Source organism: Corythoichthys intestinalis, chromosome 2 (genome assembly GCF_030265065.1).
Source record: "Corythoichthys intestinalis isolate RoL2023-P3 chromosome 2, ASM3026506v1, whole genome shotgun sequence".
Classification (NCBI taxonomy): domain Eukaryota; kingdom Metazoa; phylum Chordata; class Actinopteri; order Syngnathiformes; family Syngnathidae; genus Corythoichthys; species Corythoichthys intestinalis.
The window spans coordinates 74,062,543-74,350,900 of NC_080396.1; the positions used below are offsets into that span (position 1 = coordinate 74,062,543).

The 288,358-nt window shown below is 39.5% G+C and overlaps 9 protein-coding genes and 2 long non-coding RNA genes across 18 annotated transcripts in view; 6 read left to right on the top strand and 5 right to left on the bottom strand.

Annotated features, from left to right (window-relative positions):
- The first annotated feature begins 683 nt into the window (after positions 1-683).
- dnase1l1l (deoxyribonuclease I-like 1-like) lies at positions 684-23,918 on the top strand. The gene is made up of 8 exons (XM_057828258.1): positions 684-1,009; positions 1,074-1,162; positions 11,538-11,624; positions 14,524-14,645; positions 17,939-18,051; positions 18,140-18,297; positions 18,471-18,567; positions 22,941-23,918. Exons 1-8 carry the CDS (start codon positions 803-805, stop codon positions 23,019-23,021), a joined length of 954 nt encoding a protein of 317 aa, XP_057684241.1. The 5' UTR covers positions 684-802; the 3' UTR covers positions 23,022-23,918.
- Positions 23,919-28,306: 4,388 nt separating this feature from the next.
- LOC130912226 (emerin-like) lies at positions 28,307-42,776 on the top strand. 2 transcript variants are annotated; one of them, XM_057830148.1, is made up of 6 exons: positions 28,307-28,945; positions 29,023-29,124; positions 34,936-34,967; positions 35,053-35,078; positions 36,093-36,146; positions 42,334-42,776. In XM_057830148.1, the coding sequence occupies exons 1-6, from the start codon at positions 28,864-28,866 to the stop codon at positions 42,515-42,517; spliced, it is 480 nt and encodes a 159-aa protein (XP_057686131.1). In that variant the 5' UTR covers positions 28,307-28,863; the 3' UTR covers positions 42,518-42,776. The 2 variants fall into 2 exon arrangements, with proteins under 2 accessions (XP_057686131.1, XP_057686130.1); XM_057830147.1 differs by having other exon boundaries at positions 28,436-28,945; positions 36,090-36,146.
- A 4,732-nt stretch (positions 42,777-47,508) lies between these two features.
- Positions 47,509-63,261, bottom strand: si:ch211-150o23.3 (uncharacterized). Its single transcript, XM_057830625.1, has 8 exons — positions 62,966-63,261; positions 60,770-60,808; positions 60,395-60,703; positions 58,265-58,573; positions 57,808-58,122; positions 54,791-54,940; positions 54,413-54,484; positions 47,509-51,292 (listed from the first exon to the last, which is right to left on the bottom strand). The coding sequence occupies exons 1-7, from the start codon at positions 62,994-62,996 to the stop codon at positions 54,441-54,443; spliced, it is 1,197 nt and encodes a 398-aa protein (XP_057686608.1). The 5' UTR covers positions 62,997-63,261; the 3' UTR covers positions 47,509-51,292; positions 54,413-54,440.
- A 3,372-nt stretch (positions 63,262-66,633) lies between these two features.
- slc25a33 (solute carrier family 25 member 33) lies at positions 66,634-95,719 on the bottom strand. Its single transcript, XM_057828218.1, has 7 exons — positions 95,467-95,719; positions 89,494-89,667; positions 82,373-82,450; positions 80,213-80,313; positions 75,129-75,195; positions 67,606-67,886; positions 66,634-67,317 (listed from the first exon to the last, which is right to left on the bottom strand). The coding sequence occupies exons 1-7, from the start codon at positions 95,505-95,507 to the stop codon at positions 67,118-67,120; spliced, it is 942 nt and encodes a 313-aa protein (XP_057684201.1). The 5' UTR covers positions 95,508-95,719; the 3' UTR covers positions 66,634-67,117.
- Positions 95,720-101,222: 5,503 nt separating this feature from the next.
- Positions 101,223-130,582, bottom strand: spsb1 (splA/ryanodine receptor domain and SOCS box containing 1). Of its 3 annotated transcripts, XM_057829891.1 has the most exons (4): positions 130,439-130,582; positions 119,161-120,024; positions 118,716-118,770; positions 102,116-102,253 (listed from the first exon to the last, which is right to left on the bottom strand). In XM_057829891.1, exons 2-4 carry the CDS (start codon positions 119,852-119,854, stop codon positions 102,250-102,252), a joined length of 753 nt encoding a protein of 250 aa, XP_057685874.1. In that variant the 5' UTR covers positions 119,855-120,024; positions 130,439-130,582; the 3' UTR covers positions 102,116-102,249. The 3 variants fall into 3 exon arrangements, with proteins under 3 accessions (XP_057685872.1, XP_057685873.1, XP_057685874.1); XM_057829889.1 differs by lacking the exon at positions 118,716-118,770 and having other exon boundaries at positions 101,223-102,253; XM_057829890.1 differs by lacking the exons at positions 118,716-118,770; positions 130,439-130,582 and adding an exon at positions 130,202-130,368 and having other exon boundaries at positions 101,223-102,253.
- Positions 130,583-158,749: 28,167 nt separating this feature from the next.
- Positions 158,750-177,707, top strand: LOC130912466 (uncharacterized). Its single transcript, XR_009062609.1, has 4 exons — positions 158,750-158,835; positions 176,087-176,276; positions 176,358-176,474; positions 176,581-177,707. It is a non-coding gene; the product is annotated as an uncharacterized LOC130912466 (long non-coding RNA).
- On the bottom strand, positions 168,659-185,804 carry LOC130912465 (uncharacterized). 2 transcript variants are annotated; one of them, XR_009062607.1, is made up of 3 exons: positions 185,512-185,804; positions 176,535-176,683; positions 168,659-170,441 (listed from the first exon to the last, which is right to left on the bottom strand). It is a non-coding gene; the product is annotated as an uncharacterized LOC130912465 (long non-coding RNA). The 2 variants fall into 2 exon arrangements; XR_009062608.1 differs by lacking the exon at positions 168,659-170,441 and adding an exon at positions 173,423-174,341.
- On the top strand, positions 185,328-197,572 carry gpr157 (G protein-coupled receptor 157). The gene is made up of 4 exons (XM_057830575.1): positions 185,328-185,783; positions 194,268-194,481; positions 194,612-194,806; positions 196,904-197,572. The coding sequence occupies exons 1-4, from the start codon at positions 185,407-185,409 to the stop codon at positions 197,114-197,116; spliced, it is 999 nt and encodes a 332-aa protein (XP_057686558.1). The 5' UTR covers positions 185,328-185,406; the 3' UTR covers positions 197,117-197,572.
- A 9,314-nt stretch (positions 197,573-206,886) lies between these two features.
- LOC130928982 (solute carrier family 2, facilitated glucose transporter member 5-like) lies at positions 206,887-224,272 on the top strand. Of its 3 annotated transcripts, XM_057855828.1 has the most exons (12): positions 209,945-210,040; positions 210,111-210,209; positions 212,029-212,189; positions 212,581-212,705; positions 212,784-212,936; positions 214,132-214,257; positions 214,325-214,512; positions 218,198-218,308; positions 218,379-218,480; positions 219,277-219,352; positions 219,422-219,549; positions 223,102-224,272. In XM_057855828.1, the coding sequence occupies exons 1-12, from the start codon at positions 209,996-209,998 to the stop codon at positions 223,324-223,326; spliced, it is 1,539 nt and encodes a 512-aa protein (XP_057711811.1). In that variant the 5' UTR covers positions 209,945-209,995; the 3' UTR covers positions 223,327-224,272. The 3 variants fall into 3 exon arrangements, with proteins under 3 accessions (XP_057711822.1, XP_057711816.1, XP_057711811.1); XM_057855839.1 differs by lacking the exons at positions 209,945-210,040; positions 210,111-210,209 and adding an exon at positions 206,887-207,028; XM_057855833.1 differs by lacking the exons at positions 209,945-210,040; positions 210,111-210,209 and adding an exon at positions 207,050-207,475.
- Positions 224,273-228,457: 4,185 nt separating this feature from the next.
- Positions 228,458-262,299, bottom strand: ca6 (carbonic anhydrase VI). Its single transcript, XM_057857598.1, has 10 exons — positions 262,137-262,299; positions 248,943-249,122; positions 243,713-243,861; positions 241,628-241,723; positions 238,244-238,310; positions 235,470-235,627; positions 231,304-231,430; positions 231,131-231,214; positions 231,005-231,037; positions 228,458-230,699 (listed from the first exon to the last, which is right to left on the bottom strand). Exons 1-10 carry the CDS (start codon positions 262,225-262,227, stop codon positions 230,065-230,067), a joined length of 1,620 nt encoding a protein of 539 aa, XP_057713581.1. The 5' UTR covers positions 262,228-262,299; the 3' UTR covers positions 228,458-230,064.
- Positions 262,300-276,440: 14,141 nt separating this feature from the next.
- The window catches only part of eno1a (enolase 1a, (alpha)), a 28,041-nt gene continuing 16,123 nt past the window's right edge, over positions 276,441-288,358 (top strand). Inside the window, exons 1-3 of one of the 2 annotated variants that reach the window (XM_057826233.1) lie at positions 276,542-276,608; positions 279,802-279,863; positions 279,935-280,032. In XM_057826233.1, coding sequence (XP_057682216.1) covers positions 279,948-280,032 — 85 coding nt within the window. In that variant the 5' untranslated portion in view covers positions 276,542-276,608; positions 279,802-279,863; positions 279,935-279,947. Of the gene's footprint in view, positions 276,609-279,801; positions 279,864-279,934; positions 280,033-288,358 lie in introns of both variants that reach the window. The other variant, XM_057826224.1, reaches the window with a different exon arrangement.

The window sequence follows — 288,358 nt, forward strand, 5'->3', positions numbered from 1 at the left end:
GTTGAAAGTCCGTGTTGCCCAACGACAGCCCCAAAACATCACTGCTCTAGAGGAGATCTGCATGGAGGAATGGGCCAAAATACCAGCAACAGTGTGTGAAAAGCTTGTGAAGAGTTACAGAAAACTTTTGGCCTCAGTTTTTGCCAACAAAGGGTACATACCAAAGTATATAGATGAATTTTTGATATTGACCAAATACTTATTTTCCACCATGATTTGCAAATGAATTCTTTAAAAATAAAACAATGTGATTGTTGTTTTTTTTCCACATTCTGTCTCTCATGGTTGAGGTTTACCCATGTTGACAATTACAGGCCTCTCTAATATTTTCAAGTGGGAGAACTTGCACAATTAGTGGTTGACTAAATACTTATTTGCCCCACTGTATTAACATTTTGGTACCTTATCTGTCAGTGCGTGAATTCCATTCGCTCTGTTTTTCTTCTGACATTTCAAAAATGAATTCTGATTTTAATCTATATTTCATATGTATTGTTTAGCCATTTTTATGTTACTAATACCAATAAGACTAATGTCTTGTAATGACATTCTATTTTTGATTAACATTTTTACAACGCAGATTGCTCTGGTCAAGTACGGACAGCGATCCCCGTCAAATGCAGAATTGTCTAATTGTACTCCAAAAAACGAGAGCAACACACTCAAAGGTGAATTGTGTGAGGGGTCATGTGAACATTGCGGATTGTATTGAGGGCTTTTAACACTTCCAGATAAAGCTCTATTCACATCTGGCACTGACACAGCACATTCAGAGGTGCACCTTTCCCATCGCGTTGCTCACATGAAGGTCAGAGGATGCACTGGGTCTGTGGAGAGGACACTAAAGTTATTTCTAACCATCCGCGAAATGAGGACTGGCGGTCTGCTGTGCGCGGTGGGACTTTGTCTGTTAAATGCGGCTTTATCTGTTAAGATCTGCGCTTTTAACGTTCAGAGCTTTGGAGAAGCAAAGGCCAACAACAAGAAAGTTATGGGGATTCTACTGAAGGTACACGTTATCAGTGAATTTTGGCTAAACTTGAGAGGTGATTTTATGTGTTTCCTTCCCCAAGATTCTTTCCCGATGCGACTTGTGTCTCGTTCAGGAGGTCCGCGACTCCAAAGGGCGAGCAATACAAGCCTTGGTGAAAGATCTTAACAGGTTTGTCAGCCTGAAATGGTTTTAACACACTGATTAAACAGTGGAATGTTGTCAAATGGTATTCACAATTCATTCATCAAGACTCACACAGATCCATAACTATGGAATGTGTGGAATACAGTGCTGGCCAAAAGTATTGGCACCCCTGCAATTCTCTCAGATAATGCTCAATTTCTCCCAGAAAATGATTGCAATTACAAATACTTTGGTTGTAATATCTTCTTTTATTTTGCTTGCAATGAGAAAACACAAAAGAGAATGGGGGAAAAAATCATTATTGTTTTATAAAAAAAACTCCAAAATGTGCAGGACAAAAGTATTGGCACCCTTTGAAAATCATGTGATGCTTTCTAATTTGTGTAATTAACAGCACTTGTTACTTACCTGTTGCACATAACAGGTGGTGGCAATTACTAAATCACACTTGAAGCCAGTTAAAATGGATTAAAGTTGACTCAACCGCTGTCCTGTGTCCTTGTGTGTACCACATTGAGCATGGAGAGAAGAAAGAAGCCCAAAGAACTGTCTGAGGACTTGAGAAGCAAAATTGTGAAGAAGCATGGGCAATCTCAAGGCTACAAGTCCATCTCCAAAGACCTGAATGTTCCTGTGTCCACATGCGCAGTGTCATCAATAAGTGTAAAGCCCATGGCACTGTGGCTAACCTCCCTAGATGTGGATGGAAAAGAAAAATTGACCAGAGATTTCAACGAAACATTGTGCGGATGGTGGATAAAGAACCTTGACTAACATCCAAACAAGTTCAAGCTGTCCCACGGTCCGAGGGTACAACAGTGTCAACCCGTACTATCCGTTGGCATCTGAATGAAAAGGGGCTCTATGATAGGATACCCAGGAAGACCCCACTTCTGACTCAGAGACATAAAAAAGCCAGGCTGGAGTTTTCCATAACTTACCTGAGAAAGCCAAAAATGTTTTGGAAGAATGTTCTCTGGTATGATGAGACAATCGTAGAGATTTTGGGGGAAAGGCATCAACATACAGTTTACAGGGAAAAAATACGATCCACACTGTCAAACATCGCGGATGTTCCCTGATGTTTTGGGGTTGCTTTGCTAACTCTGGCACTGGACCGCTTGACCGTGTGCATAGCATTATGAAGACTGAAGACGACCAACAAATTTTGCAGCATAATGTAGGGCCCAGTGTGAGAAAGCTGGGTCTCCCTCAGAGATTATGGGTCTTCCAACAGGAAAATGACCCAAAACAAACTTCAAAAAGCACTAGAAAATGGTTTGAGAGAAAGCACTGTAGACTTCTAAAGTGTCCAGCAATGAGTCCAGACCTGAATCCTAAAGAACACCTGTGGAGAGATCTGAAAATAGCAGTTTGAAGAAGGCACCCTTCAAATCTCAGAGACCTGGAGCAGTTGGCCAAAGAAGAATGGTCTAAAATTCCAGCAGAGCATTGTAAGAAACTCATTGATTGAGTTTTGTGTAAAATGATAACGATTTAATCATTTTTTTTTCATTCTCTTTTGTGTTTTTTCATTGCAAGCAAAATAAATGAAGATATTACGACCAATGCATTTGTCATTGCAATCATTTTCTGGGAGAAATTTAGCATTATCTGACAGAATTGCAGGGGTGCCAATACTTTTGGCCAGCACAGTAAATATCATTTTGATAACGGTTTGCCTTTGAAACCTGAAAGGAAACTGATCAATCACAGGCAAAGATTCCGGCAGAATATAGAACTCAATGAAAAACAGTCGAGAATCATTGACTTTATTGTGAGACAAGTCGGTGTGGGCGCAGAGGATGCAGAGTACAGGGTTGGAAGGAGTCAACTGATTAGCTTTGGCGACCCCTAAAGGGAAAAGCTGAAAGGAAAAGAAGAAGCATTTCTAAGTTAAAGTGCCTGATAAAAAACTCTTAAATAGCATTATTATGGGAATTAAAATCATATTTTGAGACGATTTGACTATATACAACAAGTTGGCAAAGTGCAGATGACGAGAAACTAGTCTTTTAATCTGCCGTTTAGCCCGACCTGTCATTATACCGCTCTAGCGTCCCTAGCTGGATGAGGACGTCGGCAGGGTCACGATATCAGCTGATTTAGAATTCAGCCCATTGAGGGAGAAGATTCAGAACAAGGAAAATGTGACAGAGTGCAGCAAAATGTCATCAGTGTTTTAATCTCTCCAATATTTTGACAGGATATTCTTTTATCTACGTATTTTCCCCAATTCCTATATAAATAGTATGATAATGAAAAATAACAGTCTTGTGCTAAATGGAATATGAAATATTAAAAATGCATTTATTAAGTACAACAGGGCAAAAATACTGCATAATGGTCAGAATTGCTGACTTCTTGCACCTCCTTAACTGTGTTTTATGCCAGCGGTGTTAGTCCAGCTTTTGTCATTTCCCTGCCCTGGCTTCGGAGGGAAGAGCGTAAAGAAAACAGGAGGCGTGACAGCTAGCCGATATGCTAACCCGACTCGAGCGGCTTTTCCATGTCTATCCCTCGCCTTTCGAAAACGAAAAATCACACAAAGCTACCGCTGACTCGTGTCACACAGCAATGGGGTTGATTGTCTTCAAGGATCGGCCAGCCTCCGGCGGCAAGCAAGTTACGGCTCGTCGATCTGCTGCGGCCCCGGCAAACAGGCAGTGCTCATCGGCGAGAGACGGGAATGAATGCCGAAAATAGCGCATTCTCGGTGGACAAACTGGCCGAAGCGCTATGTGGGTGTGCACGCGAGGAGGACCAAGGGGGGTGGGAGTCTACACAATCGAAAACCAGAGACTAAAGTGGGGGGCTGCTCGGGGCCAAGCCGAGTAAAGTGCTCTGTGGGTGGGCACGCGAAGAGGACCAAGGGGGGTGTGCGACAAACCACCGGTTGTCGGCCGTGTGGCCTTCTTGGTGGACAGGGAGTATTGTCACCCACAAAATGCAAACCACCTCCTTATTAAATTATTTCCCATGATCAGAGTATTTGAGATTCTTCCTAGTAAACTAGGATCTTTTGGAAATCCAAAAAGCCTCACACCACTCTCCCTGCTGTAGCAACAAAAGCCTGCAGCACATTGGGCTGACGTGACGCAAAAATAAACAAATGAATCTGCAAAATCACCTGAATCCGCAGTCCTTCTGCATGCCATATAGTAATTGTGAGATGGTTACCAGGCTGAGGTCACGTTCGCCTTCTTCTTCAACCTGAGACTCGAGCCCGAAGTCACTCATTTTCATGGTGCGGGATTAAAAAAATTGAATAAATATATTGACACACACATCCAAGCGGTCCATTTCATTCAGGCGCATAAAATACTGCGTGTAATATGAAAAACAGCATCTCTTATTAAAGTGCAAAATAAATAGAAGAAAACGTGTTTTTATCATTCTAATATTTTTTAATTCACAGTTAATGTGAAAAAATAAAGGGCTGTTCGGTAGAGGTGTGCATCGACACCGCCCTCACGATTCGATTCGATTACGATTCGGAAGGCCACGATTCGATTCGATTCGATTCAGAGGGTCACGATTCGATTCGGTTCGATTCCGCAATGCATTGCGATGCATGAAAGCCTGGGATGCATTAAAATTCTAAAGCAAAGCATATTTTTCGTGAATCATGAGCCAACACAAGCGGACAGACATTAAACAACTTTTTATTGGCTCTTGTGTCACTCCTGGTTGAAGTCAAATGAAAATAGTATACTTTCATATATATCTTTAAAAAAACAATAAAAAAAACAGATCACAGCATTTAATTAGTGCTTTGAATGTGACCAGGGCTTTCTCTCTTTTTTTTTTTTTTTTACACACAGTAGCAGCCTTTCACACAGTGCAACATCTGAACTCCTGTGCAAAATCAGTAATAACAGTCACTGTATTTTAGTCACAACGACCCATCAATAAAAATATTCAAGTAAATATTAAAGAAAACGACAAAGAAAATATTGTAGTGCAGCAGCATCTTTATCGCAATCTCAATCCAGGGATCAGTTCAGTTGCAAACAAAACATCAACTAAATTGCAATGTAGAACAAAAGTAAAATGTAGCCCTAGCCTATCTTATATCTATAATATTTCTCGCTCCCTCTTTCTCCGTTTCAGCCATTGTTATGTTATATCCTATCTCTCTGCTCTCTCGATTACAACTGCGCTTGTCTGTGACGTTACTCCGGTAAGGAAGCGGATTTGGGTTCCTCGTCCCCCCTGCGTAGAGGTTAGATCTTGTGCCCGAACCCGACCCGACCCAAAATGTTAAGCATTCATGTTTCGGTTGGTCGGGTCGGGCCGCCGCGCCGGACTAATAAATTATTAAAAAAGAAAAAAAAAAAAAAATGCGCAGAGGGCTGTGGTGCAGCCCTCTTTTTCTTCTTCTCCTCCCGTTATTTCGTTGTGTGAATGCTTTTATAATTCTCATAAAAATATGTAGACTATTTAAATATTGAGTAAACTTGCGTTTTTTTCCTGCCAACTGAGAATTCGTTACAAAAGACACTTTTATTTACGCACACAAAGGCAAATGTGCAGTGGCGCCCCCAGGGGGTGGCCAGGGGTGGCCACGGCCACCCCTATAAATTGGTTGGCCACCCCACTGGCCACCCCGCTTGCCAGTATATCGTTAGATTGTTGTAGCATCAGTTATGCATTTCATCCCAAATGAATGCATTTATTTTGTTTTGTTAAATGTAGGGCTGTCAAATTTATCATGTTACGGGTGGTGATTATTTTTTAAAATTAATGACGTCAAAATATTTATTGCAATTAACGCATTCGCTGTACGACTCATTCACGCATTGCAGCAAACAGCCTACAATGGCGCCGTTTTACTTATATACAGAGATAAGAGGCAGAGTGGAGTAGATACAAGCATTCATTTGGGCCGTGCTTTTAATTGGCAAAAGCTTTTTCATCTCTCCCACAGCACCAATAAATATTGTGGGAAGCGACGTGGGGAAAAATGATAGGAGTTGATCTTTTTCTTAACACCCTGAAGTGTACCCAACTCAGAGAAGATATAGCATTTGCAGCCACCACACACAGTCATGGTTGCACCACTTCCCATTATGCATTTGGGCAGAACAGTTAAGTCGCTACAGTATCATTTACTGAAAGTTCAACAAATACATTAGATGGCAATATTTAGTCACAATATACAAACTCACATTTATCCTTTAAGAATTACAAGTCTTTCTATCCGTGGATCCCTTTCACAGAAAGAATGTTAATAAAGTTAATGCCATTTTGTGGATTTATTGTTGCAATAAACAAATACAGTACTTATGTACAAGGATGTTGAATGTATATATCCGTCTTGTCTTATCTTTCCATTCCAACAATAATTTACAGAAAAATATGGCATATTTTAGAGATGGTTTGAATTGCGATTAATTACGATTAATTAATTTTTAAGCTCTGATTAACTCGATTAAAAATTTTAATCATTTGACAGCCCTAGTTAAATGTACACCTTATGCCTAATATATACATAACACAATAAAACCGAATTGTTGTGGAACTCAAAATGTTGACTGGACAGTAATGGACTAGGCACATTAAATCATTAGTAACATCAAATATTACACTATACACCAAAGTATATCAGTAGCCGTGTCCTTAAGTCTAAGTTTTCCCCTGACCTTTTTACTGCGACAATATAATGAAAACCTGAAATTATGGCTTTTAGTTTTGGCCACCCCAAGATTTTAAGTGGCCCCATCTGGCCACCCGTATGAAAAATTTCTGGAGGCGCCACTGCAAATGTGATCCTTTTGAATCTTCTCCTTTGTGTGTCTGTAAAACCGTGTTTTGTTTTTTTTTTAATCAAACTTTTCCAGCGTTATTTCGTTGTGTAAATGCTTCTATAAATTTCATAAAAATATGTAGACTATTCAAATATTGAGTAAACTTGCGTTTTTTTTCTGCCAACTGAGAATTCGTTACGAAAGACACTTTTATTTATGCACACAAAGGCAAATGTGATCCTTTCGAATCTTGTCCTCTGTGTGTCTGTAAAACCCTGTTTTTTGTTTTTTTTTTAATCAAACTTTCCCAGAGTTATTTCGTTGTGTAAATGCTTCTATAAATTTCATAAAAATATGTAGACTATTTAAATATTGAGTAAACTTGCGTTTTTTTTCTGCCAACTGAGAATTTGTTACGAAAGACACTTTTATTTATGCACACACAGGCGAATGTGATCCTTTTGAATCTTCTCCTCTGTGTGTCTGTAAAACCGTGTTTTTTTTTTAAATATTAAACTTTCCCAGCGTTATTTTGTTGAGTAAATGCTTTTATAAATCTCTTAGAAATGTGTAGACTATTTAAATATTGAGTAAACTTGCGTTTTTTGTCTGCCAACTGAGAATTTGTTAGGAAAGACACTTTTATTTATGCACACAAAGGCAAGTGTGATCCTTTCGAATCTTCTCCTCTGTGTGTCTGCAAAACCGTGTTTTTTTAATATTAAATTTTCCCAGCATTATTTCGTTGTGTAAAGGCTTTTATAACTCTTATAAAAATATGTAGACTATTTAAACAGTAAGAAAACTTGAAGAAATGAAAATAAATTGCTGCTGCTGCTGCGTTTTTTTTTTTCCGCATCACTCGGCTCGGGCATGCAAATCTACTGGACTGTCTCAGGAAATTAGAATACACAATATTCTAATTTTTTGAGACAGTCCTGTACAGTCGCCAGATCCATATTTGATGCCTAGATCGATGATTTTTGACCGGCTGCCTTCACCGTCTCTGCCTGACCCTGATATTTACAACTATCTTGTCCACACAAAATCAGCCTATTCTCACGAAAGTTTGAAAAACTTTAAGAGCTTGGAGGCTTATAAATGCTACGTTGCTGGTTGGGTGAAACAGGTCCTCGTACACGAAAATTCGGCAGGAATCTTGTGCTCCGAAGGTGAGTTACGAAATTTTCAATTCAAAATCTTTTGTTCTTGCTAACATCCACTGTCAAGTCTAATGTATTTCATGTCATTTGTCAATGGAGCTAGGGCTTTTAATGTTTATATGGTTTAGCGATAGCACTCACTACATACATACGTGTATGTTGTCGGCGATTAGCCTAGCAATGATCTTAATTGTGGTTATTTATCAGCCCCGTAGACGAGGCCAGTTTCTTTCACTTGGTACCAGCTAAATATTATTCAAAAAATAACGATGGTGGAAGAAAGGGAAGTCACAAACATCTTGAATTTGAAACTATGTCGTACTACGTCGTATGTTGTCGGCGATTAGCCTAGCAATGATCTTAATTGTGGTTATTTGTCAGCCCCGTAGACGAGGCCAGTTTCTTTCACTTGGTACCAGCTAAATATTATTCAAAAAATAACGATGGTGGAAGAAAGGGAAGTCACAAATATCTTGAATTTGAAACTATGTCGTACTACGTCGTATGTTGTCGGCGATTAGCCTAGCAATGATCTTAATTGTGGTTGTCAGGCCAAAACCCTCTAAATATACTGGACTGTCTCAGGAAATTAGAATACACAATATTCTAATTTTTTGAGGAAATTAGAATATTGTGTATTCTAATTTCCTGAGACAGTCCTGTATATATACACAGGACTGTCTCAAAAAATTAGAATATTGTGTATTCTAATTTCCTGAGACAGTCCAGTATAGAACGAAGCTTTTCCACATAACGCCTTTTATGCAACAGATCCAGTGAGTTTGTGGCATCAGAAAGCACCGGGTCTTCCATGAAATGCATTTTAAATTCCGCCATCAATTGAAAACAATGCTAATACAGAGTCAAAATGACGGACAAGTGGGCGGAACCATACAGCGAGCACGTGGTACGTGGGTAGGCCCTATACCAACGGGCCGTGTCGGGTTGGGCTGGAATTGTTTTAGGCCCGATCTAACCTCTACGGGCTTGCTTTGAATGTAAAGTAGCTCTCTCTACAGGTAAACATGAGAATAACAATACAAATGGGGAAACCAAATACATTGCATCACCGGAATTGCGCAGGGAAGATTTTTTAACGTACTTATATTTTAAAATGCGCTGAATCGATTCAGCGTGTTGCCCGCATCGAATCGAATCGTCCCTGCCCCGCATCGGGATGCATCGCCGCATCAATTATTGTTGACACCCTTACTGTTCGGTCCCTGTATGACCGGTTTGGTCCACATTGTCGGCAGTAAGTTGGATTTCGTTCCCAGTGAGCGTTGGACTCTGCCAAGGTTGCCCTTTCACCAATTCTAATCATAACTTTTATGGACAGAATTTCTAGGCACAGCCAAAGCTTTGAGGGGTTCTGGTTTGCTGGCCTCAGCATTGCATCTCTGCTTTTTGCAGATGATGTGGTGCTGTTGGCTTCACTAAGCCGAGATCTCCAACTCTCACTGGAGCGGTACACAGAGTGTGAAGTGGTCATTACCTACAAATCTGAGACCGTGGTCCTCAGTCGGGAAAGGGTGGCGTGTTGGCTGATCTTGGGTGACGCTCCAAGGGCTTGAAGGATGTTCCCCAGTGACGAGTGACATAAAGGTCCTTCTAAAAAAAAATTAGCATATTGTGATAAAGTTCATTATTTTCTGTAATGTACTGATAAACATTAGACTTTCATATATTTTAGATTCATTACACACAACTGAAGTAGTTCAAGCCTTTTATTGTTTTAATATTGATGATTTGGGCAAAAAAGTCAAGAAAAACCAAAAATCCCTATCTCAAAAAATTAGCATATCATGAAAAGGTACTCTAAAGAAGCTACTAACCTAACCATCTGAATCAATGAATTAACTCAAAACCCCTGCAAAAGATTCCTGAGGCTTTTAAAAACTCCCAGTCTGGTTCATTACTCAAAACCGCAATCATGGGCAAGACTGCCGACCTGACTGCTTGCTGTCCAGAAGGCCATCATTGACACCCTGGAGCAAGAGGCTAAGACACAGAAAGAAATTTCTGAGCGAATAGGCTGTTCCCAGAGTGCTGTATCAAGGCACCTCAGTGGGAAGTCTGTGGGAAGGAAAAAGTGTGGCAGGAAACGCTGCACAACCAGAAGAGGTGACCGCACCCTGAGAAAGATTGTGGAGAAGGGGCGATTCCAGACCTTGGGGGACCTCCAGAAACAGTGGACTGAGTCTGGAGTAGAAACATCCAGAGCCAACGTGCACAGGCCTGTGCTGGAAATGGGCTACAGGTGCCGCATTCCCCAGGTCAAGCCACTTTTGAACCTGAAACAGCGGCAGAAGCGCCTGACCAGGGCTACAGAGAAGCAGCACTGGACTGTTGCTCAGTGGTCCAAAGTACTTTTTTCAGATGAAAGCAAATTTTGCATGTCATTCGGAAATCAAGGTGCAAGAGTTTGACGGAAGACTGGAGAGAAGGAAATGCCAAAATGCAGGAAGTCCAGTGTCAAGTACCCACAGTCAGTGATGGTCTGGGGTGCCATGTCAGCTGCTGGTGTTGGTCTACTGTGTTTTATCAAGGGCAGGGTCAATGCAGCTAGCTATTGGGAGATTTTGGAGCACTTCATGCTTCCATCTTCTGAAAAGCTTTATGGAGATGAAGATTTCATTTTTCAGCACGGCCTGGCAACCTGCTCACAGTGCCAAAACCACTGGTAAATGGTTTACTGACCATGGCATTACTGTGCTCAATTGACCTGCCAACTCTCCTGACCTGAACCCCATAGAGAATCTGTGGGATATTGTGAAGAGGAAGTTGAGAGACAACAGACCCAACGCTGTGGATGAGTTTAAGGCCACTATCGAAGCATCCTGGGCCTCCATAACACCTCAGCAGTGCCACAGGCTGATTGCCTCCATGCCACGCCGCATTGAAGCAGTCATTTCTGCAAAAGGATTCCCGACCAAGTATTGAGTGCATAGCTAATATAATTAATTGAATGTTGACTTTTTTTGTATTAAAAACACTTTTTTGTATTGGTCGGATGAAATATGCTCATTTTTTGAGATAGGGATTTTTTGGTTTTTCTTTACTTTTTTTTTGCCAAAATCATCAATATTAAAACAATAAAAAGCTTGAACTACTTCAGTTGTGTGTAATGTATCTAAAATATATGAAAGTCTAATGTTTATCAGTACATTACAGAAAATAATGAACTTTATCACAATATGCAAATTTTTTTAGAAGGACTACATTGTCAAAGGCGGCCTTTAGATCAATGAATCCGATGTACAGATGGTGGTCTTTACGGAATTGTGGAGCAATTGGGCATGACGCCAGCCTGATGGGGAAAGCAGCGGCTCCTTATAGAGGGAAAGGCACGACTATAAGCAAGGTCCTGGTGAAAACCCTGCCAGGAATAGAGCAGGGTTATGCCTTTACCACAGAGGCAGACACTGAATGTGACAGTGGGACATTAAATGGGACATCATCATTGGTGTGATTTTTTTCCCACAGGTTTGACAAACTCAACTCGTACTCCCATGTGGAAAGCGAGAGACTGGGAAGGAAAACCTACAAGGAGCAGTACGTCTACATTTACAGGTAAAATCAGTCAATGCTAGCGTTGTCCTATAATGACTTTTCAACTGGTATCCTGATGTTGTCCAACTCCAAAATCTGATATCAAACCAGTACGTGATCCTGCACTTAATGTGTTATTGCTAATTGTATTGTGATGCCCCACTGTATGATTTAATAATGGTAAATGTAAAAAAAGACTTTCCTTATAAAATATATAAATAATAAATACAGTATATGACATTTTGTGAAAAATAAGAGAACAAATCCAACTTAACTTATAGAAAAGGTGCTAAAATAATGTCCTATGTAAATCAGATACAGTGGTACCTCTCCTGACGAATGTCTCTACATACAGAATTTTCAGGGCAAGACACACCTCAATGGGAAAATATTGCCTCTTGTTAAGTAAGAAATTTCAGGGTACAAAAGGCAAAAATACAGTATGGCTGGTACTCGCAGCTCCCAGAGTTTACTGAACGAAACATACTTAAAGCTGCTCTGCCATTGGCTATTGCCTAGCATTCCTGGCAATTCAATTGGCTAAGAGCGACCTCTACTGTATGTGTACGTGTGTATCCCAGCGTCATGTGCACTTGGCCCTTGTGTTTCGACAGCTTCACATGAGTATTAACTTTTATTGGTGGGCTTTTATTGGGGAGCTTGGAACGCATTAGGGCACTTACATGGAAAATGCACAACTACTTACAAAATTTTCAAGTTAAGAAAGTACTTCCAGAACCAATTAGTTTTGTCAGTAGAGGTACCATACCACTGTAAATTGAAATGAAATGAGCCAAAATGTTCGTGATTAAATAAAAAGAATAACACCAGTTACCCCCAAAGAGCCACTAGGGGGCGACCAAAGCATTACGAATACAGGCATATGACATCCCGTTGCAATGAAAATTCCTAAAATGTAATTTGGCGGGCTTTTGCTCAGATTTTAATTATAGTGCGGGCCAAAAATATTGGCACCCCTACAATTTTGTCAGATAATGCATAATTTTCCCAGAAAATGATTGCAATTACAAATGCTTTGGTAGTATATCTTCATTTATGTTGCTTGCATTGAAAAAAAAAAACACACACAAAATGATTTTTTTTTTCACCATTCTCTTATCATTTCACACAAAACTCAAAAAACCCTAACCCTAAACCCTAACCCGAAACGTCATGTAAAACTTCTCTAATTTGTGTAATTAATAGCACCTGTTACTTACCTATGGCAATAACTAAATCACACGTGCAGCCAGTTAAAATGGATTTAAGTTGACTCAACCTCTGTCCTGTTTCCTTGTGTGTACCACATTGAGTATGAAGAAAGGAAAGAAGACCAAGAACTGTCTGAGGACTTCAGAAACAAAATTGTGCGGAAGCATGGGCAATCTCAAGGCTACAAGTCCATCTCCAAAGACCTGAATGGTCCTGTCTTTACTGTGCGCAGTTTCATCAATAAGTGTAAAGCCCACTGCACTGTGGCTAACTTCCCTAGATGTGGACGGAAAAGAGGATTTTAACGAAAGATTGTGCGGATGGTAGATAACGAACCTCGACTAACATCCAAACAAGTTCAAGCTGTCCCGCAGTCCGAGAGTACAACAGTGTCAACCCGTACTATCCGTCGGCGTCTGAATGAAAAAGGACTCTATGGTAGGATACCCAGGAAGACCACACTTCTGACCCAGAGACATACAAAAGCCAGGTTGGAGTTTGCCAATACTTATCAGAGAAAGCCAAAAACATTTTGGAAGAATGTTCTCTGGTCAGATGAGACAAAAGTAGAGCTTTTTGTTAAAACGAATCAACAAAGAGTTTACAGAAAAAAAACAAGGCCTTCACAGAAAAGAACACGGTCCCCACAGTCAAACATGGCGGAGGTCCCCTGATGTTTCAGGGCTGCTTTGCTACCTCTGGCACTGGACTGCTTGACCATGTGCATGGCATTATGAAGTCTGAAGACTACCAACAAATTTTGCAGCATAACATAGGGCGCAGTGTGAGAAAGCTGAGTCTCCCTCAGAGGTCATGGGTCTTCCAGGTGGACAATGACCCAAAACACACTTCAAAAACCACTAGAAAATGGTTTTGAGAGAAAGCCCTGGAGACTTCTAAAGTGGCCAGCAATGAGTCCGAATCCCATAGAACACCTTTGGAGAGATCTGAAAATGGCAGTTTGGAGAAGGCAACCTTCAAATCTCAAAGACCTGAAGCAGTTGGCCAAAGAAAAATGTTCTAAAATTCCAGCAGAGCATTGTAAGAAACTCATTGATGGATACCGGAAGCGGTTGTTCGCAGTTATTTGTCTAAAGGTTGTCTACCAAGTATTAGGCTGAGGGTGCCAATACTTTTGTCTGGCCCATTTTTGGAGTTTTGTGTAAAATGATAAGAGAATGGCAAAAAAAAAAAAAAAAAAAAAAAAAAAATCACATTGTGTTTTTGCAAAATCAATGAAGATATTTCTATCACAGCATTTGTAATTGCAATCATTTTCTGGGAGAAATTGAGCATTATCTGACAGAATTGCAGGGATGCCAATACTTTTGGCCAGCAGTGTATAGTGATTTATATTATTACTTTTCTTAGTGACTATTTCTTTCTAGTGACGCAGTGGGTATGCGTGATGAGTTCATAATTCATTATTTGTCATTTATTGTTCATTATATTTGTGCAAATGCTCACTTAACAAATCCTAAGCATGTGTCTTCTGGAGATCACGAGTGGTTATTCTAAGCATGATCGTTTTATGCATAAAAACTGCAAACTAGTATGTTGTTTAACACCTTACTATACATACTGACACAGAACCAATAACTTACGACGCTTTTATAGACAGATATTAGAAGGCAGCTGAGTTATTGGACAACTCTAGTTAGAATTGTCAAACGAGCAGGAACAATTCAGCCGAGTCTTTTCTTCACAGAAACAATGTGCTGACGGTGAAGGAGCAGTATCAGTATCCGAAATTCGAGGAGAAGGAAGCCAATTCCACTGAAGTCTTTTCCAGAGAACCGTTCATTGTTCGCTTTTACTCGCCTACTACACGTAAGTTAAGGACACGACTGCACAACCACTAGATTTGTAACAAAATATCGTTTGACGATATATCAAGACATCACGATAAACACGAAGCTCAATACAGGTAGTCTCTGGGTTCCGAACGAGTTCCAGTTCTACGCTGGCGACGTAACCTGAATATCCGTGTAAGTCGGAATTAACTCTTTAAGTACCCTGAAATAACTATCCAAAAAGTCCAAAAGTATTGTATTTTGTTTAATGATGGAGGATACACTGCCCTCTGGTGGTAGCATTTGGTCTGGCTGGACTGTCACCTTGTATAACTGAGAAGCAGACTCCGACGATGACTTTGATAAAGGAAAGCTGTGCTCTGATTTGGCCCACGGAAGGCTGTAAGTTGTTTCAGCTAATATATATTTGTGTATGCATTTGTAATTAAAGTGCGTACGACAGGTTAAAAAAATGTTAAAGAGCATTATTATGTGAATTAGAATCAATATTTTGAGACGACTTGACTGTATACAACAATTTGGCAAAGCGCAGATGATGAGAAATTTGTCTTTTAATCTGCCGTTTAGTCACGTCTACCATTATAGGGCTCTAGCGTCCCCAACAGGAGAATGACGTCGGCAGGGTCATTGTTTTATCTGATTTAGAATTCGAACATTGAGGGTGATTTATTCAGAACGAGGAAAAAGTCCTTGTTTCAATCTCTCTACTCCAGTATTTTTACAGGATATTCTTTTTATCCAAGTATTTTTACATAATTGCTAAATAAATGATATAGTCATGACAAATAACGGTCTTGTGCTAAATGGAATATGAAATATTAAAAATGCATGCATTTAGTACGGCATGGCAAAATTACTCCAAAATCGACTTCATCTTTACTGTCGCACCTCCCGAACGATATTTTATGCCACCGTAGTTAGTCCGGCTTTTGTAATTTCCCTGCCCTTTGGAGATTGTAAACAAACATAGAGGCGTTACAGCTAGCCGACATGCTAACCAGAACCGAGTGGCGTCTCAGACTTTTCGCTTTTCGAAGCGAAAAATCACACAAAACTAGCCCGGATCAATTCACACGGCGGCGGGGTTGTCGATTGACTTCGCCCGTCGGCGAGCAAGTTACAACTCGTCGTTCCCCTGCTGCGGGCAAGGAGAGCTCGTTAGCGGGGAAGCAGCTGGACAATGACCGTCGGACAAACAGGCCAACGTTGGAGGAGCGCGTAGCTGCCACATGGTCAACATGAATGTGGCGTAAATTAATGCTTAATTAAATGGTGAAGACGTAAACAGTGAGAGATCGGCGTGTAGTTGCTGTGGGCAGCTAACAAGGCAGGATGTGTCTTAGGAGAACTTTTCTACATGTCTGTCCATGATCCAACGTAAATAAATATTCCTTTATTTAAAGTGATTCTCTTACTTAAATACATGTAGGCTCTAATAAACCACAATTGTTCCCTTGTACTAAAATATGTTGTTAGAAACACATAAAATGTTAAATCAATGGCAATATTTCATAATATTTAGTCCATATTTTGACCGTTAGTGGGCGCCATAGTTTGCGGGCTCGCAGTGATGACATCATCTTTCCAAATGTGTAGCATGTTCAACAATTGCTTATTGCTGCCTAAACTCGCGAAGTAAAATGCCACAATGTGCTGCTTTTGGATGCAATTTCCAGTCAAATGGTAACGAGGGGAGTGAAGTGAGTGGTCAAGGTGGAATTATTATTTTTAGTGAATAAATGTAAATAAGTGGAAGCTTCTCCCCCTTTTTGGTACTTTTATACACGTATCCTAGCTACCACGCGTTACAACTGGCGCCCGAACATTTTTCCTGGATCCTCAGTCAAGTAAGCGATCCGTCTATTTTCTGGATCCGACGGTCGCACCGCGTCTGCAATATTGGTTTCGGATCTGTCCATTTTTTTGATTCGTCGGTCCCACAGCGGCCTTTCGGATCAGTCTATTTTGTGGAATCGACGGCCTGATCGCGGCTGCGACATTGCCATGGGATCGGTCTAATTCCTGGATCTTCGAGTGGGTAAAAAACGCGGATTTGGATTACTATTGCTATCTTTTTTGTTGACTATTCTTTGTGGGAGTTTTCCCCAAATCATACCAAATAATCGAAGCACTATGGCACGCTACAGTGACGACAGTGACTCTGACGTGGACCATACAACAATGTTGGAGTTCATCAGGGAACGTGTGTTTGCATACTGCTGAGCTCTCGAGTGAAGAGTGGCCAAGGTGGAAATATTATTTTTTGTGAATAAATGTGCATAGGTGGAAGCTTCTCCTCTTTTTGGTACTTTTATACCTACCACGCGTTACAATGTACAAGACATGGATTACACAAGGTGTGCTCTTTGGCCTGTACTGTATGTAAAGCACACGACAGCTCTGGATGCTAACAATCTACATAAATATATTGGGATAAGTTTGAAAATACAATATGCTTACCTTGAATATCTGCTAATAAAACTGGAGTTCCAAACAGCATACACTCTCGCTCCCAACCGGAGTTCCCAACAGCACTTTCTCGCATCACCAGTTATGCCCACCTTTTGTCTTATCAGGTATTTGCTGCACGCATTTTTCCCTGAAGCTCGTCTTGTGAACGACCGACAGTGCTGTCCTGCTCTTCACTTTTCAGATCTGGTTCAAATAGGAAGGGTAGAATTGACGACATGTCGGGAAAGCTAACAGTGACACGTTGGAATTTCGGCAACTGGACCGGTGACGTCACGCACTGCGATGTAACAAGAATGGTGACCTATCACTTAAAATAATTTTACAAAATTAATTAAAACAAAAACATTAAGAGGGGTTTTAATATCAAATTATTATAACTCATACTAACATTTATCTTTTAAGAATTACTTGTCTTAACAATAGAGGATCCCTTTAAAGAACGTTTGTAGTGTTTACTTAGTAATTGCTGGATTCGTGGCCATTTTAACACAAAAGTGCAACCAACATTGTGACAGCCAATGCCGACCAAAAAGAGCACCAGTGGGCAACACGGGACAAGGCTGTGAACGTGTCCAACCCGCGTCATTGTCAGGACATCTCTACATGTGTGAAAGCAATGATACGAGTAAATCCCGCGTCACTTTACACGGGAATTTCCCTGGATATGTGTGTGAAAAGCGCTCGACTAAAACAATTTTTTTTTTAATGACATAGTTTTGTGTTATGTATTTTTTTTTTTCTATTGTAAAATGACGCATTGTGACCCTGGCATATCGAGGTGCATCGTATTGTGAGTTTAGGTGTATCGTCTCATCCCTAATGATGTTTTTCTTCAAGTCATGAAGGATCTGGTTTTAATCGGCCAGCACACCAGTCCCAAAAGTGCCATGAAAGAGATGGATGAGTTGTATTTCGTGTTCAAAGAGATCTACAAGAAGTGGAAGACCGAGGTTCAGTTTCCGACACGACAGCGCCCATTCGTTCAGCGTTGTTTCCTTCACATACTTGATGATGAAATGTGGAAAACCTTTGTCCTAGAATGTGATGATCTTGGGTGACCTGAACGCCGCTTGTGGCTACGTCACCATCAAAGGCTGGCGAGGCGTCCGCCTGAGAAGCGACCCCAAATTTCGGTGGCTGATCGGGGACGAGCAGGACACGACCGTTCGGGAGAAGACGCGCTGTGCGTACGACAGGTCGGAATTAGTGGCGTTAAGAACATCACGTTTCAGCGCCGTCAGTGGCACTGAAACACGATGAACATCTCCGACTACCTTTTAAGAGCATTGCATTCCATCCGTGAAGGCTTTCCGCAGCATTCACGACAATGTAGCAACATAACAATTGACTATTTTCATCCCCGATTCAGGATTATCGTCCACGGACGCGAGTTGATTTCCAAAATAGTGCCCGGCTCTGCTCGACCGTTCAACTTTAAGGAGAATTTCAATCTGACAGAGGATGAGGTAAATGTCCCTAACATGTTACAGTACAAAAAACTTTATACAGGTAAAATTCTAATTTTATTAAAACACTGAGAGGGGTTTGAATATCAAATTATTATAAGTCATACTAACATTTATCTTTTAAGAACTATAGCCTATGTCTTTCTATTCGTGGTTCCCTTTAAGTACCCAAAAATACCTCATAAATCTCAAGATAACTATCCAAAAACATGCATTACACGTCATTGTACTGTCCTTGCCAAGACGTTGGGGCTAAGTCCTAGCTAGCAAAGGTGGGTAGTAACCATAGGCGGAGTTTGACTTTTGGGGGCACAACATGCTGATGACCATGAAATACAGTGCATTGACTTCATAATGTATTGACGGCTCAGATCAGTCATATACTGCACCTCACATTCAAGTAGGGGGGCACCCACATCAAGAGGAGCTATTGACAAACACACGCACGCAGCGATCTAACGCCGGATTTCTATTGAAAAAGTACGAAAGCTGTACCGCATACAAACAGGAAGGATTGTCTTAGGAGTGATTTGTTCGAAGATTCAAGGTCATTATTATATTTTTCGTACCATGCATGCATTTTGAAACGTTGTGAAAAAAAATCAATGGGAGAAATTAGCCGCTACTGCATTGGCATCATAGTTTGCAATATTTACGTAAAGTAAATGCTAACTGCACCGTTTTTTGCTTTTAACTAAGAATCATGACTGTTTTACGTCCATATCTATAAGAAATCCGGGGATTTAAGCATTTATTCACATGAATTTTCACCGGAAAAGCTCTGTTTACATCAGGCGGCTGCTAGCTACATTCACTAACAGAGTGGAATTGTATTTCGACATATTTACGTACAATATACGCTGATTGCACAGTTTTTTGTTGTTGTTGCTTTTAACCAAGAATCGAGACTGTTTTATGTCCATATCTATAAAAAATTCTGGGACTTAAGCATTTATTCACAAGAATTTTCACCGGAAAAGCTCTGTTTACATAAGGGGGGCGCTAGCTAAATTTACCAACAGACTAGCATTGTACTTTGACAGATTTACATAAAGTAAATGCTAACTGCACTTTTTTTTGCTTTTAACGAAGAATCTAGACTGTTTTACGTCCATATCTATAAGGAATTCGGCAATTTAAGCATTTATTCACAAGAATTTTCACCAGTAAACTCTGTTTACATCAAGCGGCCACAAGCTACATTCACTAACAGACTAGCATTGTACTGCGACATATTTACGCTAAATGAATGCTAACTGCACTTAAAAAAATGTTTTTTTTTTTAAAAAACAAGACTATTTTACGTCCATATCTATGAAGAATTCAGGGATTTAAGCATTTATTCACAAGAATTTTCACCGGTAAAGCTCTGTTTACATCAAGCGGCTGCTAGCTACATTCACTAACAGAATAGCATTGTACTTCAACATATTTACGTAAAATAAACGCTAACTGCACGTTTGTTTTTTTAGCTTTTAACAAAGAATCAAGACTGTTTTACATTCATATCTATAAAGAATTCTAGGATTTAAGCATTTATTCAAAAGAATTTTCATCGGAAAAGCTGTTTACATCCAGCGGCTCCTAGGTACATTCACTAACAGACTAGCATTGTAATTTTACATGTTTACGTAAAATAAATGCTAATTGCACGTTTTTTGTTGTTGTTGTTGCTTTTAACCAAGAATCGAGACTGTTTTATGTCCATATCTATAAAGAATTCAGGGATTTAAGCATTTATTCACAAGAATTTTCACCGAAAAAAGCTTTGATTACATGAGGCGGCCGCTAGCTACATTCACTAACAGACAAGTATTATACGTTAACATATTTATGTAAAATAAACGCAAACTGCACTTTTTTTTTTTTTTTTTTTGCTTTTAACCAAGAATCGAGACTGTTTTACGTCCCTATCTATAAAGAATTCTGGGATTTAAGCATTTATTCACAAGAATTTTCACCAGAAAAGCTGTTTACATCAGGTGAGCGCTAGCTACATTCACTAACAGACTAGCATCACATTCTACATATTTACGTAAAATAAATGCTAACCGCACATTTTTTTTGTTTTTGCTTTGCCTTTAACCAAGAATCGAGACTGTTTTATGTCCATATCTATAAAGAATTTGGGGGTTTAAGCACACAAGAATTTTCAGCGAAAAAAGCTCTTTGTCCGTGATTCCACTCGGTCAGCTTTGACAGCCTCGCCAAAAATGCAGGCCCCCTATTTATCGGCCCCGCGTCCCGTCAATACATGATGAAGTCTATGCGCATTCTCAGCAATAAAATTAACTTACAAGACTATTTATAATAATACGTTGAAAATGAATGTTTTCCATCATTCTTGAGGGAATTCTAAATCAGGCCGCTTAGGACAGCTATACTTTTCGCCAAGATGGTACACCCACCGGTGTCGTGCCAATGTAGTTACCCCCGTCAAAAATTGTATACCCTCGGTGGAGCCACTGCGCTGCACTGATTTGCTTGATTTCCGTGTTATGGTGATGTTTATTATCTACGAGGTTTTAAAACATGGCCCATCCATCAAAAAAAAACAACTTTTTTTTGGCCATATAACGTAGCATATATACTGAACGTAAAAAAAAGGCAATGTTTTACTGTTTTACTCGTAGGATGACCTATAACTGTTATTACTGTAATTCAAGTCCTATATGGAGTTTCTCCAGTTTAATAAATGTCGATGTCAAAAATATATAACTGTGGTTCTTTTCTGGTTTTAATTATTTAAGTTGACATAACTCATAACTAATGTGTGTGTGTGCGCTCCTGCGGCCAGGGGATACAATTTTTGACAGTGGTAACTACATTGGCAAGACACCGGTGGTGGCTGTGTTGTACAGTTACTGTCTTAAGTGGGGAAAATTGAAACTCATTTTGGTGGTGCTCTCTGGCATTTCATGGTCCACATTTTCAATCCTTGGTTCTTGCTCCATAGTTGTTGTCGCTTTTGAAAGCTTAGGTTTGAAAAAAATTACATATATCCATCTTGCCTCTTTGGTGCTTGGGTGGTTTTGGCTAAGCAAAACAAATGACCGTCTATGGTAATAGTCACATTTTCTGTTCGAAAAATAATTTTGACCCATTATAAAAATATCTGTTTTTGTTCATTTCATTCATTTTTGGGTTTTTTTAATTGCTTTACAACTTTTACTCTGACTCTGAGGGAGACCCAGCTTTCTCACACTGGGCCCTACTTTATGCTGCAAAATTTGTTGGTAGTCTTCAGATTTCATAATGCCATGCAAACTGTCACGCAGTCCAGTGCCAGAGGAAGCAAAGCAACCCCAAAACATCAGGGAACCTCTGCCATGTTTGACTTTTCTTTGAAGGCGTCTTTTTTTTCTTGTAAACTCTATGTTGATGCCTTTTCCCAAAAAGCTCTACTTTTGTCTCATCTGACCAGAGAACATTCTTCCAAAACGTTTTTGACTTTCTCAGGCAAACTCCAGCCTGGCTTTTTTACATCTCTGGGTGAGAAGTGGAGTGTTCCTGGGTATTCAACCATTTAGTCCCTTTTCATTCGACGCCAAGGGATAGTACGGGTTGACACTGTTGACCCTCGGACTGCAGGACAGCTTGAACTTGTTTGGATCTTAGTCGAGGTTCTTTATCCACCATCCGCACAATCTTTCGTTGAAATCTCTCGTGAATTTTTCTTTTCCGTCCACATCTAGGGAGGTCGGCCACAGTGCCATGGGCTTTACACTTATTGGTGACACAGTGCACGGTAGACACAGGAACATTCAGGTCTTTGGAGATGGACTTGTAGCCTTGAGATTGCCCATGATTCCTCAAAATTTTGCTTCTCAAGTCCTCAGACAGTTCTTTGGTTTTCTTTCTTTTCTCCATGCTCAATGTGGTACACACAAGGACACAGGCTAACTGGCTGCAAGTGTGATCTAATTATTGCCATCACCTGTTATGTGCCACAGGTAAGGAACAGGTGCTGTTGATTACACAAATTAGAGAAGCATCACATGATTTTTCAAAGGGTGCTAATACAAAGGGACTCTTGTGTAAAATTATTTTTTTCCCCCATTGTCTTTTGTTTTTTTTTTTCATTGCAAGCAAAATAAATCAAGATATTACTACCAAAGCGTTTAGAATTGGGTATACGGACCCCATGAGAGTCGTATGCAGTGGGGATTGGGCTTCGCAGGTGGTCTGCATCGGAGCTGAGCGCAGCGCATGCACAGTACATGCGTGGCACACACGCATGAAAATTTCAGATTCCTCCATGATTTCTAAGTGGAAGAACTTGCAAAATAGCAGGGTGTTCAAATACTTCTTTTCTTCACTGCATTTACAAGCCAATTGACATGATTTTCTGTGTTTTATTGCTGAAACTGTAGGCCCTAGCCGTGAGCGACCACTTCCCCGTCGAGGTCGACCTGAAGACCAAACATCATTATCTCTTGCGCAGTGAGCTGTAAATGAAGAGCTGTTTGGGATCAGCTCTACTTTCATTTTTTAATTTTTTTTTAGCCTTTTAATGAATTTAAATCATGATTTAGAGTGTGCTACCTGTTGTCAAACCAAATACAGTACGGTCATTTTTTTAATAGGGTGCCATTTGTGTCCCTAGTATAAATGAAGCTGTATTTTCATCAGAGTTGGATAAATACGGTATTTTTCGGTTGATCAGTTGCAGTTTTTTTCAATTTGGCCGGGGGGTGCGACTTATAAATTATTAACACGTTATCATCGCAATTCTTGACCCACTATTTGATACACAAAACATTTTATTTTAAACGTGAAGAATAATTTACTTATACAGGTAGTTCCTACGCTGTCGACATTTCCCAAATTTGCGCATAAATCGGAATTAACCCATTAAGTACCTATATATCTCAAAATGACTATCCAAAAAGTAGAAAAGTAGTATATGTAATATATGTTTGTGCATGCATTTGTAATTAAGTTTAGAGCTACAGCTTGTGGAGTTACGTGTGAGCGATTTAAGACTTCCCTATTTAAAGTCATTTTAGCTGTTATGCTAGCAAAACAAGGCTAACTTTAGCATACAATGTCTTTTAGTGGCCAAATGGCACCCTATAAAAATATGCCCCTACAAAAGTTTTAACCTATTTTATGAAGAACTGCATATCACATGATGCAAATTTGCGAAACAGCAATGGTTCCTCTACTGTTGTTTTTTTTTTACCTATTTATAATATCAAAATATAGATTGTGTTTTGAAGGGAAACCTCTTAAATTGAGAATGGGAGGTTGTCATTTGAGCTGCTTTTTTATGGAGGTAGATTTGTGTCGTTATCATTCAATCAAAAAAAAAAAAAAAGTTGATTCAATAAAAAAAAGAGTCGCTTCAATCAAAATGTATATTTTCAATAAAAGTCACTTCAATAAAAAAAAAGTGTTTGAATGCAAAAATAAATTTGTTTTGTTAAAGTTTTTTTTTTTTAAATTGAAACAACTTTTTTGATTGAAGTGAAGTGCATTATGACCACATTTTGGCTCGGACATTTGTGTCTTTATTATTCAATCAAAAAAAAAAGTTGCTTCAAACAAAAAAAAATATTTTCAAAAGAAAAATCACTTCAATCAAAAAAAAAAAAAAAAAAAAAAATTCAATCATAGAAAAAAAAAGTTTTTGAATGCGAAAAAATATTTGACAATCATTTGAACACTTAATTTTTCTTTGAAACTGTTTTCTTTGAATTGAAGCAATCCTTTTTGTGTTTGGGCCATATTATGGGTAGGACATTTGTGTCTAAATCATTCAATTCCAGAAAAAGTTGCTTCAATCAAAAAGCGCAGACAAAATGGGGACAAATGTGTCAGAATGATTCAATAAAAAAAAAAGTGTGTTCAAAACTTTTAAGTTAAAAAATTTTTGCTCTTCAAAAAAAGTGACACTTAAAAATATATATATATTTGTAAAAAAAAATTTTTTGAAATATATATATATGTAAAATATATATGTGTATGTGTATATATATATATATACATATACTGTGTATATATAAATACAGTGTATATATAAATACATATACATACATACATACATACATATATATATATATATATATATATATATATATATATATATATATATATATATATATATATATATATATATATATATATATATATATATATATATACATATATTTATAGACAAGGCTGAAAAAATAAACTGTTATATTTTAAGCCAAAAGAACGGTTGTGTTTGATCGAACAATATGTCTATATGCTGCCATAGCAGATTCATGGCGCATTAAGCCCCCGAACTATTTTTAATTTGTCCGTTTTACCCTGGGGAGCCCCGTTTACAGATGTTGCGCAACCGCTTTTGTTTCAACTCACCCATAAAAAAAAGGTAATTATATTTATTATTTGAAATATCTGTCATTTTTAGCTTGGAATCATTGATTGATGGCTGATATTTAGTTTTAAAAAAAATGACTTAAAAAAATTATTTACTCGCATATTTTAAACTTTTAAAAAAAATTACGTCACAATGAAAAAAATGGTGTGTGTAAATAAGTCACAAATATCAAATTTTAATTGTATTTTTATTTATTTTTTTGTTACTGTCGCATTTTCCCCAGTATTTTAGATGATAAATAATCGATCCAAACAAAGAAAAATTGGGGAAAAAAAAGTTTAAAAGGGTGAATCACTGAAAAAGAAAATCACGACCACTCCTTGATGTCTGCGATTTCTGCATTGCGACCCTTGTTATTTTAACATGTTTCCCCCATAAAATCCTCCCAAAATCCGGCTGTGGCCATTCACAGCTGAGTCTTGACACTTGGCGATACATGCTACATGGAGTTTTTGGATCAAAACAAGGTAAGTACATGATATCTCGTTTGAAATCGTGGCGTCTTTAATTCTGTTCTCTCATGCTCTCACCTCCAGTTAGGGTATTGCTGTTTAAGTTTTTTTTTTTTTTTTTTTTTAATGCCCTCCTGTTCAAAATTTTTCTTCTCCCCCAGAAAATAAAGATTTTAAGCTTTCCAATGATGTATCACACATGCATATAGGACAATTTTGAAATTTGGCCAAATTAGAGGTCTCAGAATGGAACTTCAAGTCACCTGAGTGTTTTCCATCATATATATATTTAGGGAAGGGCAATTTTATTTTTGCAAATGATTTTTTCTTTGATTGAAAATAGTTTTTTTTTGTTTTTTTTATTGACGCAACTTTTTCTGGGATTGAATGATTTAGACACAAATGTCCTACCCATAATATGGCCCAAACACAAAAATGATTGCTTCAATTAAAAAAAAAAAAAAAAAAAAAAACAGTTTCAATGAAAAATTAAGTGTTCAAAGCACATTTCTGAGTCTCAAATATTTTTTGCATTCAAAAACTTTTTTCTTATATGATTTAGATTTTTTAAATTTTTGATTGAAGTGGTTTTGCTTTTGAAAATATTTTTTGTTTGAAGCAACTTATTTTTTGATTGAATAATAAAGACACAAATGTCCTAGCCAAAATGTGGCCTGAACGCAAAACAACATTACTTAAATGAAAAAAGTTGTTTCAATGAAAAAAAAAACTGCACTTCAATCAAAAAAACTATTTTCAATCAAAGAAAAATAGGTTTCAAATGCATTTTTTTAGTTTCAAATTTATTTTTGCATTCAAACACATTTTCTTAGATTGAAGTGACTTTTTTTTAATTAAAAAAGTATATATATGGCAGAAAACAATCAGGTGACTTGATGTTCCGCTCTGAGACCCCCAATTTGACCAAATTTCAAACTTGTCCTATATGCATGTGTGATACATCAATGGAAAGCTTAAAAAAAATTGGACCCCCAATTCGGCCATATTTCAAAATTGTCCTATATGCATGTGTGATACATCATTGGAAAGCTTAAAGAGCATACGACAGGAGAAAAAAAGTCTTAAATGGCATTATTGTGTGAATTAGAATCATATTTTGAGACGATTCGACTATTACAACAATTTAGCAAAGCGCAGATGACGAGAAATTAGTCACGCCACACCTACCATTATAGGGCTTTAGCGTCCCCAACAGGTGGATGACGTCAGCGGTAGACTGGGCTCATTGGTTTTACTATTCAGCCCATTGAGGGGGAATTATTCAGAACGAGGAAAATGCAACGAAGAGAGCCGCAAAATGTCATTGTTTCAGTCTCTCTTCTCCAATATTTTTACAGGATATTCTTTTTATCCAAGTATTTTTCCCCAATTGCTAAATAAATGGCATGGTCATGACAAATAACAGTCTTGTGCTAAATGGAATATGAAATAATAAAAATGTATTTATTCAGGACGACATGGCAAAATTACTGCATAATGGTCAAAACTGTCGACTTCACTTTGACTGTCGCACCTCCCGAACAATATTTTATGACACCTAAATCGGACATATGTCATTTCCCTTCCCCGGCTTCGGATAATGTAAACAAACCAAAAGGCTTGACAGCTAGCCGACATGCTAACCCGAACCGAGTGATGTTTCAAAGTCTTCCAAGCGGAAAATCACACATAACTAGCCTGGATTATTTGACATGACAACTGGGTTGTCGATTGCCTTAATTTTCTGAGGGGAAATTTTTTTTTGAACAGGAAGGCATTTAAAAAAATAAAAAATAAACAGCAAAACCCTAACTGGAGGTGAGAGCACGCGAGAGCATAATTAAAGACGCCACGATTTTAACGAGATATTATCGCGTGCATACTATGTTTTGATCCAAAAATTCCATGTAGCATGTATCACCGAGTGTCAAGACTCAGCTGTGAATGGCCACAGCCGGATTTGGGGGGGATTTTATGGGTGAAACATGGTAATATAACAAGGGTCGCAATGCAGAAATCGCAGACATCAAGGAGTGGTCGCGATTTTCTTCTTCATACATGTACCCTTTTAAACGTTTTTTTTTTTTTTTCCCCAATTTTTCTGTTTGAATTGATTATTTATCATCTAAAATACGGGGGGAAAATGCTTGCCTGACTCACCGCTGTTCCAGCGACTGAGTCTGGCGACCGTCCGGCGAATTAAATTCCGAGGGCGGAGCAAGCCACAGCAAACAGACAGCGGAGTGGACCAATCAGCGACGGGCAGACGTGACATTTGTTGTTAAAGCGACAAGTAATTAGCGTGAGCGGAGAATGGAGAAGTTTATTCAACATGGCTAGCGCGAGCCATGTTGACTGTTGTGACTTGTTTCGATGTGTTTTTGGTAATTTACAACTGGTTTTACCGCGGATTGGAACATATTCTCGGCTGTCCCGTTCGCCATTTGTGTTGTTGTAGAGACGACTGAGTGACGTTACTAGTTAAGATTACGTCCCGCAAATAAACAAATCTGATTGGACGGTTGATTTTGTATCTTGCTCGAGAGGCCGTTAATGGGCTGGGTCCCAGACTATTTTTTTCACAGTGTTTGAAAAATACAGGGAGAATAGTCTGGCTGTGCCAGGCAAGGAAAATGCGACAGTAACAAAATTAATACAATTAAGCGATAGTTATGAGGTAGATATCCGTGACTTATTTACAGACACCATTTTTTTTATTGTGACGTCATTTGTTTAAAAGTTTTAAAAACATTTTTAAAGTTGTTTTATTTTAAACTCCATATTAGACATCAATTAATGATTCTAAGCTAAAAAAAAAGACAGACATTTCGAATAATAAATACTTACCTTCTTTTTATGGCTAGGTTGAAACAAAAGTGGTTGCGCGACATCTGTAAACTGGGGTTTCCAGAGTAAAACGGACACATTAAAAATAGTTTGGGGACTTAATGCGCCATGAATCTGCTATGGCGGCATATAGACATATTCTATCAAACACAATAGTTCTTTTGGCTTAAACTATAGCAGGTTATTTTAAAGAGGGGTGCAAGGACAGAAACAGTTTTTCAGCCTTGTCTGTGTTTTCCGCCATAATTTGACTGAAGCGACATTTTTTTGATTGAAGCAACTTTTTTTGATTGAATAATAAAGACACAAATTTACCTCCATACTTCTTTTACGGTAAGACTTGTCTTGCCCATTTGGTAATCCTGCCAGTGGCCATACGGTGGCGCTGTATTGTATGACGAGCCTGTGACGAAGAAGAAAAAGTCAGGGTAGAGGGTGAATATAAACAAACACTCCGTGTAGTGTTGGGAACATGAACTACTGTCGACTTCTTTGCAAGTGGAAAAATCGCTTATTCTGTGAAAGCGAGGAAGGCATTTGGAAATCATAAGGAACGCCCGAAATTTGGAGAGCTGTGCCATGCGTCTTTATTTTTAGCAAACGGTTCCAAACTATTCCAAACGCAATATGTCTGCACTGAGCGCCATGTCTGCGGACAAAATCAGCGATTTGCTGGATGAGTACGGGATAAAACACGGTCCTGTTGTCGGTAAGCAGCTATCTAGCACGTTTTTCTGTGGCTATCTGTGCTGTTTTCATGATTATTCATCTCTCTTACTGATGAAGAGTCCACCCGAAGATTGTACGAAAAGAAAATCCGAGAAGCCATGGCCAAAGGAGAAATGGTTTCGCTGACAAACCCGGACAAAACCTACTACAGAGAGGAAGGTAATTGCTTTTAATACATATTTTTAACCTTTAATATCTTGTTTGTGCGTGGTCGAATTCGAAGTCTGAGGCATAACTACATTTCCCATTATGCCCCCTGGCTCGGTTGTTCTGCATGACAGGCACGTTGTTGCTGATTCATAAATCACATGCTTTTATTTTGACATTAGCGCCGTAAAACCGGAGATTTGTGTGATCGAAGTTACATTTGTTCATTCACAACCCTATCAGTCAGAATGGATTGGACGTCTAGCACTTTCAATGGCAGCCAATGAGTTAACAAGGAAGTGTTTCAAAAAAAAATGCCCCCCAATCAACAGTCAGGAAGTAACCTGGATCATAGACTTTACAACCTATTGACATGACACGGGAAACCGGGCCGATTCGCAGGGGGCCTATTTTCAAAAAGTTCAAATTCAAATATTTTCAAAACCAAAGCTGCTACCAACCTAAAACCAAAACTGGCACCTACCTTAGGCATATATGAGTCACCATGAGCAGCGGCATCAAAAAATTCAAAGTCATTTCCTAATAAATGTCTTGATTATTTTTTATACAAGTATAATTAAACTTAAAATGGCTATAAAATTCTCACATTTTACACTAGATGCACAAAAATCACCAATTGCAGAGATAATCACCTATATTTTCAGGATCAATAGCAATATTTAACATATCATGTTAGTTTTTGACCAAAATGACAACATATTATAATTTTTTAATTTACTGCAAGTTTTCAACGGCTAATAAATCACTCAATTTAACATCAGAAACTTAATACTTGAGGAAAACATGCAGAATCAATTATAAAAATATAAATGAATATGACAAATGATAAAAGCCTGACTAACTACGGTGGCATAAAATATCTTTCGGGAGGTGCGACAGTCAAGGTGAAGTCGACAGTTTTGACCATTATGAAGTAATTTTGCCATGTCGTACTGAATAAATGCATTTTTATTATTTCTTATTCCATTTAGCACAAGACTGATTTGTCATGACCAGACCATTCATTTAGCAATTGGGGAAAAATACTTCGATAAAAAGAATATCCTGTAAAAATATTGGGAGTAGAGAGACTGAAACAATGACGTTTTGCGGCGCTCTTCGTCACATTTTCCTCGTTCTGAGTAATTCCCCCTCAAATGGCTGAATTCTAAATCCAATGAAATCATGACCTTGCAGACGTCGTCATCCAGCTGGGGACGCTAGAGCGCTATAATGACAGGCAGTGGCTAAACAGCAGATTAAAAGACAAATTTCTCGTCATCTGCGCTTTGCCAAATTGTTGTACAGTGGGGCAAATGAGTATTTAGTCAACCACCGATTGTGCAAGTTCTCTTACTTGAAAAGATTAGAGAGGCCTGTAATTGTCAACATGGGTAAACCTCAACCATGAGAGACAGAATATGTGAAAAAAAAAAAAGAAAATCACGTTGTTTGATTTTTAAAGAATTTATTTCCAAATTAGAGTGGAAAATAAGTATTGGGTCACCTACAAATAAGCTAGATTTCTGGCTGTCAAAGACGTCTAACTTCTTCTAACGAGGTCTAACGAGGCTCCACTCGTTACCTGTAATAATGGCACCTGTTTTAACTCATTATCGGTATAAAAGACACCTGTCAACAATGTCAGTCAGTCACACTCCAAACTCCACTATGGCCAAGACCAAAGAGCTGTCGAAGGACACCAGAGACAAAATTGTAGATCTGCACCAGGCTGGGAAGACTGAGTCTGCAATGGGTAAAACGCTTGGTGTAAAGAAATCAACTGTGGGAGAAATTATTAGAAAATGGAAGACATACAAGACCACTGATAATCTCCCTCGATCTGGGGCTCCATGCAAAATCTCACTCCGTGGCGTCAAAATGATAACAAGAACGGTGAGCAAAAATCGCAGAACCACACGGGGGGACTTAGTGAATGCTCTACAGCAGTGGTCTCAAACCGGTCCTCAAAGGGCCGCAGGGGGTACTGGATTTCATTCCAACCAAACGAGACAAATACCTTTTCACCAATCTGGTTTCTTACAAGTGTAATCAGTTGATTGCAATCAGGTGCTGCTTATGTTAGTAGAAACCTCATTGGTTGAACTGTTTGTGCTGGATCTGTTGGAACAAAAACCAGGACCCACTGCGGCCCTTTGTGGAGTCGGTTTGAGACCGCTGCTCTACAGAGAGCTGGGATCACAGTAACAAAGGCTACTATCAGTAGACAATGTGCCACCAGGGACTCAAATCCTGCACTGCCAGACGTGTCCCCCTGCTGAAGCCAGTACACGTCCAGGCCCGTCCGCGGTTCGCTAGAGAGCATTTGGATGGTCCAGAAGAGGACTGGGAGAATGTGTTTGGTCAGATGAAACCAAAATAGAGCTTTTTGGTAGGAACTAGAGCTGCAAGGAATACTCGAGCAACTCGAGTATCTCGAGTTTAAAAACCGATTCGAGTAATTTTATTCACCTCGAGGAATCGTTTAATTTTGCCAGCTCTAAGCATCACGTTTTGCCCGGACTACTTTTAATGCGGGACAATGCACTGACGTCACGCGCGTAGAGGAAGAAGCAATAAATTTTTTTTTAAAAACTTACTGCCAGCCGACAGCCTCTACAAACTACGCCGACCTTGCTAAACACTACGCCCGCATGATTTTTGTGTGGTAGCAGGTATTGTCCGATGCGTCTCATAGATATTGAAATGTATTTATAACTAGATGCGAAATGACAGACTCGGCCGTGTCTTGGCAGCGTTAGTAAACAGCCACCATCTTAAAGCAGTAGACTTCTTGGCGCTAATAAATATAACGTTACTGTCACTCGCACACGTAACGTTAGCCCTTCGGAGGGCTAGGTTTCTATTGATTATGACCTCTGTCGATGCGTGGCTAACGTGTCTTACATACAGGCTTTATTTAATCTGTAAAAACACAGCGCTGTAGAGTGATGAGGGTGTAAAATTAAAACATAATAAAGCTAACTGTCAGTTTTAGCTCAGTAGTCATTGCTGAATAAAACGCCAAGTAGCACTGGTCCCTAATGTGCTCCAATACAGCAGGTATCATACATTTATTTTGAAGACTGCCAAAACGCAAATCATATCAGTACTTACAGTTTTAGACTAACTTAAAACTTAACTAGAACTTAAAAATAGCTTGACACAAATGGAAATTCAATTGAAACACGTGGGAAAAACACGTGGCCTTCAAGTGATGTGTGTTGTCAAGCGTAATTACGTTTTTAGGTAAGAAATATGTTTTGTTTTGTTTTTTTTAATAAGATCTATAAGTTTTTTTTGAGTGAAAGCAGTGAATTTTTTTCTAGTCACATCTGAGATGCAATTGTTGGCTGTTTTCAACAATGTACATCAAAAATAAAGACATTGATTGACTGAAAATGGTTCAATATTGGATTAAATGTCTTTTTTTCTCATGTATATTTATAATTGCTCTTTACCTAAAAAAAAAAAGTTTTATCTGATTACTCGATTAATCGATAGAATTTTCAGTCGATTACTGGATTACTAAAATATTCGATAGCTGCAGCCCCAGTAGAAACACAGGTTCTCGTATTTGGAGGAGAAAGAATACTGAATTGCATCCGAAGAACACCATACCCACTGTGAAGCATGGGGGTGGAAACATCATGCTTTGGGTAAGGGTGTAACAGTACATGTATTTGTATTGAACCGTTTCTGTACGGGGTGCTCGGTTCGGAACGGAGGGGTACAAAACGAGTTTATGATGTAATGTAACCCTTACTTTTCGAGGCTGTGAGTTGATCGGGTTACAGTTTCTTTGTGTAGATTATATTTACTCCTTCTTCTCTACTATTATGAGGACCAACACGGTAGGACAGTATAACCCAGAAACATCAACGGCGTGACAACGTGGCTGCGGCGAGAACGCAGTGAAACACGGGCGTTAAAGTTAATCAACCAATGCACACCAGCCGCATTGTGGCCGCGTGCTAGACGCGTTCCAGAAGCGGCTCAACGCGACGCACGCGAAAAGAACGGCAGAGTTTATTATTTCACGCGAGGCGCGGCCCTCCTGCGTCAATACTACTAGCTATGATCGGGCAGACCGGAAGTCACTCGTGTAAAAATACGGTAGATCCAGTCAATTTTCAAACTAATATGCAATCGTAACCCACTTTTTGAGTCCATCAGATCTCTTGAGTGGTAGATCGGGGCACAGTTGACTTGTCTTTGTTGATTTACTGCTGTCTTCTCTGCTATAATAATAACCAAGACGGCCCCGTGTTCAATACAAAACCCTCCTACCACAACAAAACAAGTAGGAACTAATATTCACATAGGAACTAAAGTTATACAACATAAAATATACAATATAAATGAATACTACATCACATTTGCAAAATATAAACACATAATAAAATAAATAATAGCCCATTTAAATAAAATAAATTGAAATAAGCTAAAACACCTGTAATTAAATAATAAGAATAATACACAGATCCTGCTTACACAATTAAATTTATTAATTTCTGTGTGGCGCTTTAACTTGAGAAAATCCACCAATAAAGCTTTTGAAAACCGTTCATAAGAAGAAAAAAAATGATTCATTGAGGCATTTCATTTGTAGAATACATGTTAAAATCTTTGTCATTGGGATTGGTTTTCTCTTTAGCACAGGACTTCTTTTTTCTTCTTTCTTTCAGAAAGAAAGCTGACCAATACGTGGGGTCTGAAAGGCAAATTGTTGTTGGATTATTATCTTTAAATACCCGCTACTTTTTGAGCAGAATTCTAGCTTTGTATAGACTAATGTTCCTATTTTTGAAAGCACAAAAGTGTGTAATAAACAACTAGCACATTTATATTTTGCATTTTGTTTTCTTACTGTACCGAAAATGAACCGAACCGTGACCTCAAAACCGAGGTACGTACCGAACTGAGATTTTTGTGTACTGTTACACCCCTAGCTTTGAGGCTGTTTTTCTGCTAAGGGACCAGGACGACTGATCTGTGTAAAGGAAAGAATGAATGGGGCCATGTATCGAGAGATTTTGAGTGAAAATCTCCTTCCATCAGCAAGGGCATTGAAAATGAGACGTGGCTGGGTCTTTCAGCATGACAATGATCCCAAACACACAGCCAGGGCAACAAATGAGTGGCTTCGTAAGAAGCATTTCAAGGTCCCTGAGTGGCCTAGCCAGTCTCCAGATCTCAACTCCATAGAAAATCTGTGGAGGGAGTTGAAAGTCCGTGTTGCCCAACGACAGCCCGAAAACATCACTGCTCTAGAGGACATCTACATGGAGGAATGGGCCAAAATACCAGCAACAGTGTGTGAAAAGCTTGTGAAGAGTTACAGAAAACGTTTGGCCTTTGTTATTGCCAACAAAGGGTACATAACAAAGTATTGCGATTAACTTTTGGTATTGACCAAACACTTATTTTCCACCATTATTTGCAAATAAATTCTTTAAAAATCAAACAATGTGATTTTCTGTTTTTTTTCCCACATTGTCTCTCATGGTTGAGGTTTACCGATGTTGACAATTACAGGCCTCTAATATTTTCAATTGGGAGAACTTGCACAATTAGCGGTTGACTAAATACTTATTTGCCCCACTGTATATAGTCGAATCGTCTCAAAATATTATTCTAATTCACATAATGATCCTTTTGACTTTTTTTATCCTGTCAAATGAACTTTAAGTGATTATTCTCTGTCGTTAAAAAGTTAAACAATAGTAATTTTTGTACTTAATATTATAATACATTTACATATTTAAATTTAGGCAAATTGAAAAAAAGTTCACAGCCTTGATGTATTTTTTTTCTCCCCAGAGGAGGAAGTTACATATGTTTACAGTACACCTGTAAGTACGACTTTATTGTGTTATCTCTTTGAAGTATTTTCTCACTTGCTTGTATATTTTAATCCTGTTTGTCCTTTTTTTTAAGGCCAGGAGTGATTTACCAAAAGAAAAGTAAGTTTCATCGCATATTGTTTGCCATAGTGTTCAAATGAATGACTGAAATCTTTTCTCTGAATATTAAAGGGGATGTACAGAAAACCGATACAGGGTTTCCCCTAGGATTTTTTTAAGCTGTGGTGATGGTGGGCTGCATTGGAGTCAGACAGCCCGACATGTTGTGCCGCGGCGAAATTGCTTCATATCGTGACTAATGAGAATTTTTTTAAATGTATTTTTTCCAAGAAGAACCTATTCCTTCAGTAACAATAGTATGACTTACATCTTTTTCATTTGGCCCGAATATGCACTACACTACCACAACAATAATAGTCCTTACGTTAACGGACCCTCGTCCATTGAAAACTCAATTCTTTTCTAAATATTTCAAAATACTCATCTGAAATTACTACCAGTCACATCAGCAACGAACAAATGTAATACTAGGATGCGACGACTCGAGTTCAACTCAGGCCAAAAAGAACCTAAACGTCATATCAATGTCAATATTAAGGTCGTTTTCACAGGTCTAAACCAGAATTACATTCCTTAACTTGAAATACCTTTCTGTGGATTATTCTCCCGACTCCGCGCCAACATAGTCAGACTCACCCTTGCAGGAGAACTGATGTGATTTTCAAAATAAGCGTGTAAAGGAACAATTTGATGTGCTATTTCAGACGACTTATGGAAAATAGTGCACAAATAATGAGCTATATATATTCATTTAGATGTAAATTATACAAATTATAAATAAAAAAAAAAAAAAAACATTTCAAAGGCGTGGCGACTTATTTTTGTGTGGCGGTGTGCCACAATCTTTTAGGCGTAGGGGAAGCCCTGTGATGTTACACACCGTATTTTTCAGACTATGAGCTGCTTTTTTCTCTTAAGTTTGTTTCATACAGCTTTTAGAATGAAGCGGCAGATTTTTTTTTTTTTTTATTCAAACAAGCTTATTTAAAAATTTTTTTAAAAATTCTCGTTTCACTCCGCGACCTCATGATTAATGTTGTTTTTCTACAGCAGCAGACCTTACATGAGAGCAAGACCGGAGTGGACTGAGAGGGAAGTTCAACATAAGTAAGTATTTTCGGATAGTAAAGTTAGCCCTTAGCCTGGCTTTGCTAGCAAATAGCTAACATGACTTTGGATACTAGATGAGAAATCAATCATTTTATAAATAAATAAAGCTTCAGAATTTATTTCTTTGACATCAGTGTTGTTTCTGGCAGCCAATTTTCGTCTTTTGGAAGAAAATACGTATTCGTCTAAGGACACGTTCACGTTAGACCTAGGGTGATCACCTGTCCGGTTTTAGAACGGACACTCAACCTTTTGAATGATATGTCTGGCATCAGGCACAACTTAGCCGACACTATTTGTCCAGCTCTTAAAGATAATGGGCCGCGGTTCAGTTTATGTGACGCAACTCAGCCCCACGGTTGTCACAACTGGTCTGTGATTGACCAAGAGTTAATAACATCTTATATCATTGGTACAATAAAATGTAAACAAAGCTTCACGTGTGGCTATCTGACGACATAATTTCCTCATCGAGATTTTATAAGTGCTAGCAAACGTGCCAAAACGGCGGACATCTTTTAACATCGAATAAACAAAACAGCACCATTTCCTCGCCAAAAGCAGTCGAGACTCGTTCCACGGTTTCTGCACGCTTGACATGGACCTGAGCAGCAGAGGCAAAGCGGCAGTAGAATGTCACGCGGAGAATGCGAACGTCCACATTGACAACATTCTCATCGCCTCTGAATAACAAAATAATTAGCTATACTTTGTAAAGTTGTTGTTCCTATAAAGGGTTCATTTCTTTTGAGCAATTAAATGCTCACATTGTTTTTACACAAAAAAAAAAAAAATCTTAAGAATTTTGTCGTCCATTCAATGTTAAGATGTCTGCCGTTTTGGCATGTATGAGAACTCAAATGCTAACACTACAAGTTACAGTATATTTCATGTATGATAATCACTGAGCACAGACCTTTAAAGGCTAAAACAACATTGCATATTCTCTCTAGCCAAGATAAGAAAAAAGATCTTACCGTGTGTGCAAACTCTGCATGGAGATGACATAATGGTGAGTCTGGAAGGGTGGGGGGCGCTGGGCACAACCACACTGCTACAATGCAGGCTAACTACACATAAAATGTCACACATTGTGAACATGTGTGGGAAACTATTGTGCATTCTCATCTCGATCTCGTCTCGTTACGTTTTAGTCCCCCAAGACATGTTTTTAGCTCGTTATCGTCTGGTCATCGTAATGAAAAACGTGTTCGTTGACGAAATATTTTCATTATCATCATGGTTGACGAAAACGACACTGGTTCACATTTACAAAATAAAGCGGACTATCTGAGAAAAATAACTCTGGTCCATTTAAAACGAACCAAACAGTTCTAGCGTGAAAGCACCTTTAGCCTAATGCTAGTTACGCGAGTTACATGCTAGTTACGCGAGTTACATTTAGTGTGTGACGATCACTCAGCACAGACCTTTAAAGGCTAAATCAACATTGCATATTATCTCTGGCCAAGATAAGTAAACAAATCTTACCGTGTGTGCAAACTCTGCATGGAGATGACACACTGGTGAGTCTGGAAGGGGGGGGTGCTGGGCATCACGAGTGACACAACCAGACACACCAGAAACTATTGCGCATTCTCGTCTCTTTATGTTTTAATCTCCCAAGACATGGTTTTAGCTTGTTATCTTCTTGTCATTGTCATGAAAAACGTGTTCGTTGACGAAATATTTTCATTATCGTCATCGTTGACAAAAACAACACTGGTTCACATTCACAAAACGAAGCTGACTATCTGAGAAAAAACTCTGGTCCATGTAAAACGGACCAAACAGTGCTAGTGTGAAAGCACCTTTAGCCTAATGCTAAGGCTATAAGTTACATTGTGCGTGCGTACAAATCTTGTGTGTGTGCAAGCCTGCATGGAGACGACTCACTGGTGAGTCTTGAAGGAGGGAGTGGGCTGCACATCACGAGTGTCACAACCAGACAATGCTACGATGCAGACTAACAACACATAAAACTTTGAACATGTGACAGAAGCATTCTCGTCGTTATGTTTTAGTTTCCCAAGACGCTTTTTTAGCTCGTCAGCGTCATGAAAAAAAGTGTTCGTTGATGAAAAATTTTCGTTGTCCTCACCGTTTACGAAAACAACGCTGGTTCAAATTTACAAAACGAAGCGGACTATCTGAGAAAAAGAACTGGTCTGTTTAAAACGGACCGAACAGTGCTACTGTGAAAGCACCCTTAGCCTAATGCTAATGCGAACGCTATGCAAATGCTACAACTTACATTTAGTGTGTAATGATTACTCAACACAGACCTATAATGGCTAAATCATTTCATATTCTCACTGGCCTGGAAAACAAATGTTACCGTATGTACAAGCCCGAATGGAGTCTGGAGACGACACAGTGGTGAATCGGGAAGGAGGATGGCGGCGTTGCACGTCTCGAGTGTCACAACCAGACACTGCTATAATGCAGGCTAACTACACATAAAATGTCACGCATTGTGAACGTTACGTAAACTATTAGGCATTTTCGCCTCGTCTCGTCAAACGACAATTGGCATTAGTCTCGTTATGTTTAAATCTCGCCAAAAGTTTTTTATTTTTTTTTTTTTTTTTATTTTTTTAATATTTTTATTGTTTTCCAGTCACAAGTTAAATTTGACATACATTCATCAGCAATGCATTCCAACTTACACACTATGTGACCTTGACGTATAGGCATACATACAAACTAAAAAACACATACACACACGAACAGCACCTCGTCATTTATAAAAATACTATATAATAGGGCAATGTCTCTGCAGTTTAACAGCACCAGATAGCCCCACACAGCGCTCCCAAAAAAATCAAAATACAACAATGTACATATGAACTTTGGGTCCGGTGGGAGGAGCGGGCCCATACCGTATATCGCCAAAACACATTTTTAGCCCGTTATCGTATCGTCATGAAAAAAATGTTCGTTGACGAAAACTTTTCATTGTCTTTGCTGAAAACAACACTGCTCTTACGGTGTGTTTACAACTTATATTTTCCAACCTTGATGTAAAGTCTTTTCAACAGGGGATGCTTCATAAATGTGCAAAAAATTCAGATGAAAATAGTAGTGATGTTATGCTCGAAGCAGACGCTCGAGACAAGTGTCGAGCGCTCGCGGCAGAAGTATCACAAATCAGTCGTCCCGATGTCTCGCTGGATTCGGTGGAACAGCTCGTGACGTCACGCTCGAAGCAGACGCCCGACAAGTGTCGAGGGCTCGCGGCAATAAGTATCCCGATATGTTGTACCGATGTCTCGCTTCATTCAGTGGAAAAACACCTGGCCGCGGAAGCGAAGCGTTGTGATGTCACACGCGTGTCGGCCGTGACCGTGGACGTGTCACTGAGGTAGCGAGGGGTCGAGTCAGTCAATTTGGTTCAAACTCACAATGCTTATAAAAAGGGGAAATATCGCTCAAAATGTTGTGGGTTGTGAGGAGACCTTTTGCACGCATTACGTCATATTGAGAACGCGGGAGAGAAAAGTGAAATTAGATCAGATTACACATTAGATTAATTTGCAAATGCACATAGCATAGGCATTCATTGACACACTATACACTGATTTATACAATACGCATACACACACGCACCCCCCCCCAAACACACACGTTAGTTTTTGTGTTTGTCAGTTTCTGTGTTTGTGTGTCTATCTGCCAGTTTGTATATTTCTTTGTGCCATGTGAGAGAATATTCTCAAAAGCTGGAGAGGTCATTAACAAAAAGAGGAACCGGATGATTTTGTTTTTAAATAAAAATTTGTGAAACACCCAAATCCCCATCCCAGTGTCACTAGCATTCTATACACCTACCATCAAGAGTTCCTTATTGCACAAGCATTTCCGTATTTCATTTAAAAGTAACACAACAGCTTTTTTTTTGTTTTCGTTATTATTACTATTTTTTTTTTTTATTAATCTGGGGGAAAAATACATTTCAGGCTAGGGGTCGAACCCACTATTACTTGCACATCAGACAAAGTATATAACCACCATCCCACCCAAAGGTTTCATTGTTCAGATGACACTTGGTCATTTGGTTATATGAAAATTCAATATATTTTTGTCCAGAAGATGTCACCACACTGAATTGTATCAAATGCCTCGTAGCACTGAACCATTTCAATACATTTGCTTCAGCGGCACAGACAGCAGTGGTGAAGCAGTGTCGTGACTCACCACACTGATTCGTGACAAATGCTCCATAACACTGAACCATTTCGACACATTGCTTGATTTTTGATTTACTGCTTCAGAAAGCTTCGGTTTCTCCATCACTAGAAAATAGTCATCCAAACGGGACAAAAACTTATGGGAGGTTTTGTCGACGAGAATTAGACGAAAGCAAAAACATTTTGTCACGACTAAAATACAAAAAGCAAAAAGTATGGAATCACCAGTCTTGGACGAGCACTCACTCAGACATTTTATTATGTAGAACAATCTCCGATAAAAAGCTTGAAAAAAAAAAAATGAATTAGTTCAAAAGTGCAACTCCTTGGCATTCAAAAACACGAAGAGAAATGAATAAAAAAAACATTGTGGTGGTCAGTAAATGTTATTTTTATATAGCAAGTGCAGGGAAATAAATATAGAATCACTCCATTCTGAGGAAAAATATATGGAATCTTGAGAAACAAAGAAATAACAACCAAAACACATCTCTAGTATTTAGTTGCACCACCTCTGGCTTTTATGACAGCTTGCAATCTCTGAGGCATGGACTTCATGAGTGACAGACAGTATTCTTCATCAATTTGCTGCAGACTCTCTTTGATTGCAGTTGCCAGATCATCCTTGCAGGTCTGAGCCTTGCTGTGGACCATTTTTTTCAATTTCCACCACAGGTTTTCAATAGGGTTGAGATCTGGGCTATTTGCAGGCCATGACATGGACTGGATGAGTCTTTCTCCAAGGAAAGCTTTAACAGTTTTAGCTCCGTGGCATGATGCGTTGTTACCTCGGAATATGATTTCATTATCTACAAACATATTTTCAATTGAAGGGATAAGAAAGCTGTCTAAAATTTCAATGTAAAGATTTAACCACAGCCATCTCCCCATTGCCTTTGCCTGACATGCAGCCCCATATCATCAAGGACTGAAGGAATTTTGATGTTTTCTTCAGGCAGTCATCTATGTAAATCTCACTGGAACGGCACCAAACAAAAGTTCCAGCATCATCACCTTGTCCAATGCAGATTCTTGACTAATCACTGAAAATAACCTTCATCCAGTCATTCACAGTCCATGATTGCCTCTCCTTAGCGCATTGCAGTCTTGTTCTTTTAAGTGTCAATGATGGTTTCCTTTTAGCTTTCCTGTATGAAAATCCCATTTGCTTTAGATTTTGCACAGTTCTGTCACGTAACTTGACTCCAGCTTCCTCCCATTTCTTCATTTGTCTTGTTGTACATCTTCTGTTTTCAAGACATATGGCCTTTCGTTGTTTGTCATGACATTTGGATATCTACCAGTACGCTTAACTTTAACAACCTTGCCATGCTGTTTGTACTTGGTCCAGATTTTTGATATAGCTGACTGAACAGCCCACATCTTTGGCAACCATACGTGTAGCGTTACATTCTTCAAGAAGTTTGATAATCCTCTCCTTGGTCTCATGAGACATCTCTCTTGTTGGAGCCATGATTCTTGTGAATCCACTTGGTCCAGCAGCCCTCCAAGGTTTGATAACTACACTGTTTTTAACTGCTGACTAACAAGCAGATCTAATCTGAGGCCCAATTAAGGAAAGGAAATTGACTGGGTGTGTCTGTATTTTCTACTCAAAATGGAGTGATTCTCTATTATTTTCTTCAGAATGGAGTTATTCTATATTTATTTCCCTGCACTTGCTCTATAAATGTAACATTTACTGACCACCACAATGTTTTTTTTTATTCATTTCTTTTAGGGTTTCTGAATGCCAAGGAGTTGCACTTTTGAACTAATTCATTACTTTTTCAAGCTTTTTTTCTTTTACATAATCAAATGTCTGAGTGAGTGCTCGTCCGAGACTGATGATTCCATAGTTTTTGCTAGGGGTTGTATGACAGACGAATAAGTATTTCCGTCCAAAAGGCGCAGACGATTAATAAAAAGGCTGCTAAAAACAACACTGCTAAGCATCATTTTGAAGTCTTCACGAGCTCTCATTTGTGTGTCCTCAGACACTACAGCTACGGCACAGGAGCAACACCCGTGAAATGGCAGCAAGATGTTCCCAAAGCACCTCAATCATCACTCTCCATCCCGGTCTGGGTGCAGTTGGTGTTCTTTGTCGTCGCGGTGATCTTCCTCTACTTTGTCTTCTCAAACATGGAGACAAACGATTACACCAGGAGCATAGAATAGTTCTGTTCTACTTTAAACGCAAACCTCTCTGTGATATTTAATCTGTTCATTGTTCAACTACCCCCCCCCCCCAAGAAAAAAATGGTTTTACTGTTACAAAGGATGACATACATACACAAGTCGTTTTAAAAGAAAAAAGTTGCAAAGTCATTTTAGTCCAATATATACCCAGAAATGTCTGTTTACAAGAGATTTTATTTGTTTGGATTTTTTTGTATTGTTCTGACTTGCTGCCAAAATAAAGTATTTGAATGAGGAACAGTATTTACATCAACAATAGCATTTTAATAAACAGTGACACACGTTGAAATGCAGCAACGGTTTGGAGTCAAAACACCAAAAACATTCTCAAATTGTTCTGTCGAACCAGCTGCGTAAGTTAGTGGAGTTGTAAGGCAGCTAAAAAAAAAAAAAAAAAAAAAAAAAGCTGAAGTCACGTTTTACCTCTTAAAGTTCAGAATTTTTTACATTAGACAGTCTTTGAGTTAGCGTGGGTTTAATTAGTTGGTGGAGGTAATTTCAACAAATTTCGTGCAGTTTATTAATTTCAGGGCGGCTCCGGAGTGGCTAAGCTAGCACGAGTCAATGGTCCTGTCTTAGCATGCCAATAAAAAACGATATTAGCAGATCTAACATAGTCAAATAAATGCAGATCGTTGTTCAAAATACCCATGCGGCCAAAAAAATGTCACACCTAACTGCCGTAATTCATTTATTTCTGAAGGGACAATTTTTTGGGGGGGGATGCGTAATGAGACCACATTAGAGAGGAGTGCTTCGGCCACCGGTGCTCATGCTGCATTCGAGGAAGGTAGGTCCCACTTGGATGGCACCAGTTGCGACCTCAAAGCGTTCCAAGCGTTTTTTTATTTTTGGCCATCAAAAGACATGTTGACCTCCAGTGAACATGGCTTTTGTAAGCGGTCAAACAGTGGAGGAAAAACGACGGCTAAGATAAATAGACCACAATGTAAACTGCCTACTTTAGTTTTACTATTTTGACTGTCTGCTTTTCGACGGGCAGCGCATTTTGTCGAGTGGCGTCTGATTGAAGCAACTCGTGAAGTCGGGGTACTCCCCCCCTCCCTGAATTCACGACTAGGGCCTCCTAGTTTGAGTGATATTCCAATAATACCGTATTGGCCCAAATATAAGATGGTGTTTTTTGCATTGAAATAAGACTGAAAAAGAGGGGGTCATCTTATATTCACGGTCTAGACGTTATACCCATTCACGACGCTAGATGGTGCCAGATATCATATGAATTGAATTTATCCTAGTCGGAGGTTGTAAAACTCCGATTTCCCACCGTCTTCGAATGCAACATCAGTCTACAGAGGAAACTGAAGAACGGCAACATAGTGAAACGTGCATTTAGAGGCTGTGAAAACAAACTGAAGAAATGAGCAAATGAGAGTTTCTACAAATTCCCTATGAAGAAAGAGGAACAATACAAGCTGTAGATACTTGCTGCTGGCTACGACATAAACACACCGGTGGAAAAAATATCACTCCGTTCTGCAGACTGTTACCTACAGAGCTACTGGATTTCAAATGTTGCTGTTCATACTGCAGTTATTGACATTGAAGGAGATAGTACCTTTTCGAGTAGGCACAGTCTGTTTGTATTAAAACAAATAGCAATTATACCATAGTTTAAGGAAAACAAGCAAAATATAGGGCATAAGAGATAAACAGCGCCTACTTATCAGGGAAGCCCAGCGCGTGCATCATACAACTAACTGAGCAAGATTGACGCTGACAAGCACACGTCTGCACCACCGAGTCTCGAAATCAGTTCTCTCGGACAGTCCAAAATAAATGGCGGGACGGTCTGTCCTAACACAAGGAACACAGGAGAACACCCGATATCCAACTGATAACACGACTGACAAGACTCCAAGAGCCCCTTTGACGCCGGGGTGGCAAAATCCACGACCCTCGTTGCCCGGACAACGGTAACTCCTGAATCCTCCTGCCCAATTCACAAACAGACAATAATACCAACTAGAGTCGTGCGAAATTTCCGATTCTTAGATTATTCGCGATTCCGCCGTGGAAGATTCAAGAATGATTCACAATAATCAATTTGTAATTGAATCGTAGTCTCTGAATCGTAATCGAATCGTTAGGTGCCTAAAGATTCCCACCTCTGATCCCAACACACCTTGCCTGGCACAGCCAGACTATTCTCCCTGTATTTTTCAAACACTGTGAGAAATAGTCTGGGACCCAGCCCATTAACGGCCTCTCGAGCAAGGTACAAAATCAATCGTCCAATCAGATTCGTTTATTTGCGTGACGTGTTCTTAACAAGTAACGCCACTCTTGCGCGCCGAAAGTCGTGTCTACATCAACACAGATGGCGAACGGGAAAGCAGAGAATATGTTCCAATCCGCGGTATAACCGGTTTTAAATTACCAAAAACACATCGAAACAAGCTATTGACAACAGTCAACATGGCTCGCGCTAGCCATGTTGAATAAACTTCTCCATTCTCCGCTCATGCTAATTACTTGTCACTTTAACAACGTCACGTCTGCCCGTCGCTGATTTGTCCACTCCACTGTCTGTTTGCTGTGGCTTGCTCCGCCCTCGGAATTTAATCCGCCGGACGGTCGCCAGACTCAATCGCTGGAACAGCGGCGAGTCTGGTATACCACGGAACAACACACCCTTCCTCCTGCCCACGGCCCGCCCCGCGAGAGTCTTGAAAAGACTGAATGTTTAACTAATCGTTGTCATGTTTCTCGGGAACCTTTTGTTGACTTCAGAAATGGTCACCTTGGAACGAGTTCGCCTCCTCGCCTGAGTGTTTGTGTTTCGCCTTGCCGTTTTGATCGTTCGACCCGAATAAATTGTTAACTTGTTCTCGGTGAGCGAGTGAAGTCAATACAAAGAGTTAAGACTAAGGTGAATGCCCTGAGTTTGCCCTTCTGGCTGGATTGCCGGGGTCTTGCCGGCCTGGTACATTGGATCCGCGCCAGTGTGGGTCAGGCGGTTCGGCTGGTGCGATTCCGGCAGTCTGGCTAGGGGGCGGATTCCTTCAACATACAATGTTAAGTTTTAATAACTTTATCCTGAAACCTTAGCCAACACTATTGATTGCATTGGTCATCGGTGATTTTCATGCGTGTTTTTTTTTTTTTTTATTGGCATGCTATGACGGGCTAATTGACTCGCGCTAGCTTAGCCAATCACAAGCCCTGAAACTAATAAATAACAAATTGCACGGAATTTGTTGAAATCAACTTCACTGACTTATTAAACCCCAGCTAACTTGAAGATTAAGCCTTATGTCCGAACTTCCCCTTTAAGTAGTAGGTCTCAATTGAATACTAAAGGGAGCCTGAACACAGACATTTCAGTCATCTCAGGGCAAGGCTTACCTGCTTTTACTTAGCATGAATTCAAAAAGCAGCAGTAGGGGTGTGACAGCAGTGGTACCTCAAGATACAAAATGAATTTGTTCCGGAGTGGCTTTTGTTTTTTTCGTATAATGAATCGCGTTTTACATGTCAATCGCCTAATATATTTCGAGCTCTGCTAAAAACCAAGAGCGTAGGTTTGCATAGGGACAGTTGGGACAAAACACTACCAACTTTTCAGGATGCTCAAATTGTCCCAACCAAATTTTAAGCAATCTTATTTGCATTAAATAATGACTTCAGCTATATAGGTCATTTAGATCAGGGGTCCCCAACCTTTTTTGCACCACGGACTGGTGTGATTTTGGTCTTTTTTGCCACGGACCGGTGTTCTGTCAAATTTTGCACCCTTATAAAATGTTTAGGGCTGCAGCTATCGAATATTTTAGTAATCGAGTAATCGACTGAAAATTCTATCGATTAATCGAGTAATCGGATAAAACAAATATATTTTTAGGTGAAGAGCAATTATACATATACATGAGAAAACAAGACATTTCATGTAATCTTGAACCATTTTCAGTCAATCAATGTCTTTATTTTCGATGTATATTGTTGAAAATAGCCAACAATTGCATCTCAGATGTAACTAGAATAAAAAAAAAAAAAAGACTAATTCACTGCTTTCACTCAAAACACTTTTAGATCTTATTAATATATATATATATATATATATATATATATATATATATATCTTACCTAAAAATGCCATTACGCTTGATAACACACATCACTTAAAAGTTAGGATTTTTTCCCCACGTGTTTCAATTGAATTTCTCTTTGTGTCAAGCCATTTTTAAGTTCTAGTTAAGTTTTAAGTTAGTCTAAACTGTAAGTCCTGATAGGATTTTGAGTTTTTGCTGTGTTCAAAATAAATGTATGATACAGGCTGTATTGGAGCACATTAGGGACCAGTGCTACTTGGTGTTTTATCCAGCAATGACCACTGAGCTAAAATTGATAGTTAGCATGATTAAGTTTTTATTTTACACCCTCATCACTCCACAATGCTATGTTATGTTAAAGCCTGTATGTAAGACACGTTAGCCACGCATCGACAGTGGTCTTAATTAATTGAAACCTAGCCCTCCGCAGGGCTAACGTTCCGTGAGCTAGTAGCGACAGTAACGTTAATCTTATTTATCAGCGCTTAGCGCTCTTTATTAGCGCTTAGCGCTGTACTGCTTTAAGATGGCGGCTGTTTACAAACGCTGCCCAGACGCGGCCGAGTCTGTAATTTGGCATCTAGTTCAACATACATGTGATCTCTATGAGACACACCAGACGCTGCCTGTTACCAATGTAGCATTGTGCGGGCTAGTATTTAGCAACGTCGGCGTCGTTTGTGGCGGCTGTCGGCTGCGGTAAGTTTTTTTTTTTTCTCTTCCTCTTCCTCTGCGCACGTGACAGCGCGCTGTCCCGCATTAAAAGTAGTCCTAGCAAAACGTGATGCTTAGAGCTGTCAAAATAAACGATTACTCGAGGTGAATAAAATTACTCGGATCAGTTTTTAAACTCGAGTTACTCGAGTTGCTCGAGTACTCGTTTCAGCTCTAAAAATGTTGCTCCAAAACCATTTGTGGTGGTTAAAAAGCCCTCTTTTATATTCACTTGGACTTTTTTCTACATGTCCGTCCATGACCAAACATAAGTTAATATTCCTTTCTTTTGAAGAAAGTTTGTAGTGTTTCTTTGGAATCGCTGCATTCGCGGCCATTTTTAACGTTACGCGCATGCAAAATTTGTCAAAACACCGGCAATGTGCGGCAGAAAAATACAGCAAATATACAGTGTCACAAAAGTGAGTACACCCCTCGCAATTCTTCAGATATTTAAGTACATCTTTTCATGGGACAGCACTGATAAAATGAAACTTTGACACAATGAAAAAGTAGTCTGTGTGCAGCTTATATAATAGAGTTCATTTATTTTCCCCTCAAAATATAGCCATTAATATCTAAACCCTTGGCAACAAAAGTGAGTACACTCCTATGAAAAAACGCACATCCCTAAATGTCCAAATTGAGTACTGCTTGTCATTTTCCCTCCAAAATATTGTGTGACTTGTTACAGAAGTGCTGTCAGCATTGCTGCAGAGATTAAAGTGGTGGGGCTGGGGGGTCAGCCTGTTCGTGCTCTGACCACACACCGCACTCTATATCAAATTGGTGTGGCATGGCTGTCACCCCAGGGAGAAGCTTCTTCTGAAGACTGTACACAAGAAAGCCCACCCGTCTCATCAGACCATAGGACATGGTTCCAGTAATCAATGTGCTTTGTTGACGTCTTCGCCAACTGTTTGCGGCTTCGAGGTGTAATTTTTTTTTTCTTAACATTAAATGGACTAATATTTTGATGAATTAAAGACACATTTACTTAATTCCAATTTTAATCAATGACACATTTAATATGTCACAATCTCAACATGAACCAAAAGCAACAGGAAATGACCTGAAATGCCCCCAAATGAACTTTCATTCGCTGCCATCTCTCCCACTTCAAATGGTTTGGAGGTCTACTAAACTCATTCCAATTGATAGAAGGATGAAAAGAGCTAGTTTTCCATTTCTGCCGTTTTGTAGAATATCTGAGAATGATTTCCTGCATCGATAATTGTTGTATCGCCATTTTGTGAAAATTGTATCGTATCATCAGGTACCCGCCACGACTGTCCAGCATGCCGAGGCTTCAAAAGCAAAATATTCCAAAGTCCAAACCCTGTTTGCCCAATTTTTCAACACACGTCTGCTTAGTGTTAAAACATACAACTTATTTTAGCTTATTTTATTTACTGATGTTAGCGTTTTGGAACAGCGACCATCCCGAACAATGACCTCTTGCACCATATGACGATATGCAGTATAACGTAAGAGTGTACCTTAATCAAAGGCCGATACAGATTTGTTTAAAAAACAAATTCAGCCGATGTCTAAAGCTGACCATGTAAGCCGATATTTTAGGCCCGTTTACATTTTTAAAAGCACGTTCATTATGACTGGTAATTGAAACACTCATACACAGGTAGTCCCCGGGTTATGAACAAATTCCGTTCTACGCGGGCGACGTAAAAATGAACCCTTTAAAGTGCCTATGACAGCAAAAAGCATGTTTATTTCATATTTCACGCTGTATTTTATGCTTCTGAATGAAATGGACCGCTTGGATAAGTGTGGAGGCGATCGATATATTTTTTAAATTTTTTGAAAATCCCGCGCCATGAAAATAAGTGACTTCCTGGATTGACGAAGAATGCGAATATAACGTCAGTGGGCAATACAGCCAAATACTACAGTATGCAGAACGACTGCGGATTCAGCTGATTATTTTGTTTATTTTTCGCATCTCTCCAGCCAAATGTGCTGCAGGCTTTTATTGCTGCACCAGGGAGAAGCCTGCCAGCCTTTTTAGGTTTCAAAAAGTTCGCGTTTACCGTGCGGAGAATGACCAAAACAAGTCAGACAACTGTGGGACCATTGGACCAACGAGGAAACGAGTATACTATGTGTTTTGTATCATGTCAAATACTAGGATCATGGAACGCATTTTAATAAGAAGGTGGCTTGCATTTTGTGTGTGACAATACTCCCTGTCCACCGAGAAGGCCACACGGCCGACGACCAGCAGCTTGTCGAAGACACCCCTTAAACCTCTTTGCGTGCCCGCCCACATAGCGCTTTCTTCGGCTTTGCCCCGAGCAGCCCCCCGCTCAGACTTCGGGGTGTTTGTCCACTGAGAATGAGGCGTTCATTACCCTCTCTGCCTGTCCGCTGGAGCCACAGAAGAACGACGAGCCGTAACTTGCTCGCCGCCAGTGTTCTGTTAAATTTTGTTTTGCACCCCATCAGAAATTGCAACTTTGTGTTGAAAATGGCCGCGGATACAGCGGTTACAAAGTAAACACTACAACTACAATAACACTGCACGTCGCTCTCTCACTGTTTACGTCTTCGCCTTGTCTTTAAGCATTAATTTACGCCATATTTGTGTTGAACATTTTTGTGTACAATGTTACTTGTTTATTTAGCATATTTAGCACCTGTGGGTGACATTGAGAGTCCAACTGAATGTAAAAGAGGGCTAATTCATTGCCACAACAGCTTTGGGAGAAAAATATTAGAAGGGTGCAAAATTTGGCAGAACACCAGGGGCTGGCCGATTGATGAAGACAATCAACCCCGCCACCGTGTGTGACATGAGTCGGGGTAGTTTTGTGTGTTTTTTTTTGTTTTCGAAAGGCGAGAAAAAAACTTGGAAACACCGCTCGGTTCGGGTTAGCATGTCTGCTAGCTGTCACGAAGTCGGCAGTTTTGACCATTATGCAGTAATTTTGCCCTGTCGTACAGAATAAATCAATTTTTACCATTTCATATTCCATTTAGCACAAGACTTATTTGTCATGACCATACCATTTATTTAGCAATTGGGGAATAATACTTAAAAAGAAAATCCTGTAAAAATATTGGAAAGATTGAAACAATCAAGATATAATGCTGCTCTCTGTCGTATTTTCCTCGTTCTGAATCTTCCCCCTCAATGGCCTGGATTCTAAATCAGATGAAATCGTTACCCTGCCGACGTCATCATCCAGCTGGGAACCCTAGAGTGCTATTAAGACAGGCGAGGCTAAACGGCAGATTAAAAGACTAATTTCTCGTCATCTGCGCTTTGCCAAATTGTTGTATATAGTCGACTCGTCTCAAGATATGATTTTAATTCATATAATAATGCTATTTAAGATTTTTTTATGCTGTCACAGGCACTTTAAGTACCCCAAAATAACTATCCAGATGAATTGTATTTTGTTTAATGATGGGGGATACACTGTCCTCTGGTGGCAGCGTTGACATGGATAGGGGATAGCTGCACTCTCTGGTTTGGCCCACACAAGGCTATAAGTTGTATATTCAGCTAATATATGTTTGCGTATGCATTTGTAAGTTTACAGCTACAGTTTGTGGAGTTACGTGTGTGCAATTTGCTATGAGTATTGTACATGCGTTAGCATTCATAGCATTTAAACTAGCGGACTTTTGTTAGGCAAATTAGGCTAATTTAAGCTTAGTGTTTGTTAAGTAAATAAGTCACACTGTGTATGCAAGTAACAAGTCGATTATCCATAATACACTCACTTTAAAGCTAAAGGCCCGAGTGTCATGATAGCTAACAGATGTAGTGGCAATAAAGAAATGGATAGAAATCTTTAATTCAGAGCACAGTAGAAACCTTGTACCATCCAGACTGTGGAGAAGTGGTTGTAGCGGATCAAGCTGACTGGTTTTGTAGGTGTACATTATGTGATTCCATCAACACAGCAGCAGCAGCAGCACCCCATCCACGGTCCATTCCCTAGCGTCGAAAATCAGAAATACACGTGCCGTCATAATCCATAACTTCATGATGATATTGACGGGTCACATCCATCATACATTGCGCCTCGCCTCCAAGTAGGGGGCCTCCCCACATCAAGAGGAGTTATCCTGAGACACACGCACGCAGGAAAAGTACGAAAGCTGTACCGCATACAAACAGGAAGGATTGTCTCAAGAGTGATTTGTTCGAGGATTCAAGGTAATATTTATATTTTTCGTACTATGCATGCATTTTGAAATGTTGTGAAAAAAATCCAATGGGAGAAATTAGCTGCTACGGCATTGGTGTCATAGTTTGCAATATTTACGTAAAATAAATGCTAACTGCCCTTTTTTTGTTGTTGCTTTAAACCAAGAATGGAGACCTCTTTGCATCCATATCTATAAAGAATTCAGGGATTTAAGCATTTATTCACAAGAATTTTCAACGGAAAAAGCTCTGTGTTTTCATAAGGCAGCCGCAGCACAGTCGACATATTTATGTAAAATAAATGCTAACTGCCCGGTTCTCTGCTCTTTTAACAAAGAATCGAGGCCGTTTTACGTCCATATCTTTAAAGAATTCAGGGATTTAAGCATTTATTCACAAGAATTTTAACATGAAAAGCTTGTTGTACTAACGGGGGCTGCCACATTGGCTAACAGACTAGCAGCACATTCGACGTATTTACGTTAAATGCTAACGGACGTTTTTTTTTTTTTCTTTTTTTTTCTTCTTGCTTTTAACCAAGAATCGAGACTTTTATATCCATATCTGTAAATAATTCAGGGATTTACGAATTTATTCACAAGAATTTCAAAGAAAAAAGGTCTTTGTTGTGGTAAGGCTGCGCTACAGTGACTTAAAGTGCTTGTGACACGAAAAAGCATGTTTATTTCATATTACACGCGGTATTTTATGCTCCTGAATGATATGGACCGCTTGGATGTGTGTGGAAGCGATCGCTATATTTATTTAGTTTTTTGAATCCCGCGCCAGGAAAATGAGTGACTTCCGGCTTCGGTCTCGCATTGAGGAGGAGGGCGCTGTGACGTGTACGGTAGAAGACGTCCTCTTCACGCTACAGTGTACTGTTGTGTATGAGGACGAAGGATTCAGCTGATTTTGCGGATTAATACTTTTATTTTTTACATCACGCCAGCCAAACGGCTGCAGAAAAATCATTCTGTATGCGGGAGAGGCGTATGCGCCTTTTTGGAGTTTCAAAAGGTTCCCATTCACCGTGGATATTTACTGTGGGACCATTGGACTTACAAGGAAGTGAGTAAACATCTTGTTTTGTATTATGTCAAATACGAATACAGTGATTACAAAGTAAACACTATAAAATTCCTTTAAATAAAGGACTACTTACGTTTGATCATTGATAGGCATGTAAAAAGCTATCCTCACGCTCATTAGCAGTTAGCTGTTAGCACGGTAGCTGCACCACAATTCCAGCCACCCTCCTCCAGGGAACGAACTGTAAATTGCTCTCCGCCGGGCGGTTTACCGATCCGCAAAGAAACTCGACAACCGGGTCGTCATGTCAAATAATCCAGGCTAGTTATGTGTGATTTTCCACTTCGAAGACTTTGAAACATCCCTCGGTTCGGGTTAGCATGTCGGCTAGCTGTCACTCCTTCTGGTCTGTTTACATTCTCCGAAGCCGGGGAAGGGAAATGACATATGTCCGATTTAGGTGTCATAAAATATCGTTCGGGAGGTGTGACAGTAAAGGTAAAGTCGACTGTTTTGACCATTATGGAGTAATTTTGCCATGTCGTCTTGAATAAATGGATTTTTATTATTTTATATTCCATTTAGCACAAGTTATTTGTCATGACCATGCCATTTATTTAGCAATTGGGGAGAGTACTTGGGTAAAAAGAATATCCTGTAAAAATATTGAAGTAAAGAGACAGAAACAATGACATTTTGCCGCTCTCTTCGTCGCGTTTTCCTCATTGTGAATAGTTCCCCCTCGACGGGCTGAGTGGTCCTTCTCAAGCCATTTATATAGCTATTGGGGAAAAATACTTGGATAAAAAGAATATCCTGTAAAAATATTGGGAGTAGAGAGACTGAAACAATGACATTTTGCAGCTCTCTTCGTCTCGTTTTCCTCGTTCTGAACAATTCCCCCTCAATGGGCTGAATAGTAAAACCGATGAGCCTAGTCTACCGCTGACGTCATCCACCTGTTGGGGACGCTAAAGCCCTATAATTGTAGGCGTGGCTAACCGGCAGATTAAAAGACTAATTTCTCGTCATCTGCGCTTTGCTAAATTGTTGTATATAGTCGAATCGTCTCAAAATATGATTCTAATTCACATAATAATGCCATTTAAGACTTTTTTTCTGGCGTCGTATGCTCTTTAAAGACTAGCAGCGCATTCGACATATTAACGTTAAATAAATGTTAACAGCCCGTTTTTTTTTTTCTTCTGCTTTTAACCAAGAATCAAGACAGTTTTACGTCCATTTCTATAAAGAATTCAGGGATTTAAGCATTTTTTCACAAGAATTTCAACATAAAAAGCTCTTTTTTTGTGGTAAGACTGCACCACAGTGACTTAAAGACTAGCAGCACATTCGACATATTTACGTAAAATAAATGTTAACTGTCAGTTTTTTTTTTTTGTTTGTTGCTTTTAACCAAGAATCGAGACTTTTACGTCCATATCTATAAAGAATTCAGGGATTGAAGCATTTATTCACAAGAATTTCAACATAAAAAGCTCTTTTTTTGTGGTAAGACTGCACCACAGTGACTTAAAGACTAGCAGCACATTCGACATATTTACGTAAAATAAATATTAACTGCCCGTTTTTTTTTTTTTTTTTTTTGCTTTTAACCAAGAATCGAGACTTTTACGTCCATATCTATAAAGAATTCAGGGATTGAAGCATTTATTCACAAGAATTTTCAAAGTAAAAACTCTGTGTTTCCACTCAGTCAGCTTTGACGGAGATAGGCCCGCTATTTATCCGCCCTGCGCTCCTGTGTCCCATCAATAAAAAATAGATAAGAAACCTGGCATCACATTAGTAAAAAGAAAACAATTTCCAAGTTTAAGTGATTCCCAAAAATGATGCATCGATGAATATACATACCAAGTCTTGTGCTTGGCTGCATACGCCATCATAGTTTGTTGATCGATAAGGCAACATAGGTGTTTTCCACACCTGTAAAATGGAGGCATGTGGCAATAAGTCAATGTACTGTACATAAAGACGTTCTTAAAATATCGCCCCCAAAATGAATTAATTGCTTGGCATCAGCTGCCACTGATGGTCATAGACGTTCAACCCATTTGAAGTGGGAGGGTGGCAGCATTCGCTGCCACCCTCCCACTTCAAATGGGTTGGACGTCTACTCGTGATAAACTCATTCAGATTCACAGCAGAAGGATGAAAATAGCTTGTTTTTCTGTTTATTAGTTGCCACATAGAATGATTTCCTGACCAGTGTATCGACCAGTAGCAACTTACAGGATCTTCCCTCCCGCTCCAGTTCCGATGGTTTCCTCTCCTTGCTGCACCGCACTTTGGCCACAATGACAATGACAGTGACGGCTACAACAAATGTTAGGCCAGACACAAGCCAGCTGATCACCACTGGACTCAGAGCAGGATCTGGGTCTAAAGGAGGAAAGATTGCTTATCAATCCTAGTGAGATTAAGCAATATAGAGTCATGTACAGTATATATTGGTGTATAGGTCGCACCCCTAATTTGTGGTTAAAAAGAGTACAGTGGTATAAAAAAGTAACAACCTTTTGGAATTTCTCACATATCTGCATAAAATCGCCATCAAATGTGATCTGATCTTTGCCAAAATCACACAGATGAAAAAAAACAGTGTCTGCTATAACTAAAACCACCCAAACATTTATATGTTTTCATATTTTAATGAGGATAGTATGCAAACAATGACAGAAGAGGGAAAATAAGTAAGTGAACCATCACATTTAATATTTTGTGCCACCGCCCCCAACCCCTTGGCATCAATAACTTCCTGTAGCTGCAAATCAGTTTGGCACATTGATCAGGACTAATCTTGGCCCATTCTCCTCTACAAAACTGCTGTAGTTCAGTCAGATTCCTGGGATGTATGGCATGAATGGGTGCCTTTTGGTCATGCCACAGCATCTCAATGGGGTTCAAGTCTGGACATTGACTTAGCCCTGCCGAACGTGTATTTTGTTCTTCTGAAACCATTCTAAAGTTGATTTACATCTGTGTTTTGGATCATTGTCGTGGCAGCATCCATCCGCTTTTTAGCGTCAACTGTCTGACAGACGGCCTCAGCTTTTCCTGCAAAACATCTTGATAAACGTTTGAATTCATTCTTCCATTGACGATTGCAAGTTGTCCAGGCCCTGAGGCATCATAACAGCCCGAAATCATGATGCTACCTCCACCATGCTTCACGGTGGGGATGAGATGTTGATGTTGGTGAGCTGTTCCATTTTTCCTCCACACATGACATTGTGTGTTTGCCCAAAAAAAATTCAACTTTGGTTTTATCAGTCCACAAAATATTTTGCCAAAACTTCAGTGGAATGTCCAAGTGCCTTTTTGTGAATATTAACCAAGCAACAATGTTTTTTTTTTTAGACAGCAGTGGCTTCCTCCGTGGAGTCTTCCCATGAACACCATTCTTGGCCATAGTTTTACATATAGTTTATGTGTGCACATAGATATTGGACTGTGCCAGTGATTTTAGCAGACACCCTAGGGTTCTTTTTTTACCTCTCTGAGTATTCTGCGCTAACTCTTGGCCTCATTTTTGGTGGACGGCCACTCTTTGGGAAAGAAGTAACAGTGCCAAACTCTCGCTTTTTGTAGAAAACTTCTCTGACTATTGATTGATGAACATCCAGACTTAAGAGATGATTTTGGCTAGTTTGATACCGCAGGTCTTAATGCACAAATCAGTTTTGTTGTCATATCTGTTTTTTTATGCGTACCCGTTCAGAATGCCTTTGTCCATTGAGACCGTTCAAGTATTACGAATACGCACGAATTCGCAGTCCGACGCGCTGAGCAAGAAGACCCACATGCGAAGAAGCATCAAAACAAATAACTACACATTCTGGCTGTCAGCCGTCATTTCAGCGAGATAATATTTTGATTTCCAAAAAGAGGACACAAATAACAGACATAAATAATCCCCATTTAGGCCTATAGTCAAAGTTTTTATGGATTGATAGCAAGCACGCACAGTCCGTGCATGTCACACACATACTGTATACGGGCAGTTTAGCCCGACTCAGCCGTGTAAGCAATCTTGAAATATTGCTCATATAGAGCAGAGAGAAAACCGATCATTCTTAGGCTTATCCTCAACCCATTTTTATTTTTTTATGACTGTTGTCAAACCCGAACCTTCCTAAAAAGCAGTGTTCAAGGCAAGCTAGACACTAACACACAGCTGCACTGCTACCGCAGCGTGCAGTCCCTCGCTCTTTGATGACGTAATTGCTGCATGAATTCTGATTTTGGGAGACTTGACAGTTAAGACCGCCGCGACATTCTGGAAAAATGTGGCCCAGATCGGATTTAAACCACATACGAAAGTGACCCAGATCGGGTTTGAAATGGTCAACTTCTATGTGACTTGTCCTGTTCAGACCGTCAAGTTAATGCCTCACTCGAGTCGAAAAAACACGAAAAAAATCGGATTTGTGCTTTAAAACTTGCAGTGTGAACCTAGCCTTCGTGTCCTTTCCCAGCTTTATACAGATCAACAATTCTTGATCCCAGGTGTTCAGACAGCTCTTTTGGCCGAGCCATGATGCACATCAGACAATGATTATCATTAAGACAATTCTTACCAGGTGTGTGTTTTATAGTGAGCAGGGCAATTTTAAAACACTCATCAATGATTGGGCACACACCAGACTTAAACTGTTAGGTAAAAATTGGTTTCAATTGCTCTTTAAGTCGCCTTAGGCTCTTACTCCCCCTCCCCTCTGTCATTGTTAGCATGTTATCCTTGTTAAAATATGAAAACCTTTAAATGTTTGAGTGGCTTTAGTTAAACCAAACACTGCTTTTACAACTGTGCGATTTTGACAAAGATCAGATCACATTTGATGATTTTGTGCAGAAATGTGAGAAATTCCAAAAGGTTCAGATACTTTCTCATACCACAATATGTTTGAGCTAATACGTTAATGCATTCGTTATTTAGTTTAGTTTTTAGTTTTATATTTTGCATATAAAAAAAATTAATGTTTATATATATATTAGCATAAACACTTGTATATTTGTTTTACATATACTAAAATGTATTCTGCAATGCATTAGATGTTCATTATCCGATTACTCGATTATTTTAACCAAAGAATTGGTAGATTAATCCCTTACCTAAATAATCGATAGCTGCAGCCCTAATTTGGTGTTTAGGTCACATCCGCATTTTTAGGCTAAAATTTCGGTCAAAAAATTGTGACTTACACATGATATATGGCATATAAAAGGGGCAGCCGAGATAGTTTCACCTCTTATAGATATTGGCAGGGCCTGGCTTTCTCTGGAGACAAACGTCCGTCCCCCAAGTTGGACTCGATAAAGACAGTAGTAGTAACCCTCGTTGGAGCTCTGGGCGCCGGCGAAGGTGAACGTGACGGAGGGGCTGAGGGCCGGCAGAGAATGACGCACCGTCCCATTGGGGCGGATGAGTCGCAGCTGAAAAGAGCCTCCCGGGTAGGGCTGTGGCGTGGAGCAAGTGATGTTAAAACTGTGGCCCTTGATGACGGAACCAGCCGGGGACTCGGAGGATGTGTTGTACCAGTGCTGGGGGGTCAGGAGTTCCACTGTCGTCACAATAAAGCGGAAACAAGTCTTTCTAAAAGCAGATTTTGTGAGCTGATATTTGAGGGTTGATTATGAAAGGCCATTACAAACTGATTGACACTAAAATGAATATGGCTTTTGACCAACAAAATAGCGACTCACCGACAGTGATGTTGACCGAGTTGCTCGGCGGAGAGCTGAGGAGCTGAGAAGGTAAGCTTCCGCTGACCCTGTAGCGACAGCTGTAGCTGCCCTGGTGGAACGTCTTGATGTCGGACAGAGTCATCTCCACTTGCGACTGCCTCCTTTCTGCCCTCTTGGTCACCAAGGGCGTGGACCAGCCACCCTTGTACAGGTGAAAGTCCTTGGCATTGTGACCTGGCAGGAAACTGCAGCTGAAGCGAACGGCCTCTCCCGAAGAAAACACGTTGTAGGGGGACAATAGGGACAGGATGGGCATGAAAAGAGGACCTGGGAGTACAAATGAAAATCATTTGAAAGCTTATGGCGGAAAACACTCGAACACAATTGAAGTTCCACTCTGAGACCCCCAATTTGTCCAAATTTCAAAATTGTCCTATATGCATGTGTGATACATCATTGGAAAGCTTAAAATCTCAAATTTCCAGGGGAAGAAAAATTTTGAACAGTAGGGCATGTTTTAAAAATATCAAATGCATTTTTTTGAGTTTCAAATTTATTTTTGCATTCAAACACTTTTTTTTTAATTGAAGTGACTTTTTTTCGTTGAAAATACATATGACGGAAAACACTCAAGTGACTTGAAGTTACGCTCTGAGACCCCCAATTTGGCCAAATTTTAAAATTGTCCTATATGCATGTGTGATACATCATTGGAAAGCTTAAAACAAAACAAAAAAAATTGGACCCTAATTTATTTTCGATGGCTACCATGTTGTGTTTTGTAAAAGAATCGGTATAGGGTATAGGTAGATCCTCAGAATCAGGTGACTCGGACGCAAACCCGGGTGCAAAAAATATGTAACCGGGACAACAATATTTACTTGATAGTTTTCACGTTTTACATGATGATATGTAAAAACGTGATTGGGATAATTCAACTTTTTGGCTCATATCTTGGAATCTGATGTACATCTAAACCAGTGCTGCAACAATTAACTTGAGTAATTCGATTAGAAAAAAGATACGAATTCAATTTTGTTGCTTGGAGTATTCGTTTAATTAAAGTGGCGTTGTAATGGTTTGTTTTGAAAGACTTTGCATTTAGTTTTATTGATTTGGGTGGATACACAGCCCTTTTGTAGCAACAGTGAATATGACATAACTCATTTCATATGGCTGAATCAAGCTGCTCCCTGTTAAGACCAACATAAGCTAAGTTTTTCTTTGAGCTAATGTTTTTTGTAATGCATTCGTAATTTAGTTTACAAGTATATTTAGCCGTTTTTTTGTGGGAATATGTGTTTGAACCATTTGTTAAGAGCACTGTAAAAAAAAATTTTTTTTTAAATAAATAAAAAAACTTTAGCATTTTATAGCATTTAAGCTAGCGGACTTTTGCTATGTAAGTCACCCAATTGTTCTTTTGTTTTACTTACATCCTCATTTATATGCCGTTTAAGGCTGCAGCTATCGATGATTTTAGAAGTCCATTCGTCGATGAACTAGTTAGTTCGACTAGTTAGTCGACTAATCGGCTAAGGAATGTAAAAAATTAAAATACCAGAGCTGAGCCTCAAACGGTATAAAAAATAAATGGGGATCTAAGTACAACGACAAAAAATGATTTGCTTTCACAGCAAAGGTTTTTACTCTTCTTACAATTTTTTGAAATGGTCGACTAGATATAACTATAAACTAAATTACGAATGCATAAAAATAAATAAATAAATAAAGAAACCTCAAATAAAAACTTAGCTTATGTTGGTCTTAACAGGGAGCAGATGGATTCAGTCATGTGAAATGAGTTATGTCATATACACTACTCCCACTAGAGGGCAGTGTAACCACCCAAATCAATAAAACTAAATGCAAACACTTTTAAAAGGCCACTTTAATTTAAACTTTTCAATTGAATACTTGAAGCAGCAAAATTTCATTCGAATCTTTTTTATAATCAAATTACTTGAAGTAATAGATTAATCGTTGCAACACTAATACCGTTTGAGGCTCAGCTCAGGTATTTGAATTTATTATGTTCCTTATCCGATGACTCAATTATTCAAACTAACTAGTTCATTGATTAATCGACTACAAAAATAATCGATAGCTACAGCCCGAATCAAAACACACACATATGGGCGGTCTTACCTGAGCATTTAACCCCTGCGTCATTTTCATGGGTGCAGAGAGGATAACTATGGAGAACGAGGGCACAGCGGGTCAAACTGGACTCGTGTCCCGAACATTGAACGTGCCGCAGCCAGATCTCCCCGACGCCCGCGCCGTAAGCCGCCCCGCGGAAGGCCGACTCGGCCACGCCGCAGCCCAGCTCCAGGCAGACCACGTCGGCCTCGCGGAGGTCCCAGCCGTGGTCACAAACCGTCCCCCACTGGTTATGTCGGAGAATCTCCACCCGACCGGAACACTTGTTCTCCCCGTCCGCGAGTCTGACACTTTCTGAGGAACGCAAACGACGTTTAGGAGGTGTGTGGAGGACACTTTAGGTGGAGGTTCTCTGCTTACCGAAGGCAGCGACTCTGTCCCGCAGAACGCCTAACAATCCTGAGACGAGAAAACTCAATTATCATTTGAGATTTGATAGAATTTTTCAGCAACTTTTATCATCCCCAAAAGTGGGTGTTCGCCAAAAACGGGTTTTTTGTTTGGAGAAAAAGTCATATTGCAAAACGCGACTTGTGCAACAGATTTTTTTTTTGTCCAAATCACATCATTCAAACATTTAAAAATATATACATATTAATGAAGAACAGCAGGCTACTTTTTTTTCTTGCGGCCAAAACTTTCCCTTTCATTTCCAATGAATAAAATTCCCCATTAATTTTCAATGGCCCTATTTGCCATTCCATTGACAGGAAGTGACCTGTGATCAACAGGAAGTGACTCTTTATCAACCGGAAACATCCTGAAATGCACCAAAACCAACAGGAAGTGAAGCCATATCGACAGGGAGTGACCTTGAAATGCCCCCAAATCAACAGGAAGTTACCCGATGTCAACAGGAAGCGACCCCAAAATGACCCTAGATCAATAGGAAGTGACCCAATATAAACAAAAAGTGACCCTCATATGCTGCCAAATCAACAGGACCCCAAAATGTCCTAAAATCAACAGGAAGTGACCCCAAAATGCTCTCCAATCAACAGGAAGTGACTAGATATCAACAGGAAAAGTGCCTGAAATTACACTAGATCAATAGAAAATGACCCAATATCAACAAGAAGTGACCCTGAAATTTCCCCAAATCAATAGGAAGTGACCTTGAAATGCCCTCAAATCAACAGGAAGTGACACTAAAATGCATCAAAATCAACAGGAAGTGACCTTGAAATGCCCCAAAATTAACAGAAAGTGACCCGTTATCAACTGGAAATGCCCCAAAATCAACAGGAAGTAACCCGTTATCAATTGGAAACACCCTGAAATGCCCCCAAATGAACAGGAAATCAACCAATATCAACAGAACCTTACCCCAGAATGCCCTAAAATCAATAGGAAGTAACCTTGAAATGCCCCTAAATAGACAGGAAGTAACCCTGAAATGCACCAAAGTCATCAGGAAGTGACCCTGAAATGCCTTAAAATCAACAGGAAGAGACTCACTATCAACCAGAAACACCCTGAAATGCCCCCAAATCAACAGGAAGTCAACCCAAAATGCCCCAAAATCAACATGAGGTGACCCGTTATCAACTGGAAATGCCCTCAAATAAACAGGAAGTGGACCAATATCAACGCGAACTTACCCCCAAAATGCCCTAAAACCAATAGGAAGTGACCTGTATCAACAGAAGGTGACCCCCAAAATTCCCCCAAATCAACAGGAAGTCAACCAATATCAACAGGAACTTACCCTTCGTAATGCCCCCCAAATCAACAGGAAGTGACCCTGAAATGCCCCCAAATCAACACAAAGTGACTCGCGATCAACCGGAAACACCCTGAAATGCCCCCAAATCAACAGGAAGTGACACGTTATCAACTGGAAACACCCTGAAACCCCACTAATAAACAGGAAGTGACCCAACATTGACAGGATATTTCCCCAAAATGCCCTAAAATCAATAGGAAGTCACCTATATCAACAGGAAGTGACTCCGAAATGCCCTCAAATCAACAGGAAGTGACATAATATCAACAGGAAGTGACCCTGGAATGTCCCCAAAACAATAGGAAGTGACCTAATACAAATAGGAAATGACCCCAAAATGCCCACAAATCAACAGGAAGTCAACCAATATCAACAGGAAATGCCTTTAAATCAATTGGAGGTGAGCCAATTGCAACAGGAACTTACCCCTAAATATCCTCAAATCAACAGGAAGTGACAAAATATCACGCGGAAAATGACCCCGAAATGCCCCAAAATCAACAGGAAGTGACCACTGGGTACTGCATATGAATTTCATTACTGCATTTTGGCACTGTTACATCTATGCACAAACTGTCACATCACGTCAGCCATTGTATCATATGCTATATATTGTGTTATATTAGCACTACATCACTTGTTGTTTGTTTGTTTTTGTGCAATGACAATACAGGCTTTCTATTCTAGAAAGTTTTCACACTGGGATTCAAACCTGGGTTTTGGTTTAATTTCGGATTAGGATCTCAATTATGGTCTTTTGGTAAGGTTATAAGTAAGGATTTAACTCTGAAGTGCCGGTTAGCCAAACGTGATTAGTAGCTTTAGCTTACCCGTTAACAGAATATGGAGGAATGTCAGCATCGTTTCCCCGTCACCCTCCCATCAAAAAGCGGGGTCGGAATGATGCCCACCCGGCCGGCCGGTGCGCTTTGGAAGAAAGCTACAAACATGCAGCATTAGCAGCCGGTAAAAGCTTGAGCTAAACGTGCTAAACGGATGTCATACACGAAAAAGACCAACACTTCCGGTATTAGAGGCGTCTGGGAGCCAATGAGAAATAAAAACCAGTCAAAGAGATGACGGTAAATAGGATAAAAATACATTCAAGTTAAAACTGCCTAATTTTTTTACTGGCCCGCCTCAAATCATATAATTAAATACGGCTTGCTTAACTTCAGCCTACGATTCTCTTGCACTTCTCACCTTTTAACACAAGATGGTGCTAGTCAGTTAAACAGTGTCTCTTCGTTAGTTGAGGAGTCAAAACCTGACATCTTGAAATCAATGCAGGAACCTAGAAATTTCAGTATTTAGTTTTCATAAATACATTTATAGAAGAAAAGAATTGTAAATGTTTCAAACGAGTGTCATCATTTTTATAGAAATTTGGGTATGGGACAACTTCATATAGAAAGCATCAGGAAAGAATAAAAGAAATCTAGAATAAAAACATGTTGTTTTTGGTAGGTTACTATTTTTAGACCAAGCCGAAGGAAAATAATGATGGAATCACTCAATTTTGAGGAAAAAATAACCCCAGTAATTTTAACGATCAAACTTCTTCCACCAGTAGTTGAGGGCCGGCTAAAGTGCTTAGTACATTATTTAATTACTTTGTTTTCTTCATTCTCCATATCAACAGGAAGTGACCCCAAAATGCCCCCAAATCAACAGGAAGTGATCCTGAAATGCCCCCAAATCAACAAGTGACTTATCAAAAGGAAGTGACCCCCAAATTAACAAGAAGTGGCCCAAAATCAACAATTGACCCTAAAATTCATCCAAACCAACAGGAAGTAACCCTGAAATTGCTCCAAATCAACAGAAAGTGACCCCAAAATGCCCTCAAATCAAGTACAAGTGGCTCAATATCAACAGGAAGTAGGGCTGTGCGATATGGTCTTTAGTCTGGAACACGCTAAATTGAGCAGATTTACCTCGATAACGATAAATTCGCCCAAGCGGACTGTTATCCATCCATCATCTTCCGCTTGTTCTGGGGTCAGGTCGCGGGGGCAGCAGCTTTAACAGGGAAGCCCAGACTTCCCTCTCCCCAGCCACTTCAACCAGCTCCTCCGCCGGGATCCCAAGGCATTCCCAGGCCCAGCATCTCCTGGGTCATCCCCGGTGAGGTGTCCAGGAGGCATTCAAACCAGATGCCCGAGCCACCTCAGCTGGCTCCTCTCAACGCGGAGGCGTAACGGCTCGAGGCAGAGTCCCGCCCGGATGATTAAGCTTCTCACCCTATCTCTAAGGCAGAGCCCGGACACCTTGCGGAGGAAACTCATTTCGGCTGCTTGTATCCAGGATCTTGTTCTTTCGGTCACGACTCACAGCTCGTGACCATAGTGAGGATAAGAACATAGATTGAGTGGTAAATTGAGACCTTTGCTTTTCGGCTCAGCTCTTTCTTCACCACTATGGACCGGTACAGAGTCCACATCACTGCAGACGCTGCACCGATCCGCCTGTCGATCTCCCGCTCTCTCCTACCCTCACTCGTGAACAAGACCCAAAGATACCTGAACTCCTCCACTTGGGGCAGGATCTCATCCCCTGCCCGGAGAGGGCACTCCACCCTTTTCTGACTGAGGAACATGGTCTTGGATTTGAAGGTGCTGATCTTCATCCCAACCGCTTTACAAATTTACACTCGATTGCGAACCGCTCCAGTGAGGTCACGGCTTGATGAAGCCAACAGCACCACATCATGTTCAAACAGCAGAGATGCAATGCTGAGGTCACCAAACCGGACCCCCTCAACGCTTCGGCTGCGCCTAGCAATTCTGTCCGTAAAAATCATGAACAGAATCGGTGACAAAGGGCAGCCTTGGCGGAGTCCAACCCACCCTGGGAACGAATTCGACTTACTGCCGGCAATGCGGACCAAACTCTTGACACCGGTCTTACAGGGAACGAACAGCCCTTAATAAGGGGCTCGGTACCCCGTACTCCCGGAGCACCCCCCACAGGACTCGCCGAGGCACACGGCCGAACGCCTTCTCCAGATCCACAAAACACATGTAGACTGGTTGGGCGAACTCCCATGCGGACTGTTATATAATTTGAAAATGTGCATTGATATGCATTGATTCAGATTTTCAAATTATATATAGCGGACTGATATATATAATCTGAAAATCTGAATCAATGCATGAAATACAAATGAACCGTTTCTCGTTGATTTATTTTCCAGCTTTCAATTTAACAATTGTACATGCAGTCTAAACATGAAGTATATAACAATTTCTTGTAAACAATAAGAATTCAAGTATAAACGTTCATAACAACTTGTATGACTTAAACAATGTACATTATAAAAATCAATACGACGACTGTGCAAACATGTCACTGTCACACAAATGACATATGGCTTGAACAGTACACTTCAAACAGACAACTTATTGTTAATGGCTGCTGTGACATAATTACCCAACACAAGTGTTTACTTCAAGGTTTCGGGGGTTTTTTTCCTCCAGAGCATTTTTTTAATACATGCACGGACAGATGCACCCCCCCACAAACACACAAATTAAGCTATACTGCTCTAACTCTTATGCAAATTAAACATTTAAGATTTTATGAGGGCAGTTATGACACGGAACAAAGCAAGCACATACAGAAAAATAGCTGTGGCCATTAAACGGTCATATTATAGGCTACACTGTTGGATTATACTATATGCTGATAGCTGTACCATCATAAAAGCTATCCGAGAAATCACAAAGATACACAAAATAACAAGACATACTGATTACTAGATGCAGTCTGTGCCCAATCCACGAATTAAGTTCAGCTGTTTCGACAAGGTTAGAGCCGCAATCAGACTCCCATCACGTTCATTTGTAGCGTTAGCCGCTAGCGTTAGCCTATGACCTGGCTACCAGTAGAAAGCACTGAAAGCACCCCCTCTTGAAATTGTGAGAACCAGGGAGGACAGCGGGTGAAAGCCCGTCTGGAGGCCGCCAAGAGTCTACTTAATGTCGGGTGAAAGTTTGATGAAGCTCCCTTAAGCCCGACTCATTCACGTTTGTTTGTAGCGTTAGCCACTAGGATTAGCTAGGGCTTGTTTGACTTCCTGATAACCACGTGACTTCATATGTAAGCACATTGACTGCTTTCTTAAATGGGAATGAACATAGCTGAACAACACAAAGTCAAAGCGAACACTATATTTTCTTGTTTTATTAATTTACCGAATTCACCGACAAGGTCAAAATTATGTCAGTCATTGTGAAGAATTTTGGTAATGGTAAATTTTTGGTCTATCGCCGGGCTCTAACAGGACCTGACCCAAAATGTCCCCAAATCAACAGGAGGTGACCCCGAAATGCTCCCAAATCAACAAGTGGCCCAATTTCACAGGAAGTGACCTAAATATCAACAGGAAATGATCCCAATTCAACAGGAAGTGACCCCAAAATGCCCCCAAAACAACAGGAAATGACCCGATATCAAAAGGAATATTTGAGTCACTTGAAAAAAAAAACAACACAGCCAGTTTTCTCAATTTATTGACTCATTGGTCAAATGAGCATCAAACTTGTAAATCAAACATGACCCAAGTTTTTCAGAAATATAACAAAACTGTAAGCATGTAAATATATATTTTTTCATATATATTCAAGAAAACAAATTTCTCTATCAATCCAACTTGAAATCAAGGTTATTTGTTCCAAAACTGTGGGTGTATTAAATTAAAGGTGAGCAACAGCACTAACACTTGAATCGTTTCATTCAAAAAAATAACTAGCAACAGTCAAGCTGGTTATCACTGATAATACAAAGGAAATAGTCCAAAAAATAATTTAGTTAACTTAAAACAAGTCCTCTGAGATTTTTAAACTCCACAGGGTTAGCAACTTGTTCTATTTTAAGCTCTCGACAAGCTTTCTGTAAAATGTCCTCCTAGAAAACAGAACAAGTGGCTTCATTTCCAAAAATACAAGTCCTTCAGTAGAGTTGCAACTTCTTTTCCTTTTTCACTTGGATTCTCCCAGTAGATGGACGATGAGTTCATACGTGGAGAGGACGATGGCCGTGTTGGGGATTTGTTTAATTAGCTGCGGAATGAGTCCTCTATAAAAAGCGGCGTAGCCTTCCTCCAAGGCTATTAACCTCCCCGTCTGAAAGAAATACTTGTACTTGCTGCCTTCCTCGCGCAGTCTTGTCCGAATCACCTCTGTGGAGACAAAACAATCATTTTGAAGTTAAGGTCAGGATTGCCTGAAATAATGGGTGATTTATGTTGACAGTTTGGGTCTTTCATATAAAAGGTCAAACAATAACCTGCTTTGAAAATAATCATATCAGCCTCAAACTTCACCTTATAAAATCAGCTGAATTTATCTTTTAAAATTGGCAAAAATTGGTCAATCTCTTTTTTTTTTTGTTATATCATTTGGTGCGGAGGGGGTAAAAAAAAAAAAAAAAAAACAGCTGTAACAAAGCGCCTGCTCCATGTGCTTACCATGTGGGTATGCTATGCAGGATGCGCAGCCTTTTGAGAAAGCGGCCGCCATCATCAAGCGCAGAAAGTCGGACGCTCTTTTCTCATTTTCGCTGCTCGGAGACGCCAGCTGGTTGTCGGCGAGCCGCTTCTTGAGCGTCTCGTAGATGAGGAAGCAGATCATGGTCTCGGAGATGCCGGCGTAAGACGCGGTCAGGCCTCGGTAGAAGCCCCGGACGCCCTCTGTTCTGTAAACGTGGCGGGCGCATTGCAAGGCGTTCATCTTCTTCTCTCCTCGGGCTCTGAAAAGTCAAACAAAACCAATTTCAAACATATGTTTTTGTTTGCTTTCGCTGTTGTTGTTAACGTCTCATGTTCAAACACTGGGAAATATAAATAGACACAGTCAAAAATATGTATATGTAAAATACACACCTTTTAGCAAACACTAGGGGTGGGAACCTCATGATACGATTTGCAATGCGAGACTCATGATAACGACGATTTCACGATATGGCGATACAACAATTGTCACAATTGTCAGGACATCATTCTAGGATATTCTACAAAATGACTAATATACAGAAAAACAATCACTTTTCATCCCTCTGTTGTGAATTGAAATGAGTTTATCAATAGTAGAAGTCCAATCAGTTTAAACTGGGAAGGAGCCCCTTCCCGTCTAATTCTGGGAGCATTTCCGTGCCACTTCCCGTCTAATTCTGGGAGCATTTCCGTGCCACTTCATGTCAATTTTGGGGCATTTACAGGTCACTTCATGTTGATTTGGTAACTGAAAAGGAAGAATGTCCCCCCAAAAATGGGAAGTGAATCAAAATCAACAGGAAGTAACCTGCCACAAAACAAAACAAGAACAGGCTGAGAGACAGCTTCTTTCCCATGGCCATTACTAGTACACATTGAACACACACAAAAAAATGATCTCCTCAGAAACGCTTTTTAACTTGGTTGTGCCACTTTTACCAAACTGTGAATCTGCACACCACTTGGACTACTTTTCTATTTATACATTTTTTTTTTCATATTCTTTTCTTGGGGTTGCACAATAATGCTACTAAATTAGGACCACATTGCGCTATTTCTGTCATGCACATATTTCAGTCTAAGCAAGCTGTATTTATGCACTTATAGCTCTAGAGTATATATTTTCCTATTTATTTATTTTATTCTATTGGATACATATTTGCAAAGGAAGAATGTCCCCAAAAGAATAGGAAGTGATTCAAAATCAACAGGACGTAACTTGTAAATGCCCTAAAACAAACAAAGTGACCTGCACATGGCCACAAAAGATGGCTGTGAATGCTCTAGTTTCAGTTCCATTGATGGCCCTAGACGTCCAATAAGTCAAAATGAATTGGATACCGCCATCAATGGCAGCCAGTGAGCTAATGTAGACACTATTCAAATTGAAGATTTTGGTAGCCACTTGTTGGTTCTTTTTTGTGTCCGTTTTGAAACGACGACAGCTTTTTTTAAAAGGATATATTGATTCTTGGTGGGAGCATATCAATAACCTTTTGGGCTACGAAGTATCGCAATATATTAAAACAAGTACAGTTCAACACTGTACGGGGAGTTTCTTTCTAAACCACAAAAATATTATCAAGAAACTTCAGATAGTTAAAGTAATATAAACCTATTCTCATTCATTAGAGATTAATAATGAAGTTTTCAGTGTTAATGTATTTCAATACTATCACAGCAATAAAGAAGGGTCTGTTGCGGACCAATTCCATCACTCGAGCGCTCGCCTTCGACCTGTAACCTTCCTGAAAATTATCACGTTTCCAGACTTGATACCAATTTTTCTCAACTTTCCTTCAAATATTAAGCTTTTGTTAAGCATTACATATGAGCTGTGAATGTCTAACTTCAGAGTTGAATGAACAACAAACTCTCACTGCGGTTAGCTGGAAATGATTCGAGTCTTTTCCCAACTTGCATTAGGGAGGTTTTTCAGTGGAAAACAATCTGAATCAATCTACCATCTTCAACCCCACCAGCCATGTGCGTGTAAATATAGACTCTTCCTGTGTACACGGGACGGTGCGTCAGCGCTGTGTATTTACAGACACGGATCACAAGCTCAGAGTCACTACGTGACTGGCTCAAGGACAGCGAGGCCTGAACGACCTACTCAAGGTCTACTACTCACTAGATATGTCGCCATATTAGACGTCAATGTACGCATAGTTTGAAAAAATTTCATTTTGATATGTAGACTAGATGTATAGCCACATGTTTAGCGCAAAATAGTTCAGTAAATCACATTACTGATTCAACCACTTTAACATGAGCACCCACGAGCCATTTTGTGGAGGAACAATTCTCCCTTTTAGAGTAGAAGCAGAAGAACTGGCTTCCCACAAGTCACGAACAAAGACGATAAATAGCAGGTGATTAAATCAAAGGTCATTCAAGCTCACAGTTTTAAATCCAAACTAAAACAGGGTTCTTGCAGCCTTTTAAAAGTCAAATTTAAAGCTATTAAAGACATTTTTAAAGACCTTAAAAATAGAATTTAAGACCAAAACAGGTCGCAACAATTTCTGATGAAGGAAAAAACTAATTTTATTTCACCGTAAACTAGGGATGGGAATCGAAATCCGATACCAATGCGGAACCGGTTCCGAGTGTTTCGAGGCCTCGACATCACAATGAAAAAGCCTTAACGATCCCTTTAACGATTCCTAAAGACACGTATTGCGTCGTGACGTGTCTTGTTGTCCAGACGCATCAAACTAGCATGGCGCCAAGAACCACTCGCTCCAAAGTTTGACTACACTTCACCAGGAAAGTGAAAATGAAAGGTTACGACGGGTAAGCACGAGCATTGCAGCCATAAACATAACAATGACAGCACGTAGGTTCAAACGCTCGAAAGTGTGTCTTCACTTCACGAGGAAAAATTACAACAAAGCGACTTGCAGTCATTGCAAGGTGGAGGTAACTGCATCGGGAGGAAATACGACTGCGCTGTCCTCACAGAGAGGCTAAAGCTCAGTTCTGGCTATACAGCTAGCTAAACTCCCAAATGACGATGTAGAAGACATTGGTATAATTTGCTGACTTTATTCAACCATCACTTGAAGAGTGAAACTAAGAATAGAAATGAAACAAATCCATTTCGTCCCCAATAACAAACAGGTTTGCATCAACGTAAATCAGCGATGATTAGCTGCTAATAACAGTATGGTTAGCATTCGTTCGCTAGCATTAGCACATCGTTAAAACCACTACACAACTGGATTTAAGTGTCCGATCGCGAGTGGAAACACAACAACAACAACACAAAAGATGATACATACAGGCGTTGCCTCTGTAGATATTAACATTAACAAAGAACGTAGGCTCGTAGAAGTGTTTCCCTCTCTCACTTCGCTCGCTCACTCGCTTGGATGCGGCATTTCTTCGGGTGCCCAAACTGCGGCCCGTGGCCCAAATACGGCCCGCCTCCACATTTGGTCCGGCCATTTTGATTTTTTTTCCCCCCCCTCAATCGTGTTATTTATTTCCTGGCCTTTTTCCTTGAAGAATTCAGAGGGGGTTATTATCTATTTAATTAATAGTGTTTTTATTATTAATTATTATTATTATTATATTATTATTTTTATTTTATTTACTTTCATTCCGTGAAGAATCCAGAAAGGGTTATTTGATTGTGGCTTTCTGAAAAACAATAATTTTTTACATTTATGCACTTTTGCAATCGTCACACTTTTTCTGTTACAAACTGACCCCGGCCCCTCATCAGAGAAGGGAAAAGTTATGTGGCCCTCACAGGAAAAAGTTTGGGGACCCCTGCTTTAACATATATTGCCAAAGGCAGAACAACAACCTATCTGCCAATATATACCAATATTTTTTATTTCTATTAGATAAATGTTTCAGTAAAATGTTACACATTCTTGTGTATTTGCCACTTATTGCCACAGTTAACATTGAGGCTTTGGGCCTCTTTTGATTTCGTTGTGAGTTTGTAAGGTTGTGAGGTCTGATTAAACAAACTCGATGCCAATCAAAACGTTTGTTCTTCTCCCCCCCCCCCAAATAGAATCGATAAGAGAATCGATAAAGAATCGAATCATTAAGCAATATCGATAATGGAATCGGAATCGTAAAAATCCTATCAATTCCCATCCCTACCGTAAACACAGAATTGCAGCCACAGACCACTTTTTTGATTAAACAGCTTTGACTCCCATTATTCCGAAGGAAAAGTGTTTTTGCAGTAGCAACCTCTGGGTAACTCATGATAAGTGCTGCAACGATTACTTGATGAACTCCAGTAATTAGTTTAGAAAAACGCTTCAAATGAAATTTTGCCTCTTCAAGGATTTGTTTCTGCTGTTTTAATGGTTGGTTTTCAAAGTGTTTGCATTTAGTTTTATTGATTTGGGTGGATTCACTGCCCTGTAGAGGCAACAGTGAATATGAATAATTCATTTAATATGGCTGAATCCAGTGGCTCCCCGTTAAGACTAACATAAGTTTTTGTTTGAGCCAATTTTTTTTTAATGAATTCATAATTTAGTTTACAGGTATATTGGCAGTATATATGGCAGTTTTTGTGGTAATATGTGTTGGAACTATTTGTAAAGAGCTTTGCAAAAAAAAAATAAAAAAAGACTTTTGCAATGGAAGTTAACCAATTGTTCTTTTGTTGTACTTAGAGCCTCATTTATTTTTTTATACACTAGGGGCTAAGCTCCGGTATTTTAAATGTATTTATTGCTCTTGATAGGCTCATGATAACGACCTCACGATATGGCGATACAACAATGATCGATAAATGGGTCAGGAACTCAGCCTTGGATATTCTACAAAACAATTGATAAACAGAAAAACAAGCTCTTTTCATCCTTTTGCTGAGAATTGGAATATCACTCGTAGACGGCTAATCCATTTAAAATGGGAGGGTGGCAGTAGGGTTAGGCATCAAGCATCAACCATCGATGGGACCCGGTTCTAACACTCCCGGAACCGTCCGAATTTTAAAATTTCGATTCCATGTTTCGATGCCCAGGGAAAAAAATGCTGCCGAAAACCACGAAGAAGAAGCAACAAGAAGCACGTGTTTGTGCATTGCAACATGATTACAACCATGGACACGGTGCGGCGGCACTCAAACGTTTGGCTTAATTTTACAAAAAAACTAGTCAGCTCAGTGCAACATTTGCAACACAACTCTATCATGCAAAGCTGGCTGCACGACCGGCTTCATGGAATACAAGTGAAAAGTGCATAGCTAGCTGAGAGCTACGTCGTTGACACGCTGTGCTGTCAGAACCAGGGAAGTAAAACAATACATTAAGTCTGTCTTCTGCGGTCCCAGCGACCCGACCCCGGATTAAGCAGCAGATGATGGATGAATGGAATAGTATGAGAATAAATATTATTACATCGGGCTATGGTCGATATCACATGTATATAGAACTAGATGCGAAATGACAGACTCGGCGGTGTTTATAAACAGCCGCCATCTTAAAGCAGTAGCCACCTCCGTTAAAATTAACAGTATTAAAAGGATTTTTGTTTTGGAATCTATTGTGTTGCTTATTTAGAAAGAAGCAGTCATATGAAGCATTGGATTACTTTTTTAATGAACTCGTAGCAGTGAAAACATAGCATCACATGACAAAGCACCCTAGCCAGATGTTCTCATCTCTTCTTCTCCGTATTATACAATCCCCACTGTACGTACACACTCCTACAGCGCCACTCACTGGCCTAACAGGTATTGTAAACACAACAGAATCTGTTTTACAATTAAGGAAATGGTAAATGGTGTTATACTTATATAGCGCTTTTCCACCTTTCAAGGCGCTCAAAGCGCTTTACACTACATTAATACAATACAATACAAGAATAGTAATGCTTCGTCGAAGCTCACAGCTAAGGTACATCTATGGCAAAAGAATATAAGTAAATGTTTTCTCCGTGAGCTTTTGGAAAATAAACATCTTTGTGAAAGTGCAATCCAGTGAATATTAACTCATATAGACTCCATAGAACTCATCGCATTCGAGTTCAAAGACTTATATTTACATACAGGTTAAAAATAACCATGTGAGAAGTTCATATAATTCCTACATTTCATATTAATTGTATTATTAATTTTTTTTTTAATTCATATAATAAAAAAAAAAAGATCATTTAAAAAAAATTCATACAATTTAAAAAAAATCGTGACGACATTAATATAAACTACCGTAATTTCCCGAATATAAGTTGACCCGTGTATAACGCGCACCCCAAATTTACTTGTAAAATCTAGGGAAAATTATTGTACCCGTGTATAACGCGCACCCTAATTTTAGCACCAGTAAATAGAAGAATACAAGAAAATAGAGCTCGTGTACAGATACAGAAATGTCATTTTACTGACTGGTGAAACACAGCACAAGCATAGCACATTGGTAGTTCAAAACATTACTGTAAACTGACAATATGTACGGTAATAATATGATCTGATAACTTCTTGAACTTACCAGAATCCAGGAGAAAACAAAACTGATGTGAGTTTTCTTTTAAAGGCTGCTGTATAACTTGCTCGTTTCATCATGATGAATAAATGTTTCCTCCATGGATTGATACGGTAAAATGAAAGTGAGAACGTAAGTTGGAAATCCGAGAGACCTCATCGCTGTCGACACGACAGTAACAATAGGAACTATTGTTATTTGGGTTTGAGTTTCCCGAGGGACAGATGTAGTTGACGGACACAGGAAGTCTGTGTTGTTACGTTTGTTATGGTCCGATTTGCGGAGCTGCAATAAACGTTGACTCAAATGAGTTAAAGAAACTAAATTCTGTGCTTTATGAAGAATGAAAAAAGCAGAATTTAACACAGACGGAATCATTCGGCCGATCAGAGTGAAGAATTACCGAAACAAAATGGTGAGGTCACGTACCGAAATGGTTGGCAACGGATCGCCGCATACGTTTCTTCAACACAACATGGCCGTGTTTAAAAAAAAAAAAAAATCGGTTTTTATATATATGTAATATATATATACATATTTCTGTCTCCATCCATGTACCCATTTATAATGCGCACCATGATTTTACAAGTTGATTTTGGGGAAAAAAAGTGTGCGTTATATTCGGGAAATTACGGCAATAAATTTTTAAACTATAGATTTTTTTACCCTGCATTTTTTTTAATCCTGCCTCTTAAAAGAATTGGAATCGAGAATCGTTTGGAACCGGAATCGAAACATGGAACCGGATTTTGAACCAGAAAACTTATTTACCACTTTGTCATTGTTTGTGTTGTGTACGTAGCTGTTACTAGGTATGCAAGTGGTTACTAAAGTAAAATACAGTCAATTAATAATATCATGTACCAAGTTTGATTCGTTTCAGTCATATTGGTACGGAAAATTGGTCCAAAAATTCGCCCAACAAAAATCACATATTGTGTTGCGACCTATACGCCAGTTTATACGGTACTCCACACAGAACCAGAAGCTTGACTCAAGAGTACGCAGACCAATTGCACTTTGAGATGTACTCACTTTTTTTCAAGCTGCATCCTGGTCTTAACCATCCAGACGGGGTTCATTAGGGAGTTGGTCACAAAAGCTGAGGGACAAACATTACGTTATTCTGCTGTTTCAATCACTCTCAGACATGAAAGAAAGGACAATACAGCATTTTAACTGTGGTTGGGGATGATACGATACGATTTGCAATACAATCTTCACCATAATAATTATTATCTCATGATATAACAATTATCCACACATCCGTTCTGGGACAGAACAAACAGGAAAAACGAGCTCTTTTCATCCTTCTGCAATGAATTCAATGAGTTTATCACTAGGAGACGACGGATCCTTTTGAAGTGGGAGGGCAGCAGCCAATTAGTTAATTTTGGGGCATTTGCCGGGGTCACTTCCTGTTGATTTTAGTTTACTGAACAGGAAGTGACCCAGGAATGTGCAAAATAAACAGAAAGTGACCTGTAACTGCCTCAAAACCGGAAGACTGGCTTTAGATGAGCATCTTTCAGTGCCATTGTCAGCAGTTGACGTCCAATCCGTTTTGAATGTGAGGGGCAAATGAACGAAGTCCCACACATTTGATATATTGTCACACTCTGACCAATTTTCTGGTGCATTGCCCTTTTTTATTGCATTAATTCATCAAGCTTGTCCTTTTTCCTGTTTTTTTTCTCTTTCTGATGTTCCAGAAAACATGTGCATTTGAACCAATCAAACATAACTATATATGCTGATGGCATGTTAGTATGTCAGCAAATTGAACGGACAACTGAGTCCAGGGTGGTTTGCTGCGCACATCGTCGCGACTTGTCAGACTCACATATACTGCATCTGGGGAGAGCTCTGTGGAATAAATACCGTAATTTTCGCACTATGGAGGTGCACCTGACTATTAGCTGCCACACACCAAATTTGACACAAAAAAGGCATTTTTTTCCATCCAAAAGCCGCACTGGACAATAAGCCGCAGCTATCCTCACTGTATCATGAGATATTTACTAGTGTTGCAACAATTAATCGATTAACTCGAGTAATCGATTAAAAAAAAAAATCGAATTAAATTTTGCTGCTTCGAGTATTCGTTTAATTAAAGTTGTGTTGTAAGGGTTTGTTTTGAAATTTCACATGGCCGAATCCATCTGCTCCGTGTTAAGACCAATATAAGCTACCGTAAATTCCGGATTATAAGCCGCTACCTTTTTCCCTCATTTTGAATCCTGCGGCGTATGCAATGATGCGGCCAATTTATCAATTTTTCTAACGACCGCCAGGAGCGCTCGAGCATAAAATGCAAGCATAAGACACGTGGAATATGTGTGTCGAGGAAGACGCTAGTTGGCACTCTTACCCGTATTTTAAATTTGTTCTTTGTGCTCGAATAAAAGTAGCAGACCCTCATCTTTGTGCATTAGTAGAATTAGCATAGCCTGGTACTCCAGACTCACCGCTGTTCCAGCTGTTGAGTCTGGCCACCATTAAGCGGATAAAATTTTCAGGGCGGAGCAAGCCACAGCAAACAGACAGCGGAGTGGACCAATTAGCGACGGGCGGGACGAGGGACTTGCGCGCAGAAGTAAACATACGAGGAGAGCGGAGTTTATTCAACATGGCTAGCGCGAGACAGATTGTTGTCACTGACTTGTGTCGATGTGTTTTTGGTAATTTAAAACTGATTTTAACGTGGACTGGAACATATTTTCGGCTCTCCTGTTCACCATCTGTGTTGTGGAGACGACTTCCGACGCGGAAGAGTGACACCGCTCGTTGAGAGCACGTCACGCAAATAAACGAATCTGATTTATCGATTGATTTTGTACTTGTTCGAGAGGGCGTTAACGGGCTGGATCTCAGACTATTCTCTCAGTGTTTGAAAAACACACAGAGAACAGTCTGGCCGTGCCAGGCAAGAATTAGCATACCCGCATCATGCTAGAAGAAATGGATATGACGTGCCGAGTTGAATTGAAGGCTTGGATGGCCAGCGGCGTCAGATCGTTTACAAAAGTGGTCGTATGCGAAGAGCAACTTTTGCAAAAGTCTGACAGCGTGGAGCAGCGTGAAAAAAAACCCCACCATCACCAACGGGTTTCGAAAAGCCGGTCTGCTGCGTGAAGAGGACGACACGCTAAGAAGTGAGCTTGAGGAGTCAGCTAAGTGTCGTGTTGCTGGTGCTGTTTGGAAAGAAAAGTTAAGGTATTGTAACGATGACAAATAGTAACCCGTTAAGTTAGGTTGCAATTCTTTATTTTGGAAACTCGTCGAACAACACACGACTGCTGCCTCTAGCAGCCGACGCACACACACAGACAAACCCGCAACAACAACGACAGCACGTCTTTTGCTCTTCCGCACCTCCCTTACCTGTAAGTCACGCGCTGTATCATAACCCGATTCGTTAAAATATGGTATTTAAACTTGGAAAACTGTGTATTTCTTTATAAATATTTCAGTTTAATATGTGGGCACACGCGGCATATAGGCAGGAGAGGCTTATGTATGTACAAAATGCTTTTTCCTTTAAAAATGTACTGGGTGAGGCATGTAATCCGGGGCGCTCAATGGTCCGGAAATTACGGTAAGTTTTTGTTCAAGCTAATGTTTTTTTAATGCATTCATGATTTAGTTTATAGGTATATTCATCCATTTTTGTGGGAACGTGTCTGAACCATTTGTTAAGAACGTTATAAAAAAAGTTAGCATTTTATAGCATTTAAGCTAGCGGATGTTTGCTATTATTTTTTTAATACCGTTTGAGGCTCAGCTCAGGTATTTTAATTTTTTATGTTACTTATCCCTTTGCTTGATTATCCGAACTAAATAGTTTATCAATTAATCGACTAATAAAATAATCAATAGCTGCAGCCCTAATATTTACACCAAAAGATACCAACCGGTAACACCTAATTTGATAAATTGCATCCTAAGACTGTCATAAGACCAAATGCACCACCATGAAGCTTTGAACTAATTAGCTGCAAAGCTGCAGTGCTTCAAGAAGCTTAATTTGGCCATCACTGCAATCACTTGGAGGAGACAGTCAACCTCTGCTGCCACCTGCTGTAAACACTTGTCCAACATGCCTCCTAGCATGCATTGCAGCGCTACAGATGGAAATAATCAAAATTTATGTTGCGTGCTAATTATTTCTTCAGTTACTATTCCAGTTGTTTCATTAATGTTAGGTTATGGTATTTGGTAGCATTTTATTTGACGGTGGCGCTATAAAACTGTCATTAGACCATCATAATTATGACATGACACTGCCATGAGCATCAATGAATGCTTATGACAGATGTCATTTTGTGTCATCCGGCAAATCTCACTTTTGAATGGATGTAAAAGATTCAAGCTGGGCATCAATGGAGTTAGTCATATAATTTACCGGATGACACTTAATGACATCTGTCATAAGCATTCATTAATGCCCATGATAGTCACTTCTTTTCCTTTCGGCTTGTCATGTCATAATTATGACTGTCTTGTGACGCCGCTATCAAGAAAGTGTTACATATATATACACAATAAAATCAACAAATAAGCTGCACCAGACTAGGGCTGCAGCTATCGATTATTTTAGTAGTCAATTTATCGATGAAGTAGTTAGTTCGAATAATCGAGTAATCGGATAAGGAACATGAAAAACAAAAATACCCGAGTTGAGCCTCGAACGGTATAAAAAAATAAATTAGGATCTATGTACAACAAAAGAACAATTGGCTAACTTACATAGCAAAAGTCCACTAGCTTAAATGCTATTAAAACACTTTTTTTTTTTTTTAACAATGCTCGTAATAAATGGTTCAGACACATATTCCCACAAAAACGGCTAATTATACCTATGAACTAAACTACGAATGCATTAAAAAAACATTAGCTCAAACAAAAACTTAGCTTATGTTGGTCTTAACATGGAGCAGCTGGATTCAGCCATGTGAAATGAGGCAGACTAAAAGGGCAGTGTATCCGTTCAAATCAATAAAACTAAATGCAAACTTTCAAAATAAACCATTGCAACGCCACTTTAATTAAACGAATACCCGAAGCAGCAAAATTTAATTTGTATCTTTTATTCTAAACGAATACTCGAGTTAATAGATTAATCGTTGCAGCACTACACTAGACTATAAGCCGCAGGATAGTCTGAAAATAACGGTAATTTTTTTTTCTATAGTGCAATTTTGGCATAAGTTTTAAACAACTAATAAATCACTCAATTTTCACATCAGAAACTTAATACTTGAGGAAAGCATGGAGAATCATTTTAATTTTACTCAACAAAAGCTAGTTTTGCATTTTTCTATATACAATCACAACTTATTTAGGTTGAATTTAGATGTCATTTTTGCCGGCTATCTGGTCTTCGTCGTTTTTAGATTGAAATGTTACATAAAATAAAACACGTAAAAGCCCATTTTTTGTATGGACGCCGAAATGTTTAAATTACTTTTTTTTTTTGCCTAAATATTTTTGGGGCTGTAAATACCCTGATTATTTGAATGTAAAGTTACACTACTGTGTATGGATACAAAATCCAACATGGTGGCCATCACAAAACAAACCTTTTAACGTTGAAAATTCTTGTAAATAAAAGCGTACGTCCCGGAATTTCAATAGATATGAATGTAAAACAGTCTAGATTCTTGGTTAAAAGCAAAAAACAGGCAATTATCATTCATTTTAAGTAAATATTTCAAGCTAATTTTTTCCCATTCATTTCATTTTTTTCCCCACAAAGTTTCAAAGTGGTGCTACAGTATTTTACATAATAATTACCTTGAATCCTTGACCAAATCACTATTGAGACACTCCTACCTGCTTGTATGTACTAAAACTTTAGTCCTGTTTCTACCTAAACCCAGCATTAGAACGCAGCGTGTGTTTAGTTTATGCCGGCCCCACAATGTCTGTAGGAAGCGGTCTTGTCAACTGATGGTGAAGTCTATGCATTATACCAAAAACTGATACAAAAGCCACTTCTGCACAAATTCATTTCGTATCTTGAGGTAGCACTGTTTTTTTTTTTTTTTTTTTTTTTTTTTTTTGAGGACCACTGTTTTAACCCACCCAAAATTTTTTTCCAGATGCTGGAAGCTCACCTGCAATACCAGCTGAGGACATGTGAACAGCGCCACTATTTGGAACAAGCAACCCATTGAAGAGTTCTTTGGATTTGGAATACGCAGCAAAGTAAATGGCTCTGAAACACAGGAGACACAAAGTGGTGAAATTTCACACATTGACACGCCCGAGAGTGCCAGAAGGATTTGCACTTCAGGCTATAAAATCTCTTGTTGTGGTTTTATATCCATTCTCAATGACCATGAGCCTTGTTTCGGGAACACACCGCTATTGCACCAGAATGGGCTGAGTAAGCACTGAGAGCCCCAGCGGTCACAAGAGCTGGACTGAATGGGAGCATGTCCAAGTTGCAGGTGGCATGACTGGATAAGGCTCATGACGGGACTATTCATTAACCAGATGGTGCAAATAAACTCTGTGGGTGTCCTCAGCCAGAAGTTTCAAAGTTCAATCAATGGTTTGCGGTGCATTAAAACCAGAAGTGGGTAGTCATGCATAACATGTAATTCATTATATTTTTCTCAAAAAGTTACTTAAGTAAATGTGCTTTTTAGAGAAATAAGACGAGGCTAGCGTGAAGCTATACTTCCGTATATAGAGTGCTGGCACGGCTTTCTGTAAATCATCAGGGGCAGCGGCTGGCAGCAAGGAGTCCCTGTTGCTAAGGTGTTGCTATGGTGGTAACTCAAAAACTACGCAGTCAATTCCATTTTTTTTTTTTTTTTTTTTTGCTATATGAGTTTTGAGACATCGAAAGATGAATTCAATGAAATTTCATTGAGTAATATGTTTTAGAGTTGAAGTCTTCATTAGTCCTTTCAGCTCTCTCCCAGTTTTTAATTGGCACCAATAGACAACGGAAAACTACAGACATGATCGTTTTCATTTGATGGTAGGAATTATGTTTTCCCCCCGAGAGGGTGCTTATGCTCTTTAGACGAGCGATGTTTCATTTCTTTAAATTTTTCTAGTTGGAATTTGATGTTTTCGTGTATCAAATGCATTGACGGGACACAGCCGCGGGGCCGATTCATTCAGTTAGCATTTATTTTACGTAAATATTGCGAACTATGATGCTAGTCAGTAAGCAAATTAGTGGCCACCATATGTAAACAAAGAGCTTTTTCCATTGAAAATTCTTGTGGATAAATGCTTAAATCCCTGTATTCCTTATAAATACCCCCTGTATTCCTTATAAATACCGACGTTAAAAAAAAGTCTCGATTCTTGGTTAAAAGCATAAAACGGGCAAGTTAGCAGTTATTTTACGGAAATATTGCCACGTATAATGCAAATGCTGTAGCGGCTAATTTCTCCCATTGAATCTTTTTCACGTTTCAAAATACATGCATGGTACAAAATATATAATAATTACCTTGAATCCTCGAACAAATCACTCCTGAGACAATCCTTCCCGTTTGTAAGCAGTACAGCTTTCGTACTTTTTCAACCTAAATCCGGTGTGAGATCGCTGCATGTGACCGACTGCTAATAAGTTAAGCGGAGTGTGTGATGGCCTCCTTCGGGAAGGCGTGACGCAGTGAATGGTGAATGTGTCACGTCAATACATTATGAAGTCGGGTACAGTATAATAATAAGCTCTTATAGATGAAGTTTTACCAAGAAAAAAAATAGACATTGTAAAGAGTTACCCACAATGTTACACATGACAACGAGTATAATTTACATCAAATGCTTTATTTTTTTACTTGTACTTGAGTACATTTTTTTGGATGACTTTTACTTGAGTAATATTATTTTGAAGTAACCACTCTTATTTGAGTCAAATCTACCCACCTCTGATGAAAGCATTAAAACAGGATTATAGCAGAAGAGTTTCCTGGTTGACACATTAACAATGAAAATATAATGAAAATAAAATAGTTTGAAGACAAGCAGTCATTTATTTGTCGTGCCACTTTCAGTGAATTCATTCAATTCTAACAGCGGAACCCAGTGATTATAAAACCTGTTCGGCATCTTATCACATGACCCAAATGTTCCCAAAAAATAAAATTCTGTGTTTTCACCCACGAGCACCATCAGCAGTAACTTCAGTTGTTTAATACAATCGGAGTGCACAATCATTGCCCATAGTTTGACTTTGCATTACAAAAACACAATTACATAAACATTGGGTAAAGCTGAAAAGAACTCAAAAGCGGCGTTTGATTTACCTTGACGGAGCCACGCCAACAAGATTTGGCCCCAAGCCGCGGAAAAGAGATCGTGGTCCCTCTTTTTCGAGTATTGACCTGTAAAATTAGTAAATATCTCTCTTATAACAGTGTTTAAGTTAATCAGCCAAACATGCATTTATGGAATGAAACCCTGCTCTATTAATAAAGTGGATATTAATACAACCACCTCAAGTGATTCCAAAAGTTACATAAGAAGTGATCCCTTGAGACGAGCCCACTTCAAGCCCCCAAACAGACACATGCCATTGGCTTGCTCACAGACAACACCCATATAATCTGTTTAACATTATGTGACCTTCATTACCGGAGGTCAAATGTGGTGGGGACACAAAACAGTCTGTGTTGGTTTCTGTCAGTGTTGTTTTTGGCAGCCCTTTTAATTTTCATCTTTCAAATGAAAATACAGATTTGTCATATTTTAGTCATTTCAAAATGGGTTAGTCTTTGTCGACAAATACTCAAGCAGTTTTCGTCTAGTTTTAGCCGACGAATACTCATTGTTTTCATCTGCAAAAATTTACAAGCTCTAGTATTAAAAAAAAAAAAAAATACAGTTCATCATTTAGCTTAGATTTATAAGAATCACTCAAATGAAAAGCCTTCACAGAAGAAAGCTGTTGTTGTAACATTACAACAGTAGTACAGTATATGGGCAAAGGTCGTATGAAACCCTATGGATTATGAATGGGATGTCTCGGCAACAGTGTGAACGGAAAACATTTGTGTGCCAGTTCAGATGTCACGGGGCTTAAACCCACACGTTTTTCACCGTTGCAAAGACGGATGTTTTTACAGTCCGTGTACCAGATAACATGTACAGTAGTCTACTTCGTTGGCCATAAATAACAAGCAGCCAGAGACTTTGACCTCAATACGCTTTAACTGTCAGTTTCATTTTGGTTGGCTGTTCATTAGGGATAGGACTATACACATAAACTCACCATACGCTGCACCTCGATATGCCAAGGTCACGGTACGATATAAAAAATATTCAAACTTAGTATTGGGACCCCTGCAATTCTGTGAGATAATGCTCAATTTTTCCCAGAAAATGATTGCAATTACAAATGCTTTGGGCACTAATATCACAAAATATATATATATATATATCAAATCAATATCATTTTCCACAAAACTCCGGAAATGGGCCTGACAAACTTATTGGCACCCTTTGAAAAATCATGTCATGCCCCTCTAATTGGTGTAATTAACAGCATCTGTTACTAACCTGTGCCACATAACAGGTAGGGACAATAACTAAATCACACTTACAGCCAGATGAAATGGCGTAAAGTTGACTCAACCTCTGTCCTGTGTCCTTGTGTGTACCACATTGAGCATTGAGAAAAGAAAGAAGACCAAAGAACTGTCTGAGGACTTGAGAAGCAAATTTGTGAGGAAGCATGGGCAATCTCCAGGCTACAAGTCCATCTCCAAAGACGTTCCTGGAGATGTTCCTGTGTCTACCGTGCGCAGTGTCATCAATAAGAATAAAGCCCATGGCACTGTGGCTGAACTCCATAGATGTGGACGGAAAAGAAAAATTGATACGAGATTTCAACGATAGTGAATAAAGAACCACGACTAGCATCCAAAAAAGTTCAAGCTGTCCTGCAGTCCGAGGGTACGACATTGTCAACCCGTACATCCGTCGGCGTCTGAATGAAAAGGGACTCTATGATAGGATACCCAGGAAGACCACACTTTTGAATTAGAGACATAAAAAAGCCAGCCTGGAGTTTGCCAAAACTGACCTGAGAAAGCCAAAAATGTTTTGGAAGAATGTTCTCTGGTCAGATGAGACAAAAGTACAGCTTTTTGGGAAAAGGCATCATCATAGTGTTTACAGGGGAAAAAAACAAGGCCTTATAAAAAAAAAAAAAAAAAAAAAAAAAAAAAAAAAAAAAAAAGAACACGGTCCACACAGTCCAACATGGCAGAGGTTCCCTGATGTTTTGGGGTTGCTTTGCTGCCTCTGGCACTGGACTGCTTGACCGTGTGCATGGCATTATGAAGTCTGAAGACTACCAACAAATTTTGCAGCATAATGTAGGGCCCAGTGTGAGAAAGCTGGGTCTCCCTCAGAGGTCATGGGTTTTCCAGCAGGACAATGACCCAAAACTTACTTCAAAAAGCACTATGAAATTGTTTGGATACTTCTAAAGTGCCCTGCAATGAGCACAGACCTGAATCCCCATAGAACACCTGTGGAGAGATCTGAAAATGGCAGTTTGAAGAAGGCACCCTTCAAATCTCAGAGACCTGGAGCCATTGGCCAAAGAAGAATGGTCTAAAATTCCAGCAGAGCATTGTAAGAAACTCATTGATGGATACCGGAAGCGGTTGTTCGCAGTTATTTTATCTAAAGGTTGTGCTACCAAGTATTAGGCTGAGGGTGCCAATACTTTTGTCCGGCCCATTTTTGGAGTTTTGTGTAAAATGATAACAATTTATTTATTTTTTTTCATTCCCTTTTGTGTTTTTTCATTGCAAGCAAAATCAATGAAGATATTACTACCAAAGCATTTGTAATTGCAATTATTTTCTTGGAGAAATTGAGCATTAGCTGACTGAATTACAGGGGTGCCAATACATTCAGCCAGCACTGTATTCATCTTTCCTTCAGTTGCACATGCAAATGCTGTACAGACTACAGTATAAAGTAGCCACAAAACGCCATAGCAATCGCCTGTCTTGTCCCATTTTTGGAATTTCGGGCTGTGAAATTTATCTAGAAATACGAGACAAATGTAACATACACACTTGCATTAGCTTATGAAAAATAAAAGACTTGACATTACATGACAAGCAAATGCATAGATTCCAACGAGGTTTCACAGCTTCTATAATTTAGTTTTAGAATATCCACTTCTTGGGTTGGCGCCACTTGACAACATGCGAACATGCGGAACTTAAAAATGTGTTCCCTCATTACGTCTATGCTATAATTAAAACAAATGTAATATGTTCATGAACTTATTGAAATCTGTAACTCTAAACATTATGAACATGTATATTCGAGAAGACTTGGGTGGCAGCAACACTCGCACCAAATCGCTTGTGATTGTAACCTGACTTTTTGTGTCTTCAGTCTAGAGCTGCAGCTATCGATTATTTTAGTAATCGATTAATCTATCAACTAGTTAATCCAATTACTCGATTATTCGGAGAAGGAACATTTAATGCGTTGCAGAATAGATTTTAGGAGGTGTAAAAAAAAAAAAAAAAAGGCTTGCTCAGATTACACTTTAAAAAGAGCATAAATGCAAATACAAAGTAAAATTCCCGAGTGTTTGTTCAAACTGCAAAATTGCACTTTCATTTAAAAATAAAATACCTAAGCTTAGCCTCAAACGGCATATTAAATGAATAAATGAGGTTCTAAGTACAACAAAAAGAGCAAGTGGCTAACTTGCATAGCAAACGTCGGCTAGCTTAAATGCTATGAAATGCAATTTTTAAACAATGCTTTTAACAAATCGTTCAAACACATATTCCCACAAAAAACGGCTAAATTTTCCAATAAACTAAATTACAGATGTATTAAAAAAAATGAGCTCAAACAACAACTTAGCTTATGTTGGTCTTAACAGGGAGCAGCTGGATTCAGCCACGTTAGACAAGTTATGGCATATTCACCATTGCCACTAGAGGGCAGTGTATCCACACAAATCAATAAAACCAAATGCAACACTGTCAAAATAAACCACGACGTCACCAAACAGATCTTCGAAGCGGCAAGATTTGATTTGAAGCTTTTCTCTCATCGAATTAATCACTGCAGCACTAATAATGTACTGTTTTCATGCTAAGTATGCATTATCATTAGAGGTGTGCAAAATTTCCGATTCTTAGATTATTCGCGATTCGGCCGTGGAAGATTCGAGAACGATTCACAAACATCCAAATTCCGATTATTGAAATATGCCAAGTAAAGAGGAAGTACAACACACTCAGCGCGCCGTGCGCTCTTCGGTACGCAATGAGGAAGAACGGAGCGAGAGTAGCTAAACATCATGCTTCTCATTACCCGGCCCCTCGGGTAATGCCAATGCTCAACTCACAGCTCTAGCTCAACTCATGCCACGAGATAAAAAAACACAACAACATACCTGACTGCTGCCGAAAAGCTGCTACAAGTACATCCACATAATGGATAATAGATATCATTTATATAGGACTAGATGCACCATTGATTCGGTAGTGTTGCAGCACATCTACAAAAAGCTAGATGCGTGCGTTAGTAAACGGCCGCCATCTTAAAGCAGTACACTTCCCTGCAAGTCTGTTGTAGCGAACCTTCCAAGCAAACCTAATTACCTTTTTATCTAAAATACTCCTAAATCGGTAAAATATTGACTTGAATCTATCTTTAAAATAGTTTTAAAAGTTTCACACGCCGAAAGTAGACAAAAGGGAAATTATGGAATAACAGGAGCAATTTTAACAACTTTAACGGTTGATTGACAACATTAAATTAATTGAATGTAGTTTAAAGCTGCTGATACAGAATGGGGACTGGAGTTTTTTTATTTACTGTTATTTTTCGATTCAATTCAATTCAATTCAATTTTATTTGTATAGCCCTCAATCACAACAGAAGTCTCAAAGGGCTTTACAGAGGCAATATGATACACAATTAGAAATAAAGCAACAAAGATGAATAGATACAGTTCAAGTCCTGGGTATCCCCTATCCTTAAGACCCTCCATGCCGGCAAGGAAAAACTCCAAAACCTCCATTTTTGTATATTTGCTTACTGCTATATGTTAACTTGATACTGAAATAGTAGTTTGGTTTAGCCTGAGAGTATTTTTGAACTATTTTGGAACTAATGTACAAAACCTAAAAAAATAAATAAATAATTTAAAAAAAAAAAAAAAAGGAGGGGGGTGCATCAATAATCGTTTTATAACCGAATCGGAGCCTCTGAATCATAATCGAATCGTTAGGTGCCCAAAGATTCCCAGCTCTAATTATCATGAAGATGTCCTTTTAGACTCTGGTGTTATGTGCTCGTCTGTCATTGTTCACTTGAAATTGTTAGAAACCTTTTTTATTCATTTATTTTCGGGCTAAACTTAAATTGTACAGACGTAACATTTTGAGTAATTGACTAAAACCAGACAAAGACTAACACATTTTTAAATGGCTAAAAAATTACCGAGACAAAAATACAAAAAGCCGCCAAAAACAACATTGACTGGAACACCAGGCAAGAGCAGAAAACAGTGGACATAATCCTCTAGGAGATTAGTGACACGCATTGGTAGACTGATAATATTCTTCCCAGGAAGGGGAAAAAAATATACAGTAGTACCTCTACATACGATCGCTTCAACACACGATCTTTTCGACATCCGACGTAAAATTTGACTCGCCAATTGTTTCTACATCCGACCACGTTTGAAATACGACAACATGACAGCACCGCAGACTGACACACGGCTGACTTTCTTGTGAGAGAAATCAACACAGTTTTCAAAAAGGATGGTACAGGTGGCGAAACAAGGAAAAGCTTACCTTCTAAATGAAGATGCAAATTATAGAGAAATATGAGCGTGGGATGCGCATCCGTGAACTGGCTCAACAATACATCTCCATGGTCTTTTTAAGTTGACGATTATTATTGTGGTTACATCGACTGAGAAATCACCAGCTTTGTCAGGTTTTTATCATTTATTTCAGAACTTATCCAACACAAAACGCCTGCTGTCCGCCGCAATTGACTGTGTATTCAAGAAAACATTGAAAGTGAAAGTACCGTATTTTTCAGACCATAAGTGTCGCAGTTTCCCCCCCCCCCCCATAGTTTGGCTGGGGGGTGCGACTTATACTCTGGAGCGGCTTATATGTGAAATTATTAACACATTATTATATCATTTCACATGTTATTTTGGTGTTTTGGAGTGACACTGATGGTTTGGTAAACTTGTTAGCTTGTTCTTTAAGCTATAGTTATCTGAATAACTTAATAGCTGTTACGTTAACATACCGACCATGTTCGCATTTCGTTGTTCATGCACTGCATCATGCAACATTATCATACTGTACACTTATTCAGCATGTTGTTCCCTACTGTATTTTTATTTTAAATTGCCTTTCAAGATGACATATCTGTTCTATGTGTTGGATTTTATCAAGTAAATTTCCCCCAAGATGGCGACTTATACTCCGGTGCGACTTATAGTCCGAAAAATAGGGTAAACTCAACCGCCCCGCTCCTCTCTGTGTCACGTCAGTCACACGGTGCGTTCAGGTACAGAAAATAACGTCCGCCACATTAGAACCCGATTCGTTACATTATTACAGGAATTATTATTATTATATTATTCCAATTTTTATTTATAATTAATGTGTTTTGCCATGTGTAATTGTACCAGCAGTATTTATTAAACCTTTATTGCCAAATGCATCACATTTGATACAACCTAAAATTTAATAATTTCGAGACATTCAGAATTTTGACATTTCGTTTTGTAAAAAAAAAAAATGGATGCAAGTCAACACATGCATGTGCAGGTTCCATGAGAAAAAAACAGGATTTAGCTAGGGTTATAGATATTAGAGCACTTATTACACATATTCATTTTGACCTTTCTTTTTACAAATTTGGAAAAAAAGGTTTCATCAGGACATTATTTTTCAAATTTTGGGATTCTCTGATAATTGCTTCATGTTGCAGGTATTTAAATGTTAAGGATTTAGTGTAGGTTTTTGGGCTGTGGAATGAATTAATGGAATCATAATGTATTCTTATGGGAAAATCCTGCTCGATATATGACCATTTCGACTTACAAAGAAAGGCCTTGGAACGAATTAACTTCGTATGTAGAGGTAACACTGTATATTTATAGAAGTTGTTAAATAACTACTCGCCAAAAAGTATTATTCAAGACTGCGGCTATAAAAATGCATGTCTGAACATATGGTGATACTCCACTGTGTAACTACAAACTGGAAAAGTCTGTAGGTTAACTAAGTGCAAGTGATACCGCCACCAACCCGTTGGAACAAAATGTTCCCACCATATGTCGAGACATGCAAATGCCTCGCGTGTCATGGGCCTATAGGGGTTGTATATGACAATATTTTACCGTAAGACTTGCACCAGCCCGGGCGTAACAGTCCCTGGTCGGATGACCCCAGTCCCACTGAGGGTGCCGAGCTGGACCTGAAAAACGGGCCGGAGAGTGAGACCCGAGGACTGCAGTCGTGTCTTTAACACCTCCAAAGGGCATGTTACGATGGCTCCGACAGTGCCGCTACATCTGCAAAATGATATGGGAGGAAAAAACAGACACTACTTAGTTGCTATGTTTGAAGTATTTCACACATCTGCTGAATTCCTAATTTGGAAACCCTGAAGTTGAAGGCCACTAGACCAAAATATTTTTGTCACGTGAGATATCAGTGTACCTCATGAGACCCAAGGTCTTCTAGTGAATGTCAAAGGGTACATTTTGCGCTTGTGTTTTCCTTTTGATGAGACATTTTCAGTCCACGACTTCACTTTCCCAAGAACAATGATTCACAAGCAATGCTCATCCGGAAATTATTCAAGATCTTCGGTCAAGTACCGTATTTTCCACACTATAAGGCGCACCTAGAGGCTTTCCATTTTCTCAAAAACCAACAGTGTATTGCATCATCTGATGCGCCTTAAATATGGATCAATATTTGTTAAGTCGTGGCATGACATTCCCTTTAGCTCAGCTCCATCTAGTAGATGCATTACGCATTCCCAACCACTACTACTACTACTACACCTTATAATACACTGCGCCCTATACAGTAGTACCTCAACATACGATCCCATCGGCATGCGATCCTTTCCATATCAGACGTAAAATTTGACTTGTCAATTGCCTCGACATATGACGACATGCTCGAAATTAGGGTTGTGACAAAATATCGATATATTGTAATACTTCACATCCCAAAAGGTTATCGATATGCCCATGCCAAGAATTGACATACCGTTTTAAAAAGGTGGCAATATTTTAAAAAATTAAATTAAATTAAAAAAACAAGTTGCTACCAAAATCTTCTACCATAATAGTGTCTCTGTTAGGGATTCATTTGCTGCCCCCCCCCCCCACAAGCTCAAATGGATTGGAAGTCTACTAGTGAAGGATGAAGATAGCTGGTTTTACTGTTGATTAGTTGTTTTGTAGAATTATTTCCTGACCAATGTATCGATAATCGTTGTATCGCCATATCGTGAAATCCTTATTATTGTGAGCTTTGCATCGCAAATTAACAAGGCTCCCACCCCTAATCGAAATACGACGATTTATGACAGCGACGCAATTTCATTGTTTTCCCGCAAAACGCACAGCGGATTTTTGGTGAGAGAAATCAACATGGGTCCCAAGAAGGTTAGTACAGGTGGTGAAACAAGGAAAAAGGTGACTCTTACCACTGAAATTAAGGAAATGATAGAAAAAATATGAGCGTGGTGTACATGGGTGAACTGGCCGGTCTCCGTTCGCCACTCTCTATAAGTTAAACGCTTTTTTTATTTCCGATTTATTATTATTATTAAAACATAGGCAAAGAAGTTGCCAGCTTCGTCAGGCATTTAATAATTTATATCACAACTTTTGCAACAACACATGTACTGTCCATAATGTTATTATTATTATTCCGATTTGTACTTATAGTTTGCTTTAATAATTTATTTGTTAATTGTACCAGCAGTATTTATTAAGAATTTAGCATAGGTTTTTGGGCTGTTGAACGAATTAATCGAATTATAATGTATTCTTATGGGAAAATTCCGCTCGTCATACAACCATTTCGACTTAAAAAACAGGTCCTGGAACAAATTATACTCGTATGTGGAAGAACCACTGTATATGAAAACAGTTTTGAAGCAGGTCATTTATTGAAGGTGCACCTTATACTCCGATGGGCTTTATGGTGTGGAAAATATGGTCTTTGACGAAGTAAGCGTGACTCAAAAACGCAGATTTCAAGCTCTCTCATTGAAAACTGGAGAAATAATCGTTTACATTTAATGGTAGGAAATATTTTTTTCTCCACTTAAGCTCACTCATGTTCTTTGCACGGGTAATGTAATGTTTCTCTAGCTTTTTCTAGTCGGAATTTTATTATTTTTGTGGGTTTTTTTTTTGCCTAATAAGGTCATGTAATAGGTTATATTACAGTATAATTCATATCAACGTGCTGAGAAAAAAAATCCACCAGTTACAATTTTACTCATTAATTCAGTATTATTTTTAGGTGGTCGATTAATCTATCAATTTGTTAGTTTTAATAATCGAGAAATCAGATTAGGAACATTTAATGTGTTGCAGAATAAATTTTAGGAGGTTTAAAACAGCTTTCTTTCAAAAGAGCATTAAATGCGAACACAGAATTCCCAAGTGTTTCTTCAAACTATGCAGGATTGCACTTTTTTTCATCTATTAAATTAATAAATAAATAAAGTAGGATTTATGCACAACAAAGGAACAATTGGCTAAGCTGCATAGCAAAAGTCCGCTAGCTTAAATGCTATAAAATGCCAACTTTTTTTTTTAATACAAAAAACAGCTAAATTTAGCTATAAACTAAATTATGAATTAGCTTCTGTTGGCCTTAACAGGGAGCAGCTGGATTAAGCCATATTAAATGAGTTATGTGACATTCACTGTTGCCACGAGAGAGCAGTGTATCCACCCAAATCAATAAAACTAAATGCAAACACTTTCAAAACAAACCATTACAATGCAACTGTAAACAAATATTTAAAGCAGCACAATTTCATTCGAAGCAGTGTTGTTTTTGGCAGCCATTTTAATTTTCGTCTTAGTCTTTTGGACGACAATACTTGTTGGTCTTAGTCATATTTTAGTCATCTCAAAATGTTTGTCTCCGTCAAGTTTTTGTTGACTAAAACTTAAGACTAATTTTGTCTAGTTTTAGTCAACGTTTAATAAAAATGTTTTCGTATGTGAAATGACGAAAAAAAAATTAAACCCACCAGGACGCCACGAACTGTATGTAAAAAATAACTTGTCTGAGAAATTAAGAGGATGCTCGCCGTTAGCAATAGGATGATGATAACGTGAACGTTATTGCTATTCTAATGCTACGAGTTACATTTAATGTGTGACGATCACTCAGCACAGAGAGTTTAAGAGAACGCTCACTGTTAGCAATAGCCTGATGCTAAAGTGAACGCTATGCTAAGTTAATTTCGTGTGTGATGATCAGACAGCCCAGAGAGTTTAAGAGGACGCTCGCTGTTAGCAATAGCCTGATGCTAATGCGAACTTGAATGCTATGAGTTACGTTTAGTGTGTGATGATCACTCAGCAGAGTTTAAGAGGATGCTCACCGTTAGCAATAGCATAATACTCACACGAACATGAATGCTATGCTAACACTACGAGTTCGTTTAGTGTGTAATGATCACTCAGCACGGATAGTTTAAGAGGATGCGCGCCGTTAGCAATAGGCTGATACTCACGCAAACGTGAATGCTATGCCAACACTACGAGTCACATTTAGTGTGTGATGATCAGTGTTGGGCACATTACTTTAAAAAAGTAATTAGTTATAGTTACTCAGTACTTCTTCCAAGAAGTAACTGAGTTAGAAACTGAATTACTCTACAGTAAAAGTAACTAGTCACCAGGAAAGGAACTATTTCCGTTACTTTAAAAAAAGAAGTTGTTGTATGTCAACGAATTTGAAATTTTCTGAGCAGTATTCGAGTCAGTTGAATAGAGAAGAACAGAAAGGTAATTGTGTTTTAGACCTTGTAATATTTATTGCACCTTATCAGCAACAGATTTATCCTACACTTGAAATGCAACAAAAATAAACAGATTTAAATTGCTTACCACAGATGTCGACAAAAGCTTTGCCCCGGGACATAAATTACACTTTACATGCACATTCTTTCCTTTAATTTCGACCAACTTGAAATAGTGTTTATATCTCCACCTCGTAAAGGACAAATTTTCCTCTGAATGCTCTGCCATCATATCCCTCTGCATCTGTTTTGCGTGTGTGTTTGCTGCACGCGCTGCTCCGGTTTGTGTGTGAAAACACCGGCTCTGAAGTTTGTTTAAAAATATATATATATATATTAACAACAAATACACATATACAAACATAGGGCAAGACAATTCACATATAAACAACCGGCTCTGAAGTACGGGCGCTATTAAGCTCGAGCGTTTATGTCACAGAATGGGGGATCACGTGAGATTTGACAACAACGCGGCCATATTGGAAGCAGGTCTGGCTCGCGGGACATTAAACTTTAACTTGCCAGTTCGATAAAGAGACAAACTCGCTACTAAGGCAAAGAACAGATATGTTATCAAACTTAAGGATGTGAACAATGTTGACCCTTACGAGCAAGCCGAAGACAAATTGAGTAAAGATGTCGACGGGCTTCCACAATTACGCGAAACGGACATTTTGCTGTATTTATTGCTTGGTGTATGTTACTAAACTCATTAGCGATTCCGAAATTACAAATCGCTACAAAGCTACGAACAGTTTTGCTGCGGATGGGTGCAGGACCTGCACATTATGACCGTATTAAACAGCAACTCCATCGTTCTTGCAAAGGTAGGCTATGTGTGTTTACTATTTTCATTGCCTTGAACCTGAACGCACCCGAAGGCTTGGATGACAAAAAAACAGAGCAGCGTAGGCTCGCTACGGCTGGTAGTTTCTTCAATTTATTCAAAGTAAGTAACGCACCGCTTTTGACCGTCAGTAACGGTAACGGCATTGTAACGGTGGAAAAAAAATCATTAGATTACCCAGTTACTGAAAAAAATAACGCCGTGTCGTATGTAACGGCATTATTTATAACGGCGTTATTCCCAACACTGGTGATGATCACTCAGCACAGACCTTTAAAGGCTAAAGCAACATTTCATATTCTCTCTTCTTGCCAAGAAAAGACAAATCTCAGCGTGCGTCTCTCTAAACGGGGAGGACTGGAGAGGACAATAGCAGGTGAATGGGGGGTGCACAGCACGTGACATGAGTGACACAAAAAGACAAACATTGTGAACAACTATGGCGCATTTTCGTCTTGTTCTCGTCTTGTCAGTCAAACACTGGCATTCGTGTTATGTTTTAAGTCTCCCAAGACAAGTTATCGTTATCGTCTCGTCATCGCCATGTGAAATTGTTCGTTGACTAAATATTTTCGTTATAGTCATCGTTGACGAAAACACTGTAATTCGATGAATTACTCGAGTTAATTGATTAATTGTTGCAATACTAATTCTATTCTTCGCATACTTTTTTTTGTTGCACTTGAGTACATTTTTGGATGACTACTTTGGAGTAATTTTATTTTGAAGTCACGCTACTCTTACTTGGGCCCATTTTTGGCTACTCTACCCATCTCAGATTAGTTAGGCACTGGCAAAGTGGGAGATTGACTTTTCAAGGGTAAAATGGCGTCATTTGAAGCAACCATCTGTTGCAAAAACGTGACCTGAACATTACCACGTCGCCATTTCTCACTTCGGTGCCACCAAGCGACGTTTTGTCTTTTGTTTTCGTAACGGCACAAGCGACATGGTTCAGCTTTGGGCCGCAGCCATCCCAGCACGACGATGTTGGCGGACTGCCTCTCGTTACATAACAGCAGCGAACCCGACAGCCCGTCGGCCATCGTGCCAACCGCAGCTCCAGTTCAACATGATAGTGCTTATTCAAACACTCAAAACACGACATTAACGTTATCCGAAACTGAGCCTAGCTGGCTAATAGCCAAGAGAATGAAAAACGCCAGGACCGTATTAAAGTGGAATAGGAAGACAGTAACAACGAATGTAGATTTTTCTTTTGTGTACAGAGACGTCCGTAGCGGAAATACATACAAAAAATGGTTAGCGATAAAAGGGTGATGAAATGCTAAAGCGAGCTAGCTGGCGCTAAAGGTTAGCAAACCACCGGCGAAAAGGCCCCGTTAACAGTCCTCAAAATAGTTGGACTTTCCAGTTTCGTTTTAAAATACTGAAATAATAAACGTTCATCTTCGAAATTGTGTGTTGAAGGCAGCGGCGTTGTATTACACTTACCCTCCGGCAAAGAGATGCAGAAACGTGTCTTTCTGGGCCATCTTCACACTCCTTTTAGCTTCTTTTACTTTGAAGAAAGCACCATACTCATCTGATATGTCCGAGGAAAGTCGCGTTTGGAAAGTGTCTAAAGATGGCTTGACGTTCCAAGGCTAGCGCTCGGCTTTTTCACGTGCTCACTCGATTCTCCGGCTGACTCTCCGCGAGCCGGCTGGGCGGAGCTGCCGTCAGAGGCGGTCGCAGTCTGGGGTCTGCTGAGAAGGCGTCGCCGGCGATGACGTCGGTGGGATGGATGAGGGTGTCGTCTGTGACGTCAGTACTATCGCTCGCTACTTACGTCATGTTCTGTTTTTCCGTCGAAGGTCAATGCCTTTGCAAGTATTGCTTTGTTATTGCTGCGTACGGAGGTACAAAAGGAGCGTGAGGTCAATTGTTTTGGACTTACTAGGAAAGAAATAAACTCGGAAGCCTTGTTTTAAACTGAGTTGAATTACTTTTGAGAGAGAAAACTGGGTTCTTGTATTTCACAGCTTATTTTGATTAGTTCACCACTTCAAAGAGGTGACTTTTTACTAAATTAAAAACTATACATAAATTATTACTTAAATAATTGACGTTAATAGGAATTGGCCCCGATATTCAACAAAATCAACACGAAGTGACCCTAAAATGCTTCCAAATCAACAGGAAGTGACCTGTATTTACAGGAAGTGACCAAATAGCAACAAGAAGTGACCCTGAAATGCCCCCAAATGAACAGGAACTGGCATGATATAAAAAAAGGAAATGACGTAATAATAGCAGGAAGTGACCTTGAAATGCCCCCAAATCAACTAGAAGTGTCCTGATATCAACAAAAAAAAAGGGACCTGAAATGACCCAAATCAACAGGAAGTGACCTGATATCAACAGGAAGTGACCCTGAAATGCTCTTAAATTAACAGGAAGTGATCTGAGATGACCAAGAAATGGCCTAATATCGACAGGAATTGATCGTGAATGCCCACAAATCAACAGAAAGTGACCCTGAAATGCCTACAAATCTACAGGAACTAACCTGAGATCAAAATGAAATGACATAATAATAGCAGGAAGTGACCATAATATGCCCCAAAAATCAACAGGGAGTGCTGAAATGACCTCAAATCAACAAGAGCTGACTGGAAATCAACAGGAAGTGACCTGAAAACAAGAAGGGACCCTGAAATCACCCCAAATCAACAGGAAGTGACCTGAAATCAACAGGAAGTGACCCTGAAATGCTCTCAAATTAACAGGAAGTGAGCTGAGATTACCAGGAAATGATCTAATATCAACAGGAAGTGATCATGAATGCCCACAAATCAACAGGAAGTGACCCTGACATGCCCAAAAATCATTAAGAATTGACCTGATATCAACAGGAAGTGACCCCTAACTGGCCCCAAATCAACAGGAAGTGACCCTGACATGCCCCCAAATCAAGTAACCTAATCGTCGTTTGCAATCCCTCTGTGTTTGAGTATGATGTCTGCTTGCGTTTTGGCCTAGTTGTGTGTCCTCAGATGGCTGACAAGTCCGATCCGTGAACGACACACCATCTGACATTGAGGACAGATATGCTGGTTAGCAGCATTGTTGTATTGACATACTTTCCGTGCTGCTTTTTGCTCTTCACATTTATTCCTTCTCAGTTCTTCAAACAAATAGACTCCCCGGTGGATAGTGATATTAGTTACCTAATATCAACAGGTTGTCAATTGTAAGCCATTTCAAGCAAAAAAAAAAAAAAAAAGGTATTGCATTACATGCTAAGCTACTTTCAATAACTTACTGGTCTGTACAGGGAAGTGTACAGTGGTTTGAAAAGTATCTGAACCTTTTGGAATTTCTCACATTTCTGTATAAAATCACCATCAAATGTGATCTGATCTTTGTCAAAATCACACAGATGAAAAAAGTGCTTTAACAAACCACCCCAAAAAAAGTTCACATTTTAATGAGAATATCATGCAAATAATGACAGAAGGGGGAAAATAAGTGAACCTCTGCCTAAGGAGACTTAAAGAGCAATTGAAACCAGTTCTTACCAAACAACAACACAGAATACTCAGAGAGGTAAAAAAAGAACCCTAGAGTGTGTGCTAAAGACTTACAGAAATCACTGACACAGTCAAATACCTCTATGCACACATCAACTATACAGTGCCCTCCATAATGTATGAGGTGCTTTTCAGCATGCGCATCTTTTGTGGCACGCCAGACCCACTTAGAGTGTTTGTTGCCAAAAAGCTCAATCAAAATATTAAATGTGATGGTTCACCTACTTATTTTCCCCCTTCTGTCATTATTTTCATACTATCCTTATTAAAATATGAAAACCTATAAATGTTTGGGTGATTTTCGTTAAAGCGTTTTTTTCATCTGTGTGATTTTGACAAAGATCAGATCACATTTGAAGAATTTATGCAGAAATGTGAGAAATTCCAAAAGGTTCAGAAACTTTTTCATCCACTGTATAAAAGAGAATAAATCCATCGCAAGATAGTTTATTCTTTTGCAAGGACATGTTCAAGTTCAAAAGTTGAGACAAAAACAAGCCCATATTATGCGCATTCAGTTGCACAACACATGTAGTCTGGCGGCAATAACACATCCCAATGTTTACCAGGAGGAGGGTGTTAATCTACCTGCAGTTAACCCACTCTAACTGTGATAAGACACAGAAATAACAGATGATAAAGCACAAAAAACAACATGATCTTTCCCACTATGTGAACAACAGTGTTATTACTTTTGATTTATAGTAAGTGTAACACTGGCCATAGAGCACATGGTTATGTAGGTTATTGCTACTTTCACAACTAGTTTTCCCCATAACATATTTTTGCACCCAAGTTAGAGTTCAAGTCAACGAATTCATCGGCAATTTATTCATTTATTCCCCAACTAATGTTATCGTTACTTTTGACAAATTCCTTGTCCATCTGAATTATTCTGTTGCTTTGTAGCCATATAAAAATACTCTTAAAAACATTCATTTTCCCACCTGATTCATATCTTTTTAAAAACTTTCATAATCTGGCAGAAATAAAATACAGTGTCTCCTCCTGTGTTGTTCTACGACCCCAGAAGCTCGAGAAATGTACTGTAATTTTCGGAAAAGCCGCTACTTTATCCGCCTCATTTTGAATCCTGCGGCTTATTGTCCAGTGCGGCTTATTTGACGACTTATTTGGGTTAATTGGTAATACTTTATTTGACAGCGGCGTCATCAGACTGCCATAATTATGACATCAGACTTTCATGGGCATTAATAAATGCTTATGACAGATGTCATTAAGTATCATTCAGAAATTATGTCACCATTTCCATTTATGTCCAACTAACATCTTTTACATCTATTTAAAAGACAATTTGCCGGAAGACACAGAATGACATCTGTCATAAGCATTCATTAATGCTCATGGCATGTCATAATTATGATGCTCTTAAGACAGTCTTATGGCGCCACTGTCAAATAAAGTGATACCAAATAGCATAACTAGCAATAAATGAAACAATTAGAACAGTAACTGAAGAAATAATTAGCACAGAACATGAATTTTGTTATTTAGATCTGTAGCACTGCAATGCATGCTAGGAGGCACGTTGGACGACAACAGTGTTGACAGAAGGTGGCAGCAGAGGTTGACCCTTTCCTCCGACGGAGCAGTGGTGGCCAAATCAAGCTTCTTGAAGCAATGATGATTCATGGTGGTTCATTTGTCTTATAATGCTGCTGTCAAAGTGTTACCAGTTAATATCTTTTGGTGCAAATATCCCATAATACAGTGAGGACAGCTGCAACTTATCGTCCAGTGTGGCTTATCGATGAACAAATGCCGTTGTCGTGTCAAATTTAGTGGGTGACTGCTTGTAGTCAGGTACGACCTATAGTCCGAAAATGACGGTAGTTTGAAAGGTGCAGATTCTGAATCCCCGTGGGAGGGTGCGTTCCCGGCAGCAGTGAGCGTTTTGTGGAAAACTGTCCAATAGCAGAAGTGCTAGTGTAGCGCTAGCATGCTGTTCCGTGGACACACACGTTATCATACCTGTCAAGTTACACGGTTTCAGCGTAATTTGTACAAGTGAGCACTGAATTTTAAATGTGTACACCGTACGTTCAAAATCTGTTTTTCGTGCATTACTTTTTTTTTTCCTCTCCGTTTGGATTTTGTCACCGTTTCGGCAACTAGACTGTGTTACTATGCGTTACTACGTTGGTGAAATGACGTGAGAAAAGTCAGGTATGGAGAGAGAAGGGCTGGTGTGGGAAGGCGGAAAGTGTTGTGATGCTAGGCGGCTCAAATATTTCCTGACTGTAGCCGACAGTTTACAATCTACGCCCACTTGATGCTAAACTAGATATCACATGCATATAGAACTAGATGCAACATGACACTAGGCGTTAGTAAACAGCCGCCATCTTAAAGCAGTAGACTTCTCAGAAAGACGAAGTGAACCTTCCTAGCGAACCTAAGTAACTTATCTAAAATACTCTTAAATCGGCAAAATCTTGACTTGAATCCATCTTAAATGATGAAACCGTTTTAAAACTTTCACATGTCGAAAGTAGACTGAGGGGAACTATGCAAAAACAGGAGCAATTTTAACCTTAACGGTTGATTCACAAAATTAAATGACTTCCAAACATTGCAAAGGTTACCATGTTTTTTTTTGTTGAAAAAAAAAAAAACATGAAGGGTAACACCAGTTACTTCGCCAAGTAACTAATTACTTGGTTACTAACTCAATTACTTTTTGGGATAAGTAATTTGTAACTAATTAGTTTTTTAAAGTAAGGTTAACAGCACTGGTCATAAAGATGAAGTGCAGAATCAAAAGTGACGGAAGTGGAGACTTTATTCTGCCAATTTGTTCCCGAACACAATTTGCCTATTGCTGATTCACTTCTCAGAACTAGCAAAAGAAATGTTCCCTGGCTCAAAAATTGCATCGTTAAGTTAATTTTATCAATTGATGTTTTTAATTTATAATTGGACACACTAACGAACTACCTTCAAGTCAAACTGAATTGTTAGTTGAAGTGCCATTAAGTGTAGCCATCAAAAGACATGAAAGTGCTTCATACAATTATAACAAAAGTCACTGTTAAATTTTAGTAATCATGATGTAGCAGAAGATATTGATTGTACCAGGTTATATGTGACAATATTACCAATAAATTTTAAAAATTCTAAAAAAAAAAAAAAATCTAAAGATTTTATTTTTGTTTCATCTTGCACGCTCTATATAAAACGTAAGATTAGTGAATAATTTGTAAGGGCATACGTCACTATTTGTAAGACTGCCAACGGTCTCGGGTTGACACGTATGCGTATGGCCGAGGAAACCATGTTCAATGCGCTTTAAGTTTGGCACACTGGAAAAATGTGTCTCACGCCTCATATTGCAAAATTAAATGATGTCTTGATACTGTACATTTGTGTCGAAATGTAGTTCACAACAACAAAATACTTTTCCGTTCTCGCTGAAACTGGTAAAGGTATTACAATATTTCTTTCTTAAAATAAGACTCGCTTAAATTAGAAAGAAAAAAATCTAATCTCTTACACCCGTTTTTGATATTCTAAAAATGATGTGACCGGATCGGGGACATTCCAAATCGTTACACCACTGGATTATTTTCAGGGTTCAGTGACATTGATCAGTGACAGTGATCTGTGACATCCGCGTTCACACCGGCCGCAGCTGAAAAGAAAACAATGCCTGGATCAACAAGAAATAATCTTTAATAGATACATACAAATAAATCTACACCAAGAAAATACAAATGAAACGCAAGCAGTAAGGAAAAAGGAGTGCTGACTCAAGAGCTGCACATCTGGAAATACCAGAATGACATGACAGTACATTACGTGGCATTTGACAATGTTTGGAACGCTCGTATGACATCAGAGCAGCACTTTTACGGATTGTCGGTATGCTTCGTCGAGTTTTGATGATGCGTAAAACATGTTCCGATATGTGCTGGTTCCATTTAGCTACTTTTTGTGTGCCAACCTTTAACGGTGTCAAGCCAAAATGGCAGTAGGAAACCAAAAAATTCAAAAAATGCAAACATTTCTTGCAGATACATGCAACGACGGATCACAGTGACATTGTAAAAGATTTCAGCTATTTAATGTCAACGTCTCGCGAGTGCTCAGAATTTCAATTTTTTTAAAAATCAGTTCTTAAAAACCTCACTGGAAGTGAACAGGAGCTTGCCTCATGCTTGTTTGCATTAACATGTATATGCTGCCACCTTGTGGCCATTGCACAAGTCCAACTATCCTCTGGACCTTAATTTTTCCTTTAATATAATTTCATACAATATTAAAATGTCAGTCTTTGAGAGATTCTGACTTGACCGCCTGGGCATACCCCCCCCCCCCCCCGGTCAGCATATGTGCATAGAGCTCAGTGATTCCTGATTTGATTTTTTTTTAAGAGAACAATAGCAACAAAGTTATTAAAATCAGATAAGAAGTCCGAAAATGAGTCCAACCGCGGTGATAAACGAAACATCGACGGTCCTACTGGCTTCGGAAATGCCGTCAAACGAGTCGAACGAAGGATCCCAGAGAAGCACATGTGAGAAAGGAGAGAAGCGCTATTCAACTTTAACCGTGCCGTCATTGGTAGAGCAGGTAGTTCTTGAGAAAGGCCGGCAAGGGCAGTCTGTGGATTTCGCTCAAACGCTCTCGCCCGAGAGCCACCCGGACCGAGCGTCGACACAGGTCCATTAGGGACAGAGGTTCAGCTGGAGGAAAGAAAGAAACGTTCAAAAATGTGGCAAATGAGTTTATATACATCATCAACCACTAAAACATTAAAACCATCAGGATGAACAGTACCTTTTTTTACTTTAAACAACAATAATGTATTAAATATAAAAACGGTACCTGAAGATATAAATTTGTTTGAGACGTTTTGTAAATTTAGTAAATGGCTTAATTCGTTCTAAAACACCACAATAAATTTGCTGTCATGTCCTGTTATTGCCCGTCTATATTTGTAATGCTTTCCTCCAAGTGGCGCTCGAGTGGAACTAGTTTGTAAGGCTTATTTTACAGACGTTATCACGTGACTACTCAATTTGTGGCTGGTACATCGATGAACAACAACTGCTGTGGATTTTAGGTTTTAGTTTTGAACAACATTTTAATTGGAATTATATTAAACACTCTGTAAAACTTTATGACAACAGGGTTTCTACAGTTATCAGCAAATCTCATTTAATGCCACTTTGAACCCCATGCCCGACTGCAGATAGTTCTGTACTTCTCAAATAGTGGGGCCCCAAGGGGAAGCAGAGCCATGCCGGGGGGTGGCGCATGAGACCTCGGGTAAACATCCTTTTTTTGCCATACGAGAATAAAGTGTACTTCTACACCCACTCAGTAGGTGGCAGTGGTGCTCGCATTTTCAGAGTGTGCGCAGTATTTTTGAATAGAATAAGAGCACACAGACAACAGTAGAAGGCGAGTAAAGACCTGTCTGTTTACTGTGTGTGAATATGTTTGCAGCGGACAGCGGGAAGTCATATCAATTAAAACGTCACAAAGAAATGGAACCCGATCACATTGATAAGCTGTTTGTTTTTCACCAAAAACGTGCCCAATATTGCCAGGAATCGTTCCCCTTAGTCAACGTTACAGCAGTAAACCAGCATGCACTGTTAGCATGCTCAGAGCAAACTAACCCAACACCATTGCAAAGGAGCTAATACTGCCCGCAGCAAAAATAAAAACTGTCCCTCTGTCCAATGACACTGTCATTTCATTTAAATTTATTAGTGATTTGAAGTTTTATTTTTCAGTAGCAAATGGTCAAAAAATGTACCTTGAGTGTATTTTTACAGATGGTATGCGACTTTTTCATTCGGCAAATTGATGCGCCTGAACAAAACAATGTTAATAAAGGTATACTTTTTCTGATTTATATTACTTTTTTCCTTTAATATAAAAGAACAATGTTATGAAGAGGTACTTATAATTTTCGAGACAAGTGGTAGTATTTACAGTGGCAGCAGAGAGTTGGGAGGGGGGCACGAAACGTTTACAGTGGGGAGAACAAATATTTGATACACTGCCGATTTTGCTGGTTTTTCCCACTTGCAAAGCATGTAGAGGTCTGTAATTTGTATCATAAGTTCTCTTCAACTGTGAGGGACTGAATCTAATACAAAAAACCAGAAAATCACGTTTTATGATTTTTAAATAATAAATTTGCATTTAATTGCATGAAATAAATATTTGATACATCACAAAAATCGAACTTAATATTTGGTACAGAAACCTTTGTTTGCTATTACAGATACCAAACGTTTCCTGTAGTCGTTGACAAGGTTTGCACACACTGCAGCAGGGATTTTGGCCCACTCCTCCATGCAGATCTTCTCCAGAGCCTTCAGGTTTCGGGGCTGCTGCCGGGCAACACTGACTTTCAGCTCCCTCCATAGATTTTCTATCGGGTTCAGATCTGGTGACTGGCTAGGCCACTCCAGGACCTTCAGATGGTCCTTACGGAGCCACTCTTTAATTGCCTTGGCTGTGTGCTTTGGGTCGTTGTCATGCTGGGAGACCCAGCCACGACCCATCTTCAGGGCTCTCACTGAAGGAAGGAGGTTGTCAGCCAAGATTTGGCGATGCATATCCTCATCCATCCTCCCCTCAATACGGTGCAGTCGTCCTGTACCCTTGGCAGAGAAGCAGCCCCAAAAAAATGATGCTTCCTCCTCCATGTTTCACGGTTGGGATGGTGTTCTTGGGGTTGTACTCATCCTTCTTTTTCCTCCAAACACGACGAGCTGAGTTTAGACCAAAAAGTTCAATTTTGGTCTCATCCGACCACATGACCTTCTCCCATTGCTCCTCGTGATCATCCAGATGGTCAGTGGCAAACTTCAGATGTGTCTGGATATGCACTGGCTTCAGCAGCGGGACCTTGCGTGCGCTGTAGGATTTTAATCCATGACAGCGTAATGTAGTTCCGATAGTTTTCTTCGAAACTGTGGTTCCAGCTCTCTTCCGGTCATTGACCAGGTCCTGCCGTATAGTTCTGGGCTGGTCCCTCACCTTCCTCATGATCAGTGATGCCCCATGAGGTGAGATCTTGCATGGAGCCCAAGAACGAGGCAGACTGACCGTCAACTTGAACTTCTTTCATTTTCTAATAATCGCTCCAACAGTTGTTACCTTCTCACCAAGCTGCTTGCTTATTTTCCTGTAGCTCATCCCAGCCTTGTGCAGGTCTTATGTTATCCCTGATGTCCTTACACAGCTCTTTGGTCTTGGCCATTGTGGAGAGGTTGGAGTTTGTTTGTTTGAGCATGTGAACAGGTCTTTTATACAGGTAACAAGTTCAAACAGGTGCAGTTACTTCCGGTAATGAGTGGAGAACAGGAGGGGTTCTTAAAGAACTAAGAGCCGAAATATTTACTAGTTGGTAATGTATCAAATACTTATTTAATGCAGTTAAATACAAATTTATTATTTAAAAATTATACAATGTGATTTTCTGGATTTTTGTATTAAGATTCAGTCCCTCACAGTTGAAGAGAACTTATGATACAAATTACAGACCTCTACATGGCTTGCAAGTGGGAAAACCAGCAAAATCGGCAGTGTATCAAATACTTGTTCTCCCCACTGTATATACGTTAGCATTCGTAGCACTTAAAGACCAAATGTGAAATAATTTCATAAAATGCCAAATAGGGTCACAATTAAAGTACCGTAATTTCCCGAATATAAGGCGCACCCGTGTATAATGCGCACCCCAAATTTACTTGTAAAATTTGGGGAAAATTATTGTACCCGTTTATAACGCGCACCCTAATTTTAGCACCAATAAATAGAAGAATACAAGAAAACAGAGCTCGTGTACAGATACAGAGATGTCATTTTACTGACTGGTGAAACACAGCACAAGCATAGCACATTGGTAGTTCAAAACATTACCGTAAACTGACAATATTTACGGTAATAATATGATTTGACAACTTCTCCAACTTACCAGAATCTAGGAGAAAACAAAACGGATGTGACTTTTCTTTTAAAGGCTGCTATATAACTTGCTCGTTTCCTCATGATGAATAAATGTTTCTTCCATGGATTGATACGGTAAAACTACTGAACTATTGTTATTTGGGTTTGAGTTTCCCGAGGGACCGATATAGTTGACGGACAAAGGAAGTGTGTGTCCTTACATTTGTTATGGTCCAAATTGTGAAGCTGCAATAAACGTCGACTCAAATGAGTTCAAGAAACTAAATTCTGTGCTTTATGAAGAGTGAAAAAAGCAGACTTTAACACAGACGAAATAATTCGGCCGATTAGTGTGAAGTATTACCGAAACAAAATGGTGACGTCACGTACCGTAATGGTCGGCAACGGGTCGCCGCATACGTTTCTTCAACACAACGTGGCCGTGTCAATGAAAAAAAATCGGTTTATATATATATGTAATACATATAAGTCTGGGCTTCCCTGTTCCCTCTTCCCTGTTAAAGCTGCTGCCCCCGCGACCCGACCCCGGAACAAGCGGAAGATAATGGATGGATGGATGTAATACATATATATTTCTGTCTCCATCCATGTACCCGTTTATAATGCGCACCATGAGTTTACAAGTTGATTTTGGGGAAAAAAAGTGCACGTTATATTCGGGAAATTACGGTAATTAAACATTGTCCAACAAATAAAGCATGAAAAAATAATTTATAAGTTGTATATTTGACAAAATAATCGCTTTTCCGAAGTTCGAGCCCGAAAGGGGATGAACCCGGAAGTGATACGTCACACTGAGAACAGCGATGGCAGCGCTCCATACGGCCGCCATACAAAGCCCTTCAAACAATGATTCAAACAACGATATAAGCGATAGATCGAGCGCAAGTGAGGAGATCCAAGTTTTTGAAGAACTGGAGGAACAGAAGGAGGTTGGAATTTTATGTTGGACCGTACATGTATTAGCCAGACGTTAACCAGGATGCAAACAATGTGCCCAAACTACCTGAAATGGAATGGAGACAAGACCCATCGAGATTACAAGATTGGTAAGATATAGGCTGTTATTATTTTTATGATTTGAAGCATGTCAGGTAAATAAACCACCTACTATTGCCTGGGATAAAAGTTTTGACGAATTGTTGGCAAAATGAACTCAATACAACTATGATCGGGGACTGTCACGAGTTAGCTTGTGGCTAGCGTCACTAGCTTCTACTGTTCATTCCACAACAGGATCGGGGTTTTGCCTCGAGTTACCTTTTGGCTGACCTTGCTACCTTGTACTGTTCATTCCACAACAGTTGCCAGCTCTGCTTTGACAAAGTCATCAGTCATCTATCGAAAAAAATCACACTTTTTTTTGCAAATTCTTGATCATTAGCAGACCGGTTGAGGAAGCAGGCATCTTTGAAGTGTTTGTAGCAGAGAACACTATTCGATGATGGCGTGAAATTCATTCACTTCTGCGGACGAAAGATGTCCATTTACATGCCCTGCTATCCTTTGGCCACTCATACAACTTTTCTTTAGATTGAGAACAATACATCGCCACACACCGCCGTGGCATCTTACTGAGAAGCAATACAGCAATACTGTTCTATGGCGGACTTCCCTCGCAGTTCTCTGAGTGACATCATTTCCAAAGATTTCCGAAGATTGTCGAAGAAAAGCATTTTGTTGTCAAGGGCGTTGCTATGGGTTAAACAAAGAATCTGGAAGGGTTGTGTTAAAAAAAAAAAATATATACGCTGTGATAATTGTTTAGCCATTGATATTATTCAAAAACATGGTTGGCCAACCTTCACATTTGGTCTTTAAGCTAGCAGACTTTTATTTGGCAAATTTAGTGAATTTAATTCGATGGACGTTTGAACAATTGTTTTGTGTCAAGTGTTTTACTGTTAAAATGTGTTCCGTTTTGAACATAAGTACCTGTGTGTGTTACAGCTTTACAAATTGTCCACAGTGAATGAAGTAAAAAGCTTCAAAAAGCACAATTGCCTTGTTTGTTTTCTGTAAAGCTGAACAACTTCACATTTAGTGAGGACAGAACAAGCTATATTAGTAAAGTCAGGTAAAAATAAGATACTGTGAGGTAAAATAAGGTACTATTTATGCGACTTAAAGCCGGGCCAATGATTATTCTGTATATCGTAGTAGCCTTTTTTTTCCTCCTCAGGAAAAAACAGTCTCTTTTGTTGCTCTGCCATCTTTGCAGAATTCGCGCAAAAGCGTTCACATGGACTTCAGTCTTTATAATAAATGGGGAAAGGGAGAAGTGGTGTATGGCGTAAAGTAGTCAGCATATTTGTAGTTTTTATGTGTAGCAGGGTTCCTGCCACCCTCCTCAAAGTTAATTAGTGCTGGTGAAAGCGATACAGACCCCCAAGACCCCCCCTCAAGATATAAAAGAGGTCATTCAACTAGTCGCCAGTCGACTTATGATCCCAAACATTAGGAAAATATTTTATAAAGGTTGGAAAGTTACCCGGTGTTGCTTTAAGACCTGAATTTGGACAAAATAAATTTAATGACTTTTATTGATTTTTAATGACCCGCATAATCCCCTGTGGACGAAGGGACGTCTAAATTTGACTAAAAATACTGCATGTTCAATCAAACATTTTGTGGGAGGCGTCGTTTATGACAACAGTTCAACTATAATATTGGTCTTAATTGACAAAGACTTTGGGGGAAATTTTTTTTCCTCATTTTTCATGGGTTGAACTCAAAGATCAAAGACTTATGTTGACTCCACTCAAACACTGTTTGCAATTTCCATCCCAGTGTTTGTTTTTAAATGACGAGTCAGCTGTTGCTTTCCTGCCATGCGTGACCTTCGCTGAACTGCCAGTAGAAATGTTTTGTAAATATGTTGTTTTGGAGCAATAGCATTAGCAGAAGGTAGTAACGCATTACATTTACTGGAGTAGCTTTCGGAGAAAAATGTACTTTTGAGAGTACTTTTAGTATTCCATACTTTTTAATTGAGTAGATTTATGAAGAAATGCCACTCTTACTCTGCTACTCACATTTTTCCTCTATATTCTACATATTAGATTTGACCTAATTTTAGCCAGCAAAGTGGTTCTACCAATGAGACATTGCAAAAATCACATGACACCATTATACAAATCATACGAAATAAAATCACATGACCTCACGCAGGCTTGCAGCTAAAGTACTATGATGACACCTGCTTAATGACGTGAAGTCTTTAAAGCACTGTAAAAATGAAACTATTCAAAAGAGTCAACATGACTCGAAAGCGTGGATTTGAAGCTCTCACTGTCGCAGTTTTTATCTGGCACCAGTGGACCGTGGAAAACCGGAGATATGATTGTATTTATTTTAGGGCTGTCAAACGGTTAAAATTTTTAATCGAGTTAATCACAGCTTAAAAATAATTTAATCGCAATTAATCGCAATTCAAACCATCTCTAAAATATGCCATATTTTTCCGTAAATTATTGTTGGAATGGAAAGACATAAGACGGATATATACATTCCACATACTGTACATAAATACTGTATTTGTTTATTATAACAATAAATCCACAAGATGGCATTAACATTATTAACATTCTTTCTGTTAAAGGGTTCCACAAGAAATAATTGTTCTTAAAAGATAAATGTTAGTACAAGTTATACTAATTTTATATTAAAACCCCTCTTAATGTTTTCGTTTTAAAATTTGTAAAATTTTCAATCAAAAAATAAACTAGACTAAATACACCACAAGGTGTCAAAGGCGAGTTTTAAATTAACTTAGAAATCAAGCCAAATAGTGTGTTTTGTCCCTCGACTGACGCTGTAGTTTCCCGTTTTACTGCGGGTTCATTGTACCTTACGTTCATTTGAGTACTGGCTTCACAACGTACTTGACCTCTGATAGTTTATATATTGTGAATAAATATTGCCATCAGGTGTATTTGTTGGACTAAACGAAATGTTTCAATAGAGTAAGACCAAAGTAGGTTTTATGTGTTTGTTGCATAGCTATTTTGATTGGGAATGCCAGTTCTCGTTGCACTGTTGTTTAACTGTGAGAATAGGGCCTCATTAATACAGATTGAAGCGCTTTTCTTTTTGCAAACATTTTTTGAGAGATTTTTGTTGTGCTTTCACTGAATTATACTTATGTTTGTTGTGAAGGAGTTGCTGAAGCTTATGCCAATAAACTGCACGGTCCAATGAACGCCTGTGTCCACTCGCCTTTTGTAATATTGATATAGAATTATCCGAGGCACCTTTAAGTGCACGTGGCACCAGTGTTGTTTACTCACATGATGCAGGAGTGAGTTAGAGTTACGGCCTGCCAAGAGACGTAAGCTATGTTAATGTTGAAGCTGAATGTGCCAATAAAGAAACAAAGTGGCAGCACATCGCGTGTGGTATACCTATGTTAAGAAAAAGCACAAAACAAGACCCCTTTCTCTGCCTCTTAGCTCTCAAGTGCGTCATTGTAATCTCTTTGAGGCAATGCATGAGCGGGTCATTCCGCGCATGCGTTAAATATTTTAACATGATTCATTTAAAAAATTAATTACCGCCCGTTAACGCGTTAAATTTGACAGCCCTAATTTATTTCGTGGTAGGAAATATTTTCTTCGCTATAAGGCGCTCGTGCTCTTTGGACGGGTGACGTTTCATTTTTCTAGTCTGAATTTGATGATTTTGGTGTACAGTGGTCAGAGGTGAATAGTAGTGGTGTCAACAATAATCGATGCGGTGATGCATCCCGATGCGGGGCATGGACGATTCGATTCGGGCAACAAGCCGAATCGATTCAGCGCATTCGAAAATATATAAGTACGTTCAAAAATCTTCCCTGCGCAATTCCGGTGATGCAATGGATTTTGTTTCCCCATTTGTATTATTATTGTCATGTTTCATTTTTTTACACACTGCATAACTCTGGTCAAGTTTCCCCACCAACCTCATAGAAGCCAAAATGTCTCCAGATGTCAGCTTTCAATGTCTTAGGTGCATCAAGAATCTTTCTTGCTCCCTCTTTCTCCGCTTCAGCCATTGTTATGTTATGTCCTATCTCTTAGAGGTTAGATCTTGTGCCCGAGTTCGGGCCCAAAATGTTAAGCATTCACGTTCGGGTCGGGTCGGGCCGGCCCGCGCCGGACTAATAAATTATGAAAAAAAAAAAGGGATAAAACCGAGAGCATTTGCTTGTGCACTCACATGAAGCAGTGGCGCCGCCCGCTTTTTCTTCTTCTCTTCCGCTGTGGCGCTTGCGATTCGTTACGAAAGACACTTTTATTTATGCACACAAAGGCAACACAAATGTGATCCTTTTGAATCCTCTCCTCTGTGTGTCTGCAAACTCGTTTTTTTTTTTTTTATATTAAACTTTCCCAGCGTTATTTCGTTGTGTAAATGATTTTATAATGATCACAAAAATATGTAGACTGTTTAAACATTAAGAAACATGCTTTTTTTTTCTGCCAACTGAGAATTCGTGACGAAATACTTTTTTATGCACACAAAGGCAACACAAATGTGATCCTTTTGAATCCTCTCCTCTGTGTGTCTGCAAACTCGTTTTTTTTTTTTTATATTAAACTTTCCCAGCGTTATTTCGTTGTGTAAATGATTTTATAATGATCACTAGAGCTGGGAATCTTTGGGCACCTAACGATTCGATTACGATTACGATTCAGATGGTCCGATTCGATTCTAAAACGATTATTGATGCACCCCTTTTTTTATTTTTTTTTTATATTTTGTACATTTGTTCCAAAATTGTTCAAAATACTCTCAGGCTAAACCAAACTACTATTTCAGTATCAAGTTAACATATAGCAGTAAACAAATATACAAAAATAACAGTAAATAAAAAACTCTAGTCCCCATTCTGTATCAGCAGCTTTAAACTACATTCAATTAATGTTGTGAATCAACCGTTAAAGTTGTTAAAATTGCTCCCGTTAATCCATAATTTCCCTTTTGTCAACTTTCGACATGTGAAAGTTTTAAAACTATTTTAAAGATAGATTCAAGTCAATATTTTACCGATTTAGGAGTATTTTAGATAAAAAGTTAATTAGGTTTGCTTGGAAGGTTCGCTACAACAGCCTTGCAGAGAAGTGTACTGCTTTAAGATGGCGGCCGTTTACTACGTCTGCATCTAGCTTTTTGTAGATGTGCTGCCAACGCTACCGCTACCGTAGTGCATCTAGTCTTATATAAATGATATCTACCGTAACATTATGTGGATGACGTACTTTTGTAGCAGCTTCAGGTATGTTGTTGTGTTTTTTTATCTCGTGGCATGAGTTGAGCTAGAGCCGTGAGTTGAGCATTGGCATTACCCGAGGGGCCGGGTAATGAGAAGCATGATGTTTAGCTACTCTCGCTCCGTTGCTCATTGACCGCGCAGCGCGCCGAGTGTGTTGTACTTCCGCTTTACTTGGCATATTTCAATAATCGGAATTTGGATGTTTGTGAATCGTTCTCGAATCTTCCACGGCCGAATCGCGAATAATCTAAGAATCGGAAATTTTGCACACCTCTAATGATCACAAAAATATGTAGACTGTTTAAACATTAAGAAACATGCTTTTTTTTCTGCCAACTGAGAATTCGTGACGAAAGACTTATGCACACAAAGGCAACACAAATGTGATCCTTTTGAATCCTCTCCTCTGTGTGTCTGCAAAATCGCTTTTTTTTTTTTTTTAATATTAAACTTTCCCAGCGTTATTTCGTTGTGCAAATGCTTCTATAATGATCACAAAAATATGTAGACTATTTAAACATTAAGAAACATGCGTTTTTCTGCCATCTCGAAGAAATGAAAATAAATTGCTGTTGCTGCGTTTTTTTTTTGCCGCGTCACTCTAAGCCGGGTCGGGCTTCAATACCAGCGGGCCGTGTCGGGTCTGGCTGGATTTTTTAGGCCCCATCTAACCTCTACTATCTCTCTGCTCTCTCAATTGCAAAAAAATTATATTTCCTCATGTTGAAACATTGTTATGGCTGCTAAAATGCTGCTGCACTTCACCTTTAATTCATTATTTTTTATTGTTATGTGGTAGTTACTGATTGCATTTCTAAGTTGATTGCACATATATAGTGGGCTAGGCCAACATTTTACTTTTGTTCTACATTGCATTTAGTTGGATGTTTTGTTTGCAACTGAACTGATCCCTGGATTGATATTGCGATAAAGATGCTGCTGCACTACAATATTTTCTTTGTCACTTTCTTTAATATTTACTTGAATATTTTTATCGATGGGTTGTTGTGACTAAAATACAGTGACTGTTATTACTGATTTTGCACAGGAGTTCAGATGTTGCACTGTGTGAAAGGCTGCTACTGTGTGTGTAAAAAAAAAAAAAAGAGAAAGCCCTGGTCTCATTCAAAGCACCAATTAAATGCTGTGATCTGTTTTTTATTATTTTTTAAAAATATATATCTAAAAGTATTTTAACCAGGAGTGACACAAGAGCCAATAAAAAGTTGTTTAATGTCTGACCGCTTGTGTTGCCTCATGATTCACGAAAAATATGTTTTGCTTTAGAATTTTAATGCATCCCAGGCTTTAAGGCATCGCGATGCATTGCCGAGTCGAACCGAATCGTGACCCTCTGAATCGAATCGTGAGGGAAGTACCGATGCACACCTCTAGAGAATAGTAATGAGTTACATTTACTTGAGTAACTTTTTGAAAAAAAAAAAAACTTCTAAGAGTTTAAGCTAAGTTTCACCAATAAGACGTCACAGCAATAATCACATGACTCCACTATACCAATCAGACTCAAGCCTGCTGTTCCATGATCATGCCAGCCTGTTCAATCATGTGGTGTCTTCGAAGCACCGTAAAAAATTACCTAATTTTCAGACCATAAGGCGCACCTGAGTCGCCACCCACCAAATTTGACACGAAAACAGCATAGATAAGCCGCAGCTATCCTAACTGTATTTTGGGATATTCACACCAAAAGAACAACCGGTAACACTTTATTTGACAGCATCATAAGACTGTCATAAGACCAAAAAAAAAAAAAAAAAAAAAAAAATGCTTTTGGCCATCACTGCTCCCTTGGAGGAGACAGTCAACCTCTGCTGCCACTGCTGTCAACAATTTTTGTCTAATATGCCTCCTACCATCCATTGCAGCACTACTGATGTAAATAACAATGCAAGTTAATGTTCTGTACCAATTATTTCCGTTGCTGTTCCAGTTGTTTCATTAATTGCTAGTTATGATATTTAGTAGGGCTGTCAAACGATTAAAATTTTTAATCGAGTTAATTACAGCTTAAAAATTAATTAATCGTAATTAATCGCAATTAATCGCAATTCAAACCATCTCTAAAATATGCCATGTTTTTATGTAAATTATTGTTGGAATGGAAAGATAAGACACACAACGGATTTATACATACAACATACTGTACATAAGTACTGTATTTGTTTATTGTAACAATAAATCCACAAATGGCATTAACATTCTTTCTGTTAAAGTGATCCATGGATAGAAAGACTTGTAGTTCTTAAACGATAAATGTTTTAGTTACAAGTTATAGTAATTTTATATTAAAACCCCTCTTCATGTTTTCGTTTTAATAAAATTTGTAAAATTTTCAATCAAAAGTAGAGCTGCGCATGGCCCCCCCGCCCCCGCCCTCCCTCCCCGGGCTGGCTGGGTGGGGGCCGTGGCCCTGGGTTGGCACCCGCGCGGTTTCTCCACCCGTCTGCGTGGCTGTCACGCGCCCGGTGGGGCTTGCGTGCTGCTGGATGTGGTAGGGCATGCTCGGGTTGGGGGTCCCGGTGCCGGGCGGGATTGGCAATGCGGCGGCGTAGGGTTGGTCGCCAACGGGCTTACACTCATAAGAGATTCACACGATTACTGGGTTCTAGATCAAAGAACTGATTTGTGTACACTCTACCCCTTTCAATCACTTAGCTTATAGTCTTACAGACACCCCAACCCCCATCCTCCTCTTTCACTGGCCAATAGGCCCCCACATGGTGTAAACCGGAAATCCATCTCGCTGACGATAGCACCAGCATATTAGTAACTAATTTAGAGGTTCAATGTATTTGTTGTTGTTTGTGTTTGTGTTTTTCTTTCTTCTCTTGTATTTCTTTTCTTCTGTCCCCCCATAATCCATTCCTGTTCGCTGCTTTGTCATAATAAAAAGGTATTTTGAATGATCACAATGGGAGTATGTCAGACTCTCAATGTGAAACATTAAAACTGTTCAGAATCCGGGCACTTAGACTTCCATTCTCTGTGTCAAACAGCTGAACGGGACAGGTTAAAAAAAAAAAAAAAAATCAAAAGTAGAGTTAATATAATAATAATAAGAATAAAAATAACAACACTAAAAATAGAGTGACCAAAGTTTTACGTGTATTTTGCATAGCTATTTTGATATGGAATGCCAGTTCATTTTGCATTGTTGTTTAAGAATAGGGCCTCATTACTATAGACTGAAGTGCTTTTCTTTTTCTGAATTTTTTTTTTTTGGAGAGATAGGAATATTCCGCTACTCCTCCGCGTTGAGAGGAGCCAGTTGAGGTGACTCGGGCATCTGGTTCGAATGCCTCCTGGACGCCTCCCTGGAGAGGTGTTCCGGGCATGTCCCACCGGCGGGAGGCCCCGGGGTCGACCCAGGACACGCTGGAGAGACTATGTTGCTCGGCTGGCCTGGGAACGCCTTGGAATCCCGCCGGAGGAGCTGGCTGAAGTGGCTGGGGAGAGGGAAGTCTGGGCTTCCCTGCTGAAGCTGCTGCCCCCGCGACCCGACCCCGGAATAAGCGGAAGATAATGGATGGATGGATGGAATATTATTTTTGTTGTGCTTTCACTAAACGATACTTACATTGGGGAGAGCAAGTATTTGATACACTGCCAATGGGTTTTCCCATTGGCAGTGTATCAAATACTTGTTCTCCCCACTGTATGTTTGTTGTGAAGGAGTTGCCAATAAACGGCGCGGTCCGAAGAACGCCTGTGTCCACTCGCCTTTACTGTATTAAATACACCTGTACATATCTTACCCAAAATACAAGAAGAGACACATAATTGCCGCTAAAAGAAAGAAAACTTACCGAAATATGTGTGGAGCACAAATAGGAATTTGCGTTGCATTGTGAATACAGCATAAACGTCTCACAACTACTAATTCTCCCACGTTTTGAAGAAATAACATGAGTATGGAACAGCGCTGCCCCCAAGCGGGCGGTGGCATTCTCTTCACTCTTAATGTCCATAAACGGCCTCATTGTATAATCTGTTTGAGGCTATATGCGAGATGGTCATTCACCCAAGCGCCAGCAGAGGGCGGCATAACTCCATAGCAACAAGTGAGCTTTTCACTGAACAGTCATTTAAATTTGTCTGAGAGGGACATCTGCGTTAATTGCGTCAAATATTTTAACGTGATTAATTTAAAAAATTAATTAACGCCCGTTAACGCGATAATTTTGACAGCCCTAATATTTAGTAACACTATTTGACAGCGGCGTCATAAGACTATCATCAGACCGTCATAATTATGGCATGACACTGCCATGAGAATTAAGGTGTGCTTATGGCAGATGTAATTTGCTGTCATCCTGCAAATGATCGCACTTTTGAATGGATGTAAAAGATCCGAGCTGGACATAAATGGAGTTAGTGACATAATTTGCCGGATGACACTTAATGATATCGGTCATAAGCATTCATGAATGCCTATGATTGTCATGTCATTAATACGACGGTCTTATGACACCAATATCAAATAAACTTATCTATTAAAATTAATCAACAAATAAGCTGCTCTGGACTATCAGCAGCATGATTCAAAATGAGGGGGAAAAGTTGCAGCTTTTAGTCCGTAAATTACGGTAAGTATTCGACAGAGCGTTGCCGTCAACATGACTCGAAAGCTTTTATTTGGCACCAATTGACCGCGGAAAACTGGGGATATGATCCTTTTGATTCCATAATAGAGTAGATAATGGCTGTACGAATGGATGGAAATGTTTTCTCCACTAGAGGGCACTCATGCTCTTTGCATGAATGATGCCTCATGTCTGTACATTTTTTTCCCTCCCCAGAATTCAGTGATATTTTTTTTGTATTTTTTTGACTTAATGTGGTTATGTAATAGGTCATAGTACAGTATAATAACCGTTCATATAGATAACTTTGTGCTGAAAAAGAATATCATTGCTCAAAAGTTACTCACAACATTACTCATTACTTGAGTTTTCTTTTCACCAAATACACCAAGTACATTTATTGGATGACTATTTTTACGTTGAGTAATATTTTGAAGTAACGCTACTCTTACTTGAGTAAAATTTTTGGCTACCCTATCCATCTCAGTCCATTGCAGATTTTATTCAATTAAAAGAATACGTTTTATTTCAAAATGTTAAGATATATGAATGTATACATGTACAAATCATCGTTCTCTTTTATACACTACACGGAAAACACTTAGGTGACTTGAAGTTCTGCTCAGAGACCCCCAATTGGGCCAAATTTTAAAATTGTCCTAAATGCATAAGGGATACATCATTGGAAAGCTTAAAAATCACAATTTTCTGGGGGAAGAAACATTTTGAACACGAGGGCATTTAAAAAAATGAAACCCCGAAACCCTAACTTGAGGTGAGAGCGTAATTAAAGTCATATTAGATTATATATATATATATGAATAGAGAGTATCGCGTAAGGGAGTGCAAAAATCGGTTATTAGATGCATTGCGATTCGACACGTGGCGATTCGATTACGATTAATAAATGTACAAAAACAATGATTTTTCCCTAATAACTTTATGACAGCCACTCGCAGTGGAACAAAATTCAAGACGTCTGCCACCCCGACACTTTAACGGACGTATGCACAACGTTATGATGGATGCTGCCGGTTACTGAGCGAGAGATTTACTCCTTTTCAAAAGACTGGAAAATAAATTTGTGTATGAGACAGGCAGGGACCCGGCGGTCACGCTTCTGTGCGCAAGTTATTTTTTAGAGCGAGAGGGGAAGAGAGAGGGTTCGATGCTTTTTGTCTTTCAGTTGTCCAGCCGTAGGTTCAAGTCGTGTTAATTGGAAAGTCTTGTGTTTTGCCAAGTCCTGTGTCCGTCTATCAGAGGTGAGTACACGAAACCTCTCGTAATGTTTAGCCTTTATTGTTGTTGTTTTTGAGATGTTACTAGTTAGCGCCAACCGCTATGCTAATTAGCGAGTTGCATTTCCATGACATGTTGTATGGTAGTGTACAGAAGTTACTCCAGATGCAGAACGTGTAAAACCAGGATTAAATACAGCGCTTAAACTACAAACATGCGAAATAGTACAGAAATCTGTGAAAACAAAGTATATCGGTTAAAAGAAGTCTTATTTCTAAAGACACTTTGTTTCCAGAAAATGTGGAATTCATTCCACCAGTGTAAATTTTATTGTATTGTTGAGAGAAATAAGTACTGCTGTTTGAAACAGCTAATGTTTTTGCACCTTATTGTGAAAAATAGCTTCTTGTTTTGTATAGGCCAGTTGAGAAATAAGTACTGCCTTTAAAAAGGATGGTCCGCAGTCAATCCAGAGCACTGACGCGGCCGGTATACGTTGAACAATAGGATATAATGGGAATGATTGGCTCCGGTGCTATTTTTTTGCCGGACCTGGAACGAAGATGCATTTTGCGCAGTTGGTAACAAGGAATCCGAACTTTTAACAGCATTTCTGTCGCACGCACGTGCACGCGAGGCAATAAATCGCAGCGGAAAAATTGCCGCCTTCATTTTTATGTATCGTGCGATAAATGGAATTATTGCATATTGCGACAGGCTTAGGTAAAACACGGTAATATAACAAGGGTCGCGATGCAGAAATCGCAGACATCAAGGAGTGGTCGAGATTTTCTTTTTCAAATACTTAACCTTTTAAACGTTTAGTTCTTTTTTCAATTTTTCTTTCAATCGATTATTTATCATCTAAAATATCGGGGAAATGCGACATACTGTAGGTTAAATAGGTTACATTACACTACATCACAATTAGGAAAATAGCGTCTGTAAATAGTATTTACAGACCCTATTTTTTTTTTAATTAAGATGTAATTGGTTTAAAAGTTTAAAATATGCGGGTGAATTATTTTATAAAGTTTTATTTTTTAACTGAATATTAGACATCAATCAATGATTCTAAGCTAAAAATTATAAACAAATTCTAAATATAATTACCTCCTTTTTATGGCTGTATCTCTTATGGATGTATCTCTTTCAAATGTTGTTGAATCTGGATACATTGAACACACCCAAAAACAAAACAAAACAAAAAAAATGTAAATACGCTCCACCTCTACTTTGCGGATTATTTCGATTTTTGCAGGGTTGGGGGTCCCGATTAACCGTGAAAAATAAGGGATCACTATTTATTTTGCCTACTATGGTCATGTATACAGTATAATAAGAGTTCATATAGACGGACTGAGAAAAAATACATACCATTGTTTAAAAAAATATTAACTGTAAACAATTACTTGTGTATTATTTCACCCAATACTATTTTTAATTGAGTGACTTTACTTGATTCCAATTATTTTGAAGTTACGCTACTCTCACTTGAGTCAAAATTTTTGGTTAATCACCCCACCTCTACAACAGAATAAATCAAATCAATACTTACGGTCAAGTCCGTTTATGTACCGGATTCGTATTTCACAGTGTCCCCACACGGCGCTCACCACTGGGTACAGCTTCCTGCCTTTGAGTCCTTTGAAAGCCACCCCTAGATAATGGCCGTCCACAATGTAACCCAGAGTTCCTTCGTCCATGTCCAAAACCACTAAGAGGGAGTCCGGTATGATAAAGGTGTCGTCCGGCTCAAGGAAGGACGGGTACGTTTTTCCCGAATGATTCTTACTGTCGTGGTAGAGTTTACTCCTACATAGGTCCCAGCCCCAGGACTCGCTGTTGCTCCCCACCAACGCGGTGTATCCCACCGAGTGTAGCGGCGCGTCGCTGGTTGCCACGCCCACCACGGCGTGCGTGCCCCTCTGTCGCATGGCCCAGCTAATTTCCCACACGTGCAGTCCCCGCGTATAGCCCACACGGCCCCGGATGGCATCCGTGCTTTGCGCCACAGGGTGCCGGTGAAAAACCAGCTTGTTGTCGTCCTTGACAAAGATGTTGAGCGAGCGGTCGTCGTTGTTCCACGAGTGCTGGATCTGGACGTCGGCGCCGGTGGGCGGCATGTCCAGCAGCAGGTCCAGTCGAGAAGGCTTGGTGTGATTCAAGGCCTGCAGCTCCAGCTTCAGGGGGCTGAAGGCTGGATCTCGCATATCAATAGTTTTGATGCCTCCTGGGACTTTTTGCCCCATACTATGGGTTATGCTGGCAGCCGCCTTGTCTTCTCGCTCCTCCCCCCCTCCTCAAAGTCCAGTGGGGGAGTAGTCAAGTTCGAGTCTCCTTCTCCTTTGCTCATGCAAACCAAAAGGCAGCTTTTCAGTCTTCTGTTTCACAAAGTCGACATGTGGTTTGCGCAGCCTACCTGAGAAGATGGCACAAGGAGGTAAAAACGTTAGCCTGACCAGTTCTCTAGAACTGTGCGTCTCAAAGTGTGGTACGGGCCAGATTTACCAAATTAAATGATAGACTGAACCGATAAAAGTTATGACCCAACACAAATCATCCATAGACAATGTAGTTGTTCAGTTAGGGGAAAAAGTATCCCGGACCCATTTGGTGATGTGCTTGGTTTACTTTATTCCCTTGAATTGAAAAAAAAAAAAAAAAAAAAAAAAATCACAGTGTATGATTTTTTTTTTAACAATTCATTTGTATTATACTGCTGCAAATAAGTATTTGGGAAAAAAAAAAAAAAAAAATCAATGTCAAAATTTGCTTCCCCCCCAACGCTTGCCAGGCTCTAGACTTTTGTGATACACGTCAAGTGCTGCTTGGCAAGTTTTGTTTTATCTTGGCGAGATATGCCATGTTGCTTTAGCCTTTAAATGTCTTTGCTGAGTGATCATCACACACTAAACGCAATTTGTAGCGTTAGCATAGCATGCATGTTAGCATTAGCATTTAGCGTGGTGAGTGTCATCTTAAACCTCATTTATGCTTCAGTGTTGCGGTGACAGCGTAGCGACAGCGCAGACCCTTCGTCCTTAAGGAGCATTCGAAGTTCTGCGTAAAGGGATCGCGTTCCTCTGTAATTCACCGCCAAGCAACTAGAGGGGTGTGGTATTGCGTTTGTACAGTTTTGTACAAACGCAAATGTTAGACAACAATGGCAATTAAGAATGAACGTTTGAATGTGGTTCAGCTCATCAACATTGAACAACAAATGTTGATCATAGAAATGGTGAGGCGTCGGCGACGCAGAAGACTGTTGCGGAGCTGGTCTGTCCGACTGTTGATGCCGCACAGAGAGTGGCAGTCACATTACAAATTCTAGCCTCTGGTGGGAGCCAGCAAGCTGTGGCGACTAGCTCCAATACGCTGTTCTGGCAGAACACCGTCAGTGAGCAATGTGTCTAGCGTTTTGTCTGAAGTCTACAAAGCATTGTGGACAGCCCTTCAGTCTGATTTTTTTGCTGTGTCCTACAACCAGCCAGTGGGAAGCCATAGCAGATTTCTGGCGGCTACGGAACTTCCCAAACCGCATTGGGAGCCTTGATGGTAAACACGTTATCATAAAAGGACCGTGGCGCTCTCAATCTGGGATGTATCAAGTGTGTAAACTGTCTGTTGTTGAAAATTAAACATCAAGACAACAGTTTTGACACCAAACCTGTGCTTTATTCTTCATATACTGGAAGTGTAAATGTAAGGTCACAGACTCGTAGCAAACATGTGTGAACATACTTGTGTCAGAGGTTCTTCTGTTTTTATATGCATTCGCTAACCTCCAACCCTGTATTTTCAGCAATCTTCTACGAATTGCTCGCCATTTGGCAATCTTTATAATGCCTTGTGGGCTCTCGTCCATTTGTCCATTTTTGAGTGTAGCATGTGTAAATGGCGGTGATTTCGCGCAACAGTCCGAGAGGACCAATCACAGTCTATTTGCGTCACATCACCACGCGTTGACGTGACGCGTAGTCAGGATTTTGTGGAGGTGCACGTCAGGCTACGGCGTAATGTCGTAAATCGGATCTGCGTTGACGCCGAAGGTCTGCAGTCACCGTTATGCAGAAGCATAAATCAGCCTTTAAACATACAGTTAGTGGCGTCCTTGTGAGTTTAATTGTAAAATAACGTACCGTTTTCTGGCTGAGTGTGTATTGTCATCACGAAGATGGTGATGTCTTTGTGGACTCTACAATTACAATTATATGCTCGTCCGTCAACGAAATTGTTGGAAACCTTTTATTTATTCATGGACTAAAACTTCGACATTCATGGACGAAAACAACGAGTAATTGTCGACTAAAACTAGACGAAGACACCTTTTCAAATCACTAAAATATGACCAAGATTCATAAGTATTTTCGTCCAAAAGAGACGAAAATTAAAAGGGCTGCCAAAAAACACAATTTCAAACAGTTAAAACTAGAAACTTCATATATTTACCACATTGGCATTGTTGTGTACTTTGTTGTTACTATGCAAGTTGTTAGTACATAAAAATACAAGCAATGAATAATAAAACATACCGTAAAACGTAAAGTTTTATTTGTTTCAGTCATATACGTATTGAAAATTGATCCAAAATCTTCCCAAAAATCCCCCATATTGTGGCGCGACCTATACGAGGGTCAACCTAAAAATACCTACCGGTACTTTTTTAACCACAAACTATGGATGTGACCTATGCTCCAGTAGAGCCGTCTCGACTAGCCGACCTTGTCGACGTCATCGATGACGTAAATGCGTCGACGGGCAAAACGTACCGTCAACGGGTAATGATGAGTTAAAAAAATTAAATTAAATGCGGATAAAGTTGAGAATGGCGGGCGCTCGCGATGCAAGCGGCATAAAGCCAAAAAAGCGGACCAGAATGGCCAGAGCCTGGAATTATTTCAAGGAAAATATGGAGGGTGCCACTGTGTGTACTCTTTGCTAAGCTGAGCTCACATACCAAGGTAGCACGTCGGCTATGAATGAACACTTGAAGCGCCGTCACCCTGGTGTAATTTTGGAAGACAACAAGAAACATTTTCCGTGTACACTTTCTATTTTTATTAATTGAAGTTGCCTTTATGTGCGTTGTATCAACGTGCATCATTAAGTTTTTTCCCCACGTACTTCACGTTTTTAATATACTCTGCTGCTGCTCCCGAAAGCTGTAGATCTCGACATCTCCGTGCACAGTATGCAGATTCCATGTATTAGGATCATGGAAACTCCCACTTGGGGAAAAATATATACATGGCGGAAAACACTCAGGTGACTTGAGGTTCCGCTCCAAGACCCCCATTTTGGCCAAATTTCAAAATTGTCCAATATGGATGTGTGATACATCAGCTTGGAAGGTTCACAACAGCCTACTAGGGAAGTCTCCTGCTTTAACATGGCAGCCGTTTAGTTTTCCATACTTCAGTGTTGGTAACGCAGTCGAGTCTGTCGTGTAGCATCTGGTTCTATTTATACTGTATATGATACCTATCATCTCCAGTAAAACGACGTTGACGTAGTTTGTTGCGGCTTTCAGCAGAAGTCAGGTATTCTTGTGTTTTTTATCCAGCGGCATGAGTTAAGCTAAAGTTGTGAGTTGAGCATTGGCATTACCTGGGTCTAAGACAAGTTATGTTTACTTTGGGCATTGCGTCCCGAAGACCGCGCTGTGTATTAGTTCCGCTTTACTTGACATATTTCAATAATCGAAATTTGGATGTTTGTGAATCGTTCTCGAATCTTCAGCGGCCGAATCGCGTGTTGGATGGTGCATCTTGACTCACGTGAGATAATGGCTCGTCATCCAGAATGAATTCTTCGGCAATGACTCTTGTTATTCCCTGGGCTTTGGGACTGTCGAGTGCCAGTTTGTCACGCAGAGCAAAACTTTCTGCCAGTGTTAGTTGCGTAGGACCTTTCTTTTTGTCTTTGGTTTTCTTAACATACTCCTCATATTGTTTGTGGTGGTATTTCGCTTGACTTTATTGTGGCATATGTTGCTCTCTGCCTCGTCTTTGTCGTCCTTTAAGGTGAAATGATCCCACACAGCTGGCATTTTTACCGATAAAGTCTCTCGGTAAATTGGGAGACGGTAATGTAAATGTAGTGTGTTGAAGGTGTGGCGTAAAATGCGGAACAGATTTTAGGGAAACCCAAGCAAAAACTGGAATGGATTATGTAAATCGGTGCGCTGGAAAACCTGGACCAGAGTTTAAAAAAAAAAAACTGGATCCGAAGTCTGGATCGGAATTTTTCCTGTGTTCCGATCCGATACCGATGCCCATTTTTTTGCCCATATCGGCATCCGATCCAAATATCGGATCGGGACATCTCTAATTTGAACAGTTTTTCCCCTCCCCCACAAAATGTGGAATGCACACCAGAAAGAGCATCTGAACTCATACCAAGTATTCTGTAAATGATTGTCCGGGACATGAGGCCCATTGCAATTCATTTTAACATTTGGAATAATATAGACATACCACAAAAAGAGAATTGTTTTGACTCCTGTTAAAAAAGTGAAGTCACAGTGTTTCCATTTACATTTCTTTTGCACTCGGTAATGCCAGCAGCATCGACCTCATTGTTTGCGATTTATTATTGATATTTATGTTATTTATTAATACGTTAATCAAGAATTTAGGTGTTCCAAAATGTTTTTGTGAATTAATAAGCAACAAAATGTTCATTATTAAATTAGTATAAAATAATTTCAATAAAAAAATTAGATTAGTCGACAAATCGTAAAAAACAGTCGGCTGACTAATCGGAAGGAAATGAGTCGCTTGGGACAGCCCTATACTCCAGTATACGATCGTTTCCATTGACTTGCGTATCTCTCTACCTCTAGCATATGAACATTTGCATAGTGTTACCCACTAAAAGAATGTGCAAGCAAGTATGAAGCTGATCAAGTTTTGTTTGCCGAACATGATGCATCATTTATCATTTATGGACATGTGTTGTAGCAGTATTGTATAATGGGGAAATGTTCTGCTGGGAAGGCCTAATTGAATTGTAGACAAGAGTTCATTGAGAAGGAAGGGCCTTAGCTCGTCTTCTAATGCAAGTAAACAAGCATTTAAGTGGGTCATGTCTCCTCAATGATTGGAAAACAGGGGGGATGAAAAAGCAAGCAGCGGGTGGCCAGCATCTGAATGTAAACAATCTCTTTTTGAATGCCTGTCCAGCATTTGGAGCCACTAAAACATGTTCATTTGCGCTCCGTCGGGACTCCCGCTAGACCATTTTCACTCCGCTTGGTAAAGCGCCACATTAAAAACGGAACAAAAACAACTTTTCCATTATCTTTACTAGTGACCCTCGTTATAGTCGCGAATGCGTTGGCGTGCCCGCTGAAAAGTTTTGTTGCATTAGGGCTGCCATCCTGGTTGCATTCCAGGGCCCCTGTGCCGCTTTGGGACTAATTAAGATGCAAGGGGAAGAGTTGAATGGATTTACCAGCCAAAAAACACTTCTCTGGATTCTTAAGGTAGAATTTTAGACGGACCAATTACAATGTTCCCCTTTACGTCTTTTTGTGTCACTGCAGAGTACGCAAGTCATCCAAAATGGGGATGTCGTACTGAGCAGTCTACTACTTTTGCTCTACTACCGTCTGTTGCTTGGAAGGATGCTCATCTTAATTGTTTAATTGGTTGTTGTGGTCGGAAGAAGAACAACAAATAACGACAATTATGAAAATGGAGAAACGGCCATGCATGCCAGCACTGGGAGCGCCCATCTTTTCAGGACAGAACTAGCAAATATACATGTTACACATGATTGATTCTCATGAAAGCTATGCATTACGGTAATGAAGGAAAGCTGGCTTAAAAAGAGCAGAATGCTATTATGACTTTTCATCAGGTTTGAGCTCCCTACTATTTCATTTAAAGTAAAATATCTCATTGATTAACCCTTAACACGGGACTTGTCGGCAGCGGCGCATTCACTCATATCATCTTAGAAGCCTCGTCACACTGTAATTACGTCACTCACGTGCCTCTGGTTGGTCTCATTTGAAAGTGTGGAAGTTGGGGTCCACGCCCTTTTTTACTTGAAATCAATCGACCAAGTAAAACGGGATATAATGTCATTTGAGTTTAATAGTCCTCATAAATAAACATTAAAATGCTGCATTAACCATGTGTTTATGTCAATATTTCCATCATTTATTGTCCTTTTTCAAAACCGAAAGCACCATGAAAAACTATATCCCAGGAGGCATTGTGAGGTCACGACATAACGTGAAGATTTTTAATAAATTGCCGAGCGAGGCGCCACCTAAGGAGAGGGACGCGAGGTAGCGAGTGACGGCCGGTTGGATTGAGTGAGCGACTTTGAAACGAGCGGAATGAATCGAAAATGAAATGTAGCAGAAGCTAATGCATTATTTCATCAACTCGAAGAGGATGGGCCAGGTTTGTCGTTTTCTTCAGATGAGTCGGCGACCGAGGACTGATAGGCTGTGTGACGTAGTTAGAGCTGAAATGAATACTCGAGTAAATAGAGTTGAAAAATTGATCAGAATAATTTTATTCGCCTCAAGGTATCGTTTAATTTTGGCAGCTCCAAGCATCAGGTTTTGCTCGGACTACTTTTAATGCGGGACAATGCGCTGACTTCACATCTGTAGAGGAAGAAGCAATAATACCTGATTGCAGCCGACAGCCACTACAAACTAGGCCTGAACGATATTGGGGAAAACTATTGCTGCGATTTTTTTTGGGTTTGCGATATATTGCGATATTATATTGCGATATTAAAAAAAAAATTCATACATTTTTTTTTCAAGATATTTTCACAAGATGACTTAAATAGCTGTTTGGAAAGACTTTAGATCACCACAGTGTACAGTCATCCCTTGTTTTTCGCGGTTAATGGGGACCAGAACCCGCCGCGATAAGTGAAAAACCGCGAAGTAGCCCACCCCCCCATTTTAAATTTTTTTTTTTGTGTGTGTGCTTTTTGTGCCCAATGTATTTATTCAGATTTAGCATTGGAAAGAGATACATACAGGTTGACCCAAAAAAAAGTTTACACTCAGTTGACTGCTTGTTTAAAAGCCATTGAAACTTATCTAAATAGGTTGTCATGCTTAAGTGATTCATTAAGGTCACTCAATGCAGCTGGTAATCTCTCGTCTCTATAATTCCTGTGCTTCTGCTGAAAATGAAGAAAACTTTAGCTGTACCTGAATTGCTGCGTGCCGGTCTGACACCTACTGAGATTGCAGCAAATCTGAGAATATCCAGATGTGCAGTCTACAAAGTTATAAGAAGCTGAAAGATATTGGAACAGCCTCACGAAAACCTGGGTCTGGAAGTGCCGATCTGTGCGGACCAAAAAGTTGATTGACAAGGTGATATGTGGCCACCCCAGAGTCCAGGTCTCAATCCCCTGGATTATAGCATATGGGCAACTGTGGAGGACAGTGCCTGTAAGAAGCCACAAACTTCTGTGGCAGCCTTGGAGAGGTCCATTGTTAGATCTTGGGAAAAGATGACAGCATCCTACATAAAGAAGCGTTCCGCAGGCGCCTGGAGGCTGTTGTGACACTTAAGGGAGGACACATTGAAAAATAGAGTGTACTGTACATGTTCTTTACAATAATGTATAATTTGTGATTCAATTCTAATTCTAAGATGAATAAACATGGCATTTAAGTTGTATTATGGTAGAGTAAACTTTTTTTTGGGTCACCGTGTATAAGACATGTTTTTTTCCCCCCCCCCAACTAATTTAGTTTATAGGTATATTCAGCAGTTTTTTTGTGGGAATATGTGTCTGAACCATTTGTCAAGAGCAATGTAAAAAATACTTTAGCATTTTATAGAATTTAAGCTAGCGGACTTTTTCTATGTAAGTTAGCCAATTGTTCTTTTGTTGTACATAGATCCTCATTTTGTTAAAAAAAATTATACCATTTGAGGCTGAGCTCAGGTATTTTAATTTTTCATGTTCCTCATCAGATTACTCGATTATTCGAACTAGTCCATCGATTAATCGACTACTAAAATATTCGATAGCTGCAGCCCTAATCACAAGTATATAGAACTAGATTGGAAATGACAGACTCGCCAGCGTTAGTAAACAGCCGCCATCTTAAAGCAGTAGACTTCCTAGCGCTAATAAGATTAACGTTACTGTACCTTGCTAACGTTACGTTAGCCCTGCGGAGGGCTAGGTTTCTATTAATTATGACTACTGTCGATGCGTGGCTAACGTGTCTTACATACAGTATTTAATCTGTAAAAACATCACTGTAGATTGATAAGGGTGCAAAAAAAAAAAACATAATAGAGCTAATTGTCAATTTTAGCTCAGTAGTCATTGCTGGATAAAACACTGGTGCCTAATGTGCTCCAATACCACAGGTATCGTACATTTATTATGAACACTTCAGAAACTCAAAATCCTATCAGGACTTACAATTTAGACTAATTTAAAACTAGGACTTAAAGATAGCTTGACACAAATGGAAATTCAAATGAAACAAGTGGGAGAAAAACCTAAATTTTAAGTGATGTGTTTAAGCGTAATGACATTTTTATGTAAGAAATAAGACTTATTTTTTTTAATAAGATCTAGAAGTTAGAGTGAAAGCCGTGTTTTTTTTCTAGTCACATCTGATATGCAGTTGTTGGCAGTTTTCAACAATGTACGTCGAAAATACATCGTCTGAAAATGGTTCAATATTAGGTGAAATGTCTCGTTTTCTCATGTATATTTATAATTGCTCTTTACCTAAAAATAAATGTTTTATCCGATTACTTCATTAATCGATAGAATTTTCAGTCGAATACTCGATTACTAAAATATTCGATAGCTGCAGCCCTAGACGTAGTGTATGATGTAGCCGTGTCTTGTTCAAGGGGAAACGGAGTGGCATGCCTGAAAAAATTGAACTGAACTTGTCAATTGTCAATATATTTTTTAAAGATTTTATTCAATGTTATATTTGATTTTTTCCCCCAAAGGCATGTAATTGACTTTCCGATATATGAATTTAAAATATTGTCTATCATTGTCTATAGAAGTTGTAAAGCAATAAAACGACAACAATGTAATGAAAACAATATTTTTATAATTGGTCAAAATTATTTTTTGAGCAGATCATGTGACTAGCACAGGGGTGGGCAAACTATTCCACAAAGGGCCGCAGAGGGTGTGGGTTTTTGTTGCAACCCATTAAGAGGACACATTCTCACCAATATGGTGTTTTACAAGTGCAATCAGTCGATTGTAGTCAGGTGCTTCTCATTTCTGCTGAAACCTCATCGGTTACACTATCTGTGCTGGGTCAGTTAGAACAAAGACCAGGACCCACTGCAGCCCTCGAGGACCGGTTTGCCCACCCCTGGACTAGCACCTTAAAGAGTAGAGAGACTGTCATGTGCTTTGCTCAGCCAAAACCACCTGAGGACAGAAGATGCAAGATGGATATTTGTCATTTTTTCAAACCACAGCTTTAAAATGCGATAACTAGTGAGCGAGAGCCAAGGATTGAAGATGTGGACCATGAAACGCCGGCGAGCACCGCCAAAATGGTGAGCGGAGTTTCAGTTTGCCCCACTAAAGACATGTACAACAGAGCCACCACCGGGCGTACCATATCCAATGGACGATTATGTTGGCTAAGTATAGCTATGCTAAGCAGCCTGATTTTGAATTTTCCTCAAAAATTATGTCAAACAAACAAACAAAAAAAAAAAAAACCTCATTTTCAAATATTCCTGGCTGAAATAGTATGACAGAAAAACGCGCACGCTCACACACGAACGCTCACACACTTGGGATGCCTGTATATATAGCTTGGGCGAAGGTACTAGCCTAGCATAAATCTTGTACTGCGTTTCGGGGTCATCAATATTATTTGCCCCCCCCCCCAGCCACAAAAGTCAAACTCCGCCTATGGCTTCAAAACGTTTCGTTGAGCAAGTTTGGTTGTCAATGGGACAATCAACATTACAAATTTTGGAAAAAAAAATTTTTTTTTGGGGGGGGGGGGGGTCCAAAATGTTGATTATAATTGGTTAGTGAAGGTAACATCAAAGGCAAGCAAATTCGGACAATAGGCCCAGGTCTTAAAGGGTTAAACTTGCTTAATGAATACCTTTTTACAAGATTTAATCATTCGATAAGTGGAAAAAAAAATTGAGGGAAGTGGCACTTCAAAGAAGAACTGTTTACTGTTATGTTTACGTCATAGGTGGTGCCTTCATTTATGCATGTGTGGTTTGTTGTAGTTTAAAACATTGTTTTGACCGTTTTAAAGTGATGTGGCCCTTTTTTGGTCATTCATAGCAACTTCCACTTCTATATATATATATATATATATAAACTTGCTTCTGTGGCATTTTTACCGTTGAATATGTGCTTGTTTTTACCCATGTTAACAGCACTTTGAATGAAAACTCTAAATTGCAACTCTTCGAGACACGAGCTAATCTTCATATGGATTGTTTGCCTTGAACTCAATGATGGTGGGCTAATGACAAGACACCTTCGTCGAGCCCAGCGTCACGCACACCGCAAAACGTAATAGCAGGAGCCGTATTAAAAAAATTAGAGAAAGAATTCTGAACACGAGCAAGTACCTTCGACTCTGAATGGATGTTTTCGACCATAATGGTGGAAACGGGACTAGAACATGACAGAACGAGACGCTTGAATAGCTGCCGAACGACCAGCTTGTTTGTAGAAAGGCGTTTTCTTTCTTTTTTTAACCCTCTTTTTAATTCAGCCCGTCCGTGAAGAAGCAGCGAACCCGACGGGTCGGTGTCTGCCGGGTTAGCTTTCAGGTGTTATTGAGATGGATTTCCGTGTCATCTTACCTTTGACCATCCGAGTCGGGGCGACATGAAATTAGGTGAAGTGACGACGGCTGCTAGCTAACATATCTCGGGTCACGTGGTGAAGTGCTCCCAGCTGCTTTGCGTTCATTAGGACCTCCCCTCCCCGTCTCTGAGCCCGTCTCGTCACCGACAATGAAGGTGCAGTGACACTAGAGGGCGCCATCAAATTAGAAGGAAAGCTTTCTACGGTTTACAGACAAGTCTGAAGTAAAAGCAGGGTTGAAAGCATTGGTGTTACCAGGATGCCAGGTGTGTGTGGGCATTAGTCTTACCTGGGGGGAATTTAAAAAAAAAAGCTACAATGCTCAAGTAGGTCGAAATCCAGCGTTGGGCTACTGCACCTTAAAACATGTTTTGTTTTCTCCTTGAGATAACTGTTGTTGGTATTTGGTCTAAACAAATAAAAGTTGATTTGATTTGATTTGACTTAGAACACATCCATAACCGAACAGAATGGACACGCACGTGACAATGTTTTTTTTAGGTAAACTATTGTGGGTCCTCGGTTTTATTATTATTATTATAGTTATTGTTTGTTCGGCAGCCCTTTGAGCTCAATGTGACCCCCTTAGAATGCTTCAAAATGCACCAAAATCGGCAGGCAGGTCAAGACAGGTGCAATCTTTGATACCGGGTAAAGACAAATTCCAAATAGCGCCCCCTAGCTGTCATTCTTTGTCACGCCGACGCTTTAAGCCCGACTTTGACCCTCTCAATGCTTCAAAACTCACCAAACTCAACAGCCAGGTGAACACTTGTGAAAACTTTGATAAAATGTAAAAAAAAAAAAAAAAAAAAAAAAATATGCGTAAATGTGTGTAGCGCCCCCTAGGAACAAAACCAATTTGTTTTTTTTGTTTTTATGAATGGGATACCATACGCGGTGCCCAGACTGCTGTTAGTACTATATCCAGTTTTCTTTGGGTGGGCATTGCCCACCTCTGACCCCCCCCCCCCCCCCCCCCCGATAACGCCCCTGGTTGAAAGTATTTTTTTTTCTTCAATTAACAACCAGGGGTGAAAGTGGCTAGAATTTCTTTCCGTAACTCTCTCACATGAAGGTCGCTATGTAGCCATTTTTTTTTTTTTTTTAACCTCCTAAAACCACTGAAATGTCAAAGGCGTAGGCTTTGTCTCAACATTGGTAGGGGCGATATAACTTGCATGTACACTTTTTGCTGGAGACGGTACATGTATCACTGGACGCCAGCGTGTCTTACTGTCCTATCTGTGGAAGATATCGTGGATATTTGACTGCTTGGCGTGACGGTCATAGGGTTCCTTTTGCTTGGCTTCAGAGGTGCCCTGCTCTACCGGGTAGTTTCCAAGATGACAGCTTTTAAGGAAATCAACAAATTGACCACGGATCAAACAGTGCGATTCAAGGCATTGGAAGACTGCGAGAGGCTCAGATCGAGAACTGGCTCTGTGGACTCACAGTTAGGTCCGAGGAAGGATGGAGAAAAGTGGATGCTCCCTTGCGCCAGGTGATGGAACCGCAATTATTGGCAATGACTTAAGGAGCCTGAGGTCTCGCCTACGCCATGAGGAGCACGAATTTGACTGAAGACCAACCGTATTTGGACATATTAAATTACTTATTCAGCTTAATTCGATTATAATTTTCCTTTCCCTTACCCTAACACCCTTACCCCACCCGTCCCTTGTCCTGGAGAGAGCCGCACAGATGGCCCTATCTCTTGCCCTTGATCTCTTCCCAAGGCCGGTCTCAGGGCCCTGCGACTCTTATTTTGTCTACAGACACGTACAAATACTGATACACTTGTGCATACACACACATACACACAACTTCATCCCTTCCAGTCCGCCAACGCCTTTTTCTTACTATCACTTCCTATAGTTCTCCTTTTTTCCGTACAAAAAATCCCTGCACGTGACCTGAGCGTCGTGTCATATCCCTGCTATGTTGTATGATATATGTGTGTCTGCTTGTAACTTGCTCTGTAATTTCTCAAGAAGAGAGAGAAGTTGGCGGCGCGGAACGTCTGCAGTGGCCCGATGCTCACTCATCGAACGAAATTTCGTTGTCATCTGCTGTCATCTTGTGAGAGCTGGTGTCAATGACAAATCTCTGAGTCTAAATCTATAAGACCAAACAGACTGGGTGAATGGGGGTCAGGGCTAAATTTCTCACCAATATGCACCTAATTAATTGATAGGCTAAATGATCAATGCAAAATAAATCTGTATTGACTTATACTAACTTTCATGTGTATTGGTTCAGGTGATACACTGTTTGATTCAAACCTGTTTTCAAAAACTACTACAGAATCATTTTGAAAACTTCCAGAATAAAGGTCTGGATTTTATTAGCAAATTTAAATTGCAATATTTGAACAAAAATTATATTAACATACACAAGATATACAAATTTGTTAATCATCAATTAACTATATATAAGGGGGTAATCTTGAGTTTACTACATTTCTTAGTTTAATTAACGTTAACAGTAGAAAACATACAGGAGGGTATTTCTCTCAACGCAGCTTCCTCCTCGAGTTCGAGAAATTCACACGGATTAATGTTATGCTAACTCTGATGCAGGTCGGACTTTTAGTCGCAAAATTAGTGGTGTGTTCCCTACCTCCACAACATTGATGTCTTTTTACATTACTTACAGTGAGTGCTGCTGGCGGAAAAAACTTCTAATATCCCTCATCTTCGAAGGGGGCAAAGGAGGCAGCATGTTTTATTTCTGTCGGGCTGTGAATGCGTGTGTGTGTTAAGTTATCAGCCAATCAAATGTGCGTTTGAGGGAAAAAAATGGACTGGCACATTCAGCAAGTGAAAATGGGTGAACGTAAGTCTGAACATAATAAAAGTACTGTAATTCACTTAATAACAGTCGGGTCAATTCCATCCTTACAACACATTGGAAGGCAATTTAAATGACCTACAGTGTATCACAAAAGTGACACATTTCTGCAGATATTTAAGTATATCTTTTCATAGGACAAAACTGACTAAATGACACTTTGGCACAATGAAAAGTAGTCTGTGTGCAGCTAATATAATAGAGTTAATTTATTTTCCTCTCAAAATAACTCAAAATATAGCCGTCAATATCCAAACCCCTGGCAACGAATGTGAGTACACCCCTTACAAACTACCTACATCCCTAAATGTCCAAATTGAGTACTGCTTGTCATTTTCCCTCCAAAATGTCATATGACACGTTACAGGAGTGCTGTCAGCATTGCTGCAGAGATTGAAGAAGTGGGGGGTCAGCCTGTTAGTGCTCAGACCATACGCCGCACTCTACATCAAATTGGTGTGTGTGGCTGTCACCCCAGGAGGAAGCCTCTTCTGAAGACGGTACACAAGAAAGCCTGCAAACAGTTTGCTGAAGACATGTCAACAAAGCACATGGATTACTGGAACCATGTCCTATGGTCTGATGAGACGGGAACTCCATATGGAGTTCACTAATAGTGGGATTCGAGAAACAGACAATTCTTGCTAAAAGACGAATGATGGCATATGAAGAAATCCATGTACCGGTACACAGTTACTCTGAAGGAAGTCAGGTTTTTCACTCAATATTTAAAACACACAATACCAACTTCTCTAACAGGATGTCAAGAAATGCACATATTAGCTCATTTCAAATGATTTGATTGGCCTCTTGAATGACCCTCAACCCTGAAAAAAAATCCAATTCTTCACTGCAGCAATATGCTGAGCTGGCTGACATCTCAGTCAGCGCCCTCCTGCAGTGGAGGAGGGTAGAGCAGACATGCTCACTGCCTCCACTTCAGACATCGATTGTAAGCACCCCATCCTGGCTAGAAAAGTGCATGCAGCTACTGTAAATGATTGCGTGCAGTGTCAGTCACTTGGCTCTTCAGCAATGCTGTCTTTACCAAATTGCTGCAGTCTCGGACAATATTCTGAGGACATTGCTTTCAAGTGTATGTACGGAAAAATGACTTTAAGACGGTTTCTACACTAATAGCAATGAATTTGCAGTGGAGTGTGACCCCAAAAAAACAAGCAAAAATTCCCCAAAAATTAGACACGGGATATGAATGCATAGAATGTTTTTATTTTGTCACTGTTCGTAGCTGACAAAGATTGATGATCACGGATGATTTTTGTTTTTCATTATATAAATCATTTAAGCACAAATCAAACGAAATTTCTTGTGAATATGATAAATATAGAAGTGCCCCTCCACGTGGTTCATTCCTGGCATTGCTAAAAAATGCTAGAGTGTCCAACTCAAGTGTGGTTGGCTGGCGGGCCGCATTCACAGCAATTAGATCTCACATGGGCGGGAGCAGTTGATTATTGGACAAATAAGGCTAGGTTCAGACCGCTGGTTTTAATGCAAGAATCCAATTTTTTCAGGTTTTTCCGACTCGAATGATGCATTAACTTGACGGTCTAATCGGGACAAGTCGCATCGAAATGGACCATTACAAATCCGATTTGGGTCACTTTTGTATGTGGTTTAAATCCGATCTGGGCCACATTTTTCCAGAATGTGGCGGCGTTCTGAACTGTCAAATCTCCCAAATCAGAATTCATCAGGCAATTATGTCAGCAAAGAGCAAGAGCGGCAGGCAGGACGGCAGTGATAGCTGACGGTAACCAAACGTCCTCTTTTGCCAGACATGACCACTTTTTATGTCCTGTCCATGGCGTCCAACCAGGTTTATAAATTCATGAAAATGTCCGTTTTTCATTATTTTTCATGGGACCAATTAGCGTGTGTTGAAATTGACTGACACTTGGCGCTGCCTGTGATGTGTTCCCAGAGAGCCTTTCCAGTTGTTAATTTTTTTGCGATCAATACGTTTATAATCAAATGCTCATGTACCCAAAAGAGTAATTAAGTCTAAAATACCTTTATTTTACTTTGGATACAAAGTTGCATATGCTTTATCACAAGCTTTATCATGGCGTTAACTGTCAATTCTCATTCACAAACAAACCTTTGTCACTACAGGAACTCACAGGCTACAGGTAAACTTGCTAAACTGACTTTTGCAACTGTTGGCTTCTGTCAGATTTTTGTACTGGCGTGATCTGTAAAATTCCGTTTGGTGTCGCATCGTTGAGCTGCCGATGATTGTAAAATTTTAGAGCAATGTTTGATTTTGCCTCGGCTACCAGTGCTCGCTAATAGGGTAGCTATCAGTGAGCTAAGCCGCGGTAGGCATTATGGGAAATGTAGTTTTGAACTGCTGCGTTTGGAAACATGCTGGTTGAATAGTTTGTCAGTTCATTCAGGTTATTGTTTGCGTGCAATGAATCGGTTTTCAGTTTATTTCGGTTGTTGTTTGCTTGCAATCTGGAACATTGAATGAGAATAACAATCGAGTGCGAATAACAATTTGTTAACGACAATTGTTGTGATGGTAATTAATAAAAATGTTTAGTTGGCACATAGCCTACTTTGTGTGTGTATTGACTGGACTACATTTCCATGGGTCTGCATTATATTGGTATTTTTTTATCATTATTTAAATCATTTTTTTCCCTTTTTATTCTTTTATTATTTTTTGGGGATAATCAAAGCCTGTTAAGTAACTCCTGAGAATTTGAATTGTTCTTTGGTTATTTACTATATGGCAATATTTTTTTTATATATAAAACTGAATTTTTCTATCCAGATGGAGGAGGCACACATTAAATATGTTAAAGTGATATAGGCACCTTTGAGTGAACTACGAGTAAAATTCATGTATCTCGAGGCCGGGCCAAGTGTCCTGGAAATCATGATATGGTCACCCTACGATAGCTGTGCATTAGCGTTCGCGCCTAGCTTGAACTCGTCTTTCAATGACTCCACTCCACTTCACTCTACCCCTGGGCTCCGATGTCAAAATAAAATCATGTGATTCTGTATGTGCAGTATGAATGAGCTACATGGTGCCTGTCAGGCAAATCAACCCCCCATTTGCCCCCCTAGTGGCCCGTGGGTCGTACGTTTGACACCCCTGCTGCAGGCGGTTAGAGTTGCTGTTGCAGGCATTTTCCCTGCAGGTGTACAGAGAAGCCTCTGCAGGATCATGTACTATAGCAGCACTGCATCCTTAAATGCACTCTGGCTCTTTGCTATACTGCAGTTTTTGCGAACCAATTGATAAAAACTGTGGCAAGTTGCATGGGACTGAGCCCAAATATTAATGAGTGGGATTCATGGTGATGATTCAGCAATAGTGTTGCTGCTAACACAGTTAAAAGTGCATGTCACAACAAAGAAAATAGTCCTTTCTTTTCTTTCTTTTTTTTCCACTCCACATATTCAGCCAGCTCAAATCAGGCCCAGGGCTGCTCAAAGTCATGTCCTCCTGCAGTGAGAAGAACAAAGTGCTGCACTGCTGCAGCAAAAACCAATGGCTCATACGTAGAGGTGGGTAGTAACATTACATTACATTTACTCCGTGACATTTACATGAGGAACTTTTGAGAAAAATGTTTCATTTAGTAGTTTTACCACACCATACCAGTGTTGTTTTTGGCAGCCCTTTTAATTTTCATCTTAGTCTTACAGTACTCCTTTGGATGATAATACTTATTAGTCTTAGTCATATTTTAGTCATCTCAAAATGTGTTTGTTTAAATCCAGTTTTTGTTGGCGAAAACTCAAAGGTAATTTCTTTGCCCAAAATGTTTTCATCTGTTCAATAAAAAAAAACATTCCAAAAATGAATAAAAAAAGTTTTTCAACTATTTCCAACAACATTTGACATACACTGCTGGCCAAAAGTATTGGCACCCGTGCAATTCTGTCAGATAATGCTCAATTTCTCCCAGAAAATGATTGCAATTACAAATGCTTTGGTAGTAATATATTCATTGATTTTGCTTGCAATGAAAAAACACAAAGGAGAATGGAAAAAAAAAAAAAATCATGATCATTTACATAAAACTCCAAAAATGGGCCGGTCAAAAGTATTGGTACCCTGAGCCTAATACTTGGTAGCACAACCTTTAGACAATATAACTGCAAAGTGCGAACAATCGCTTCCGGTATCCATTCGTGAGTTTCATATAATGCTTTCTGGAATTTTAGACCATTCTTCTTTGGCCAACTGCTCCAGGTCTCTGAGATTCGAAGGGTGCCTTCTCCAAACTGCCATTTCCAGATCTCTCCACAGATGTTTAATGAGATTCAGGTCTGGACTCATTGCTGGCCACTATAGAAGTCTCCAGTTCGGTCTCTCAAACCATTTTCTAGTGTGTTTTGGGTCATTGTGCTGCTGGAAGACCCATGACCTCTGAGGGAGACCCGGACCACCCCACACTGGGCCCTACATTATGCTGCAAAATTTGTTGGTAGTCTTCCGACTTCATAATGCCATGCACACGGTCAAGCAGTCCAGTGCCAGAAGCAGCAAAGCAACTCCAAAACATCAGGGAAGCTCTGCAATGTTTGACAGTGGGGATAGTGCTCTTTTCTTTGAAGGCTTCCTTTTCCCCCTGTGAGCTCCTTTTCCCAAAAAGCTCTACTTTTGTCTCATCTGACCAGAGAACATTCATCCAAAACGTTTTTCGCTTTCTCAGGTAAGTTTTGGCAAACTCCAGCCTGGCTTTTTTATGTCTCTGGGACGCAAGTGGGGTCTTCCTAGGTATCCAACCATAGAGTCCCTTTTCATTCAGACACCGACGACAGTATGGGTTGACACTGTTGTACCCTCGGACTGCAGGACAGCTTGAACTTGTTTGGATCTTAGTCCTGGTTCTTTATCCACCATCCGCACAACCTTTCGTTGAAATCTCTTGTCAATTTTTCCCTTTCTGTCCACATCTAGGTTGGTTAGTCACAGTGCCGTGGGACTTATTGATGACTAAAGGCGTTACTAACGGCGTTATTTTTTTCAGTAGTGGGTAATCTAATTAATTACTTTTCTCATCTTGGCAACGCCATTACCGTTACTGAGGCGGGAAAGGCGTGCGTACTATGTTGGTTGACGCGAGAAAAGTCTGAGAAAGACTGACTCACGGAGACGAGAGAGCAGGGCAGGAGTGGGGACGCCGTTGCGAACGCGATGCTGGGTGGCTCCACTGATACCTGACTGTAGCCGATAGCCGACAAACTACGCCCACATAATGCTACGGTAGAAATCATATATTGTAGAACTATATGCAAATGACAGACACAGTGGCATTAGCAACGTATCTAAAGAACTAGATGCATCAGTAAACAGCCGCCATCTTAAAGCAGTAGACCTCTTAGGAAAGCTCTGTTGTAGAGAGTCTTCCTGGCGAACCTAAGTAACCTTTTATCTAAAATGCTCCTAAATCGGAAAAATCTTGACTTAAATCTTTAAATGATGAAACAGTTTCAAAACTTACACATGTCGAAAGTAGACAGAAGGGAACTAATGCAATAACGGGAGCAATTTTAACAACTTTAACGGTTGATTCACAACATTAAATGACTTCCACACATAGCAAAGGTTACTATCTAGTTATCGCAATATCCGCAATACCCCAGTGTCTAGTTAAGCTTAGGGTAAAGAATTGGGCTAGGGCCAATTGTCCCAAAAACCCTTTAAACTTCGCATTGTGTGACCTGTTTTTTTTTTTTTTTTTTTTTTTGAGAAAAAAAAAATATCACCAGTTACTTTACGAAGTAACTAATTACTTTTACATTCAGGTAACTGAGTTACTAACGCAATTACTTTTTGGTAGAAGTCATTTGTAACTGTAATTAATTACTTTTTTAAAGTAAGATTAACAACACTGTTGATGACACTGTGCATGGTAGACACAGGAACATTCAGGTCTTTGGAGATGGACTTGTAGCCTTGAGATTGCCCATGCTTCCTCACAATTTTGCTTCTCAAGTCCTCAGACAGTTCTTTGGTTTTCTTTCTTTTCTCCATGCTCAATGTGGTACACACAAGGGCACAGGAAAGAGATTGTGTCAACTTTAATCCAATTTAACTGGCTTCAAGTGTAATTTAGTTATTGCCACCACCTGTCACGTGCCACAGGTAAGTAAAAGGTGCTGTTAATTACACAAATTAGAGAAGCATCACATGATTTTTCAAAGGGTGCCGATATTTTTGTCTGGACCATTTTCAGAGTTTTGTGAAATGAAAATGATAATGATTTAATTTTTTTTGCCATTCTCTATTGTGTTTTTTCATAGCAAGCAAAATAAATGAAAATATTACTACCAAAGCATTTGTAATTGCAATCATTTTCCATTCTCTATTGTGTTTTTTCATTGCAAGCAAAATAAATGAAAATATTACTACCAAAGCATTTGTAATGTCAATCATTTTCTGGGAGAATTTGAGCATTATCTGACAGAATTGCAGGGGTGCCAATATTTTTGGCCTGCAGTGTACTTGCACATATTTTTTTAAGTATCGGATCGGGTCTCGCTATCAGCAGATTCTCAACATCAGGTGATTCAGACTCAAAAATATGCAATGCCCTAGTCATACAGGGCAATTTGCTGCCACGGGCAAGAGTTTTCCTGGCGCCCCTTGGCTGTGGTGGTGTCGTGCGGCTTCACGATGGCTTAATGTCTAACAAACTTTGGGCTTCAATAAAGACATAATGGTTGTTTGTTTGTGCACATGTTGCTGCTGCATCTGCTGTCTGTGATGGAAGGACTGGTAATAATAACAAATAAAACCATGCTTTATTTGAAGACAAAATGCAGCTTCAAGTGCTTAATATAAAGCAAGCCAAAAAAATAACCAAGCTTAACACAAACTCACTTGTTTCTGCTGGAGCAGCTGCACTTAATGCTAAATGACTGCACTGAAATGTGGAAGGAACCCAACCCTAGATGCACGTGTTGGGATAGTGTGAAGAAGCTGAATTACACATGGAAAATATACAAATTCCACCTAAAGAGATTGGAGTTCAGATAAGATCTCTTAAACTCAGAAATACAAAGAAGACATGCTGTAATCTAAAGGTTGCCCCCCCCCCAAAAAAATGTCTTGCAAAGATGCTGAAGAGTGAAGAAGAAAAAAAACAATTTTCTTAACGAGCAGGAGATGACGAGTCGTCATTGACGACACACATATCAGGAACGAAAAGAAAGCAATAATCACCTAAGACAAACATTTTTTAAGGAAAGAGTAATTAAAAGCTGGCCGGCCAGGACAAATGTCCCCGAGATCACCACGCAGGTGCCCCCAAGTAGATCTGCCCCGACCTTCGAGATCATACAGTTTATATTTGCCATAAAAAGCGTCAACCTCTTGATGGAAACAGCGGATAACTACTGGACTAACATCAGGGGAGAGAACTCCCTGTCCATAACCTTGAGCAAGATTCCTTGTACACAAAACAGTACTGTTACCAGATGTTCATAAAGTAGATAAACACAATGTCATGAGATGATATATGATTATGTGTGACGATGTGAAATAAACAGATATACTGTATATTTATGTCAATAAAAGGAAGTACAGTGCAATGAAAAAGTATTTGAGCCTTTTGACATTTCTCACATTTCTGCATAAAATCACCATCAAATGTGATCTGATCATTGTCAAATCACACCGATGAAAATACAGTGTGTGCTTTAACTAAAACCTTTCAAACATTTATAGGTTTTCATATTTTAATGAGGATAGCATGCAAACAATGACAGAAGGGGGAAAAATAAGTAAGTGAACCCCTCTGCCTAAGGAGACTTAAAGAGCAATTGAAACCAAACATTTTAAGTCAGGTGTGTACCAAATCACTGATGAGTGGTTTAATGCTGCCCTGCCCACTATAAAACACTCAACAGGTAAGAAATGTCTTGATGAGAAGCATTGTCTGATGTGCATCATGATTCGGTCAAAAGAGCTGTCTAAAGACCTGTGATCAAGGATTATTGATTTGTAAAAAAGGTGGGAAACGATCTAGATCTAAAAGTCTGGATGTTCATCAATCAACAGTTACAGAAGTTGTCTACAAATGCGGAGAGTTTGGCACTGTTGCTTCTCTCCCAAGGAGTGGCCGTCCACCAAAGATAACGCCAAGAGTTCAGCGCAGAACACTCAGAGAGGTAAAAAAAGAACCCTAGAGTGTATGCTAAAGACCTACAGAAATCACTGGCACAGTACAATATCTCTGTGCACACATCAACTATCTGTAAAACTATGGCGAAGAATGGTGTTCATGGCAGGACTCCACAGAGGAAGCCACTGCTGTCTAAAAAAACATTATTGCTTGTTTAATGTTCCCAAAAAGGCACTTGGACGATCCATAGACGTTTTGGCAAAATGTTTTTTGGACTGATGAAACCAGTTGAATTGTTTGGGAGTAACACACAATGTCATGTGTGGAGGAAAAAATGGAACAGCTCAACAACATCAACACCTCATCCCCACCATGAATCATGGTGGAGGAAGCATCATGATTATGGGCTGTTTTGCTGCCTCAGAGCCTGGACAACTTGCAATCATTAATGGAAGAATGAATTCAAAAGCTTATCAGGATGTTTTGCAGGAAAACCTGAGGCTGTCTGTCAGACAGTTGAAGCTAAAAAGAGGATGCATAAAAAAATACACGTTCTGGAGTGGCCAAGTCAAAGACCTAAAGACTGCGATACATGCCATACATCCCAGGAATCTGACTGAACGACAGCAGTTTTGTGGAGAAGAATGGGCCAAGATTAGTCCTGATGGATGTGCCAGACTGATCTGCAGCTACAGGAAGCGTCTGGTCGAAGTTATTGCTGCTGGGGGGGAACTAAATATTAAATGTGATAGTTCACTTACTTATTTCCCCCTTTTGTCAATGTTTGCATACTATCCTCACTAAAATATGAAAACCCATAAATGTTTGGGTGGTTTTAGGTAAAGCAGACACTGTTTTTTCATCGGTGTTATTTTGACAAAGATCAGATCACATATGATGGTGATTTTATGTAAAAATGTGAGAAATTCCAAAAGGTTCAGATACTTTTTAATTCCACTGTATATATCTACAGGAGCATGCAGTGGCACCTTAGATGAATTTTATTCTTTTATAATTCCGTTCAGCTTTTACTGTTTTATTCCGAGCACGGTAGCAGCTCGCATCACTTTACGGCAGTTGGTTTTGCACTTTAAAAATAGTAGTACTGCAGAAACCTGAGAAAACTCAGCCACATTGAACACATCAGTCAGAATGACAACAATCAATGACAAAGAGGGCATTTCGTCTGTGGTTATTTGTCACTGGTAATAGCCTATTTTTTTACTTGCATTCTACTTTATTCACACACAAAAAAAATACAATGAAGTAGTAAACAGCTGTGTCCCGACTAATGCTGCAACGATTAATTGATTAACTCAAGTAATTCGATTAAAAAAAAAAAGCTTCAAATCAAATTTTGCTGCTTCGAGTATTCGTTTTATTAAAGTGGCATTGTAATGTTTTTTTGCATCTAGCTTTATTGATTTAGGTGGATACATTGCCCTCTAGTGGCAACATTGAAACAAAACCTTAGCATTTTAGAGCATTAATGCTAGCTTTTGCTATGCAAGTTAGCCAACTTTTCTTTTGCTCTACTTTGGTCCTCATTTATTTATTTATTTTTTAAAGCTCAACTAGCTAAATTTATTGTTAAATGCTCTTGTGAAATGAAAGTGGAATTCTGCATCATTTGAAAAAAACGCTCGGGAATTTTGCTTTTTTTTTTTTTTTTCTTTAAAAATTAATTAATTAATTATTATTAATTATTATTATTATTATCAATTTTTATTTTGCATTCATATTTAATGCTCTTTTGAAAGTGCAATTTTAGCAAGACTTTGTTTTACATTTCCTAAAACTGATTCTGCAACCCATTAAATGTTCCTAATCCGATGACTTAATTTTTAGAACTAACTAATTGATGTATTAATGGATTACTTAAATAGTCAGTAGCTGCAGCCCTAATCCAGACCAGTGTTGTTTTCGAATTACGAATGAATGGGTTGTTTTTTGGCCAAACCGTACGTTTTTAGCAAAAACTGTATGGAACTTCTGTGTCCCTAAATGTCTTGAATTTTTTGACGTACAAATGATGTAATTTGGACAAAAATTATAAGAGACTTCGCCATCAGTTGACGGGACATGGGACTCGGTGCCGATCCGTTGGGGGGCGTATTTTCAAAAACTTAAAATTCAAATATGTTCGAAACCAAAGCCGCTAGCAACCTAAAACCAAAACAGGAACCTCCCTTAGGCATATACAGTGTATCACAAAAGTGAGTACACCCCTCGGATTTCTGCAGATTTTTAAGTATATCTTTTCATGGGACAAGACTGACAAAATGACACTTTGACACAATGAAAAGTGGTCTGTGTGCAGCTTATATAGCAGAGTTAATTTTATTTTACCCTCAAAATAACTCAAAATATAGCCATTCATATCCAGGCCCCTGGCAACAAAAGTGAGTACACGCCATAGAAAATACGTACATCCCTGAATCTCCAAATTGAGTAGTGCTCGTCATTTTCCCTCCAAAATGTCACGTGACTCGTTACAGGAGTGCTGTCAGCATTGCTGCAGATACTAAAGAGGTGGGGGGGGGGTCAGCATCTTTTTTTTTTTTTTTTTGCGCGTGCGCAATTGTGCACTGCTTGTTCACACTCAACGCACAAAAAAGAGCAGAAAAATAAAATTCAACAGAAACGTATTGTAGCGCTAATAGGACTACTGTCTGTTAGCGCCGCAATTATATGTCAGCGAGACACTCCTATTGGTGCGTTTCATACGGCAACGCAACGCCCCCATTGTTTCATTCGATATGGCAACGCGTAGCTCCCATTGGTGGAGAAAAGTGAGTTTGACTCCTCTGCTGATTTACTGAAGCAACATTCCGCTGCCAATCTTAGCAAGCGCTACAGTCTTAATTAATATCTAATTTCAGAACTAATCTAGTTAATTAGACCAACAAAATTGTTTTCTGTACCATTTTGCAACGTAACTCAATGAGCGACAGGTGTCTAGAAAAATGCTTTCAAATAATGTTTTGAAGAATATATATTCTTGAATTAAGAACGTTTCTGACCTTTCAAAGCTTTTTAAAGGTTAAATATACTAATTTATTGCTTAAAATATGTCTTTCAAGCTAATTTTCCTCTAGCTATTTTTCTTAATTCAAGAAATCTGAGTAAAAATTCACTTGAAGCACTGGCAGATAATAAGGGCCCGAGCACTAAGCTTGCGAAGGCCCTATTGTTTTGCAAAGGATTATTATTTTTATTTTTTCAGGGCAAATGAAAACGGCCAATTTGGAGGCCTGAACATGCACGAAAAGTCACCAAAATTTGCACATACGTGCGGAAACTTGTAAATTTCAATAATTTTGCAACGTTGCAAAAATGGCTCAGTGGCGCCCCCTTGAAATTTTAAAATTGGCCTATAACATTAGGGTCTGTCAGCGTAGAACAATGAAATTTGGGGAGTCTATACCTTGTCCAAAACCGCTCCAAAAAAGCATGGCACCCATATTCCAAACCCAACAGGAAATTGGTTATTTTGGATCGAATATGAAATTTTTATCGATTTACAGGGTGCACATTTGAGACCTTTTCGCCGAGGGAGTTTGTTGGATCATCTTCAAAATTGGTGAGATTGTTCAGGAGACATATGAGATCTTAAGTTTTTAAAATGGTGCATTTTCATTAACGGGTCTGACCTGGGCGTGGTGCCAAAGTCGGCCATTTTTTCGGCAAAATGACAAATTTAGTAAATGACTAATAGTTCCGTGACACAACGTTCAATCTTTTTCATATCTGGCATGTATATGCAGTATCCCACCCTTAACACGAGTGCATTGAAATATTACGCATTAGGCCTAGCGCCCCCTAGTGAGAACAGGAAATGCCTTTTTTTACGAGACAGGTTCCTCCTTCAAGGGAAAAAAATCTGTTGACCTCAAACTTGCATCAGGGGAGCCTTAAGACCTGTGTTCAGGTGCCTGGTGAAAAATACTGAAATTTCATTGAAGCGGAGGGGTCGAAAGAGGAAAGTGAAAATGACCGTCAACAATTTGTCTCGCAAAAAACTTACTTGGCAGCTATACAACATATCTGCGCCAAACTTCCCGTGCTTGTTGAGAGGTCATTTGCATCAACTCTACAGTGCCAACTAGTGGCGAAAGAAAGAGAGTTTTAAAAAAGGCCTTTCCTATTGGGTTTTTTCAACGTAGAGCAATGAAATTTTGGGGAGTCCATACCTTATGCAAAACTGTTCCAAAATGTCTCTTGCACCCATTTTCCAAATCTAACAGAAAATCGGGTATTTTGGATCGAATGTGAAATTTTTATCTATTTGTAGTACAGTTTGCATTCGTAGGCCTGAACATGCACGAAAACTCACCAAATTTTGCACATACATGCGGCTTTGCGTGCATTTCGATAATCTTGCAACGTTACAAAAAATGTAAAAAAATGGCTCAATGGCGCCCCCTTGAATTTTTCAAAAAGGCGTTTCCTATTAGGTTTTTTTAACGTAGAGCAATGAAATTTGGGGAGTCGATACCTTGTGCAAAACTCCTCCAAAAAGTCTTGTGAACCCACATTCCAAACCCAACAGGAAATCCGGTATTTTGGATCGAATGTGAATTTTTTATCAATTAACAGGGTGCACATTTGAGACCTTGTCACAGAGGGAGTTAGTTGGATCATCTTCAAAATTGGTGAAACTATTCAGGAGACATAGGAGATCTAAAATTTTCAAAATGGTGCGTTTTCATTCATGGGTCTGACCTGGAAGTGGTGCCAAAGTCGGCCATTTTTTCGGCAAAATGACAAATTCAGTTAATGACTAATAGCTCCTTGACGCAACGTTCAATCTTTTTCATATCTGGCATGTATGTGTGGGATCCCACCCTTAACATGAGTGCATTAAAATATTACCCTTTAGGCCTAGCGCCCCCGAGTGGGAACAGGAAATGCCTTTTTTTATGAAACAGGCTCCTCCTCCAAGGAAAAAAAAATCTATTCACCTCAAACCTGCATCAGGGGAGCCTTAAGACATATGTTCAGGTGCCTGATGAAAAATTCTTGGGGTTGGTTGAAGCAGAAGGGTCCAACAGGAGAAGTGAAAATGACTGAAGCCGTTTCATCTCACCAAAAGTTTTAAACAGCCATAACTTGGAAGGGCTACAACATATCTGCGCCAAACATCTCGTGCTTGTTGAGTCATACTCTGAAGGGTCCTTTAGGCGTCATTTGCATCAACCCTACAGTGCCAACTAGTGGCAATAGAAAGTCACTCATTTTTCGAATACATGTCCAGTTCTTTTCAGGTTGGTAATTGTAGTTTCAAGACCTTTTGAAATACTTATTTTACAGCCCATGTCCACATATCTCTGTTGCCGTGACGACCCTTTGTCCGCCAATAAAAGGGAATTTTTTTTTTTCAGAGACTCAGGCAGCTTATAGAGCCACAGAATTTGGCACACTTGGTCAAATTGGCCCAGTGAGAAGATTCATTTTGGGTTTGAATAAGGGCTTGGCTGCACAGCTCAGTAGTGCCTCCTTTTTTTGTAGTACGCTCTCCAATAGGGGTTTTTATCTCTGAGGTGTGTGAATGTAAGGAGGCGACTTTCGAAAATGTTAGGTTCTAATGAGATGATTAGAGAGGACTATCTGCCACCACCCTGACCTGCACACTGTCCGAGTTGCGTGACGTCCGAATTGCGCTAGCTTGCGAGGGCCCGTTCAGTCCTGCTTGCAGGCCTAGTTTCACTTATTTTTTTGTAGATTTACACTGAAAACCAGAGAATTTAACTAGTTTTAAGGAGGTGTGTTTTTGCATTGTAGCTGCTCAGACACAGAGAATAGGAATCTCGAGTGTCCTTATTGTCTGAACAGTTTTAATGTGGGATACATTGTGGTTGTTCATTATGTTTTATTTATTAACTCACCCATGCCACAATTGGACCAAAGCAGGACTCTCTTATGGTTAAAGCAGGACTCTCACATATAACATAGTTCACATCTCATTAAGAACAAGATCTTGGTCTTTTTCATTTTAAGTGGGCCAAATCACTTATACTGTGTTAAAAGTAAACTAATGAAAATTGCTGCTATAATTTTATTCTTTTAGTAAGCCATGTAACTTGCTATGATCCAAGGTTTTGAATAGGCGTGATACTGGTGTGTGGTCTCCGTGTACACATCTGATGTTGCTCACCGTGGTCCGCGTTGCGCTCAGAGCAGAGCAGACACATAAAAAGTAGAGGAAACATTGCTTGAGACACTCCTGCCTGCTTGTATGCAGTGACACTTTCGTCGCTTTTCCAACTAAATCCGGCGTTTGAACCCAGCATGTGTTTGAGTTTATCACAGTGAAAGCATACCTGTCAACCCGATGGTCGTTGGCAATCTTACAAATAGTGACGTATGCCCTTACAAATTGGTGACTAATCATACAACATTGTATAAAGCGTGCAATATGAAACAAAGATAAAACTCAACTTTTAAAATATTATGAATTTACTGGTAATATTGTAAAATATAACCTGGTGAAATCAAAGAACAATCAATATCTTCAGCTACATCACAATTACTAAAAATTAACAGTGACGTTTGTTATTTTTGGATGTAGCACTATTGGCAATTTCTATCATGTATTGATGGCTGCACTTCATGGAACTTCACCTCGCAATTCAGTTTGACTTGAAGGTAGTTTGTTAGTGTGTCCAAGTATAAATTAAAAAGGTCAATTGATAAAATTAACTGCAATCTGTAATCTTTGAGTCAGGGAACATTTCTTTTGCTTATTCTGAGAAATGATCAGCAATAGTTGCGGGCAAATTGTGTTCGGCAATAAATTAGCAGAATAAAATCTCAGCTTTCGTCACTTTTCATTCTGCAGACTTTATCTTTATGACCAGTGTTGCTAACCTTACTTTTAAAAAGTAATTAATTCCAGGTACAAATTTCTTCTGTTACCTTTTTTTCATTAAAAAAAAAAAAAAAAAAAAAAAAAAAAACTGCTATGTTTGGAAGTCATTTAATGTTGTGAATCAACCGTTAAAGTTGTTAAAATTGCTCCCGTTTTTGCATTTGTTCCCTTCTGTCTACTTTCGACATGTGAAAGTTTTAAAACTGTTTCACCATTTAAAGATTTAAAGATTCAAGTCAAGATTTTGCCAATTTAGGAGTACTTTAGATAAAAAGTTATTTAGGTTCGCGAGCATGGTTCACGACAACAGAGCCTTTCTGAGAAGTCAACTGCTTTAAAATGGCGGCTGTTTACTAACGCCGCCGAGTCTGTCATTTCGCATGTAGTTCTATATGCATGTGATATCTAGGCGTAGACTGTAGGCTGTCGGCTACAGTCAGGAAATATTGGAGCCACCTAGCTTAGCATCGCGTTTACTACAGCGTCACAACAAACACTCTTCTCTCTCCATGTCTCTGACTTTTCTCGCGTCATTCAACCAACGTAGTAACGCATAATAACGCACATTGTATCGTTGCCGAAACGGTGACAAAATCCGAACGGAGAAAAAAAAAATGTAATGCAAGAAAAACGTACAGATTTTGAACGTACGGCGTACACATTTAAAAATCAGTGCTCGCTTGTACAAATTACGCCGGAACCGTACAACTTGACAGGTATGTGAAAGTCAAATGCTCTGCCTGGCTCGGCCCCCAACAGGAAGGCGTGACGCAATATTTGTGGGAGCTGTCTTGTCAACTGATGGTGAAGTCTATGGACAAGCAGTGTTTTGAAATTTTACTTTATTCTCCTCCCAAAAAAGCAAAACGGGCAAATGGTCATTCCGGGATGTCAAACGAGAGAGCCCGTGTCGCATGAGAATTCCCGCCGTTTTGGTGTATGAACACTGTCGGTGAGTCAAACACTTTTGGCTGGGAAGTAAAAGAATAAGAAGGATTATTATTCAGTAGATAGTAGCGTTTGCATTATGTGCAAAGCTACCATCAATCACAGCTTCCTGTGCACATCGCAGGTGGTGAAATCCCATGTCATTTGCTCTTATGGGATGAAAAAGCCTGTTTGGGATGAGTATCATTCAGTTTTTTTTTTTTTTTTTTGCATGCATAATGACCACGAGTACAAAAAAGGGCTTGCAGTGAGAGAGCGAGCGAGAAGGTTGACCCTGGAGGTTGCGGTCCCCTTTAAAAGTCCCATCCCGCTCAGATACGCAGAGCTCATGCAGGATCTGCTGCGGCAGTAGGGGAACACTGCTGAGCTGTGCACTTTAGGCTGCCAGCAAGCGTGCAGAGGAGAGAGAGGGAGGGGAGGAGGATGAGGGGGTGCTCACTAGAGGAGGAGGCAAGGAGAGAGAGAGTGCAAACAATGTCATTTTGTTCAGGAGGTAATGCTGCAGTCAACTTTGCAGCGCCGTGAAGGCCGCTCAAGTTTTCCTGCTCCGTCGCCGGTGATGCAGCGCATCTGCAGGTACCGTCTTCCTACGCCGTTCGCTCGCATCATTACACTTTCCGGCCTCGCGTGCTTACATCTCATGACTTTCCACCTTCTCTGCACCACCAGCTGAACTCATCTACACGTCGTCCGTGTGTAGAGGCATGAAATACTATAGTGCTGTACTGTAATACTCACTGAAACGCTAACTGAGGTAGTCTCTACTTTTAAGAAAGAGCTATACTTGCATTGTACTTTCGCAGGTTTCGATTTCGTAGAAGTCTGGTAATTGAGAGAGCATCTTGCATGGGACAAGGCGAGTCGTGGTGCAGTCATGAAGTTTGGCGCAACAACTACTTTGCCGGTATAGAAACATATCATGTACGACTGATGTAGAGCAGCTGACAGCTCAGCATGCCGGTCGACTCCGCTCCGAGTTCACATCAGGTAACTGTGCTGAGACCTTGAAAGAGTCGGCGGGCAGCTCTAGCTTCTTGCTGCAGCAGGATGACATATGTGAGGAAGGGCACTACTTTCCGAAATAATCTTAACACCTCATCCAAAAGATCTGCAGTTTTGCAAATCTGCCGCACTCACCTGATGTTACTTGCACCACTTTCTAGTGTCTCTCAGAGGTACAGTGACAGTGCCTTACCGGCATGCTTAGCAAGCCCCTCCATTCACCCCCTCCCCTGCTGCAGCACATGCACTCATCATCACCCTCCTCCAACAATTTGCCTGAGTGACGAAGAGCAGCAGTGCAGCAATCCTGCAATGCCCTACAGCGTCAGCTGACTTCCTGCAGTACTGACACACACACATACTTGATAGGTCACAAAATGCAGGTAGGTTTCCTCACTGGAAATGGGACCTTGCCTGAGTTGGGAGAAGAGAGATTCACACACACACACCTTGGGATGGTGCATTGTCCCATTCCAGCACTCCAGTTGCGATGATGTAATCAATGCAGCAAGCTTTGAACTAAGGGCTCCCGTCGTCTTGCCCATCAACTAAGTTAAATAAATAATAACAACAAAAAGATTTCCTGTGACGCTCGTCAATATTTTAAGCTTGCATTAGTTTGTCAGTATTTCTGTCATTGCAGTGCGGCACTGCATCACTGGCGCCAAGAAACTAAGGCAGTGCAAATGCACTTTTTTCCAGTATCAGTTTGCTTGTCAGCATAGAAAAGACAAACCGAAGGTCAGCGACTTGGCTCCAGAGGTAGGTAGAGTATCCAAAAATTGACTCAAGTAAGAATAGCGTTACTTCAAAACTCCATTTCTGGAGAAATTACTATGGGGTTTTGCTGTGGTAGATACAGATCTTAGCCCTGTCCAGGTTGATTTGGGGACATTTCAGGGACAATATCAGGTCACTTCCTGTTGATTTGGGGACATCTGCTGTTAATATCAGGTCATTTCCTGTTGATATGGTGACATAGGTTCTTTTGCCATTGGAAATGAATGGGAAATTTGGACGGACATGGCCTTCAGTGGCATCGACTTACATATAGAATTGACACACATGGCCGTTAATGGCATCTGTGTACATGGGCCTCAATGCAATGTGAATGTCATTGTAAATCAATGGGAAATTTGGACGGACATGGCCGTCAATGGCATCGACTTGCATATGCGTCAATGGAATCCAAGTACATTGGCTTCAACTGAATTGACATTCATGGGCGTCAATGCAAATCCCTCAATGCAAGTGAATGCCTTTGAAAATGAATGGGACATTTGGACGTACATGGCCATCAATGGCATTGACTTACGGATGCCAATGGAATCCGAGTATATTGGCATCAATACGATCGACGTACATGGCCGTCAATGGCATTTCTGTGTATAGCCTCCATTGGCATCTGTGTACATGGGCATCAATACAATGTAAATGCAATTGGAAATGAATGGGAAATTTGGACGGAAATGGCCGTCAATAGCATGAAGTTACATATGCGTCAATGGAATCCAAGTACACTGGCATCAATGGAATCAACAGACATGGCCGTCAATGGCATCTGTGTACATGGGCGTCAATGCAAAGTAAATGGCATTGGAAATTCATTGGAAATTTAGACATATATGGCCGTCATTGGAGTCCCATTAGCCCATTAGAAATTAATGGGACCGTTTTTGGCAAATTTGGGGGGAATCGTACTTTTTTTTTTTTTTTCCAAATTATGTATAAAATGTATTTTTTGATTTTTGATGTGCAAATTATGTGATTTGGTCCAATTTTGTGGGACTTGATACATTTTTAAACTTTTTTTTTTTTTTTTTTTTCCCAAAAAAACCCTTATGGATGAAGGGAAAATATTTCGGGGCAGTTTGAAAAATTCCCTGCGTCACGTGAAAAATACGGTCGTTTTGATATTCGAACGGTGTTGATCGGTCAAACGGTTTAGGCTTTGTGGCGCGCCAAAAAAAGGCTGAGAATAAGATTATGAAAGAAAAAATAATTAAGTTGTAGAATTTTATTATCTGTAATATAATAATAACAATATCATATACCATATCATATAAAATAATAACATACTAATATTTATTACATGGGGATTTGCAAGGCAAAAGCCCGGATAGTAAAATTCCTTTTACTTAAATTTTTTTTTTTTAATGGCGATTCTTCGGTGCGCGGCACAGCCCAAACCATATGACCACCCGTCACCGTTCGTTTTTTTGGGGAAAAAAATCTATCTACTCCTACGATTTCTGACTAAATCGCATAAGTTGCACATCAAAAATTCCAGGACGGTAAGGGGCATAAAAGCTGTGTACAGAATTTGCCCAAAAATGTCCCATTCATTTCTAATGGGATTCCATTGATAGGCATGTGCTTCCAAATTTCCCATTCATTTTCAATAGGAGGAAAACATCCGTCCTTGTGATTTTTGACTATTTACCATGACGGCCCATTGACATTAAACTGGTGGCCATATAAGTCGATGGCATTGACAGCCATGCACGTTCATGCCATTAACTGCCATGTACGTCCAAATTTCCCATTCACTTTCAATGGCAGAAAAACCTGTGTGGTTTTTGACCCAAAACTTTAAAGCCCATTGACATTCAACTGGCAGCCAAGTGAGTTGATGCCATTAGCAGCCAGGCAACAGGACATGTCCCTGAAATGTCCCAAAATCAAGAGGAAGTGACCATATATCAACAGGATATGTCCCTGAAATGCCCTAAAATCAACAGGAAGTGACCTGATAGGTCTGCATCTACCACGGCAAAGCCCTATCGTAATCGCTAGAAATTGCCGTTTCTAGCACTCAAGTATTCTATGAAAAGAATACTTGGCAACGCATGTATTTTGGTGATTTTTAGTTTATTTCTTTGGCCTAATATTGTCATGTAACAGGTTACAGTACGGTATAATAATAACTGTTATATAGATGAAGTTGTGCTGGAAAAAAAATAACATTGTTTTTAAAAAATCTGACATTACAAGCAGTTACTCACAATGTTGCCAAGACTTAAGTATTTTTTTCATAGAGTACGTGTACTTGAGTCCATTTTTTGGATGACTACTTTTACTTGAATAATATTATTGTGAAGTAACGCTACTTTTACTTGAGTCAAATTTATGGCTACTCTACCCACCTCTGGTCAGCATAGAAAAGACAAACAGTGCTAAAAGTGCTTCCTGAGAATAAGATCAGTGACTTGGCTCTCCCTTTTGGTCAGGTCATCAGTCCGCTGTCTGATGCAGTACAGAAGAACGTGCACTTGGCCTCATCCGGGACACTCCTGCAGGCAACCAGACTGAGAGCATATTGTAGCTGGTGAGTTTTGCTGAGCTGGTTCTTGTCGCTGCAACTGGAATCTGCCTAGTGATCAACTTCCACTACAGCAGTGATGAACTGGCTTCACCCTTTCTCTGAGGCGGGGGGATGGGAATGGGATGGGATGGGGGGTCCGCAAGGAGCAGAGCGCTACTGCATAATTAGCTCCCGTGGACGCTGATGAATCTGCACATCTGGAAACATCGGCATATGAGGCATATTTGGACACATTTGTATTCCATATCTTTCATTCATGGTCACTTTGCATGTACAGTTATCAAACACCAAAATGACCGGAATGATCACGAAATTTTACTTTTTTGACATGGAAAAAAATGACTGTTTGCCTAAAATTTCTCCTATTTTTTTCCCAAATCGCTTAATTTACACATCAAAAAAATTAAAGAAGCTATGCGGCACAAATGTTGTGAACAGTTTTTGCCAAAAACGTACAGTTCCGCCAAAACTTGCTCAAAACTTCCCCATTCATTTCAAATGGCCAAAATTTCCCTTTCATTTTCAGTAGAACATAATCTCTCATTCATTCTTATTGGTTTCCAACCCAGATTTTCAAAACTAACAACTGGTGGTCTACTGGGATTTTTGACCAAAAGCATTCCATTGATATTTCCATTGACAACAGGAAGTGACCTGTAAATTCCCCCATATCACTAGAAAACTTGAAAACGCAATCCATCCATCCGTCCATCCATCCATCCATCATTTTCCGCTTGCTCCCGGGTTGGGTCGCGGGGGTAGCAGCTTTAACAGGGAAGCCCACAATTTCCTCTCCACAGCCACTTCAACCAGCTCCTCCGGTGGGATCCCAAGGCGTTCCCAGGCCAGCTAAGAGACATAGGCTATGTTCATACCACAGGTCTTAATGCACAAATCCGATTTTTTGTCATATCTGTTTTTTTTGTCGTGCCCGTTAAGACTGCCTTTGTCCATTGAGACCGTTCAAGTATTACGCATGCGCACTAATTCGCAGTCCGACACGCGCTGAGCAAGAAGACCCGCATGCGCAGAAGCATCAAAACAAATGACTACATATGCTGGCTGTCATCCGTCATTCCAGGGCGATCATATTTTGATTTCCAAAACGAGGACACAAATAACAGACATAATAATCACCGTTTAGGCTAATATTCAAAGTTTCTGTGGATCGATAGCATGCACGCACTGTCCATGCATGTCACACTCACATACGGGCAGTTTGCCCCGACTCTTGGCCGGTTAAGCAATCTTGAAATATTGCTCATATAGAGGAAGAAAACCAATCATTCTTAGGCTTATCCTCAACCCATTTTTATTTTTTTTTATGATTGTTGCCAAGCCCGACCAAAAGCCGTGTTCAAGGCAAGCTAGGCACTAAAGCACAGCTGCACCGCTACCGTAGTGCACCGTCTCTCTCGCTCTTTGATGACGTAATTGCTGCATGAATTCCCATTTGTGAGACTTGCCAGTTCAGACCGCCGTGACGTTCTGGAAAAATGTGGCCCAGATCGGATTTAAACCCATAAGCGGATTTTAGGGGGGGTAGGCCCCCCCGGTGGCCGAAAAGTGTCATTGCATGTAATTGACTTTCCTATATACATATGTATATATATATACACATACATATTACATATACGTATATGTGTGTGTATATATATATACACGTATATATATGTGTGTGTGTGTATATATATATATGTATATATACATATATGTGTGTGTGTATATATATATGTATATATATGTATATACATATATATGTATATCTGTGTATGTATATCTGTGTATATATATATATATATATGTATGTGTATATGTATATATGTATGTGTATATGTACAGTGCTGCTCGAACCCCACAGCGATGGTCAGATTTTTTGTAAAAAAAACTAAAATAACCTTATTAAATGTTAAGTTATACCCAAATCCACAATACTGACATTCCAAATAATGGACTGAAACAAAAGAAATAGTTATATTGTCATTCTTTATTTAACAAAAGTGGTTGATTTAAGAAAAACTCAGATATCATGTGTGCAAAAGTATGTGAACCCCTTCAGTTAATAGGATATTGCGCCTCCTTTTGCAGAGATTACCTCAACCAAACGGTTTCTGTAGTGACTAATCAGCCTCTCACATCTACTTTGGGGGATTTTTGCCCATTCTTCCTTGCAGAACGCAGTCAGTTGAGAGAGGTTTGATGGGCGTCTGGCATGAACTGCTCGCTTCAGGTCCCGCCACAGCATTTCAATGGGATTTAGGTCAGGACTTTGACTGGGCCAGTCCAGAACACGAATCTTCTTCTTTTTCAGCCATTCCTTGGTTGTATTGCTGGAATGCTTTGGATCATTATCATGTTGCATGATCCACCTTCTGCCAAGCTTTAACTTCAAAACAGATGGCGTCAGGTTATGTTCTAGGATTTGACAATATTCCTCAGAATTCATGATTCCCTGGACTATGTGGAGTTGTCCAGGTCCTGAAGATGAAAAGCAAGCCCAGATCTTGACATTCCCACCTCCATGCTTCACTGTTGGGAGAAGGTTCTTTTGGTGGTATGCAGTGTTGACTTTTCGCCAGACATGGCGGTTTTGGTTGTGACCAAACAGTTCAATTTTGCACCTACATCAGTTGATGAAAACTCTTTTTAATTTAGTCTCGACAACACAACTGTTAAAAAAAACAAAAAAAAACTACTGAATTGATTGATTAGGAAATCAGGTTGAAATAATAGAAAATTCCAAAATGTTGAGGGGGTTCACAAACTTTTGAGCAGCACTGTATATATGTATGTATGTGTGTGTATATATATATATATATATATATATATATATATATATATATATATATATATATATATATATATATATATATGTGTATATATATATATATATATATATATATATATATATATATATATATATATATATATATATATACTGTATATATATATGTATATTGTAAAGCAATAAAACTGCAACAAAAATGAATGAAATGACCAAAAAAAAACTTATTTTTAAAATGGGTCGAAATGACTTTTCGAGCACCTGAGATTTTTTATTTTATTATTAATTCTTCAATCTAAAATTTTTTTTCACATTCAAAAACTTTTTTCTATGATTGAAATTTTTCCTTTTTCAATTGAAGTGATTTTTCTTTTTGAAAATCTATATTTTTTTGAAGAAACTTATTTTTTGATTGAATAATAAAAAGAAAAATGTCCTAGCCAAAATGTGGCCCAAACACAAATCAACATTACTTCAATCAAAAGAAAATAATAATTAAAAATTAATCAAAGAAAAATAGCTTTCACATGCATTTTTTGCATGCAAGTTTTTTGAGTTTCAAATTTATTTTTGCATTCAAACACATTTTTTTTAATTGAAGCGACTTTTTTGGGGGTTGAAAAAATACTGTATATTTTGATAGAAGCAACTTTTTTTTTTATTGAAGCAACTTTTTTTTTGATTGAATAATAAAGACACAAATTTACCAATTTTTGACTGGGGTAACTACATTGACACTACACTGGCGGGCATACCAAATTCAATGGATGACGATCTTGGCGAAAAGTATTGCCTAAGCAGTAAGCAGCCTGATTTAGAATTCCCCTCAAGAATGAAGGGAAACAAAAAATGCTCATTGTCAGCTTATTATTATAAATATTCTTGTAAGTTGATTTTTATTGCTGACACTGCGTTCAGGGGTCATCAACATGTTGTGCCCCCCTGCCCCAAAAGTCAAACTCCGCCTATAATTAAACCACATACGAAAGTGACCCAGATTGGATTTGAAATGGTCCACTTCTATTCAAACAGACGTTCAGACGGTCAAGTTAATGCCTCACTCGAGTCGGAAAAACACGAAAAAATCGGATTCGTGCATTAAGACCTGCAGTATGAACGTAGCCTTAGTCTCTCCAGCATGTCCTGGGTCGTCCCCGGGACCTCCCGCCGGTGGGACATGCCCGGAACACCTCTCCGGGGAGGCGTCCAGGAGGCATCCATATCAGATGCCCGAGCCACCTCAGTTGGCTCCTCCCAATGCGGAGGAGTAGCGGCTTGACGCCGAGTCCCTCCCGGATGACCGAGCTTCTCACCCATTCTCTCAGGGAGAGCCCGGACACCCTGCGGAGGAAACTAATTTTGGCCGCTTGTATCCGGGATATTGTTCTTTCGGTCACGACCCACAGCTCGTGACCATTGGTGAGGGTAGGAATGTAGATCGACTGGTAAATCGAAAGCTTTGCCTTTCAGCTCAGTTCTTTCACCACTATGGACCGGTGATGATTCTGCTTTACTGCAGACGCTGCACCGATCCGCCTGTCGATCTCCCGCTCCCTCCTACCCTCACTTGTGAACGAGAGCCCAAGATACTTGAACTCCACTTGGGGCAGGATCTCATCCCTGACCCAGAAAGGGCATGCCACCGTTTTCCGACTGAGGACAACAGTCTCACATTTGTAGGTGTGAACCGCTCCAGTGAGAGTTAGAGGTCCCAGCTTGATGAAGCCAACAGCATCATATCATCTGCAAAAAGCAGACATGTAATGCTGAGGCCATCAAACTGGACCGCCTCAACACTTCGGCGCGCCTAGAAATTCTGTCCATAAAAGTTATGTCACGTGCTGCTTGTTTTAGCAGAAACCTCATAGGTTCAACTATCTGTGCTGGATCGACAGGAACAAAAACCACGACCCACAGTGGGCCTTTGAGGACCGGGTGGGAGACCACTGCTATAGAGTACATTCTTTGGATGACTTGATTATTTTGAATTAACGCTACTCTTACTTGAGTACCATTTTTTGGTGACTCTATCCACCTCTGATTATGATTAGATCTAAACACAACACCTTACAAAGTTGTCATGCCTACAGGCAAACAACACTTGAGTCTGATGGCCTCTACTAGCTGAAAATTCATTATGATGGCTTTCCGCGACCAGCGCTTCACATCTTTTTTGTTATGACATGAACGATAGGCCATCAATCATCTTAATTTCCTGTGCGGCAACAAAAGTATCCCAACTTTGCATGCGAACCGAGCCGAGCAGGCTGAGTCATGCTGGGCTTTTTGGACTACCCTCCTCTCAGCCGGCTCTGCTCCTCCCCTTCTGGTCTAGGAACAGCCCCGTGCATCGGCCCCGGCCGCCCAGCTTCTCTGCAAGAACATGCCTTGACTTGTCGCAGTGACCAAGTACAGCAGAGACGAGAGAGAGAGCGAGTGGCTTTTGGTTCACCTGTGGACAGGAGGATAAAGGAGCTGCTTTACTTCCTTGGGTGAGTCATTTCAAGTGCCTGGCATACTGTATCACCTTAAAGCTGTTATGTCAATATCTGGGTTAACTGTTGCCAAAGGTAGGTAAAGGAGCCCAAAATTTGACTCAAGTAAGAGTAGAGATAATACTACAAAAGTAACAGTAGTCATTAACAGAAAATGGAAAAATGCATTAGGGGGAAAAGAATACTCAAGTCATGAGTTACATTGATTTTTCTTCAAGCAATTGTATTTGTATTTCTCAGCATAACATCATCTATATCAGGAGTGGCAAACGTGCAGCCTACTAGGAGGTCTAATCCGGCCTGTGGGTTTGTTCTGCCTGACAGGCACCTTGTAGCTCATTCATACTGTACATACAGAATCACTAGCTTTTATTTTGACATTGGCGCTGTGAAATTAGAAATTTGTGATTGAATGCCTGCAGTAGAGGTCGACTGATATATCGGCTGGCTAATATATCGGGCCGATATATGGACTTAACAACAACGGTAGGACCCCGGAAGTTACCCGCTGCAGCATGACGGCGGGCTGCTACAAGAAGCTTCAGGCTTGCCTGTTTTCTAAATTATATTTTTCTTTAAAGGCAGTGGAACGGAAAGTGGGGTGCTTAGGGCGCTGCAGCAACCCCTGGTGTTTGGGAGAAAAAAAATGTCTTTTGGTAGATTTTTGGTTAAAAATAAATAAAACCTATTGAAACAATTGAGTATTTAACTTTGGGCACTAAATATACTGTATATGTTGAAAACATATGTTGAAACACCTGACACCTTGCTTACTACCAGGTCCCATTGAATAAAGCGCTATTGGAAAAGCTAACTGTTGACGGAGGTGGCGTTAACATAGACCGAAATCGAATTAGCAATATTTTTTTCTTTACAAAAACAGTGACATTGTGCAGTGTGCTGTTTGATATTCGTGCTCAATTTATAAACCTCTTTGTAGTAGCCCAGTAGGAGTACGTAAACAATCCAGCATAAGTGTATACTGCCATTGTGCATGGCTTGCTAGGAGAAAACGCGCGAGCATGTCAATTTGGACCAAAATGGATGTTATTGAATGGGAAACACTCAAAAAGACCCTCAGCACCCCCTGCTGTGATTGACTTCCAGCACCCCAGTTTATAGGTGTTTACCGAGTGAACCTTGCATTGTAAATGTAAATTGTAGCATTAGCACAGCATTCGCGTTAGCATTAACTTTAGCATGGCGAGGATCCTCCTAAACTCCCACTTGTTTACATCTCGTCGTGACGTCCTGGTGTGTTCAATTATTTGAAAAAAATGTACTGTTCTTGCTGAGTGTCTATAATAATAAAAATGAAGTGCTGCGTTGGTTGGTTTGGTAGCACTAGACCGACCGAATTACGGTGATTCCACGCTACTTCGCAATTCAAACTTCGTGCCCTAAGTCCATCGCGGATTTTTTTCAATTAAAAATCGGTAACATATACAGTATTTTATTTTAAAATGTTAAGGTATATGCATGTATACATGTACAAATCATTTTCTTTTATCTACAGTGATCCCTCGCTACTTCGCGCTTCAAAGTTCGGGCCCTCAGTCCATCGCAGATTTTTTTTAAATTAAAAAATAAATAAATAAATGCAGTATTTTATAGAGCTGTCCCCGATCCGATCATGATCACTCACTCTCGTTCCTGTGCTTTTCTTGGTCAGGCAGTGCACTGGAGTTGCTTATTATAGTTAACGATGATTGACAGACAGTTAAGGTTTGATCTTGCCAGAGACACTTGCAAGCCAAGACTTCAAAGCGCCGCATGCGTCAACATCGTTTAACTTGTCAAACAGTTGCTGTGGCAACTTATTGTCTGTAAGTAAGCAGCCTAAGCGGATTTGAGTGGACTCACTCAATGAAGCATTTAACAAAGACAAGCAATTTTTTTTTTTTTTTTACTTTTTTTAAATGGATTGGGCGTCTAATTTTTTTCCTTGTTTAAAAATAATTCAGTGGGACAGTAACATCTTTAAAACTTATTATAATAATAATTATTATTATTTGAAGTGGTTAAAAAACATTTATTAAAATATATACAGTATATATGGCGGAAAAAACTCAGATGACTTGAAGTTCCGCTCTTAGACCCCAAATTTGGCCAAAATTGTCCTATATGCATGTGTGATACATCATTGGAAAGCTTAAAATCTCAATTTTCTGGGGGAAGAAACAATTTGAACAGGAGGGCATTTTAAAAACAAATTAAAAAATAAATCCTAACTCGAGGTTAGAGCATGAGAGAGCAGAATTAAAGACACCATGATTTTAACGAGATATTATCGCGTAATTACCTTGTTTTGGTCCAAAGACTAGCATTGTAGCATGTCTCACCGAGTGTCAAGACACAGCTGTGAGTGGCCACAGCCGGACTTTTGGGGGATTTTATGGGTGAAAAATGGTAATATAACAAGGGTCACAATGAAGAAATTGTAGACATTTAGGAGTGGTTGAGATTTTCCTTTTCAAATATTTACCCTATTAAATGTTTTTTTTTCTCAATTTTTCTTTGTTTTAATGGATTATTTATCATCTAAAATATCAAAGAAAACAAAAACAAAAAAATAATACAAATAAGCTGTAGTTATGAGGTACATATCCGTGACCTATTTACAGACACTATTTTTTTTTCATTGTGACATAATTTTTTAAAAAGTTTAAAATGTGCGAGTGAATAATTTTATAAAGTCATTATTTTTTAAACTAAATTTTACACATCGATTATTTTTTCCAAGCTAAAAATGATAGACATTTCTAATAATAAAGATAATTATTCACCTTTTTATGGCTGGGTTGAAACAAAAGCAGTTGCACGGTGTCTGTAAACAGGGGTCTTCAGGGTAAAATGGACAAATTAAAAATTGTTCGGGGGCTTAATGCACCATGAAACTGCTTTGGCAGCTTATAGACATATTGCTCTTTAAAACACAACAGTTCTCTTGGCTTAAAATACAGCAGGTTATTTAAAAAAGGGGTGCAAGAGCAGTAACTGCATTTTTAGCCTTGTCTGTGTTAGCCGCCATTTCCATAAAAGTTTTTTTTTTTTAAATTTATTATACTTTGGGTAAAAAGTGAAAAACTGTGTCCTATATGTATTTTTCTTTCATTGATGAATCTGAATAAAATAATTGAATACACGCACACACAAAAAAAACCCATGAAAAACCTTTTTTTTTCACTTATTGCGGCGGGTTCTGGTCCCCATTAACTGTGAAAAAGGAGAGATCACTGTACTGTATATCTCATTCTTATCATAATTCTGATTATTACTATTAGTATTACTCTACTATTATTATTATATTTTTTGAAAATATACATTTACATATAAGGATTAAAAAAAAAAATACATTGGAGGGAAAAGTGGATAAAACATGTCTTATATTTATCTCTTTGCAATGCTGTTAAAAATGGAAAAAGAAAATACATTGAACACACCTAAAAAAAAAAATGTAAACAAGCTCCGCCTCTTCTTCCCAGATTTGGGGGGTGGGGGGCTCCCCATTAATCGCGACAAAATGGGAGATCACTGTAATTCTTTGAGTCTCGGGTCATCATTGTAAATTTGAAGCTGTTGAAGTATTTTTTTAAATTGCCTTTATAAACTACGTACTTTCAAAAAAAGTATATCGGCCTCCAATATCAACTTACAAAATCGGCTTTGGTTATTGGCAATTGGCGGAAAATCCCGGCTCTCGGTGGACCTCGAGCCTGCACTACTGCAATGTGCTCACTTTTGTGTCTGCATTCACTTTAGTAAATTCGCCCACTCTCAGTCAAAATGGTGCGGTCAATAGCAGCCGATGAGTTAACAAGCAAGACCCCAAAAACCACCCCCCAAAACACAGGTAGTGACACAAAATCAACAGGAAGTAACTTGTAAATGCCCCAGAAACGATCACTATGAAATGATCCGAAATTTACAGGAAGTGACCTGTAGGTACCCTAAAATGACAAGGAACTGATGCAAAATAAACTCCATGCCTGCCATCGACAGCGATAGATGTCCAATTCACTGAAACTGGGAGGACTAGCTTTAGATCTTTCAGTGCTATTGACGACGCTAGACAAATGGACGTCTTACGCCATCAATGGCAGCCAATGAGTTAACTTATTTGGCCAAAACGAATGCTATGCTGATGCTACGAGTTACATTTAGTGTGTGATGATCACTTAGCACAGACATTAAAAGGCTAAAGCAACATTACATATTCTTTCTTACCAAGATAAAAAAGCTAATCTTACCATGCGCTTCAAAACATGCAATCCTTGAGCGTAGCTTAGCTTGAGGGACAAATGCAGCGCAACGCGTCACATGAGTGACACGACAAACATGACAAGGATAGGATGTAGGGTAATAACATGTACAATAAGAAAATGACACGCATTGTGAACATATGGCAGAAACTACTCTTCTCAAAATGTTACTAAAGTAAAAGTAACAGAGTACATGTTACCTCTCTCCACCTCTGCTATATTGTAAAATGTATTTACTATATGTTTCTATTGGCAGTTTAACAAAGGTCACGATGTCTGGAAAGCAACAGCTGACTCGTCTTTTAAAAACAAGCACATGACAGGCGATATGAATTACAAACAACGTTTCAGGGGAATCGACTGTTTGTGTACATTGAATCTTGTTAATCTTTGAGTTCAGGCTAAGAAAAATGAGGTCAAAAAACAAAGTGGTTTTCAAAAGTCTTTTGTTTGATAAGAGCAATATTCAGTTGTCACGAATGTATGGAGGACCAAATGGGACAGAATGAAATATATTAATACATTTTAAAATAAATACTTAAATGTGTCATTCATTCATTATTATGAGAATTAAATCAATAAGTGTCATTATATGTTTAATTAATTAATTAATTAATTAAAATATCAGCTCATTTAATGTACAAACATATTTAATAATTTTATTTCACTAATTCATTTTATGGACACATGTTGCAGCACTTTATAAATTTATTTGATCTGTCAAAGTCACCCGTCAAAGTCAGTGGGCGGGACTAACGCTGATCTAAGTCTAATCGATTGCTGTCTGTCACTACCCGATTGTTACGGGCTACCGGATCACGACGGATTACTATTGCGCATGCGCGAACTGACGCAATTTTCTCTCGAGCGATAATGGCAGATATAGATATGTACGTGATAAATTTAAAAAATATACATTTTCCTTTTTTTTTTTAAGGGGGTGATTATGGTCTCAAAATAGTTTATTTGGGGTGAAGGGAGAGACTGTTTAAACTGCACTGTTTAAATTCTTGAAAGAGATTAAGTTTACGTATAGATCTTGTATACTAGATGGCGGTATTTACCTGAAAGTTGCTTGCAATCCACCATTAATCAAAAGAAGATTTTTTACATGCCACAATGTCCCTCATGTGATTTTTTTTTTTTAAATTCAGACATATAACAACATTATTATTCAACCCACATGCCAGACCATTCAAATAATAAATCATTTATATGTCCGAATCTCCTGCGTTTATAAGCATAAAGCCAACTGAGGAAGTGACATAGCACAGGCACCTGAACAGCCGGTCGCAATTGGCAATTTAAAAATTTTCTTCTTGTAATTAATTGCGGATCGCAAGCAATTTTCAGGTGCATACCGCCACCTAATGTACAAAAACGCCCATTCCTCTACCCTTACGAGCCATACATCAACTTAATGTCTTTCAAGGATTTAAAAAGTGCTTTCCTTCCATACCTGTCTTCCTCTCCCCTCACCTTAATGAAAAGCTTCAGACACCATTCATGCTGTTAAAAAAAGAACTTTATTTAAAGTGCCTATGACAACAAAAAGCAAGTTTATTTCATATTTCACGCGGGATTTTATGCTCCTGAATGAAATGGACTGCTTAGATGTGTGTGGAAGTGATCGTTTTATATGAAGACAATCGCTAACCCCGCCGCCGTGTGAGATGATCCGGGTAGACTTGTGTGATTTTTTTTTTTTTTTGCTTCGAAGGGCGAGAATAAGACTTGGAAACGCCGCTCGGTTCGGGTCAGCATGTCGGCTAGCTGTTTGTTTACGCTCTCCAAAGCCGGGGCAAGGAAATGACGAAAGCCGGACTAACTCCGGTGGGATAAAATATCGTTCGGGAGGTGCAAGAAGTTGACAGTTTTGACCATTATGGAGTAATTTTGCCATGTCGTACCGAATAAATACATTTTTAATATTTCATATTTCGTTTAGCACAAGACTGTTATTTGTCATGACCATACCATTTATTTAGCAATTAGTGAAAAATACTTAGATAAAAAGAATATCTTGTAAAAATATTGGAGTAGACAGATTGAAACAATGACATATTGCTGTTCTCTTTGTCCCATTTTCCTCATCCTTAATAATTCCCCCTCAATGGGCTGAATTCTAAATCAGATGAAATCGTGACCCTGCCGACGTCATCCTCCAGCTGGGGATGCTAGAAGGCTATAATGACAGGCTGGGGCTAAACGGCACATTAAAAGACTAATTTCTCGTCATCTATGCTTCGCCAAATTGTTGTATATAGTCGAATCGTCTCAAACTATGATTCTAATTCACATAATAATGCTATTTAAGATTTTTTTATGCTGTCGCAAGCACTTTAAATGTTAGACTTTCTTGTAACATACATGTGATTTTTAGTAAAAGACTAAGAATAAAATGAAAATTAAAAGGGCTGCCAAAAACAACACTGCTCCATACAAATGACGCCATCCTCAAATCTTTTGACTACACATGACTTTGTTAGTCATACAGTTCATTTGACAAACTGTTTCATAAAAACCCCAATTCCAATGAAGTTGTGCAAGACAAAAACAGAATACAATGATTTGCTAATCATCCTCATCATGGAGTCGAAAGTATGTCGTGGTAAAAGTACTCTTAGAAGTACTTTTTTTCTCAAGTTACTCAAGTAAATGTAACGTGTTATTACCCACCTAGCTCTTGACTGTTACTACTGCAAAGCTCTTAGTGATCAGAATTGGGAAAGAAGATGCTAAAAGTCTTCCTTTCATTTCAGCAAAGCTCGAGTAAGTGGATCCTGGCAAGGAAATCTTAACCAGAGCGCTGACAGTGTGAAAACATCAGCGTCTAGACGCCAATACGATATCCTAGAAACAAGGTGGCTTGCAATTCACGTACTTTTTTGGCATGCTCATAACCATTTCGGTAAGGAGGTACTATTTATACTGTTGACAGAAATCCAGACAGATAGTAGGACATCAAGTCACACACCCCATGTTTCTCAATGTAATAACAGTTTAACGATTAGATCCAGTCCTGTTATCAGAGTAAAAGATACTCATTGACAAATTATTGTGTTTAGGACTAGCAATCAAATGCATTCCGACACAATGAGGTAAATACGAATGAAACCAACTTAAAGAATGCAATTAAGACTGTAACCAAGGGTTCACAGAGTCACAAAATAAATGAAGCCTCATGACAGGCTAAAGCTGCGTGCATCGTGCGTAGTAATTTACAAGAACATAGCACTGCAGGATATAGTGATGTCATTGTTAGCCATAAGGTGATTAGGTTTGTGGAATGGGATTGGATAAGGGAGCATGGCTGTTGTTAGCAACCAAGTGCAACCAAGGTTTAACATTCTGAAAAAGCACCAAATGATTTCAGGTCTTTAAGTAGGTAGTTGATAACTCTCGAGCAGGACGTTGTATAACAGAGATGTTAAAACTGGTCCTCAAGGGCTGCTGGTTTTTTGTTCCAAGCAATTCAACAGACATTTAAAACAACTAAAAATGTCCTGATTGCATATTTCTGCACTCGCGTTACTTGATTTTGAAAATCTGCCGATACCGAGTCCCGATCCGATACAGAAAAAATATATTTGGCGGAAAACACTCAGGTGACTTGAAGTTCCGCTCTGAGAGCCCAAATATGGCCAAATTTCGAAATTCTCCGATATGCATGTGTGATACACCATTGGAAAGCTTAAAATCTCAACTTTCTGGGGGAAGAAACATTTTGAACTGGAGGGCATTTTATAAAGAAAATAAAAATAATTTTAAACAGCAAAACCCGAACCGGAGGTGAGAGCACGCGAGAGTAGAATTAAAGACGCCATGATTTCAGACGAGATATTATCGCGTACTTACCTTGTTTTGATTGGGGTGGCGTGGCTCAGTGGTAGAGTAGTTGTCCCCCAACCCAGAGGTTGTGGGTACGATTCTTCGCCCTGATGAACTCGTCTAAGTGTCCTTGAGCAAGATACTGAACCCCACGTTGCTCCTGGTGCTGCGTCACCAATAGGTGGATGGCGAGATAGTGTAAAGCGCTTTGAGCGCCTTGAAAAGTGGAAAAGCGCTATATAAGTATAACACCATTTACCATAAAAAACTCCATGTATCACCGAGTGTCAAGACATAGCTGTGTATGGCCACAGTCGGATTTTTGGGGGAAACATGGTAATATAACAAGGGTCGCGATGCAGAAATCGCAGACATCAAGGAGTGATAGAGATTTTCATTTCCATACATTTACCCTTTTAAACGTTTTTTTTTTTCTTCAATTTTTCTTTCTTTGAATCGATTATTTATCATCTAAAATGCTGAAAATGCGACCGTAATGAAAATAATAAGCTAAAATAAGCCCGAAAATAAAGCTAAAAATGTCAGACATTTCGAATTATGAAAACAATTACTCACCTTCTTTTTCTGGCTAGGTTAAAACAAAAACGGTTGCACGACGTCTGTAAACGGGGGTTTCCAGGATAAAACGGACAAATTAAAAATAGTTCGGGGGCTTCATGCACCATGAATCTGCTATGGCAGCATATAGACATATTGTTCTATCAAACACAACAGTTCTTATGGCTTAAAATACAGCAGTTTATTTTAAAGAGGGGTGCAAGAGCAGAAACTGCTTTTTCAGCCTTGTCTGTTTATACAAGTAGTCGCCGGGTTACGACCTACTCGACTTACGCGATCTCGACTTTGCGACACCGGAGTCTTGTCTCCTCTTTATTTTGTAAAGAAAAAAATCGCTAATTCGTTTTTGCGCCAACTCTTCCTCTGTCAACACTTTTCCGTTCCAATCGCGCCATTAACAACGTGACCTGATAGCAAACAAGGTGTCAGGTGGTGACCATTTTGTGATGGATCCTGCCGGAACAAGATCCGGCACCTCTTGATTTTGGCCTCCCTGTGTTCCGGGACTTATTTGGGCAGATCCGACACCTTTCGTTGATAGAAAATAATAATAATACGTGGATCGCGAGTACCGTGGCTCATTTGTCATCGCTCCTACATCCGGTTCTTCCTTCGGGGAGGTGGAGTAGTGTATAAAATCACAGAGACGCCTCGGATGGCTGTTGCATGGAGACTTGTATTAACTAAACAAAAACCAGCGGGGGACAGTTAGCCAGTCAACACGGCGCTAAAGCGCAACTCTCCTTTTCGATCCCTCTCTCTCCCCCTTACGTTCGTCCCCATCTTCTTCTACGCCAAATTGGCCGGTCACACTGAAACGGGACAGCGGGCCCTTGGGGATGCCGGTAACAATGTTGTTTATAAAAATTTAACGTCATTTGAAAGAGTCAGAGATTTGTTGATGCACTAAAAAGCTGGACCAACAAATCACGGCCATGACATTAAAAAAAAAAAAAAACTGGAAAATTGCGGCATCTGGGGAGCTAACAGCGAGGATCAAACGGTATTTCAACATGCCAAAAAGACAGTTGCATTTACTGTCCTTTTTCAAAAATAAGGAAGATAGTTCAAAACGAGTCAGAAAAGCAACAACTGGCGATGAGGGCAGCTGCAGCAATCATGCTAACGGGTGCAGCAGGAGGCTCGCGTTGCGGCAGCTAGCCAGATTCATGGACAGCCAGCCAAGCCGGGGCAGGAGGCTGCTACCGTGGCAGCAGCTGGTCAGGTTCAGCGTCACCCGGAGTGGGGGCCAACTACAGCACCAGCAGTCAGCCGAATGGACCACCAACAGCCGGAGCAACAGGCCAGTACCCTTATGGGAAATTCGGGTTTGGGCTGCACAATTTGTAAGGCGGTAGGAACTTTGGGGCCAGAGAAGACGGCGGGGGATGAAACTCGGAAAAGAATGGGTTTGTGTTATTTATTGTAATTTTTTTTTTTTTTTTATGTTTTACAAGTTAGACATGTTGAGAAACTAATTGCTGACTGTGTACTGTAAGTCCCACTTGTGGGCAATTGCCCGTGCCGTGCAGAGGATAGCTTAAATAATTGTAAATTGTTGTCATAACATTTATACCATGGATATTATCTGAAATTGTGGATTGTAAGTCCCACAGCATGGCAAGTGGGCATTTGTGTGTTGTTTTCAGCACCATTTTCTGCGTATGTTCCGGGACCTGTGCCTGTCTCGTCATCCCTGCGCCGTCATATGTACTTTGCGTTCCGGCACCTTATGATTTACAAATTAAGCAGTGGTGGTGACCATGTTACAGACAAACAAACAAAAAACTTTTTCAATATATATATTTAATCCCCAAAGTTACATACGCTCTTGTTTCTAAATATTATATTTCTTGATTTATTTTTTTAACACACACAATGGAAAAAATCTATCAAAACGCTTTTTTTTCTCCCCAACACCAGGGGATGCTGCAGCACCCTTAGCACCCCACTGACCTGCACCCACTTTTATGGAATAGTTTGGACACCCGGGGTCTAAAGCGGTGCTTCTTAAGATTGTTAAAAGTACCAAACGCCACAAGTTTGACTTGTGCATCCACCAACGCTTCGAAATTAGATTATAAAGCATTTTTTTGGGTCCAAATTCAAAACTGACAAAGTGGTACCTCAAAATACGAGATGAATTTGTTCCGGAGTGGCTTTTGTTTCATGATTTTTTTTTCGTACAGTCAATTGGGTTTTACATGTAAAATCGCCTAAATATTTTTAAGATAAACTAAAAACACCACATTAAATTTGCTGTCATGTCCTCTGATTACCTGTTATCACTTGTGATGCTTTGGTGCCTAAGTGTACCTAGTTTGTTAGGCCCATTCTACAGATGTTATCACTTGACTACTAGCAGTCATAGCAAACACAGAGTGGTAAAAGATGAGCTAACTTTGGCAACCAATTTTAAGTTCTTTTGTTTCATATACTTGAGCTTTGTAGTATGTATATTTGTTTTGTGTACATTTATAGTAAAACGTAGTTACATTTTTGCATTGCTGTGAACGGGAATGATCCGATTACAGTATGTATTATCTGTTGTATGATGATAATTTTTCGTAAAATGAAGAAGAAAAACCTTCAAAAAACTTCGTAAAATGAATTTTTCGTGTACCGAAGCTTTTGTATCTCGAGGTACCAATGCATTATCTAAGCTAGCAAGCTAATATGTGTGGTGAATGACAAGCCATTTATGTGGATCTCAACCACAGACAAAAAAATAATCAATCAATAAAGGAAGCATGCCAAACAGTACGCGTATTTAACCACGTCTATTAGAAAATACAGCACCAAAAAACAAAACAAAATGATCAAAGCAGGATACAACCGGAGGAAACGTTGGATAGCACGAAGATGAGCTTTGTTGTACTTCCTCATAACCGGTGCGAGTCAACCTTCCACTGAGCAAACTGGTTTCTCCTCCTATCAGATAAACAAATAGCAGTTGAAAGAAATGGAATAAATTGGGAACAAATCAGTCCAAAACCTTATCTAAAACACCACTTTGCCTAGATTTTAGTCAGTTTATGAAAATGTGTCTTAACTAGGCATGCGCCGCTATGATATTCTGACGGTATGATAACATTTAGCTAAATTATCAAGGTTTCACGGTACTGCAATTACAGCTCTAAAATTTGTTACTTTGAGATATCTGGGTTTGAAAAAAAAAAAAAAACTTGACCAGGATGTTTATTTTTCAAAACATATTAGCAAATGGGAACATTAGTATAATGTTAAGTTAAAATGAATTTTGAAAAAAAAAAAAACCCCAAAATATTAAGTAAATGCAGTTCTTTTAGGTGAGCCTAAACCCACAGCCACAGCTCAACATTATTACAATCAGAACAAAAATAAATGATTTTCCATGACGGCGTATGACTCAGATCATGTTTACATTATACATACACTCTCTTTCTCAACATAAAGTTGCTAGAGAGAAAAAAACACCACGTTTTACCACCGCTAGACACACTAAACACGCTGGAGTTAACTCTCCTAGCTGGTGGGAAACGTTCATGACAGTGTTTGCTAACCTTTAATTTAATATAAATGCGAAATCATATTAGAGGTATTGCCTCCTCGGCAGCAACTCTTCGCAAGCATGTTTTACATGTCGGTTGGCCCTCCTTTAAGCCGCAGCCGTCTGTAACCTTTCTGTAGCCAGAGTATTCCCATGCGAGCAATTTCGTTTTCTTTGATGGGGGGGAAACGTTTCACCTCTTCCAGCCATCATGTAGCACAGTTGACTCACTTACACTGAGCAACAACCGTGGGGGAGGGTTGTGCCTTACAGCTGCAAGCGGGGTATTTCTCCATGCATTTACATAAAAAGACATAAAAAATAGCTAATATTTTAGGGACGGTTGACAGAAAATTTTTGCGGTTTTGAAGCTTTGACGTTTTCATACCACGGTATACCTTAAAACCGGTAATCGGCACATGCCTAGTCTTAACCTTCGCCGAATCCCGTAAAACTTACTCATACAACCAAGGTTAAGAACCACTGGTCTAACACATTGCATCACTGTCTCCTCTTCTGGAGGGGTTAGGGTTTGATTTGAGAGATCCAGGTCAGTATGCACTTTTTGTGCAGATGCAGCAACTGGCAGCGTACTTTGTATTTTGACACCTTAATCAGGAGCAGACCATTGACTTTTTCAGAAAATGCATGCACTGCAGCGGAATTTTCAGTGGGATCAGACTACATGGGATAACCTTGACGACTTACGAGGACATCAATCACTGTGTTTTACATGCACCATTTAACTAACTGCGATAAATATAAATACAGCAGCATGAAGAAGTATCCGAACCTTTTGGAATTTCTCACATTTCTGCATAAAATCACAATCAAATGTGATCTGATCTTTGTCAAAAACACACAGATAAAAACAGTGTCTGCTTTAACTAAAACCACCCAAACATTTATAGGTTTTTTATATTTTAATGAGGATAGTATGAAAACAATGACAGAAGGGGGAAATAATAAGTAAGTGAACCATCACGTTTAATATTTTGTGGCCCGACCTTTAGCAGCAACAACTTCAACCAGACGCTTCCTGTAGCTGCAGATCAGTCTGGCACACCGATCAGGACTAATCTTGTTCCATTCTTCTCTACAAAACTGCTGTAGATTCCTGGGATGTCTTGCATAAATTGCTGTCTTTAGGTCATGCCACAGCATCTCAATGGGGTTCAAGTCTGGACTTTGACTTGGCCACTCCAAAGCTTGTATTTTGTTCTTCTGAAACCATTCTGAAGTTGGTTTACTTCTGTGTTTTGGATCATTGTCTTGTTGCAGCATCCATCCTCATTTTAGCTTCAATTGTCTCACAGACGGCCTTAGGTTTTCCTGCAAATTATTCTGATTAACTTTTGAATTCATTCTTCCATTAATGATTGCAAGTTGTCCAGGTCCTGGGGTAGCAAAACAGCCCCAAATCATGATGCTCTCTCCACCATGCTTCACGGTGGGGATGAGGCATTGATGTTGGTGAGCTGTTCCATTTTTCATCCACACATGACGTTGTGTGTTACTCCCAAACAATTCAACTTTGGCTTCATCAGTCCACAAAATATTTTGCCATAACTTCTGTGGCGTGTTCAAGTGCCTTTTTGCGAACGTTAAACGAGCAACAATATTTTTCTTAAAACAGCAGTGGCTTCTTCCATGGAGTCCTCCCATGAACACCATTCTTGGCCATAGTTTTACATATAGCTGATGTGTGCACAAAGATATTGGACTGTGCCAGTGATTTCTGTAAGTCTTTAGCAGACACTCTAGGGTTCTTTTTTTACATCTCTGGGTGTTCTGCGCTGAACACTTGGCATCATCTTTGGTGGACGGCCACTGCTTGGGAGAGAAGCAACAGTGCCAAACTCTCTCCATTTGGAGACAACTTCTCTGACTGTCGAGTGATAAACATCCAGACTTTAATTCCATTTTGACAGGCAGGGGGCGAATGAATGGATGTGAATGCAGACACAAAAGTGAGCCAAGAGCAGTAGTGCACAATCTCCTGTTTCATGTCAAAATAAAAGCGTGTGAATTTGACCATTTGTACTTATATACATTTTTGGATGACTACTTTTAGTTGAGTAAAATTATTTAGAGGTAACGCTACTCTTATTTGAGTAAATTTTTTGGCTACTCAGGTAGCACTCGGCAGGCTTTTTTTTTTTTTTAATGTACTGTATTTTAATTTTAATAAAAGATAAGAAAAAGATAAGATACTACAATTTTCCATGTTGGATTACACACAGTTAACTGTAAACCATTACCAGTGAACATAAGAGTATATATATATATATATATATATATATATATATATATATATATATATATATATATTAATAATAATATAAATTTTATTTTTATATTGGCTAAAATAAAATAAAAAGTGCAAATCATTCCAAAACTCATAAAAGCATGTTTGAAATAGTGTAAAAATAAATACTCACTCAGTGGTTCAATGACTTCAGCATAATAAATATTCCCTGATTTGAAAATATAAAATAAATACACTTCAAAAAGTGTTAGTAATACTGCATTTGATTGTTCCCACTCTGTTCATTTGCCATAACTTTCCTAGTAGTGGTCATTGATAACTACTCCTTTGTCTGTTTTGGTTTGTCTTCTTTTTCCGATAATGTCAGTTGTTGGTTAAGGCGCCTTAACTCTTCCTCCCCCTGGAGGGAGTAAAGAAGGACTAACGCTGAAATGTTTTTTTTTTCCTTTATTTGAACGTATTTGTCATCTGACAGCGTATACATATTAGAGCTGTCCCGACTAGTCGACATCATTGATGACGTAAATACATCAATGGCACAACATAGCGTCGATGGGTAATAACGGATTTTAAAAAAAAATACATGCGGATAAAGTTGAGAATGGCGGACGATAGGGATGCAAGCGGTGAAAGCAGCATAAAGCCAAAAAAGCGGACCAGAATGGCCAAAGCCTGGAATTATTTTAACGAAAATAAGGAGGGTGCCACTGTGTGTGGTCTTTGCAATGCTGTGCTCGCATACCACTGTAGCACGTCGGCCATGAACGAACACTTACTCACCTAGGTGTAATTTTGGAAGACGACAAGAAACAACAAGCTGGCGGATCGTAAGTCCATATAACTAACGCACAACTTTTTTTTTTTAATTGAAGTTGCTTTTATGTGCATCAATGTGCATCATTCAGTTTTTTTCCCACGTACTTCATGTATTTATTTACTCTGCTGTTGCTCCCGAAAGCTGTAAGTCTCCAGTCTCTCAACATCTCTGTGCACGGCATGCAGATTGTATTTATTCGGATCATGGAAGCTCCCGCTTGGGGGTAAAAAACAGAACAAATATACATATAAAAATATATACATATAAATACAGTGCTGGCCAAAGTATTGGCACCCCTGCAATTCTGTCAGATAATGCTCAATTTCTTCCAGAAAATGATTGCAATTACAAAGCATTATTTCGCAGAATTGCAGGGGTGCCAATACTTTAGTCCAGCAGTGTAGAAACATATACAATACATATAATTAAAATATATATGTAAACACTGGCATGCTTACTATACGCCCATGACTGCACTAATCTTTCTTACTTTATGGTGTAAAACACTCAGGTGACTTGAAGTTCCGCTCTGAGACCCTCAATTTGGACAAATTTTAAAATTGTCCTATATGCATGTGTGTGATACATCATTGGAAAGCTTTAACTCAAATTTTTTGGGGGGGAATAAAAAGCATGAGAGAGCATAACTAAAGATACCATGATTTTAACGAGATACACCATGATTTTAACGAGATATTATCGCATTCTTACCTTGTTTTGATCCAAAAATTCTGTGTACCATTTCTCACCGAGTGTCCAGACACAGCTGTGAATGGCCTCCGCAGGACTTTGTGGGGATTTTATGTATAAAACACGGTAATATAACAAGGGTTGCGATGCAGAATGCACAACAAGGAGTGGTCGAGATTTTCTTTTTTAAATAGTAAAATAATAAATAACCCCATCCCTAAATATTTATCCTTTAAAACATTTTTTTCTTCTTCTTTGTTTGGAGTGATTATTTATCATCTAAAATATCGGGGAAAATGCGACAGTAACAAAAAAATACAATTAAGCAATAGTTTGAGGTAGATATTAGTGACCTATTTCCAGACACTTTCTTTCATTGTGACGTAATTTTTTAAAAAGTTTGCGAAAATATGTGATTTTTTTTTTTTCCAAACTAAATATTAGACATCAATTAATGATTCGAAGCTAAGAACGATAGACATTTTGGATAATAAAATGCCTTATCTTCTATTTATGGCTGGGTTGAAACAAAAGCGGTTGCGCAATGTCTGTAAACGGGGGTCTCCAGGGTAAAACGGATAAATTAAAAATAGTCCGGGGGCATAATGCATCATGAAACTGCTATGGCAGCATATAGAAATATTGTTCTATCAAACACAACAGTGCTTATGGCTTAAAATACAGCAGTTTATTCTAAAGAGGAGTGCAATAGCAGAAACTGCTTTTTCAGCCTTGTCTGGTTTTCCGCTATATACCGTTACAATCTTACTTGAAGGACATCCTAAACAGCAGTGAGGGAACGGCGCAGCACATCTCACATGAGCGACACTACCAAACACGGCGAGGATGGAGGCTGACTAACTACACATACAATTAATGTCACGCACTGTGAACATATGACATATGTCTCGTCAGACGAAAACCCTCTCATTATGTCACAGTCGTCCAGGACACGTTTTTAACCCATCATCATCACGAAAAGTTTGTTCGTCGCTAAAATTTGCTCAGAAAATCATCTCATGTAGAAATACATCAAGTAGTCCTACGATTATACGTAGATTATTCCGGGAAAATTTAAAGCAGGTCAGCATCAATTGAGTCGTCTTTAACACCTTGCGCAATTGTTTCTGACATAAGATGAGGTGAAAATTGTCCGAGCTCCAGTCAAGTCATGACTTTCCAGTTACACAACTGCAGATCATATGATAGCAGACTCTTGAAGCTTATTTAAGCCGTATTTTTCTTCCCTCTTCGTCTTGTCGTCCTTCCAGATCGCTCTTACGCGTCCGTGTCCTGTCACCGAGCGGAGTCCGCGGGGAGAGGACTGTATAGAACGGTCCGGCGGCCAAAAATAGCACTGCAGAGGAGACTTTAAACCGATATCCCTCTGTTAAAAACAGCACTCAAGCATTTCCTTTACATGGGGAGAACAGACATACCAACACAGCTCTACAAATCGAGGTAAATCAATCGGAGCCTTCTGATGCAAAATCATGAGTCATGACATGTAGTCTATTCTTGGATTGTGTGTGTTTGCTCAAGTTGTGGAAACTCGGAGTGATGCTGCGCACCAGGCGAGAAGAGGAGGGGTTGGGGGATCAAAAATCTATTTGGGAATATGCTTTCGGTCACTTTGAGCAGCCACTTATGTAAACCAAGGTGGGCCAAAGAGGGTGCATTTTCCATTCATTCAATTATTTGGGAATAGGGAGCACTTACCCACGTTGAATCTGAGAATACTGATCATCTTCTGCTTGTCTTGTAGAGCTTCCAGATCCGAGTCGATCCGGAACAGTGTGAGGGTTCGAGGACCAGCTGGCAAGAGGAGGCGTGCGGCTGCTGTGGGTGTTTCTCTGGCAGTGTCTTAGCTGGTTGTTGTGAGGAGTGAGAACAAAGCAATCAGCAAGTATACTGCCGTAGAAATTCTTTGCAATAAGAGTCCTCGGAATCCGTCTTGTCTAATTGTCTAGACCCTTCTGCTATGGTATAAGATGTCACGTGACGACATTTCTTTAATGAGGAGATGAAGAATGCTGAGTCAAGATTCTGTCGGAGGAAAGCATCACCTTGTCTTTTCTGAAATGTCATCTGCTGCCATCTGGTGGCTGAAACAAACTCAACAAATGTGTTGATCTGTAGACTTCAGTTTATACAAGGGGGCCTAAAATAAACAGGCCAATTTTAATATGTGTCATTTCTTGATTTGTTTTCGGAATTAAAAAAAAAGACTAGCTATAATTGCAGTTTTTTTCAGCACTTCATATTAAAAATGAACTAGGGCTGTCAAATTTATCGCGTTAACGAGCGGTAATTAATTTTTTAAATTAATCACGTTAAAATATTTGACGCATTTAACGCATGGGCGGAATGACCGGCTCATTTATTGCCTCAAACAGATTACAATGACGCCGTTTTTTGCACATTGAGAGCTAAGAGGCAGAGAAAGGCGAGTGGACACAGGCGTTCATTGGACTAAATTGAATCATTCATTCATTGGATTAAATTGAGTGATTTATTAGCTGTTGAAAACTTGCAGTAAATAATAAAAAAAAAAAAAAAGTTGCTATTTTGGTCAAAAACTTTATGTTAAATATTGCTATTGATCCTGAAAATATAGGTGATCATCTCTGCCGTTGATGATTTTTGTGCATCTAGTGTAAAAATCTGAGATTTTATTGCTATTTTAAGTTATGTTATATAAAAAATAACTAATCGGGATTTTATAAGGGAACGACTTTGAATTTTTTTGATACCGCTGCTCACGGACACTCATACATGGCTAAGGTAAGTGTCTGTTTTGGTTTTATGTCGGTGGCAGGTTTGGTTTTGTAAATATTTGAATTTGATATTTAATATTTGTTATTCTAAAAATAAATAAATAAATACAAACTATACAGGTCCTTCTAAAAAAATTAGCATGTTGTGATAAAGTTCATTATTTTCTGTAATGTACTGATAAACATTAGACTTTCATATATTTTTTTTGAATTGATAAACATTAGACTTTCATATATTTTAGATTCATTACACACAACTGACGTAGTTCAAGCCTTTTATTGTTTTAATATTGAGGATTTTGGCAAAAAAGTCAAGAAAAACCAAAAATCCCTCTCTCAAAAAATTAGCAAATTTCATCCGACCAATACAAAAAAGTGTTTTTTAATACAAAAAAATTCAACCTTCAATTAATTATATCAGCTATGCACTTAATACTTGGTCGGGAATCCTTTTGCAGAAATGACTGCTTCAATGCGGCGTGGCATGGAGGCAATTAACCTCTGGCACTGCTGAGGTGTTATGGAGGCCCAGGATGCTTCGATAGCGGCCTTAAGCTCATCCACAGTGTTGGGTCTGGTGTCTCTCAACTTCCTCTTCACAATATCCCACAAATTATCTATGGTGTTCAGGTCAGGAGAGTTGGCAGGCCAATTGAGCACAGTAATGCCATGGTCACTAAACCATTTACCAGTGGTTTTGGAACTGTGAGCAGGTGCCAGGTCGTGCTGAAAAATGAAAGCTTCATCTCCATCAAGCTTTTCAGCAAATGGAAGCATGAAGTGCTCCAAAATCTCCAGATAGCAAGCTGCATTGACCCTGCCCTTGATAAAACACAGTAGACCAACACCAGCAGCTGACATGCACCCCAGACCATCTCTGACTGTGGGTACTTGACACTGGACTTCAGGCATTTTGGCATTTCTTTCTCCCCAGTATTCCTCCAAACTCGGGCATGCAAAATTTGCTTTCATCTGAAAAAAATACTTTGGACCACTGAGCAACAGTCCAGTGCTGCTTCTCTGTAGCCTAGGTCAGGCGCTTCTGCCGCTGTTTCAGGTTCAAAAGTGGCTTGACCTGGGGAATGCGACACCTTTACCATTTCCAGCACAGGCCTATGCACGGCGGCTCTGGATGTTTCTACTCCGGACTCAGTCCACGGTTTCTGCAGGTCCCTCAAGGTCTGGAATCGGCCCTTCTCCATAGTCTTTCTCAGGGTGCGGTCACCTCTTCTGGTTGTGCAGCGTTTCCTGCCACACCTTTTCCTTCCCACAGAGGTGTCTTGATACAGCACTCTGGGAACAGCCTATTCGCTCAGAAATTTCTTTCTGTGTCTTGGCCTCTTGCTTGAGGGTGTCAATGATGGTCTTCTGGACAGCAGTCAGGTCGGCAGTCTTGCCCATGATTGCGGTTTTGAGTAATGAACCAGCCTGAGAGTTTTTAAAAGCCTTAGGAATCTTTCGCAGGTGTTTTGAGTCAATTCAGTGATTCAGATGATTAGGTTAGTAGCTTCTTTAGAGTACTTTTTCATGATATGCTAATTTTTTTAGATAGGGATTTTTGGTTTTTCTTGACTTTTTTTTGCCAAAAATCATCAATATTAAACCAATAAAAGGCTTGAACTACTTCAGTTGTGTGTAATGAATCTAAGATATATGAAAGTCTAATGTTTATCAGTACATTACAGACAATAATGAACTTTATCACAATTTGCAATTTTTTTGAGAAGGACCTGTATTAAAAATGATAAATATGAATAAAAAACACAACGCATAACGAGTCATTTGAGAGCTAGCTAAGTGCAGAATATGAAATAGGTGAGAAACCCAGTGCCATTTTTGTTCTCTACCAATTAGAGCCTATCAAAAGTGTAGATTTGATCCAAAATGACTGTCAGCTGTCCCCATAAAGTGCGCATATTAGCAAATTTAGGGCCAGATTATTAATTTCCAATCAGATTTTTCATAATGGCTCTTATTTTAAAGCTATTCTGAAGTAGAATCTGAAGTATGTGAGATTACCTCCAGAAATCTTTATTTACATGTTGAACATGAGGTGCTTTTATTTTGAAATATTCACCGGAAGTACGTTCTCTAAGCCGCTAACTGTAATCTTTACACTCCGTTAAAAGAAAGCACTTCTCTTTTCGTCACGCACTTAGCATCAGTAATAATTTTTTTTCTTGTTCTCGCATCGTTTGCAAATGCTGTAAATCAGCGAGTTTTATGTTTGCATTTTCACCTTTTAACCACAATTTTGCGTTTTGGAGAAGACTGCCAATGTTCTATAACAGACTAAAGTGGTTAGAACATTGGCTTTTTCCATTAGCCTCAATGTAGCAATGCTAACGTTTTCCAATGTTTGATATACATGTATTTCCTTATTTTGTATGTCTGAACTTTAATTCTACAGCGTTTTGATGACTAATAAACATCTGTGAAAGGAACTGGAGTCTCGTATGCAATCAACATGCATGTGTGCCAAGTGCAGGCAGCACATACAAACATGCACAAATGTATGCACGGACACCATGGTGATAAATCGGACTCAGAAAAATTATCACCCTCAATTAATATTTACCGTGCGATAAATTGACTTATTTCATATCGCACCAGGCTTACCTACAATCAACTCCTTCACACCGCATAGACTTCACAATTTGTTGATGGAGCTCGGGGCCAATCCATAAGGGGCCTATTTTCAAAAACATAAAATTCAAATATTTTCAAGACCAAAACCGCTAGCGACCTAAAACCAAAACAGGCACCTCCCTTAGGCATATATGAGTCTCAATGAGCAGCGACATAAAAAAATTCAAAGTCTTTCCCTGATAAAATCCTGATTATTTTTCTATACAAGTATAACAAAATTTAAAATAGCTATAAAATTCTCAAATTTTACGCTAGATGCAAACAAATCACCAAATGCAGAGATAATCACCTATATTTTCAGATCAATAGCAATATTTAACATATATGCTTTTGACCAAAGTTTTCAACGGCTAAAAAAATACTCAATTTTCACATCAGAAACTCAATACTTGAGGAAAGCATGCAGAATTATCTTAATTGTACTCAACAAAAGCAAAATTTGCATTTTTCTATCTACAATCACAACTTATTTAGGCTGAATTCCACTATTGCGTAGAGATACAAAATCCAATGTGGCAGCCGTCACAAAACAAAGAGCTTTTTAAGTTGAAAATATTTATCAATAAATGCTTTAATCATGAAATTTTTAGTTAAATTAACGTAAAACAGTCTAGATTCTTGGTTAAAAGCAAAAAACGGGCAGTTTTCATTGATTGTACGTAAATATTTCAAGCAAAAGCTACAGTATTGTGTAATCCAATGTGGCAGCCATCACAAAACAGAGCTTTTTAAGATGAAAATTCTAATAAATAAATTGTGAAATTTCTAGTTAAATGAACGTGAAACAGTCTATATTATTGGTTAAAAGCATAAACGGGCAGATGTAGTTCATTTTACGGAAATATTTCAAGCAAAAGCTACAGTATTGTGTAATCCAATGTGGCGGCCGTCACAAAACAAAGAGCTTTTTAAGGTGAAAATTCTTATAAATAAAATCGTGAAACTTCTAGTTAAATGAACATGAAACAGTCTAGGTTCTTGGTTAAAAATAAAAAACGGGCAGTTATCATTCATTGTATGTAAATTTTTCAAGCAAAAGTTACAGTATTGTGTAATCCAATGTGGCAGCTGTTACAAAACAAAGAGCTTTTTAAGTTGAAAATTCTTATAAATAAATGCTTAAATCGCGAAAATTCTAGTTAAATAAACGTAAAACAGTCTATATTCTTGGTTAAAAGCAAAACACGGGCAGTTATCGTTTATTTTACGGAAATATTTCAAGCAAAAGCTACAGTATTGTGTAATCTAACATGGTGGCCGTCACGAATCAGAGCTTTTTAAGTTGAAAATTCTTATAAATGCTTAAATTGCGAAATTTCCAGTTAAATGAACGTAAAACAGTCTACATTCTTGGTTAAAAGTAAAAAACGGGCAGATATCGTTCATTTTACGGAAATATTTCAAGCAAAACCTACAGTATTGTGTAATCCAACATGGCGGCCGTCACAAAACAAAGAGGTTTTAAATTGAAAATTCTTGTAAGTAAATGCTTAAATCGCGGAACTTCTATAGGCATGAATGTAAAACACACAAAAAAACGGACAGTTATCGTTCATTTTACGTAAATATTTCAAGCTAAAGTTAGGCAAATTTTTTTCCCATTCATTTCATTGTATTCGCAAAGTTTCAAAGTGGGTGCATGGTGCGAAAAATATAATAATTACCTTGAATCCTCGACCAAATCACTCTTGAGACACTCCTGCCTGCTTGTATGCATAAAACCTTCTCACTATTTCCACCTAAATCCGGCGTTAGATCGCAGTGTGTGTTTGAGTTTATCACAGTGAAACACAACTCAACATTCTTCCTGGGTCGGCCCCCTACGGGAAGGTGTGGCGCAATGTCTGTGGGAGCTTCTTGTCAACTGATGGTGGGGTGTATGTGAGACCTGAAAACCCAGTGTGCTTGCACCACCCGTCCCCCGCTAAGTTCCACTCCTGGCTGCAGTCTCTTTTTATTCGGAAAAGGACACCTATCCAAATTTGGGGCCTGATTTATTTTTGGGTCACCCTGTATGTTATAACAATTTTTAAAAAAAAACAAAAAAAAAACATGCTTGGCAGAGCTAATGAGGTCTGATACAAACATTTTATATTGAAAAAAAGCAAAACAAAAAAAACCCTGAGGGAGCAAATGAACACATTTTCAATTGTTGTACTTCTCACATCATAAGACACGGGTTAGCTCAGTTATATGATATTCTAACAGCCTGTTGTACACCACTGCAACAATAATAAAGCTTTGTGTCGCCCAGGGCACCATGCAGGGTAGGAACGCCACTGAAGTCTCAGTCTCATAATCATTTTTCAACTAAAAATGAACTACAGTGGCACCTCTACTTACGAACATCTCTACAAACGGTATTTTCAGGTTACGACACGTTTAAATGGGGAAAAATTTTGCTTCTTGTTCAGGTTACGAGAGGCAAAAATACTATACAATACTGTAAAAGATATGTATGTACTTTCTGCTTTTAAATGTCGCGCCATAATTCATCATCTACTTTATTGCAGGTATTAACAGCTAGATTAGGTATATGGAATGATTCAAATGTGTTTGGCTGCTGTTTTATTCCTGTTTTATCCCAATTATAAAATTTAATGTGGCGTATTTCAAGTTTTCATAACAATATAGGTAGTCCCCGAGTTACGAACGAATTCCGTTCCTAGGCTGGTGACGTAACCCGAATATCCGTGTAACTTGAAATTAACCCTTTAAGTACCCCTAAATCTCAAAATAACTATCCAAAAAGTCCAGAAGTAATGTATATTGTTTATTGACGGAGGATACACAGCCCTCTGGTGGCAGTAGGGTCTGGCTGGACTGTTGCCTTGTATGACTGAGAAGCAGACTTGTCTGACATGGATAAAAGACAGCTGCACTCTGGTTTGGCCTACATAAGGTTGTAAGCTGTTTCAGCTAATACATGATTGTGTATGCATGTTATTAAGTTTAGAGCAACATTGTGTGGAGTTATGTGTAAGCGATTTGCTATGAAAATTGTAAATACCGTACTTTAGCATTCGTAGCATTTAAGCCTGTGGACGTTTGTTAGGCAAATTAGGCTAATTTAATCTACTAAATTTACAAATTGATCAGAGTAGATGGATGTTTGAACACCAACTTTTTTGTGTCATGTGTTTTATGGTTAAAATGTGTGTCGTTTTGAACATAAGTGTACATATGTGTGTTACAGCTTTACAAATTGTCAAAAGTGAAGGAAGTAAAAAGCTTCAAAAGACACAATTGTGGAGGAGGAAAGAACACATCATATTTATAAAGTAAAGTAAAAAATAAAATACTGTGAGGTACAATAAGGTACTGTTTACGCCAAAAAAAAATAAAATAAAATAAAAATGACTGGAGATAAAATGGCGGACAAGACTCCAGCATCGTGAAGTTGAAATCACGTAAGTCGAGTATGTCGTAACCCGGGGACTACCTGTATCCCAGAAATCTTCAAAGATATAGTTTAGCTTAGCTTAATGAGAATCATCAAATGCTGTGCACTCTCAACTTGTTTGATAGCGCTAATAAATGTAACATTCTAAACAAATACTGTGTTTTGGTTGTTGGGTTGTGATAAGTAGAGATGTCCCGATCGATCGGGATACAAAGTGTCGGAATCGGCAAAAAAATATCGGACGTGCCTTTTTTAAATATATATATATATTTTAATTAAATCGTTTTCTAATTGTATTTAACGTTACAGACATAATATGTTACACTCATCCAGAGTCTTTAGTCTAGGCTTAAGGTAGGGTTATCAACTTTATCCCGTTAACGGCGGTAATTAATTTTTTAAAAAATGTATCACGTTAAAATATTTAACGCAATTAACGCATGCGCTGCATGACCCACTCATGCATTGTCGCGTTTAATCTGTAATGGCGCTGTTTTACCTATATATAGAGCTAAAAGGCAGCGTAAAATGAGTAGAGTGAATTTTGGCAGCCTTTGGAGTCTTTTTTTTAATTGGCTAAAGCCTTACAATCCCTCTCCCTACGATTAGAAATATCGTGGGAAGCAATGTGGGGAAGAAAGGTAGTAATTGATCTTTTTCTTAACACTCTATGTTATTTCCTAACGCAGAGAAGATATATCAATTGGTACCACTACGCACAGTCATGGTTGCACTTCCCATCATGCATTTGGGCAGAACAGTTAAATGGCTCATCATTCACTCATTTACTGAAAGCTCAACAAATACACTATATGGCAATATTTAGTCACAAATACAAAGTCACATTTATCCTTTAAGAATTACAAGTCTTTCTATCCGTGGATCCCTCTCACAGAAAGAATGTTAATAATGTAAATACCATCTTGAGGATTTATTGTCATAATAAACAAATACAGTACTTATGTACTGTATGTTGAATGTATATATTCGTCCGAGTTTTATTCATTTTTTTCTTAATGCATTGCCAAAATGTATATGATCGGGAAAAATTATCGGGAATGATTGGAATTGAATCGGGAGCAAAAAAAAAAGCAATCGGATCGGGAAATATCGGGATCGGCAGATACTCAAACTAAAACGATCGGATCGGGAGCAAAAAAACATGATCGGATAAGTGATGAGTGATAAGTACACTTCATGTGCTGTAATTTGTAGGAGACTGGGGAATTTTTTTTTTTCCTCGTGTTTTTTTTGGGGGGGGGGGGGGGGGGCAAAGCGTCTTGTCGCCCAGGGCACCAGGTAGGCTAGGAACGCCACTGAAATCTGAGTCTCATAACCATCTTTCAACTAAAAATGGACTATTTCAAGTTTTCATGACGATATCATATAATCATTAAAGACATGCTAACCTTTCACGAGAATCACCCAACAAGCAAAAACGATGACTTCAATTTTTTTGTCCAAATGCCTTATGATGTTGAATGAATGAACGGTCACTCGCATTTTAGGCTTTTTTGTTTTGTTTTGTTTGCTGCTCGTTTGTTTTCGACACATTAAATAAGAAATTACTTTTGGGATTATTAGTTGCTTGTTGCCACGTAACAATTTTAAATCCAAGGTTCGAGGCTTAAAGCCCAAAATAGCCTCGAGTGTGACATAAAGGAAGAGGAAGAGGAGGGAGAAGAGGAAGGTGTTTTCAACGCAAAGTGCCTAATCTCGCTATCTCTCAAAGTGATTGTTTGTTTGCCGTGAGGAAGTTTAGATGGCAGCACACAACCAAACAGTTGTGCACTTGTCCGAGCAGGTGGTGGTGTTGTTTTCCTGCTTCCTGTCGCTGTTGGGCTCTTCGCTCATTATTTTCACTTACGTGAGTTTGGCCGATTTGCGGACAACTCCGCGAAAATTGCTGCTATTCCTCTCGGTGGCCGACTGGCTCTCCGCGGTCTCCTACGCCTTTGGAGTGTGGCGAGTATTTGACTCGGACTCCTTGGACTGCATAGTTCAAGGAGCGATATCCACTTTCGCCAACACCAGCTCCTTTTTCTGGACCGTGGCCATCGCCGTCTACTTGTATGTTTTCATCGTCCGGTCGAGTCAGAGATCGGCTGACAGCCTGATGCTGTTCTTTCATCTGGTCAGGTAGGTATACCTGTCAACCCAAGGCCGTCCTCAATCCTATAAATAGTGACGTATGCCCTTACAAAATGGTGACTAATTTTACAACGTTGTATATAGCGTGCAATATGGAACAAAAATAAAACTCAAATTTTAAAATAATATGAATTTCTTGGTAATATTGTAACATATAACCTGGTGCAATCAAAGAACAATATCTTCAGCTACATCATGATTACTGAAGTTTAACAGTGACTTTTGTTATAATTGTATGTAGCACTTTTGGCAATTTCTATCATGTCTTTTTATGGCTGCACTTAAAGAGCATATGACACGAGAAAAAAAGTCTTAAATGGCATTATTATGTGAATTAGAATCATATTTTGAGACGATTCGACTATATACAACAATTTAGCAAAGCACAGATGACGAGAAATTAGTTTTTTAATCTGCCGGTTAGCCACGCCTACCATTATAGACCCTACCCACGTGACGTCACAACTCCGCCCTCCTGACTGGTGCCGCCCAATTGTCCGTCAACACATCGTGTTTACCTGTTACGGCTACGTACATTCCTCCTATTTACGGCGTGTTTTTCTGCTCGTTAACATTAATAATCAAAATGGTGAAGGCGTGTGTGGCGGTCGGTTGCAATAACAGAGAAGATAGACTGAGAGACTTGAAGTTCTACCGGATTCCGAGAGACCCGGAGAGGAGAGAGCGAGATGGGCTGCTGCAATTCGACGAGAAAACTGGGCTCCAAACGATTACCACAGATTATGTAGTAGTCATTTTATATCTGGTAAGATGCATTTAATATATATTTGGAGGGTTTTGGGCTGACAACCACAATTAAGATCATTGCTAGGCTAATCGCTGACAACATACACGTATGTATGTAGTGAGAGTGCTATCGCTAAACCATATAAACATTAAAAGCCCTAGCTCCATTGGCAAATGACATGAAATACATTAGACTTGACAGTGGATGTTGGCAAGAACAAAAGATTTTGAATTGAAAATTTCGTAACTCACCTTTCCAAGTACAAGATAGATTCCTGCCGAATTTTCGTGGACGAGGACCTGTTTCACCCAACCAGCAACGAAGTATTTATAAGCCTCCAAGCTCTTAAAGTTTTCAAAACTTTCTGAGAATAGGCTGATTTTGTGTGGACAAGATAGTTGTACATATCAGGGTAGCTAGCAGATGTCAGGCAAATACGGCGGAGACAGCGGGTCAAAAAACATCGATTTAGGCATCAAATATTGAACTGGCGAATGGATAAACTGAAGCTTTTCCACATAACGCCTTTTATGCAACGCATCAAGTGAGTTTACGGCATCCGAAAGCACCGGGTCTTCCATGAAATGCATTATAAATTGCTCGATCAATTGAGACCATTGATAATACAGACACAAAATGACGGACAAGGGGGCGGAACAATACAGCGATCACGTGATTTTGTGACGTCGGTGGGTAGGGTCTATAGGGCTTTAGCGTCCCCAACAGGTGGATGACGTCAGCGGTAGACTGGGCTCATCGGTTTTACTATTCAGCCCATTGAGGGGGAATTATTCAGAACGAGGAAAACGCGACGAAGAGAGCCGCAAAATGTCATTGTTTCAGTCTCTCTACTCCAATATTTTTACAGGATATTCTTTTTATCCAAGTATTTTCCCCCAATAGCTATATAAATGGCTTGAGAAGGACCAGGCAGCCCGTCGAGGGGGAACTATTCACAACGAGGAAAACGAGACAAAGAGAGCGGCAAAATGTCATTGTTTCTGTCTCTTTACTTCAATATTTTTACAGGATATTCTTTTTATCCAAGTATTTTCCCCAATTGCTAAATAAATGGCATGGTCATGACAAATAACAGTCTTGTGCTGAATGGAATATTAAATAATAAAAATGCATTTATTCAGGACGACATGGCAAAATTACTCCATAATGGTCAAAACTGTCGACTTCACCTTTACTGTCGCACCTCCCGAACGATATTTTATGACACCTAAATCGGACATATGTCATTTCCCTTCCCCGGCTTCGGAGAATGTAAACAAACCAGAAGGCGTGACAGCTAGCCGACATGCTAACCCGAACCGAGTGATGTTTCAAAGTCTTCGAAGCAGAAAATCACACATAACTATCCTGGATTATTTGACATGACGACCCGGTTGTCGATTGTCTTTGCGGATCGGCAAACCGCCCGGCGGAGCGCAATTTACAGTTCGTTCCCCGGAGGAGGGTGGCTGGAGTTGTGCAGCAAACGTGCTGCTGCTAATGAGCATTAGGAGAGCTTTTTACATGCCTGTCAATGATCAAACGTAAGTAGTCCTTCATTTAAAGAAAGTTTGTAGTGTTTACTTTGTAATCGCTGTATTCGTATTTGACATAATACAAAACAAGATGTTTACTCACTTCCTCGTAAGTCCAATGGTCCCACAGTAAATATCCACGGTGAATGGGAACCTTTTGAAACTCCAAAAAGGCGCATACGCCTCTCTCTCATACAGAATGATTTTTCTGCAGCCGTTTGGCTGGCGTGATGTGAAAAATAAACGTATTAATCCGCAAAATCAGCTGAATCCTTCGTCCTCATACACAACAGTACACTGTAGCGTGAAGAGGACATCTTCTACCGTACACCTCACAGCGCCCTCCTCCTCAATGCAAGACCGAAGCCGGAAGTCACTCATTTTCATGGCGCGGGATTCAAAAAACTAAATAAAAATTGCGATCGCTTCCACACACATCCAGCGGCCCATATCAATCAGGGGCATAAAATACCGCGTGTATTATGAAATAAACATGCTTTTTCGTGTCACAGGCACTTTAAACTCGCAATTCAGTTTGACTTGAAGGTAGTTCGTTAGTGTGTCCAATTATAAATTAAAAAGGTCAGTTGATAAAGTGAAGTTACTGATGCAATCTTTGAGTCAGGGAACATTTCTTTTGCTAATTCTGTGCAGTGATCAGCAATAGTTGCAGGCAAATTGTGTTCGGCAACAAATTTGCAGAATAAAATCTCCGCTTTCGTCACTTTTCATTCAGCAGACTTCATCTTTATGACCAGTGTTGTTAATCTTACTTTTAAAAAGTAATTAATTACAATTGCAAATTACTTCTCCCAAAAAGTAATTGAGTTAGTAACTCAGTTACCTGAATGTAAGAGTAACTAGTTACTTGTCAAAGTAACTGGTGTAACCTTTTATGTTTTTTTGTTTTGTTTTGTTTTTTTTCATTAAAAAAACAACATCAACAAAAAACATAGTAACCTTTGCTATGTTTGGAAGTCATTTAATGTTGTGAATCAACTGTTGTTAAAATTGCTCCCGTTTTTGCTTTAGTTCCCTTCTGTCTACTTTCGACATGTGAAAATTTAAAAACTGTTTCATCATTTAAAGATGGATTCAAGTCAAGATTTTGCTGATTTAGGAGTATTTTAGATAAAAAGTTAGTTAGGTTCACTAGGAAGGTTCTCTATAACGGAGCCTTTCTGAGAAGTCTACTGCTTTAAAATGGCGGCTGTTTACTAACGCCGCCGAGTCCGTCATTTCACATGTAGTACTATAAGCATGTGATATCTAGGCGTAGATTGTAGGCTGTCAGCTACAGTCAGGAAATATTGGAGTCACCTAGCCTAGTATCGCGTTTGCTACAGCGTCACAACAAACACTCTTCTCTCTCTGTGTCTCTGACTTTTCTCGCGTCATTCAACCAACGTAGTAACGCATAGTAACGCACATTGTCTCGTTGCCGAAACGGTGACAAAATCCGAACAGAGAAAAAAAAACTTTCGGCGTACACATTTAAAAATCAGTGCTCACTTGTACAAATTATGCCGAAACCGTACAACTTGACAGGTACGGGTAGGTACTGTCAGAGTTGGCATGTATTTCAGATGCCCCGAGTTATGTTGGGAACAGTGGCGGAACAAATGTGAACAGGGCCTGGAGGGCGATGAGCATCAACGGGACCCAGAGGCGGACTCGGGTGAGGGGTTGGGGGGAAGAGTGGCCCAGGAGTCATTGAAAGCCTGTTGTTCTAATACATCAAGCATGTTTTTGTTGTTGTTTTTTAAAAATTGAACCATATACACACAAAACAAAGCACTCAAGTATCAACATCAAATGCAATAATAGTCTGAGCATAATCCAGCAAACAATAGCAACGACAACAACAACCACAACAACAAAAAACAACAAACACAAAAGAAAACAAAAAAGCAACAAATTTTCTTTTGAGAGAGAACTTTGTAAAACAACTTAAATTGTTTGAATAAAGAAAACTGATGAAGGGCCTTCCCATCAATCATATTCAAGGCTTTGCAAAAGATAGAAAAATCATTTCTCCGGTGAGCAATACATGGTTTGGTTTTCAAAAATATACACTTATGAATAAAAAACTCCTTCATAAGCAATATCACATTACATAAAATTTTAAATTCTTATCTTTTTGATAAACACCAAACAAAATGGTTTCTTCTGTCAGGGACCAATCAATGTTTTTAGATTGCAGCGAAGTCTTTGATTGACTCCAGAAGGAAGTAACAACATTGCAGTGAAATAATATACTATATGACAGGGTTTCCCCTACTCATAAGAGATTGTGGTGCCCCGCCACAACAAATTATACGCCACCACGCCTTGCAAATAAAATGTTTTTTTTAAATTAAAAAAAAAACTTTTTTAAGACCGTTTCAAACTAGGGCAGCCGAATGTGAAGGGTTCAGCTGCAAACTACAACCCCTAGCAAAAAGTATGGAATCACCAGTCTCGGACTAGCAGTCACTCAGATTTTATCATGTAGAACAAACTTGGATAAAAAGCTTGAAAAAAATAATAAATTAGTTCAAAAGTGCAACTCTTTAGCATTCAGAAACACTAAAAGAAAAAAAAACATTGTAGTGGTCAATAAGTGTTACTTTTATAGAGCAAGTGCAGGGAAATTAATATAGAATCACTCCATTCTGTGGAAAAATATATGGAATCATGAGATAAAAACCAAAACACATCTCTAGTATTTAGTTGCACCACCCCTGGCTTTTATGACAGCTTGCAGTCTCTCTGAGGCATGGACTTGGTGGCATCGTACAACAGAGTAGTTACGTGGTGCGTCATTCTCTATAGGATCCACTGCAGGTAAAATAAGCATTTAATCATGAAGGCTAATTATGTATTTGTAGCCAACTTAGTCATTTTGATAATAGGCTAATATAGCTAATATTGATATATATATATATATATATATACAGCCAGTGTTGCTTTCATTATAAGGCTTATACAAGGCTTTTAATTTTTTGCGGCTCCAGACATACTTTATACGTTGTTTTTTTTTTTTTTTGGTCAAATATGGCTCTTTCAACATTTTGGTTTGCCGACCCCTGGCCTACGAGATGTAACTATTGCTACGAGAAAAAAAGTCGTTTTATCATGTAGGGTAATGTAGCTGTAATCAGCTGCGCATTGTACATACATGTACCGTAGCTGAGACCTTCGACATTAGCCTGGCTAATGAAATATTTCAAATATATCATTGTTATGGTTCTTCCTGGGGGAAAAAACGTGGGGGAAAAAAATTGCAGTGGCACGACATGGTGAGGCCGTCCAGCCCACCACCACAGCTTAAAAAAAATCCAAGGGGAAACCCTGTATAATTAAAATTTTCTACGTCCACATCACAAAAAGTACAATTATTCGCTTCAAAATCAAATTTCAATCTTAAAAATTCCTTTGTTGAGTAAATTTTGTTCAAAATTTTGAATTGAGCCTCTTTAGCTTTAGGAGGCACAGGAAATGACAGATAATTCTTTCGTATATTCTTAATCTTATCCATCTCAACTTGTTTCAAAATATATATTCTCTTAATTGGATCCGGATAATATTCATTTATCAACAATTTCCTGATAACTTTGTGATTGTAATCCCAAAAATCCTGCCCTCAATGTATAATTTCCTCAAATTTTGGGAGACTCGAGAGTTTTAAATATCCTCCTTCACCATTGCTTTTAATGCCATTGGGGTTGCATTTGTTAACTTTGTAAAATCTTATTGTATTATTGCTTTACAAATTTTATTGACAACATTTTACTGGCAAAGTCTTAATTTTAAATTCATGTATATATGTGTGTGTGCGTATATATACTGTATATATAATAGGGCTGTCAAAATGATCGCGTTAACGGGCGGTAATTAATTTTTTAAATTAATCACGTTAAAATATTTGACGCAATTAACGCACATGCCCTGCTCAAACAGATTAAAATGACAGTAAAGTGTAATGTCCGCTTGTTACTTGGTTTTTGGTGTTTGGCGCCCTCTGCTGGCGCTTGGGTCCAACTGATTTTATGGGTTAGTACCATGAGTGAGCATGGTGTTGTAATTATTGACGTCAACAATGGCGAGCTACTAGCTTATTTTTGATTGAAAATTTTACAAATTTTAATAAAATGAAAACATTAAGAGGGGTTTTAATACACAATTTCTATAACTTGGACTAACATTTATCTATTAATAACTACAAGTCTTTCTATACATGGATCACTTTAAGAGAATGATAATAATGTTAATGGCATCTTGTTGATTTATTGTTATAATAAACAAATACAGTACCTATGTACTGTATATATCCGTCTTGTGTCTTATCTTTCCATTCCAACAATGATTTACAGAAAAATATGGCATATTTTAGAGATGGTTTGAATTGCGATTGATTGCGATTAATTAATTTTGAAGCTGTAATTAACTCGATTAAAAATTGTAATCGTTTGACAGCTTTAATATATACATACATACAGTGTATCACAGAAGTGAGTACACCCCTCGCATTTCTGCAGATATTTAAGTATATCTTTTCATGGGACAAAACTGAATAAATGACAAATTGACACAATGAAAAGTAGTCTGTGTGCATCTTATATAATAATTTCTTTTCCTGTCAAAATATAGCCATTCATATCTAAACCCTGGCAACAAAAGTGAGTACACCCCATAGTGAAAGTTGTCAATATAAACATACAACATGTCAACTGTCAAAATTTTGTGTGGCCACTGGCCACCACTATTATCCTGAACTGCCTTAACTCTTTTGGACATGGAGTTGACCAGAGCTTTATAGGTTGCCACTGGAATGCTCTTCCACTCCTCCATGACGACATTGCGGAGCTGCTGGATATTTGAGACTTTGCGCACCTCCACCTTCCACTTGAGGATAACCCAAAGATGTTCTATTGGGTTCAAGTCTGGAGACATGCTTGGCCAGTCCATCACCTTTACCCTCAGCCTCTTCAGTAAAGCAGTGGTCATCTCGGAGGTGTGTTTGGGGTCATTGTCATGCTGGAACGCTGCCCTGCGACCCAGTTTCTGGAGGGAGGGGATCATGCTCTGCTGTAGTATTTCACAATACATGTTGGAGTTCATGTTTCCCTCAATGGAATGTAACTCTCCAACACCTGCGGCACTCATACAGCCCCAGACTATGACATTCCCACCACCATGCTTGACTGTAGGCATGACACGCTTATCTTTGTACTCCTCACCTGGTCGCCACCACACATGCTTGAGACCATTGGAACCAAACAAATTAATCTTCGTCTCATCGGACCGTAGGACATGGTTCCAGTAATCCATGTGCTTTGTTGACATGTCTTCAGCAAACTGTTTGCGGACTTTCTTGTATACAGTCTTCAGAACAGGCTTCCTCCTGGGGTGACAGCCATGCACACCAGTTTGATGTAGAGTGCTGCGTATGGTCTGAGCACTAACAGGCTGACCACCCACCTCTTCCATCTCTGCAGCAATGCCTGTAACGAGTCACATGACATTTTGGAGGGAAAATGACAAGCAGTGCTCAATTTGGACATTTAGGGATGTACTTTAAAATAAATGAACTCTATTATATAAGCTTCACACAGACTACTTTTCATTGTGCCAAAGTATCATTTTGTCAGTGTTGTCCCTGAAAAGATTTACTTAAATATCTGCAGAAATGTGAGGGGTGTACTCACTTTTGTGATACACTGTACATAAACACCCGGTCTTTGTGGTGGCACGGGCTTGGTTCCGTATCTGCCTTCATGAACATGTCCTCCTCCCATGTCGTGATGATGGCAGATGGATGCAGCATTTCCAAATTGTGTTTTTGGAGGGATTTTGATGAGTAATGTTACTCCAGCTCTAATGTTGTTTTAATGGAGAAAATCATGAGAAGAAATACGGAAGTACCTCGGAAACCTGTCTATATACAAATTTATTGCTTCAAATAAGTCTGTCAAGCTTATTTTCAGCTTCATGAAAGGCTAGCTATTTTTCTTATTTCAGGGAATATAAGTGAATAAAATCTTCTTGAAACACAGGCAGATAATTTCACTTATTTCTAATGTATTTACACTGAAAACAAGGGAATTTTTTTAAAGTGTTTTTTTTTTTTTTTTAAATTTAAATTTGTTTTTTTTTTTTAATTACGTCAATCTCTAATTCTTCTCTTAACGCTTCCCTTTCGTCTAGCTGGGGAGTTCCTCTGACTATCACGGTAGCAGCTGTGTGCCTCAACAAGATTGGCTACACAGCGTCTGAGGTGTCAGTGGGTTGGTGCTGGATTAGAATCCACACCTCTGACCGTGTCCTGTGGATGCTGCTAACTGGAAAGATCTGGGAATTCTTGGCCTACCTCACGCTCCCTGTACTTTACATCCTCATCAAGAGGCACATCCACACAGCGGTGAGGACCTAACGAGAAGTTTATCGGTGCTACAAAAGTACTTTCAAAAATGAACGTCACAGATGACTTTAATGGATAGTGAGTATCCGAAAGTCATTTATTTACTATCTTGTGTCCGTTCGTACCACAGCATGCAGCGCTTTCCGAGTACCGTCCACTCGTCTCCAATAGGACTGCGTCGTACTCCTTCTCGTCCATGGCGGATATGAAGCTGACTCTCATTCCCATTATCTTTATTGTGTTGCGCATTTGGAGCACCATCCGCTTCATTCTGTTGCTGGTTGGATCCCCGGCAAGACTGAACCCTGTGCTGGTGACGCTACATGTAAGTGGAGATAACTTTTGTACAATTCAAGAATTCTTGCAGTGTTGTTTTTGGCAGCCCTTTTAATTTGTTATCTTCGTCTTTTGGACGAAAATACTGATTAGTCTTAGTCATATTTGAGTCATTTTAATATGTTTTCGTCTGTAACATTCAAGTTTTTGTCCAAAAATAAAGGTTTCCAACAATTTCGAATGAACGTAGACAGACGAGCAAATATTGTAGCATCTACAAGGACAACGCCAACTTGGTGATAATAATACAGTACACTCTCGGCAGGAAAAGCAGTACATTTTCAAATAAACCCACCTGGAAGCCATGAACCTTAAGTAAAAAAAAATGTTCGAGCGTTTAACACTGGAAGTCTGGTATGCTTTTTGCTTTTCTGACAGTCTAGCCAGAAGTTGCAAGCAATCTGTACTTCCCAGTTCCCAGCTCATTTATCAAACAAAATAGCTGAAGTAACTGGCTCTCCTTCAGACTTACTAACCAGAAAAGCCAAGTGGCTCTGCTTTAGACTGGCCAGTGTTTTTAAGAGGACGCTCACCATTCTGAAGCTAATGCAAATGTGAATGCCACGCTAACGCTAGGAGGTGTGAGGGTTTTTGGATTTCCAAAAGATCCTTGTTCACCGCGATGGCCAAAACAAGTCGGAACACCGAGGAACCATTAGACGGACAAGGAAGTGAATAAGCTTCGTGTTTTATATTATGTCAAATACTGGGATCATGTCAAACGTTTTAATAAGTAGGTGGCTTGCATTTTGTGTGCATTTTGCATACTACTCCTGTTTTGTTCACATTTTCGGTAATTCGTTCAGGCCCCATTTCTCCCGCTGTCGTTTCACCTCTTCCAGAGAAAGTCCTGTGCTCTCATTGACGCAGAAAAAACAGTAAACTTCCTCCACACTCTTCTGTCCCCGGTGACGAGCACTGCCTGCCCACCGCCGTGGGCTGGCTGATCGGAAAAGTTAATAAACCCCGCTGCCATGTGTGACATAAGTTAGGGTAGTTATGTGTGATTTGTCATTTTCGGCGTTTCCCGTTATCTCCCCAGCGATGAGCACTGCCTGCCTGCCGCCGTGGGCTGGCCGATCGGTGAAGTCAATCAACCTCGTCGCCATGTGTGACATAAGTTAGGGTAGTTTTGTGTGATTTGTTATTTTCTGCGTTTCCCATTCTCTGCCCGGCGACGAGCACAGCCTGCCCGCCGCAGAAAAAAATTGGAAACGGCGCTTGGTTTGGGTTAGCTTGTCGGCTTGCTGTCACGCATCCTGTTTTGTTTACGCTCTTTCCTCCGTTTCCGAAGCCGGGGAAATGACAAAAGCCTGACTAACTCCGGTGGCATAAAATACCGTTCTTATGCAGTAATTTTGCCCTGTCGTAATGAATAAATTCCTTTTTATTATTTCATATTCCATCCATCCATCCATTATCTTCCGCTTATTCCGGGGTCGGGTCGCGAGGGCAGCAGCTTTAGCAGGGAAGCCCAGACTTCCCTCTCCCCAGCCACTTCAGCCAGCTCCTCCGGCGGGATTCCAAGGCGTTCCCAGGCCAGCCGAGCGACATAGTCTCTCCAGCGTGTCCTGGGTCGACACGCTGGAGAGACTGTCAAATTCCATTTAGCACAAAACTGTTATTTGTCATGCCCATACCATTTATTTAGCAATTGGGGAAAATACTTGGATCAAAAGAATATCCTGAGATTGAAACGATGACATTTTGCTGCTCTCTGTCGCAATTTTCCTCGTTCCTAATCGTCCCCCTCAACGGGCTGAATTCTAAATCAGAATTCTGAAATCGTGACCCTGCTGACGTCATCCTCCAGCTAGGAACGCTAGAGCGCTATAATGACAGGCGGGGCTAAACGACAGATTAAAAGATTCATTTCTTGTCATCTGCGTTTTGCCAAATTGTTGTATATAGTCGAATCGTCTCAAAATATATGATTTAATTCACATAATAATGCTATTTAAGATTTTTTTTTAATGCCGTTACAGCCACTTTAAAATTCTTACATTTAACTTGAGGAAACCTGTAGGAACCTTGTAAAACTGTCTTAATTTTTTTTTAATTTCTGTCTTCTGTGCTTTACCAACAGGGTATTGGCAACACGTCGCAGGGAGCAGCCAACTGCATCATGTTTGTGTTGTTCACTGCGCCCGTCCGCACACGCCTCTTCGCTTTGCTCTGCTGCTGCCGTGCAGACTCATTGGAGCCTCAGCAAGCGCGGGATGGTAAGCCCGGGCCAACGCGAGGGTTAAATGACCAGAGAGAGGACGACGTCACCAGCGTCACACACACTGATAGGTGATGATTGACTCACTGGAAGGTGTCGTGTGAACATCCACACGTCAGGAACTTTTTTTTCTTGTGTGATTAAAGAAATCACACCTTTGAGTTGATTTCAACAAATGGAATTAATTGATCTACACCGTGGACTACATCGAAGGAAGAATCTTATTCAGTTTCGTCAAGTATTTGTGGAGCAAAATATGTGCCTTCGTTGTCACTGTTACCGAATGTAATGAGTATGGTACTGTATATCTTGGAGGTTAAAAAAGCTGCAACAATGAACTCATTGTTGTCATGCCACTGTTTTGCCAAACGTTAGGCATTATGAATAACTTGTTAGTAAGTGTTTTACTCTTTCAGGGACCGTCAAAATAGATTGGACGTTTATTGCCGTCAATGTCAGCCAAAGAGTTGAGCTATGTGACGTCACAAAAAAATAAAACTCCCATAGCAAAATGATTTTTTTTTTTTTTTTTTGTCATTGTTACTGATTCAGCAGTGAGGATCATTCTGTTCAAGGTAGGTCTGGAGGGCTCAAATCTTATGTAATTGAAATTTGCTATGTTCATGATAAATGGCAATATTTTGTTTAGTACTCTCTTTGACGGGATCAATCCCGTTTATCAGCTCTCCTTCCTCCGAATCCATGTCCCCTCTTTCTGGAGGCTCCTCATCAGACTCAGAATAATTTACTACTTGTACTCACCTCTACGGACTGGATGGTCTTCTCCTGGTGTTCTACACCTTCTTCTACCCTTGCCTTATCATTGCGATGCTGTATTTCCAGTATAATTGTGACCAAAATTATTTATTCCAGCAGAGAGAGGATATAAAACTTCGCAGACGCCAACTTCAACTGGATTTTTTCAATCGCCTCAGAAAAAACCCGGGAATTTAGTTATGACAGGACAGTGCTGCCATCCGGTGTTGAATGAAAGAGCTACTATTAGTCTCTATACTGGGCAAAAATGACGTCTTTATGACGAGTACAGCAGATGTTATGTTGCCTGGTACACCAGACTCACCGCTGTTCCAGCTATTGAGTCTGGCCACCATTCAGCGGATACAATTTCCAGGGCGGAGCAAGCCACAGCAAACAGACAGCGGAGTGGACCAATCAGCGACGGGCAGACGTGACGTTAGTAAAGCGACGAGGGCAGGACGGAGGACTTGCGCACGGAAGGAAACATACGAGGAGAGCGGAGTTTATTCAACATGGCTAGCGCGAGACAGACTTGTCACTGACTCGTCTCGATGTGTTTTTGGTAATTTAAAACTGATTTTACCGTTCATTGGAACATATTCTCAGCTCTCCTGTTCACCATCTGTGTTGTTGTGGAGACGACTTCCGACGCGCAAGAGTGACGTTGCTCGTTAAGAATACGTCACGCAAATAAACGAATCTGATTTGTCGATTGATTTTGTACCTGCTCGAGAGGCCGTTAATGGGCTGGGTCCCAGACTTTTATCTCAGTGTTTGAAAAAAACAGGGAGAACAGTCTGGCCGTGCCAGGCAAGATGTTATGGCACACAGAAATCAAGAGGACGCTGTCATTCCCGACTGTACAATGCGGAGTGTGTAGTGTTAAATATTCCGTAAAGTAACAGTATTAAAAATAATTCAAATTGACAAATTGATATCAGGTCACTTCCTGTTGATTCAGCTGCAAATAAGTATTTGAACACCTGAGAAAACGAATGTTATTATTTGGCACAATAGCCTTTGTTTGCAACGACAGAGATCAAACGTTTCCTGTAGTTTTTCACCAGGTTTGCACACACTGCAGGAGGGATCTTGACCCACCAGCATACCTGTCAACCCGAGGCCGTTGGCAATCTTACAAATACTGACGTATGCCCTTACAAATTGGTGACTAATCTTACAACGTCGTATATAGCTTGCAATATGAAACAAAAATAAAACTCCATTTTTAAAATAATATGAATTTATTGGTAATATTGTATCATATACCGTAATGTGGTGCAATCAAAGAACAATCAAGATCTTCAGCTACATCATGATTACTAAAATTTAACAGGGACTTTTGTTATAATTGTATGTAGCACTTTTGGCAATTTCTATCATGTCTTGATGGCTGCACTTCATGGCACTTCAGCTCGCAATTCAGTTTGACTTGAAGGTAGTTAATTAGTGTGTCCAATTATAAATTAAAAAGGTCAATTGATAAAATTAACTGCAATCTTTGAGTCAGGGAACATTTCTTTTGCTAATTCTGAGAAGTCATCAGCGATAGTTGCGGGCAAATTGTGTCCGGCAACAAATTGGCAGAATAAAATCTACGCTTTCGTCACTTTTCATTCTGCAGACTTCATCTTTATGACCAGTGTTGTTGATCTTACTTTAAAAAAGTAATTAATTAGTTACAAATTACTTCTCCCAACAAGTAATTGAGTTGGTAACTCAGTTACCTGAATGTAAGAGTAATTAGTTACTTGGCAAAGTAACTGGTGTTACCTTTCATGTTTTTTTTTTCTTTCATTTTTTCAAAAAAAAAAAAACATAGTAACCATTGCTATGTTTGGAAGTCATTTAATGTTCTGAATCAACTGTTGTTAAAATTGCTCCCGTTTTTGCATTAGTTCCCTTCTGTCTACTTTCGGCATGTAAAACTTTTAAAACTGTTTCATCATTTAAAGATAGATTCAAGTCAAGATTTTGCCGATTTAGGAGTATTTTTGAGCAAAAGTTACTTGGGTTCGCTAGGAAGGTTCACTACAACAGAGCCTTTCTGAGAAGTCTACTGCTTTAAAATGGCGGCTGTTTACTAACGCTGCCGAGTCTGTCATTTCGCATGTAGTTCTATATGCATGTTATATGTAGGCGTAGATTGTAGGCTTTCAGCTATAGTTAGGTAATATTGGAGCCACCTAGCCTAGTATCGCGTTTGCTAGAGCGTCACAACAAACACTCTTCTCTCTCCGTGTCTCTGACTTTTCTCGCGTCAGTCAACCAACGTAGTAACGCATAGTAACGCACATTGTCTCGTTGCTCAAACGGTGACAAAATCCGAACGAAGAAAAAAAAAACGTAATGCATGAAAAACGTACATGTTTTGAACGTACAGTGTACACATTTAAAAATCAGTCCTCACTTGTACAAATTACACCGAAACCATACAACTTGACAGGTATGTATATTGCCCATAGTTAGCTGGGATTGGCTCTAGCGCCACCGTGACCTTTGTGAGGATAAGCGGCTAAGAAAAACAATGAATGAATTAATAGGTTTTATACATGCATTAGGCTGCTGCATTGCACTGGAACAAAGCATAAATGAGAAACTGATTTCCATTTAAAATTGTATTTTTTCACTGGTATACAAAATTCCATCCAAAACTCAATTTATTTTTTATATTTCCTCAAATCTAAAAGCAAAACCTGAATTTTAACTATATAAGAACATATGATGTACTTTAAAATTGAAGATAAAATAAATATTGACTTTTTTTTTTAATAATAAAGATTTGAGTAACATACATTAAGAAAAGTACAAATGACTTACGGTATTCACATTGAAATGGAATATATTTCGAGGACAAAGCAAACATTGACTTTTTTAATTATAAGGAAATAAAGAAGTAACCATACATAAATGAACAAAAATAAGTTCAAAGTGCACATTACATTGGAAGATGGTCTGAACCACTCAAATAAAATAAAATAAAATAAACCTCATTCAACTCTTTCCTTACGCAAAGATCTGATCAATTTTCCGTTGCATTGCCCCATTAATTCAACAAGCTTTTTTCCCCCCTCCATTTGTTGTTCATAAAAAGGTGCATTTCAACCAACTACAGCGAACTATCCATGCTGATCACATGTCAGTTCCCCAATATCTCACAGTACAGGGCCCAAGTCATCCTTTCTTTAATACAGGGCACTTGCCCTGTCCCATGCACAGAAAAACACCCCCAAAGCATGATGCTACCACCCCCATGCTTCACAGTAGGGATGGTGTTCTTGGGAATAGTACTCATCAGTCTTCTTCCTCCAAGCATGGTTAGTGGAATTAAGACCAAAAAGATATTTTGCTCTCATCTGACAACAAAACTTGCTCCCATGACTCTCTTGGCATCATCCAAATGGTCATAGGCAAACTTAACTAAGGCCTTGACATATGCTGGTTTAAGATGGGGAACCATTCGTTCCATGCATGATTTCAAGCACTTATGTCTTAGTGTATTATGAACAGTAACCTTGGAAACCGTGGTCCCAGCTCTTTTCAGGTCATTGACCAACTCCTTTCATGTAGTTCTGTGCTGATTTTTCACCTTTTTTTTAGGATCACTGAGACCTCACGAGGTGATATCTTACATGGGGCTCCACTATGATTGAGACTGCATGTTTAGCCTCTTCCATTTTCTAATGATTAATCCAACAATGGACTTTTTTTCACCAAGCTGCTTGGTAATTGCTCCGTAGCCCATTCCAGCCTTGTGGAGGCGTATAATTTTGTCTTTGGACAGCTCTTTGGTCTTGGCCATGTTAGAAGTTTTCCTGATTGTATGGGGTGGACAGGTGTCTTTATGCTGCCATCGACCTCAAACAAGTGCATCTGATTCAGTATAAGACATGGAGTGGAGGTGGACTTTTAATAAGCAGACAAACTGGTCTTTCAGGGGCAGAATTCTAGCAGATAGACTGGTGTTCAAATACTTATTTGCAGCTGTATCACACAAATAAATTGTGTAAAAAAATCATGCAATGTGATTACTGGATTTTTCTTTTGAGATCATCTTTCTCACAGTGGACATGCACATACGATGAAAATTTCTGACTCCTCCATGATTTCTAAGTGGGAGAACTTGCGAAATAGCAGGGTGTTCAAATACTTATTTTCTTCACTCTATACTATTCATAGCAATCTTTTTGTGTTGTGACAAGTATGACGCCTTAGTCAGATGGCTATTCCACTCTTGTTCTTTATTTGGTACAACCTGTGTTCTTGCCTAATGATATGTTGCAACACGGTTGTGTTTGATGCGTCACAGAACAATATCATCACTGTCATCATGGTCAAGATGCATGACCAATGATCACATGCCATTCTTCCTCCTTGAAACCAGAGCTTTTCTTTCGGAGCTTCACAGAGAATTGGCCCTGCATTCTGACTCCTGATTGGTTGACAATATAGTGTATTACAAAAGTGAGAACACCCCTCGCATTTCTGCAGATATTTAAGTATATCTTTTCATGGGACAAGCACTGACAAAATGATACTTTGACTCAATGAAAGTAGTCTGTGTGCAGCTTATATAATAGAGTTAATCTATTTTCCCCTCAAAATAACTCAAAATATAGCCATTAATACCTAAACCCCTGGCAACAAAAGTGAGTACACCGCATGGGAAATACGTACATCCCTAAATGTCCAAATTGAGTACTGCTTGTCATTTTCCCTCCAAAATGCCATGTGACTCATTACAGGAGTGCTGTCAGCATTGCTGCAGAGATTGTAGAGGTGTGGGGTCAGCCCGTTAGTGCTAAGACCATACGCCATACTCTACATCAAATCGGTGTGCATGGCTGTCACCCCAGGAGGAAGCCTCTTCTGAAGACGGTACACAAGAAAGACTGCAAACAGTTTGCTGAAGACATGTCAACAAAGCACATGGATTACTGGAACCATGTCCTATGGTCTGATGAGACGAAAATTAATTTGTTTGGTTCCAGTAGTCTCAAGCATGTGTGGCGGCGACCAGGTGAGGAGTACAAAGATAAGTGTGTCATGGCTACAGTAAAGCATGGTGGTGGGAATGGCCAGGCTATTCAGTTGCGGTTGAAAAAAAGCGCGGTCAGCCCGATCACGTGATCAGATCGGGACATCCCTAGTTTTTATACAAATTTGCTTCTGAAGTGGGGGCAACTACATGGAGGCGTTCATCCTCCTGTTAGTACTTAGTCTTTCAGGATCAATAGCATGTTTGAGAAAATGGAGAAGTGAGGTCAGTTAATGCTGATGAGGATGCTTTTGTTTCTGTTTTTGTCCTTGAGGGCCATTACGCATTGTGTTGAGTCCAGGGACAAATCCACTGTGTCAGCTTTGAGTCTTGGCTGACATTGAAGGGGCTCCAACGTGTCGAGGCACTTCATGAGGGGATTTTCAGCAGATGGCCTGCTGCTCACTCATTTTTATTAAAGCCAAAGCCAAGGAGGAGCACACCGATTATCCTGATTATTTTGTCATTTATTATTTGATATTTTTTTCATTCTTGTATCAATGCACACGTTTTTTTCCCATAAAAACAATATTTCAATGACCTTTAAACATGTAATTCTTTTTATTTTCATTTTGTCACTCCTTCTCCTTCCATGGTAATAGGTAACCTTATTGTTTTTAAAAAATACAGCGATCCCTCGCTATATCGCACTTTGCGCCGTCAGTCCTTTGCAGATTTTTTTCAATTATAAAAAATTAGAAGGATCTCTACCGTTTGTGTATGTGTGTATCCCAGCATCCTCTTCATTCGCCCCTCGAGTTCCGACAGCTCTACATGAGTGTATTGACTTTTATTCTTTATTCTTGTTTTTTGTTGTTGTTTTTTTTGTACATTATTCACAACTCAGATTGTATGCTTATTGTGCAATAAACTAATTAAAACATGTATTTGTTCCATGTTTTGATGCATTTTCATGCATTATAAAAGATTTAAGCCTGAATTTTGGGAGGGGCTTGGAACAGATTAGGGCATTTACATGGAAAACGCATCTTTTTCAAGTTACGAAACTACTTTCAGAACAAATTAATTTCGTAAGTTGATGCAAAACTGTACATACAAGCAGGGCTGTTCCTGACCAATTTGGTACCGTAGGCAACATATTTGTTGCCCGCCCCCCCATTTTCACCACATATATTTAAACACTCACACTGAAAAAGCACATTATCTCTTTGTAATTTATTATATAAAAAAAGACAACAACGAATAAGTGCAGAAATTAAAAGAAAAATACTCTAATAACTATTCAAAAGCACCAATAAAAAAACACTTTAAAAAAATGAATAAAATAAATTACAATTGTTATTACAATATGATTAACACCCACCCACACAAACCTATATAAAGACACACGGAACACTTTGAAATGCAACTTTTTTTTTCACCTTGACCTATAAGCTAACTCACCTTGTCTTCACTGATGCAAAAGCATCTTTTGCACTTTCATACGACAGTTGTTTTGGAAGGTGCACTTCTTTCTTGGACTTGGTGGGCTTGGACTTGGTGCTGATGTGGATAAGTTCGCTGTAAAAGATGGCCCAGGATTTACAGAGGTAGAAGGAAAATATTTCAGAAGAGCATCTACAAAGAGAAGAAAGTGGAATGTTACATTATATTAATCAAATAGCGGTTGATTGTGAAACCAGCATGAAATAACCATAATAGCACCTAAATTCTTCCAGCCTACTGTACCTGTCTATTGGATCCAGCCACTATCTATGATGGGCGTAGTTAAAAGAAAATAAATTCTTGAAGCACTGCAACTACACAGGACTATCCAATAATAATAAATTAAATAATATATGATAGCAAAAATAAATAAATAAATATAATATTCTTTCACATCAACGTGATCACCATTTTAATGAATTAATGACACATTTAATTACAAATGTTTGCATTTAAATCGGTGGCACTTTTAGTGCCCCATACCACAAAACTTTGAAAGTATTAATTGCATATTTATTGGTGTATTTATTTAATTAACCTTTATTTTTAGGCAAGGCAAATTTTTTGAAAAACACAATTTAACACAAGGTAAAAGTGGTTCACGTCACATGAAAATAAGCAAGACAATTTTAGTCCCCCATACACTTTGTCCAAATTTCTCTAAAATGAGAGGTGGAGTAAATTTAACTGAAACTAATCCACAGCTGGCTGAATACTGAAAATATTTCTAAAACAACAGCCCGGCTAATGATACAGTATAATTTTGCTTTAGCAGTAAGTCATATAAACTCTATGTAAATAACCGCTAGCTTGCAGTTGCGCTAAGTATACGTGCTTATGCTGTTGAAAAAATCATCACAACAAACCTCTGTTTTTCTTCACATTTATGCTCTCTTTTTTCTTTTTCTTCTGACCCGGAGGGTTTTTGTCTTTTCATGAAGTTGACTTGTCACCGTAACGTCACTCAATTGTGGAGGCTAAAAATAGCACCTTTAGGTAGCTCGCTGGTCTGCTGGGTGGTGAGTGGGACTAGGGTCTGTGGTGAAATTATTGCATCACAGGAAAAAGTGAAACGGGCAGAAGGCACACTAGAAAAATGATTTCAATATTATATAAATACTTATTACGAACAGTTTGGTTGTTCTTTTGTTTTATTGTTTTGTATAATTTTTTTAGTACTGCTATCATCAAATATTATTTTAATATTTTTTTTGACGCCCTTTTGGACGCTGCTGCGCCCTAATGCATTTGCCTAACTCACCTTATGGGTGGCACGGGTCTGCATATAAGCAGTGCTTAATTTATAAATCATAAGGTGCCGGAACGCAAAGTACATATGACAGCGCAGGGATGACGAGACGGGCACAGGTCCCGGAACACACACAGAAAATGGTGCTGAAAACAACACGCAAATGCCCACTTGCCATGCTGTTGGACTTACAAGCCTCAATTTCAGATAATATCCATGGTATAAATGTTATGACAACAATTTACAATTATTTAGGCTATACTCTGCACAGCACGGGCAATTGCCCACATAACCACAAGTGGGACTTACAGTACACAGTCAGCAAATAGTTTCTCAACAGGTCGAACTTGTAAAACATTTTTTAAAATTCTGAGGTTACAATAAATAACACAAATCTCCCATTATTATTATTTATTATAATAACGGGTGGGTTTGAGGAAGCTCTCTGATTGGTCAGTTGCCGTGTATTAATCACGATATAACATGGCAAGATGAGTTATACATGGCCTTGGCCTCATCACCAAATGTATCACTACACCGTTATATTCGTGCCTTGCATCTGTGGTTTACAAACATATTTATCCGTTAATTCATTATACTTCTATAATAATTTGTTCCAACAACAGGTGTAATTATTGTATAGGCCCATGTAAGCAAATAAATTAAAAATAATTCAAAACGGTGTCGCCTACTTTATTGCATTCACCTTCAACTGAGCTGCTGTCCAAACAGTTGTGCATCCCATCGCTGACCTGTTGGTGGATGTCCCACATTCTTCTCCGCTCAGTGCCCGCTCCTCTCCTTCTGAATCTTCCTGTAAGCGAGCTGATGTCGCGGTTCCCGCCTTTTGCTCCGGTGTAGCTTTTCTGACTCGTTTTGAACCATCTTCCTTCTTTTTGAAAAAGAACAGTAAATGCAACTGTCTTTCTGGCATGTTGAAATACCGTTTGATCCTGGCTGCTTGCTCCCTAGATGCCGCAATTTTCCACAGTTGTTTTTTATTTTTATGTCAGGAGCGTGATTTGTTGGTCCAACTTTTCGGTGCATCAACAAATCTCTGACTCTTTCAAATGACGTTAAAGTGCCTGTGACACGAAAAAGCATATTTATTTCATAATACACGCGGTATTTTATGCTCCTGAATGATATGGACCGCTTGGATGTGTGTGGAAGCGATCGCTATATTTATTTAGTTTTTTTAATCCCGCGCCAGGAAAATGAGTGACTTCCGGCTTCGGTCTTGCATTGAGGAAGAGGGCGCTGTGACGTGTACGGTAGAAGACGTCCTCTTCACGCTACAGTGTACTGTTGTGTATGAGGACGAAGGATTCAGCTGATTTTGCGGATTCATACGTTTATTTTTCGCATCACGCCAGCCAAACGGCTGCAGAAAAATCATTCTGTATAAGGGAGAGGCGTATGCGCCTCTTTGGAGTTTCAAAACGTTCCCATTCACCGTGGATATTTACTGTGGGACCATTGGACTTACAAGGAAGTGAGTAAACATCTTGTTTTGTATTATGTCAAATACGAATACAGCGATTACAAAGTAAACACTACAAACTTCCTTTAAATGAAGGACTACTTACGTTTGATCATTGATAGGCATGTAAAAAGCTCTCCTAATGCATTAGCAGCAGCACGTTAGCTGCGTTAGCTCCAGCCACCCTCCTCCGGGGAACGAACTGTAAATTGCTCTCCGCCGGGCGGTTTGCCGATCCGCTAAGACATTCGACAACCGGGTCGTCATGTCAAATAATCCAGGATAGCTTTGTGTGATTTTCCGCTTTGAAGACTTTGAAACATCACTCGGTTCGGGTTAGCATGTCGGCTAGCTGTCACTCCTTCTGGTTTGTTTACATTCTCCGAAGCCGGGGAAGGGAAATGACATATGTCCGATTTAGGTGTCATAAAATATCGTTCGGGAGGTGCGACAGTAAAGGTGAAGTAGACAGTTTTGACCATTATGTAGTAATTTTGCCATGTCGTCTTGAATAAATTGATTTTTATTATTTCATATTCCATTTAGCACAAGATTGTTATTTGTCTTGACCATGCCATTTATTTAGCAATTGGGGAAAATACTTGGATAAAAAGAATATCCTGTAAAAATATGGAAGTAAAGAGACAGAAACAATGACATTTTGCCGCTCTCTTCGTCGCGTTTTCCTCATTGTGAATAGTTCCCCCTCGACGGGCTGACTGGTCCTTCTCAAGCCATTTATATAGCTATTGGGGAAAAATACTTGGATAAAAAGAATATCCTGTAAAAATATGGAAGTAAAGAGACAGAAACAATGACATTTTGCCGCTCTCTTCGTCGCGTTTTCCTCATTGTGAATAGTTCCCCCTCGGCGGGCTGACTGGTCCTTCTCAAGCCATTTATATAGCTATTGGGGAAAAATACTTGCATAAAAAGAATATCCTGTAAAAATATTGGAGTAGAGAGACTGAAACAATGACATTTTGCGGCTCTCTTCGTCGCGTTTTCCTCGTTCTGAACAATTCCCCCTCAATGGGCTGAATAGTAAAACCGATGAGCCCAGTCTACCGCTGACGTCATCCACCTGTTGGGGACGCTAAAGCCCTATAATGGTAGGCGTGGCTAACCGGCAGATAAAAAGACTAATTTCTCGTCATCTGCGCTTTGCTAAATTGTTGTATATAGTCGAATCGTCTCAAAATATGATTCTAATTCACATAATAATGCCATTTAAGACTTTTTTTCTGGTGTCATATGCTCTTTAAATTTTTATCAACAACATTGTTACCGGCATCCCCAAGGAGCCGCTGTCCCGTTTCAGTGTGACCGGCATTGCCAATTTGGCGTAGAAGAAGAAGTGGGCGAGCGTAAGGGGGAGAGAGAGGGAGCAAAAAGGAGAGTTGCGCGAGGGCGCGTTGTTGACTTTCTGACTGTCCCCCGCTGGTTTTTGTTTAGTCAATATAAGTCTCCATGCAACAGCCTTCTGAGGCGTCTCTGTGTTTTTATACACTACACCACCTCCCCGAAGGAAGATCCGGATGTAGGAGCAACGACGAACGAGCCGCGGAAATCGCCGCGCCACATATTATTATTATTTTCTATACATGACAGGTGCCGCCGGATCTGCCCAAATAAGTCCCAGAACACAGGGAGGCTAAAATCAAAAGGTGGTGGATCTTGTTCTGGCAGGATCCGGGACAAATTAACCCCTGCATATAAGGGTTTATTTATTATTTCCCCCCCCCCAAAGAATAATAAAAAGTATGTATCCATAGACTTCATAATGTATTGACATGACACATTCCCCATTCACTGCGTCCGTCCTTCCTGAAGGGGGCTGTCCAACACTCTGCTTCATTTATTTAGCAGTTGGTCACATGCAGCGATCTAACGCCGGATTTAGGTTGAAAAAGTACGAAAGCTATACCGCATACAAACACGAAGGATTGTCTCACGAGTGATTTGTTCGAGGATTCAAGGTAATTATTATATTTTTTGTACCGTGCATTAATTTTGAAACGTTGTGAAAAAAATCAATGGGAGAAATTAGCCGTTTCAGCATTGGCATTATACTTCACAGTATTCATGTAAAATAAATGCTACCTGCATGTTTTTTTTTTTGTGTGTGGTTTTTTTTTGCTTTTAACCAAGAATCGACTCTTTTACGTCCATATCTATTAAGAATTCAGCATTTAAGCATTTATTCACAAGAATTTTCAACGGAAAAAGCTCTTTGTTTACATACGGCGGATGCTAATTTCCTTACTGACTAGCCTCATAGTTCGCAATATTTACGTAAAATAAATGCTACCTGCACGGGTTTTTTGCTTTTGACCAAAAACCGAGACTGTTTTACGTCCATATCTATAAAGAATTCAGGGATTTAAGCATTTATTCACAAGAATTTCAATGTAAAAAGCTCTTTGTGGTGACAACACAGCGTCACAGTGACTTAAAAACTAGTAGCACAATCGGCATATTTACGTAAAATTAATCCTAACTACCCGTTTTTTTTGTTTTTGTTTTTTTTTTGCTTTTAACCAAGGATCGAGACTGTTAGCTTTGATGGAGATAGGCCCCCCATGAATCGGCCCTGTGTCCCGTCAACACATTATTAAGTCTATGATGTATCTCCTTCCATTGCTGCGGATCACTGTAGTTTATAACATTCAAAAAGAATTATTTAGACTGAACCCCAAATGATTTTTTTCTTCTTTAACAAATAAACTAATTTGAGATGTTGGAGGGAAAAAATTAAGGCTCTTATGAGTACTATTCTGATTTTTTTATTACTAATGCAAAGTGTGCACATCCAGTAGATTATGTAACATTGGAGTGTCGTAAGTGTCAGCAATATAAAAGCAATAAACAGTTTTTTTTTTTTCACCTGTGATGATGACACGTTGAAAGGGCACGTTAAAGCCATAGGTGCAAAGTGCACTTTTTCTTATTTGTTTTGACCGCGAGAGACGAGCAGCCATGGCGGAGACTAAAGAATGGGCAAAGCCTGCTGAGACGACTGGGGTAAACCGAGCGTCACACATTCCCTGAATCATGAGCAACGCTCTTGAAATTATTCCTATGTCCTTTGTAGAGATTAACAGGTGTCCTGGCTCTGGCCACACTCATATCTGCATTTGGCTCGTCCTTCCAGTATGGATATAATGTGGCCGTCATCAACTCTCCAGCACCGGTAACTTTGCGAAAAGACACTCTTGTAACAAAACAGAGGTGGGTAGATTAGTCGAAAATTTGACTCAAGAATAGTGTTGCTTCAAAATAATATTACTCAAGTAATAGTGGTCATCCCAAAAAATTGACTCAAGTACAAGTAAAAAAGTATTTGGTGAAAAGAATTCTGAAGTTTCATTGTACGGAGCCCCCGGGGTGCCATGCTAGAAAATAAATAAATAAATAAATAAAATTCATAGCCAATGTGTACTCATAGTTTAGTAATCTCTGGGTACCATCTGTATCCACACTTTAGCAATGACCCTGAAACAGAAGTCACCAATGTATGTATGTATGTGTGTATCTCAAAAAGTTACTCAATGTAAATTTAACAGAGTAGCATTACTCACACCATGTATTGTCATGGATAAAATTATTGGCACCCCTGAAATTTTTCTAGAAAATACCGCATTACTCACAGAAGTTAATGCAATACCGTACCGCACGTAACACGTCTGTGTTTCTACCAAAAAGTTCTATTTTGGTTTCATCTGACCATAACACATTCTCCCAGTCCTCTTCTGGATCATCCAAATGCTCTCTAGCGAACCACAGACGGGCCTGGACGTGTACTGGCTTCTGCAGGGGTACACATCTGGCAGTGCAGGATTTGAGTCCCTGGCAGCGCATTGTGTTACTGATTGTAGCCTTTGTTACTGTGGTCCCAGCTCTCTGTAGGTCATTCACTTGGTCCCCCGTGTGGTTGTGGGATTTTTGCTCACCGTTCTTGTTATCATTTTGACGCCACGGGGTGAGATCTTGCATGGAGCCCCAGATCGAGGGAGATTATCAGTGGTCTTGTATGTCTTCCAGTTTCTAATAATTGCTCCCACAGTTGAATTCTTTACACCAAGCGTTTTACCTATTGCAGATTCAGTCTTCATAGCCTGGTGCAGGTCTACAATTTTGTCTCTGGTGTCCTTCGACAGCTCTTTGGTCTTGGCCATAGTGGAGTTTGGAGTGTGACTGACTGAGATTGTGGACAGGTGTCTTTTATACCGATAATAAGTTAAAACAGGTGCTATTAATATAGGTAACGAGTGGAGCCTCGTTAGACCTCGTTAGACCTCGTTAGAAGAAGTTAGACCTCTTTTACAGCCAGAAATCTTGCTTGTTTGTAGGTGACCATATACTTATTTTCCACTCTAATTTGGAAATAAATTCTTCAAAAATCAAACAATGTTATTTTCCTTTTTTTTTTCCACGTTCTGTCTCTCATGGTTGAGGTTTACCCACGTTGACAATTACAGGCCTCTCTAATCTTTTCAAGTAAAAGAACGTGCACGATTGCTGGTTGACTAAATACTTATTTGCCCCACTGTATATTGCGCACAGTTGAAAAAGGAACTTCAACACAAAGGCTGAGTCAACTTTTATACATTCTAATTGGTGCAAGGTATGATTTCTATATTGCCAGTACCTCTTAATTACCGCAGCAATTTTTAAACAAGCATCACCAACTTCAAATATGATCTACCCACGGTTCTAAAATGGTGCCAATAATTTTGTCGGGCACATTTTTTTTTTTTTGCTTTCTGTGTAAAATTCTGTACATTTCGTTTTTTCCTCTTCAGCTTTTTTGTGTTTTTTCAATGCAAATCCAAAAAATAAACATGTTCATACTGAAAACATTTGTAATTGCATTAATGTCTAGGAGAAATTCTGAATTTTCTGGAAAAATTCAAGGGGTACCAATAATTTTGTCCATGACTGTAACAAAACACAAACTCCCTATTTGATCATGCATTTCTGGCATGTGTTTTGTCTTGCTTCCTTCTCAGTTCATGCAACACTTTTACAACATGACCTTCTTGGAGCGTTACACTACACCCATGGGGGAGAACCTGCTGACTTTTTTGTGGTCGCTGTCCGTGTCCATGTACCCCCTCGGTGGCTTCTTTGGCTCTCTCTTGGTGGCACCGTTGGTCAACAAACTGGGAAGGTAATCGACAGTATAACCTGTACAAACTAATGAGTTCCAGTACGAGTGTTACAGAGACATCTCATCTACTTATGCTATCAGATGACGAGCCTAGTTCGCTAGCCTACTGTTTCCTATTTTCAGTCCTTCTAACAAAGCTAACATCTTTGAAGACACTCATGTCAGTGTTCATAAAACTTCAAATCCTAGCTGATATTAGTGTTAGCATACATTTACAGTATGACTACCAGAATAAAAACTCTCTTAGTCTCTTCTGCTACTCGCCTATGCCTGTATTTTACTACCGTATCGCGGCCCCTCCCGGTACTTGTATTGGTGCGACACTAGTCTGTGACGTGTGCGTGACATCTGTAACACCCTCAATGCAAACGGTATTTGTGTGTCCTCCCAGGAAGGGCACCCTCCTTTTCAACAATATCTTCTCCATCATCCCTGCATTGATGATGGGAGTCAGTGAGCTGGCAAAGTCCTACGAAATCATTATCTTGGCCAGATTCATAGTGGGCATCTGCGCAGGTTTGACTTGTTGAACGCAATCAAGGCCAGAATAAGAATCATTCAAGTACATCCTAAGTTTTGTGCTCTTTTCCGCAGGTCTTTCGTCCAATGTGGTGCCCATGTATCTAGGTGAACTCTCGCCCAAAAACCTAAGAGGAGCCATTGGTATCATACCGCAGCTCTTCATCACTATTGGCATCCTCAGCGCCCAAGTGCTTGGAATCAGAAATATACTGGGCAACAGTACAGGTAGACACGACTATTACTTTTTGGAATTTGACCACCCCTAAGCCTTCCTTGAGCCTTCCTAAGAAGTCTACTGCTTTGAGATGGCGGCTGTTTACTAACGCCGGCGAGTCTGTTATCTCGCATCTAGTTCTAAATACATGCGATATCTACCGTAGCATTATGTGGGCGTAGTTTGTAGCAACTGACTGTTGTTTGTAGTGGCTGTCAGCCGCAGTCAGGTCTTATTGCTTCATGCTGCTGCCGGGTCCTTCCGGGGTCCTACCGTTATACAGCGGTGGCCACAGTTGCCCACACAGATGCCTGATCAAAATCATCATCATCAAAATCCATTTTTTATTGGCTTTTTTTGTTGTTGTTGTTGTTGTTGTTAATTGGCCGATATATTGGCCCGATATATCGGTCGACATCTACCCAAGATGTTTTCGTCTGTAAAATTCAACAGTTTTCATCCAAAAATATGTGCATAAATAAAGGTTTCTCATAAACCTGGAATGAACATTGACAGAGGATCACATACTGTATTTTAGCATCTGCAAGGACAACACCAACTGATGCTAATCTAGTTGCAGTCTGTACAATGATAACAAAGACGTCTATTCTATTCTATTCTATTCTATTCTATTCTATTCTATTCTATTCTATTCTATTCTATTGTAATTCACACTAGGCAGAAAAACAGTACATTGTTTTTAATTAAACCCACCTGGACATCACGAACTGCTTGTAAAAAGACACACAACCCACACACAACGCTTGCCACGCCAAATGCTAAAATGAATGCTAAACGCTATGAGTTAAATTTAATGCGTGTCGATCACTCATCACAGTCCTTGAAAGGCCACAGCAAAATGCATATTCTGTCTTGCCAAGATAAGAAAACAAATCCTACTATGTGTTTCAAAACAAGCAAGCCTGGAGAGGACACAGGTGGGTGTCCTAACTGAACACTGCTACGAAGCAGACTAAATACAGATACAATAAAAAAATGTCACACATTGTGAACATTGTGACAGAAAATATGGCGCATTTTCGTCTGGTCGTCTGAAGAAACTGGCATTCGTCTAGAGAGGTTTTTAAGCTCGTCATCGACAAGAAAAAAAATTGTTCGTCGACGAAATATTTTCATTATCGTCATCCTTGACAAAAACAACAACAATCTCTGCAAAAACGGTCTGGATTCCTGTGTCTTGTTCAGGTTGGACCTTAATGCTAGGCATTACCGGCATCCCTGCCCTGGTGGAACTCTTTCTGCTGCCCTTCTTCCCAGAGAGCCCCAGGTACACGCTCATTCAGAGGGGCGACGAGAAGACAGCAAGGAAAGGTGATTTTAGAAAAATTCCACCTTAGTATGCCACAACATGTGTATAGGAGGCGCGGCTTTCCCTTAGCGTTGCAGAGCCTGCGCGGCAGGGAAGACGTGAGCGAAGAGCTTGAAGAGATGCGTCTAGAGGAGCAGTCAGAGAGGGTGGAGGGTCGCCTGTCGGTGCTGTCCCTTCTGTCCCAGCGGTCCCTTCGCTGGCAGCTGGTCTCTGTCATAGTCATGAACATGGGACAGCAGCTGTCAGGGGTGAATGCGGTGAGACTTGCTTGATTTGTCTTTGAATTTTCAGCACAGACAAAATGACTTGCTTTGAAATGAATCACCCAAAGAGCTAGAGCGCCCTCTAGCGGAAAAAAACATAGTTCTTAGCATGAAATCGAAACGGTCATATCTCCTTTCCATGGTCTATCGGTGCCAAGTAAAAACTGGGAGAGAGCTCGAAAACCTCGCTTTCCACTCAAGTTGACTGTTAGTTTCATTTTTACTGATTGAACTAGGGCTGCAGCTATCGATTATTTTAGTAGTCGATTAATCTATCAACCAGTTAGTTCGGATATTCAGATTAGGAACATTTAATGTGTTGCAGAATACATTTTAGGAGATGTAAAACAAAGGCTTGCGAAGACTGTTCTTTCAAAGAGCATTAAATGTGAATACAAAATAAAATTCACAGAGTGTTTCTTCAAACTATGCAGAATTGTGCTTTCGTTTAAAAATAAGTTAAAATACCCGAGCTTAGCTTCAAACGGCATACTAAAAAAAAAAAAGAAAATGAGGATCTAAATACAACAAAAAAACAATTGGTTAACTTGCATAGCAAAAGTCTGCTGGCGTTGTTTTGCAATGCTCTTAACAAATGGTTCAAACACATATTCCCACAAAAAAAAGGCAAAGTATACTGTATCTACTAGTCCTTCTAAAAAAATTAGCATATTGTGATAAAGTTCATTATTTTCCGTAATGTACTGATAAACATTAGACTTTCATATATTTTAGATTCATTACATGCAACTGAAGTAGTTCAAGCCTTTTATTGTTTTAATATTGATGATTTTGGCAAAAAAGTCAAGAAAAACCAAAAATCCCTATCTCAAAAAATTTGCATATCACGAAAAGGTACTCTAAAGAAGCTACTAACCTAATCGTCTGAATCAACAAATTAACTTAAAACCCCTGCGAATGATTCCTGAGGCTTTTAAAAACTCCCAGCCTGGTTCATTACTCAAAACCGCAATGATCGCAATCATGGGCAAGACTGCCGACAGAAAGACATTTCTGAGCAAAAAGGCTGTTCCCAGAGTGCTGTATCAAGACACCTCTGTGGGAATGAAAAAGTGTGGTATGAAACGCTGCACAACCAGAAGATGTGAACACACCCTGAGAAAGATTGTGGAGAAGGGCCGATTCCAGACCTTGGGGGACCTGCAGAAACAGTGGACTGAGTCTGGAAATCCAGAGCCACCGGTCACAGGTGTGTGCTGGAGCCACTTTTGAACCTGAAACAGCGGCAGAAGCGCCTGAGCTGGGCTACAGAGAAGCAGCACTGGACTGTTGCTCAGTGGTCCAAAGTACTTTTTTCAGATGAAAGCAAATTTTGCATGTTATTCGGAAATCAAGGTGCCAGAGTTTGGAGGAAGACTGGGAAGAAGGAAATGCCAAAATACCTGAAGTCCAGTGTCAAGTACCCACAGTCAGTGATGGTCTGGGGTGCCATGTCAGCTGCTGGTGTTGGTCTACTGTGTTTTATCAAGGGCAGGGTCAATGCAGCTAGCTATCAGGAGATTTTGGAGCACTTCATGCTTCCATCTGCTGAAAAGCTTTATGGAGATGAAGATTTCATTTTTCAGCATGACCTGGCAACCTGCTCACAGTGCCAAAACCACTGATAAATGGTTTAGTGACCATGGCATTACTGTGCTCAATTGGCCTGCCAACTCTCCTGACCTGAACCCCATAGAGAATCTGTGGCATATTGCGAAGAGGAAGTTGAGAGACACCAGACCTAACACTGTGTATGAGCTTAAGGCCGCAATCGAAGCATCCTGGGCCTCCATAACACCTCAGCAGTGCCACAGGCTGATTGCCTCCATGCCACGCCGCATTGAAGCAGTCATTCCTGCAAAAGGATTCCCAACCAAGTATTGAGTGCATCGCTGATATAATTAATTGAAGGTTGACTTTTTTTTGTATTAAAAAACACTTATTGGTATTGGTCAGATGAAATATGCTATTTTTTTTTATAGATTTTTGGTATTTCTTGACTTTTTTGACAAAACCATCAATATTAAAACAATAAAAGGCTTGAACTACTTCAGTTGTGTGTAATGAATCTAAAATATATGAAAGTCTAATGTTTATCAGTACATTACAGAAAAAAATTAACTTTATCACAATATGATAATTTTTTAGAAGGACTAGTATAAACTACTTTACAAATGCATTTAAAAAACATATTAACTCAAACAAAAACTTACCTAATGTTGGTCTTAATAGGGAGCAGCTGCATTCAGCCATGTTAATTGAGTTATGTCATATTCATTGTTGCCACTTGAGAGAAGTGTATCCACCCAAATCAATGAAACCAAATGCAAACACTTTCAAAACAAACCATTACAACGCCACTTTAGTTAAACGAATATTTAAAGAAGAAAAAATTGATACGAAGCTTTTTTTCTAATTGAATTACTCAAGTTAACCGACTTATTGTTTCAGCGTGACATTGAACAGGTGGGCATCACCATAGGAATTTTGCTGTGGGGTGCTGAGGGTGCTGCAGTACCCCCTGAAGTTGGGGTAAAAAAAAGGTGTTTTGGTACATTCTTTCTTTTTTTTTTTTTTTAAATAAATAAATAAAACCTATTGAAACAATCACATATTTAACTTTGGGGATTAAGTATATATGCTGAAAACATTTTTTTTTTGTTAATAACACCACCTGACACTTTGCTTGCTGCCGGGTCATGGCTGTTTTTGGATCGGAAAAACTAAAAAATGATCCTCAGAACCCACTTCTGTGAGTGACTGCCAGCGCCCCTGTTGTCCAATATTTTTTGAATGAACATTTACAAATGAGCAGATATTGTAGCATCTACAAGGACAAAGCCAACTTGGTTATAATACACACTCAGCAGCAAAACAGTAGATGATAACCCTAACTAGAAACTGCAATTCTGGAGAAATTACTATAGGGCTTTGCTGTGGGGAGATACAGATCTTAGCCCCGCCAAGGTTGATTTGGGGACATTTCGGGGACAATCTAAGGTCACTTCCTGTTTATTTGGGGACATTTGGGGCCACGTACTGTTGATATCTGGCCACTTCACAGCTTAGGACGCCGGCCATAAGCATTAGCCTAATGCTATGCTAACACTGCAAGTTTCATTTCATGTGTGATGATCACTCCAAACCTATAAAGGTTAAAGCAATAATAAAAATTCTCTCTGGCCAAAATAAGAATAATCTTAACGTGTGTGTCTCAAAACAAGCAGTGTTGGGATTGGAGAGGACACTAGTGGGTGAGTTGGGGGGACGCAGCACGTCACATGTGTGACGCAACAAGACTCTGCGAGGATGCAGGCTAACTACACATAAAATGTCACATATTGTGGTCATGTGACGGAAACTATTGCACATTATTGTGTCGTTCTCGTTTAGTCAGACGAAAACTGACATTCGTCTCGTGATGTTTGAGGCTCCCAAATAAGGTTTTAGCTCGTTATCATCTCGTCATTGTCTTGACCAAATTGCTCGTTGACGAATTATTTTCGTTACGGTCAACAACAATGCATCTATGGAACTATACCGTCTTTCCGATCTCACAACCTTGACCTTGGCCCTGAATTATTCTCTAGAGTGTTGTTTGCTTTACATTTTTTGGAGAGCCACTGAATTAAAGCAACAGACTTATATAATAGAAAAATTTATTTGAATCTTCTTCCAGATCTACTACTATGCAGACAGCATTTATGCCACCGCGGGGGTCGTGGAGAATGACATCCAATATGTCACAGTGGGAACCGGTGCCGTTAATGTCTTCATGACCATAGCGGCTGTAAGTACCCTCATTGGAGAAGTCTCAAAAGCAAATGGGTCATTCATTGGGAATGTGTCACTCACACTAGGTCTTCGTCGTGGAAGCGTCGGGACGCCGCCTTCTCCTCCTCTCTGGGTTTGGGATTTGCTGCGGGGCATGTGCTCTGCTCACGGCCGCTCTCATTTTCCAGGTGAGATTGTGATTCAGATTGGACAGGCAAGGGCCAGTGTTGCCAGGTTGGAAGAATTGAAAAAAAGCATCAAAGTTGGAGTACTTTTGACAAAATTTGGCAGTTTTGGAAGGAACAATTTGGAATTTTTAAATGTAAATAAGCTCTGCCTCTACGTGGATTTTTGTTTTATTTTCGGGTGTGGGGGCAGTCCCCATAACCGCGAAAAACGAGGGATCAATGTACTTTGATTTCTTACAGCAGCAATCTTTGCTGTATTATAGCTGGCATTTTAGCGCCTCGTGGCGAGAGGAGCTGTGAACTGCATGTCGTTTCTGATTTGGAGGTACACACAGTCAAATTTGACAAAATAATTCTAAAAATGACATAACATTAAAATGCTTTAAATTCACTAAGTAAAGGATGGTCAGAAATATAAAGGAATCATAAAAATGAAAAAATAATTCTAAAAATTACAATTAAAAGGCGTTTTTGTTTTGTTTATTATTATTATATTGTTGCATATTCTGGTTTGTTTGGCATCAATTCCTCATGACAGATGGATTTCGTCTGAGTATGTTATACTCCCATGTGATACATTGAAACTGTTCAAACCAATCGGATATTCAGATTTCCATTCTCTGTGTCAATAAGCTGAACAGGACAGGTAGAAAAAAAAGTCTACCTGAAATTCGAAATTAGAAGAAATAGAAGAAATTCGAAATTGAAATTGCCTGAATGTCATAAAAACTCCAAATGCCTTCTTTACTTTATTCAAGTATTGTGAAAATTCTAATGTTATGCCTTCACTTAACAGGAAAGTGTAACATGGATGCCCTACGTCAGCATCACATGCGTCATCCTTTACATCACCGGACATGCTATCGGACCCAGTGAGTGTCAGTCCCATTGCTTTGCACTCTGTGAGTGCGAGGACTGACATTCTGTCTGAACACATTCAGGTCCCATCCCTTATGTGGTGACCACTGAGATGTTCCGGCAGTCAGCTCGGCCCGCGGCCTTCATGATGGCCGGCTCCGTCCACTGGCTCTCCAACTTCACTGTTGGCCTGCTATTCCCCTTCATGGAGGTTAGTCCTATTCTCTATTCTGGCGATGTGTCGAGTTCAACATACAGTGGATCACAAAAGTGAGTACACCCCTCGCATTTCTGCAGATATTTAAGTATATCTTTTCATGAGAAAACACTGACAAAATGACACTTTGACACAATGAAAAGAAGTATGTTTGCAGCTTATATAATAGAGTTAATTTATTTTCCCCTCAAAATAACTCAAAATATAGCCATTAATATCTAAATCCCTTGCAACAAAAGTGAGTACACCCCTTAGTAAATACATACATACAGTACATACTGTACATACAATTGTGATACACTGTACAGTATCTTAGTTAATAAACTAAAAAATGCAGTTTCCAAATAAATTGTGTTGGTAGCTTTGCTGTGATGGTTGGTATATCAGGTCACTTCAGGGTGATTTTGAGACAAGTAGGGCTCACTTGCTGTTGATTTTAAGGTATTTTAGACTTACTTTGTGTTGATTTGGGCAAATGTCGTGGTCACGTCCTGCCAATTATGGAGCCTTTTGGGGTCACTTCCTGTTTATTTGGGGGTATTTCAGGGTCACTTCCTGTTGATATCGGGTTGCTCCACATTGATATCAGGTCACTTCCTGTTGCTTCAATGGCCTTTCGGGACCCCTTCCTGTTGTTATCGAGTCACTTCCTATTGATCTGGGGTCATTTTGGGGTCAATATCTGTTGATATCGGGTCACTTCTGGTTGATATCGAGCAGATTACTTTTAAAAAGTAATTGGTTACAGTTACAAAAGACTTCTCCTAAAAAGTAATTGAGTTAATATTAAATATAATTCAAGTTTGAGAACGCTACCTTTGAAATTCCCTGGCCTGTCGCATTATCGCTGTCTTGTTGTGTTTGCCAGTGAAACAGGGCATGATGGTAAATGGTGTTACACTTATATAGCGCTTTTCCACCTTTCAAGGCGCTCAAAGTATGCGTCCACCTAGCTAATCATCATCACGTTTGCAACGGCGTCACCGTCTCTCTCCCTCCTCAGCCCTCCAGCCCTTCTCTGCTCTCTCCGAGGCAGTTATGTGTGACAAAATCAGACAACTTGCGCTTCATTCAACCAAATTGTAGTAAGGCGTCCCTTCACATTCTCAGTAATGGTTTTACACTAACACCATTATCAACAACACTGGTTGTTAATAACAGCGTTATTTTTTTTCAGTAGGTATTAATCTACAGTAATTAATTACTTTTCCCATCTTTGCAATGTCATTACCATGACTGAGGATTTGAAGGGGCAAGTTACTACAATTTGGTTGAATGAAGCACGAGTCGTCTGAATTTATCACAGCTTCCTGGGAGCGAGCAGAGCGGGAAGGGGGAGAAGGGAAGGAGGTGGTGACGGCGTTGCAAACGTGATGATGATTGGCTAGGTGGCTCGGAGCGTTAGTTTAGCATTGGCGTTCTCGTTAGCATTCACATTTAGCGTGGAGAGCGTCATCTTAAACTCTTGAGCAGTTTTTTTTTTTTTTTTTTACATACAGTTCGTGGCGTCCAGGTGGGTACAATTAATTGAAAATAATGGACTGTTTTCCAACTGAGTGTGCATTATGATCACCAACAGACGCTACAGCATAACACTAATTGTTTTGGGTTTTTTAAATTACCAAAAATAGTCCCTTGCCCTAAACTTTTCTTGAATGATGAGGGAATTAAGTCACTAAATTACTTTTGGGGAGAAGTCATTTGTAACTGTAATCAATTATTAGGAATAACGACAACGTTAACAACAATGGTATCGAGTCACTTTCTGTTGGCTTAGGCTAGGTTCATACCGTATAGTCTTAATGCCTGAATCCAATTTTTTCGGGTTTTTCTGACTGAAGTGAAGCATTAACTCGACGGTCTGAACGGGAAAACTCGCATAAAAGGGGACCATTTTAAATCCCATCTAGGTCACTTTCATATGTAGTTAAAATCCGATCTGGACCACATTTTTCCAGAACATCGCTGCGGCCTGAACTGTCAAGTCCCCCAAATCGGAATTTATGCAGCAATTATGTCAGCAAAGAGCAAGAGAGACAGGGCGCTATGATAGCGGTGCAGCTGTAGCGCTAGCGTTAGCGCATAGCCTGAACGCAGCTTATGGGGAAGAGGTGGGCTTGACAACAGTCATAAAAGTAAAATGGCTTAAGGATAAGCCTGAGAATGCTTGGTTTTCTCTTTGCTCCAAATGAGCAATATTTCAAGATTGCTTACACCAAAAGTCGGGGCAAACTGTCAGTATGTGTGTGTGTGTGTGGGGGGGGTGCGTCATGTGTAGTCATTTGTTTTGATTAGGGCTGCAGCTATCGATTATTTTAGTAGACGATTAATCGATTAACTAGTCAGTTCGAATAATCGAGTAATCGGATAAGGAACATGAAAAATTAAAATACTTGAGCTGAGCCTCAAACAGTATAAAAAAATAAATAAATAAGTCAGGATTTATGAAAGAAAGAATTGGCTAACCTGTGTAGCAAAAGTCCGCTAGCTTAAATGCTATAAAATGCTTTTTTTTTTGTTTGTTTCTTTGTTTTTGCAATGTTCTTATTAAGTTTTTCAGACACATAATCCCACAAAAAAAAAAAACAGCTAAATATATCTATGAACTAAATTACATATGCAAACACTTTCAAAATAGACCATTACAGTACAACGCCACTTTAATTAAACGAATACCCGAAGCAACAAAATCTAATTCGAATCTTTTTCTAATCGAATACTCAAGTTGTTCGATTAATCGTTGCAGCACTAGTTTTGATGCTTCTGTTCATGTGCGTCAGTTTGCTCAGCGCATCATGGACTGCAAATTAGTGCGCATGCATGATACTTGAGCAGGCTCAATGGACAAAGGCAGTCTGAACGTGCACCCCAAAAACACGGATATGACATAAAATTGTGCACGAAGACCTGTGGTATGAACCTAGCCTTAATGGCATTTTGTGGTCACTTGCTGTTGATGTCGGGTCACTTTCTGTTGATTTTGGGGTATTTAGGGGTCGCTTCCTGTTGATCTCGGGTCACTTGAGTTGAAAATCAATTAGAGTCAACACATTTTTTTGTGCTATTGAAACGAATGGCCGTTGGAAACCAATGGGAAATTTGGGCCATTAAAAACGAATGGGTACCTTTTTGGCAAATTTTGGCCGTACCGTACGTTTTCAGTAAGAGCTTTATAGAACCTTTTAAAGTCTTCAGTAAATGATGTGTTTTGGACAAAAATTGTAAGACAAGTAACCTTTTGAAATTTCATTCTAATAAAAAACTGTTTTGTGCGAACAGTCATTTTTGGGCATTCGGTTCATTTTGGTGTATGAATGCATGTTGGTGGATCCAACGGTTTCAAGAAACGTCATTGAAAAAAACTAAGGTATATTTTAGGTGGTAGTTTTTGCATCAGGTGCAAGGCTACCATCAATAAATACAGTAGATTTGTGGCAGGTTCCTCTGCCAAGACATTTTTTCAGATTTTTTTTCAGATTTTTTTGTTGTTGATTTTTTGTGATTTTTTTTTTTCTAAAAAATGCTTTCTCTTCCCTTTTTTTTCAGAGAGGCCTTGGTTCCCTCAGCTTTATCCTCTTTTCCTTCATATGTCTGGCCACGTTTGTTTACATCTGGCTAGCGGTTCCCGAGACCAAGAGCAAGACCTTTCTGGAAATCTGCCAGATGTTTGCCGAGAGGAATGGCGTGGAGATCGAGCTAGGCGACGGTGATGAGCCGTTGAAAAAGAGCAAAGAAAACCTGCAGGAAATGGAGAAGGTCACAAGCTTTTGAAGGCACAAATAGCTCTTTCACATTAGAGGAAGTCCTCACTTTGGGGGTCCGTGAGGGAATGCGTGACGCTGCAAGTTCCTCCACTTGTACTTTTTATGGCCTGCTCTTTTGTAGAAAGAAAAATAACCAACATGTACATTACCAGGGACATTGACGCCGCTTTCGTAATCGAGTATTCCAGTGGTCCCCAACCACCGGGCCGGGGACCGGTACCGGTCCGTGGCGCATATGCAAACAGAAATCATAATTTATTAACGACCTCATTCTTGCCTGTGACTCTTGACATACCAATCTGCCTGCCAACTCTATTGACTAGTCCAAGTAGACATACAGTATGTGGACATTGCCCTGTATTGGTGGCCGCCATTACTGATGTGTTTACACACGTCAGTAGCAGCCCAGCGTCAGTCAATGTAAACACTAACGCTAGCCTCCTGCTGCTGGTGGCACGCCTCAGCAATGGAGGATGGGGTATTTCCAGTCGTTTTGCTCGGATCACTCAATAAAGACAATTATAAAACTGGGTAGGATGTCGTCATAGAAATCAATTGGAGCTAGCATCTATTGTTTTATTTTAATCAATGTGCGCTTGTCCTCAATAATGAGGTATGACGTAAGTGCGTCAGATTTGTTTCCGGAAATAATAAGCACACACGTGAGCGAAGATGACTGAAAAAACGTCGTCTTTGGACAGCTTTCTACAGGGAAAAGGCTACCTGACGAGCCAGAAAAGAAACCTACACTAGAGCCTAGTTCGGGCCTAAAAAATCCAGCCCGACCCGACACGGCCCGCTGGTATTGAGGCCCGACCCGGCCCGAGCTCGATCACTTAACTAGATTTGCAGGCCCGAGCCCGAAAAACCCGATTTTTTTTTTTTTTTTTTTGAGTGACGCGGAAAAAAACGCAGCAGCAGCAATTTATTTTCATTTCTTCGAGTTGGCAGAAAAAAACGCAAGTTTTCTTAATGTTTAAATAATCTACATATTTTTTTGACAATTATCAAAGCATTCACACAACGAAATAACGCTGGGAAAGTTTGTTAAACATATTTCTGAGTGTGTGGGATATTGTTCTCACATGGACGCGCCTCTCTGACAAGGAGAGGGAACAGGAGAGGGCGGCGCCTCGAATGTCGGGTCGGGTCGGGTTCGGGTTTGGGTTCGGGCACAAAATCTAACCTCTACTCTGGTGGGTAAACCTAGATCCGGGCCTGGCTCCGAGGGTACAACAGAGTCAACCCGTACTATCCGTCGGCGTCTGAATGAAAAGGGACTCTATGGTAAGATACGCAGGAAGACCCCACTTTTGACCCAGAGACATAAAAAAGCCAGGCTGGAGTTTGCCAAAACTTACATGAGAAAGCCAAAAACAGATTTCAGAGGGAAGGCTATTCCAATACACACAGTTTACAGGAAAAAAAACATGGCCTTCAAAGAACACGGTCCCCACAGTCAAACACGGCGGAGGTTCTCTGATGTTTTCGGGTTGCTTTGCTGCCTCTGGCACTGGACTGCTTGACCGTGTGCATGGCATTATGAAGTCTGAAGACTACCAACAAATTGTGCAGCATAATGTAGGGCCCAGTGCGAGAAAGCTGGGTCTCCCTCAGAGGTCATGGGTCTTCCAGCAGGGCAATGACCCAAAACACACTTCAAAAAGAACTAGAAAACGGCTTGAGAGAAAGCACTGGTGACTTTTAAAGTGGTCAGCAATGAGTCCAGACCTGAATCACATAGAACACCTGTAGAGAGATCTGAAAATGGCAGTTTGGAGAAGACACCCTTCAAATCTCAGAGACCTGGAGCAGTTGGTCACAGAAGAATGGTCTAAAATTCCAGCAGCGCATTTGAAGAATCTCATTGATGGATACCGGAAGCGGTTGTTCGCAGTTATTTTGTCTAAAGGTTTTGTCTCAAGGTTAGGCTGAGGGTGCCAATACGTTTGTCCCATTTTTAGAGTTTTGTCTAAAATGATAATGATTTTTTTTCCCATTCTTTTTTGTGTTTTTTTCATTGCAAGCAAAATAAATGATGATATTACCACCAAAGCATTTGTAATTGCTATCATTTTCTGGGAGAAATTGAACATTATCTGACAGAATCACAGGGGTGCAAATACTTTTGGCCAGCACTGTATAATAAGCACGTGCCACGCATTGTGAACAATGACAGAAACTATGTTGCATTTTCGTCTCATGTTGCTTTCAAGATACATCTTAAACTCATCTTCATGAAAAATATTTGGTCAACAAAATGTTTTCGTTATTGTCATCCAAAACAACAATGCTTCCATCACAGGTCAAACATAACGAAAGCTTCTCTCTGACAAACTTAAAGACGGTATAAAATGTATAAAGGCTGTGTCAGCCACAGTTTCGACTCTTCATCCATGTTATCATCAGTCTAGAGCTGAAACGATTACTCGAATAATTCGAGTAACTCAAGTTTAAAAATTGATCGAGACATTTGCTTCGCCTTGAGGAATCGTTTAATTTTGCCAGCTCTAAGCATAACGTTTCGCCTGGACTACTTTTAATGCGGCACAACGCGCTGACGTCACGTGCGTAGAGGAAGAAGGGTGACACAGCGGATATATTTGATTTCAAACACATATGAATACAGAGGTAATGATAAAGAAGCTGACAAAAGGCACCAAGAAAAAGTAGAAAATGTCAAAAGTGTGGGAGCATTTTAAGCCAGACACCGGGGCGAACACTGTTTCATGTATTCACTGTAAGACAGCGCTTGCATAACACTACCCCCGCCTGGCCCCAGCTACACATTACCTCGCCCATGACCGATGACCGCCACCGAAACCTGGGCCAGGCGTCACCGTGCCCGCTCCACCGAAAGCTCCAAGAGCAACAAGGTAAAATTAAGTCAGCGTAGCACTAATAAATAAAATTGTTGTTACTGTACCTTGCTAATGTAACGTTAGCCCTGTGGAGGGCTAGGTTTCTATTAATTATGACTACTGTCAATGCGCAGCAAACGTTTCTTTCATACAGGCTTTATTTAATCTGTGAAAACATAGTGCTGTAGAGAGATGAGGGTGTAAAATAAAAACCTTATACTGTAATGCTAACTGTCAATTTTAGCTCAGTAGTCATTACTGGATAAACATCAAGTAGCACTGGTCCCTAATGTGCTCCAATACAGCAGGTATCATACATTTATTTTGAACACTGCAAAAACTCAAAATCCTATCAGGACTTTTAGACTTGAATTTAAAAGTTAAAAAAGAAGTAAACTTTTTTGAGTGAAAGCAGAGAATTTGTTTTTGCAATTGCTGTTTTCAACAATGTACATCTAAAATAAATACATTGATTAACAAAAATAGTTCAATATTAGGTGAAATGGTTTGTTTTTTCATGTATATTTATAATTGCTCTTTACCTAAAAGAAAATGTTTTATCCGATTACTCGATTCATCGTTGGACTTTTCAATAGAATACTCCAGTGGTTCGCCATCTTTTTTGCACCACGGACCGGTGTGATGTGGGCCTTTTTTTTCATGGACCGGCAGAAAAATACAGAAAACATAAAACAACACAACATTATTCTAGGGTGCTTAGTCTCTTTTTCCAGAAGCAGCTTTAAAGGCCTCGTTTGCTAATGTTTGGCCACATATTATGCAGAGACTTGGTGTAGGTTAGAGGTTAGATTTTGTGCCCGAACCCGACCCGACATTCGGGTCGGGTCGGGCCCACAATTTAAGCATTCACGTTCGGGTCAGGTCGGGTTGGGCCGCCATGCCGGACTAATAAATTATTTAAAAAAAAAAAAAAAATGGAGAGCATGCTCTCTGTATTGCGCTTTTGCTTGTGCGTGTGCACGAACGCCGTGGCGCCGGCCGCTTTTTCTTCTTGTCCTCCCGCTGCACGGCCGAGGCGCCGCCCTCTCCTGTTCCCTCTCCTTGTCAGAGAGGCGCGTCCATGTGAGAACAATATCCCACACACTCAGAAATATGTTTAACAAACTTTCCCAGCGTTATTTCGTTGTGTGAATGCTTTGATAATTCTCAAAAAAATATGTAGATTATTTAAACATTAAGAAAACTTGCGTTTTTTTCTGCCAACTCGAAGAAATGAAAATAAATTGCTGCTGCTGCGTTTTTTCCGCGTCACTCAAAAAAAAAAAAAAAAAAAAAAAAAAAAAAAATCGGGTTTTTCAGGCTCGGGCCTGCAAATCTAGTTAAGTGATCGAGCTCGGGCCGGGTCGGGCCTCAATACCAGCGGGCCGTGTCGGGTCGGGCTGGATTTTTCAGGCCCGAACTAGGCTCTACTCGTGGGTAATTAACATATCACAAGTTTCATGCTAAGTGAATCTGTCACACTTTTTTTGCACTGAAGTACACACAATTCACATATTTACGTTTTTAAACACATTTAAACAATACATACCGGCGATGCAACCTCAAATTCAAGGCAAAGTGGTCACAGAGACGGTGCGAACTGACTGCGGCCGTCTTCGTGTGATTCCCTACTGAACAACTACTGAACATCCGTGTGACAGTTTCAAAGGGTGGTGCCAATACTTTTGTTGCCCATTTTTGGAGTTTTGTGTAAAATGATAATGATTTAAGTTTTTTCCCATTCTCTTTTGTGTTTTTTCATTGCAAGCAAAATCAAATGAAGATATTTTTACCAAAGAATTTGTTATTGCAATCATTTTTGGGGAGAAATTGAGCGTTATATGACAGAATTGCAGGGGTGCCAATACTTTTGGCCAGCACTGTACGTGCCGTTAGTCAGCCTGCATTGCAGCATGTTTGGTCGTGACCATAGGCGGAGTTTGACTTTCATAGGAGGGGGTGAGGGGCAAAACATTTTGATGACCTCGAAATGAAGTGTCAGCAATAAAATTAACTTACAATATATATCCTGTATGATGTATATGTCTATATATTTTGTCACTGTTCGTGTTCAAGCTCAGTTGTTGTTGAAGCTTTTGAAAGCTTGGGTTTAAAGAAATTCCAAATATCTATCTTGCCTCCTCAGGTGTAGTTTTGGCTAAGCAAAGGAAAATACCGTAAGGTGCTAGTCACATGATCTGTTCGAAAAACACTTTTGACCCCTTATTAAAATACTTTGTTGGATTCTTGTGCATTTCATTCATTTTTGTCTGTTTTATTGCTTTACATTTTTATGGTAGACATTTTATCAGATAGGGCTTCATTTTAAATTCATATACAGGAAAGTCAATTACATACAATGACACTTTTGGCCGCTAAGGGGGGGGCACTGCCCCATCTGCCTCCCATCAATCTCAGCATATGCATTTGACATGCTGCGGCCTACTCACCGATGTCCTTTCGGCTAAGCTTGGCTGCAGGCTTGCTTGATTTGAAACGCATAGTAAGATTTGCTTTCTAATCTTGGCGAGAGAGAATATGCAATATTGCTTTTGCCTTTAAAGGACTATGCTGAGTGATAATAACACACTAAATGTAACTCGTAGTGTTTGCGTAGCATTTGCGTTAATTTGCGACAGCATAGCTAATTAATTAGTTAATATAGTAGTTTACACAGACCTGTTCCGGATTTAGTGGTTATGATGATAATAGATTGCATAGGTCAAAACTCATGCTGTGTAATATTACTGTTAAAATGGCAGGTTTCCCTGTTGTGTGTTTTGGATTTCCCTAGTGGCGAGTTACTGTACCTTCTGTTAGTTCGTTCAAATTAGGCATATCTTTGGCCACCCAAGACCCACGTTCATTCTAAGGTCAAATAAGGCATGTTGAAAATCAAGGGTACAGGTTTGGTCTCAACATTGGTAGGGACGATATAACAGCATAACCTGCATGAACACTTTTTGCTGAGGACGGGACATTAATAAGATCAAACAGATTGGGTGAACGTGGGTCAGTTCTACATTTGTCATGCATATAAACCTAATTAAATGATAAGCTAAATGATCAATGCAAAATAAATCTGTACTGACTTACACTAACTTTCATGTGTATTGGTTCAGGTGATACACCGTTCAATTCAAACCTTTGTTTTCAAAAACTACTAAAGAAACATTTTGAAAAATTCCAGAATAAATGTCTGGATTTTATTAGCAAATTTAAATTGAAATATTCGACCATTAACTTAAATTATATTACTGGGCGGGGTGAGTCTGCACGCGCGTGTGTGTGTGGTGGTGGTGGGGACGTTCAAGTCATCAGCCAATCAAAAGTGTGTTTGAGGGGGAAAAAATGGACCAGCACATTCAGCAAGTGAAAAGGGGTAATTTTAAGTCTGAACATGATAAAAATGATTCACTCAATAATGGTAGGGTCAATTCTGTCCTTACAACATATGGGAATACAATCTAAATTACTTGTACAATTGAACTCATTATTTAATGCAAATAAGTTGCTTAAACGTTGGTGGGGACAATTTGATCATACTGAAAAGTTGGTAGTGTTATGTCCCTACAGTCCCTATGCAAACCTACGCCCTTGTTGAAAATGTTGTCTGATGTGAATTTTCAAGTGAGTACATGAACAAATAAGTGGTTGAAAAACACTGAAATAAAGTGTTATCCTAGACAAGTAGAGAGTAACCAATTTTGAAATGACTAAAATATGACTCGATTAATAAGTATTTTCATACAAAAATCAAAGGCGAAAATTATTAGGGCTGCCAAAGACCTAAGAAGATCGTTGCCTTGGACGTCGATCGCCGTCATTGGCAACCAATGAATTCCTAGCTGTTTTTTGTGGTCTGGACTCAAAATCAGGTTGTTTCAAGAGCATCTGTATTGAGTATCCAGCTGCACCCCCTCGTACAAGCTAAGTTTGGTGCTCCCCCAACTGAAGACATTTCCCTGCGACGTGCCGTTCCCTTCGCATGACATCTGGTCCCGAATATTTGCCGTTGTCAGCACGTAGTCCCATACATTGACATCGGTAAGCTTTCCCACGAAGGAGTCTGTGTCCGAGATGCCCAGCAAGCTGTCCTGGTCGTTGCCCAGGATGAAGGACCCCCCGGGGTTGATCGTGTAACCGCTTTTTAGGTAGCGCCGCTCTCCCACCATGCCGTCGATCCACAGCTCTACACCGCCGGTGCGGGACGACCAGGTGATGCAGTAGTTGACCCAACTGCGGGACTTGACATTGTACGGCAAGTTGACGAACTCGTTGCCGATCCAGAGCCCGACCTCCTTGGCATCCCGGTCCTCGCTGACGGAGATCATCAGCTCGTTGTGGATGGTGTTGCTGGAATAGGATATGATGTTGTGTGCCCCCTTAGCTTCAGCCAAGACGTGCATGCAGACAGTAAAGGAGTCCAGATCCATTGGATGGCTGAGGTGGGCCTTTGCATAACTGCCTGAATTCTCCCGCTGAAAGTTGAGCACCAGAGGAAACAAAGCTTGCGATTCTACCGAACACAGAGAAAGGAGACTTATTTGAAGATGTGTAACGGGTGCAAGCAGTTGCGCTGCATGCCATGGAAACCTCCATCTCGATGCCTTCAAGAGAGCACGCTAGCGGCTGGAGCTGCTAGCCTGAGCTTTTAGTCTCGTGGCTATCGTGCTCTCCTGACAGGGATTCAAATCCTGATCTGGATCGCGTCGCCAGCATGGATCAGAACAGTTTAATTGGCGTAGTGCTTTGTAGTTTAGTCAACAAAAATCATCGTTGATGAAAACAACGATTGGTCTAAAGAGAAAAAATTGAGCTTACCAGTTTTGCTCGGTCGCGGGTTGCGTCGTCCACCTGCGTGCATACGGTACAACACACAGTGAAACGTTAACAAGAGCGCATGGATTTGGATTCAGCTAAGCACCACTTGATAAAAATGCCACTTGCCTGAATACACATGCCTTCCAAGAGACGTTATCAGACCTTCGATTTTCAACAGCTTGGATTCAATTTCGTCTTGTCGACAGAACGCTAGTGGGACGAATGGACAAGACGTCAATTTGTTTAATGCTGTTTTCACACTGACAAGTCATTCAATATCAAGTAGATGAAATACACACAGCCTTTTCCAAGTCGAGGCAGGAAAGACGACTCCACCACTCGGTCGTTGAGAGGCTGAGCGATGCGGTAGTCGTTCCATAGGGTATGGTTGTCGATGTCCATTAGGGTGCTCTCCAACTTTCTGATCTGAATGCGACAGTTAAGAAAACAGCTTCATACCAAGGTAGTCTTGACACTTCAGTCCAATACTACACTTTACTTTTAATGGGATTTCACACTAGCACTGTTGGTCCTTTTTAAACGGACAAAAGTTCTTTTACTCAGGTGGTCCGCTTCGTTTTGTAAATATAAATGTGCATCTGGACCAAACAAACAAACTCTGGTCCGCTCAAAAATCGTGGGTCTTGGTCCACTTTAAGTGCACCCTGCTTCGCTTGTGAATGCAACCGGAACCGGGTGCGCTTATGCTAGCTGTGACACTGCACGTAATATAACCAGTCACCAATCACTGTTTTATCCGATGCATCCTCTCTCGTCTTCGTATCAAGAAGCTAGTTACGGCACGTTGATTAACCAATGTCAAATGATGTTGGGCTGCACTAAGCAGTTGCGTATGATACACAAATTAACGTATTAAAGAAAGAATTGCCTGCACCAGAGGCTTCATCTTTTAAGTTCTTGTTTTATTCCCTTTTCCGGTAGGGGTCCTTCCCAAGAGGGAGGTACTTCCTCTTCTAAAATTGTCCAATCAATTAGTGCGCTTTTCGTCCACGTGATGCAACTCTGAAAATTTGGTTGGCGCAGTGTGAAAACTGAACAGCAAGTCATTTTCAAGTGTTGCAAGGAAGCTCTCCAACCGGACCCTGGTCCTCTTGATTAAATGTAAAAGTTGATCACGCTCAACCGTCTTGTTCCAAAAAGTACAGTACCTGAGTTCAGAAATGTACTTTTTTGTATTCTAATTTTTGTCCAATTTAAGCTTTTAATCCAGTGGTTTTCACATAACATATAGAAATTAAACTAACAAGTGAGATGCTACTTCCTGATTGATTGATCATGCAGTAGACTTGCAAACCTCAACTGTCCAACCACTTCGCTGCCTATCTGATGTTCCAACCAATCCGGAGAAAGAGGCGCGATCAGGAAGCAATTATCTACTCAAATACAATGTCGGAGTGCAAAGTAGTTCAAGTTTGGTCTGGAAATACACTTCAATTCCTTCTCAAAAGACCATACGTCACGAAAAAGCTGTTTTTCCTTTTCCGGGAACCAATACGTCAGACTGTGGTTTCATGTAGATTCGTCGCTTTCTGGTGGCGAGCTAATCAAGGGAAAGAGGCGGGAGCTTCAGACGTGACTCAGAAGGGACTATGGCTAGGTTCATACCGGAGGTCTTAATGCACAATTCCGATATTTTCATATCTGTTGTTTTTTTTTGTGTGCCCGTTTAGATTGCCATTGAGCCCATTCAAGTATCACGCATGCGGACTAATTCCCAGTCCGAGGCGCACTGAACAAACTGACAAATGACTACACATGACACATACAGACAGTTTGCCCCGACTCCTGGCCGTGTAAGCAATCTTGCAATATTGCTCTTTGGAGTACAGTGTAAACTAGTGATGCACGATAATGCATTTTTCAGCCGATACCGATAACTGATAATTTCCTCCTCGTTCCAACCGATAACCGATAATGTCAAGCCGATAATTTTATTAAAGATTTATGTAAAATTTTAAAGTATACACAAGAGAAAATATTGCTGTGCAAAAATAATATTGCTCTTTTTTTTTTCAACATCAAATGTGAACAAGTAGTAGTAGTAGTAAATTCCAACATCTAAATAAAGACAGATTGTCTGACATTGTGTAATGGTAAACTTTTGGCAACAATTACTTACAGAGTAAATACATAAGTTGCACAAAAATGGCTTTAAAAGTATGCCATTCCTAAAGTATAACATTACTACACAGCAAAAACACAGCTCCTTAAGACTAGTTAAAGTCCCTTGTTTTCAGTGTAAATCTATTGGAAATAAGTTAAATTAACTGCCAGCACTTCAAGTATATTTCACTCAGATTTCTTGAAGAAAAATGGCCAGCTGAAAATAAGATTAACAGCCTTATTTTAAGCAATAAATTATTATACATAATCCTAAAAAAAAAAAAAAAAAAAAAAAAAAAAAAAACTTGTCAGAAATGTTCAATGGTTCAAAACATTATTTGAAAGCAATTTTTTCTTGATTTAGGTGAAAATGACCTTATTTTTTTAGATGTTTGGGCTTAATAAGAACAAATTGCAATATTTAGTTCAAGTAAGTGGAATAATCTGGCGCATTCAACTAGTCTTCAACACTCAAACAAGATGGAGAAAATTATTTGACTAGATTTAAGAAGAATGATCTGATTAAGACGTCATAAATTTAAAGCGTACTGAATGCATTACTGACTGGATGACTTCTTTGTGTCATTTGGTGCATGTTACAATTATCAACTAACCACTGTGCCGTCATGATAAACATGGTTTGTTGACATCACCTGTGTAAATGTCCGTGGTAAAACTGATGTGATCGGCATGTCTTTCACGAAGAATCGTGGTCGTATCAACTGCATTATTTTTTCATCCAGGGATTTGGCTATCGGGTCATTTCGGGAATTTCCTCCCGCCTGTGCCCTTCAGTCCGCCCGGCTGCCAAATTAGCACCCGTGCCAGGCCTCTGTCTTGAACCGGAGTGGCGGCAGCAGCTAAGTTCGTACCGGATATCCGCCCGCCCCGGCCGGCTCGCTGCGGCGCATTCGGTGCATGGCTCTGCTCTCATCCTCTACCCGCCTAGGGCGAGGCAGCGGCGGCCTGCCGGACCGGCGGGCTCCGTCAGAAGACAGCTACTTGTCAACTATCGATCTCGTGAGGTGTTTAGCCATAGATGGGAGTTTACCACTCGCTTTGGGCTGCATTCCCAAACCCCCCGACTCCGGGAGGACCGCAGCGTCTCTGTATCGTCACAAGCCCCGTAGCTTCCTTTATAGTTTATTTGTTAACAATAGCTTTAGCATTCATGCTAGCAGCAGCCTCATATTCGTTCCAAAAATCATTGTGATGCAGTTTTAAATGGCTGCTGGGTTAGTGCTAGTGGTGTTCAATGAGGACGCTTTCTTTAGGCCTTGAGGAACTGTTTTGTAGATGGCGAGAGCATCGTTTATTTCATTTCACACACGGGAAAAGCAACGCACGCTAGTGAGAGCGCCTCAACAGTGTCAACACTGATGTGTAACACCGCCTCCTCTATGACGCCGTACTCCTAAACCCCTCCTCCCACAGGGGCTTCAGAGAGGGGAGGGGTTGAGCAGGCGGCAGTGAAGAAGTGGAGAAAACTGCTTGGTTGCGCACATTTGGAGGCTAAATCAAGTATATAATTATCGGATTGCATTATCGGTTGATTTTTTTATTATCTGTATTATCTGTGTGACGTCATAATTGCCATTATCGGCCGATAATTATCGGTAGCCGATATTATCGTGTATCTTTAGTGTAAACCAAACATTCTCAGGCATATCCTCAACCCATTTTATTTTTTTAATGACTGTTGTCAAGCCCGCTCCTTCCCCAAAAGCTGTGTTCGAGCTAGGCGCTAACGCTAATGCACAGCTGTACGGCTACCGTAGCGCCCTGTGTCTCTCGCTCTTTGCTGACATACTGCAATTGCTGCATGAATTCCGATTTGGGGGACTTGACAGTTCAGACCTCAGTCGGATAATGGAAAATTTGGCCCAGATCGGATTTTAACCACATACAAAAGTGACCAAGATCGGATTTGAAATGGTCCACTTTTATGCGACTTTTCTCGTTCAAGTTAATGCCTCACTCGAGTCGGAAAAACACAAAAAAATTGGATTCATTATTTAAGACCTGCGGTATGAACCTAGCCAATGTGACCTAGCTATAAGTGGTTCTTGTGGCGTGGTCAGTTTGTCAACTTTTTTCTGAAATACACTTCATTTCCTCAGTAAAAAAGAAGCAAAGAACCTCACTAAAAGCCCTTTTTAAACAGGAAACTATGTAATTTGTTTTTTTCAGTTTGATTAAATATCTTTGAGTTGCCGCCATCCTGCCTAGCCCCCCTGCTTCCTTGCACATTTGCATTCCCACCTTCTTTCTTGCCTGTTTGCTTACGATCCATGACACAATGCACTGGAGGAAGCTTTTGTATTTCCTCTAGCGAGCTTACCTGGTTATGCGAAAGAGTGATGGGTGTATCAAACACCGTCCACAGGATGCTCTCGTAGCACGGCGGAGTGGTGAGGGAGCCCTGATACCTGAAGAAATGGTTGATGTTCTCTGGAAGCATGGAACGCACATCCAGACTGGAAATATTCATTGACTGGCCTGAAACAGTTCATATAGGAATTTAAATTATGTCACGCGAACAGAGGTGGGTAAAAGTAAGTAGTAAAAGTAGTCATTCCAAACATTTACTCAAGTATAGGTAAAAAAGTATTGGGTGAAAAGAATATGTGGCCATTATGCATATGGCAGTGCTGTCATGTCCACTTATTGCCTGCCTGTGTTTCTGGTGTTTTGATGCCCCCTGCTGGCACTTGTAATAGTTTTAAAAACTTCCAGCACATTCTGCTGACGTAATCATAAGTCAGCGTGAGCTCATTGCGAGTAGCGAGAGCTAAATGGACGAGCGAACATCTTCTGCAGCCAATGTACCTTAGCAGTACTTGCCATCTCACTACGCTGTTTGTGCCTTACACAAGCATCGCTTGTAAGTTATATTCTTCCTTTGTTTTATATTCATGAGCGTTGTGTAGTATATTGGAGATCTGTACATTTCTTTTTTGTTTGCATTTGTGGTTACATGAATTCATTGTTTGCAAGCTGTACTACCAGTTACAGTGCTTAGTTTTACAAAAATATCAGTGCACCTTGCAAGAGAAAGATGACCACAGTATCAGTTGATTTGTGTACCCACACACACATTCATTACAGAATAAGGGATTTATTGGCATGTTGTGTTTGCCCTTGATCCCAAAAACTGATGTTTGCACCATTATGATTTCACTAAATAGAGTGGTGCAATATAGGCACTTTTTCTATCATTTCAGTTGAAGTTTTTGTTATTTGTCCCAGAATGTTTATTTGAAAAACCTTAAAGTTGTTACATTTATCATTATTAAAGCATCCAGTGGGGCATCACAATACAATTAGCCATAATATGTTAAGTCCACAAACGCGTATATCGGTATCAGTTTAACATTGGTATCAGATTTTTGGACTTGGAAAATATCGGGATAACGGTTAAAAACAAATTTTATACAGTCATGTAGAAAAATTAGGACGCCCCATGAAATATTCAGTTCTTTATTAAGAAATGTTCACATATCATTGTCTGATTTTGTTTTTCTTTATCTCTGGAAAAGAAAGTGATTTAATTGTAGGTAAACAACAGAAATTAACATTGTTTTACTTATTAAACCAAATATATCAACAAAAATGCATATTCTGAGGAAAAAGATAGGACACCGCACCACCCAACAGCTAGTGTTTTTGGCTGAAATAACTTCAGTGAGACGCTTTTTGTAGCCAGCTACCAGTCTTTGACATCGGTCTGAAGAAAGTTTGCCCCACTCCTCAACGCAGAATACTTTCAGCTGTGAGATGTTTGTGGGGTTTCTTGCATGTACAGTCAGTTTCAAGTCCCCACACTGCATCCCAATGGGATTAAGATCTGGCCTTTGACTCGGCCATTCCCGGACTCTCCATTCTTACTTTTCAGCCAGTCCTTGGTGGATTTACTGGTATGTGTTGGGCCATTGTCATGTTGCAGGGTCCAGTTTGGCTTCAGCTTTAATGTTTTCACAGATGTTCCTCAAGCACCCTCTGATACACGATAGAATTCATGGATGGTGGATTCTATGATGGTGAGCTGGCCAGGGCCTGCTGCAAGAAAGCATCCCCAAACCATGACACTGCCACCTCCATGCTTCACAGTTGGTATGAGGTTATTTTCCTGGAATGCTGTATTGGGTTTACACCAAACATGTCCTCTGTTCTGGTGTCAAAATAATTAAATTTTAAATTTATCTGTCCAAAGAACATTATTTCAGAAGTTCTGGTCTTTGTCTACATTCGCTCTGGCAAACTTCAGTCTGGCCTTCATGTTCTCCTTGGAGATCAAAGGTTTCCTCCTTGCACACATCCTATCATGGTCTCTTTCTAATTGTAGAGGCATGCACTTTCACATCAAGAGCCTGCTGTAGGTCCCGTGATGAATTTTAGGGTTTTTGGAGACTTCTTTTAGCATCTTGCGGTCTGCTCTCGTGGGCGAACTTGCTTGGACGTCCAGACCTGGGCATGTTGGGAGATGTTTTGAATGTCCTCCACTTGTTGACTATTTTCCAGACAGTGGAATGTCTGATTTTATTTATTTTTTTAGAACTTTTGAAATCCGTTACCAGACACGTAAGTGTCTACACTCTTCTTCCTGAAGGCCTCAGACAGCTCCTTTGATCTCACCATGGTGTTTTCTCTCACTTCAACAGTCAGTCACACCTTAAAGTATTCTGCGTTAAGGAGTGGGGCAAACCTTCCTCAGACCGATGTCAAAGACTGGAAGATGGCTACAAAAAGCATCTCACTGAAGTTATTTCAGCCAAAGGGAGTAACACTAGCTATTAAGTGGTAGGGTGTCCTAACTTATTCCTCAGTTAGAATATGCATTTTTGTTGATATACTTGGTTTGATGAGTAAAGCTATGTTAATTTTTGTTGTTTACCTGCAACAAAATCATTTTCTTTTCCAGAGATAAAGAAAAACAAGATCCGACATTGATATGTGAACATTATTAAATGAAGAACTAGATATTTAATGGGGTGTCCTCTTTTTTTTACATGACTGTATGTGGAGTAAAGGAAAAAAAGTAATTTAACAGAGTAAATGTAACATGCACTACTCTGCATGTGAGTGCACATCAATCAGATACCTCATGATACTCACCTGCATACTTGATTTTGGCAAGGTTGGAGATGAAGTCACTGTAATAGGTATTTTCGAAATGTCCATCCTGTCAGTGGAGCAAAATTTGGTAGCATCAGAGGTCCATTTCCATTGAGTTCATCCTAATTATGGTCACGAGTAAGTTGGAGTCTATCCTGACTCGGTATACCCTTGACCACTTGCCACTCAGTCATCAGCTATGTACACTGTATTTGTACGTACAAACCAGAGGTGGGTAGTAACACGTTAAATTTACTCTATTACATTTACTTGAGTAACTTTTTGAGAAAACTTGAAAAAGTAGTTTTAATAAGCCATACTTTTTACTTTTACTTGAGTGGATTTGTGAAGAAGAAACGCTACTCTTATCCGCTACTTTGGGCTATACTAGTCGTTACATTTTCCTCTTCATTCTACATTTGAGATTTTACTTTTTTTATGCCAGAGATGCCAGCAGTGGCTCTACCAGTTTCACCAATGAGACGTCGTAACAATAATCACACGACTCCATTACACCAATCAGATTCAAGCTTGCCGTTCTCTGATCAGGCCTGCCTGTTCAATCACGTGGCGTCTTTAAAGCACCGTAAAACATTAAGTACAGGTGCAGGTAGTGCCGGGTTACCACTATCTGTACCGTATTTGACATAGAACGCTGCCGTTAACATAACTCGAAAGCGCAAGTTTTAACCTCTCTCAGGTTTTATCTGGCACCGATTGACCATGGAAAACCGGAGATTTGATCCTTTTAATTTCATAAGGGCACTCATGCTCTTTGGACAAATGGTGCTTAATTTCTCTAGATTTTTCATCTCTCGCTGGAATTTAATGATTTTTTTTTTTTTTTGGTAAAACTTTGGCTTATAGTAGTTAAGTATAGGTTATAGTACATATAATAATAACTATTCATATAGATAACCTTGTGCTGCGAAAAAAGATACCATGTTTAAAAAAAAAAAAAATCAAACATCATAAGCAGTTACTCCCAATGTTACTCATTACTTGAGTAGTTTTTCACCGAGTACTTTTTTTACTTGTACTTGAGTACATTTTTTGTATGATTACTTTTACTTGAATAGTATTCTTTTGAAGTAACGCTACTCTTACTTGAGTAAAAATTGTTTTGGCTACTCTACTGACCTCTGGTACAAACAACAATCCCCACTCACTGGTCTTTCTCTTTTCTCAACATAAAATAAAAACACTTGCCCATCAACACACCCATCTATCCAAAAGCCAATCAGAGCGAAAGGTTTACATTTAAATATTCAAATCCGATTCAGTCATCCGCAAACCTGATCAAATTATATCAAAGGTAAAAAAAAAGAGACAATATTGAGGCAACTCGAATGGGGATTTGCTATTTTAAAGTAGCATTTGAATGTAGCATCTGTTTGCCAACTTAGGCACAAAAAAAAAAAACCAAAAAACTCCCTCCAGATGTGCCAACGCTGTGCTGCTTTGCACGAGCAACAACACAGTAAAACCCGTAATGATTATCAGCCCTTACGGCACTGCTTGTAATTAGTGTTTCAACAGCAGTGGTACATGCGTGTGCAGGAATATTTAGCTTTTCAACAAGCTTTGTTCCTGTTTTAAAATGCTCATGGGTCGTTTTTTATAGAGTGCCATTTGGACGTAGCAGAGTGGACTTTAACAGAAGGGATATTTTGTGCTCACGTTAGCCCTTGAACACTGCCCCTTTGAATACTGTCCTAAAGGGACATCGACAGAAATACAATAAATTTAAACTATCTGTTGCACACTAGAAACAATCTAGTAAATATTAGCATTTTCTAGCTTTTAAGCTAGCAGAATTTTGCTATGCAAGTTAGTAGGGCTGCATATAGCTATCAATGATTTTAGTAGTTGATTTATCTATCAACTAGTTAGTATGAATAATCAAGTAATTGGATTAAGATTAGGATCATTTAATATGTTGCAGAATAAATTTAGGAGATGTTAAACAAAGGCTTGCTAAGATTGCTCTTTCAAAGGGCAATAAATGCAGACACAAAATTCCCGAGTGTTTCTTCAAACTGCAGAATTGCACTTTCATTTAAAAATATCCTGAAATGCATTAGCTTAGCCTCAAACGGTATTAAAAATAAATAAATAAATGACAATTTAAGTACAAAAAAAAAAAAACAATTGGCTAACTGGCATAGCAAAAGTCCGTTAGCTTAAATGCTATAAAATGCTAACTTTTTTTTTTCTAACAATACTCTTAACAAAATCATTCAAACACATGTTCCCACAAAAAACAGCTAAATTTACCTATAAACTAAATCACGAATGCATAAAAAAAATCATCTTATGTTGGCCTTAAAAGGGAGCAGCTGGATTCAGCAATGTTAAATGAATTATGTCATATTCACTGTTGCCACTAGAGGGCAGTGAATCCACCCAAATTAATAAAACTAAATGCAAACACTTTCAGAACAAACCATTATAACGCAACTCTAATTAAACGAAAACTTAAAGCAGCAAAATTTGATTCAAAGCTTTTCTCTAAATCAAATTATTCGAGTTAATTCATTAATCGTAGCAGCACTACAAGTTAGCCAATTGTTCTTTTGAAGTGAAGCTCATCAGAATCCTGTATTATAATTTTTAGCACGCCAAAACTGCTAGTGTCCGATGCGAGCCTGAGCTTAGCTGAAACGATATAAAAAAGAATCATACAAAAGAATATTTGGCTAACTTGCATAGCAAAAGTCCGATAGCTTAAATGCTATATAATGCTAATGTTTACTAGAGTGTTTCTACTGCGCACCAGATAGTTTCTAGTGTGCACCGGATTGTTTCTATTGCACACCAGATTATTTCTAGTGCACACCAGATAGTTTAAATTTATCTTATTTCTGTCAATGTCCCTTTAGGGGCTCTGTAGGATTTTTTTTTCTACTTATATGATTTTTTCAATAGACTGAATTTGAATGAAACACATAGCAAAATCCCTTTTACCAGAAGTCAATTCAATATAAAAAATAGAATTTTGTACCCTTGAATTTGTAATAGACGGCAAGTGATAATACACAAAAGAATAAATTGAATGAGCATTTGTCCAACTTTAGTGAAAATACATCTTTTATTTGTGGACACAAATGGCACCCTATTAAAAAATGACTCACATAATCACAGACGGTCCTGTTTCTTCACTGTAATAATTTTTAATTATTACCATCCACTGCGCAACCTGGACCACTGTTATCACAAGGGACAATAAAAGCTGTTGCCATAGCGGAGGACACATCAGCACATTCTTTGGGTCACAAGTTACTCTCATGAACGACTTGAAATTTTAATCATTTCCTTTGACCATCAAAAATATGGGAGAATAAATGAAAAGAATGGCAAGGAACTCAGAGAACACGCACTTACTTCATAGAAAAAAGCGAGGACCGCCAACCCGTCTGGTTTATCTATGGCCTCAGTGAAGCTCTTGTACTTGTCTGAATTGTAATGGACAACATGGAGCTGAAACACAACACAGCATAGCCAAAAAATATTAAGGGAACGTCTGTTTTAAGCACATTAAAAAATTATGTAAAGTAGTTCAGTTCAGTGTAAGTTTATTGTGAATTATGGTAGTGAAGGACAAAATAAATCGTTTTTGTGTTATTAGAAATTTTCTAAATTATTAAACCTATTACTAACCAGTTCATAAACTACTGTAAGTGCCAAAAAGTTACTTGAACAGGTTAAAAAAAAAAACAACAAAAAAACACGTGAGTTGCTTTGCTGTGGTGGTTGGTAAACATGTAGTACTTACATGGACAAGTACAAGTACATGCAAGTACACATACTTTTTTGTGCAAGTACACGCAAGTAGATGCACTTGTATTGCAAGTGAAAGAATGTACACTACACACACTTTGTACAAGTACATGCAAGTACACAAATTTGTAGTGGAAGTGCACGCAAGTACATGGAGTTCGGGTGCAAATACACACAAGTGTATGTAATTGTAGTGCAAGTACACATAGTTGTAGTTCATTGCATGTACTTGTAGTACGAGTACACACAAGTACAGGGAGTTCTGGTGCAAATACACGCAAGTGATTGTAGTTGTAGTGGAAGTGCACGTAGTTGTTTTCAATTGCATGTACATTTAGTACAAGTACAAAGTTGTAGTACAAGTACAGGTACACACAAGGAAGCATAGCAGTAAAAGTACACTCAAATACATTTAGTTGTAAAAATATATGTACACTGAAAAAAGTAACCATTGGCTCCATTAAAAAAAATATTGGATAAGCAATCAAACCTAAAATTTTACTGCTAATACAGTATTTAAAAAATCAATTTATTTACACACAAATTAATCTATTTACATTGTACTAGCAGTAAAATTTTAGGTGTGATTGCTTAGCCAAAGTTTTTTAAATGTTTACCTTTTTCAGTGTAGTTCTACTACAAGTACACGCAAGTATACATAGTTGTAGTGCAAGTAAACACAAGTTCACGTAGTTGTAGTGCAAATACACGCAAGTACACGTAGTTGAACTGCAAGTATATGCAAGTACATGTTGTTGTAGTGCAAATACATGCAAGTACACATAGTTGGACTGCAAGTATATGCAAGTACACGTAGTTGTAGTACATGTGCACGTACTTGTAGTAGAAGTACACACAAGTATATGTAGTTGTAAAAATACACGTGATTGAAGTACAAGTATACGCAAATGCACATCGTTGTAGTACAAGTGCACGTACTTGTAGTACAAGTACACAACAAGTAAGCGTAGTTGTAGCACAAATACACACAAGTACATGTAGTTGTAAAGCAAGTGCACGCAAGTACACATAATTGTTGTGCAAGTGCACACAAATACACATAGTTGTAGTGCAAATACATGCAAGTGCATGTAGTTGTAGTGTAAGTATACATAGTTGTAGTACATGTGTGCATACTTTTAGCACAGTACAGGTACACACAAGTAAACGTAGTTGTAGTACAAATACACGCAAGTACATGTAGTTGTAGTAAAAGTACTCGCAAGTGCGCATAATTGTGCGAGTGGATGTACTTGTTTTACAAGAATGTATACGTACTTTTTGTGCAAGTAAATAAAAGTAGTACACGTACATGTACTTGTAGTACAGTACACATCCTTGTAGTATATGTACTTATAGTAATTCTACACGTACGAAAGACAAAGCTACCTCAAATAAATCAATAAATGAAAATTGGCAGTTTTTACAATACAGGTGGCAAACACTAGGTCCGGGGAAAAAAATGAAGTGTTCAGGTGGGCCAAATTAACAACTAGAGAGCAGGCCATTGTTTTCCCACTCCTCCTGACACTTTGACAAATTGATGTTTGCGCAGCCTGCAGGATGTTTGTGTTTGACATCATGGAGTTGTCACCACTGAAGCGGAACACAGCAACACAAAGCTGCCATGTGCCCGTCGCTGCTCTCTGCATGGAAGCAAGCTAAGTTTGAACGCGTTATTTGCTCTACCTCAGCCATGTAGCGGATGCCGTCGATGGTGTGCTCCGCTCCGCTGGCTTCCAGGTCCCAGCCGCCCCAGTGCAGATGCATTTGAACAGCTGTGTATTTCCCCGGCATGCCTTTTGTGATCTTCATGGTGGGCGGCAGGTCAATTTGGACTGATCAAAAACAAAATGTCCAACTTTTAAGAAGAGCACAGTAAGAAGTTGCAATATTTTTTTCTGAAAAAGTTGCACTTCAATCACTCATTGATTATTTCAAAACCATTGCATGAGGGCAGATCAAAACTCACCGGTACTGAGGACTTGTATATTTCCGTAAAATCTTTTTGAATGATGCTGTACTTCTAATTACTGTTAGTTAGTTTTATTCACCCATCATTAAAGTACTTAATACATGGTATATACAAACATACAGTATACAAACAGATACAGTATGATTTACTCAAGTGTATTTGGATTTTTATGGGGGCAAAACAAGTTTGTATCATCAGCAAATAATATTTTATGTAATGTGGATGAGGAATTAACAAAGTCATTGATCTACGAGATGAAGAGCAGTGGTGCTAACATGGAACCCTGCAGGACTCCATGGTTGATGGGTTTGTATGATGATTTATGATTACTAATGAGGACAGATTGATGTCTTCCAGACAAGAAGCTCGAGAACCAGTCGAGCCCTCGGCCTCTAATACCATAGTGCTGCAGCGTGTTAATTAGAATAGCAATCCTAATGGCGTCGAAAGCTTTAGACAGGTCCAAAAAATGCCAACTCCGTGCAGTATAAAAAACTATTTTTGTGGGTAGTATTATGATCCGTATAAATGATACTGAAAGTATTTAGGTAAGCAAGTCAACTGTATCAAATTGGGTAAATGTAACTCTCTTTACCTTACTTTAATCAGTAAAAACTTCAACGTGAACAAACAAGATAATATCTACCCAAAAATATTAGGTGTGTGCTCAAAGCTGCGGATGCGCCAACGCATTTTCTTTGAAACTGACCATTTCATTTGGCGGGACACTCCAACATGGTATAGTGGCAGGTAAGTTTGAACTTACTGTTTCGTTTTAAATTGACAATGCGAAAACATTAAAAAACCTGGTATGCTGCGTATTAGATTAAGAAGCCTCTATAGTACAAATATTTTTATATTTTATTCCTGGCTAACCCTAACCCTAACCTTTTGACAGCCAATTCTGATAGCTAGCTAACAATATTCTCCAGAGCATAGCAACATGAGATGCTGGTAAGTAAAAATCTGGCTTAATTTGAACCATTAACCTTATTTTTGAATTAACTTTTCAGTTAGAAAGCAGAAAGACAGAAGAAACTTTTAATTAGGTATTTATTGACTAATTCGAGCGAAACGACTGGAAGTACCCCGTCCGCCATTAATGAGGTGTGCCACCCGCAGTACACAGCCAGCAGCAGCTAACGTTACTGTTTACATTGAATGTCTCTGGGCTGCTACTGAGGCGTGTAAACACCCAGTAATGGCGGCAACCACTAGAGGCCCTACAACTCGGATTAGTCAATATGCATTAAGGGACAACTCATCAGCAAGCTATCCAATAGCCTAATAATGATCCTGATTATTTGAATCCGGTGTGTTGGAGGAGGGAGGCGTAGAAAACAGACTGGATAGGTGCCCTCGAGGACTGGAGTTGATGACCCCTGTTCTAGAAAATCTTTTCTGCTAAAATAATATTATTAATAGTATTTATATTAAATTTGTTTATCAAATTTGCATACTAGTTTCATAAAAATAACTTTGCGCTGTATGTTTTTATGCTACAACATAGCACTCCTGTGGGGCTCAAACATCGATGGTACAGCATTTTTGCCTTATTTGTATTTCAAACTGAAGGATGCTTGATGCACTCGTGTTGTTCACTGTTCAGTTAAAAGTTTTCTTAAACTCATGTTGTTTGCATATTACTTATTTTGGTCTGATGCCCTCGTGTTCTCCACTCATCAGTTAATACTGTGCTTGAAGTCATACTATGAGGAAAAAATGTTAGCATGCAATTTATGTTGGGCATGCAATTTGTTAAATGTTAAATATATTGAGCAAATTCCCCCCCCCCCCCCCCCCCCCAAAAAAAAACAGTTGACAATCAAATGTTTCTCTTGTGCACAATGACTTTACAGTAAAACAAACCATATCTACAATAGTAGTAATTATGATGACATATAAATTAGGGCTGTCAAATGATTAAAATTTTTGATCGAGTTAATCACAGCTTAAAAATGAATTAATCGTAATTAATCACAATTCAAACCATCTATAAAATATGCCATTTTTTCTGTAAATTATTGTTGGAATGGAAAGATAAGACACAAGACGGATATATACATTCAACATACTGTACATAAGTACTGTATTTGTTTATTATAACAATAAATCAACAAGATGGCAAAAACAATAACATTCTGTTAAAGCGATCCATGGATAATAAGACTTGTAGTTCTTAAAAGATAAATGTTTGTACAAGTTATAGAAATTCTATATTAAAACCCCTCTTAATGTTTTAATAAAATTTGTAAAATTTTCAATCAAAAAATTAACTAGTAGTGTTGTGAATTCCCTGCTGTGAGGGCTGGACAACGAGCTGCCTCGCTTTGGGACAACTGTGTTGCTGCGCATGCGCATAGTATTCTCAAAAAGACCGCGGTTGAGGGAAGAAAGTTCGTCCTCGGCCGAGTATTAATGTGCCTGCATCGCATAAATAACCGTGTGCGTCGGTGATAAGTAAGTTGTAATGTTCGCCACGTATACTGAAGTCATATATGTGATGCTTGTGTTACTAGTTTATATTGTTGTTTGTAGCTTGTAGCACGTTAGCTCCGCTGGTAGCATCCCGCTGCTAACGTAGCATTCTAATTCTCACGTTGCGCCAGCGCGTGGTAATATATGTACAAAGTTGGACTGAATTGGATCGCTAGGTGTGCATTACGAATTTAATCCCATTTAATGTTCATATTTGAGATCGCTGTCCATTGCGGTCTTTGGTGACCGATTCATTTAGCTACCGAGTGCATAGCCTGCAGCTATAGCAGCTGTCTTGTTTGTAGGACTGGTCATTTATTATCGATGGTTCATTGCTTGTCCAATGCGGACATCTAGTGGTCATTTTTGGTATGACGCCTGGTTTATTTTGGCTGGAATCCATTCGATTCATTGTATTGTGAACTTTACATGTTTATTTCATTATAACAAGTTTATTGATGGTTTTCTTAATATATTTCTTTCAGATACACAAACCACACACTCACATTAATGTCCAGATGCAATCAAAGGCACAATGGACGCAAACAACTGTAAATAAAGTTCATCAAACCAATAGAAGTTGCTGCATCTTCTCTTACCGGAGGATTAGGTCAATTATATATAGCCGGCAAATTTGTCACCGAACTCCAATTCCTTACAAGTGGTCCTTCGAGCCGGATCCTGTTTATAATTGCACTATGGCAACTTCTAGCAACTATGGAGAAGAACAGCCTGCAGTTGTATCTCGTCCAATTCGGCTTCATCAACTTCCCAGACACACACACTCACATTAATGTCCAGATGCAATCAAGGGCACAATGGATGCAAACAACTGTAAATAAAGTTCATCAAACCAATAGAAGTTGCTGCATCTTCTCTTACCGGAGGATTAGGTCAATTATATACAGCCGGCAAATTTGTCACCGAACTCCAATTCCTTACAAGTAGGTTGCCATTATTGATGTAAATAATTACACAATTCTCATGGTCATAAAATCAGTCGCACCCAAGCGCCATCAGAGGGCGACAAAACTCCAAAAAAACACAAGTAACAAGTGCACATAACCCTGTGCTGTCATTTTAATCTGTTTGAGTGGGGCATGTGCGTTAAATGCGTCAAATATTTTAAAGTGATTAATTTGAAAAATTAATTACGGTCCGTTAATGCGATAATTTTGACAGCCCTAATTTTAGGGCTGTCAAAATTATCGTGTTAACGGGCAGTAATTAATTTTTTTGATTAATCATGTTAAAATATTTGACGCAATTAACACACATGCCCCGCTCAAACAGATTAAAATGACAGTACAGTGTAATCTCCACTTGTGCGACCCATGAGCATTGTGTAATTATTGACATCAACAATGGCGGGCTACTAGTTTATTTTTTGATTGAAAATTTTACAAATTTTATTAAAACAAATACATTAAGAGGGGTTTTAATATAAAATTTCTATAACTTGTACTAACATTTATCTTTTAAGAACTACAAGTCTTTCTATCCATGGATCGCTTTAACAGAATGTTAATAATGTTAATGCCATCTTGTTGATTTATTGTTATAATAAACAAATATAGTACTTATGGACCGTATGTTGAATGTATATATGCGTCTTGTGTCTTATCTTTCCATTCCAACAATCATTTACAGAAAAATATGGCATATTTTATAGATGGTTTGAATTGCGATTAACTACTATTAATTAATTTTTAAGCTGTAATTAACTCGATTAAAAATTTTAATCGTTTGACAGCCCTATAAAATATACAATACAAATACACTACAATCATGAGTAAATAATACTGAATTTTAATAGGTATTAAGTGATATAATCTGTTTCCAAAGGTTATGTAAACCTTACCTAAATTCTTTGAGTGTATTATTGTTGACCCATTTATTTACCAAGTAAAATTGGCTAATCTTTACACTATCAAACTGAGTGTTAAAATGTTACCTCAATTTTAAATTCTATAGGTTGTTTTTTACAATGTAGTCACCTTTGTCAATTGCATCATGGATTTTATTTTTCCGTACTGCCATATATGTAGTGTTTTTATTTCTGAATCAATACTGTGATGGGACAACCATGTTTAGCTTGGCAAGATACTTATTAAGTTTGTTGTAGACTAGTCTTTGCAGAACCTTGGGGAGACTAGGCAGAATTGATATCGGTCGGTTTGCTTAGATCGTTTTTATCAAATGAAAATGCATTTGTCAGACGTGCGGTACAAGTGAGATGAAGAAGCGCTAGCACTAGCACGTTCAAACATAACTTTTATGATGCTAACAATAAAGTGAAAGTGTTTTTACGGTGTTTGTTTATTTGCTAATCATGTTAACATCATACTCATTTGATACTACACTGTACGAAAAGTGTCGAGTTTTTGCAGAAGGGCTCACAAATATTTAAACTATTGTAAGAAAAGCTCTTCAAGTGCATAACCTTTTTTTGGGTTATGGACTTACCCGAGTGTCCAGTGTTGAACATAAGAAATGTCCCTTTCTGAGCATCATATCCACTGAGCTCCAGCTGTAAAATGTCTGGATTGTGTCGAACGCTGCGCCTTTGGATGTCAATCGGGGACTGTTTCCTACCCCCGCACGCTGGGTACTTGGTCGCCCAGTGCATCTGGTCCAAAGCTCCCTCTGTAATAAGATCAAATATTAGTCATAAATGTACACTGTTTTTTTCCCTATTTATGATCACACCACTGCTGATTCACAACATTATAGTTTTTGTCAACGATTACGAAAACAGAAATATTTCGTCGACAAACCAGTTTTTCATGAGGATGACGAGTTAAAAACGTGTCTTAGGAGACTGAAATAGGACGACACCAGTTTTGGACTAGCATATCGGGATAACAGGGGCTGGTGCCGATGGGCCGGTGTCGGGAGAGATAAGTAGAGTCGTAATTTTTGAAATAAGTGGGGTTTGGTGTCACTACACATGCGCAAACTGCAACCCTACATATTTTACATGTACACGGGAAAAATAAGTATTGGGTGACAAATAAGTAGGAATTTCCGACTGCGGTCAAGCCAGCGGACGCTCGTGGTCCCGTGGTCAAATGAGCTGACCCTAAAATTAGCGCACCTGCGTAATCCAAGTACTATGGTACATGCATTCCGACTGAACAGCAAGGCAGTTGTCTTCCGTGTGCTCACATTGATCCCAACTCTTCAAAACACTCTATATATAAGGTTACCATTTTTATCTTTTAAAAAAGGAAATAAAGTCACCTGTTCTTAAAACCGCTCCATCTACATGGGCGTTACGTGCGCTCTCACATCAGCGCAATATTATGTGATTCCCCATAGCAACAGGTCGTTTTAGTAGATGGTAGGTTAAAGTTCTCATTTTTGTGGCTCTGCAAATCCACAAATCTGAAGTTCTGGCCAAGGTTGGTGAATATTAGTAGTAAACTTCTTTGACTACTCCAATACTCAAAACGATGCATTTTTGGTGTACCAATATTTAGAAAAATGAGGATGGATGGAGGTAAAAGTCCTAAATGCATACTTTGATCAGGTTACAGTTCTCATTTTTGTGGAACTGTAAACCCACAAATCTGAAGAAGGTCAAACCAAGGTTAATGAATTTTAGTAGTGGTCCTTTCTGACAGCTCACGAACTCAAAACTAGGCATTTTTACTGTAACAATATTTAGATAATTTGGACTAAAGGTCCTACATGTGTACTTTGATCAAGTTACAGTTCTCGAAAGGTTTACTCATGTTATTAGTTTATTGTATCAATGACCAGTTTGCATTAAAATCACTACACTGCTGTAATTATTTTACTCTAGGCTAATTAATTTATAAAAAATGTGATTTATTTCTTTATAATTTTTGTCCAAAACAACATCAAATGCTTTTTTTTTTCCGTCAAGGTACGTTTACTTGCGTTGCCAGTTGAATGGCTTCCGACACCGTCCATGAACTGGCCCGGTCTTTCAATGACTCCACTCCCCGACCCCACACCCCCAGTCCGAGACGAAAATGTGCCATAGTTTCCATCATGAGTCATTTTTTCAAATAGGGGGCCGTGATAGAGTGGACAAATAACAGAGGGGACATTTTTTTTTGCTAACGTTAGCCCTCAGCCTATTTTTGCTAGCATAATAATAACATGATTTGATGAGAAATCTATTATTTTCCAAATAAACCTTTTGAATTGATTCAAATCATTTCATTTCTTTGACACATAGTACGGCTGCAACAACTAATCGATTACATCGGCTAAAATTGACGAAGAAATTAGTTGTTAATGAATTTGATAATCGATTTTGCTGGCAGCTATGAGTTTTGGGATCCGTCCTTGTTTGTGTGAAATGTGAGGTTGCGCGCGTGCTCCCCAGTGATTAAAGCAAAAGAGAGAGAGAGTTCACTGCCACACTCAGGTTGGGTTGCTAAATCAATAATACTGTATTATGAAGTGTCAAGAGCAGTGATGTTAATAAAGGCGCTAGAATATAACAGCGTTACTAACGGCATTATTTTTTTCAGTAGTGAGTAATCGAATTAATTACTTTTCTCATTTTGGCAACGCCGTTACCGTTACTGAGGCGGCGGTAAAGACGTGCGTTATGATATGTTACTATGTTGGTTAAATGACGCGAGAAAAGTCTGAGAGAGACAGACTCACGGAGACGAGAGAGCAGAGCAGGAGTGGGGAGGAGGCAAGGGAGTTGTGACGCCGTTGGAAACGTGATGCTACGTGGCTTCAATAATACCTGGCTGTAGTCGATAGCCTACAAACTACGCCCACATGATGCTATGGTAGATATCACATATTATAGAACTAGATACAAATGACAGACACGGCGGCATTAGCAACATGGATAAAGAACTAGATGCTTTAGTAAACAGCCGCCATCTTAAAGTAGTAGATTTCTCAGGAAGGCTCTGTTTTAGAGAACCTTCCTAGCGAACCTAAGTAACTTTTTATCTAAAATGCTCCTAAATCGGCAAAACTTAAATCTATCTTTAAATGATGAAACAGTTTTAAAACTTACACATGTCAAAAGAAGACAGAGGGGAACTAACGCAATAACGGGAGCAATTTTAACAACTTTAACGGTTAATTCACAACATTAAATGACTTCTAAACTACAGATTTCCAAAGGTTACTATTTTATTGTATTTATTTTTTTTTTTTTTTTGAAAAAGAAAAAACATGAAAATTATCCCCAGTTACTTTTCCAAGTAACTAATTAATCTTATCTTCAGGTAACTGAGTTACTAACACAATTAGTTTTGAGAGAAGTAATTTCTAACTGTAATTAATTACTTTTTAAAAGTAAGATTAACAACACTGGCCGAGAGTTAGATTGTCTTTTGTGTTGTTAGATCCTGTGTGCCTCCGCCAGAGGTGAGTAAATGAAGTCAACTGGATTGTTTGTATTCTTTGTTAATGAGACATTACTACTTAGCACAAAGCACAATGCTAGTGAGCGATTATGCCAAACAGTGTATTAAGTGTCCGTTTGTATTGTTTTGGAGAAGCATATTAGAACTTGAGTTATTGTTAGAAATTTGTCTCATTTCTTTTTATAAGCAAACCACAAACATAAAACCACTCAAATAACAGCTTAGCCTCCTTTCAACACAAACACCCATGCAAACTGTAAATTGTCATACAAGAGAGTGTGCCTTGAAATTTGGATTGTATTTATGAACAACTGTTTCAGGAAGAAAACTGATTAATTACAGTCTGCCTTCTCCTTGTATGATTTTTTTTGTTCAGTTTTTTTAAAGAAAAAAAAATCATCATTGACACAATTTATATCAGCAAAAAAAAAAAAAGTCAATCAGCATCACTTTTTTAAAAAATATGAATGAATAGGACTTTTTTTTGATTGTGTACTGAGAAATTCCTTTTACGTTTTATACTCTAAACCTTTTTTATTAAAAACATTCCCAAGTTTTATATACTTAAAAAACAGTACAGCTGTAGGCTACAGTTAAGTCAGGAAGCTGTAATCAAATATTTTTGAAGGAAATAGTCATCCATTCTGTCTTCATTGTTATTTGCAACGGGCCTAAAACAACTTCAAGTGAAATAGTAAAGGTAATTGAAAAAAGTGACATTTAACCGATGAATCGATTAGTAGTTGAAATAATTGTCCGATTAATTGATAATAAAAATAATTGTTAGCTGCAGCCCTAAAACATAACTTTAACAGAGTGGACGTGTTATGACAGCCACAATTACAGGGAACGTTTTTAAAGGATGTCAAAAATCAAATCGCTTACGACAGTTGAATTTCCCGCCACTGTGTTTGTGTAACAGTGTGATTTCCCCTTAAGGGGCTATTTTGATGAAAGCATGTCACAGAGATGTTTTCACTCCGGGAGTGTTTGCCAAAAGATGAAAGGTTTCATCTGGGAGTGGCTGTGAGTACAAACGGGGGATGTTTGCTCTTTTTTTCTGAGGAATTGAGGAATAAACAGGTTCCTGTCACAGCCAGGACTTGCCCAACTTTGACGTTGTTGCAACTCATCGTTGCTTCCCAGCAGGTTTTGAAATGATTAACTGTGTCAATTCAGTCTATAGTCTGCATTTACTATGATTCTGCTCATCATTATGTTTCTAGCCATCATCAGCATTTTTATTATTATGATAATATGGCATTTGACTTGTTTGGGGAGTTAAGAATTATTAATATTATCCTAAAAAGTGCCTCACTGTTCAGGGTTTATTTATCTATTTCAGCTGTACATACAGTAAGTTAACTCTGGAACTCTCATGCTCTAAAGAAAGGGTGTCTAAACTATGCCCTGTGGGCCAACTGTGGCCTACTGTCCAGTGCTTTATTGGCCCACAGCAAATGATGAAAATATCCTTGAATGTAGCACACAAAAAGCTTAAAGGTGCTATATGGAGTTTGTCATTTTTTAAATGGCGACTGCCACTTTTTTGGGCTTCAAGCGTAACTGCAGTCTGTGTTAGGCTCGTGCATGTTGCGCACACTTGTACGAGCACAAACATAAAGCAACGGGCATTTGGCTCATACTTTGCAAACCCAAAAGGTTATCGATACACTCATGACAAGAATCGAAATATCGTTTCAAAAGGGTGTCAATGATTAAAAAAATAAATAAATAAATAAAAAAAAAAGGAACCAAAAAGTTGCTACCAAAATCTTCCTCCATAATAGTGTCTCAGCTATTGACGGCACTCGATACCCAGCCATTAAGACCGGGAAGGACAATCACTTGGCTTATAGACTCCCCCAACCCCCTCCCCTTCTTTCCCTGGTCAACAGGCCCTCACATGGTGTCAACCGGAAATACATCTAGCTGATGATAGCACCAACATATTAATAGTTAGTGTAGGTGTTCAATGTATTTGTTGTTGTTGTGTCTCTTTTCTTGTGCTTCTTTTCTTCTGTTCCCCCATAAACCCTTTCTTTCTTTTCTTTTGTTTCGTTTCTTTTCTTCTCTTCCCCCATAACCCCTTCCTGTCCGCTGCTTTGTCATAATAAACGAGGTATGTTATATGATCACAATGGGAGTATGTCATACTCTCAGTGTGATACATTAAATTTTTTCAGACCAACCGGACACTAAGACTTCCATTCTCCGTGTCAAACAGACTGAGAATGGCGAATGAACGTTCGTTCATATACAACCAGAGCATTCCCGGTCTCTCTTTCCGATTTTCGGAGCATTTACAGGTCACTTCTGTTCATTTTAGGGCATTTACAGGTCACTTCCTGTTGAGTTTGAGTTACTGCCTATTCAATTGGGGGATTCACAGGTCATCTCCTGTTCTTTAACCCAAAATCAACATGAAGTGACCCAGAAAATGTCCCCAAACAACAGAAAGTGGCTGAAAATCAAATGGCCCAGAATTGCCTCTTTGCCTGGCATTTGCTGCCACTGACGGCCAGAAAAGTGGGAGGGGACCATTTGAAGTGGTAGGGGTTCATTCGCTGTCACCCTCCGAGTTCTAATGGATTAAACATCTGCTACTGATAAACTTACAGCAGAAGGATGAAGATACAGTAGTTTGTTTTTCTGTTTATTTGTTGTTATGTAGAATTTCCTAGAAGGATTTCTTGACCAATGTATCGATAATCGTTGTACGGCTATATCATAAGATCATCATTATCGTGACCATTGTATTGCAAACCGTATGGTATCGTGAGGTATCAAGAGGTTTCCGCCTCTACAAATCGGCACCAGAAATGGAAAAGAGCAAACATGATTGTTTAGCATGGTTAGAAAAGTGTTTTATAAAAGTATTTTTGCCAAGTGGACGTGCACAAGAATGTGTTCCCCCAGAGTGTTGACCCAAACACTCTTGAAGGGAAATTTTGGGGCAGTCTCAATTCAAATGTCAGCGTTCTGTTTGTCTACTTATCAGGGTATTGGTTGAGTATGTTAAATTAACATGACAAATTCCATGTAGCAAAATGGTACTTCTACATACGAAGTTAATTCGTTCCAGGACCTTGTTTGTAAATTGAAATGGTCGTATGTCGAGCAGGATTTTCTTATAAGAATACATCATAATTCCATTAATTCGTTACATAGCCCGAAAACCTACACCAAATCCTTAAAAAATACTGCTGGTACTATTGTAAATAGCAATTACACAGAGAAAAACAAATAAATTCTGAATAAAAATAGGAAAAATAATATAATAATAGTAATAATAAGAATAATACCTGTAAAAATGTAACGAATCGGGTTCTAATGTGGCGAATGTGTTTTGTGTGGTGTACCTGAATGCACCGCGTGGCTGATGTTACAGAGAGAGAGAGGACTTTTTACTTTCACTTTTCATGTTAAGCTGCGGCGCAGTAGGCATGTTGTGTTGCACAAGTTCTGAATTAAATGATTAAAAACCTGACGAAGCTGGCGATTTTTTTGACGATGTCACAATCATAATAATTGTCACCTTAACTTATAAAGACTGGTGAACGGAGATCGAGGGAGGACCGTCGATATCGCAGACAATCTACGGCCATATTGTCGAGCCAGCTAACAGATGCGCACACCACGCTCATATTTTTCTTTCATTTCCATCATCATTTCAATAGTAAGTTTCAACTTTGTCCTTTTTTCGCCACCTGCACTAACTTTCTTGGAACCCTTGTTGTTTTCTCCCACAAGAAAATCCGCCGCACGTCCGTCTTGCGGGAAAACAAAGAAACTGCGGCGTTGTCATATAGCATCGTATTTCGAGTATGTCGTCGGATGTAGAAACAAATGGCGAGTCAAATTTTACATCGGATGTCAAAAAGATCGTGTGTCGAGGTACCACTTTACATTTAAATTCTCAGCTCTAACACTAGATTGAGCTCGTCACTTAAAACTGTTCCTCTCCATTAATTCCAATTAATGTAGGTGACGGAATTGTTGTGCATACATTTAATATTTATGCTTTCCTTATTCCTTTTTCCTAAGGCCATGTGGCCCCCATGTAGTCTATGTATTCTATTCTAGGTTCTATGTTGCTTTCCTGACCCCTCCCATCCTATTGTTGCCCCTGAATAAAGAGAGTTGCTATCACAGAAACTAGGGGAGCATCCAGCGACCAACCTACATAAAAGCTACATCGACTTCCTGCGTGTTCTTTTTCACCAAGCTAGGTGTACATAAACCTAGCTTCAAATCTAACAGCAGGAAACTTGAGTTTCAGCATTTGATTTTTTATGGTAAACGTAGAAAAAAAAATACAAAAATACAGGTAATCCCCGAGTTACGAACGGGTTTCGTTCCTACGCTGGCTATTTAACCCAAATTTCCGCATAAGTCGGAATTAACACTTTAAATATTCAAAATAACTATCCAAAAAGTGCAAAAGTAATGCATTTTGTTGAATGATGCAGGATACACTATCCTCTGGTGGCAGCATTGGGTCTGGCTGGACTATCTCCTTGTATGACTCAGGAGCAAACTCAGACGTCTAAAATGGATAAAGGATAGCTTCGCTCTGGTTTGGCAAACATTAGGCTGTAAGTTGTTTCAGCTAATATATGTTTATGTATGCATTTGTCATTAAGTTTAGAGCTACAGTTTGTGAACTTACATGTCAGTGATTTGCGATGAGAATTGAAAATACAATAGCATTTGTAGCATTTTTGTTAGCGGACTTTTGTTAGGCAAATTAGGCTAATCTAATCTACTAAATTTACATATTAATCACACGAGATGGACGTTTGAACAATTGTTTTAGTATTAAAATGGGTGTAGTTTTGAATATAAGTGTACATACACTGTATGTGTGTTACAGCTTTACAAATTGTAAAAAGTTAGGAAGTAAAAAGCTTCAAAAAGCACAATTGCTTTGTTTGCTGTCTGTGAAGCTGAACAACTTCATGTTTAGTGAGGACAGAACACGTCTTATTATTAAAGTAAAGTAAAAAAAATAAGATACTGTGAGGTGCAATAAGGTACCGTTTACGCGACAAAAAAAAAACCTGACCGGAGACAAAATGTCGGACGAGACTTCGACGTCGTAAAGTCAAAATCACCTAAATCGAGTATGTCGTAACCCAAGGATTAACTGTAATCCAATGTGATAAATTGTGCTTAGATTTTCTTGACATTTTTTGGTAAATACTGTATACTGCTGGCTAAAAGTATTGGCATCCCTGCAAATCTGTCAGATAATGCTCAATTTAACCCTGAAAAGACAGAAGTCCTTATAATGGGTCCGAAAAGAGTGAGGGACTCTTTAACTGCCCAGATAGTCACTCTGGACAGTGTAAGCAGGCCCGGAGTGACTAATCGGGAGCTTCTGGACGATTCCAGAAGGGCCGGCTGGCCAGATGGGCCGGTCCGGGTTTTATTAAAAAAAAAAAAAAATTACACTGTTATCATTTTTTGTTTGGTATTTATTTATGACAGTGCCACTGAGTATAACTTACATTCTGTTACCGCTGTCCCTGTGGGCCGTCTTAAAAAAAAAAAAAAAAAAAAAACTATTATTTTTTTTCCCAGACTCATCCTCACGTGTGCAGACGAAAAATACAGCATGCAGCTCCGCCCCCTAATTGTAGTCTGTATTGAGCCAAATTAGCTGCTATCTCGGTGCTCGGATGGATAAAAAGAGCAAGGGTGGCGCTGAAAATTAAGAATTAAAAAGAGAAAATCACTCGTGAAAGAATCGGCAAAATGCGCGAAAATAGCTAATTTTTTTCATGCAACGACCTTGCGGCCTCAAACTACAGAGGATTACAACGAAAGTGGTAAGGCCGGATGGCGAATAAAATGCAACTTGCACGGTGCAAGTTGCACCGTGTGATACGACAATATGTAATTGTGGAAACTTTGGCTTCTTGTAGCACCTCACAAGGGATATGTAGCAGCAAGCATTAGCCATAATGAACACACCACAGGTGCAGAGCTGGAAGGTAGGATTGCCATGTCGTTCAGCGAGTGAACATTAGAATGAATATATTCAATTACGTGGCGTTTTTAAAGTGGAAATGGAAAATGGATAATAGTATCATTAGAAGTTGTTACAATGTGCAATACGTATTCTTTATTTTTCATATTGTTATGTTGCTATGTTTGTTTTATCTGTAAGCACTCATTTTGTTAATATTTGATGTTGCAGAAAAGGTCTTATTTATTCATTTATTTTAGGGCTGTCAAAATTAACGCGTTAACGGGCGGTAATTAATTTTTTAAATGAATCACGTTAAAATATTTGACGCAATTAACGCACATGCCCTGCTCAGACAGATTTAAATGACAGTACAATGACATGCCCACTTGTTAATTGTGTTTTATGGAGTTTTGCCGCCCTCCGCTGGCGCTTGGGTGCGACTGATTTTATAGGCTTCAGCACCCATGAGCATTGTGTAAGTAATTATTGACATCAACAATGGCGGGCTACTAGTTTATTTTTTGATTGAAAATTTTACAAATTTTATTAAAACGAAAACATTAAGAGGGGTTTTAATATAAAATTTCTATAACTTGTACTAACATTTATCTTTTAAGAACTACAAGTCTTTCTATCCATGGATTGCTTTAACAGAATGTTAATACTGTTAATGCCATCTTGTTGATTTATTGTTATAATAAACAAATACAGTCCTTATGTACCTTATGTTGAATGTATATATCCATCTTGTGTCTTATCTTTCCATACCAACAATAATTTACAGAAAACTATGGCATATTTTATAGATGGTTTGAATTGCGATTAATTACGATTAATTTTCAAGCTGTAATTAACTTGATCAAAAATTTTAATCGTTTGACAGGCCTAATTTATTTTCCAAATGTATCATTTAATATAGTTTTTTTTAAAATCCATTTTTAAATGTGTTCAAAATATGTTGTGTTGCACTTGTTAAAATAAAGCCACCTTGTTAAACAACCATTACCTGCACTGAATTGGAATACACAGAATTATAGTACACGGCTTTAGAGAACACTGAACTTAACACGTCTATGCATAATGACATAATTTTAAATGAGTGGGCCGGTCTGAGGCATGAAATTCCAGGGCCGAAAATGAGTCCCACTCCGGCCCTGAGTGTAAGTGTAGCCTCCAGCACCACGGTTAAAAACCTTGGAGTTCTATTTGACCCAGACTTATCGTTTAAAGCTCATATTAAACAAACCTGCAGAACAGTCTTTTTTCACCTGCGCAACATAGCCAAAATTAGAAATATTTTCTCTAAAAAACGATGCAGAAAAATTAATTCACGCGTTTGTTACATCTAGATTGGATTACTGTAACTCCCTACTTACAGCTTGTCCTAAAAGTTCTCTAAAAGGTCTTCAGCTAGTCCAAAATGCAGCAGCAAGACTTTTAAAAGGAACTAATAGAAGAGCGCGCATCACACCTGTGCTCCAGGCCCTTCACTGGCTTCCAGTCGAGTTTAGAATTAAATTTAAAATCCTCCTTCTTACATTTAAGACCCTTAATGGGTTGGGGCCATCTTATCTTACTGATGCTCTGGTTTCATACCACCCCAACAGAACACTCCACTGTCAGAATGCAGGTCTACTGGTAGTTCCAAGGGCTTCTAAAAGTACTGTCGGAGCTAGAGCCTTTAGCCACCAAGGCCCTGTTTTATGGAATCAGCTTCCAGCTAATATTAAAGAAGCCGAGACAGTCTGCACATTTAAGATTAGATTAAAAACATTCCTATTCGACAAAGCTTATGGTCAGGCTAGTTGAAGTCGGATTAGACTCACAGTTCAGTCTAAGCTGCACTAGAAGCTATCATGCTGGGGGAAGTACAGCCACTGAGTTCTATCTCCTTTTTCTTACTCTACCTACCACTTGTCTTAATATCTAGTTACTTAACTAGTCTCTTCATCACTAGTCACCCGGTGTCCCCTTTCCCCCTCCCCAGACTATTTTTCAGCTGCAGCCTCCTGACTATCAGGACCCCTGGCAGAATGGACGTACTCGTTGCCACCCCCGTCTCATCTTGCTAGATGGACCTCTTCTTGTTCCTTTACTCTACTGCATCTTTACAGACTGTAACCTCGTCTGCTAATTCCAATTAGCAGCCCTGGTGCATCCTGTCTATCCGTCCTGGGAGTGGATCTCTCCTGACTGTGGTACTCCCCAAGGTTTCTCATTTTCTCCCAAAGAGCTTGGAGTTTTGGGAGTTTTTCCTTGCCGACATGGAGGGTCCAAGGATGGGGGATGCCCAGGACTTGAACTTTATTTATTCATCTTTGTTTACTTCATTTGCTGTTTGTGACTGTGTATCATATTGCCTCTGCAAAGCCCTTTGAGACAACCTTGTTGTGATTTAGAGCTATATAAATAAAATTGAATTGAATTGAATTGAATTTCTCACAGAAAATGATTGCAATTGCAAATGCTTTGGTAGTAATGTCTTCATTCATTTTGCTTGCAATGAAAAAACATATAAAAAATGGCAAAAAAATCATTATCATTCTACACAAAACTCCAAAAATGGGCCGGACAAACATATTGGCACGTTTTGAAAAATCATGTGATGCCTCTCTAATTTGTGTAATTAACAGCACCTGTTATTTACCTGCGGCACATAACACGTGATGGCAATAACTAAATCACAATTGCAGCCTGAATGTCCCTGTGTCTACTGTGCGCAGTGTCATCAAGAATTGTAAAGCCCATGGCACTCTGGCTAACCTCCCTAGATGTGGACAGAGAGGAAAAATTGATGACAAATTTCAACGAAAGATTGTGCGCATGGTGGGTAAAGAACCTCGACTAACATCCAAACAAGTCCAAGCAGTCCGAGGGTACAACAGTGTCATCCCGTACTATCGTAAACCATCTCATAAACCGTCGGCGTCTGAATGAGAAGGGACTCTATGGTAGGATACCCAGGAAGACCCCACTTCTGACCCAGAAACATAAAAAAGACAGGCTGAAGTTTGCCAAAACTTACCTCAGAAAGCCAAAAAGTTTTTGGAAGAATGTTCTCTAGTCAGATGAGACAAAAGTGGAGCTTTTTGGGAAAAGGCATCAACACAGAGTTTACAGGGAGAAAAAATGAGGCCTTCAAAGAAAAGAATACGGTCCCCACAGTCAAACATGGCAGAGGTTCCCTGATGTTTTGGGGTTGCTTTGCTGCCTCTGGCACTAGACTGCGTGTGCATGGCATTATGAAGTCTGACGACTATCAACAAATTTTGCAGCATAATGTAGGGCCCAGTGTGAGAAAGCTCTCAGAGGTCATGGGTCTTCCAGCAGGACAATGACCCAAACCACACTTCAAAAAGCACCAGAAAATGGTTTGAGAGAAAGCACTGGAGACTTCTAAAGTGGCCAGAAATGAGTCTAGCAGTTTGGAGAAGGCACCCTTCAAATCTCAGAGACCTGGAGCAGTTGGCCAAAGATGAATGATCTAAAATTCCAGCAGAGCATTGTAAGAATCTCACTGATGGATAACGGAAGCAGTTGTTTGCAGTTATTTTGTCTAAAGGTTGTGCTACCAAGTTTGATGCTGAGGGCACCCATACTTTTGTCCGGCCCATTTTTGGAGATTTGTGAAAATGATAATGATTTTTTTTTCATCCTCTTTTTAGTTTTTTCATTGCAAGTAAAATAAATGAAGATATTACTACCAAAGCATTTGTAATTGCAATCAAGTTCTGGGAAAAATTGAGCATTATCTGACAGAATTGCAGGGGTGCCAATACTTTTGGCCAGCAGTGTACATATATATATATTGCTTGCCTAACAGCATAATTGCCTGTTATTTTTTTGCCAAATTAAATTAAACATAATGTTACTGGTGCATCATTCTGCCTTGCTGCTTATCTCCTAAATCAATCAGAAAAACACTGTCTGCCTTAGTATTAAAAATATAAAAATGTTTTGAAAAAACTATATTTTTTCAGACTTTTCTGAAAATGTTAAAATAGGAGTTATAGCAATTAAGCTATAAGACCTCTGCAATGGGACCTCTGGAATGCATTGTTGTTTCTAGCTCTTTTCTCATTCACATTGACAGTTCTAGACGTCAAATCCATTTCATCTGGGAAGGCTAGATTCCTGCCAACCCCCCAGTCAAAGTGAATTGGACATCTGCCACTGTCAATCCCAGCCAATGTGTTATTACTTGAAAAATAAATTTATTACCCTATTATGACCCTCTGTTTAACAAATTAATGTAAATGATGGACAAACCCCCTGCTTTAAAGTGAATGTACCAAAGGAAGAAACGCCCACCTGTGTATGTCCAGTGAATGTCATCATGCGGGATTCCTGGGGCGACTGCACCGACCCAAAAAACGGTGATCAACACGCAGTCTCGGAGCATCGCTGCACAAGTCTGGGTTCGCTTTGTGCGCGACTGGCCGGGATAACCTCTCTGGAGACCGGCGCTTCACATTTTAAGCGGCTGAGTGGCTTGAGGGAAGTGCTTGAACTGTTGCGGTAAACGCCCACAGGCAGGCAGGCAGGCAGGCAGGCAGGCCCTCACTGATGACAGGGAAATTATCTTATCAGGATGCTATTTAGAATACAAGGGCATGCGACATATAACTAGAAGATTGATGCAACTTCTGGAGAAATTGCCATGGTAGCTTTGCTGTGGTAGGTAAACACCTAAGACACTTCCTGTTGATTTTTTTTTTTAATCAACAACAATATACATTACAACATAAGTGGCATGGTACAATGATAAAACAACTTCAAAAGTAACAGACAAACCTACAGAATAATCATGAATACAATATCGGAAACTACAATCATATACAACTGCAAAATTAAAAAAAGAGAAATGGAGGAAATTAAAAAAAAAGATATATAAAATAAATAATCGTAAAAGAAAAATTCTAGGGTCTACTAACCAAGTCAAGCTCCTCAACAATTTCACACAGTTTTAAAGCATTTTCCCCCTTCATATACAGTATTTCAAAGACGAAAAATACTGACATAATTCTTTGTGAAAAATATTAAAATTAGGAATAGATTTGAAACATTTATTCTTATGTATGAAAAATTTCCCAAGAATTATAATTATGTTGATAGCCAGGTTGTGCGATCAGAGGTGTAGCAAGGGTCCCCGGGGGCCCCAGGCAACATGGGCCCTTTGAGCATGTGCAAGTAAGGGGGACAGTTGGACTTGAAGCAATAGCATATTTAATAAAAGTCTAATAACGCCTCGCTCTCATAGAGCGCATTTTAGGACACTCAAAGTGCCCCCCCCCCCCCCCCCCCCCCCATTGCATTATTCATTTACTTCACACATTCCTTAATTATTTACACACATTTGCCTTAATAAACAAAATGTACTTCAGATTATTATTATTGTGCATACCTTTACACATACCGTATTCTACTGACTAGCCAGTAAGTTATATTGCTTTTACTTAAAAGGATAACATTCTGGCACAGAAGTGAATCATGTAACATCTTATCAGTTTGGCTGATCAGTGTGTATGGTGATTCTTAACACTGATTTAATGTTCTAGGTCACATCTTTATGTATGAAGAAATGCTAGCATGCTGCATGCTGTTAGCAAACGCTAACAAGCTAGTTACAACAAGTAAAGGCAGTTAATTGGTTTAGGACATAAAAATACTACTACTACTACTACTACTACTACTACTACTACTAGTCTGCAGTGCTTCGACTACATTAGGACATAAAACTATTGTAACATAGTACACTCACCGCTGTCTTGCTTCCTTTTCTCCTCTTCTGCTTTTTCCCCCCCCTTCATTTCCAAACAGATAACTTCTCTTCATTTTGCCAATTTAAAAAAAGGCCCGATCGCCGCCCACTCACTCTGAGTCACGTGACACACACATATCTTTGCGCGGTAAAATGAACACGAAGGGGGGGGGGGGTTCGAGTGCGCGCTGCTGCGGTCATCTTTGCCATAAAAGTGGCGAAAACTAAGCACTTTACACTCATATGGATGTACAACATCATTTTAAGATGCTAAACTAACACCTTCCCTCCTAAAGCAAATGTGCAATGCGAATATAATGTAAAGAACGCTCTCCTCGACGCAGCGAGAACGAGTGGGATCAACCAGCCGACGTAACAGGAAAAACACGAAACGGTCGCGCTGATAACGGCTCTAACTTATCATAAGAACTTTATGGCATGAAGAGGAAATACTTACATTCGTTCATGGACGCACAGATTAATCCTCTAACAGGTGGGGTGGCCGTCCTCTGCGCGAAATGCGCACTTTACGCTTACGCCTATTCTTGTTCTCAGAATATGCAGCGCTTGTGACGTGGGACAATAACAGGACTGGTTGCTATGGGAACGTACGCAGCGGCATACCGCATACCCAAGGAACCTTGCTAAAAGGAGTATTAAAATTGCTAATAAAATCGTTTAGGATTATTTTAGATGCATATGTTATATTTTTCTTATAGAGTACTCAACGAGGAATACGATAGACCCATTAATACACTTTCTTGGAAAACTCACCATTTCTTTAAGTAGTCACATGATTAATGAGATGGCCTGTGAAAACCAACATAACATAGTACAGCAATGACCTTCCATAAAGTTCTTGATGAATCACTCTTTGCACATACATGCAGTGTTAACTCTGATTGGATATGCATAAATATGTATGCTAATTGGGATTGATGCCAGCGTTGCTAGATAATCTGCCAAATGATTTAATGGTATTCAAGCACTCCCAATACTTGTAGCTACAACAGTGCGGTGAAGCTGAGTGTGCCAAATCTGTTGGCCCTCTGGGGGGCCCTGCTGGTTGGGGGCCCTAGGCAATTGCCGGCGTATGCCTAATGGGACGCTACGCCTCTGTGTGCGATGACTCTAATACAGATAACACCATATAAAACATTTTCTTTTGTGAAACTAGATAAATTTACCAATTTAGGAAATAACCAGTCATACAAATCGAATTTGGATCTCATAATTTCAATATCTTTCTTAGAAAAAAAAATTGAAGTTCTGTATGACAAAAATGGGTACATTTCGTCACAAAACCTTTTCGAATTTTGACATTGGGTAATTTAGAATCATTGATATTGTTTCCATTTACCAACAGCAAACGAAGTGTTGACTCCAGCTTCATTTGAAACAAATTATAAGACATCTTAATAATCGACTTGGGTATTGCTTTGATAAGATTTTGATATTGCTTTTTATCAATCCAATTATGTTGGGAAAATAGTCTTTCAAAAGATGCAATATGTCCAGAATTATCCAAGAGGTGCAATACCGACCAAATTCCTCCCTCTTGCCAATTTTGATAAAGCAGTGATTAATTTTTTTTTAACAGTATATATCGGCAATTCCATAACGGGGTATTGTGGGGACTGAAGTTGTGTTTATAGATCATTCTCCAATACAGCAGAACCTGCTGGTGGTACGTAGATAGTTTTATGGGGATGTTTTTAAGGTCAAAATCACATCTCAAAAAGAATTCAATACCTCCCAACTGGTTAAAAATGTCGTTTGGGATGTGAAACCATATTTTGTTCTGGTTTTTCAAAAAGGATCACAATCAATTAATTTTAATAGTAACATTAATACAATTAACATCAATAGCACTAAGGCCTCCTTTCTCATAATCTTTAATCAAAGTACCTTTCGTAAAATAATGTGCTTTTCTATTCCAAATGTAACGAACTTAGCCTAATTTATTGATTTGATCACTGTTTTTGAGGCATTTCGGGGTCACTTCCTGCTGATTTGGGGGCATTTCATGGTAACTTCCTGTTGTTATGGGTCTCTTCCTGTTGATATTGGGTCACCTGCAGATTTGGAGGCATTTCATGGTCACTTCCTGTTGTTATGGTGACATTTCAGGGTCACTTCCTGTTGATATCGGGTTACTTCCTTTTGATGTGGGGTCACCTGCTGATTTGGAGGCATTTCATGGTCACGTCCTCTTAATTTTAGTGAATTTCGGAGTCACTTCCTGCTGATTCGGGGGCATTTCATGGTCACTTCCTGTTGTTTTGGGGACATTTCAGGGTCAGGTCCTGCTGATATCATGACAATTCCTGTTAATTTTGGGGCATTTCAGGGTCACTTCCTGTTGACAGCAGGTCACTTCTTGTTGATATCGGGTCACTTCCTGTTGATACAGGGTTACTTAGGTTATTGATTTTGGGGTATTTCAGGTTCACTTCCTCTTTATATCATGTCACTTCCTATTGATTTGGGGCCATTTTGTGGTCACTTCCTGTTGATATCATGTTATGTCATGTTGACATCGGGTCACCAGCGGATTTGGGGGCATTTTATGGTCACTTAATGTTAATTTTGGGGCATTTCAGGGTCACTTCCTGTGACATCGGGTCACTTCTTGTTGATATCGGGCCACTTCCTGTTGACATTGGGTTACTTCCAAATAATATTGGGTGACTTGCTGATTTGTAGGTATTTCATGGTCCCTTCATATTGATTTTGGGGTATTTCAGGTCACTTCCTGCTGCTATGGGGTCACCTGCTGATTTGGAGGTCTTTCATGGTAACTTCCTGTTAGTTTTAGGGCATTTCGGGGTCATTTCCTTTTAATATCATGTCACTTCCTGTTGATTTGGGGTCATTGCGGGGTCACTTCCTGTGGATATCTGGCACCTTCAGATTTGGGGGCATTTCATGGTCACTTCCTGTTAATTTGGGGGTACTTCGGCGTCAGTTCCTGTTGATATTGGGTCACTTTTTGTTGATATCGGGTCACTTCTTGTTGATATCGGGTCACTTCCTGCTGATATAGGGTTACTTTCTCTTATTATTGAGTGAATTGCTGATTTGGAGGCATTTCATGGTCCCTTCCTATTGGTTTTGGGGTATTTCAGGTCACTTCCTGTTACTATGGGGTCACCTGCTGATTTGGAGGTCTTTCATGGTAACTTCCTGTTCATTTTAGGGCATTTCAGGGTCATTTCCTTTCTATATCATGTCCGTTCCTGTTGATATCGGGTCACTTTTTGTTGTAATCGGGTCACTTCCTGTTGATATCGGGCCACTTCCTGTTGATATTGAGTTACTTTCTATTAATATTGGGTGAATTGCTGATTTGGAGACATTTCATGGTCCCTTCCTATTGATTTTGCGGTATTTCAGGTCACTTCCTGTTGCTATGGGGTCGCCTGCTGATTTGGAGGTCTTTCATGCTAACTTCCTGTTCATTTTAGGGCATTTCGGGGTCATTTCCTTTTTATATCATGTCAGTTCCTGTTGATATCGGGTCACTTTTTGTTGATATTAGGTCACTTCCTGTTGATATTGGGCCACTTCCTGTTGATATTGGGTTACTTTCTATTAATATTGGGTGAATTGCTGATTTGGAGGCATTTCATGGTCCCTTCCTATTGATTTTGGGGTATTTCAGGTCACTTCCTGTTGCTATGGGATCACCTGCTGATTTGGAGGTCTTTCATGCTAACTTCCTGTTCATTTTAGGGCATTTCGGGGTCATTTCCTTTTTATATCATGTCAGTTCCTGTTGATATCGGGTCACTTTTTGTTGATATTGGGTCACTTCCTGTTGATATTGGGCCACTTCCTGTTGATATTGGGTTACTTTCTATTAATATTGGGTGAATTGCTGATTTGGAGGCATTTCATGGTCCCTTCCTATTGATTTTGGAGTATTTCAGGTCACTTCCTGTTGCTATGGGATCACCTGCTGATTTGGAGGTCTTTCATGGTAACTTCCTGTCCATTTTAGGGCATTTCAGGGTCATTTCCTCTTTATATCATGCCGCTTCCTGTTGATTTGGGGTCGTTGCGGGGTCACTTCCTGTTATTACCAGGTCACTTCCTGTTGATTTTAAGGGTATTTCGGGGTCACCTTCCTTTAATGTAGGGGCATTTTGGGGTCACCAACTGTTGATATCAGGACACCTGCTGATTTTGGGACATTCTGGGGTCACTTTCTGTTGATTTGGGGGTATTTCAGGGTCACTTTCTGTTGATAAAATGTCACTTCCTGTTGATTTTGGAGCATTTCGGGGTCACTTCCCGTTGATATCAGGTCACTTCCCATAGATACGAACATTTTGGGGTCACTTCCTGTTGATAAAGGGTCACATCCTGTTGGCATCGGGTCACCTGCTAATTTGGGGGCAATTTTTGGTCATTAACTGTTCATTTTGCGGCATTTCCTGGTCACTTCCAGTTGCTATCAGGTCACCTCCTGTTGATATTAGGTCACTTCCTGTCGTGCTGAGAGGCATTCCAAGGTGACTTCTTGCTGATATCCGGTCACTTCCCGTTGATATTGTGTCACTTCCTGTTGATATCGGGTCACTTCCTTTTGATAAAATATCAATTCTTGTTGATTTGGGGCCATTTCAGTGTCACTTGCTGTTGATATCAGGTCACTTCCTTTTAATTTGGGGGAATTTCATGGTCACTTCCTGTTGCTATCAGGTCACTTCCTCTTGATATCTGGTCACTTACTGGTATTAGGTCACTTCCTGTTGACTTAAGGGGCATTTCAAAGTCACTTACTGTAGCTATCAGGTCATTTCCTATTTATATCGGGTCACTTACTGGTAATAGATCATTTCTTGTTGACTTGAGGGGCATTTCCGGGTCACTTCCTGTTTATATTATGTCACTTCCTGTTGATTTCAGGTCACTTCCTTTTGATCAAATGTCACTTCTTGTTCATTTGGGGCCATTTCGGTGTCGCCTCCTGTTGATATCAGGTGACTTCCTCTTAATTTGGGGGAATTTCGTGGTCACTTCCTGTTGCTGTCAGGTCACTTCCCATTGATATTAGGTCACTTCCTGTTGATTTGGGGGCATTTCGAGGTCACTTCCTATTAATATCGGGTCACTTCCTGGTATTAGGTCGCTTCCTGTTGACTTGAAGGGCATTTAGAGGTCACTTCGTATTGATATCCGGTCACTCCCTGTTGATGTTGTGTCACTTCCTGTTGATTTCGGTTCACTTCTTTTTTATAAAATGTCACTTCTTGTTGATTCGTGGCCATTTCGGTGACACATCCTGTTGCTATCAGTTCACTTCCTTTTGATATTGTGTCACTTCCTGTTGATTTCAGGTCAGTTCCTTTTGATAAAATGTGACTTGTTGATTTAGGGGCATTTCAGGGTCACTTCCTGTTGATTTGGGGGCATTTCAAGGTCACATCCAGTTGCTAACAAGTTGCTTTCTGTTGATATTGGGTCACTTCCTGTTGATTTGGGGGCATTTCAAGGTCGCTTCCCATTGATATGGGGTCACTTCCTGGTATTAAGTCACTTCCTTTGGACTTGTAGGGTCATTTCGAGGTCACTTCTTGTTGATTTCCGGTCACTTCCTGGTATTAGGTCACTTCCTGTTGATTTGAGGGCCATTTCGAGGTCACTTCATGTTGATATCCGGTCACTTCTTGTTGGTTTTGTGTCACTTCCCGCTTTTGGTTCACTTCTTTTTGATAAAAATGTCACTTCTTATTGATTCGTGGCCATTTCGGTGTCACTTCCTGTTTCTATCGGTTCACTTCCTGTTAAAATTGGGTCACTTCTTGTTAATTTGGGGGCATTTCGGGGTCACTTCCTGTTGATATCAGGTCACTTCTTTTTAATTTGCTTTCTTCTTTCTTCTTTTTAATTTTAATTTAACTTTTCCGCGTCACTTCTGGTTGATATCTGGTCACTTCCTGTTGATATTGTGTCACTTCATGTTCATTTCGGGTCACTTCTTTTTGATAAAATGTCATTTCCTGTTGATTTGGAGGCATTTTGTGGTCACTTACTCTGGATATTCCGCTCACTTCTTGTTAATTTGGGGGCCTTTCGGTGTCACTTCCTGATGATATCAGGTCACTTCCTTTTAATTCGGGGGCTTTTCCGCGTCACTTTTTGTTGATATCCGGTCACTTCCTGTTGATATTGTGTCACTTCATGTTGATTTCGGATCACTTCTTTTTGATAAAATGTCACATCCTGTTGATTTGGAGGCATTTTGTGGTCACTTCCTGTTGATATCAAGACAGGTATGCCACTGTTTATGTAAAGCAGAAATATTGATGACATACAGCACATTTCATTTTCAATTCTAAGTTTAAACTGGTTCATCTTTTAAAGGTATACCTAGTATCTAGCTAGTTAACAAGAAAAAAGTTGTCTTACGTGCTAAATGATTCAAACATTTGCGTTATTCAGAGAATGAATAAAGGAAAACAACCCGTTTTGGGTTTGGGAGAGGCTGTTTGCAAAGGTAACTGAAGGAGCAAGTCCATTCATGCATCTGTCAATTAGACCACTTGAGTTGATTTGGATGTTTCCAGTTGACTTCAGATGACAACAAGCATTAATAAATACACACACACACACATGCACGCAGGCACACAAAGGAAAGCTGGCAGCGAATAGTGTGATCACATGCTTGTTAGAGCATGTCCAATCCCTCTGCCTGAGATGCCAAACTTGTGAGTGTGCTGAAGAGGTGCGAATAGAGGAACTTCAAAAAACAAAGAAGCAGTTTAGATAAAATCATGTAATTTGTTCATGTTTTATTGTATGTATTTTACAAAAAAAAAAAAGGTTTTGAGTAAACAAGAGTGACCATTTAGTAACAGTTCCAAATGACTGACTTAGTTCAGGAAACTGAATTTTTGGAACAAGGAGTAAAACTGCTAGGAATTTGTCAAGAGGCACGCAATGTTTGTGTACATAAGTCGCACTTGCCGAGACACCAGACCGAAAATTATAAGCATCTTGCCGAGGTTGACAAATGGCACAAGAAACCCATAGGCAGTTCTTAAAGATGAGCTGTTCCGGGAACACTTTTCAATTGGCAGCAACGTGAGACAGACGAACAAATGTCCCGATTGTGTACTCGCACGGTCGCAAATATGTGCCGTTTTATGGCGTTCACAGCCGGTTCGCGCTCATAAAGGTGATCTGAGCGTTTCACAGATAGATGGTAAAAGTAACACACACCTCTGCTGGCACAGGACTTGCTTTGCTTCAGAAAAGAAGATCAACAGAAGCTCAATACTTAATGGTATCTTTGCATGTCATGCGAAAGCTCCAAAACATGTTTTTTTTTTGTGGGGGGAGTGAAATTTCAACACATTAATTGTCCAAATCACATAATTTATACATACATACATACATACATACATACATACATACATACATACATACATACATATATATATATATATATAATGTATACAGTATATACAGTACATATATACATTATTTATAAAGTCAAGACGCTGAGTGTCAAAAAAAAAATTCTGTCCGGTTTTTGCTAAAATCAGCCAAAATTTGCCAAAAACATACCCAATAATTTCTACAGGCCAAAATGTCCCATTCATTTCCAATGGCCATTCATTTCAACAGCACAAAATCTTCTATTCACCCCCATCGATTTCCTACACAAGTGACCCAATATCAACAGGAAGTGAACCCTAATAGCCTCCAAATCATCAGGAAGTAACCCGATATTAATAAGAAGTGACCCTGAAATGCCCAGAAATCAACAGCAAGTGACCCAGTTTGAACAGGAAGTGACCATGAAATACATCAAAATCAAGTGCCTCTAGAATTGCTCAATCAACAGGAAGTGTTGCAATATCTACAGGAAGTGACCACTAAATGCCCCCAAATGAACAGGAAGTTACCCAATATCAATAGGAAGTGACCGCGACTTGCCCAAAAAGCAGCAGGAAGTGACATGACATTAACAGAAATTGACCCTGAAATGCCCCCAAATCAACAGAAAGTGACCCAGTTTGAACAGTTAAAGAGTGAATGGAGTCTTTGGTTGAGGTAGAAGGCAGATGTAAAGTCAGAGATTGAGATCATCTACACTATACATTAATACAATTGTATGCCGAAGGACTGCGGATTCAGCTGATTTTGTGAATTAATTCGTTTATAATTAGCGTCACACCATTCCAATGTGCTGCAGGTTGTTGTTGCTACACCAGGGAGAGAGAGTAGTGTGAGCCTTTTTGTGTTTCCAAAAGATCCTGTTCACTGCCAAGAAAGGGCAAAACAAGTCCGACAATCGAGGGACCATTGGACAGATGAGGAAGTGAGTAAGCTACGTGTTTTATGTAATATCAAATACCTGGATCATGGCACACGTCTTAAGATGGAGGTGGCTTGGATTTTGTGTGTGACAATGCTCCCCTGCCGACCGGTGAAGGCGGAATTGCCCGTCCTTATGGGCCGGCTATCACGGCATGTACAAGCCGCGAGTTTGCCCACTAAGAAGGCGGGAGTGCCCGCCTCCCTCGGCCGACGACCCGCGGCTTGTCGCACACCATGCTCGCCGGCCGATGAAGGCGGGAGCGCCCATGCTCAGGCAGCCACACGCTCTTGTCTTCGGTTCTCTATTGTGTCGAGACTTCCACCTCCCTCAGCGCTTGTCACGTGCCCGCCTAGAGAACGCGATACTAGGCTTGGGCTTCGGAGTTCATTCCCCTGTTGTGTCCCCGCCGATGAGCACTCCTGCCGGGACCACAGCGGGGGACCGACAAGCCGAAACTTGCTTGTCGCCAGGGGCTGGCCGATCGGTGAAGGCAATCACCCCCGCCGCCTCGTGTGCCATGAGTTGGGGTAGTTTTGTGTGATTTTTCGTGTTCGAAAGGCGAGGAACAGACTTGGAAAAGCCGCTCGGTTCAGGTTAGCATGTAGCCTAGCTCTCACGTCCTCTTTTGTTTACGCTCTTTCCTCTGTCTGCGAGTCTCTGGAAGGGAAATGACAAGAGCCGGCCTGACTGCGGTGGCATAAAATACCATTCCGGAGGTTTAACTTATGACCATTATGCAGTAATTTAGCCCTGATGTTCTGAATAAATGATTTTTTTTATATTTTATATTCCATTTAACACAAGACTGTTAATTGTCATGACCATACAATTTATATAGCAATCGGGGGAAAATACTAACATACAAAGAATATCCTGTAAAAATATTGGAGTAGAGAGATAAAACAATGATGATATTTTGCAGTCTGCTTTAGTCATCAGCCTCATGTTTGTTGTCCCTTTTGCCTTTTTCTCAATCTGAATAAAGTATGACTCAAACATATACAGTGTATCACAAAAGTAAGTACACCTCTCGCATTTCTTCAGATATTTAAGTATATCTTTTCATGGGACAACAAAGTGACACTTTGACACAATGAAAAGTAGTATGTGTGCAGCTTATATAATAGAGTTAATTTATTTTCCCCTCAAAATAACTCAAAATATAGCCATTAACATCTAAACCCCTGGCAACAAAAGTGAGTACACCCCTTAGAAACTACATCCTTAAATGTCCAAATTGAGTACTGCTTGTCATTTTTCCTCCAAAATGTCATGTGACTTGTTAGTGTTACTAGGTCCAGGTGTGCATATGGAGCAGGTGTGTTCAAATTTGTACTGCAGCTCTCACACTCTCTCATACTGGTCACTGAAAGTTACAACATGGCACCAGATGGCAAAGAACTCTCTGAGGATCTTAAAAGACGTATTGTTGCGCTATATGACGATGGTCAAGGCTACAAGTAGATTGCCACCCTGAAACTGAGCTGCAGCACAGGGGCTAAGATCATCCAGCATTTTAAAAGAGCAGAGTCCACTCAGAACAGGCCTCGTGTTGGTTGTCCAAAGAAGCTGAGCGCACGTGCTGAGCCTCAAATCCAAATGCTTTCTTTGAAAGATTGTCGCAGGAGTGCTGTCAGCATTGTTGCAGAGATTGAAGAGGTGGGTGGGTCAGACTGTTAGTGCTCAGACCATACGCCGCACTCTATATGAAATTGGTGTGCATGGCTGTCACCCCAGGAGGAAGCCTCTTCTGAAGGCGGTACACAAGAAAGCCAGCAAACAGTTTGCTGAAGACATGTCAACAAAGCACATGGATTACTGGAACCATGTCCTATGGTCTGTTGAGACGAAGATTAATTTGTTTGGTTCCGATGGTCTCAAGCATGTGTTGCGGCAACCAGGTGAGGAGTACAAAGATAGGTGTGTCATGCCTACAGTCAAGCAAGGTTGGTGGGAATGTCATGGTTTTGGGCTGCATGAGTGCTGTTACATTCCATTGAGGGAAACATGACCTCCAACATGTACTGTGAAATACTGCAGCAGAGCATGATCCCCTCCCTCCAGAAACTGGGTCGCAGGGCAGTGTTCCAGCATGACAATGACCCCAAACACACCTCCAAGATGACCACTGCTTTCCTGGACAGACTGAGGGTAAAGGTGATGGACTAGCCAAGCATGTCTCCAGACTTGAACCCAAGAGAACATATTTGGGGGATCCTCAAGCGCAAGGTGGAGGTGCGCAAAGTCTCAAATATCCGGCAGCTCCACAATATCGTCATGGAGGAGTGGAAGAGCATTCCAGTGGCAACCTGTGAAGCTCTGGTCAACTCCATGTCCAGTGTAAAGGCAGTTCTGGATAATAGTGGTGGCCACACAAAATATTGACAGTTGGCATGTTGTATGTTAATCAGTGTTGGGCACGTTACTTTAAAAAAGTAATTAGTTACATTACTCACTACTTCTTCCAAAAAGTAACTGAGTTAGTAACTGAATTACTCTATAGTAAAAGTAACTAGTTCCCAGGGAAAGCAACTATTTCTGTTACTTTAAAAAGAACTTGTTGTATGTCAAAGAATTTGAAATTTTGTGAGCAGTATTCGAGTCAGTGGAATAGAGAAGAACAGACAGGTAGTTAACTTGTTAGGTGCTTCAGCAGATTTGAATTGCTTACCACAGATGTCGACAAAAGCTTTGCCCCGGGACATAAATTACACATTACATGTAGGTTCTTTCCTTTAATTTCGACAAACTTGAAATAGTGTCTATATCTCCACCTCTTAATGAACAATTTTTCTTCTGAATGCTCTGCCATCCCGACCCTGTGCATCTGTTTTGCGTATGTGTGTTTGCCGCACGCGCTGTTCCGGTTTGCTTGTGAAATCACCGGCTCTGATTGGCTTAACACAACACATGACTCTAACCCTCAGCCAATCACAATCACTTCCATCGCATCTCTCGAGGGGCTGCATTTAGGTAGGCTCGTTTCCCGACAATTCACGTCACCTTCAAAGCGCCTGCCGTCCTCAAGATGGAAGCAGAATTATTGCTGGCTGACAGTGGGAGATGGGAACGAGGCTAGCATCAGGTGTAGCAAACACAGAAACGTTACCAAACTTGGGAAAGCATTGTCTAATTGAATGAGCGGGGACAAACAGCTTGGAGTCAGAAGTACGTGCACTATTCTCGAACCTGAACGCACCCCGAGTCTTGGATGACAAATCAACAGAGCAGAGAGTCGACTCGACACGGCTGGTAGTTTCTTCAATTTATTCAGAGTAAGTAACACACCGCTTTTGACCGTCAGTAACGGTAACGGCGTTGTAACGGCGGAAAAACTAATTAGTTAGATTACCCCGTTACTGAAAAAACTAACGCCGTTACGTAACGGCGTTATTTATAACGGCGTTACTCCCAACACTGATGTTAATATTGACAACTTTCACTAAGGGGAGTACTCACTTTTGTTTCCAGGGGTTTAGATATTAATGGCTATATTTTGAGTTATTTTGAGGGGAAATGAATTAACTCTATTATATAAGCTGCCCACAGACTACTTTTCATTGTGTCAAAGTGTCGTTTTGTCAGTGTTGTCCAATGAAAATATATACTTAAATATCTGCAGAAATGCAAAGGGTGTACTCACTTTTGTGATACGCTGTATGTCTGTATGTCACATAATACTTCCCCTGCATCAACAATATATTTGAAAAACCAACACTTGAACCAGAATCGCTGGAGTACGCTTCCTCCTCAATTGGGCTTAATGCTAAATCCGCTGAAATCGCTCATTCTCTGACGTCATCACCGAGATCGAGGCGCCAGAGCGCTATAATGACAGGAGGAGCAAAACGGCAGATTTAAAGACGAATTTCTCGTCATCTGCGCTTTGCCAAATAGTTGAATCGTCTCAAAATATTATTTTAATTCCAATAATAATTCTATTTAAGATTTTTTTTGTCATGTCATATGCACTTTAAGGGTCAATCAATTTCTGTGAAAAGAATGTGGACATAGATATGACACCACTTAATTGTACTGTAGTTTTGCTACGCAGACTGCAGATGGCGCAGATACACAAAGTTCAGCAGGGCAGCCTTTGATGCTTCTCTCAGCCTCTAGCATTTGCACTTTAATCCTTTTTTCGAAATTGACGTACTAGCATTACTAATTATTAAAAGTCTTATGCAGCTTTTGTTCTATATTTTAAAAATAGTATTTACGAACAATTTTGTTATATTTGGCAGCTCTATAAGTTCCTCATAAATCAGTAATTTGACTATGTGGTCCACATAAAACATGTACTTTATCAGTAAATGGAGAAAGCAAAAAAATGAAAATTGGTGCTGTATTTCTCCATGGTCACGAACGCATCATTGCTGTTGAAGCGAATCAACTCAGACACATCCAAAATGGCGGCACAAGTGACGTACGGTTCAGTACTAGAGTCGACGTCACGAATTTGATTTTAGCGCATCTTCCATGGCGAACGTGCGTCCCACCTCGCACTCGCGTACCGCGTGACCTTACGCCAACCAATGGCGTGCCTCCGCGGCCTGGTTCTGCGTCGATGCCGTCCACTTATCATCGAGCCCGGAACGTCACGAGCGCCTTCCTTCCCCCTGCTTGCCCGCACGACACAACCTCAGACAGGCACAGCGCCTTCCTTGCACACAGTTAGGCCGGAAAGGTAACTTTTAAGTCATTTTGGGTGTTTGCTTCCTCTTTGGTCCACGTGTCTCATTTCGGTGTGAGTTTGATCGGATTTTTTTTGGTCGTCTATTAACGCTAACGATATGGCGCTTTTCATCCTTGAAGGACATATTCGAAAGTGTTGCCCTTGAACAGTTTGATGCTCGGTATGCCGCAATTCGCAACATTTTCTTAGCGTGCACTGTGGTGGAGTAGTTTGAAGTCCTGCGACTATTTTTAAAACGACACCGTCAGCTGGCGAGGGAATCCCTCCCCACCACCGCCCTCCTTCCACTTTTTATAAAGGACTATGGCGAGTGTCACCAACGGGCGTCATGTTGCAAACTTCCCGCAGTGTCTTGTTGCGGAACTTGTGAATGCAAGAAGGCGTCGGACTTTTTTGGAGGCGACACCAGTTGCTTGCCGCATACTGTTGTGCCGGTGGGCGTGTCGGCCGAAACGATCAATGCGTTGCTGCTGACTTGAACTCATAAATGATAACGTTTTCTCGCTTCGGTTCGTCAGTAACATTCAGTGCACAGCTTGCCATTTGTTGGACTGACAGAGAAACATGAAGTGGAGCCAAGATTCTATGGATGTTGAATGTGGTGGATGTTGGCTGCCATTTTGTGCTGCCATCTTCTGCGATGATTATGAAGTACAGCAGAGGTGTTCAACTCCGGTCCTCGAGAGCCACTATCCAGCTTGTTTTTCATGACTCCCTCCTCCAACACACCTTGCTGAAATAATCAGGATTGTTATCAACATGGCCCTGGTTATTAGGCTCCTGCAGAGCTTAATGATAATGATTCAGGTGTGTTAAAGGAAGGAGATATGGAAAACAAGCTGGAAAGGGGCTCTCGAGGACCGGAGTTGGACCCCCTGCAGTACAGCAATCCCTCGTTTTTGGCGGTTAATGGGCACCGCCCCAAACCCCTGCGAAAATCGGCGAAGTAGAGGCGGAGCTTATTTACATTGGGTGTGTTCAATATATGTGACAAGCAATGTTACAGTGCTGGCCAAAAGTATTAACACCCCTCCAATTCTGTCACATAATGATCAATTTGTCCCAGAAAATGATTGCAATTACAAATGCTTTGGTAGTAATATCTTCATTCATTCTTCTTGCAGTGAAAAAACACATAAGAGAATGGGGGGGGGAAATTAAATCATAATTTTACGCAAAACTCCAAAAATGGGCCGGACAAAAGTATTGCCACCCTCAGCCCAATACTTGGTAGCAAAATCTTTACACAAAATAACTGCGAACAACCGCTTTCTGTATCCATCAATGAGTTTCTTAGAATGATCTGCTGGAATTTTAGACTATTCTTCTTTGAACAACTGCTCCAGGTCTCTGAGATTTGATGGGTGCCTTCTCCAAACTGCCATTTTCAAATCTCTCCACAGGTGTTCTATGGGATTCAGGTCTGGACTCATTGCTGGAAGTCTCCAGGGCTTTCTCTCAAACCATTTTCTAGTGTGTTTTTGAAGTGTGTTTTGGGTCCTTCTAGAAGACCCATGACCTCTGAGGGAGACCCAACGTTCTCACACTGGGCCCTACATTATGCTGCATAATTTGTTGGTAGTCTTCAGACTTCATTATGCCATGCACACAGTGAAGCGGTCCAGTGCCAGAGGCAGCAAAGCAGCCCCAAAACATCAGGGAACCTCCGCCATGTTTGACTGTGGGGACCATGTTCTTTTCTTTGAAGGCCTCGTTTTTTTTCCTGTAAACTCTTTGTTGATGCAATTTCCCAAAAAGCTCTACTTTTGTCTTATCTGACCAGAGAACATTCTTTCAAAACGTTTTTGGGTTTCTCGGGTAAGTTTTGGCAAACTCCAGCTTGGCTTATGTCTCTTGGTCACAAGGGGGGTCTTCCTTGGTATCCTACCATAGAGTTCCTTTTTCATTCAGACACCGACGCATAGCACGGGTTGACACTGTCATACCCTCGAACTGCGGGACAGCTTTAAATTGTTTGGATATTTGTCGAGGTCTTTTTTCCACCATCCGCACAATCTTTCGTTGAAATCTCTCGTCAAATTTTCTTTTCCGTCCACTTTTAGAGAGGTTAGCCATAGTGCCATGGGCTTTACACTTATTGATGACACTACGCACGGTAGTCACGGGAACATTCAGGTCTTTGGAGATGAACTTGTATCCTTGAGATTGCCCATGCTTCCTCACAATTTTGCTTCTCAAGTCCTCTGACAGTTCTTTGGTCTTCTTTCTTTTCTCCATGCTCAATGTGGTACACACAAGGACACAGGACGGAGGTTGTCAACTTTAATCCATTTTAACTGGCTGCACGTGTGATATAGTTATTGCCACCATAGGCCTGTGCCACAGGTAAGTAACAGGTGCTGTTAATTACACAAATTAGAGAAGCGTCAAAATTTTTCAAAGGGTGCCAGTACTTTTGTCCGGCCCATGTTTGGAGTTTTGTGTAAAAGTATAATGATTTAATTTTTTTCACCCCCTTTTGTGTTTTTTCATCGCAAGCAAAATAAATGAAGATATTACTACCAAAGCATTTGTAATTGCAATCATTTTTTGGGAGAAATTGAGCTTTATCTGACAGAATTCCTGCAGTGTACTAACATTTATCATTTTTAGAATTACAAGTCTTTTTGTCCATGGTTCGCTTTAATACTTTAACGGGCTCACTGGAAAAAGGCAGTCTGAACGGGCATGGCAAAATAACAGATATGACGAAAAATCGGAATTGTGCATAAAGACCTGCACTCAGAACCTAACCAAAGGGGTTTGGCAAATACTTCAGGCATTTCTATATCTGTAAAGATAAAACCATTAAACATAGGATTTTTAGCTATTTAAAAATAGATTGCCAAATTGAGATGAAATCCAAACGGGAATCGGTTTATAGAAGGTATTAGCTGGTTAGCTTAGCTGCATCAGTTTTGCATTTTTAAAAAAAAATGGCTTCATGATCAAATTCCAAAGGGTTCTTAACCTAGAGGAAGGTTGAGAACCACTGCTATAGATTAAACCGTGACTCTAGCTTCAGCACAGTATTGATTTAAAGTAAGATATTATTGAGCTTTTATCTCTCATTATTTTACATTGTTGCCAATATTGTGCAAGCTTTTGTATGCGAGATAAGAATTGAGCATATATATTGGAGCTACTACGCACCCTGACTCGACTTTTCTCCCGGTGCTAACAGGCAGGATTGAAGTCGTAGACACGAAAAAAAACTTTGCATAAAAATTGACGCCGTTTAATTTGGTGAGTAGGATTGGGAAACGAAGAAGCGTGGCTGTTGCCAGACTTCTCCTAACCTGGAATTGTGTCTGCAGATCCAACCCAACCATGTCCATCCTGAAGATCCACGCTCGAGAGATTTTTGACTCCCGTGGCAACCCCACTGTGGAGGTTGACCTGTACACCAAGAAAGGTACCGTACACCTGAAAAGTTTCCTGTAGCACTGTAATTAGTTATTCGTTGTGTAATAAGTGCACAACTCTGCTGAAATGTTTTTTTTTTTGTTTTGTTCAAATGTTCAATTGAATATTTGTAGGTTACACATTTTGTATGTTTTTGAACTGATTTTAGAGTTGTAAATTAATTACTGACATGCGTTGATGTTTTCACCTCAATATAGCATCATATTCATTTTCATAAAAAAAAAAATACATTTGTTTAAAACTATCATTTAGCAGGTTATGATGACCTGTAATGGTTTCCTACTTTGTAAAAAAAAAACTATATACAGTATATTTAAGGAAAATCGAATTATAGTTTATACTTTCCTACTTCCCGACCAAAGATGTTCATTTCACTGTTGTAGAGTACTCCAGTTCCCAGATTTTTTATTCACATTTTAATACTTATTTATATTTTTATTTTACTTTATTACATCATTTTTTATTCAATCATCATTTACATCTCTATCGCTCTCTGTGTATTTGATATTACATGCTTTTAGATGAGATATTTTACTGTAAATGAAATATTCGGGAGCTCAAACTGTTGATGACAAGAAAAATGACTGAGTGATCATAGCATTCTGCTATTTTAAGATAGCGTTGGTGAATGTCTTTCATTACTGCAATGCATCGCTTTCATAAGAATCACCCTTAAATACTATGTAGTATGAACGTATATTTCACCATAGACTTCATAATGATATCTGCGGGGCCGATTAATAGGGGGCCTTGCATTGTTGGCGTGGCCTTCAAAGCTGACCGAGTGGAATCACAGACAAAGAGCTTTTTTCGTTGAGAATTCTTGTGAATAAATGCTTAAATCCCTGAATTCTTTATAGATATGGACGCAAACAACAACAAAACTCTCGATTCATGGTTAAAATCAACAAAAAAAACAAAATTTGCATTTAGCATTTTACGTAAATATGTCGAAGTACAATGCTAGTCTGGTAGTGATTAACAGAGGGAAAACAGAGCTTTTTACATTGAAAATTCTTGTGAATAAATGCTTAAATCCCTGAACTCTTTATAGATATGGACGCAAAACAGTCTCGATTCTTTGTGAAAAGTAGGGCTGTCAAAATTATCGCGTTAACGGGCGTTAATTAATTTTTTTAATTAATCACGTTAAAATATTTGACGCAATTAACGCAGATGTCCCGCTCAGACAGATTTAAATGACTGTTCAGTGAAAAGCTCACTTGTTGTTATGGAGTTTTGCCGCCCTCTGCTGGCGCTTGGGTGAATGACCATCTCGCATATTGCCTCAAACAGATTATACAATGGGGCCGTTTATGGGCATTAAGAGTGAAGAGAATGCCACCGGCCGCTTGGGGGCAGCGCCGTTCCATACTCATGTTATTTCTTCAAAACGTGGGAGAATTAGTAGTTGTGAGACGTTTACGCTGTATTCACAATGCAACGCAAATTGCTATTTGTGCTCCACACATATTTCGATAAGTTTTCTTTCTTTTAGTGGCAATTATGTGTCTCTTGTTGTATTTTGGGTAAGATATGTACAGATATATTTAATACAGTAAAGGCGAGTGGACACAGGCGTTCTTTGGACCGCGCCGTTTATTGGCAACTCCTTCACAACAAACATACAGTGGGGAGAACAAGTATTTGATACACTGCCTATGGGTTTTCCCATTGGCAGTGTATCAAATACTATCAAATACTTGCTCTCCCCAATGTAAGTATCGTTTAGTGAAAGCACAACAAAAATAATATTCCTATCTCCCAAAAAAAAAAAAAAATTTCACAAAAAGAAAAGCACTTCAGTCTATAGTAATGAGGCCCTATTCTTAAACAACAATGCAAAATGAACTGGCATTCCATATCAAAATAGCTATGCAAAATACACGTAAAACTTTGGTCACTCTATTTTTATTATTGTTATTTTTGTTCTTATTATTATATTAACTCTACTTTTGATTGAAAATTTTACAAATTTTATTAAAACGAAAACATGAAGAGGGGTTTTAATATAAAATTACTATAACTTGTAACTATAACATTTATCGTTTAAGAACTACAAGTCTTTCTATCCGTGGATCACTTTAACAGAAAGAATGTTAATGCCATTTTTGGATTTATTGTTACAATAAACAAATACAGTACTTATGTACAGTATGTTGTATGTATATATCCGTCGTGTGTCTTATCTTTCCATTCCAACAATAATTTACATAAAAATATGGCATATTTTAGAGATGGTTTGAATTGCGATTAATTGCGATTAATTACGATTAATAAATTTTTAAGCTGTAATTAACTCCATTAAAAATTTTAATCGTTTGACAGCCCTAGTTAAAAGCAAAAAAAAAACAAAACGTGCAGTTAGCATTTATTTTATGTAATAAGTTGAAGAATGATGCTAGTCTGATAGACAATGTGACGGCAACCTTACAACAAAGAGCTTTTCACATCGAAAATTCTTGTGCAAAAACGAAAAATATAACAATTACCTTGAATCCTCGAACAAATCACTCCTGAGACAATCCTTCCCGTTTGTATGCGGTACAGCTTTTGTACTTTTTCAACCTAAATCCGGCGTGTGTCACTGCAAATAACTAAAGCGGATTGTGGGATGGCCCCCGACTTGAAGGAGCGGCGCAGTGAAGTTCGAATCTGACCCATCAATATCATGATGAAGTCTCTGATTTCACAATATTTTCAGAATAATCACTGTGTTGTAGTGCACATGATAATACCCTGACGTGACATTTCTATATTGCATTGATAATCGCACACAATTTTGACCCATGTGTATATCAAGAATAAATGATTTACCTAGGATTTGCTTTAAAGAAAAGTGTGGACTATTAAAATACTGTATTTGCTGTTGGGGAAAGCTTTTAGTTTATAACTAATATCAGGGGTTATAATATCAGGGTCCAAAACTGAGCTCCGCCTTCTTCGTAGAAAAAACAAATAATTCAATTCAAATTGGCAGTAACGCCTATAGACTGTATATAAATGTAGCGCCTCGGGCTAGATACCATTTTCACATGCACATGTCTTTCACATATGTAAGTGCTGACTTGCTCAACCAATCACAGTGCAACATCACACTCTGCTGGTCCCGCCTTCCTTAACCTACCGAGTCAGTCAAACCACCAGTGTTCATTTCAATCGTCGATGGTTTGAATATTTTTCGCGGGAGTCTAAAACTACAATCAAACCAAAGGAAGTGAATAACTAAATGTACTTAGATGAAGTTCTGTAATATTCAACGTCATTCATCAGGTGAATACGAACAATTTAAATTTTAAAATGGCTAGCTGTGTAATGGCAAAATGCTAATGGTTATCCCAGCTGATGACTGGCAAGATTTTTATAAATGTTATGAATATTTATATAATTGCTGGAAAACTTGATTTAAGAGAAAACTGAGGGCAAAAACAAAGTCTTGTTTCACTCATCTGTGTGTCTACATAAGTTTGCTTTTGACTTTAGTCTTCGTCAAAGTCCCTGTGTTACGCTGTTAGTTTGCTTTTTATTTGTGTTATCCTTATCTTAAATACGGTTTTCCTTTTAATCCGGCCTGTATTTCTCTTTTGCGAATAAAGCCCAAACAATTTTTTGCCATTTCGTCATTTTCCCGACTGTGCCCCAACACTGAATATAGGGCTCCCCCACCTGTCAAATCCCACTTTCACCACTGGTTATTCCCCTCCACAGTTGTCAGTTTGTGGCCGTCTTGGTGGGCTCAGATGTTGAGCATGTGCAAATAGCTCATGTAATAGTATCAGCCTGGCCTCCGTGTCACTGTAACGACTCCTGTATTACAGTACAGTTAGTCACTTGCACGCACTAGCTCACCACTGAATTGAATAATTGGTCCACGGCAGCAGTCACCTATAAATGATTATGTGAAAGTAATTGCTGCAGATGGTAAGGTTGAGCAGGTGGTATGTGTTGTTTGCATTCATATACTTGATGGCAGTGGTGTCAAACAATGGCGAGGAGGTCCAATTTGGGCCCCTGGTGGTAATAGTCGATCAATATATCAACTAGTTAGTTTGAATAATCGAGTAATCGGATTAGGAACATTTAATGCAAAATAAATTTTAGGAGATGTAAAATGAAGGCCTGCTAAGATTGCACTTTCAAAAGAGCATTAAATGCCAACACAAAATAAAATTCCCGAGTCTTTCTTCAAACTATGCATAATTGCACTTGCATTTAAAAATACGTTTAGCCTCAAACGGTATAAAAGAAATAAAAAAAAAAAAAGAAGACTTAAGTACAATAAAAGAATAATTGGCTAACTTGCATTGCAAAAGTCCGCTAGCTTAAATATCATAAAATGCTAACATTATTTTAAAACGCTCTTACCAAATTGTTCAAACACATATTACCACATAAAAAACTGCTAGATACCTATTAACTAAATTACGAATGCATTCAAGAAACATATTAGCTCAAAAAAAAAACAAACAAACAAACAAAAAAACTTATTTTGTCTTATAAGGGAGCAGCTGGATTCAGCCATGTTAAATGAGTTGTCATATTCACTGTTGTCACTAGAGGGCAGCGTATCCACCCAAAACAATAAAAGTAAATTTCACATGAGTGACACAACCAGTCACTGCTATGATGTAGGCTAACTACACATAAAATGTGGCACATTGTGAACATGTGACAGAAACTCGTCAGACGGAAACTGGCATTTGTGTCGTTATGTGTTAGTCTCCAAAGAAACGTTTTTAGCTTGTTATCGTCTTGTCATTGTCATGAAAAAAGTGTTGGTCGACGAAATATTTTCGTTATAGTCATCGTTGACGAAAACAACACTGTTTAGCATACATTACTGTACGTGACAGCACAACAATTGAAAACCATAGATGATGCTACCAAAACAAGACAACAGTTTTTAGAGGACCCTTAAGTTAATGCTAATCAGTGTTGTTTTTGGCAGCCCTTTTAAATTTTATCTTAGTCTTCGTGTTTTGGACGATAATACTTATTCGTCTTCTTAGTCATATTTCAGTCATCCTAAAATGTGTTTGTCTTTGTTTTTGTTGACGAAAACTCAAGACTAATATTGTCTCATTTTAGTCGACGTGGACTAAAAATGTTCTTGTCTCTAAAACAATTTTACTCCAAAAATAAGGATTTCCAACTATTTTGAATGAATATTGACGGACGAGGACATATTGTAGCATCTACAAGGACAGTGTCAACTTGGTGATAATACACACTTGGCAGGAAAACAATACATTATTTTCAAATAATTGTACCCACCAGGACACCATGAACTGTATTTAAATAAAAGTTGTCCCAGAGTTTAAGAAGACTTTTAGCCTAATGCGAATACTATGCTAACGCTATGAGTTACATTTAATGTGTGATGATCACTCAGCACAGACTTTTAAAGGCTAAAGCAACATTGCATATTCTCTCTGGCCAAGATAAGAAAACAAAATCTTACTGTGTGTGTCTCAAAACAAGCAATGGGGAGACTGGAGAGGCTAGCAAGTCACATGAGTGACACAACCAGACAATACAGGCTAACTAGTCATAAAATGTCACACATTGTGAACATGTGACCGAAACTATGGTGCATTTTCATCTGATCTCGTCAGAAAAAAACGGTCATTCTTGTCATTATGTTTTAGTCTATGAAGACATGATTTTAACTCGTTATCGTTTCGTCATCGTCATGAAAAAATTGTTTGTCGATGAAATATTTTCGTTATAGTCATCGGTGACGAAAACACTGTTTAGCGTACATTACTGCATGTGATAAAAATGCTTCCCATGTAGGCTGAGCTTACTGGAGATGGAAATGCCTTAGTCAGTGTTATAGCTGAGGTTCTCCTGTTCGAGGGATGTATTGATTTGAAACAGGAAAGCCAGTGTTTCACTGTGTACTTTTAACTACAGTGTATTGGCCCATCAAGTTCAGCATTCATTGCATACACTGATGAATATACAAGGACACACTGATACTGTTTTTCTCAATGAACATTTATTAAAAAATTGAAATATAAAAAATATGTATAACATCACCTTGGTGTTCATGCCTGTGTTTCTATCTGCAGAATGAATATAATATACCCTTTCACATAGCAGTCAATTCTGACCAAACATCATAAGTGGTTCACTGTTGAATTAACCACTTAAAACTCAATGCAATTGGGATAATCAATTGTATATGTTTAGAGACTTGGTGTGGAGGATAACATGAGGTCTTAATGCAACTGGATTAAAAACACAGGATTTACGTTTAAAAAACAAAGTCACTCGGTCAAATTTGGCAGCTCAGAAGGGTTCAATCTCTGAGGGCTGAAACAAAAGACTCAACTAGATGAAAAGTCCTGGGAATGTCAATGAGGCAACCTGAATGACCACTGACACGGAAAGGCCCCAAATACATAGCTTGCAGCTTTGTTTCCCTTCTCATTTGGTTGCCAAGCGTCCCTCCTTTACTGTAAATGGCTTCCTTTCCGAACGGTTGTGAGATTCCCTTTCAGGGCAGCCGGGTCCGATTGGTCACCCCGGCGGCTTAGATGACGGCACGTCTGTCACACAAGCGCTTACGTAAGCGGCCTTCCAGCGGACGCACAGCTGTGTATTTTGTTACGGTAATGACATTGCCGAAACACTTTTAATTTGTAAAGAACTATATTGATTGAAGGAATACTCTGATGATTTCCCCAAGTTGCATTCTTGTCCCCTCTTCTCTAAACAATGAATTCCCCATCATGTCGGTCCACTGGGCAAACTGAATAGATTGACATGCTTTCCCAGATGGACTGCACATGCTCAGTTGATCCCCTATCTGGCCCTGTTACATAACAGTGCACTGCAGCAGCAGCACAATTCTCCTTTTTACATGGGTCTTATGCCTCCCCCTAGTAGAATGAGAACATGATGTACTCAATTGACAAATCTGTTGGCTGGTCCAGATTCTCGTTATTCACAAGCACCATTTACTAGTATAATTACCGCATATACATAAAGCTCTTGAGACTGACCGATATGGGATTTTCAAAGGCTGATACTGAATTTTTAAGAAAATCAGCTGATTGCCGATGTCTAAAGCAGATTTTGTAAACTATTTGAGGTCGATGCGTTTTTTTTTTTTTTTTAATTGAAAGACGCGTGACGCAAATGTCTATATGAGAGGTTCAAATTTTCTTCTGCTACTTCCTTTTGTAACACTGGCTACGAGGTGGTGCAAAATCACAATGAACAAAGATCATCACCCTAACAGTGAAGATAATAGTTATTCCGGGGTGCTCATAACGTTGATTGTGATCTGGCAGTCGATCGCAATGCTAGTGTGGGTAGATCATGGCATTAAAAATTAAAATAAATAAATAAATCGTTAATTATTAAGTACATGGTTAATTATGTTGTGCGCAACATAATTGGTTACGCAAAATGATCGGAATTGTCGCTTGACGCAGAGAAACTTTCATTTATCACCCCAAAAAATTGACCGTTATTTTTTAAATGGATCTAGTTTTATGATTTTTTTTTTTTTTTAATCGAAATCACACATTCACATTTATACATTAAAAGGTGTAGTTTTTAAAAAGTAAAAGTACAAAATTTTTGCTCAAAATAATCCAATTCATTTCTAAAGGACACATTTTACCATTCATTTCCAATGGCCCTATTTGCCATTCATTTCAATGGCACAAAAACTTGACCCAATATGAACAGGAAGTGATCTCGAAGTGACCCGACGTCAACGGGAAGTGAAGGAATCTGACCTTTCAGCCAGATTGCCGGAATCACACCAGGCGAACTGCCGGACCCGCGCTGGCACAGCCCCAACAACCCGGGCCGGCGAAAATCCGGCAACCCGGCCAAAAGACCAAACTCTGCGCGTTCACCTTAGTCTTAACCCCTTGTACTGACTCCATTTCGAAAGCTGGAAAAAGGCTTCGAAACACAAATTGACAATTTATTCGGGTCGCCAGCGATCAAGCGGCAAGGCAAACAGCAAATAGGTCCCCGACAGAGAAGCAATTCTGGATCCAGGGTCAGCAAAACAACGAGCACATCGGAATGTCCCCGACAATGCGACAGTTATTAGCTAAACGTTGAGTCTTTTTTAAGTCTGCGGTACGATGGGCCAGACAAAAGGTGTGCCTGGGTGTTGTTTAGGATAATTCTTCTGTTGCAAATTTGGGCGGTCAAGTTCGTGCATCACCGTTCGTTGACTAGTCATGGTTACTGAGGCAACTAAGGTGGGAGGCTTGGCTTGCCTTGACGTCGAGAGGTGCCGAGCTATCAAACTTAGTTGTTTTTCGTTATCGGGTAATGTGGTA

Bases quoted from the DNA above. Each gene is read 5' to 3' on its own strand.
- slc25a33 (XM_057828218.1), bottom strand. From the start codon at position 95,507: ATGGCCCAGAAAGACACGTTTCTGCATCTCTTTGCCGGAGG. The intron at 82,451-89,493 runs GTAAAATATTGT...CTAATTTTACAG, and splicing joins GGGCTGGTGCAAGTCTTACG to GTCAATACTCGAAAAAGAGG. The intron at 80,314-82,372 runs GTAAATCAAACG...CCTGTGTTTCAG, and splicing joins GTTGGCGTGGCTCCGTCAAG to AGCCATTTACTTTGCTGCGT.
- spsb1 (XM_057829889.1), bottom strand. From the start codon at position 119,854: ATGGGGCAAAAAGTCCCAGGAGGCATCAAAACTATTGATATGCGAGAT. The intron at 102,254-119,160 runs GTAAGTATTGAT...TCTTTCCTCCAG, and splicing joins GTACATAAACGGACTTGACC to CTGAACCTCTGTCCCTAATG.
- gpr157 (XM_057830575.1), top strand. From the start codon at position 185,407: ATGGCAGCACACAACCAAACAGTTGTGCACTTGTCCGAGCAGGTGGTG. The intron at 185,784-194,267 runs GTAGGTATACCT...CCTTTCGTCTAG, and splicing joins CTGTTCTTTCATCTGGTCAG to CTGGGGAGTTCCTCTGACTA. The intron at 194,482-194,611 runs GTGAGGACCTAA...TTCGTACCACAG, and splicing joins AGAGGCACATCCACACAGCG to CATGCAGCGCTTTCCGAGTA.
- si:ch211-150o23.3 (XM_057830625.1), bottom strand. From the start codon at position 62,996: ATGCTGACATTCCTCCATATTCTGTTAACGG. The intron at 60,809-62,965 runs GTAAGCTAAAGC...TTCTCGTCTCAG, and splicing joins CCTCCATATTCTGTTAACGG to GATTGTTAGGCGTTCTGCGG. The intron at 58,574-60,394 runs GTAAGACCGCCC...TTGTACTCCCAG, and splicing joins CGCAGGGGTTAAATGCTCAG to GTCCTCTTTTCATGCCCATC.
- LOC130928982 (XM_057855828.1), top strand. From the start codon at position 209,996: ATGGCGGAGACTAAAGAATGGGCAAAGCCTGCTGAGACGACTGGG. The intron at 214,258-214,324 runs GTGATTTTAGAA...GCTTTCCCTTAG, and splicing joins CGAGAAGACAGCAAGGAAAG to CGTTGCAGAGCCTGCGCGGC. The intron at 218,309-218,378 runs GTAAGTACCCTC...CACTCACACTAG, and splicing joins TCTTCATGACCATAGCGGCT to GTCTTCGTCGTGGAAGCGTC.
- dnase1l1l (XM_057828258.1), top strand. From the start codon at position 803: ATGAAGGTCAGAGGATGCACTGGGTCTGTGGAGAGGACACTAAAGTTA. The intron at 1,163-11,537 runs GTTTGTCAGCCT...TTTTTCCCACAG, and splicing joins TTGGTGAAAGATCTTAACAG to GTTTGACAAACTCAACTCGT. The intron at 11,625-14,523 runs GTAAAATCAGTC...TTTTCTTCACAG, and splicing joins CAGTACGTCTACATTTACAG to AAACAATGTGCTGACGGTGA.
- LOC130912226 (XM_057830147.1), top strand. From the start codon at position 28,864: ATGTCTGCACTGAGCGCCATGTCTGCGGACAAAATCAGCGATTTGCTG. The intron at 35,079-36,089 runs GTAAGTTTCATC...GTTTTTCTACAG, and splicing joins AGTGATTTACCAAAAGAAAA to CAGCAGACCTTACATGAGAG. The intron at 36,147-42,333 runs GTAAGTATTTTC...GTGTGTCCTCAG, and splicing joins GAGAGGGAAGTTCAACATAA to ACACTACAGCTACGGCACAG.
- ca6 (XM_057857598.1), bottom strand. From the start codon at position 262,227: ATGCTCCGAGACTGCGTGTTGATCACCGTTTTTTGGGTCGGTGCAGTC. The intron at 235,628-238,243 runs GTGAGTATCATG...GAACTGTTTCAG, and splicing joins TGCCAAAATCAAGTATGCAG to GCCAGTCAATGAATATTTCC. The intron at 230,700-231,004 runs GTAAGCTCAATT...TGTGTTCGGTAG, and splicing joins CCCGCGACCGAGCAAAACTG to AATCGCAAGCTTTGTTTCCT.